At 31.1% G+C, this 288,358-nt stretch overlaps 21 protein-coding genes, 3 long non-coding RNA genes, 1 other non-coding gene and 7 pseudogenes across 44 annotated transcripts in view; 14 read left to right on the top strand and 18 right to left on the bottom strand.

Annotated features, from left to right (window-relative positions):
- The window catches only part of LOC145181208 (aminopeptidase N-like), a 22,991-nt gene extending 4,765 nt beyond the window's left edge, over positions 1 to 18,226 (bottom strand). The window contains exons 1-19 of one of the 3 annotated variants that reach the window (XM_090100628.1): positions 18,170 to 18,226; positions 17,706 to 17,768; positions 17,086 to 17,274; positions 16,283 to 16,573; positions 14,254 to 14,440; positions 13,835 to 14,114; positions 11,245 to 11,365; positions 10,884 to 11,038; positions 10,623 to 10,736; positions 9,039 to 9,173; positions 8,895 to 8,966; positions 8,662 to 8,727; positions 7,941 to 8,101; positions 7,663 to 7,745; positions 7,373 to 7,494; positions 6,088 to 6,143; positions 5,854 to 6,001; positions 5,460 to 5,497; positions 4,953 to 5,054 (exon numbers count right to left, since the gene is read on the bottom strand). In XM_090100628.1, coding sequence (XP_089956754.1) covers positions 4,953 to 5,054; positions 5,460 to 5,497; positions 5,854 to 6,001; positions 6,088 to 6,143; positions 7,373 to 7,494; positions 7,663 to 7,745; positions 7,941 to 8,101; positions 8,662 to 8,727; positions 8,895 to 8,966; positions 9,039 to 9,173; positions 10,623 to 10,736; positions 10,884 to 11,038; positions 11,245 to 11,365; positions 13,835 to 14,114; positions 14,254 to 14,440; positions 16,283 to 16,573; positions 17,086 to 17,257 — 2,303 coding nt within the window. In that variant the 5' untranslated portion in view covers positions 17,258 to 17,274; positions 17,706 to 17,768; positions 18,170 to 18,226. Of the gene's footprint in view, positions 1 to 4,952; positions 5,055 to 5,459; positions 5,498 to 5,853; positions 6,002 to 6,087; positions 6,144 to 7,372; positions 7,495 to 7,662; positions 7,746 to 7,940; positions 8,102 to 8,661; positions 8,728 to 8,894; positions 8,967 to 9,038; positions 9,174 to 10,622; positions 10,737 to 10,883; positions 11,039 to 11,244; positions 11,366 to 13,834; positions 14,115 to 14,253; positions 14,441 to 16,282; positions 16,574 to 17,085; positions 17,275 to 17,401; positions 17,593 to 17,705; positions 17,769 to 18,169 lie in introns of those variants that run through there. The other 2 variants (XM_090100627.1, XM_090100629.1) reach the window with 2 other exon arrangements.
- Positions 12,319 to 13,568, top strand: LOC149883025 (uncharacterized; annotated as a pseudogene).
- A 1,142-nt stretch (positions 18,227 to 19,368) lies between the features above and the next one.
- LOC145181882 (KICSTOR subunit 2-like) lies at positions 19,369 to 21,149 on the bottom strand. The gene has a single exon (XM_080057073.2). The coding sequence runs from the start codon at positions 20,933 to 20,935 to the stop codon at positions 19,577 to 19,579; it is 1,359 nt and encodes a 452-aa protein (XP_079913199.2). The 5' UTR covers positions 20,936 to 21,149; the 3' UTR covers positions 19,369 to 19,576.
- Positions 21,150 to 21,281: 132 nt separating this feature from the next.
- LOC145182005 (activating molecule in BECN1-regulated autophagy protein 1A-like) lies at positions 21,282 to 28,136 on the bottom strand. Of its 8 annotated transcripts, none has more exons than XM_090100615.1 (13): positions 27,966 to 28,136; positions 25,535 to 25,593; positions 25,149 to 25,332; positions 24,861 to 25,034; positions 24,486 to 24,532; positions 24,310 to 24,347; positions 23,583 to 24,172; positions 23,148 to 23,382; positions 22,764 to 22,967; positions 22,545 to 22,648; positions 22,388 to 22,444; positions 21,868 to 22,004; positions 21,282 to 21,489 (listed from the first exon to the last, which is right to left on the bottom strand). In XM_090100615.1, the coding sequence occupies exons 1-13, from the start codon at positions 28,074 to 28,076 to the stop codon at positions 21,435 to 21,437; spliced, it is 1,995 nt and encodes a 664-aa protein (XP_089956741.1). In that variant the 5' UTR covers positions 28,077 to 28,136; the 3' UTR covers positions 21,282 to 21,434. The 8 variants fall into 8 exon arrangements, with proteins under 8 accessions (XP_089956741.1, XP_089956740.1, XP_089956742.1 ...); XM_090100614.1 differs by having other exon boundaries at positions 23,583 to 24,159; positions 24,486 to 24,555; positions 24,856 to 25,034; positions 27,966 to 28,128; XM_090100616.1 differs by having other exon boundaries at positions 22,764 to 22,949; positions 23,583 to 24,159; positions 24,486 to 24,555; positions 24,856 to 25,034; positions 27,966 to 28,125.
- A 4,910-nt stretch (positions 28,137 to 33,046) lies between these two features.
- LOC145181082 (choline dehydrogenase, mitochondrial-like) lies at positions 33,047 to 36,139 on the top strand. Its single transcript, XM_090100504.1, has 7 exons — positions 33,047 to 33,278; positions 33,531 to 33,765; positions 34,064 to 34,236; positions 34,420 to 34,925; positions 35,097 to 35,327; positions 35,448 to 35,649; positions 35,773 to 36,139. Exons 1-7 carry the CDS (start codon positions 33,212 to 33,214, stop codon positions 36,087 to 36,089), a joined length of 1,731 nt encoding a protein of 576 aa, XP_089956630.1. The 5' UTR covers positions 33,047 to 33,211; the 3' UTR covers positions 36,090 to 36,139.
- Positions 36,140 to 46,308: 10,169 nt separating this feature from the next.
- On the top strand, positions 46,309 to 49,752 carry LOC149883024 (choline dehydrogenase, mitochondrial-like). Its single transcript, XM_090100647.1, has 8 exons — positions 46,309 to 46,439; positions 46,766 to 46,930; positions 47,183 to 47,417; positions 47,667 to 47,839; positions 48,023 to 48,528; positions 48,699 to 48,929; positions 49,025 to 49,226; positions 49,362 to 49,752. The coding sequence occupies exons 2-8, from the start codon at positions 46,864 to 46,866 to the stop codon at positions 49,676 to 49,678; spliced, it is 1,731 nt and encodes a 576-aa protein (XP_089956773.1). The 5' UTR covers positions 46,309 to 46,439; positions 46,766 to 46,863; the 3' UTR covers positions 49,679 to 49,752.
- Positions 49,753 to 60,137: 10,385 nt separating this feature from the next.
- Positions 60,138 to 62,655, bottom strand: LOC145182121 (uncharacterized). The gene is made up of 2 exons (XM_080057394.2): positions 62,003 to 62,655; positions 60,138 to 60,822 (listed from the first exon to the last, which is right to left on the bottom strand). The coding sequence occupies exons 1-2, from the start codon at positions 62,379 to 62,381 to the stop codon at positions 60,248 to 60,250; spliced, it is 954 nt and encodes a 317-aa protein (XP_079913520.2). The 5' UTR covers positions 62,382 to 62,655; the 3' UTR covers positions 60,138 to 60,247.
- Positions 62,656 to 64,923: 2,268 nt separating this feature from the next.
- LOC149883023 (uncharacterized) lies at positions 64,924 to 66,579 on the bottom strand (annotated as a pseudogene). The gene is made up of 3 exons (XR_016456677.1): positions 66,232 to 66,579; positions 66,017 to 66,043; positions 64,924 to 65,788 (listed from the first exon to the last, which is right to left on the bottom strand). The product of XR_016456677.1 is annotated as an uncharacterized LOC149883023 (transcript).
- LOC149883022 (uncharacterized) lies at positions 66,541 to 67,449 on the bottom strand (annotated as a pseudogene).
- A 14,524-nt stretch (positions 67,450 to 81,973) lies between these two features.
- Positions 81,974 to 82,846, bottom strand: LOC149883021 (uncharacterized). Its single transcript, XM_090100993.1, has one exon. The coding sequence runs from the start codon at positions 82,844 to 82,846 to the stop codon at positions 81,974 to 81,976; it is 873 nt and encodes a 290-aa protein (XP_089957119.1).
- An 8,242-nt stretch (positions 82,847 to 91,088) lies between these two features.
- Positions 91,089 to 92,999, bottom strand: LOC149883020 (uncharacterized). Of its 2 annotated transcripts, XM_090100825.1 has the most exons (4): positions 92,923 to 92,999; positions 92,235 to 92,417; positions 91,818 to 92,007; positions 91,089 to 91,346 (listed from the first exon to the last, which is right to left on the bottom strand). In XM_090100825.1, the coding sequence occupies exons 2-4, from the start codon at positions 92,334 to 92,336 to the stop codon at positions 91,201 to 91,203; spliced, it is 438 nt and encodes a 145-aa protein (XP_089956951.1). In that variant the 5' UTR covers positions 92,337 to 92,417; positions 92,923 to 92,999; the 3' UTR covers positions 91,089 to 91,200. The 2 variants fall into 2 exon arrangements, with proteins under 2 accessions (XP_089956951.1, XP_089956952.1); XM_090100826.1 differs by lacking the exon at positions 92,923 to 92,999 and having other exon boundaries at positions 92,235 to 92,802.
- A 2,026-nt stretch (positions 93,000 to 95,025) lies between these two features.
- Positions 95,026 to 96,776, bottom strand: LOC149883019 (uncharacterized). The gene is made up of 3 exons (XM_090100992.1): positions 96,630 to 96,776; positions 95,584 to 96,183; positions 95,026 to 95,472 (listed from the first exon to the last, which is right to left on the bottom strand). The coding sequence occupies exons 1-3, from the start codon at positions 96,774 to 96,776 to the stop codon at positions 95,026 to 95,028; spliced, it is 1,194 nt and encodes a 397-aa protein (XP_089957118.1).
- A 2,158-nt stretch (positions 96,777 to 98,934) lies between these two features.
- On the top strand, positions 98,935 to 99,770 carry LOC149883018 (uncharacterized; annotated as a pseudogene).
- Positions 99,771 to 100,404: 634 nt separating this feature from the next.
- On the top strand, positions 100,405 to 101,809 carry LOC149883017 (histone-lysine N-methyltransferase SETMAR-like). The gene is made up of 2 exons (XM_090100990.1): positions 100,405 to 101,369; positions 101,788 to 101,809. Exons 1-2 carry the CDS (start codon positions 100,405 to 100,407, stop codon positions 101,807 to 101,809), a joined length of 987 nt encoding a protein of 328 aa, XP_089957116.1.
- Positions 101,810 to 102,918: 1,109 nt separating this feature from the next.
- Positions 102,919 to 164,545, bottom strand: LOC145181351 (uncharacterized). Its single transcript, XM_090100679.1, has 14 exons — positions 164,348 to 164,545; positions 157,561 to 157,618; positions 156,530 to 157,165; positions 154,016 to 154,348; positions 152,635 to 152,709; positions 111,155 to 143,278; positions 110,669 to 110,939; positions 110,528 to 110,592; positions 110,139 to 110,283; positions 109,873 to 110,040; positions 109,727 to 109,786; positions 107,835 to 107,878; positions 107,449 to 107,679; positions 102,919 to 103,100 (listed from the first exon to the last, which is right to left on the bottom strand). Exons 1-14 carry the CDS (start codon positions 164,396 to 164,398, stop codon positions 103,078 to 103,080), a joined length of 34,284 nt encoding a protein of 11,427 aa, XP_089956805.1. The 5' UTR covers positions 164,399 to 164,545; the 3' UTR covers positions 102,919 to 103,077.
- Positions 107,942 to 109,076, top strand: LOC149883016 (uncharacterized; annotated as a pseudogene).
- Positions 144,318 to 145,844, top strand: LOC149883015 (uncharacterized; annotated as a pseudogene).
- Positions 164,546 to 165,404: 859 nt separating the features above from the next.
- LOC149883014 (uncharacterized) lies at positions 165,405 to 168,067 on the top strand. Of its 2 annotated transcripts, none has more exons than XR_016456457.1 (3): positions 165,405 to 165,571; positions 165,697 to 166,139; positions 166,216 to 168,067. It is a non-coding gene; the product is annotated as an uncharacterized LOC149883014 (long non-coding RNA). The 2 variants fall into 2 exon arrangements; XR_016456458.1 differs by having other exon boundaries at positions 165,697 to 165,731; positions 166,216 to 166,345.
- A 3,924-nt stretch (positions 168,068 to 171,991) lies between these two features.
- LOC149883013 (THAP domain-containing protein 2-like) lies at positions 171,992 to 172,567 on the top strand. The gene has a single exon (XM_090065535.1). It carries the CDS (start codon positions 171,992 to 171,994, stop codon positions 172,565 to 172,567), a length of 576 nt encoding a protein of 191 aa, XP_089921661.1.
- Positions 172,568 to 172,908: 341 nt separating this feature from the next.
- LOC149883012 (uncharacterized) lies at positions 172,909 to 174,612 on the top strand. The gene has a single exon (XM_090065534.1). It carries the CDS (start codon positions 172,910 to 172,912, stop codon positions 174,569 to 174,571), a length of 1,662 nt encoding a protein of 553 aa, XP_089921660.1. The 5' UTR covers position 172,909; the 3' UTR covers positions 174,572 to 174,612.
- A 2,883-nt stretch (positions 174,613 to 177,495) lies between these two features.
- LOC149883011 (ATP-dependent DNA helicase PIF1-like) lies at positions 177,496 to 186,925 on the top strand. Its single transcript, XM_090065471.1, has 2 exons — positions 177,496 to 178,019; positions 183,003 to 186,925. Exon 2 carries the CDS (start codon positions 183,961 to 183,963, stop codon positions 184,540 to 184,542), a length of 582 nt encoding a protein of 193 aa, XP_089921597.1. The 5' UTR covers positions 177,496 to 178,019; positions 183,003 to 183,960; the 3' UTR covers positions 184,543 to 186,925.
- Positions 186,926 to 187,803: 878 nt separating this feature from the next.
- Positions 187,804 to 190,553, bottom strand: LOC149883010 (uncharacterized). Its single transcript, XR_016456276.1, has 3 exons — positions 190,439 to 190,553; positions 187,988 to 188,049; positions 187,804 to 187,887 (listed from the first exon to the last, which is right to left on the bottom strand). It is a non-coding gene; the product is annotated as an uncharacterized LOC149883010 (long non-coding RNA).
- Positions 190,554 to 191,443: 890 nt separating this feature from the next.
- LOC145181209 (E3 ubiquitin-protein ligase COP1-like) lies at positions 191,444 to 205,441 on the top strand. Of its 5 annotated transcripts, XR_016456275.1 has the most exons (23): positions 191,444 to 191,783; positions 194,052 to 194,111; positions 194,566 to 194,663; positions 196,001 to 196,068; positions 196,234 to 196,338; positions 196,586 to 196,654; positions 197,973 to 198,032; positions 198,159 to 198,203; positions 198,421 to 198,479; positions 198,595 to 198,673; positions 198,780 to 198,894; positions 199,617 to 199,752; positions 199,937 to 199,997; positions 200,161 to 200,352; positions 200,529 to 200,610; positions 201,255 to 201,371; positions 201,488 to 201,605; positions 201,685 to 201,809; positions 202,261 to 202,301; positions 202,419 to 202,507; positions 203,077 to 203,136; positions 203,280 to 203,324; positions 204,988 to 205,441. XR_016456275.1 is itself a non-coding variant. In XM_090099947.1 (22 exons), the coding sequence occupies exons 1-22, from the start codon at positions 191,515 to 191,517 to the stop codon at positions 205,003 to 205,005; spliced, it is 2,070 nt and encodes a 689-aa protein (XP_089956073.1). In that variant the 5' UTR covers positions 191,444 to 191,514; the 3' UTR covers positions 205,006 to 205,441. The 5 variants fall into 5 exon arrangements, 4 of the variants coding, with proteins under 4 accessions (XP_089956073.1, XP_089956074.1, XP_089956075.1 ...); XM_090099947.1 differs by lacking the exon at positions 202,261 to 202,301; XM_090099949.1 differs by lacking the exon at positions 202,261 to 202,301 and having other exon boundaries at positions 191,471 to 191,783; positions 198,421 to 198,456.
- A 935-nt stretch (positions 205,442 to 206,376) lies between these two features.
- On the bottom strand, positions 206,377 to 207,733 carry LOC149883009 (uncharacterized). The gene is made up of 2 exons (XR_016456274.1): positions 207,595 to 207,733; positions 206,377 to 206,941 (listed from the first exon to the last, which is right to left on the bottom strand). It is a non-coding gene; the product is annotated as an uncharacterized LOC149883009 (long non-coding RNA).
- Positions 207,734 to 210,073: 2,340 nt separating this feature from the next.
- Positions 210,074 to 215,258, top strand: LOC149883008 (WD repeat domain-containing protein 83-like). 3 transcript variants are annotated; one of them, XM_090099735.1, is made up of 5 exons: positions 210,074 to 210,236; positions 211,893 to 212,189; positions 212,411 to 212,730; positions 214,093 to 214,271; positions 214,479 to 215,258. In XM_090099735.1, the coding sequence occupies exons 3-5, from the start codon at positions 212,422 to 212,424 to the stop codon at positions 214,906 to 214,908; spliced, it is 918 nt and encodes a 305-aa protein (XP_089955861.1). In that variant the 5' UTR covers positions 210,074 to 210,236; positions 211,893 to 212,189; positions 212,411 to 212,421; the 3' UTR covers positions 214,909 to 215,258. The 3 variants fall into 3 exon arrangements, with proteins under 3 accessions (XP_089955861.1, XP_089955862.1, XP_089955860.1); XM_090099736.1 differs by lacking the exon at positions 211,893 to 212,189 and having other exon boundaries at positions 210,105 to 210,236; positions 214,479 to 215,190; XM_090099734.1 differs by lacking the exons at positions 210,074 to 210,236; positions 211,893 to 212,189 and having other exon boundaries at positions 212,267 to 212,730; positions 214,479 to 215,190.
- Positions 215,259 to 216,841: 1,583 nt separating this feature from the next.
- Positions 216,842 to 231,814, top strand: LOC149883007 (general transcription factor IIH subunit 1-like). 2 transcript variants are annotated; one of them, XM_090099732.1, is made up of 17 exons: positions 216,842 to 217,168; positions 217,315 to 217,791; positions 218,688 to 218,889; positions 223,410 to 223,518; positions 223,626 to 223,682; positions 224,030 to 224,123; positions 224,222 to 224,256; positions 224,348 to 224,471; positions 224,595 to 224,671; positions 224,906 to 225,006; positions 225,118 to 225,157; positions 229,423 to 229,551; positions 229,676 to 229,744; positions 229,837 to 229,927; positions 230,710 to 230,828; positions 230,911 to 230,997; positions 231,390 to 231,814. In XM_090099732.1, the coding sequence occupies exons 2-17, from the start codon at positions 217,644 to 217,646 to the stop codon at positions 231,486 to 231,488; spliced, it is 1,581 nt and encodes a 526-aa protein (XP_089955858.1). In that variant the 5' UTR covers positions 216,842 to 217,168; positions 217,315 to 217,643; the 3' UTR covers positions 231,489 to 231,814. The 2 variants fall into 2 exon arrangements, with proteins under 2 accessions (XP_089955858.1, XP_089955859.1); XM_090099733.1 differs by lacking the exons at positions 216,842 to 217,168; positions 223,410 to 223,518 and having other exon boundaries at positions 217,573 to 217,791; positions 223,537 to 223,682.
- Positions 231,815 to 234,904: 3,090 nt separating this feature from the next.
- On the bottom strand, positions 234,905 to 234,976 carry Trnac-gca (transfer RNA cysteine (anticodon GCA)). The gene has a single exon. It is a non-coding gene; the product is annotated as a tRNA-Cys (tRNA).
- A 3,493-nt stretch (positions 234,977 to 238,469) lies between these two features.
- Positions 238,470 to 240,973, bottom strand: LOC149883005 (uncharacterized). The gene is made up of 4 exons (XM_090101109.1): positions 240,616 to 240,973; positions 240,183 to 240,427; positions 239,855 to 239,976; positions 238,470 to 239,681 (listed from the first exon to the last, which is right to left on the bottom strand). The coding sequence occupies exons 2-4, from the start codon at positions 240,391 to 240,393 to the stop codon at positions 239,262 to 239,264; spliced, it is 753 nt and encodes a 250-aa protein (XP_089957235.1). The 5' UTR covers positions 240,394 to 240,427; positions 240,616 to 240,973; the 3' UTR covers positions 238,470 to 239,261.
- Positions 240,974 to 242,028: 1,055 nt separating this feature from the next.
- LOC145181223 (GATOR1 complex protein DEPDC5-like) lies at positions 242,029 to 266,929 on the bottom strand. The gene is made up of 28 exons (XM_090099595.1): positions 266,748 to 266,929; positions 266,533 to 266,591; positions 266,023 to 266,246; positions 265,548 to 265,680; positions 260,895 to 261,469; positions 258,892 to 259,187; positions 258,100 to 258,316; positions 257,712 to 257,987; positions 257,498 to 257,632; positions 257,148 to 257,360; positions 256,210 to 256,536; positions 254,180 to 254,412; positions 253,537 to 253,717; positions 252,452 to 252,647; positions 249,966 to 250,059; positions 249,648 to 249,853; positions 249,395 to 249,572; positions 249,101 to 249,277; positions 248,772 to 248,926; positions 248,269 to 248,367; positions 248,051 to 248,183; positions 246,055 to 246,157; positions 244,344 to 244,529; positions 243,849 to 244,018; positions 243,444 to 243,618; positions 242,952 to 243,012; positions 242,580 to 242,881; positions 242,029 to 242,335 (listed from the first exon to the last, which is right to left on the bottom strand). Exons 5-28 carry the CDS (start codon positions 261,085 to 261,087, stop codon positions 242,151 to 242,153), a joined length of 4,491 nt encoding a protein of 1,496 aa, XP_089955721.1. The 5' UTR covers positions 261,088 to 261,469; positions 265,548 to 265,680; positions 266,023 to 266,246; positions 266,533 to 266,591; positions 266,748 to 266,929; the 3' UTR covers positions 242,029 to 242,150.
- Positions 265,544 to 266,939, bottom strand: LOC149883004 (RNA ligase 1-like; annotated as a pseudogene).
- Positions 266,940 to 267,328: 389 nt separating this feature from the next.
- LOC145181832 (uncharacterized) lies at positions 267,329 to 278,390 on the bottom strand. Its single transcript, XM_090099597.1, has 17 exons — positions 278,145 to 278,390; positions 277,813 to 277,896; positions 277,599 to 277,726; positions 273,412 to 273,472; positions 273,209 to 273,257; positions 272,928 to 273,023; positions 272,537 to 272,691; positions 272,272 to 272,367; positions 271,660 to 271,695; positions 271,437 to 271,504; positions 271,140 to 271,242; positions 269,965 to 270,081; positions 269,582 to 269,639; positions 269,385 to 269,501; positions 268,864 to 268,928; positions 268,506 to 268,544; positions 267,329 to 268,426 (listed from the first exon to the last, which is right to left on the bottom strand). The coding sequence occupies exons 1-17, from the start codon at positions 278,295 to 278,297 to the stop codon at positions 267,728 to 267,730; spliced, it is 2,124 nt and encodes a 707-aa protein (XP_089955723.1). The 5' UTR covers positions 278,298 to 278,390; the 3' UTR covers positions 267,329 to 267,727.
- Positions 278,391 to 278,902: 512 nt separating this feature from the next.
- Positions 278,903 to 280,561, bottom strand: LOC145181922 (splicing factor C9orf78-like). The gene is made up of 3 exons (XM_080057119.2): positions 280,134 to 280,561; positions 279,813 to 279,937; positions 278,903 to 279,663 (listed from the first exon to the last, which is right to left on the bottom strand). Exons 1-3 carry the CDS (start codon positions 280,508 to 280,510, stop codon positions 279,281 to 279,283), a joined length of 885 nt encoding a protein of 294 aa, XP_079913245.2. The 5' UTR covers positions 280,511 to 280,561; the 3' UTR covers positions 278,903 to 279,280.
- Between the last annotated feature and the right edge of the window lie 7,797 nt (positions 280,562 to 288,358).

The raw sequence follows: 288,358 nt of genomic DNA, 5'->3' as shown, positions 1-288,358 counted from the left end.
CTTTTTTTTCTTTACGCTTTTTTGGCGTCTTAAAATTAAAAGTGTAACAAAAAGTCGATAACTTAGAGTGATTTTTTTTTTATGACGGCCATTTTTTGTTTGTTTACACTGTTTTTTTTGAAAGATTTTTGCGCTAATTCAATTGCGCTAATTCAGTTTTTTTTGAAAGATTTTTGCGCTAATTCAATCTAATGGAAACATTAAGTTGCATAACAATTTACCGCACAACAAATCAAACGAACGTTGCACGATTTTTGTACGACATTTCTACAACTATTGGAAACCAAGCTTAAGTCAAACAGGGTTACAACTTCAAAACATACTAAGTCCGCAGCGAATCCAATGACGTTATGATTTTTTAGCAACCAATAAAAGGAGTGTTTATATTAAAATTAGCGCACTTTTTGTTGGCGCTTCAAGTTTTATTTAATATTCACATAAAAAAATGACTGAAATTACACAAGGAACTTACACAAGGAAATTACACAACGCAAGGAAAAGAAAGCAAGTTGAAAGGCAAGTAGTGTATTTTTATATTATGAATATTAAAAGTTTTATACAAACAGAATCATACAAATTTATCTTATATATATAGATAAATTTGTATGATTCGGTTTATATATATATATATATATATATATATATATATATATATATATATATATATATATATATATATATATATACACACACACACACACACACACACACACACACACACACACACACACACACACACACACACACACACACACACACACACACACACACACACACACACACACACACACACACACACACACACACACACACACACACACACACACACACACACACACACACACACACACTACGACCATTTTCTATAGACGCATGTGGATTATGTATTAAAAACGTACTTAACTTTATTTTTATAATGTATTTCAATAAATTATAAATAAAGTATCAAAAAATAATGAAAATCATCAAAAAATTATATCAAATTTGAAAAGAGGTCAATCATAAATGAATTAAATTCAAAAGATAGCTGACTATTTTCTATAGACGCAGTTCACATTTTTTAACAAAACTATCAAAAAAAATATTTTTTTCACATTTTTAGTACTCGATTGGACCTCCTTTGCGCTCAATTACTTGATAAATTCGTTTTGGCATACTTCCCACCAAGTTTTCCAGCACTTTCGGCTCCATATCCTCCCAGCATTCTGATACCGCTACTTTTAGCTCTGCCACAGAGTTATATTGCTTCTGGTCAGCATAGATACGTCTTACAATGATTCCCCAGATGTTTTCAACAGGATTCAAATCTGGACTGCGAACAGGCCACCACATTTGCACAATTTCTTTAGCTTCAAACCAAGCTTTAGTCTCGCTACTAGTGTGAATGCTGGCGTTGTCTTGTTGAAAAACAAACTTTTTGCGTCGATATTTGTTTTTAAATGGAATCAAACATAATTTTAGCACATCAATGTATTCAGAACTTTTCATTTTGCAAGATGTAAATGCTAAATTTAACTTTCCTGTTGCACAAAACCCAAGCCAAACCAACAAAGATCCACCACCGAAATTCCTTGTCGAAAAATATTTGGGTTCTCTCCTCAAATCACGCCAGTAGTCACTAGAATAAACTTTTTCTCGTCCGAAAAAATCACCTGGTATTGAAAACAAAAGTATTCAGTTATTTAGACATCTTACGCATTCATGAGAATTTAATCTAAAATTTCTTAGTTGTTCTCAATCACGAGCCATGTTTTCGCGGGCGAATTCCATCCGTTTCTGTTTGTGAACGGGCTTCAAAATTTGGTGCTTTATTCATTTTTGATCGTACAATATGTGGGCTGTCTTTAGAACTTTCCTAATCGTCTCCTTGCAAACCTTTAAACCCAAATCTGACTTAATTGTTTTCAAACTTTTCGATGAATTTGATGCGAGTCGAACAATTCTGCGTTTTTCAAGGCCTGAAAGATTTCTTTGGTTTCCTCTTGATTATGCATAATCTGTTGGATTTTTCAAGAAATTACGGATGTGATCTCTTCAATCTTCTAGTAATTTCTCGTTTTGGAACTTTTTCTCGATGATAAGCCATTATTTGACCTTTTTCAATATCGGTAAGGACCTTTCCTTTCGGCATTTGGTTAAGTTCAACTTAATTTCGACTCACAAAATAAAAAATACTACAGAATATAAGAAGTTTGCGACAAAACTCGTAAAAACTTTAGTGCGTCTATAGAAAATTGCCACGTGAATAATAAAAATTTTATTATTTTAATACAATCAAGACAATTAATAATCAGATGCATAATGGATCATTGTTTTCTTACATATACTTATTCAAAAGTACCGTTAGAACAATTTTATTACCACTGTAACAATGTAAATCCGCTAAATTCTACATGCGTCTATAGAAAATGGTCGCAGTGTATATGACCAAAACCATATATATATATATGGACCAAAACCACCTTCAAAACACTATTGCCGACATGACCACAAAACGACATACAAATGCTCTGAAATAAAAAATACTGACCTCTACCTTTTTAATGCTCATTTTTATAATGCTATCAAAAAATGTGACCAAGACAAATATATATTAAAGTTTTTGTTTGTTCAGAAAAAACAACGATCTAGAAAAAAAAGAGCAATTTTATCCTCAAAAAATGAGAAATAGGTCTAATTGTGAAATTAGTTATTTTATGGAAAAAGAAAACAGACAAATATTGCATGTTTGTAAAGACACTTTTCTAAAATGCTTACATGTTGGTAAAACTCGTGTTCAAAATATTGCAAAACATTTCTTCAAAACATGGTAATCCTAGAAAAGAAAACAGAGGTGGTGATAAAAAGAGCCACAAATTTAAGGATAAGCGAAAGGCTGTGATAGAATTTATAAAGACTCTTCCTGGAAGAGAGAGTCATTATAGCAGAAAGAAATCTATAAAACTTTATCTACCATCAGAGCTTAAAAGTATTAGAACAGTATGGAAATTGTATGCAGAAGAGGAACTCAATCTACCAGTTATTATCAACTTTAATTTAGGGTTTGGTTCTCCTAAATCAGATGCATATTCATTTTGTGAAAGAATTCGAAAGCAAATAAAGATTGAAAATAATTTAGAAAGGAAGAACAGTTTAATTGCTGATTTAGTTGTTCATAAGCGTAGAGCAAATGCATTCTATGATCTTTTAAAGGAGCAGAGAGATGGTTTAAAAAATACTTGCTTTGACCATCAACAAAACAAAGTCATTCCTAAAGTTCCAGATCAGCAAGCTTATTACTGTAGACAACTATACATATACAACTTTTGTGTTGTAGAAAATAAAAATAACGGATCATTAAATCCAGATAATGTCGCTATCTATACTTGGAATGAGAATGATTTCAAAAAGAATACATGGATAGCATAGACACTGTTCGTTTAGTTTCTGATGCATATCCTGTTCGAGGACATACATTTTTGCCTTGTGACCGTGTATTTGGAACTTTATAAAAAAAAGCTTAAAAAGATTGAACGGAATTTTTTCCCCAGAAGAGTACTATGTTTACAGTACACAGGGAAAAGTGAAAATTGCAGAAAGAGACTGGAGTGTGTTAGATTTTAAATCAGTATCTCTAAGAGTTTTTAAAAAATCATTGCCAATCAAAATTCAGTAAAATAAACGCTTTTTTTTATCACAAGAGGATCACTTAAAAATATTAAAGTCCAAGGAGAACCAAATTTTAAATTTTTCGAACAGTTCTCAGATTATGACAAAGAGAGGGCATGACTGTTTTTCTTGTCCATCTCAGATTCAGAAAGGAGTCCCAGTTGCAGATGCTAAAAAGAAAGATATCAAAAGTTTAATTCTTGTGCATGTAGGAGTGAACTGGGAGCAGGATAATCGTTTTAATTTTTTAAAAAGTATTGTTATTGATTCTTTAATAAAAGAACGCCTAGAAGATGAGGAGGATACTATATGCAGTTGTCTTGATGAAGATGCTGTAAGCAGACGTGTTTAACTTTTTGTTGTATTTCAAATTTTGTTTTGTTGTTGATCAGTTGCTAAATAAAAACAATATTTTGTTTGTTTCCTTTGTTTTATACTTCCTTTTCCGTTACTTTATTTATTGTATAATAATAAAAAACTTATAATTCGCGCAAGTTAAATAAATTAAAATATTTCAATGCTTTTTAATGAACTAACAAGCCATGTGAATTTAACCTAACATCTTCAAAATAATCTAAGTCCATATTTCAAAAAGGTTTATTTCGAGATCCTGTAAAGTTGCAATTTTTTCTATGCACATGATTTTATAGTGTCTATTTAATGATACAAATTTAATGAACATAATTTTTTTTAAAGCGCTAATTAAGCGTGGGCCAGTTTTCCTTCGATTTCTCAAAATCAATTTACTCGGACTTAGGGCGTTTTGCAGATGGAGTCCTCTTTTTTTTTTTTTTTGAGGGGGGGGGGGGGGGTATATATGTTAGATAAGCTGAGCACCAACATCCTTTTTATCATTTTTGTAAGATAATAAAATTAGATCAGCTGTATACTGAGTTATAGAAATAAACCCATTTCATTTCAAATTTTGTAAAATAAAATTTGACCAGTTGTATACGGAGTTGTCAGAAATAAACAAATTTTATTTCAGGGAGTACCATGACTTTAGTATTGATGAAAATCAGATCGTTTTTTTAGTAACATACTGATCTGGGAACTCTTAAGCTAAAAGTGAATTTTCTTGACTACCTGTAAATAATCGCGCGGTACATATAACTTAAAAAAAAAAAAAGAGCAATCATTGTAATACTTTAATTGCATATGATCTATGGACTCTTATCAATCCATAAAAGCTCTTCGTTAATTCTGCATTAAAATTGCGTTTTAAAAACTTTACCTTTAATGAAAAATTATACCAACTACCGCTTCATTTTATAGACCGCGTTAAACTTATACAAAGTACTAACGTTGTATCGTTTATCATCCAGGCTTTAAAAATGGTCTTTACTTTATCAATGGTGTCAGTTTCGCCAGCTTGGCATGCAGCACTCACATATGAACTAAACTTTCTAAAAACAATAAATACACATTAAAAATATAACAGGCACAATTGTTGATAATACCGATTTTTAAAAACGCATCAAGTGTTTCTGAAAATTTTCAAAAAAAACCTTTTGAAAAAAATACTTGATGCATTTTACAAGCACGAAAGCTGCTGGTTATTGTATTTTACAAGCAATATGATGCTGGTTGATAGCTAAAGACCATCTGATTTTTATGAAAAGAAACGGACAATCCTACATTTTAATGAAAAGAAACAGACATTCCTACATTTTATTGAAAAGAAAATTTCCTACATTTTAACATAAAAAAAGGGACTACTTTACCTTCCAATTTTTAGGAACGGAAGGACTTACAATTAATAACTGCAAATTTTAATCGAAAAAGTAAATAAATAACTTTCAACAACTTACTTTTGAACCATAGGTTTAATTTTTTTAGCAACAAAACCCTGAAAAATTAAAGTTTAAAAAAGATTAAAAGCGTAACTATAAATTTTCGTAAAAAATAAGTGGTGGAGCAGATTTTCGTAAAAAATGAGTGGAGGAGAAGATTTTCGTAAAAAATGAGTGGAGGAGCAGATTTTCGTAAAAAATGAGTGGTGGAGCAGATTTTCGTAAAAAAATGTAGGTAAAAAAAAACGAAGCACTTTGTTTACGCGAGAAAAACACAAATCTTTATAAATATAGCTAAAAAAGTGATCAGTATATTCTATCATTATGACGTAAGTACGAAAATCAAACAGGTACGAAGTATCGAAATCAATCAAAACAATTTATAACAATTACTTTAAAGTAAACTGCTTACCCTATACTGACTATACACATTTGTAGAACTCAAAACTTTACCAAGATAATTTAAATTGCTTAATACCATTCGCCAAACAATATCATTATCATCTTTCTCGATGAATGAAAGCAAACTGAAAACAGTTGAATAACTGAGACGTCCTGATCTAAAAGAAAAAAAAAAAAATTGCATTCATTTTTGTTAGAAGTCTTGCAATCGGATTTCCTTAAAACATGAAAATATCTTCCTTACCGTGCAAGATTAAACGCATCGTCGATGATGCCAGCGCGATCGGTTACAGAAAAGACCTGCGCAGAAAATATTCCCAAAAGAATTTTATTGTTACAACACACACACAGGCACGCACATAGGCACACAAATATACAATGGGGTGCAAAAAAGATACCACGCTTTTTCCTAGTTTTTAAATTAAAATGTGTATTTAAATTAAACAAATTATCACATTGTGACAGTGAAGAATACAGGACAGAAGAGAGATATATAAAAGATATTGCCGACATAAATGTTATTTTATATATAAAGTTTATATATAAACTAACATTCATATAATCAATGTGAAAAAAACCAGTGAAATCGGCCACACTCAATGTTTTAGAAACCAGCTGACAGAAATCGGAAAAATTATTGAAGCTACTGATCAAGGAAAGTCTCACAGAAAAATTGGGTTTTAAACACCGAAATTCAACAATTAGTAGAACTGAAATATCAGCACACTGGTCAAACTGAAAGGTCTGTTGGGACAGGGAGAAAGCCTAAAACTTCTAAAGGAGAAGAGTCTTATATTCTTAAAGCTGTGAAAAAAAATACATAAAATCATTTTTCATAAGATACAATTATATATGAACCATACGAATATCTAAAAGTGGACAATATCCTATCGAACAAAAGCAGTTGAATTTTTTGCTGGCAAGTAAAAAAAGAAGGTTCCAATGGTGCAAAGTGCACTAAGATTGGACATTAGTAGATTGAGCAAAAGTTATCTGGAGCAATGCGTCTCCCTATGTTTTGTTTTACATGTTGATCTCACTGTTGGAAAAGACTTAGGAAAGGTTTCAACCTCAGACTTGCAAGACAACTGTTAAACATGAAAAGAAGATTAATGATTTGACCCAGTAGAAAACTTTTGGTTTGGACAGAAAACTGCAGATAATAGGTTAACAAATGAGGAACAACTGTTTAAAATTCTTCTCAACAGTTGGAATACATTTCCAGTTGACTTCTTAACAAGACTTATAAATAGTATGCTTTTAAAATTTCAAGAGAATTCATAAAAAGCAATCGATGGTCTATTATCTACTAAAACTGCTAAAAACTGAAACTTTAAAAAGAACAATTTATTACCTTCTACTTTTTAATATTCAATATATTACCATAATTGTTTTACATCATTCACTTTATTAATAGAATAAGTAAGATCAAAACGTTTTTTTTTTGCTATTTAAAGATATTTACTGTGGCTTTTTTTTTTTTGCACCCATTGATCTTAATAAGTAAAATATTATAGAGTTATGCCAACCGTGAAATCTTTTGATAATTGCTCAATAATCTTTTTCCATCCCTCAAGATCATAGCTAACGCGATAAAAACCTCGATGCTGAAAATTACCAATCATCCAAGGTGCATTTGATTCAATAAATTCTAGTAGAAAAAAATACTTTTTTAAAAGCTTTTCTTTTAAATTAGCAATTAAAACAAAATTATCAATTGGCAATCATTTGAATGCACAGTCAGATTGAATGCACAAATATAAACATGTTAAACTTTTTTTTTGACAAGAAATAACTAAAAAATTGTACTGAAAATCACCTGACTTCTCTCTAATTAATTTAGTTTTTGCAGAAGCCAAATTGTCACTAGTAGCGTATGTAAAGGGAACAATCCACTGATAACTGAAAAAAAAAATTCTTGAAATTAAATCAACAATTTTAAATAGATGTTATACTGATTTAAAAGTATTACCTACCAAATATTATTAAATATTAACAACACAAATTTAGATGCTTAAGTCTACAAATACAAAACATCTATTGAAATTAGCATTAATGTCTCAAAATATACCTGTGTATTAAAATAACTATACAAACTTGAATTTGGACTTCTGTGTAACAACAGCCTTTGGATCTATCAGAAAGTGACTCTGTGTAATTGTAAACTTGCCAGAATCTGTCTTCTTGATATCAATGACAGGAAAACCCATCTGTTGTGTCCAAGTGTCCATCATTTCTGTGACATTCCACCCTGCAACCTAAACTTTAACAATTAAACCTTAAAACAAGATTTTAAAATGAGGTCAAAGCTGTTTAAAACAAGGCTATGAGGAAATCACATGAGCTTTAAACAAGATCCTAATCCAAAAAAAGATTCTAAAATTATAAGGAACAAAATTATAAAACTAACATTTTCACAACTTAAGAAAAATTGTGTTTGATTTATTTGTGTCTAATAAACTTTTCATAAACTTTTCAATCAAACTAAGACGTTTCATTCATGCAAATGTAGTTCCTTTTTATGAACAAGGAACAACAGCTAAACCATGAATTTTAATTACTTTACAAAAATTATAACAAAAATGAAAAGAAATAAAGTGTTGTTCCTTATTATAAGTTTTTATTTGAATTAAATCATAAAGAATACCATAGCATAAAAAAGATACTGGTAGGTTGGAAAGAGATATACAATAAAAATTTGATAGGAAAAATAGTAGGAATATATTGATAGGAAAAATATTAAGTTAATCAAAAGTAATAAAAAATACAAATATTGTTTTTTATATTGATCATAAATTTCAATATTTAACAACATTACCTCTGTAAACATGTTCCATAAGTCGTTTGTGGTAGCACCTCTATATTGGTATTCAACCAAGTATTTCTATATGAAGTTTAAGTTAAGAGAACAAAAGGAATCTAAAAACTTGTATATTTAGTGGTATTAAATAAAAACAAATAGAATGACACCACTACATTTATAAGGCAATATATAATAATTAGAATGCAATTTTTAAAAGAAAAATCTGTTTATGAAAAATTATAACTTACATTAAGACCTTTTCGAAATAAATCATGAGTAGAGTCCAAATAAAAGTCAAGCATATGAAATAATGAAGAACCCTAAATATTTTTTAATAAGTTTATACATTTAAAAAAAATAGAACTTTTTCATCATTACCATCATCATATTACCTTATTATAAGTAATGGAGTCAAATATTTCTTTGATTTGACTAGGGTGATCTACTCTTTGTGATATGGGATGAGATGAGGCAAGGCAATCAAGGGTGATCCCTGTGAGCCAATCAGAAGATAAAAATTCATCAAACTAAAATGCAAAGAGAAAATATTTTTTACAGTAAATAAGATTCTATTCATAATAAGTTATACTTAAAAGTTAAAATAATTAATAATAATAATAATAATAATAATAATAATAATAATAATAATAATAATAATAATAATAATAATAATAATAATAATAATAATAACAACAATAATAATAATAATAATGATAATAATAATAATAATAATAATAATAATAATAATAATAATAATAATAATAATAATAATAATAATAATAACAATAACAATAACAATATTAATAATAACAATAACAATAACAATAACAACAATAATAATAATAATAATAATAATAATAATAATAATAATAATAATAATAATAATAATAATAATAATAATAATAATAATAATAATAATAATAATAATAAGAATAACAATAATAATAATAATAATAATAATAATAATAATAATAATAATAATAATAATAATAATAATAATAATAATAATAATAATAACAAAATTATAACATCAGATAACACATATACAAATATGTAAATAAATGATATTAGTACAGATTAATAACTTTTGTAAAATTTTTTTTTTTAAATGCATAAAATTGATTTTTAAAGATAAAAAGACAAACAATAGTAACATTTTATACAACCAATCAGTAAGTAACAATCAGTAAAATTACATTTTATATAACTATTAAGAAAAAAAGCTGTATTCTTCAATCTTTCAAATAATCTGTAATTTTTAACCTTAGAAATAAAACTACAAAAGATAGGTAGCATACTTATGCTTCTATAAGAATATGAAAGATGGGTTGTAACACAAAACATTTTCTCAAACTTTTTTGTAAACTGAGGTCACAAATGATAAACTCTTTTTCGTTCTGATTACTAAAACCACATTTGTTAAAATTTTTCTAACAAAATCATTCCACTCCAATCTATTTCAGTTTTTAATACATACACACAATAGTTAAAATGTGTATTTACATCATATACATAAAATATCTTTAATGGGTTATTGTATCATAACTAATATATAAATAGACCTCAGTCAATCTATCTTGACTGCCATTTTAAAAACTACTTTTTAATTAAACTAACTAAATATTTTGTTCTACTTTTAAGATTTGTAGTTTATTATCATTATCACTGTGGCTTGTTTTAAGTCAATTACAGCAATGAATACTGGACAACTAAATGGTTTCGCTGTGAAATTACAAAACACAAAGATGAGCCAAGGTTTTAATAAATCACAATACATTAACCATATTACCATCTCTAGAAAATGCTAGATAAAATCGGCAACCAATGTACTCTAGTTTATCAAAACTTCTGCTTATCTTTCTATTTTGTAGTTTCACAATAACGCCTGCAAAAATTTTGTTTGTTTTAGAAAACATAAATATACCACCCTAATGCATAATATACAATTGAATTGAAATTTATATTTAAAAAAATACCATATTCCATTCTGGGTGCGAGTTATTCATTGCATAATATTCCAGGTAGCTAGCTAATCCTTCTTGAATCCAAAGATCATTCCACCATGCACAAGTCACCAAATTACCAAACCACTAATAAAAGTCAAGCATATTATTCGGGCAACAATGGTTGAAAGTTAAAACTAAATGGTAACCTATTTATAATGGGAGCCCAGTGTTAAATGGTTAAAAATGACCTCACAGTTTTTATATTAAAAATTTTAAATGACAAAAACAAACCAAATGTGCACATTCGTGAGCAATTATGCCTGCTGTTGATTTCATATTGCCTAATGACGATACTCCTGGTGTATATAGCAGTCGTGACTCTCTGTATGTAATAATGCCCCAGTGCTCAGTTGCTCCAGAAGCATAATCAGGAATCCCATACATATCTATTATACATAAACATTTTTCTTAAAAGATAAACTATTATTTCTTTAAAGAAATATTTATGACAATATTATATTATATTTAAATAATAAAGTCATTACAATTGCAGTAATTGTAAAGGTATTTATAAAATGGTTTTTCAAACATACTTTAAAATATAGGATAAAGATTGAAATGAAATTTTTATTTTCAGGTTAAAAATACCCACCAAGTTTAGGCATTGGATACTTTACATCTAAAAACTGCTCCAAGAAATTCATCATATTAACACTTGTGTTAAATGAATACTCTGTTGAGTTAACATACTCTGGTCGACTCCAAACACTTATCTAGAGAAGATCCAGTTACAATATCTAATAGCTGTTCAAGATAATAGTAGAACAGATTTATTTTTAAATGATGTTATCTGATTTTCTACATAAAATTTTTTTCAGTAATATGCAGCAAGGAAACAAAAAAAAAAATATCTATTATAGATATATATACATGAACTTTTCAATGAAACTAAGAAGTTTCATTGAAAGTAATATTAACATCATTAAAATCTTGTGAAGTGGCAGAAACGCAATTTTAACCAAAAGACTGCAGTATGCTTGTAGCTACAGTGGAAGTAAATTGTAGGTGCCATTCCATCTACTTTCAAGATCATTCACCAAACAATCATGGCAGCAAGAAGCAAAACTAACATCTGGCTAATGGGTTAGACAATAGATAAACTGAATTATAAAAAGTTCCCCTCTAATAATGAGGTGCTTGAATTGTTTTTGAGTTACAGAAATAATTAAAAACAAAAAATCTCAGAAGCTTGTTCAAAAAACAGTGGACAATAATGAAATTTCACAAAAAATTGTAAACAGTAAAACAAAAAGAGAAATAAGAATAAAATTTCAAAGAATAAAATAGTCCGTTCGAAAAAAAAAAAGCATTGATTTCTAAGAAATTTGAAAAGACAACAAAATGTTTAGTTGAACAGTATCTCCGGCCTTTTAGAAAAATTAAGAAATCTAATGCTACTCCTCTTTTTATTCAAAAAAAAAAAAAAAAAATATTGGAAATGATTTATCTATTACTGAATCACAATTTGGAATAAATTTTACTGCACTGAGGGCAACACTGGCTTCTCTTAAAACTAACTGGAAACTCTGGAGCTCTGGAAAGACTGATAATTATTCTATTTCTAAGCCAAATATTTTAAAGCAGAAAAAATCAAGCACAAGTAAATTGAATGCAATATCAAAGATAAAAAGCTCTGATCTGGATGACATGATGTCATCATGTCATCATGAGTTGCATTCAAAGGTGAATGTTGAAACAGTTAAATATAAACAAAACTTTATAATTTATTTTTATATTTATTTATAATTTTGATTATTATTTTTTAAATTAAAAATACATTTTCATGAACTAAATGATTCACCTTATTATCAAAAATGATAAAATGAACTAAAGAGAAAATTGTTTGAAAGACAGCTGGAAATCAATTCTTGAAAAGGAGATAAATTGTGATCACCTGAAGAGATTTGACTCAGAAAAATGAAACTATTCTGGAAAAGTTGAAAAATTTTGCAGGTTGAAAATTTTGTTGGTTTGATTTTTATAATTAAATTGTTTTTTTTATAAAGCTTTTGATAAAAATTTAGACGTTTTTTTTATAAAGCTTTTGATAAAAATTTAGAAAATTACCTACCAGTAATTCATACAAATAGCAGTTCTTTGGTTGGGTGGCATAGTAAAAGACTTTTACTTTAAATTCTTAATGGTTTCACATCATGCCAGATTTATGACATAGGAAATTTAATATTTAATCTTCTTCAGCCACAGTTCAGTAGTTTGTGTCTGAAGATAATATAATTGTGAGAGGGAAAGATGATTCATATAATACCATCATTTACAGTAATACTTTATGTTTCATGGTTTACTAAAGCTCCTATCCCTGCAACAGCACCTTCATTAGATCTTAAAACTATTCATGAATGATAAAATATTTTAAATTTAGTTATAAACCAATAAAGGCAGAGCTGAAGTCACTTAAAAAACGAAATTGGCTTTTAAATGAAAGATTTGTTGTTATGTTTCTAGACGATAAATGCTTACCTGTAGATCAATCATATAAACTAGTTCTTAAATCAACTCAATTAGTAAAGCCTGTCAGTTATAAGATGGGAAAACTGAATTCTGAAATTTTTGTTGATAATAATAAAAAAAAAATTTGACAAAAAAAACTTTTTTTTTTTACCTGAAAGCTGATTTTTCTTTGATTTGTAAAAATGATATCACAAGAGACAGAATGACTGAAAATCAGTTCATCAGACTCATTTCCAGGTTATTTAAGATTTAAAAATTATGTCTCTGGCTTTCTTGTTGTAAATGACAGTTCAGAACTTCGTTGAAACTTTCAGAAATGAAGAAGATAACCCATTAAATTTACTGGTTGTTGCTGATTATCATTTGAAATTTAAAACAACAGTTAAAAAATCAACAGAAAATAATTTTTTTAATATTTTTATCATGGTACATTTAAAATATATTTAGGCTGCTGGAACCAACCGTAAGAGAGAGAGAGTGTGAGAGAGAGAGTGTGTGTGAGAGAGAGAGAGAGTGAGAGAGAGATTTATCAATTTTTAAACTAAATTCACCTATAAAATATGTTGCCTAAATATTTCAGGCTTACACCTGAAACATTTACAATTGTTGTTGTTAAAAAAATTAATTTGTAAAGATAAATTTGAAAAAAAAAAATTTGTTAAAAAACCTCATTAATCAACTAAAACTTAATAATTATTTGAAGAATATAAAACCTCAATATCATTGTCTTTTCCAGCAACACCTGAATACTTCATTTCAAACTGTGACACTACATAACATACTAAGTATGTAGACATCTTAACTGTTTGTATGAACTTTGTACTGGTTCGATTATTTGAAATGTTAACAGCTGCACCAGGCATATTTGAGCGTGCATGGTAGTTTTGAGGATGTATGATTTCTATATTAAAAGTTGCTTTAAGATTTGGTTCATCAAGACATGGGAATGCTTTTCGTGCATCTGTAGGTTGAAACTTGGTAGTAAATAGTACTCTAGATTAAAAAAAAACTTCAAATATCTTAATTTCATCAGTAATAAATAAACAACTAGAAAATCTTTCAGGCAAAAAAATCTTTTTTTCACTAAAGTTCATTATTAAAAAGATTAAAAAAAAAACAACAAGAAAACAACCTTTTACTGCCATCTCTTTCTATATAAGAACTTCGGTAGAAGCCTGTCAGAATATCAGATACATTTGATTTAAAATGTATTTCAAGTTGATATGTTCCAACAGGTATCTTGCTCTCAAATTTTATAACATAATATTCATTTTCAGGGAACGTAAAACTTTTCTCAATCATAAGCGGCCTAACTGACCCTGTTCAAAAAAAAAATTAAAAACTGGCTCTTTTTTTTTTTTTTTTCCACAACAAAAAATTAAAAAGATTTTTTGATAAAAAATAAATTTAAAGCAAACCAATAAAATGTACAAAAGAAACAAACAGCTTGTTTATTTTATCATCTTATTTTTATTTTAGATGGACAACTGGATTTAAAAAAGTAGTAAGAGTCGACTTTTATTAATAGTTGTATAATTTAATAAGCTTTATTAGTAATAGTGATACATTTGCATGGCATATAAATTATAGATATCCTTTGAGGTAAAAAGGAAAACAAATGTTATACAATTTTATTTTAAATTGTTTAGTAAAATGACTGTGGCAAGTGTTGTTCACAGTATAATTCTAACAAAAAAGTTGAACAAAAATCTTATGGCGACTTTTTGCTTATAGCATTGATAAAATCTCTTCTGACTGTAATAAAGTCAGAAGACATTTTATCAAAGCTATAAGCAAAAAGTCCCCATAAAGCATCATAATTTACAGAATAGATTTTGCTAGATCAAATAAAATTTTACTAACATAAATTATTAAAACTGATTTCTTTAATTAACATATTTAATATATTGTTAAAAATAATTATCAAAAGTATTAAGAAGTGGTTTGTACAACATGTTAAAGAAGTTTGTGCAACAAATACTGAAAAAAGTTATCAACAGTGTTGTGTGATACTTACTTGTTGTGTGATACTTGCTTGTTGAGCTTCTGCTCAAATAAGTATCAAAAGAATATAGATAAGATAAGAATATAGATAAGATAAGAATATAGATAAGATAAGAATATAGATAAGAATATAGATAAGATAAGAATATAGATAAGATAAGAATATGGATAAGATAAGAATATAGATAAGAATATAGATAAGATAAGAATATAGATAAGATAAGAATATAGATAAGAATATAGATAAGATAAGAATATAGATAAGATAAGAATATAGATAAGAATATATATAAGATAAGAATATAGATAAGAATATAGATAAGATAAGAATATAGATAAGATAAGAATATAAATAAGAATATAGATAAGATAAGAATATAGATAAGATAAGAATATAGATAAGATAAAAATTTCTTACTGGATTGTTGAACTTTAGTGAGTTATACTCATGATTCTTTTTTAAGATTACATGATCTATTTTCAAGATTACATGATTTTCACATACTGTATGCAAAAGACTTTATTTACTATTAGCATTCAATAACTGACAAAATGATATAATTGAACTAAATAACTTTTACAACAACTTTATTTTACTAAACTAATTTAATTGTTAACAAATTAAGCTATCTTTATGATTAGAATGATAGAAATCCACTTGTTTGTAGTAGATAATTTTTATGTAAATGTAAGTACATAAATATTAATATAATAATATATGTAAATACAAGTACATATATATTTGGCATGTTCAAAGAATCTTAGGAATTTACCAATATTTTTTATTACATAATAACAACATAAGAAAGAATGTTATTTCCATGAAAGGTAGTTTCCACCACACCTTATGATCATCTTTACAATAGTCATACAAACATTTGCCAAAACTTCGTACAATTATCATTTTTACAAATTACTTTGTAATCATTACAAAAAAATGTAAACTTGATCATGCAAATGAAACTATCAACTTTTTAAAATTACTTTAAATAATTTCTAATAAATATAAATTATTAAACTATTTATTTTATCAAACATTTATTTAAGCAGTACCACTTTTTTTTATGTAACATGCTTTATCTTCTTAAAATAAAAAAATTTAACAAAGCATAAAGGACTAAATGAAAAAATAAATACAAATAATTATTAGAAAATACCTATTTCAGAAATGGACACATTGGTGACTTCGAGCAGTTTAATATGAAAAAGCACTACATCTATAGGTTGTGTAACATTAAGGAATACCACTTGAATTCCATGGTAACCCATATTAGGGGGATCAGTTTCAATGTATAAATTGTAATGATATGGAATAATGGAAGTTGGTAAGCGTACCTTACACCAAGGGTCAGTGCAAGGTGGTTTGGATGCTGTTGGAGATAATGTAGGTGTAGATACAGATGTTGATCCAGCAGAAGCAACAGATGCTGTTGTTGTTGCAGATTGTTCTAAGCCAAATTATTAACAGCATTTAAGATACATAAAATATGTATTTACACTTACATACATGTATATACAAGTATGTCATAAAAGTAGCTTTTTTATTTATAAAATACAATATTTATAAACAATTGTTTTATTTCTTATTGATTTAGCATTTTTCAAGTGCTACTACTATAAAACCATTTGAAAAATTCATAGTAAAGATTTAGTTGTAAAAGTTTCAAAGTACTTGAATGGTTTGCAGCTGCTTTTATATAATTAGAAACTTATCATTAGACTGAAACAAAAAAAGTGATTTTTTAAAGAACAAGAACTATTTCATAAGAACATTCATAAGAACCAACAATAAGAAAACAACCAACAATAAGAAAAAAAATTGCTTAAAACATTTTGTAATCACAAACCCACACAAAGCAAACTTATTAAAAAGTAGTAATTAAGATATTTTTATAACTAATTAATATAATAACAACTAAATTGACTTTCACAACATCTAGAAAAGTATACAAATAAATACCTTGCTTCAGTTTTTCATACTTTGCTTCTGTTGTTTTTCTTGCTTGTTCAGAAGCTACAAAGCCAACAATTAGGCATGCACTAATGAGTACAACTAAAAATGCAATTCCAATAAACCACATACGAGATTTTGGAAGTAAGAAATGATTTTTTGTAGGAGCATCAATTTCCATTTCTCCAATGTTGAGTTCTAAAAAACAAAGTTGTTTTAAGTCTTTAAAAACACTTCTATTTGGAAAAAAATAAATTTTGTTAAAAATTCACAAATATATACAAATCTAAAAGTTTGAACTGAATAAATTTTCATAACTTTTTACCATTTGAACTGTATCCTTTATTTAACATTCTTCAAGAGTGAAATTAAAGGTTTTCCTTGCTTAAAATTTTTGAAAATAATTAATATTACCAATATATTTAAAAAAAAAAAAAAACCTTTTATGCAAAAACCTTTATTTGTTGAGATGTAATATGATAGATTCGAGTGGTAACTTGATAAAGCTTAAGCAATACAAAGATTTGTGTAAGCAAAATGACTTGTGTAAAATGTACATTATTTATGAATGGATAAACTAGGCAAATATTGCTTTAAAAAAATAATAATAGAAATAAACAAACACAAACCTTGATTCTTAAAATAAACAAACTTGCAAAATTATTGCTATAAAACTTCTCAATGGACAAAACCTGAAAAAAAACTTTTCTTTGTCCTCATAAAAGTAAAAAATAATAAAAAAAGGTGAAAATATACATATTGATATATTTTATATTTAAATACTAAAATCAAATTTTTATGTAAACAATTATTATTACATATTATTTACAATATTTTCATGTAATATTTTCATGTACTCTTTTTATGCAGTATTGTTATACAATATAATTGTAAAAAAATATTACAAAATAAAATATTATTATACAATACAATAATAAAATAATAGTATAGAATATAATTATAAAATATTATTTATGATATTTTCATGTAATATTTTCATGCAATCTTTTTATGCAAAATTATTACACAATATAACTTTATAATGAACCAAAAACTTTAAAACATTTTAGATTTATTTTTCAAAAATGTTTACCTTTTTTGATCACTCATTTTAAAACATCCTTCTGTTAAAAAAAAAAACAGTGAAGCAAATAAAAATAGATAAGTAATTCTAATAATGTTTTTATAAAGTATTTATAAAAACAAAAGTTTTATTGGAAATACTATTCTCCAAAAAAATATTATCTTAATGGATATTTGTACTTATAAGAGCAAGACTATTAAAAAATATCTTGTATTGCAAAACTTATGTAAAAGACACCCTGTGCTTTTTTGGATTTTTTTTCTAACCATTTTCTGACACCTTAAGCCAAGTTTTTTTCTAACCATTTTCTGACACCTTAAGCTAAGTTGTTATGTATATATTAAAAGAATTACTAACTACAAATATCTTTTTCAATCACAAGCCTTTTTGTTCAAAAATGGTCACAGCCATTTGACCACTTGATGTTGCTACCACTAATAACAACAAAAATTGTGTTTTTGATTTCATTTTCTATTTTTATGATTTTTTTTTTTTTTTTTTTTTTTACTTATAAAACAATTATCGAGCTTTAATTATGTCTCAGAAAAAAAATTCAGAAAGCAGAAAACTTAGAAAATACCATCAGTTCAGCAAAAAATAAGGAGTTTTTTTGTAAAACAACTCTATGAAAAGTTTAAAAATTCAAAAACATTAGATGTAAGTAACTGCCATCCCAAAAAGAGCTGGGAGAACAACTTTATTTGCAGATGAGGTAGAAGTAGCATTGAAAAAACTGGCACTATGGATATTTAGGGGAATCTAAAACAGAAATCTAAATTCTTGATGCTGCCAATGTAATTATTAAATTATTGAAGGATCCTGTCCAATTAACAAGATCTTCTCAATGGTTCAACCTATTTAGATATAGCTATCAATATGTTAATGAGAACTCCTCAAGCTGTTTCTAAAACTAGGATTAGGAATTTTTTTCTGCATAATAATGCTATTTATGGACAGTACCCAAATATAATTTGATATTAATTCTCATAAATTATTTGAAACATCTTTATTGGCTTATTCACCATTAAACTTAAATATAAAAAAAATTTTTTTTTTTAGAACATAACTTTCTCAGTATTTGTCAGTGAAATTCTATGGATCCCCACAAAAGTTTAATTTTTTTAAAATTAAATTCTAAAGTACTTTAGCAAAAAAATCAAATCTTAGGATCAGTAGTTTTTTCATAGTTTGTATTCAAAATTTGAAAATTGGTTTGACAGCATTATATTCTATTTTATACTTTATTTCAGAATACAAAAAAGAAGCAATTTCTGATAAAAATAAAATTGACAAAAAGACTTTTTTTTACATTTTTAAAGATTTCATAATAAATTTTACATTACAAAAAAATTAAAGAACTATAAGTTTCTTAATACTTATCATATTTTACAATTATAAACTATATCATAACTATTATCATAGTTTTTGGTTAAATGTTTTCTGTTGGTTCTTTAACATGAGATAAAGCTTATCAAGGTCTAGTTGTGATCGTATTTCTGTAAGTGTACTGGTTATGTAACTGTCTCGTTCTTTCTTCTTTGTGCTGTATATTACAACTATTGTCATAAATAAATCGACTTTGATTAAAAAATATGAGCTTTCTAGTTTAGAGTCATAAAAGTAAACAATTTTATCAACAACATTGAGCTCATTGATGTGATCATTAATAATTGAAATTATATTTGGCCAGTGTTCTATAAGGCATACATCTGGTATATTTACCACACTAGGGTATGAGTTCATTCCGGTTGGTTGTGATCGTATTGTGGAAGACAAACGGTAACCATGACCAGAAAAATTACTTGCCTTTTTACTAGCCTCAAGTACGAGTGAAACACTGGCAGCATCTGATTTTTTTTGGAAAGCTGATAACTTTGATATAAAATCAATGCTTATTCGAGTTAATAAAGTCTTCATTTCAAGAAGTGGAATGTGTGAACTTAAAGTTGTACAGAAATAAAAGGCAAACTTTGAAATAAGATGATCATAAAAACGATAAAGCCATTCATAAAGAAAAGGAACTTCAATGTTTTTTTTTCGAAAAAAACCTTTAGTAGAAAATAATTGCTCACGAGGATCCAATGTTGGAGAAATTGCAATCCAGGAATTTAACTTTGACTGACATTCACGCAGTAAAAGGAAAGATTCAAAAAAATCCCATTCAGCTAATTGTATTTCCAACTGCATAAGGCTATGGACAATATCAGCTTCAAATGTAAAGCTTATCTTTAAGGGATCTAAAATGGGATGGTGAAATTCTTTGTTAAATTCTGTAACTATATCTGAAATAGATTTTGATATAAATTTTTTGTCTTTACCATGGCTGCAACTACTTTTCACCAAAAGTTCATAAAAATCAATCATGCAAATGCGTGCTCTAATAAACTGAATAAGTTGCTTAGATAAATCAAAAGAGATTGCCTCTATTCCATGAAGATTATCTGCAAGTGAACCTTCAACAGCTGTTTGTTTTTTCAAATCTGATGAGAGAGCTATATACAAAGGCTTTATAGTTTCCCGTCGCAAAAGCCTGCGTTCTACAAACAGCATCATAAAATAGCTTTTTTCAATACAAGGAAGTTGTATTAAACAAGAAAGTAAATTAGCCCATAAAGTGCCAGGTTCTGGCTTAAACATCTCTTTTTCTTTTTCAGCATTTTCTTTAGCGCGATCAAAATGAAAATTTGCTAAAGTACAAAAAAAAGTCTCTAGAAATGCACGCTCTCTTGGGATAGGTTTTAATTGAGATAATTCCACATTGCCTGCATGGCTCATTATGCTTTTACTTTAGCAAGCTGTAATGCAAAAAAATGTAATTTTTCAAATGTTAAGTCAAAATTTAAAATACAATAACAACAAAATTAAATAACTGCTGTGGTAAAGGCAAAAATAAGGGAAAAATGTTAGTACCCATAACATCACAGCAAATGATAATAAACACTAAAAATAGTTGAATTTAAAAGAGGCAAGGTTATCAGATCACATTTCTTGTGACAATTATAAAATCTAGAATCAGTATTAAGCATTATTAAAACTTATCATTTTGATGAACATGTGTCATAAACATAAATAGCATAATTGTGTCTTAGAGCTTTATAAGTGAAACCAAAACAACAAAATATAAGCAAAAACATATAAATAAAAATATTTACATTGTACAATACTATCTACTTTATATTACAAAAATTATCAATAAGACAGTAATTTTCATTACAGAGAATAAAATCTAATAAAATAATTTAGCATCTTCAAAGTTTAATCAACCATGTCAACTTTATTTCAATGATGCACCTTTCACTTTTTTTGACTTCATTAAATTTAGATCTGGTCTAAAGAAAATTGGCAACAAACTTTATTAATAAAGAGAACTTTTACTATTATTTTTCTTAACTACAGATTTTTTTTTTAGAAATTTATTAAGATTGATTTATTGAGAAGTACATTAAGTATCTTTATGACTTTTATTTGTCAGAAGATTAAAAAACTATTTAAAAAATTTATAATTCAATTTAATTAAACATCAAAATAACATAGCATATAAAATGTATTCTATTAATATTCATATTGATTGATTAAGAAATAGCAAAATATATAGTAAAGAAAATATTTGTAAATATTTATAAATTTGAAAATTCATTAAAATGAATTAATCATTTAAATCTGATACTTATACATACATTCCCAATAATATACTATGTTATACATACCCAATTTGAAAGTGTTGAATGTGACCACGGTTTGAACCATAAACTATACCCATACCAGGTGTAGGATGAAACCGAACAGTATTTACACTAAAGTAATATTCATTGGTGTAACTATTCTCACGAATTATATTGAAAACCTGTCAAAAAAAAAGAGTTCTAATAAAATTTTTGATTTATGCTAAAAATTTTTATATAAATTATTTAAAATGTTAAGTGAGAACAAAATAAAAACTATTATTGACTTCTTTAAACTCAATTTAAATTTTTGTTGTTTTTTTGTAAAGTTATTATTTATATTCTATTATACATTTATTACACATATTTTATTATACAGCCCATACTTTTAGAATAACTCATAATTACCAAAATTTTGGAATACTTAACAATTAAAACTTTTAGAAAGGTAAGTTATGCTCTCTTTGAAACAGAAAAAAATCTGTCTGGATTTAGCTTTGAATTAATACAAGGTAATAAAGCCATGATTGCATTTTAAAAAATATAAAAATGGATCATTTTTTACCTTTGAGTCATTGTGCTTTTGCAAGTCTGTTCGCAATTCTAAAACTTGTCCAATAACCTAAATTTTAAGTTGATAAATTGTAGTAAAAAATAATGGCATATAATGAAAAACGAATTATTAACAAATAAAAATTTTAAAAAATCAGAATTTTTTTTACCTGCTTTGGTGGAACACCCAAATCCCTTTCAAATTTTCGAGATGCCAACCCAACCACAATATAATTATGCAATGGTGACAAAGAAACTGACACTGCATTTGGCCCTAAAGTTTTTAAGTCAATAAAAAAAAAAAAAAAGGACCAGGAAGAAAAATAAAAATATTAAGTTAAAGTAGTGTTTGCAAGTGAAAAAAAATATTTGAGTAAAAGTATGCATACCAAACTTTCTGGAATATATACAGTTTAAAAAACTTTCTGTTCTTAAGGATATTACTTGTAGCTCAACATCCATTGGAGAGTTGAATGTGGTAGGCAAGAAAGCTGCAAGTAGTGATCCATCTGATGAGATGTCAATGCTATTATCATTGTGAACTTTACACCGTGGAATAATAACATTTGCCATGTCTTTTTTTAAAAAATTAACTATTAAAAATATTATTATTAAGAAATATTATTATAACCATAATATGAAATCAGAAAGTCATTACTACTTACTAGAGACATTAAAAGCCATTATTCAAATTGCTGATGAACTAATGTTCTACTCAAGAAACTAACCTTAAAAAAATGTAAATAAAATATAAGGAGAGAAAAAAATCCTACAATTGCCTATATCTGGTTCTCTTTCAATTGAAGAACTCCATAACTGTATCCGATTAGTTGTCTCAACAATATTGCTAGCAACAGCAATTGAACCACGTGCAGCAAATGTTCTAGCAATCAACAATCGCACAGCAGGGATATGTAATTCAGTTTCCATTATTTCATGCATTACTTGATTGGCTGATGCTTCAGCTGCTCTTCTTGTAACCTGTCTATTATATATTGCTGTCCCAATCTAACAAATATTAGAGGCATATGATAAGATAAACATTGTCTGTTACTTTTACAGTTTTAAAGCTATAGATTTTGTGAATATTATTTCCAGAAACTAAGAACATGGTTAAAACTGTACTAACCATAATTTTAATTTTTATATGTTCAACAAAACACTTAAATATCAAAACAATTCAAGAAATAAAATTATGCAAAACCTACCTCGCTATTGTGTCCATTTATACTTAATAAAGATGAAGAGGAAGAAGGGCTACCATTTTGGTTTATAGCGTTTTCTCTACATCTACTGCAATTTTGCAATTCTTTATTCGAACTTTTATTTGCAGTAAAAGCTTTCTCATAACTACCATTGCCTGTATTATATGAGTTAAGGGTTGAATGTTTCTTTGGATTGCAACTAGCCACATTAGATGCACAACATGAGTTATCAGGAGTTGAATGATCTATTTTATCAGCAATTAGTGTTTTTTCTGAATATTTCTTTGTATTGCAATTTCTTTCATTATTAACATTAGATGCAGTATAATAGATATTTGGTTTTAAAGATTCAACATTTTTTGAGCTAGGAAGAACTTTATTTACATTCAACTTAGATTCTTCCTTTTCTTGTAAATTGATATCAAAATGCTTTTTATCACTTTTTGATGCATCTAAAGTTTTGCTATCTAAATCATGAATTTTACTACAATTAAGAGAACTCATTTGACTGGTGTTTTGAAAAACTTGAGAATTTGATTGACAATTTGCTGGATAACCAACTTTGGGAAAAGAACTGGCACTAAAGCAAGATTCTGAAATAAGTTGAACATAATTATGGATATAATTTATAATTACTAAGTAAAAAGCATATACAAAAGAAAAAAAAAAAAAAAAAGTGAATGAGCAAATGAGAAGTATACTTAGTAATCTTTTTTTTAAAATATGCTACCTGTCTTCTGATTTAAATGTGGATACCCTGGAATGATTCTAAATGTAAATATAAATCTTTAATAAAAGTATTTAATAAAGAAGTAACAAAATAACAAAAACCTTACAAAATTACAAAAAAATAACAAAAAAATAACAAAGAGATATTTCAAAAATAAAAACAACCATAACAGTAACCTGAATCTGTGAAGGTAAATTTCTGATACCAGTGATAAGTTTGTCTCCTAAAGGTAGAAATTTCAAATACCTAAACAAAATAAAAGTTCGCTTTCAAAGAAAATTCAAAGATACACAGAAGGTTTAATTGAATTTATGTTAAAAAAAAAAAAAAACTTTTCCAGATTTCATGCAGTAAAGGATAAATAATTAGCATTTGTTAAAACTAAAACTTGGTATTTAAAATCTAGTACCACCTTTACCTCCCCCCCCCCCCCCTTCTTAAACTAATACATTTCACCTTTAAAATAATTTAGTACACATGTTGTATCCTTGAATAAATTATATGTATTGCTTCTTTCAAATACAAACAGAAAATAACTATTAATACCTTACAGTCTCAATCTCTGTGTTTGTTGTGAGTTCTCTAAGAACTTTGAACTGATTCCAATCATAAAAGATCACATGATTTCCTGTTGCTATGGCTAAAACACTATCAATAGGGTGAAATGCAATAGATGAAATTGCAGTTTGTGAATGATAAACTAGTGAACCAATTGGATCTTTGCTCTAAGTTAAAACAGAAACTTTATTCTCACACACTAACCAAAGTTTAAGAGTTTAAGACATTTTAAGTGTTAGAATAACAAAACAGATACAAAAAATGCTGCAATAAAATCTTACATCTAAGTTCCAGATAAATACTTGCCCACTAAGGCAACCCGATGCAAGAAATGAATTGATTTTAGGATGAAACTCTACACACCATGGTGTTCTTAAATGACCTTTTAAAACATGTTCAATCTTCATCTTAAAACAATCTGAAATTCGTACAGTATGATCACCATGACTAGTTGCAATTTTTCTTCTGAAAAAAGATATTTTTGTTTTAAATAAAACTTTTTAACCAAATTGTTATTTTAAAATCTTGTGAATTGTTTTTATTTATGTTAATCCCAAATTAAATATTCCACGATCTAACAAGAAGACTGCCCAAAAGAGTGAATAACAAAACTCTGCTTGCCAATTATTAAAGCACTATATTGTAACTGTTTCAAGTTAAAATTTACCTATCTGGACTAAATGCAATGCAAAATGTTGATCTTGCAGAGAGTGGTACTCGGTATGACTAAAATTTATGAAATAGAAACAAAAATACACAAAGCACTAATAGTGATGCAGCACTATTACATAGCAATATATTGGATTATATGTTAATTACAAAGCAATATTAAATAATACTACTAGGTAGCAATGTTAGTGGTATAGCACACTTTTTTAAAAAAAACTTGATATGGAATTATGATACCAAAATAAGCAGACTTTAGATTGGTATCATAATTCGATGTCAATCAGTATCACTACATATCAGATGAATAACATCTGAAGTTAGAATTTATCTGTCACTTAATAGTAAGAAAAATATCGGTTGAAAACAATTAAATTTAGCAATTAAATTAAGACTTTAACGTTTATTGGTTATTTATGTTAACGTTTATTATTTATTTATTGGTTACTTTAACGTTTATTGGTCCTTTATTCATTAATTACTGAATAACTACTTAAAAGATTTTTTTAATTTTTTGCAGAAGGAAGCAAATTTGTTGTTTGATTGTATTGGTGTTAAGTATTGGTTATTATTGCCATTGGTTTAAAAAAATAATAAATCAAAAAATCCTTCATTTTTACAAGTTTACATTTCAAAATTGACCAATCTTCAGTTGGATTTACTTTGTGGTGACATAAGGAGATTCTATCTATTGAAACAATCAGGAAGTAAGTAGAAAAAAGAAAGAATTTGCTCCATAAATGCATATCTATGTAAAAATTAAATGCAGCCAAACTTTAACAGAAAATGCACTAAGATCTGAAGAGCATAAAGCATATCATAAAAAGAAAACTCCAAACCAATCCATTGTTGAGAAAATTAAAGCAACTTGCCATTCAAAAAATCTTTACAAACTTTTAAGCCAAGAAAATTTGTGCACAATTGAAAACAATGAAACCTATTGCAAAAAGAACTTTTCACTATATTTAAACTAAAAAATTTGCTCAAAAATTTCTTTTATGGCAAACGTTCTATTACTGTGGTTCAAAAAGTGCACCATAGCTCACTCGGATTTTTATATAGAACAATGCATAAGAAATCCCCTTTGCTAAAACATAATATACAAACAATATTTTGGCCTGATTTGGCATCAATCCACTACTCTAGAATAGTATGAACAAAATGGCATCAAATTGGTACCTAAGGAAGCAAATCCTCCAAACTGACCTGAGCAGCAAGTTAGTGAAAAGTATTAGTCAATTAAAAAAGGAATCCTATTGAAAAGCAAAATATTAGCTTCAGATAAAGAAGATTTTTTAAAAAAGTGGTTAACAGCTTCAAAAAAAAGCAACTCAAAGCAAGATCCATGAGACAATGTCAAGTACTCGCAAAAATATTCGGTTTCTATCTAAGCATTCAATTAAAAATACAAAAAATGATTGAAATAAATAATTTAGTTAGCTTCATTGTGTAAAAAAATTACAAAAATCTGTTAAGCAGTTTTCGAATAATTAACAATTAAAGGATGATGAATTTCACTATGTTAAACTAAGATTCAAAAATTTCATAGCAATTTAAGTTGATTAGTAACCTACAAATTTTTCAATCAACATTTCTAATTCATAATATACCAGAAAAAGTTGTTCTTAAGAATAATTCTTATCTTGTTCTAACTCCTGAGTAACACTTACCATTATTCTTACTTTTGATGTAAAAATAAAACTAAGGTAAAAAGATCTGGTGATAAATACCACAAGTGAATTACAAATTTCTGGTTGCTTTAAATGTCTTGATATATTGCTTTTTAATCAGTAACTTAGGCAAATGAAGGTCTTTTTAGAAACAACTAAAGAAAACTTGGTATTTAGCTTTAGATTCTGAGAACCAGGTTTTTATATTGACACAAACAAAAAACACACATTCTTCAAATATTTTTCTTCTCTATTGTCAGCTTGAACTTATTGCTTAATATTTTTATACACTTTGTAAATCTAATTTATAAAAAATAATTAACGAACTTCAAACTGGAAAAATGCCTAATGAGATTTTTAAAGTTTTGAAGCCACATCTTAGCTAATCTGGTGTTGGTAAAATCTTAAAATGTCTTAGAGAAACTAGATCTGCTATTTCTAAGGTAAGAACCAGCTGTAATTGAAAAATTAAAATACCCAGCCTTATCAAGAACACTCAAGGAAAAAATCAGAAGAAACATAAGAAAATTGACTTCAGCAGCAAATGTCTATGGCACAATGCAAACCATGTTACAAATTGATCTAAAACTTACAGTATTCAAAAAGAGCAAAGCTCAACTGCTGTCGCTATATGAATATATAGTGACAGAGTTGAGCATTATATATATACATGCTTGTCAAAAAAAACATATGTATATATAAGTTTTTTTGACAAACCCTATAATATTTGTGTGTGTGTGTTTGATTATAGAAATATCAAACCAATTCGAGGGTGCTGTTAGTTGCAACTTTTTCTTCAAGAATATGATCAATCCCTTGCTGCACAAATAATCCATATTCTCTTCTCATAAGATAACCTGTTAAATTATTCATTTATACTATTCCTATAAAAAATGTTTGTCAATAAAAAAAAACCAGAAAACTATTTAAAACTATTTAAAAATTGTTTCAATATTTTATTTCATGAAACTTCAAATATTTACTTCTTACCTATTCTATCTTTCTAATTTTTTATTTTTAACGGTAAAAGACACTGATTACTGATTAATCAAACTGTATTATAATAAAATAATATAAGTAATGATAATCCATTCATCCATCCATACATACATATACATAAATACATACATACATAAATACATACATACATATATACATACATACATACATACACACATACATACATACATACATACATACATACATACATACATACATACATACATACATACATACATAGCTTTAAATTTAAAATCATTTTAACCATAAAAACTATAAGTGTAATCACATACCACCTCCAATTTTCTAAAATCAAACAGCTGAAATACGAATTAAAAACAAAAGGTTTTACACAAATCTTAAAAGCAATTTAATAACCTCAAGCAAAAATATTGCAAACATACACTTAGCATCAATTTTTAGGAGATTTGCAACCAAATAATAAAATCCACACAAAAAAAAATCATTTATGGAAATAAAATTACATAGAATTGCTCACTTAATGAAGAGAAAAATAATTCTTAGGAAAACAGATATTTATAGCAATATCTGCAATACAACAATATTTATTAATGATAATACTATAGATAAGTAAAAAGCTTTAAGCTAAATACAAATTTAAAAAAATGCATAGTAATACAATTAACATTAAAATTTTTTTCAAAAATCTTTAGTTTTTTGTTGTTACTGTTAATATTCATATGAATATAACCAGTAACAACAACAACTTTAGAAGTTGAATTACTGATACTTTATTAGCAGTACCAGTTGTATCATCAGTAGCACTATTATTAGTTATTGTTTTTTAGTGTCAATATTATGGGAACTACTTCATAGATAAGGGCTAGATATTTTTTGCATAGATTTGTAGAAAACTGAAAAATATTTCATTTTTCTAACTACTTTAGGTAGACTTGACAACCTTGCAATTATTTAAAAGTGCTGTAGATTAGTTACAAGCATTATTTTGCATTTATTTACATTTACATATTAATTTACTCTACCATAATTTTCACTGTCTAGTGTAGTGCAAGAGAACTAGTGTATCTAAATGCAGATAAATATAGACTAGTGTACAATTTAAGGTGTGCAATAGCCCTTAGGAATAAATGCATATCAGAATGTGACTAACAGTTAACACTTGAAGGTTGATTTGCAGAAAATCATAGGTGGAATAAACACCAAATGTACATCAAAAGTTTTTCCATAGAAAACAACACTGTAGGAATAAGTTTTTCCATAGAAAACAACACTGTATCCATGTCACTGGGTTTTCAGTTGAATCAATAGGAATTCAGAAATATTTCTTATCAGAGGATTCTTATTGGACTGTACAAACTCTTCAAGGTATTATTTTGCAGCAAATTCTTTCTCAAAGCCATATTATTTCCCATGGATCACAAGCTTGTGCTTGAATTGAGAATATGTTTCATGGAATATATGGTTGCAAAATAACAAGTTGTATTTATATTTGTACAAATTTTAATAATATTGATAAACAGTTTATCTGTAAACTAAACTGTAGTACCATTTCTTACAGTTGCTAAAGATGATGTATTGAAAACATTTCTTAGAGTTTTCCTTTATATCAAAATAAAATTTGAAATGAAACATTAAGATAAAGAAAATACTTACATAGAATATCCACTTAAAAACAAATATATTTTCAATAAAGTTATAAAATTTATTTATAAAAAAAAAATTATTGTTCATGTTTTATAATACTATTATCTATTTGTTTAACTGCTTTTGTAATAGATATATTAATGATTAACTGGGAATAAAGTGAATTTTGCAGAGGTGTGTAAAATTTGGTTCTTCGTCTGCCTGTAAAACTTCGTAAGCCACAGATAATAAATAATGGTTCAAATCGAAAATTCTTTATTAATGTAGGCTAAGAGGTATCGCCGATCCAACATCAAAATTCAATTATTATTATTTTTTTAAAAAGTAGAGGGGGGGGGGGGGGGAGATTCGGACGTATTTGGAAATTTTCATGGAAATTATCTAAAAAAGTCAATGATATATTATATATACTAGATGTCTAACTTCGATCCGAAGTGTGAAGCCGTGGGAGCCATTTCTAATTCGGGCATAAACGTTCATTTTTAACTTTCATTTCGCACGTCGGATATAGTTTTTGCCCTTATTACAAATGGCGGATTCAATTTGTAAACAAAAAAAGCGGCTTCACTTTTTGTCCAATAAAATCCCGCAAGTTAGACATCTAGTATATATAATATATCATTGAAAAAAGTATACCGTTATTTAACTCTACTGTCGTTTTATAGCACTATTAATGTACACGTGCGCAAACCACGCGGAAAAAATCATTGTTTTTAAAAAGGGTACACCCCCTAGCAACCAAATATTTGCATATTCTTCTCCAAGAAAGTCGGAAATTTTTTCTTTAAATTAAATTAAAGATTTAAAGATAACCCTGTTAGATTGTTAAAAATTTAAAAAAAGAGTAATAGCATCCAAAAGTGTAACATTTGTTGTTAGAAAAGCAAGTTACAATGATTAGTTTACATTTTTATGAAACTTTTTATGTTTTAAACCGTAAAAAGATTCTGCAAAAAGACAGAGACCTTCCTCTGTTTTTTCCTCTTCTTAGAATATTAGGTGTTTTTAGAATATTCAACTTAAAGAAGACCCGAAGTTCTTTTAAAATTTTCCTTTCCAATACTGAGCTTAATTTCTTCTTTTATTAGGAGATTCGATGAGTTTGCACGAGTTGATGTACTAGGTTGAATACTTTCTTGACACAATATTATTGTAATTCCGTTGTAGAAAGTTTTTAACAGTGTTGAATGGAGAGTCAAATGGAAAAGGAGAGAGATAAAATTCCCAGACCGGTTGTGTAACAAGGTTTCATCTCCAAGAGACAAAACCACCATACGATTGAGAGAATAGCAGAACGATCAAAAATGTTAATACCAGAAGCGGTATCTTGGTATAATGCTTCAGTCGACAAGTGTGAGCCCGAAGGACAAAAATGCAGCTATCCAGTTGGTGTTAAAAGATTGAGAAAAGAGAACCCTCCGGCAAAAATGACATGGTTGAAAGATTTCGAATTGGCGATAGTCAGGCTGAAACCACCAAACACGAAGTGCCATTAGCAAGTGGCAGCCAGCTACAATAACTTGCAATGCATCGACCAAAACCATAGAAGTGAACGGCATTTCGCGTCATATGAAACACATTAGACCTCGAAATGATACTCAGTCCTGCATTATCCCTGACGTTGAAATAGAAATACTAAGAATTGTCCAAGAGAACGCGGAAAACCATGGAGAGTAAATTAAAGATGTGTTAGAAACACACGAGGAAAATAGAGCCCAAGAAATCGAAGTGCTTTTTGGACGGAGGGATCGGGAACAGCGCATACCTTCAAATTATCTTGATTGCTATTTGTATGATTCAAGAGGATCAAGGAGGAGTGTAATTCCGTTGCGAAAAGTGCTTGAACATTTAATGTTACTGAATTAACAGTTTTAATAGTTTTCACTAGTGAAAAACAAAGAATTATAAATATGTGTTTGCGGTTTTTTTATGATGCTTATTGGGGGATATTTTTGGAATAGTATACGGTATAAATGAACGAGAAAATTTGTAAAGAGGTTTTTGTTCGGAGAGAAGATTGTGATTTATCGATTTGTTTGTTGCGAAAAAAAAAAAACTAAAATTCCCCTGTTAAAAACAAATAAAATAATACTAAGTCATTATTTCTTTTTCTGTTGTACTTAGTCAAGTGTTCAGAAAACTGCCTCAAAAAGTCGATATGAAAATTCTTACCTGAGGATTATACCAGGAGATGTATGATAACACATTTCACGGTTCTCTTATCATTTTACTACTCCTCTCCTTTTGCAACAAAAAAAGACCACCTGAAGTACCATCAACGCTAAAGTTGATGAAGTTAGGTGTTTCAGAATGATTAAATATTTAGCCAGTGTCTGTTTCAAGTTCTAAACTCTGTCTTCTCATCCTCTGCTTCAGTCATTATGGTGGAGACATGTTATTTCCCTTTGTCATTTAAGAGCTTTATTTATTGATATCTTTCCTTGTCGCTGGAAATTTAAGCTTAGATTCTTTTTTTAAAGCGCAACCAGAACAATACAGTCTTTCAAGACAATTAAATACTTTCCCATCAAATCTGTGACTAGTTCATGATGTTTGATGAGTAAAAATTTTTCTGTTACATTGTTTTCTTGACACGATTGAACAGCAGTTTAAAATTGTTTGTTTTTAATATTATAGCCATCCTGTTTTAAAGTGCTTCAGCACTGGAACTTGGTTTTACCACTTTGAACTTTTTTCTGTTTGGATTCAGGTTTATTCATTCTAAAATTCTATAAACGTAATCTTTGTTGATCTATCCATATTTTTGGATATAGCAGTAATACAGCAATTTTTAACCAGAGCTCTACGAAACAAAGATATTCCACGAACTTTAGGTATATCATTTGCAAAATTTTGAACCGCATTTGAAAAAAATTTTGCAAGTTTTTTCCAATATCTAGAACTAAAATGCAATTAGAAGCAGGTTAAAGGGCGTGACGATTTTATTTCTTTTTCCTATTCTCTTTGCAATAAAAGAACTAGAAAGATGATTACAATAAAAGAACTAGGGAGATTCATCTTTGCAATAACAGAACAAGGGAGAATAGGAAAAAGAAAAAAAATCATTACAAATTGAAATATAGGCCTTTGTCTAAAACTCTTGGTTTATGATATTAAAAATATAAACATCTTTGGACATGAACCAAAACCTCATTAAATCCAAAATATAAACATAATTCCCCACCCGACTTTCTAGTTCCTACACTCTCTGCTGTTTTATGACAAAAATCCTCAACGGCAGTAAAAATATGACATATTCAACTATTTTTCAAAACACTTTTGTTCAGGATTATTTAAGAAACATTAATATATGATATTTAGTGTATTTTTATCCTAGGTATGCATATGTGAGACTTTCGTTTCAACCTTGATACAAATAAACTATGTTTAATGCATGCGGATTTTACTCACGATGTTCACTGGTTTTAAAAAAAAAGAACACTCGGCACTGTAAGTAAAATGAAATATCTATTTAATGTAAATATAAACTGTGTAATTTATGTTCAAATTGAAATCAATAAACAAAAGCTATCTTTTTGTTAACTTCAGTTGCTTTCTAATGTGATGAAGCTTTTGCATTTTGAAATAAAAGTTTAAAGAACTGTTTCATATTGTAGACAATTTTCATAGAAGTATTTTAACGAGACGTAATTGTAGTTTGATAACATGCCAGATATATATTTAACAAACATTTCAACTTAGTTATTTGGAGCACTTCTCATGATTATGTAATTGTTGGTGCTGGTTCCGCAGGATGTGTTTTGGCTAATCGTTTATCTGAAGATCCAAATAACAGTGTTTTATCATTAGAAGCTGGTCCAAGAGATGCATGGTGGAATTGGAATATACACATGCCAGCTGCTATTGGATATAATTTGTCTAATAACAAGTACAACTGGTATTATCACACAGAGCCACAATCTAACATGAATAACAGGTAATGCTTATACAGCTTCTTTTTTTAAACAAAATTTTTTTATGACAGACCTGTTGATATAAGAAAAAAAATAATTAAAAGTAATTAAAAGGTTTTTTAAGCTGTTGGTTTTAAAAAACTTGTATTAAATAATTAGACTTATTCTGTTAATGAATTTGGTAAGCTTCTTTTTTTTCTACTTATTTGATAACTTTACCATTAATTGAATTAATGTTAATAAAAATACATGTATTACATTTTGAAGATTTTTTAAATTATTTGATTTTTCAAATTATATTTTGATTAATATAAAATTTAGAGTTATGTATTGGCCACGTGGTAAAGTATGGGGTGGATCATCTGCACTTAATGCAATGGTTTATATACGTGGACACCCACAAGATTATGATCGATGGGAAAAAGAAGGAGCAAAAGGGTGGTCATATAAAGACTGTTTGCCATACTTTAAAAAATCTCAAACTCATTCGTTGGGTAATCAATGTTACATTTATATAATAAACCATTTTTAAATTACATCTTGTATAGTTTACATTTTGATGTGAATTTGTAATCTTTTAATGTATTGTAAGTAATGTAGTTTGATTGTGTTATTTAAGTATTTATGCTGTTTTATTTCAAATTAATCACTTTGATTGAATTTAAATGATTATCTAGGTGAGGATCAGTATAGGGGTGGAAATGGACCCCTTCATGTAACCAGAGGCTCAATGGAAAATCCTCTTTTTCAGGCATTTCTTGATGCTGGGCAACAAGCTGGTTACCCATATACCGATGATGTAAATGGCTTTCAACAAGAAGGTGTTGGTCCTTTTGATAGAACTATTTACAAAGGGAAGAGATGGAGCACTTCACAGGCGTATCTGCATCCTGCTTTAAAACGACCTAATTTGAAAGCTCGAAGCAATGCTTTTACCTATAAAATAATATTCGAAGGAACTAAAGCATTAGGTGTTGAATATGTTCATGGTTCAGAGATCCGAAGAGCTAAAGCAAACAAAGAGGTTATTTTGTCTGGAGGAACAGTTAACACACCTCATTTGCTTATGTTATCTGGTATTGGGGATGCAAGAGAACTTGCTAACCATGGTATAAGTGCTGTTGCTCATTTACCAGGGGTTGGTAAGAACTTGCAGGATCATCTTAAAGTGTATATTCAAAATGTATGTGTTAAGTTGAAAAAACCTTAGTAGAGAAATTCTAAGTAATTTTGATTACAAAAGAATGAATTGCCAATATTTTAGGCTACATTTAATGAAAAAAGGCATTTTTTTTATCAACACGTCTTCATGCAATAATTCCTTTTTCAATTGCACTGTTGTTTTTTTTTCCAGCGCTGCATTCAGCCTGTGACTTTATACAAGCTAATAGATTTTTGGAATATGCTATTTGTTGGTGCAAAATGGCTTTTCACAAAAACAGGAGAAGGTAGCAGCATTTTTCTTGAAGCAGGTGGTTTTATGTGTACACGGAAAGGGCTATCCCATCCTGACATGCAGTTACATTTCCTGCCATTTGCTATTTTAGACCCTGAAAAGCAGCTTTCAGTTGGTCATGCTTATCAGGTCTATTCTTATGTTGAGTTATAATTTAAATAATTCAAACAGTATATATTTTGTAGTTCACTTGAATTTTAATTTGCATAAAAGCAAATAAATATTCAAGCAAATCAATAATTTCTTTAGGTTATTGCAGGAACATTACGGGCAACAAGTCATGGATATTTAACTCTTAAGTCTGCAGATCCTTATGACCATCCTCTTATAAATCCAAATTATCTTTCTACAACCGATGATATTGTTGATATGAGGGAATGTGTTAAAATATCTCGTGAGATTATGGCTCAAGATGCATTTAAACCGTTTAGAGGAGATGAGCTGCTACCAGGTTATTATTATTTTTTTTTTCTGCTTGTGAAGTATTGAACTTCTTAAACGTGAAGTTCCAACTTTTAACTAGCCTTTATGTAAAGCTGCTCATGATATTTTAAACAGAAGATTTGTTTGTTAGGTGTTAGTGTGAAGACAGACGAGGAGATTGATAAATTTGTTAGAGAAACAGGTGATACTATTTATCATCCGGCCTGCACTTGTAAAATGGGACATGATAAAGACCCAATGGCTGTAGTAGACAACCAAATGCGTGTTAGAGGAATCGAAAATCTTCGGATTGTTGATGCTTCAATAATGCCATCAATTGTCAGCGGTAACTTAAACGCGCCAGTTATAATGATGGCAGAAAAAGCGGCGGATATAATTCTCGGTAAAACTCCTCTCCCACAGTGTGATGTCCCGTTACATGAAGTCTCTTTGGCTGGTCAAAGATAATATTTGATATAAATGCAATTTTTTGAAAATACACACTGTCAACCCAATAAGTCATTGACTATAATTTCTTGCTAATTCAACCTTTTTTACTCTACGTTTCTATTGAATGAGCTCGCAAAATATATTCTAGAGTTTCACATTAGGAAGTCGTTTTAACAGAAATGATAAATTCATTTTATTTATATGATTTATTAACTTAAGGATTGTTTTTTATAACGCCGAAAACTTCCTGTTTTTATTTTTAGTTGCTATGAGTTTTTCTAAGCACTAGAAAAGTAAACTTTTATCAAACTTTTATCTTGCTGTAAATCAAGATGTAATAATAGTCCCTATAGCACGAATGATATAACTAAGTAGGCTTAGATAAATTATTCGTTAAAATTTAATTAACGAGCCATAGGATATTTACAATTTTGATTTGGCTTTCAATGTCCTTTTTTCCATGGTTTAGAGATCATGGGAAGTAGAAGAAAATTGCGGAGTTTTCTTTTGTACAAGAAGTAAAAGATATTCTATACGTTTCAGCTAATACAACGTAAATATGCTCATGCTTTCAATCAAGTTTTACATGCTCTTTTTCATTTTTAAAGTGTATCGCTTTATACAATGCTTCCAACGGTTTCCAGTTTGCTTTCGTACGTAAGTAGTTTCCGGTTTGCTTTCGTACGTAGGTAGTTTCCGGTTTGCTTTTGTACGTAAACGATCATTTTAATGATTCAAATAACTTTGTTTGAAGAGATAGTAGTTTTGCTTAAGTTTAAAACTTGTCGTGGCATTGTACGTCTATACTTTTTGACATTTTACTTCTTGTGTAGGCCATTCATAAAATTGATCACATGATCACGACTGATTTCCGTATTTTCAATAATCAGTTTTGGGAGAATAGTATGAATTCGCCGTCTTTAACCTATATTACTTGCATTTATTGGGTCGATGAAATAATAAAATAAAGTTTTTATTACTAAAGCTAATAGAGAGTTACTTTTTCTTGAACCAGCTTTGAATGTGTTTGCTGTTGTCACAGCAAACATATTTGAGGGGTTTTAACGACATTCAGAAATTGACATTTAGTAAAACAGTAGGGGTCTAGGTCTTGAGCTTTGAGACACTCCGCAAGCGATTAAAAAAAGAGTTGTGATGTTACTTTTTAAATAATATAGAAGTTGCATACGTCCATTTCAGTAATGCTTCAGCAACCTGCTTTCTACATTTCTAATTCCATACATGTCAACTTTTAACAATAATTTGTGGTCAGCTGTATCTAATGCTTTAAAAAGATCGCCAAAATACACTCTAGTTTACTTCTTCTTTTTTCAAAAGATCTTTTGATTTCATTAATAAATTTAGAAGATGGAAAGTATTGACATGCGCCAAATTTTTCTGCTACATCACCAGATTTAAATAGCGACTTTATGTTTTGTCTTCCTATACAAATCTTCTATATAAAATTTTTCATACACAAATCCTTAAGAGAAGCATTTATAACAGTAGAGAAATTCTGCAAAAAGACAGAGACCTTCCTCTGTTTTTTCCTCTTTTGGGTGTTTTTAGAATATTCAACTTGAAGAAGACCCGAAGTTCTTTTCAAATTATCCTTTCCAATACTGACCTTAATTTCTTCTTTTATTAGGAGATTCGATGAGTTTGCACGAGTTGATGTACTAGGTTGAATACTTTCAGAAGTATAAAAACAAGGAGCACCTTGTATAAACTTGTGCTATTGCATGATACTGAGGTTTAATAATGAGGAAGTTACTCCCATTCCTCTTTCAGCTTTGACTATAGTTTATTTTTGAGTCCAGTTGTTACAAATACATTCTAAGATTATCATTAAAGTTTATTTAAATGACCTAAAATCAGTAAACACATTGTCTTTCATACCATGATACTCATGATGGAGGTTTCTATTGAATTGGTTCAAAAGCTGTGTCATACGAGTGGTGTCGGGCGGAGTTAGAAACATGCGTATGTTTTTTGATAGTAAAAGCTGTAACATCGTAATTGAAGCGTGAACTATCTTTCTATCATCAAAAAGCAGAACTACTGGGCGTGTTATATTTTTTTCAGTGAGATATTTGTCGAGTTCTTTATGCATATCTAACAGTCTTGTGATATATAGTCTTGTCTATATCTATTGGAAAACTCTTGATTTATGATATTAAAAATATGAACATTTTCGGACATAAACCAGAACCTCATTAAAGCCTATACATAAACATAATTTCCCCAGCCAACTTTCTAATTCCTACACTCTATGCTGTTTTATAGCAAAAATAGAGGAACAGGAGAATGGAGTAATATTTCAGCGGCGTTGGCTAGACCTTATGCACGGTCGCTGGCATTTTGTACCAAGGAAAGAGGTCTTAGTACAGTTAGTAAGTGTCTTTACAGTATTCATTGAGCTTTGCCGGGTCAATAACTTGCTGACAGTTTTTAATCTATATATCTTTAAATCTAACGATAAACTCTTCATGAATTTTTAACACCTCACACAATTTTTTTTGGGTCGGAAAATGCAGTTCGGCAAATATTACCGGTTGTACTAGTACTTGCTCCACCTGCTCTCGGTACGTTCACTATCACTCCGAACTTCTGTCTCATTCTATCCTGAATTGCTTTCTTCTATTGATTGTACTGCTGTCGTAGATATTTTTGAACCTTCCATATTTTAAACTGCAGCCGATATGAATTGTGCAAAAGACGTTCAAAAAAATCTCGTCCATGCATTCAAAGGTGAAATTCCGAAACGCAGGCAATCTTTTTTTGACTTGTAACCTTTTGCAAACTGTGTCTTGTCACTCATTTCGTTGGGAGAGGTACCACAGATTGGGCAGGTGATTGCATTGAAGACCTATCATATAAACCAAAACTTTGCTATCAATCATTGACAAAATGAATTCAAATTCAACTAAAACAAATTTAACGTTAGGCAGATCAACTTTCACTGGTACTACTTCTACCATTTATTTTTCTACGTCTGCTTTTGTTCTAAAAACGACTTCCTCGCATTCTTTAATTAGCTCCAAAATGATTCTTTAGAGCCATTAAGTTTTTCCAGAAAATATTGCTGCAGTCAATGTATTCTGCTTATTGTAACGGTACTGTTGTTGTAGCCAATAAGTCGGAATCCTATTTTTCACTTTGTGAAAACTTTTGATTGGATTGTGATTTTCTGGAACTTCCATCTAATCCCCAACTCCTAATCAACATTAAATTTTCAAGCTTCTTTTTTAAGCATCCATGTGTTCCATAATTTCTGCACTTTTTATCCCAACTGTACGTTTTGCAGTGTGCTCTATCAAAACTTGCAATTTTAACTTTTGTTTTACTAACTTCGATATCTCCATTGAGTGGTGTGCAAACATCCATCACTTTTGTAGCGGTGACCAACTAACTTGGAAAATGATGAGGAGTCGTTTGAAGATGTACTGTAACCTTTTCTTATCGCTTATTTCTATACCACAAATCCACCAAGTCACAATAAGATAAATTTATCTCTTAAGCTCTCCATCTCGGAGTACATCCTCACATCTTCCACTTCTTCTGTAGATGAAATGCTTTATTGTTTGTGTTCTAGTATGTTTTAATATTTACTCTATAATTCTATAGGACGTCTTTCTCTGTTTGGGTATGTCTTCGGATTCAGTTCTTAATAATGGCTTCTTAGTTTTGTCGGCATAGTAGGTATTATTTCCTTTTCTGGAGAAATCGATTCGTTATGGGAGTATTCCTCATCTCCCTCTTCTTTAATTGGCATAATTGGTACGTCTTTTGAGAGCTATCAATGGGGGATTTGGCAGTAATCATTGTACCGTTTTTTGCCGTAATTGTGCAGGATTCAAACTCAACCGGTGCCGTAGTTTTGTTACATCTTTTTTGTTTTATCAGTACTATATCCCCAATATTTTAATTTGGATTTTTGCGTGGTATTTTAAATCGTGGCATTTGTTTCTTTATAACTTAATTTTTTCTTGTCTCTTCTTAGCTTGATCATTAATATTTGTATCGACCTTTTTTGAAATAAAGGTTGTAATGCAATTGAATATAAGTATAGGTGGTGGTATTCGGATTGTGCAATGGGGTGTGGTACGGTAGGAGAACATGAAGTTGTACAATTGCTTTTTCTAGTCTCTTTGTTCAATGTACGATGCTCGTATTATTTCATTAAAGATTTGCTTGTGGCCAAAGCGGCGTGATTCGTTTGTGTTGAATATTTTTGTTTGTTTGAAAATGTTGAATGAAGTAAAAGGTGGTCCGTTGTCGCTAACAATTGTTTTTGGTATTCCATATATAACGATCATTTTCTGTAGAAAATCAATAAGGAGGTCAGCAGATGCATTGAGTTTAATATCGAAAACCGGAAATTTTGATGTTTAATCTACAAGGACTACCAAATTTAATCCGTTTGGTAAAGGACCAAGGTAATTTACATTAAGCATATCCCCAACTTCTCATGGTGTTGGTGCGATTAATGGTTCGGCAGGCGAATTATGTTTATCACTTGCTTTAAAAATTGTACATTGCTTGATATATTGCTCTACTTTAGTGCCTAGGCCCGGAAAGTAAACTTTCTGTCTATAATAATTTAATTTTCTCTTGTCCAATGTGAATATTATGAGTGAGTTGTACAACCGTAATTTTTAGTAAACATGGAATCACAATTCTATTTGCTTTTAGGACAATCTCTGAAGTTTGATTTCCTGTATGTTCTTGGCGAATATTAAGCAAGCCAAAAATTCTTTTTGAAACTTTTTTTTTTTTCCGGAGGACATTTTGGATGTAACAGTATGCCAGGTTTTAATTGCTACAAACTCAGTATGTATTTGTAGAATAGAATAGGCTTTGGTTTCTCTTTAAATATCTTGTAGTGAGAGGGCTTAGGAACATGCGTATTTAGCAGTAGACATACTTCTCTAACCCTTTTTTGTCACAAGGGTTTATAGGGTGTCGACTAGGATAATCAGATATATTATTTTTTCTTTGAATGTAGTGTAGATCAGAAGAATATCCATGTAATCGTCAAATTTTACGCTCAATGAGAAGTGGTACTGTAGCATTTGGGTTGTTTAAAGTCTTTTCAATAGCTGCGTAATCGCTTAACATTTTAAATCGGTGTCCAAACAAATTTTGTGGTGCACGCATGCGTATACTATAGCTAAACACTGTCAATTATAGAGTAGCGCTGTTATACAGGCGATAGCAATTTCGAATTAGGATATGAGTTTAAAGCCTTGTTTATTGGGTGTGTTTTATACAACGCTGCTGATATGTCAAGACCAAGAGTTTCGGATTGAAAAGTAGCTTTTGATTTCGGCGTAAGTTCGAGCTGGTGAAGCGCCTTTATTAGATCTAGTTTTGAGAAGACGGCTGATCATCTAGGGTTAGAATTGGAAAACGCGTTCTTCCAATAGCTTTGCTAGCGGCTCGCATGTCTAAGCGAATCCTTATGTTGCGATAATTTTTTAGAAATATTACCATTGGACATATCCAGGTATCGCTTCGTTTGTTACATTTTCAGTTATTCCTTCGGCTTCAAGCTTTGTAAATTCATCTTTAACTTTTTCTCTAAGTGCAAAAGGGTTTCCTCTTTCTTTTTGTGCGACTGGTGCTGCACTTTCAAAAATTTTCAACTTTACTCGGTATTTCGAAAGTTTTCATGTTTTTCCACAAACAAAACAGAATTTTGGTATGAATTTATGTGGTTGCAATCGTTTTGGTGCGTTTAGAAGGAGAGTACTGTTTAATTTGTTAATGTTCTGCAAACTTGTTGTTTTCTGTCGCCAATTTTATTTGGTCCTGTCTTTCGTTCTTGTCAGCTTTTGTTTAAATTTTTGTCATTGACGTCAGTATGCACAAGAGCTTTGTTTAATTGCATAAAACCCAATGGTTTTGCGTCGTTTCCAGATAAATAGATTTTTGTGGCGGGTTTTCATTACGTTAATGTGGTCTTAAAGACTTTCGTTTGAATTTCTATAACCACGTTGATCTGTCCTTCTATTTTTAGCTTTAGATAGTTATCTCCGTAAGTAATAATCTACGTTTTAGATTTATTTAGGTGAAGCGATCTATTAAGGAAATTGTTTATTTTTTCAAATGTTTTAAAGTTTAGGATATTGATAGAAGCTTTGGTATCTATTAGAACGGCTATTGATATATTTTCTGGTAATCGTAACCTCGAAGCTTTCGACTGCATCATTATTTATTTTTTTAGTATTCGCAGAGCACAAGTTTCATTGGTTTAACTCTGAATGAGTGTTTTCGGATTCGTTGATAGCTTTGTAAGTTATATTTAGGGGACGTCCATAAAGTAAGTACGCAGTAAAACCAATGCTTTTGGACCCCCCCCCCCCTCCCCCTTGTACGCACTTGTACGCTTTTAATACCCCCTCCCCCTCTGCGTACGTACGCGTTATTTATTAAAAAAGTATGACCTCCCCCCCCCCACCCCAAAAAAAAAGTTTTCAAATCATTAAATGCAAAAAAGATCAATTTAGCTATTTATATTTCCACAAATGGTGACTTAAATAAATTGAAAATGTTATGGAAAACAGGCATGAACTCTGCTTCTAATCTTTCATTAGTAATCTCCTTACTGACTTCTTCACTTTCACTTAAATCACTCTCCATATCATTCTTTATTTTTTGTTTTTTATGTGCTTTCTTGTACCGTTTAATTGCTGCCTCGCTCGGCCAGTATTTATTGCATTTGACGCAAATTCCGTTTAAAAGCTTTTTTTCCGATGAAGGACAATATAGATCAAATGATATAATTTTGTACTTTAAGCCTTCTGCAGGTATATCTTGCAGCAAAAGCCTATGCGTCAGAGGTGCAAAGTTTGAATAGTTTGATATGTTTTTAAAATATCGAGACGGTTCCATCGCTTTGTAACCATTCTCGCAGTACTCGTAGATGGTCGGAAATGGAATGAAACGTTGGGGGATGGTTTTCAGCCAATTTGTTTCAAACGATGAACAACATAACTTGTCCTGGCAATTTACAACTTGTAAACAGTATCGCGATTGCTGGCAATGTTTCTCTACCCAAGCAGGATCAGGATTCGGCGATTTATATGCTTTTCCAACTGGTACTGCCCGGCAATTAACAAGGTAACCGTCGATGACGGTTTTCTCCCAAACTTGGGATAAAACATCAGCCGCTTTTTGGAAATTTTCTACCTCCAGTTCTTGGTTGATTGTCTTCCCAAAAGAACCAAGGTGATTGCTAAAATAATCATGGGGAAGAACTATTCCAGCCAAATCACGAGAAAGAGGTGCCACTCTTCTTTCAATGAGGTTGAAGGCTGAAAGCCCAGCTGCATTCACACCGTGAAGCAAGACATCTAAATCCAGCTAGCGGAAGAGATCAACAGCAGTTGCTAACGTTTTAGGGAAGCGTGGTGCCTCATCTTGAGCTCCATCAGTCTCCATTAACATAATTGGTTTACGTCTAACCATCTTGATTAGCTCCCTAACATCAAAAGCATGTGTAAAAGCATTCGATGTATAGTGTTTCCCACTTCTTATGCGTATGAAAAAATTTTTGTTGAAAAAATTATTGTTAACTTCGCATATGCCATTCACCGATGGGATTAACTTGTGCTGTGGGCCAACGACAAAGTCATGATCCATAAGTTTGACCTTGTATTCCATATGCATCAGCAACGGTGCTTGAAGGCTTACAGCAGTAAGACCCAACGGTACCCTGGCTTTATCATCATTGGACATGAAAAGCACAGCTTTTGGTCCAAAAAATTTGCAAACTTCAAACATGTCATCAATAAAAGATTTGGCAAACATTCTTTTATCGTTTCTTTTTCGCAGTGAATTTTCTGGACGTAGTAGCTTCACAGGAACTGTTTTTACATGCTTTTTTCCTTCATGAGTGTTTTCACGTCGTGGTAAAAGACGAAGATACAAACCACTTCTAATCAAGTTAAAGCCTATTTTCGTCAGCTCTTTCTGAAGATCATCCAAAGTGGAGACACTGCGAAGACATTCTGTTCTTCGACGCTCATCTGCTGCTGATGAACTTTGCACAATTTTTATGACTGTTGATAAAAGTTCTGGCTTATAAATTTCGAGCCGTGGTCGTCCAGGATGGTTTCGCATAAACTGTTTTAAAGCACTTGATACTTCAGGGTTGTTTTGACAAAATGTTTCGATGCTCTCTTTAAGTTTTTGTCTCCGTTTTCTTTGACGTGCCGATTCACGAATCAATCTGAAAGCAAAATATTACACAAATCTTTGATTCCGTAATAAAACCTTCTATATTTAAGGTTTCCTTGATTCTGCGAACTTTGTAAATCCTCAATTAGAAGTTCTTATTGACAATTTGAAAAACAAAATTTTGAAAGTTACTGCCTGCTTAAAAGTTTGGTTTTTATGGCCAAGAGGTCTGTCTATACTTCTTAGCTCTATTCGATATATCTCTTAACATTTACCTGTCCAAGTTTGTTTTTTCTCTTCTTATGCTTTCTTTCACATTGTCTAATTGTTTCCTCGTTACAATAGACAAACCAGAATCGCGTAATTGTCGCGTAATTATTAAGGATGAAAGCTGTGATTCAAGATCTGAGATTTTCTTCCGACTTTTAACTTGCGCCGGATTTGCTCTTTCCTTCTCGCTTGATGTTAAATCTAAATTAGGAAATACCCAAAAATAAACTATTATAAATTCTTGACAGCTATAGAGATTGGATGGAGAGAAAATGGTCAAGTTGTCCAATTATGATGAATAAAACTATGCAATTGCAATATAGTCGTACAATGTAGTTTAATTAGCAATTCGGTTGAATTCAATATATAGAAAATCACGAGAGAAAAAGTTTGTAAATTATTGCAAAAAATGGCTTACTAAGTTCAATCCTTTCAGGTTCTGTTGTAGTTGCGTTCGGAAAACTTTGTATTTTATTTGACGAAGACGGCACTGGATGGATATCTTTTTTCTTTTTGCTAGGCGGTGATAAAGCATTTCCCCAGAATGACATGATTGATCCTTTTGACTTTTTTGCTTTCACTTTTAATTCGTTTACTTTTTTTTCATACAAAGACTGATCATATTTTACTATTTTCCACAACTCCTGTGCGTGCTGATACTTATTTTGTTTTTCAAGTGTTGAATTTGCTTTCTTATATAACTCAAGGAGTTGAAGATACTTTTTCTTGTTCCCAACAAATTCGTTCGACATCTTGGGAGTAAGCAGTTTTTTTTTTTTGTTGCAACGTATTCAGTTATTCGAATAGAAAGATAAAAGTTTTTGTTTATTTGGAAATAAACGATTTAATCATAAGATTCAGTGTCGTTAAAGCGAAGAACGTAAAAAAATAACCCGACTCAAATTAATTGCAGTTACATCTCGCAATGAAAGGTGTTGGTCTCTATTAGCATTAAAATTGTTGTTTTTAAAAATAGTTGTTTTGTATAATCAGAAAAAATACATTTAAATTTTAATAATAATTTGAAGTAGTACATTGTTAATAAAAAGTTAATAATAAGATATTAATTTAAAATAATAAAAAATTAACTTGTTGTAATGTTTTAATTGAAAAGATAAAAACCAGAATGCGTAATTTAAAAAAAAGTTTTTTTACATTCGAAAAGTTCATTGCTTTTTATACAGATCAAGTTTTAAAAATAATTCCTCAGAAAGATAGTCAAACCGCGTACGTACTCGCTGTCTTGAACACTCCCCCTCCCCTTGTACGCATTTGTACGTTTTTTGGTAACCCCCCCTCCCCCCATACCTGCGTACGTACTTTATGGATGCTCCCTTAGTGTTTTCGAATAACTTTGTTCATTTTTTTGGTTTTTCCCTCGCTGTCTTGTTGAACTTTGTTCGTTTTGTATTTTACTTTTACAAACAAAATGCCCAATTTTTCCGCAGAAATTGCAGGTTTTCCGCGAGCTAAACATATATTTGTGTGTGGAAATTCGTTCCCGCATCGGAACTCTGTTTTGTGTTTTTTGACAATTTATAGGATAATTCTTTTGAACCTTCTTTATTTTTGATAACTTGTGATAAAACTTTCACCAAACCAGGATCACCTTTTATAAAAACTTTTCTGCGGGCGTGCAACAAAACTTTTTCCACTGCTTCATATTGAAGATCACTTGCTTCTTCGTCTTTTCTGACATTCCGTCGGTTGCTGTTACGTAAATATTTAAAATCTTTCTTGTGACGGCCACGCTTCTTTGACGTAAATGTCTCCGTTGATGTTTATTCTTCGATGAAATCCTTCACTTTGAATTCTCCATCAACCCGAGTTGAGTGATGGCTTTATCTTTTTTGTAGTTACAATCCCTCATATACGCAGAGTAACGTCCATATAACATCGCAATTTCGTTTGATAGTGAGTCTTTTTTACTTTCACTAATTTTTGCTTTCAAAGAAATTAATTTCACAACTGATTCAGTTTTTTCTACAATAGTACTTTTCAAGTTAAAGAGACCAAGAATGTTCTTTCTTTGAAAAATCATTGTAAAGTTTTCAAACTCACCAACAACTATGATTGAAATTTATAAATATCTCCCGTGTTATTTGAAAGACAGGTTAAAAATTCATTATGTTGATGTTAAAACTACCTGCGCAGGCAGTTTTAACATCAATATAAGTACTGGCCACATTATAAGACATTGGAAAATCTAAATCAAGTCTATACCCAATAAAATTATTTAGGATTTCTCGTGATTAATAGTTAAAAAAACATTTGCGGACATTATGAAGTTACCTTCTCTTACATGATGCTTTCGTTTCAACCTTGATACAAATAAACTATGTTTAATGCATGCGGATTTTACTCACGATGTTCACTGGTTTTAAAAAAAAAGAACACTCGGCACTGTAAGTAAAATGAAATATCTATTTAATGTAAATATAAACTGTGTAATTTATGTTCAAATTGAAATCAATAAACAAAAGCTATCTTTTTGTTAACTTCAGTTGCTTTCTAATGTGATGAAGCTTTTGCATTTTGAAATAAAAGTTTAAAGAACTGTTTCATATTGTAGACAATTTTCATAGAAGTATTTTAACGAGACGTAATTGTAGTTTGATAATATGCCAGATATATATTTAACAAACATTTCAACTTAGTTATTTGGAGCACTTCTCATGATTATGTAATTGTTGGTGCTGGTTCCGCAGGATGTGTTTTGGCTAATCGTTTATCTGAAGATCCGAATAACAGTGTTTTATCATTAGAAGCTGGTCCAAGAGATGCATGGTGGAATTGGAAAATACACATGCCAGCTGCTATGGTATACAATTTATCTAATAACAAGTACAACTGGTATTATCACACAGTGCCACAATCTAACATGAATAACAGGTAATGCTAACAGGTAACTGCTTATACAGCTTGTTTTTTTTTTTAAAACAAGCTCTTTTTATCACAGACTTGCTGATGTAAATTAAAAGTAAATAAAAGGTCCTTTAAGCTTTGTTTTAAAAAACTTGTATTAAATAATTAGACTTATTCTGTTAATAAAATTGGTAAGCTTTTTTTTTTCCTTATTTGAGGAATTTACTGTAAAGATTTTTCAAAGTTTAGCATATGCATTTTGATTAAATATGATAGAGTTATGTATTGGCCACGTGGTAAAGTATGGGGTGGATCATCTGCACTTAATGCAATGGTTTATATACGTGGACACCCACAAGATTATGATCGATGGGAAAAAGAAGGAGCAAAAGGGTGGTCATATAAAGACTGTTTGCCATACTTTAAAAAATCTCAAACTCATTCGTTGGGTAATCAATGTTACATTTATATAATAAACCATTTTTAAATTACATCTTGTATAGTTTACATTTTGATGTGAATTTGTAATCTTTTAATGTATTGTAAGTAATGTAGTTTGATTGTGTTATTTAAGTATTTATGCTGTTTTATTTCAAATTAATCACTTTGATTGAATTTAAATGATTATCTAGGTGAGGATCAGTATAGGGGTGGAAATGGACCCCTTCATGTAACCAGAGGCTCAATGGAAAATCCTCTTTTTCAGGCATTTCTTGATGCTGGGCAACAAGCTGGTTACCCATATACCGATGATGTAAATGGCTTTCAACAAGAAGGTGTTGGTCCTTTTGATAGAACTATTTACAAAGGGAAGAGATGGAGCACTTCACAGGCGTATCTGCATCCTGCTTTAAAACGACCTAATTTGAAAGCTCGAAGCAATGCTTTTACCTATAAAATAATATTCGAAGGAACTAAAGCATTAGGTGTTGAATATGTTCATGGTTCAGAGATCCGAAGAGCTAAAGCAAACAAAGAGGTTATTTTGTCTGGAGGAACAGTTAACACACCTCATTTGCTTATGTTATCTGGTATTGGGGATGCAAGAGAACTTGCTAACCATGGTATAAGTGCTGTTGCTCATTTACCAGGGGTTGGTAAGAACTTGCAGGACCATCTTGAAGTATATATTCAAAATGTATGTGTTAAGTTGAAAAAACCTTAGTAGAGAAATTCTAAGTAATTTTGATTACAAAAGAATGAATTGCCAATATTTTAGGCTACATTTAATGAAAAAAGGCATTTTTTTTATCAACACGTCTTCATGCAATAATTCCTTTTTTCAATTACACTATTTTTTTTTTCCAGCGCTGCATTCAGCCTGTGACTTTGTACAAGCAAACACGTTTTTGGAATATGCCATTAGTTGGTGCAAAATGGCTTTTCACAAAAACAGGAGAAGGTAGCACCAGCAGTCTTGAAGCAGGTGGTTTTATGTGTACACGGAAAGGGCTATCCCATCCTGACATGCAGTTACATTTCCTGCCATTTGCTGTGTTAGACCATGGAAGGCAATATCCAGATTGTCATGCTTATCAAGTACTGTTCATAATTGAGTTATAATTTGAATAGTTCATGCAGTTTATGTTTTGTAGTTCACTTGAATTTTAATTTGCATAAAATAATTTGTTTAGCTTCATGCAGGAACATTACGAGCAACAAGTCATGGATATCTAACTCTTAAGTCTGCAGATCCTTATGACCATCCTCTTATAAATCCAAATTATCTTTCTACAACTGATGATATTGTTGATATTAGGGAATGTGTTAAAATATCTCGTGAGATTATGGCTCAAGATGCATTTACACCTTTTAGAGGAGACGAGCTGCTACCAGGTTATTTTTTCTTTTTCTTTTCTGTTTGTTTTTGTGTGTTTTAAGTGTTGCATTATTCAAACGTGAAGTTCCAACTTTTAACTAGCCTTCTCGTTAAGCTGCTCATGATACTTAAAACAGAAGATTTGTTTGTAGGTGTTAGTGTGAAGACAGATGAGGAGATTGATAAGTTTGTTAGAGAAGCAGGTGAATCTGCTTATCACCCGTCCTGCACTTGTAAAATGGGACATGATAAAGACCCAATGGCTGTAGTAGACAACAAAATGCGTGTTAGAGGAATCGAAAATCTTCGGATTGTTGATGCTTCAATAATGCCATCAATTGTCAGCGGTAACTTAAACGCGCCAGTTATAATGATGGCAGAAAAAGCGGCGGATATAATTCTCGGTAAAACTCCTCTCCCACAGTGTGATGTCCCGTTACATGAAGTCTCTTTGGCTGGTCAAAGATAACATTTGCCATAAATAGAATAAGAAAATAAATGTATTAACAGTAAAATTAACTAATAAAAAAAAATTAAAATAAATGAAGTCGTTGACTATAATTTCTTGCCAATTCAACCTTTTTTACTCTACGTTTCTATTGAACGAGCTCGCAAAATATATTCTAGAGTGTCACAAGAAGTTATTTTAACAGAAATGATAAATTCATTTTTTATATATGATTTATTAACTTAAGGATTGTTTTTTATAACGCCGAAAACTTCCTGTTTTTTTTTTTAGTTGCTATGAGTTTTTCTAAGCACTAGAACTTTTTTCAAACTTTTATCTTGCATATAATAGTCCACTATGACACGAATGATATAACTAATTTGGCTTAGATAAGTTATTCGTGTTAGAGCAGGGAATTGCTTGCTGAATTGTTTAAATGTAAAAAATCTCTTCTCTTGGGTTTTAGCATAAAAAATATTATACATCTGATTTTCTTGCTTAAAAGGCGCTTCATTTGTTTCTAAGTTTTGATGCCGCTAAATCATATTTTTGTTTACTTCGTAACAGTTGGTTGTTGGCCTTCAGGCTGATGTGGACTTCTTATCTAGTCTTGTCCCAAATGGTTGTGCTAAAAATAATGTAGGACTTATTGAAAGTACGAACTCATCAAACTCTGAAAATTGTTATAATATTCCGTAAATAGATCGAGTCAAGCTAAAATATTGTTATCCTAAATGTTAATAAAAAACATGAGAAAAGCTTTTTGCCAAACTTTTGTTGATAAAAAAAAAACTTTTTGTATATCAGAAAAAAGGTTGGAAATATATTAAATGAATAATACTAAATAATAAATCGTCGTTAAATTCAAGTAAATTTAAAGAAATTAGTTATTGGATTTTTTTTTTTTTTAAATATTCACTTGTAGATATTAGGAAATATATAAACATAAAAAAATAAAACTGAAAAGTGCAACAACAAAAAAAAAGTTTACCATAGTGAAAACAATATTCATAGTCTGAAGAAAAGTGCTTCAACTAAAATTCTTCCTAAACTCCCCGTTGGTCTCTTTAACGTACTGCTCATTACTGTCTCTTCAACGTACTGCTCTTTAACGCACTGTTCTTAAAGTCATTCATTGAATTTGGCAACTGGTGATATGACCGGGGAAGAACTTTGGTCGGAAGTACAGGCTTTAGAGTTTTGTGCACGATATGATGAACCACTTAAACAGCATTTTAAAAAGGTTTTTTGATGACTGACCTGCTATTAGGTTTTTATGTGAACTATCATAACAGTCATTGATTTTAAAGCCAAATGCCCTTGTTTCAGATTTTTATGTTTTTTTTTAGCTTTTTATATTTGCTTTTGATATTTCATCAAAATCCCTTCAAAACCCTCGTTTAACTGCATGTGATGCATTAGAACTTGCAGTTGTGTCAATCAATCTGATGAAAATTGATTTTTTGTGCGCATAAATGTAATTAAGTAATTACGCATAAAGTAATTAACTGTTAGAGTTTATTTGGAATGAAGGTTCAATTCAAAAGCTATTCGTGCTCATAGTTTATTTAAAACTTTGATTTATCTTACTAAATTCTTCTATTTTCCATGGTTTAGAGACCAAGAAGAAAAATACTTAATTTTCTTTTGTACAAGAAACAAAATATATTCTATACGTTTCAGCTAATACAACGTAATTATACTCATACTTTCAGTCAGGTTTTATTTTACTTCTTGTGTAGGCCATTCATAAAATTGATCACATGATCACGACTGATTTCCGTATTTTCAATAATCAGTTTTGGGAGAATAGTATGAATTCGCCGTCTTTTACCTATATTACTTGCATTTATTGGGTCGATGAAATAATAAAATAACGCTTTTATTACTAGAGCTAACAGAGAGTTATTTTTTCTTGAATTATATCGAAACCTTTTTCTAACTCAGATTTCGTTTAAAAAACGGTTTATTTGTTTGCCAGCTTTGAATAGGCTGCTGCTGTTAGCAATATTCCATTAACAAATTTAGAAGATGGAAAGTATTGACATGAGCCGAAATTTTCTATTTCTGTTGCATCACCAGATTTAAATATCGGTGTAACTTTAGCAACTTTATATTTTTCTGGGAAATTTCTTCCTTTAGAAAGCGTATACAAATCTTTAAGAGAGGCAATTATAACTCATTGTAGCAGTCTATTACAATGTTGTAAATTATGTTGTCAATACCAGAAGTTTTGTTTCAAATGATTACCTTTTTATTTATTGATTAGATATTCGCAAAAAGATATATTTACATTCTTAATGGCAGCCGGAAGTTTTGGCCCTACTTTTTGAGAAACTGACTAAATTACTTTTCTATTTTATTTTTTCATTTATTTATATGTATCTTTTTTTGGCATCATTGGCTCACCAATAAAATCACTTAAAACTTTCAATTAAAATATCATTACCTCTTAATTTTCTTTTTTTTTTCCTTTTTTTGGAATTTAAATGTCTCTACAAACTGTTGCTCTCATAACATCTACTGTTACCCTATTTTACCTTCATCAAATTTCCATATGACTATCTTTCAATATAAAGTTTAAGCGAATTGGAGCTTTGGGCAAATTTACGTTGCGAAATTATTTTTCGCATTTATCAGTTTTGCCAAATAATCTTTTTAACAAATAGAAATTTGCACCATTTTTGTGCATTTCCTCATTAAGCGTCATCTATTATCAAATTATTTTATTTTAAGCTTAAACTAGTTAAACGAAACGGCTTTCCAATACAACAATTAAACGAAAGATAGAAGTTCAATATATTTGAAAATATTGATTTCGGAAAGAATATCGTTTTTTCTTACGAATGACCTAATTATATTTTTTCACAGCCACACTTAAGTCGCATAATCGCTATATACTTTGGCAGCTGATATAGTAAGGGTTTTTTGTCAAAAAATTGTTTGATTCTTTGCATAAGTGATAAGACCAACATGTGCATATTAGTAATTCATTACTTCTGGTAAAAATTCGTCCCTTTGTCATAAATAATGCTTTTGTAATCAACAAACATAAATTTTCGCATGTGGTGTTGTAGTTTTAATGCCCTCATATATTTAGGATTACGATTTTATTATACATCATACAGAAGTGAAATTTTCATGCATTTCATCTGCAGGCTTTGTACATTTATTAGAATACTTATTTTAATGCTATGTGTAGAATAAGGTAGACACAGCTTGTTTAAATAAATATGGTGACTCTTTCCTATGATGGCATACCGAGGAGTTGCCATCATAGGAAAGCCTGCAAAATGAATTGAAAAAAATGCCTGAAACAAATTTTAATGCTCATAAAAAGGTGATCAGGCTAAGAACAAAGATAAAATACAAGAGTTTAAGAAAACAATACATTTGGAAATAAGATCTCCCCCATCAGAAGCTTCCATATAGATTGGATCTTCTGTTTCAACAAAAGGATAAGATCTGTTATACAAAAGTAGTGTCCGGTGCCTATAGCAATCCCTAAAATCGAATTTAAAAGGGCACGAAAACGTGGAAAAACTTGACCTCTGAATACCACACCGGATATCCAACATAACAAAGAAAAGGAAAAGTTTGTTAGAAAAACAAAAAGAAAGACAACTGTTGAAGAAAAATACTACAGTGAGGAGATTAAAGGAAGAAATAATAAAATGAATTTCGAATCTGATATAGCATTTTTGTATTGTTATGAACTTTATACGATGTCTTACTCTAAAGAACCATGGATTTGTTGTCAAAAACGCAGATCTTGGTGTCATTTTTTATGTGCAGGCATAAATAGAAGTAGAAAAAAATTTATATGTGAACTATGCTTATAGACCAAATATTTATTATTAACTTTGTTTTTTTGATAATTTGTGTTTCGATTAATAAAAAACAAAAACCATTCTTGTTTGTCTATTTTATTTAAAGTGTGCCATCATAGGAGCAGTTAGTTGCCTATGATGGCATACTTGTATTTTTTTTTTAATGGTATAAACTTATAAAAAAGCAAAATAGTAAAAATTCTGAGGTTCATTATTATTCTGTATGCTAAAGGGAGTATACCCATGTCAAAAATTTATTTTTTCAGGTAATGACTCAGAGAAACGGTGAAGTTAAGTATGCCATCATAGGCACCTTTTCCCTAACCACTTTCCGAAGGCCTTTATTTTGTATTCATCGGCTTCAATAGGGTGCGTATTCACCAAACTTTCGTAACTCTTGCGCAACTCCACTAAGGTTACAATAACCGTACGTTCATGTAACTATTTTGTATTCAGCAATATTTCGCAGCCTTTCCGTAAAGTTAGGGTTGCGCATGAGTTGCGCTGAACTTAAGCAAAAATTTACGAAAGTCATTTTTGAAACGCAACTACGCAAGTCTTTTTTTTTAACTGCGCAAGTTTCGTGAATTCAACTTTCAAAGTTTTGAACTTACGCTAAACTTAAAAAAGTTACAAAACTGCTGTGTCGGTTAGAACACCTGTCCTTTCTCAACCTGGACAGTTCATGTACTTGAGATCATTATCTTTTTAGAAAACGAACCTTCAAAACATTAAGCATTTTCCTGACAACAATACAATCATCTCAAAAGTATCTCTTGAGAATTCTTTAAATTTTAATCAAATCATCAAAACCTGTCCGAAACAACCTTAAATCATGACTGACCCAGCTGTATGAATGTTAGAAAACTAATAGAACGTGGTTTTTGAATCTGATAAACATTTTATCCAACTCCTTTCTGCATGGAGTTTTGTTTATGAAACAATTTGAATTTAAGGATAGTATAGTTACACGCGCTGTAATTTTAACAATATATTTTAATGAATTATACTGTTGATGTTTTATTTTCATGTTTAAACATATATAAAATATATTGTTAAAATCATAGCGCGTGTAATTTTTTAGAGGTATTCTATTTTGGGTGACCTGAAAAACAAATTTAATTTTTATCGTGCAATTTTATAAAACAAATTTTCTCTTCTTTTTTGTAAATTTTTTCGTTCTTCTTTTTTTAGGAACAAAGTTTAAGATTCTTTCGGAGTTAGAAACTGAAAAATGCGCAAAATTTCGCAATATTTTGAATTAAGTATGACGTATTTTGCAGCCGTTGCAATTAATACTGAATGGAAAACAGTCCTCACTCACTTCAATATAAGTACAATAAAGTATGCCCACTAAATGCTAAATAAAAACCAAAAAAGGATTGTAACTTGCACGTGGCTCCTTTATGGCGAAAATGCTTCCGTACCTTTTTTTCATAGCAAAAATGTTTCCATACCTTTCTGTTTCCTGATCCAGAATACGAGCAAACTCAGTTAAATAAAACGGAACTTTTATGTACGAAACAAACTTTTAGTGGCAAAAAAACTGTAAGCAGTCATCTTTAACATGTCAAATTAATATGTCATCCTTAACATGTCAACTTAGGAAAAAACCCAGATCTTTAAAGATCAAAATAAATGTAATACAAAAATACATATTTTAGTGTATAAAAGTTATCAACTTCATTTTAGTTTATAAAAGTTATCAGCTTCATTTGAAAAAATAAACATTTTGGTGCTCAATGTATAAAATCAAAATCTTCTTCTAAATATTTCTTTTTTAAAGTTAAGAATTTGTAGAATATTTTCGCTCCATATTATTTCAAGCTTTAACATTGAAACAAATAAATAATACTTTTTTTTTTTTTTTTTTTTTTTTTTTTTTTTTTTTTTACTAAAACGAATATAAGAGTAAATGCTCCAGTGATTATGTTATTTTTGAGATTCTAAAACTTCTGTATTTCAGCCTCATTTCATAGTTATGCTTTGTTCACATCTGGAAAAAATGCATCCGCAAGGAAATTAAGCAAAGCTCAATTTGAAACGATATTAAACACATACAAGCGTTTTATATCGTTTGCATAAATCTTATGCTTCAACTTTTATCAATATTTTAATATTACTTTCTGATTATAATTATTTTATTTAGCTTTATGCAAAACCTAAAGAAGTTGCAACAATCAAAGAGTGAAATGATTTTTATTACGGATTATTTTAAAATAACCTTTAATTTTACTTTAACAAAACACTTCATTAAAATTTATCAATCGGTCGTATCACTTAAAATAAAACAGTGATTCGACAATCACAGGTATCACAACAACTACAACATACGCCAGAGAACAAAAGGCAAAAGAATTATACTCATGGAGATTTTTCCAATTTAAAAGAACTTGATATTTTTTCAAAAACCTACTTATTCCGAACTAATAAAGACAATTTTTCTCCTTTTCGTTTATTCTTCTAATAATGTGGAAGGCGAGCAACACCGTAAGGATGGGGGGGAGGGGTGGGAGGGCAATGTTTTTCGCATAGTATTTATTTTTAAAAATTCTTTTTTTCAGAAAAGATTAACTTTTTTTTTTACAAAAAGTAAACACTCGTACCAAAATTGTTGATAAATCAATGTACGAAAAATATCATTTTATCATATAGAAAAACTCATAGCTTTAAAACTATCTTAGAGATCTTCGTGACAATTTACGTAAATAATATGGGTGATTTAGGTTTAAGCAACTGATACTTAGAAACAAATTTATCTATTCAATTTTACTGTAGAATACAATTTATTAAATAATAGAAGCGGTATTCAAAAAAGTAAATACTCTCTCAAAGCTTCATTTGTATGTGCGTGTGTGAGGCCACAAATTCTTTAGAAAAAAGCTTTAAGTTAAAAAGTTAAATTTTTCATTTTTCATTTTTTGTTAAAAAAAAAATCAAAATGGAAAAAGAGAAAAACGAACAACCAGACGAAATAGAAGATGCAACACCCAAACTTGTTCCAGGTTCCTTTGTTCATTTAATAGGAATAACCGAGTTATACGCAAAATCTGGAGCCTATAAGCATCGCACTCTGAAAATACAGAGAAAATTGAAGTCAGATCTTGAATTTAGCCTTCGCCAAGGTGACGGTTGGGGTAAAAATGGTATTTTTGTATCAAGAATTACTCTTGGTAGCGTCTATGACGTATGTCAATTGCTTTATGTCGGGGACGAAGTTATTCAAATTAACAACGAAAGCACTGAGAACTTAGATATTTTATCTGCAATGGGAATTATTTTCGATTCAACGTCTTTAGTTTTAAAACTTAAAATTTTGACGCCTTTTACAAAACATTCATCAAGAAAACGTTGGAAGAAAATTCCTGAGACAAGAGTAAATCGGGTAGAAGATTCAAAGCTCATGAATATGAAAATTGGCATCCCAGCTCGTCAAAGAAATGTGTTTAATGAATCTAATCAACTTGCTTCAAAAGAAGATGAATAAAAACCCAATAAAGATTTTCTAATCACGTTATCTGTATATACCATCCAGATAACGTGATTAGATCGTGATAATACCATTATCTGTATATACATTCCTAATGATTTAAACAACAACCCGAAGGCATTTTGCCAAAAATTATCAAATAAAAGACTTGAATTTTTGCTTCTCGATTGACAGATTAACACTCGCTACAATACAATTTTTTTTTTTTTCGTGAACGAACTTGGTTTTCCAAATATTTAAAAACTTTTTCGACACAAAAAAATGCGCTGAAAATATTTTTCTAATATTTTTTTTTAAGTTTTTTTTTTTTTTCTATTGAAACTTCATTTTTCTGGTTATTTAAATATAAATTATTATTGGATTGTTGAAAATTGTTCAAACGGTTTTTGATAAACTTGTGATAGATAATTATAAGGACCGCAACGATAAACAGCAACAAAAATTGAGCAAAACCCTTAAAACAAAACAAACTGTTAGAGGAATCCTGGTGAATTAATTTTGTTCTTAATTCTTTTACTCTTTTAAATACCAAATGAAAGCTCCTCTAAAGAACTAAATCTACAGAATATGTGAGTAACCATTCTTACCTTGACCTGAGTGAAATACATTGAATATGTACTTTTTGATTATGCTCTTAATAAACTATTAACTTTAGCAAATCTTTTAGGAATTTATTTTGGACAATTATAAAGATTGTAAGTTTTAGAGAATTTATTTTAATAAAAGTGTATTAGGGGAAAGGTGCCTATGATGGCATAGCGCCTATGATGGCATACTGGTCATATTTCCAAAAATATTAGTTTTGGTGCGTAAGTGATTAGACCAACATGTGTATATTAGCAATTCATTACTTTTGATAAAAATTCGTCCCTCTGTCATAAATAATGAATTTTCGCGTCCCTAGGTCATAATTAATGAATTTTCGCATGTGGTATTGTAGTTTTAATGCCCTCATATATTTAGGATTACGATTTTATTATACATCATACAGAAGTGAAATTTTTATGCATTTCATCTGCAGGCTTTGTACATTTATTAGAATACTTATTTTAATGCTATGTGTAGAATAAGGTAGACACAGCTTGTTTAAATAAATATGGTGACTCTTTCCTATGATGGCATACCGAGGAGTTGCCATCATAGGAAAGCCTGCAAAATGAATTGAAAAAAATGCCTGAAACAAATTTTAATGCTCATAAAAAGGTGATCAGGCTAAGAACAAAGATAAAATACAAGAGTTTAAGAAAACAATACATTTGGAAATAAGATCTCCCCCATCAGAAGCTTCCATATAGATTGGATCTTCTGTTTCAACAAAAGGATAAGATCTGTTATACAAAAGTAGTGTCCGGTGCCTATAGCAATCCCTAAAATCGAATTGAAAAGGGCACGAAAACGTGGAAAAACTGGACCTCTGAATATCACACCGAACATTCAAGAATTAAAAGATAAGGCAAATGAAAAAGATAACAAAGAAAAGGAAAAATTAGTTACAAAAACAAAAAGAAAGACGACTGTTGAAGAAAAATACTGCAGTGAGGAGATTAAAAGAAGTAATAATAAAAAGAATTTCGAATCTGATGCAGCATTTTTGTATTGTTATGAACTTTATTCGCTGTCTTGCTCTAAAGAACCATGGATTTGTTGTCAAAAATGCAGATCTTGGTGTCATTGTTTATGTGCAGACATTAAGAGAAGTAGAAAAATTTTTATATGTGAACTATGTAAATTTTTATAGGTGAACTATGCTTATAGACCAAATACTTATTATTAATTTTGTTTTTTTGATAAATTGTGTTTCCATTAATAAAAAACAAAAAAAAAATTCTTGTTTGTCTAATTTCTTTAAAGTGTGCCATCATAAGAACAGTTAGTTGCCTATGATGGCATATTTGTGTTGTTTTTTTATAATGGTATAAACTTATAAAAAAACAAAATATTATTCTTATTATTATTCTGCATGCTAGAGGGAATACACCCATGTCAAAAATTATTTTTTAAGTTTTCAGGTAATGACTCAGAGAAACGTTAAAGTTAAGTATGCCATCATAGGCACCTTTCCCCTATTTACCAGATTTTAACTTTTTGAAATTTCCTGGTTTTGCAGGAGAAGCTGGCTGGTTAATTTTTCAAAAAAAAAAAAAAAATTTTCTTTTTAAAAGTTTTTTTTAAATAAATCTGATTTTTTTTAATGCTTTTTTACTTTAATTTTTTATAACTTATTTAACAACTTATATTGTGTGTCTGTGTACATATAAATTTTAATAATGAATTTTAATAGTAAGTTGTACATCCGTCATTAAAAGCGTCATCTAACAGTAAAGAAAATTCTTGTAAGTGAAACGAGAAAAGGATAATTAGTTTTTTCACAAGCGCAACTTTTATTTGCTTAAGCGCATACTATCGTTTACTGCAGTGCGTGAAAATACGACACGGTTCAGTTGCTTATTATGCTGAGGACTTTTGCTGAACAATTAACTTAGGAATTTATATGTAAACAACGTTTTAATCTAAAAATTTAAACTAAAAATTTAAACTAAAAGTTTAAACTAAAAATTTAAACTAAAGTTTGCCTCTCCATCGCCCAACTTGGAATCTTTGAACGAGAAGAGAGGGAGAAGATCTGGTGATTATTTGAGTATCTAGGATGTAGTCTTCAGCACACTTTAAAATATTGCACATTTTCTCTTCTTAATCCAATACTTTATTACCGTTAAGTGACATACAAATTGTAAATGTTTAAGATGTTTACGTCTGTCACATATTTACGTCTAAATGTCACGTGTTTAGGGTTCACATTTCGCATTTAAGATATCGTTTGATTTAACGAGTACTTCACGATTTCAAGAGATTTAACGACTACTTAAACAAGTATCTTCCTTTGGTATTTTAATAGAACGACTAAAGCCAAGAAATATAACCCTTCTATTGCTTTGTCTTTAACTGATCTGAATTCTACTTGAATTCTACTTGAATTCTACTTGAATTCTACTTGAATTCTACTTGAATTCTACTTGAATTCTACTTGAATTCTACTTGAATTCTACTTGAACCGGTCTGAATTCTAATTAGTAAAACAAAAAAATTCTGGACTTTTTTTATTCCTTTAAAAAAAAAAAGAAATTCTTCACCACATGCGCAAATAAAAAAATTCAGGAACTTGTTTTTTAAAAAAATATTTATTGATTAAACATATACAATATCGTTTTTATCTACAATTTATTATTTTATATACATAAGACGATATAAAGATTAGAAAAAGCACGTCACTCAGAAGCGAAACCGCGACATTTCGTCTTGACGAGTTAACGTCTTTAGTTTCTTTGTCAACATAGAATTTATTGATTTTAGAAGGTTTTTTTGAATTGTCAGTTTCTTATCTTCGTTTTCAAGCCGTTTTATATGATCAATGCCCTTGGTTAGAATAACCACTTTAGGAGCCTTTTCATGAAATTCCAATTCCGGCAAAGATTTGCGTAAATCATCAAACTTGCGTTTCAGCTCGTCTCTTCTTTTCCTTTCTAAATGATTGTGCGAAATGCGGCTTAAAGGTCGCGGGCTTAAGGATTCATTTGAATTATCGTCTGAAGAATAAACTTGGATGTTCCGTTTGGGTTTCGGTTTTGAACTTTTCATATTTCTTGAAACTAAATTTTCATTTTTTTTATCGAAAGCATCATTCTCAACAACGGGAGACGCATGGTTGTTTTCTTCTATACTAGCAAGTGTTTGAGGGTTGCTGCTATCGAAGGATGAAAAAATCAAAGGTTTTCTTTCTTGTATGTCTTCTTTAGTATCGCATAGCACTGATGCATCGCTTATTCCAACAACATCAACTTCATCATCTGCGAAGAAAACATAAAAAAATGAGTCAGTTGTAAAAGATTTAAGAATATAGTTAAATAATTGGTAATTGTCATCATCAGATTAACTATAAATGCTGAGCTCTGTAGAGTAACCACGATAAAAACTTTATCGGAAAAAAAAAAAAAAGGCAGAATAACAGAAGCAAACCAATGGTTTATTTACAAACAATTTTCTAATTAAATGTGATCAAAAAAAAAAGAAAAATAAAAAAAAAAAGTTAGATTTTTTAATAATTTGCTAATAATTCAATGATTTAAATTTTGAAAAAAAAATTAAACAAGTTTTAGCTCTTTTCTGCAAACTTCTCACCGCCACAATCAATAAATAAAAAACAAACAAACAAAAAAACAAACAAAAAACAACCTAAAACTAAATTAAATCTTAACATCAAAAATACCTCTTTCCATCCCATCCTCCCATCCTCCCATCCTCCCATCCTCCCATCCTCCCATCCTCCCATCCTCCCATCCTCCCATCCTCCCATCCTCCCATCCTCCCATCCTCCCCTTAACGTTTTTTTTTTTTTTTTTTTTTTTTAATAATATCCTATTTCAAAAGATATTTACATTAAAAAAAAAACCAACCTCATTAATTTGATTTTAAAAATTTAAAGGTTTATTCTCAACGGGACTGAATTTTTAAATTCATAAGAATAGGCTCTTCTGCTATTAATAAGATTATTGTATTAGTTGTTTTCTATCTAATGATTACACTGATCGTGTCACTAATCAGTTCGTGAAAAATAATCAAGTAACCGTTAGTTTCTTTACTTTTTTTTTGGTGCAGAATATGAGAAGGTTTTTATTCTCTGAAATACGCGCGCCAGACTTGCCATATTCAGGCGTTAAAAGTATTTTAAAAATTAACAGCTCAATTGCGCGTTTTAAAGTGCTCTAAATAAAGTATACTTGATTAATTGCACATTTCAAGTTCTTATTTTCTTTTCTTTTTCTTTTCTTCTTTCTCTTTTTTACTATATCCCTTGCGCACCCATATTTTTTTTTTTTTTTAAAAAGAAACGTTAATACGAACGATGAATGTATGATGTTAATATTTATTGTTAAGAAAATTTGTTATTAAGATATGTACTGTTAACAAATTTTCACAGTTAATCCATTTTAAAATTAAAAGTTAGCTAGTTAATTGAATATTAATTACCGCTTTCCGTATCAGCAGGAGTCAAAAGTGAGTATTCATCTGTTGTATCGCAACATAAATCGTCATTTACTATTGTTGGTGAAGGGTTTAATGTAAAATTTATCGGAGTCACTAGTAGTGATCTGCAGTTCTTTAAACCATCGCTTGGAGAGTTGGAACATTTTAATTCACTTTCACCCCACATACAATCGTCTCGCAGCACTTCGGCGCGAAAAGTCTTCGTTATTATAAAATCATCTGCTAGATCTTGAAGAGTGAAGTTAAAAGATAGTAACTCTGCGTCAAAACCTAAGTCGCTAAAAATTCCTTCGCCACATGATGGCGTTTGAGGAGGAGTATGCAACTCTACCTCTGCATTAAATATCTTTTCAAAATACATTTTAAAAATATTCTGAGACTCCTCACGTCAAACGTCAAACAAAGTCAGCAATTTTAATTCGCAGTCAAAACATGAAATTGTTTACACGGAAGATTTTTCGGAACTTTGAGTAAAAATTATGAACCTGTTCAAAAATGCATGTGTTCTGTTGTGTAGAAAAGATCAAAGAATGCAGAAATGACTCCTGGTTTCTATTTCACTTGCAAGAGAAGGCGCTTCAGCTTAAGTTACCTTACTTTAGACTTACCAAATGTACTCATTGTCCTCACAGATATTACTTTCAGCATAGTGAACTAGATCGTGTTAATAGTTTCTACAAATAAAGATCTATATTATTTCTTAGTATCTCTCAGACAAACACACTCGGACTCACACTGACACTAAGGCACTCACTTACATTTAAAGAAAATCAGACACAGTAACAGACACACACCTTCGCAATCAAATTTACATTAAAAGTATAGGGAGTTCCAGAAAGTGTAGGAAGTGATAATTTTTATTTCTTAGGGAGCCAGCAAAAAAAAAACTTATTTTAAAAGACTTATTCATCAAGTACAGAGATTGCCCTTAATCAACCAGACATTATTCAGTCTGTCTTAAAAAGTACATGCATACATACATACATACATACATACATACAATTGTCACCGTTATTACTACTGTTGCTAGAAAAAACGTTGAAGAGAGTGAATTCTCTTTAAAAATGTATACATTTTATCCCTTATAAAATATACTCCTCAATCATGCTACCTAAAACCTTTAAACTAACACGCTTCTAGTTCAGCATTATTGCATTTTTTTCTTTTCAAAAAAGCTTAAAATCAATTTCACCCTTAAGTCCAGATCTTTTTGTGAAGAATAAGTTATTAGAATTGATGAAGTCATAGAATTACCTTGTAAAACTGGGATGAACTTGAAAAATAAAAATAATTAGAAGAGACACTTTAAGCAGCTTAAAAAAAATGCCTTTGCTTTACTTTTTTTTTTCTTCTCACGTTTAATCAATTTCAAACTTATGAACTTTCTCTACACTTGACTATCTACGATAACTTGATTCTATACACTAACTTGGTTCTCTACTATAACTTAATTCTCTACCATAACTTGATTCTATACGATTACTCTCTGCGGCGCAAAACATCTCCGTCGTACTGGAATTTTAACTATTGAAGATATAAAAACGAATAAAGCAATAGGAATAAGTGAGAATATGTATGCTATCTAAAAATAATTCAAAAAAATTATCTTGAGAAATCTTAAGAAGTAACCAAACGCAGCAATTTTCATACGTTTAAATTTTTCTTCTACTTTCATTTCTTCGAAATTGAGAATAACATTTTATGTAATGATCTTTATATAAAACTACACTACTTACTAAAACTAAAGAAATACATATTGAAAGTTATAAAAACGTTATAGCATGCTATCAACTTTTTGATTTCAATTCAAAAAGATCTTGATTTAGATAAAATATAGCACAAGCAACTGTTCTATGCAAGGTAAATGTACATTGACAAAGCATTATTAAAAAAAAATTTCAGAAAGGAGAAATATCATCATTTTCAACTCCGAAACTGAAGGAACTCTTAATGGTCATCAAAAGCACATTAGATCAATAATTGATAGCATATCAATAGTTCTTTTGTACATCTGAGGAATTGATTTGATAAGTTTATCAACTTGAACTTGTTTTATTTGTGACCATGCCATGGTATTGTAGTGATTTCCTTTGTATTAAATCATGATTTAATGAGTATTTTTTTAAATGTGTATGTGGGATCGTTTTCCTCCTGAAAGGTCTTCAGCAGAGGCTTGTTCTGAAAAAGGCAATATTTGATTCGTTCTATCTAAAAAAGGTAATACTTGATTCTCTAGAATTCAATTATGTATTTGTCGATTATAACTCCGATGCGATAAAGTTGTCCTAATGTAGAAAATCCTGAAAAGAAAACCACAAAAAACCCCAAAACCACTAACCCTTTGCCACCCCATGTTTCACGCTTCCATTATTGTATAGCTATTTTAATAGCTTGCCAACTGTAATATTCCAACCATAATATTCATCTTCACTATTCCACTGTATAATTACTGTGATTCTTTGTGTACCTAATAATTTTATTATCAGTATGAGGAGTACTTTTCATCGGTCCTCCACCTAAATGCATAGTTTCAACAGTTCCTTTGGTTTTACATTTTTAACTAATCGACATTTTACCACTTTTGACATTCACTTGTATTATTCCAGCATTACAATCATCGATGATGTTTTGTTTGATTGTACTAGATTTATTACGTGGTATTCTGTTGTCTTTAAGCTAGTTTTACTGCAAGTTTCTACTAAACCTAATTTGTAGTGTTTTATTTAACATAAAAATCTAGCTATAAAACTATTCCATCTTTCTTAACTAAAACCCAGATTTGAAATGAGTAATTTATAATTAAATTGCGGTGCAATTCTAAAATTTAACGGTATTAAGATAAAAGTTCCCTTTTTTGAAATATTATTCACGGGGCTTAAATATTTCATTGGAATAAACCGTTACTATGCAATTTTTTTACAATAAGTTATAATAATTTATTGTCTCGGATTAAATTTTTTGGAGTAATTGTTAATTCCCTAGTTCTGGATAATTTCTGCCTCCTTTGTGGTCGCAGGACTGTGTAAGCCAAACCTTAATAAGTTGTTCAACACTTGAAGCAGTGATGTCACTCAATAACTTGTTCTTCTTAGCAACACCTGAAAAGAAAAGGAAAATTAAATCCTCATTTTACTACTTAGATTTTTATTACTGTGCAAAATGATATTCTGATTTATCTCTAAATTTGAACCACTTCTTTTTGAACTCATCTCGTATAGTATTCAAATTCCAACCTGAAAAAGTTGTCTAATTTGGTTATTCAGATGACAATTTGTTGAGTTAAAATTGTCTGATGTTGTCTAAAATGGACTTGTCTATAAAATTCTAACTTTATAAAAAGTTTACTTTTTCTTTTCTGTAAAGGATGGAGACATTAGTAATTGAGTAAGTTATTAAAAAGTTGGGCATTTGTAGGTAGTAATTAATAGTAATTACAATTTAAAAAAATATTTAACTCATTTTTATTGAAAATTTATTTTATTGCTTGGTATCAGGACAGTAAAAAAAATTATTAGTTAGTTATATTTATCAAAAATAATACTTTCACTATAACAACCTAAAATATTTAGTTTTATTATTTTAGTTTCCAATTGTATAGGCGTGGAAACTAAAGTTTTAGTGTACACATGTACAGATTTTTTACGACCAAAATATTATCAGTTTCTGGTGATTTAGCTGTGCAAGAATGTATCGTGAAATCTTCATTTTGTTCATCAGACATATTTAACTCCTGTTTACTTTTTTCTGGAAAAGCAATCTCACAACTTGCTAAAAAAAAATCAATTAAAAGGTTTAGTATGTTATTTTTTAAGGAATGATTATGCAAAACAACTTATTGAAAACTTGTCAAAGATATTTCATAAGCAACTAATAAGCATTTAAATATTGTAATAATGATAATACAAACATAACATATTATTCACTGAAAAACAAGCTATGCATCTTGAAAGCAAAATTGACTCATTGCAAAAAAATTTAATTATAAAATTTAATTACCTGATAAATCCATTATTACATTCTCCGCTAAAGAAAAAATTACTATGAATACATTACTGAGCATTTCATAATACAGCAGATATTAAAATTAATAAAACACCTAGAATTTTAAAAATTATAAAAAATTAATAAAAAATTGGAAAGTTAATGTTAAAGCAACTTTTAATCTTAATAAAAAACTTTTAATCTTGTTAAATAATTGAAATTTTATTTACCTGAAATGGTATTTGATACTACTGCATGCAAATGGTTTAAGTGTATTTTTGATATTTCTTAGCCTAGGATGAAATGTGGCCTTATTAGGCTGAATAAGTGATTTTACTAAAGGCTTAGCTAGCCCTGATGGAACATTTGGACATTTAAGCTTTTTATGATTGTCCTCAATATTTTCTTCATCAGACAATGAAAAATTTTTTTGCTGCTTTTTTGACATAGAAATTTGTTCATCCTGATGTGTCAAGCACATCAAAATTTAAAACAAGCAGAGTTAGCTCTGCTTGTTTTAAGACTTGCTAAAAAAGTTTTTAAAAAAAAGAATTATAACCAGAATGACCTTTTATACCTTTGACAAATGCTCTTGCAGGTGCATCACAGAAAAATGAATGAATTTTAACAGAATACCTTTTGTTACCAAACAAAAAACCATCTTCTACTAAATGTTTAGTTTATTCAACAAACTTTTCAAGAAATTCTGCTGCAATTGGTGGTTTTTTTTCTTCTGCTATATATTCCTACAATAAATGGTTCTTTCATACTAAAGTTCTTTACAATACAAAGTATTAGCCATACCGAGACGCAAGAGCTTTTGAAAAGAGGCAACCCATCTACATTAAATTGCAAGAAGATGTTTGTATTCTCGGGTATAAGCTAATTATTAATCCAGTTTTTCAAACCATTCTCAAGTAAAATGTGACAATAATCTTCTCAGATAATAATGTCCTTGGATCTTCTAAGATAATAATGTCCTAGGAGGTTGTAGTAAAGTTGACAAATATGGTTTAAGAATGCATCGAAGTGATGCAAGTGCCACACGGGTTATTTCATATTGCAGAGACCAATCAAAAAGTATGTTGTTTATTTCACCATCAAAATTTTCATTTTGGTCATTAGAGCTAGATGAAACATAGTAATTTTCCTCGGAATCAACATCATTGATATTATTATTAGCAAAATTTAAATCTCTGATTGAATCAGTACTAAAATTACTCTTTAAATTAAAATCTGTTGTCTGGGCAACAGTTATTGTAATGTCACTAAACAAAACTTTTTCATCTTTTAATAAAGTTGTATCTTCCTATTGAACTAGCTGCTTGACATCACAAAAATTTTTATGGTCCGAAGATTGTTATATACTCTATTTAAATCAAGTTCAGCTTGTTTTTTAGCTTTTCGACGAATGGTGAATATGAATAATCTTTTGTATAGCTATTCATTTTCTAGATATTAACTACAAAAAAATTAGCATATAGTTTTTTTATTTACTTTACTTTTATTTATTTATTTTCTTTTTATAACAAAAATATCTTTAATTTTTCAGCGCATGAAAAATTTTTTTTTTTTTTTATACTGCACTTTGTAAAAAAATATTTACATAATTTTTTAATAAATGTTACTTAAATAAAATACAATAAGATTAATGAATATTTATATTTAAAGATTAGAATTTCGTTAAAAACTTTGACACTGCTATTTTACAATGAAAATTTTAATAAAAAATTGTTTTTGTCAAGTAATCGCATTACAAAAATTGTTTGTGCTATTCGTACAGTTGCGTCGGGTAAATTAAAGTAAAAACTTATACAATATTGGACAAAACATTAGGCAACCAAATAATGCTAATTTAGTTTCTTTATATAAAAGTGCTGCATTTTTTCAATTTAGAGAAATAACTATGTAACTGTTTAGAGACAAAGTTCTTCAAGTTTTATTCATCACAAAGTTCATTATTTGTACACGAAAATTAATAAATTAATCAAAAGTATTAAAAAAAGTTGATTTCCTTCTGGACAAAACAAGTGCAACTCGACAAAATGTTGACCAAGCTGTATTTCGCTATCAATATTTCGTGGCGAATCCTTTGTTGTCGATCACAGCCTTGCATCTTCGAGGCATAGATTTGATCAGGTGATCAATGAAACTTTGTGGAATTGCTGCCCAGGCCTTTTGGATTTGTTCAAACAGTTGATCCTTATTACGAACACCTTCACGATTAATTCTGCGGTTGACGATCTCCCACAGGTTCTCGATAGGGTTGAGATCCGGAGATTGAGACGGCCAATCCATCACCGATAGGTGGTTGTCTTGAAACCACTGCTTGACTACTTTTGCAGTGTGTTTTGGATCGTTGTCTTGCTGAAAAACCCATTTTATTGGCATATTCCATTCAGCATGAGGTAACATAACATCTTTCAGGATATTTTTATACATGAAACGGTCCATTATTCCATCGTTTCGATGTATTGGGCTTAGACCGCTAGCAGAAAAACACCCCCAGACCATTACATTGCCTCCACCATGCTTCACGGTCTTATGGCAGTAACGTAAATCGAGGCGTTTTCCGGCCGGTCGACGTACACGGCAAATGCCATCGCTCCCAATGATGTTGAACTTCGATTCATCACTGAACAGGACAGTTCGCCATTTCTGCACATTTCAGTCAATATGAGATGTAGCAAACAGGAGTCTTTTCTTCTGGTTTTTTAGTAAAATCAGCGGTTTCTTTGCAGGGCGTCGAGAAAACAATCCGGCTTCAACAGCATGCCGTCTGATTGTTCGGTCCGATACAGGTAGCCTATGTTTTTGTCGCCTATTGATAAATGGGTATTAACAACATTTGTGTACTTTTTTGCTTTTTTTAAATTTGCACCATCAGCCATCGATTGGTTGTACAATCTGCACAAAGATTCTAGAGTAAAATAATCAGCTTTTTGAAAGTCAGGAGATGACGTCATGCAATACGGATAAGGATGCTTTAATGTTACAGTTTCTTTTCCAAACATTTGAAGCAAAACCTTTAGATCCTCAGATACTATGTAATCTAAGGATGAAATATTCAACTTATCCAAAATTAACCGCAAATTATGGTATTTTTCGTTCAATGAAAGAAAAATGGCCAATATACTAGTTTTGTGGACACTTGAATCTTTAAACTCTATGTACTAAACTCATATCCGTCACACGTGCTCAGTTTCTCTGGAGTTTTATCATTTTTTAACTCCGTTTTTAGGGTGATTGACAGTGTAAATTTAAGGAATCCTGCCCTCCATCTACACCTAATTTGATATCAACATCATTTGTTCCTTGACTTCTGTGATGAAGTACCATTGCTACGAGCTCTTCAATGTTGCTGCATTACACAATAGAGTATCTTTTTACCAACTATACACCCATAAAAAATTAAAATGAATGATACAGATTGCAATCAAGTTATCAAAAAATATTTTTTTGGTAACAGTTTACTTACCTCTTTGCTTTCATTTAATTCTAATAGCAATGGGAGTTTATCACCATTAAATAATTTTCCAATCATCTTGTGGTTCTCAATTAGTTTAATATTGAAACCAGATTTTCCGTCCTGCCTCACTTCTCAGAAATTGTGCAACGATTTCAAAGTAATCGTTGCAAAATTTCTGAGAATATATATATATATATATATATATATATATATATATATATATATATATATATATATATATATATATATATATATATATATATATATATATATATATATATATTGTTATTTAAGAAAATTGCTTTAAACTCATAACAAAATTATTTTTAAAAGTATTTTTAAACAACAAAAACTTACCTGGCATGTAGTATCAATTGAATTTTGCTTAACTTATCTAAAGAAAAGAAAGTTTTCTTACCCCAGTCTTTCCGAAAGAGACAGCGAGTTGCTTTGGACTAAACTTTCTCAAAGCTAAGGTGTTCCCTGAGTCATTTGTGCTTAAGTCTTTGATAGAACTGGACAGTTGATTTTACAATGGCAGTCAAGCTCTTTTTTCTTTCTAATTTTGTACAGGGATGTGGAATTCCCTGTCCCACTTGGGCACAGCAATCTTGACAAACTAGTCTTTCTGCAGGTTTATTTGAAACATCCCAGCGCCTTGATAAACAAGTTTTCCCGACACATATTCAACCATAGGGGCCAATATTTTTTACATTTGTAATTTGCACCCATTTTCACAAATAAAGCATTCACGTTTTCTCCCTTTGATAAATTTTATATGTTTAGCAACTATTATAACTAAAGTAACGTAACTAAATTTTAACTTAAGTGAATTAAACATCAATATAGCTATAATTACATTCATAACACGGCCACATAGTAAAGTAAGGATCAATCCCTGCAAGCTTTTTTCTATATTTTGAGCAAAGCATGGTAGGAAGGTTAGGGTATCCGCTGAATAATCTTTCCAGAATATAGTTTTGATAAGATTTGAATTGTCATTTTTCTTTTTATTTAGATTTAAATAAGTTGTTTCAGCATTTTTTATTGGTCTTAAATCCTTGTCTTTCCTGAAGCAGCAAATCCGAAACTTTTTAACAAAATCACCGTGTCCTTTTTCGTATTTAGGCATTTTAAACAAATGCTTCAAATAAAAACTTCTGATGTATATTGTAATATTAGTCATATGAATAAAATTTCAATGTAATGGCCACAATCATGATTTCAGTTTGTATGTCAACGTGATCCTAAGGTGATCACGAATAATACTGATTGCTTATTATAAATTATATTTAGAAGATCAACACCGTTCGCGTTTGTTACTTTTAAATCAACATATAATAATGATATTTTTACCCTATTTATACAATTGAAAGTTGCTAAAAATAGATAAATTAGTTTTTAATAGCCTCCAATAAATGTGCTATATATGGCATACTTATGGTAATTTGGCGCATAAAAGCACCCAGACACCACAACTACGGATAATTATAGGATCGGCAAGTCCAAGTTACAATAATGATTTTAATGTAAATTTCTTCTGATCATTCTCCCCCTCTTTGATAGACTCCAGTCTATCAAACCTTTTCAATTACCGAACTCAAGAGGATACAATCTTGTAATTGGTCGTATAAATTCTTTTTCGCCAATTTTAACTCTTACAACACTTACACGTCCACCTTTTCCTTTCAAATACTTCTATAATTCGACCAAGCGGCCAATGTCCTCTAGCTATATTCGGAGAAATGACTAATACGATGTCATCTATTTTCATTTTACGGTTTTCTTGATTCCATTTATACCGTTTTGATAAAGAGGGAAGCCATTCTCGCAACCATCTTTTCCAAAAGTGACGTAATAATTCTTGTACTCGACGCCAGCGTGTTTTAGGATGATAATTTTTTGATTGGTTTGAGTCAGGAGCGAAGTGTCCTCCCACTTGTCCAGTTAAAAAATGATTAGGAGTCAATGGAACATCATCTATCTGCACTCTGATACGTTAATGGGCGAGAGTTCAGTAAACTCTCAGCACCTGTAAAGACCGTATGGAGTTCTTCATCAGTAATATCAGCATTTTCAAGTATTCCAGATGCTGCATGTTTTGCAGCCTTGATCATTATTTCGAACACACCACCAAGATGAGGTCCTAGTGGAGCGTTAAAGTGCCACTTGGTTCCGTTATCAGCTGTAGAGTTGGTAATTTTATTCTTATCAAAGCCAGTGAAAAGTTCTTTCAGTTCACGATATCCACCAAAAAAATTTGTTTCATTGTTCTTAAAAACTTCCGTTGGTAATCCTCTTCTATTCACTATTCGAAAAAAGGCATTGAGGAATGAATTTGTATCTAAATTATAATCTCGATATGTACTGCTCGTGATAGTAAACAGGTAAACAAAAGTATCATAAGTATCTTTTTTGTAGTATCTTTCCTCTACCTTGTTTAGTCAGAAATGGCCCAGCGAAATCAATGCCAATTCTAGCAAACGCACGTAGTGGTTCCTTTAAGTAAATTGCTGGCAGAGGGGTCATCAGTTGTTGAGCAGGTTGACATTTTCTTCTTTTACATTTGTTGCATTTTGATTCTGCATCGTGGATTTCTTCTCGCCCTCGTATAATATCGTTCTGATAATTTTGTTAGTTACAGATTTGTTCCCAATACATGATTTCCTTCTTTATTGTAATGTTTAACAATCAATTTTGTAACCGCATGATCTCTCAGCAAAGTGATTGGATACTTAACATCGTAAGGCAAGTAGTAAGCATTTTGTAATCGACTACAAGAGCGTAATAAACCATCTTCATCAATTTGTGGATTTAAAGATATAAATTTGCTTGATACTGATATTGGTTTTACCTTTTTTAAGGTTGTTATATTCTTCATTGAAGCTTTCCTGTTGAACTTTAACAATAATTTCCTTTTCGCTTTCATGATATTCATCAGCTGTTAAATCACCTATTGTACGCAAATCAATTTTACATCGATACATCCATCACTACTACAATTTGCGGGTTCTGGCTCATGGGCATTTTTGCGCATGCTCATGGATATTTTTTGCGCATGCTCATGGGTATTTTTGCGTATTTCCATTTTTGTGGATTTTCATAATGAGATGACATAATGAAAAAAAGGTTGTGAATGACTTAATTTATTCTTTGTAGTTCAAGTATGGAAAAAGATGTTTATATTTTTCTCTTCGCGTTTCTCTAATTCTTTATGCATGTTGTTTTTGTGTTGATCATCGTGGAATTGTATGACCATTCTGTGTAATTCTGGATCAAAAGTGGGATTAATTATTTCCGGTAGTTCACTGTAAAGGAATTCCTCAAATTCTTCTTGTTCTGTAATACTCATCTTTTTATAGCAAGAAGAATTTATTTAAGTCATTTTCATTTTTTTATTTCATCTGTATAATAGATCCATAGAATTTCGCAAGTGATTTTTAGTTTCTTTGAAACCGTGGAAAATCTGCGATTTTTTAAGCGTAGTAATAGACTTGTCCTAGAAGAAGGTAAAAGCTTCCGGATTGACCGACTTGAGCATCACCAGAGTTGAGCGTGACAACGAGTCTTCTACCAGCTGCGACAGTAGGCATAGAATCTGCTTCTCCGAAATTTCTGTAAAAAGAGATGGTAGATGTAGAGCCGATGGATGAAGTGGATTGATACAGCAGTCCAGTCGATTTGTTGTTGAATGAAGTCAAATTTGCTCCATTCCATGAGGACAAATAAAAATCTTCCAATCCTGAGGAGGAAAAGATGCATGTGCTGTCACCGTCATAACCAGAAAAGTAGGTGTAATTGTTGGTGTTGTACGGTGTCCAAGGAGTGAGAACAGTGCCGTTACCTGGAGGTAGATTTCCGTCGTACATTCTGACTCTGGACTCCCACCAGTTTCCAGAGGCGCCAATGATGTGCATCCTGATGTATTTCAACGAGACACCATTTCCTTTCCCGATGGTGCTCAACAAAACGTATTCGCTGCCGTAAGTGGTATTCAAATATCGAAACGTTCTGCAGTACAGCTTGTAAAGAGGGATGGTTGCAGGAATGGAAGCAAGTGTGGAAATGAACGGTTGAATCCAATACGTGATGGCTGTTGCATTTTTGTTAACCAGTTGAATGGAGACGTCGTTTCTGAAAGGCATGTCCAATGTGAAATATCCTCCCAAGGAAGTGGTGTTAAACATGTTGCATCCCTGCAAAGAGTTGGCGTAAAAAGCTCCTCCCAATGGTGAAAAAAGCAAATCGGTAGCAAGTCCTGTTTGATCCACTCCAACTCCTTCCGTGGTTTCTGCATAATTCCCCACATTGATTTCTCCATCAGTAAAGATTCGAATAAAAACTTGCCCAGGAATATTCGTGTCAGAGGTGCTGTATAAAGCCAGCCACAATCTTCTCAGCACTCCGGATTTTCCAGAAAACGCAAACACTGGCGAAGTGGTTAATGCTGCAACTGTCTGAGACTTTAATCCCAAACTGGTAAAACTAGATCCTGGAACGACACTGGTTAAACTCGATTTTTGTAACAGCAAGTCCACATAATTTTTTGTCGCTCCATCTTGCGCGTTGACTGGATCAGTCACATTAATTAATTTATGCGAATTCAAATCCAAATCTGCATTTCCAACAGTCGTTCCACCTGAAGCATGCGTGTCCACATAATTTTTCGTAGCTGAATCCGAAGCTGATGTGGGTTCAGCTAAATTAGTTAGTTTATGAGCTGTCATGTTAATTTCGGTGTATGAAATAGTGTTGTAAGAGATCTTGGTGTCTACATACCCTTTTGTCGCTGCGTCTTTTAAAGCGGTAGGGTCGGAAACGTTGATCAACTTGTGAGAGTTCATGTCGATGATCCCTGTGATGGTGCTAGATCCATCCGTTTTAACACACTGGCTCGAACTCACATCAACGTAATTTTTTGTGGCGGCGTCATGAAGATTAGTCGGTTCGTTCAAATTGATCACCTTGTGAAAATTTAAATCCAAATCTGCAGTTCCCACTACAGTTCCAGTACCACCTGTCACGTGATTGTCTACGTAATTTTTCGTAGCAGCATCGTGTGCGTTGGTGGGTTCACCCAGGTTTATGATTTTATGAGAGTTGTAATCCAAATCTGCAGTGATGGTGCTCGATCCGTCCGTTTTAATATAAACGTTGCTGGCTGAGTCTGATGCAAGATTATCAAAATAAGCACTGAATTCGTTTCTGTTGAATTTGTCAATCATTTTTTAATGGTGAAAAATTTTTTTAAATCCTTTGGATACATGGAAATTCTTCGAATTTTTAAATCCGTTTGCAGATCTAAAAAAATTCACCAAAGGGTGTTGACAACGTCTTGAAAGCTGTCTCCCTCTTCGCATTTTTTCAAGACGTAAAGACACAAGTGACCACAATAAGACGTGTTTCCAAATTGTACCCTTTCACTGTTGTAAAAGACAGGACTTTTCAAATAGTCAACGAGCTCGACGAGAGGTGGTTGAGCGTAAGAGTCAAAGCTGAACTTTTTGTCTCCGTCTTTGAACCAACACACCCAATGAAACCCATCTGTGCTCGAATCACCCGTGTTGACAATTCCACATTCTTTTTTTCTTGGCTTTTTTGGCAACGCGTCTCTGACAAAAACTCCTCGAAAGTTTTTTATTTTTAGTTTTTTTGCTGCTTCCATCAACTGAATAGTGGATAAAGCCTCGTTTGGTAAAACAATTCCCTCCACATTTATTTTTTTGTTTCTCATTTTTTATTTTGTTATTTTTTTTAAATCTTTCAGATCCGTGAAAAATTCTTCATTTTTGTCACTTACCTTTTTGTCTCTGCGATTATACCTCTGCACTCTTCGATCAACATTTTTGACTTACCTGAAATTTCTTTGTTTTCCTCGATTATCTTTCTGCACTCTGCGATCAACCTTTTTGCCTCTGTCATTGGTTCTGCTTCTACCTCTACACCGTGTTCTTCCTCTGGCTCATGTTCTACCTCTGTCATTGGTTCTGGTTCTACCTCTACACCGTGTTCTTCCTCTGGCTCATGTTCTACCTCTGTCTCTGCCGATTTTTTCAACTTGTAGTGTCCATAAGCCAACGTGTGTATTCCATCTTCCAAAATGAACCTTTTGTCATCGTTAGAGCTGAGTGCGACTTTGTTGATTTCTTCGGTGTAGACATCGTGATGATGAGATCGTAAGACGTTCATTTTTCTGAGCTGATTTTCTTTTGTCATTAAGCAATCTTTATAATCTTGATGAGTGATGTGCTTTTCAACCACACATTTCTGAATTCCTTTGCATTTTTTGTGTTCTTTTTTTTCATTAAAGACCTCATAAGAGTAGAGCTTAGGACGAAGCCCAACAAACTCTTTAATTTGCTTACCACCTGTTTCATCCTTAAACTTACCGATAACCTTTTTATTTTTAAACCCAACGTCAAATGCAAAGTTTTGAACGGCAGGATGATCTTTAGGAAAGTCGCTCGTGTCAAACTTGCTTTCAACGCCATCAGCAATGTCTTTGTAAAAGTCTTCCGTTTCTATTTCATAAAAGAGCGAGTCAGTATCAGTCATGAGTAATTTCAGCTTATCCCCGTATTTAGGTTTCATGTAGTCGTAGTGATGTTCATACATGAGTGTTTTGCTGATGTCAAGAATGCTCATTCCCAAGAAAACAGGTTTGTCGTAAAAAACAACTGCCTTTTCCATGTGAACCGCGATTAAGTTTTCATCAAAAATGGTGTTTCGTTTATATTTAATTTTTTTAGATAATTTTATAGCTTCTTTTCTCGTGGTAACGAGTCTAACATCAACGCGTTTTAGAATATTCTCCATGGTTTTCCCAAAGACAGAGTTGTTCATGAGTTTGAAAAATTCTTTATCAGATTCGTTTGTAGCTTCTTTTCTCTTATCGGTGTTGAGATCAATGTACTTTTTCATGAAAGGTTCTTCTTCAAAGGTGATACCTCGATGAATTTTAGTAGTGATCAACCCCATTCGTTCATAGAGTTTTAGGTTTTCATGGTGAATGACATATTTTTCCTTGTTGTTTAAATTGGGAACTAACTTTTCCACTTTTCCAACGAGCATTCTTTCAGGAGCTAAAGGGTAATCATTGTGTAAATCGTGAAGACTTTCAGGATAATCTAAATCGACTTCGAGAATGCAAGGCATGGATTTCCAATTTAAAAGTTCATCCTCAGTCATCCAACTAAATCCTCTAACTGGAAGAGGTTTGCTCATAGCATATCCATAAAGATTATTGGCGTCTAAATATTGAAGAAACTTCGAAGGTTCTGAAGGTTTATAATCATCACTCATGTATTTGTTGTTAGCAGTTCCATGTCGATTGGAGATCATGCAGATTCCACCGCGTATTCCTTTTCGAATCATGTTGAGCATATCAATATCGGTTATAAGATCTATTACAACTTCAGTTTTCTTTAACATAGCATCCCAAGCCAAACCAGGAGAGGTGTAATACCAAGCAGGATCAAGACTGTAATGTTTCATACAAGTGTCTCTAAAAGTTTCAAAGACATCTGCCAGTATTAGCACATCCGACACGTTGTACAAATCGTGATAATCTCTGAACGTTTTGCATTGAAACGTGTTCCAAACCTTTTGCGCATGCGCGTATTCTTCATCGCTTATTCCCTCGTGTCTAAGTTTTGAGAAAAACGATTCTTTTGGAGGTAATTGCGTTTCTTGAAATTTATCGAATCCGTCCACCCAATCGTAAGGGTACACACCTTTTTTACAAAGCAAATTAAATTTTTCACCTTCAAAATGTAATGAAAGGCTTTTAAACTGCTCTGGCTTTAAATTTTTAGACAAAGTATCCAAACTGGAGGAAAGGAATTTAAAGCTGTCGATGAACCTCAATTCAATTTTTTTGTTTTTTGGTTTTCCATCTTTCCCAATGTACTCTCCCACTTTGATTTTTTTCGAGAAGCTGATATATTTTTCTTCATTGTTGGGTATACAGGTGATCTTTCCACCTAATTTCTTGATGAACAAATGAGTGTCGTAACCAGACAAATTATGAAAGACAACAGGAATGAATTTTGGAAGTTGAAATTTTTTATTGCATTCGTCGTGAGCCGCTCCACGATATTTTCCAGTAAAATGACAGTGATCGCGTACTTTGTCGTCTTTGAGTTTTTTATTGCAAATGTGACAAACTGTTGCGGATTTGAAATTATTTTTGTCCTCTTTTGTAAAAACCATCTTTTTTTTCTCGATTTTTCCAAAAAGTTCTTTTATTGCGCTTTCCAAATTTTCAACAAAAAATTGAGCCACGTCTTGGTTCTCGTTTGACGATACGGAAATGACTGGATCGTGCTCTAAAACGGTTTCATCAAAACATTTGATGTAATAGGAAAAGGAATTTGGAATGTGTCTTTGAAACTTTTTTGTGTAAGACTGGTTTGAGTTGGGAACGCACGAGTCTATCGGCTTGATAAAGCTTTCAAAGTCAGCATATACGATAAATGGAACCCTCATTGACTTTCCGATGCCTTTAAACTGTAGAGTTGAACCCTTTCTAGGAAGTTCAATTCTCATTGGCGCGTTTTTATAACAATCTTCTCGATGATTTTGAAGCTTTTCTTCTTGATCATAACATTGAAGACACCTTCTACAAAAATGTTGTTTTCTTTTACCTTTTGTTGCTGAGGAGCCTGCAAATCGACTGAAACTATTAATGAGACAGTAATGTTCTGTGTCTTTGTTTTTAATATACAGCAAATCAACATTATGCTTTCGATCGAGAAAGTCAGATATTTTCAAAGGGTTGGGTTTTTCATTTTCATACTCAAAAACGTTGATACTAATGTCTGGATTATTTTTTTCAAACTTGCTAATATTATGGTAATTCACAGGAAACTCCATCCCATCCCAATTCAGCTTTTTCGACTTTTCAATCAAGTCTTCATCAATTCTTTCGTTGTTTTTATTTTTCAGATTCAGCGCTCTGGTAACTGACCATTTAAAGCATTGATTGTCGTTGTTTTTCATGTTGATGATTGCCTTTTTGTCTTTTAGATCGTCAGTCAGCTCAATGTGGGATCCACCGCTGAGAGGTGTGTATTCGATAAAGTTTATATCCATTCTTAAAATCTTAGATAGGATGCTATTAGAACCTAAAGCATTGTATTTGACACTATTTTCCAAGACTTTTTCTTCCATTTCGCTCATTAACTCTCTTACATCTGTAGCTGCTAGAATAATTTCCGAGCTGGATGAAAAGCTTGCTTCACGAGTCACTTCTTCACCAGTCATCATGCTTACAGATTTCATTTTGCATGTTAAAATAATTCTTACTTTTGTATTCCTTTCTCCTTCCATGGTTTGAATGGCAGACTCTCTTACCAAATTAAAAAAGGATGCAATGTCTTGATATTGAGAAGAAGGCTCGTAAGAATATAACCTAGCAGTACTACCCAACGCGTTTTCAGTCAACTTGAATTTTATTTTATAAGGCTTTGGCAAGGGCTTTTTATACACTGTTTTTAATACAAGTGATTTGATAGACTGTATCTTTTTATCGATTTGTTCCACTGATTCTCTTACCTTCTCCTTGACTATTTCAGGAACGTAGGGTTCAATCCATTCTTTAATATCATTAAACTTAGTTTTAACATACGACGCTACACTTTTTGCAGCTGCCTTCAGACTTGGAATAAATGAAGGTCTCGGTGGAATGACTGGTTTTGGTGTTATGACAGGTGTTAAATCTGAAACCGGTTCATCAAGGATGTGTTTTTGCAAATGAATTGGTTTAGGAGCAATAGGAGGCTTTACCACAGGTCTCGGTGGAATGATTGCTGGTTTCGGAGCAATAGGAGGTTTTACCACAGGTCTTGAAGGTTGCAAAGTCATTATAAGCTCACCTTTTCTCATTTTAGAATACCCTCTTATTTTTTGATCTTTAGCGATTTCTCGCAATTCTTTCAACGTTTTGTTTTCCATTTTTAATATATCAAGAAATTTATTTAACTCAAAATCATTTTTCTAATATTTTTTTATTTCTTTTCAATTCTCTGAAAAAGAATTGAAAAAATTTTTTAAATCCGCACGCGGATTCATGGAAATTCTCACTGACTTTTTCTTTCTAGCTTTTCCGAATTTAAAATTTCAATCTTTATTCCATCTTCCACTTTTCCATTTCGACGTTCTAAATATCTCCATCCATGTCCTGTCTTTTTCATTGCTTTGTAAAGGGATTTGTATTCAGTCACTTCCCCGGTTTCCATATTGGTTGTTTTCACAGACACAGGTTTATTTCGAATTGAAGCAAGCCTCTCGTATTTTGGATCGATCGGTTTTTTTTCCGTTTTCTCATTTTTCATTTTTATTTCTTTTTTTGGTCGACCCACTGCCCTGTGTTCTTTTACACCTTTCAAAAGCGAATCTTTACTTATTAGATTATTATCAATCGCAATCATCATCAAAGGTAACAATTTGTTTGAGGTTAATGTGATTCCATTTTCCATAAGCAAATTTTTCAGATAATTTTTTGTATATCTCATGTTTTAGTTTTAAAAAGAAAAAAAATTTATTTAAATCATTTTTGTTAAGAATCTCATGACGGTCTTTTAAACCTAATAAACAACGTTCATGCTGGTTCCGTTGGATTCGAAAGTGATCAATCTGTCTGAAATGATCACTGCAAAAATAACGGTGTTTTCTGGTACTGCTGTTCGAAATTTGAGGTTGACCACCAATTCTGCCGTTTCAGAAACAACTCTTTCTTTTTGCTTGCTAATGTCTACAAAAAACAACGGATACAAATTTTTATATTCAAGCAGAGTCAAACCAGATTGACAAACAAGTTCGTTTGTACCGTAATATTTATCGTCAAAAGAGAACGCGTCAGAATGAGCCATGGTAATTCTCTTTTCTCCAAAATTCAAATCGTAATCGTAATATGGATATTTTATTCCATTGACGGTTACGAAAAAATTGCTGACATCACAATGGTTGAAAATGGCTGGATTTAAAATTTGACTGGAATTCTTGTTTGTTTGAAGCCCAAACACGATATATCTCGGAACGCTTTTGTCTACGATTCTTCCAAGAGTCCAAGTAAATTCTGTAAGACCAGCAGGAACGACCTGTCTTTCGACTCTGTTTGACTTATAAGCTACTGGGATTTTAATTTTACTTGCCATTAATTTCAAGAATTCTGATTTATTCGAAACATCCAACTCTATTCTGGGCATAAAAAGTCTGAATTTTTTAAGGTCGATCATTCCTGCGGCAACAGTCTCAGCTCTGTAAATGGCGTCGTCGTAATCTTTTTTTGCAAATTTAATGACGTGTCTGAATCCATAAACAACTTTGTCGTAAGTTTCGCAAAAACCAAAAATGTGTTTTAATGGTATCTTGAACGAAAATGCGCCAATGGATGTCGTGTCTGCAAACAAGTGGTCTCGCCTCATAACAAATCCTGAATTTCCGGTGACGGCTGAAGTGTCTTTATACCACATTTGCTTCAATCCATCTGCAAGCTGAAAACTAAAAGGGTATTTCAACAATCCGAGCATGGTTGTTCCTTGACCTGGATACATGACCTTTTCCACTTGTTGTCCTTCTAAATCATAGGTGACATAGCTAAACAAATACATGATGGCGTTGTTTACCAGAGCAATGTTGTCTGCTGCTGTGTATGCAGTTCCATCCGCTTTTTTGAGAACCCCTTCAACAAGTATGTAAGCCTCAGACGGAACTGTATGCACAGATTGACAATCAATTTCAAAATCGATCGATCCTGAAGAATTTAAATCGAGGACTGTTGGGTGGTACTCGAAAAAGTTGATTTTTTCAATTCCAGTGTCATACTCTGGCATTTCATCAACTCTTAATCTATCGGTGTTTATCATTTTTAAAATGAGAAAAAAAAATTTATGTCATTTTTGATTTGTTAAAAAAATCAAAGATTTTTCCATGGACATGAAGGGTTTAAAAATAATCAAGCAATCAAAAGCCCGCTCTCCATTTTAACGAGATCTTGGATTCTAGCCGCGTTCTTTTTCGTCATTTTCTTTTTCACTTGAATGGAAGAACCAAGCATTTTTTTATACAGCTCTTCCATTGGATTAATCCAATGATCAGTCTTTACCTCTTCGTTTACATTCGTGGTTAGTATTTGGTTTGGATTCACTGTTCCTGTCTTGGCGTAAACTTTTTCAAGCGCTTTTTTTCCTTTGTCGATTGCAACGTCTTTAGCAGTGGATATAGCTGAAGAGGCTAATTCTTTTCCAGCTGATTTGGCGGCTGTGATTGCTTCTCTTCCAATTTCGCTTGCGGCTGCTTTTCTCAATAAATGAAGAGACGATCGTGAAGCGTTTGAAGCTGCCATTCTCCTCAAAAAATTTTTAATCGCGTCCATGATTCCTCCACCTCCAACAACGTTCTTTTTAAAATATCTTCTGTTGTTCACAATGAGCATTTTTTAAAATGAGAAAATATTTTTTTAAATCCTTTGGATTCATGGAAATTCACAAGTGAATCCGTTCTCACGACTCGATGTATTTTTGAATCGCTCTGTATTCTTCTTTGTTTATTTCCCCCTGTCTCAAAAGCTCATCACAAATGGCAACGGCTTCGTTTCTCGATGCTATATTTCCAGCATGTACTGCGGCGATGCTCAAGTTAAGTCTTTGCGCAAGCACATTCAGATCACTCGGAAGAAAGATCACTCCTCGACCTTTTTTTCCACTCTTTTTTGTGTAATTTTTTTTCCAAATTTCTGAAACAATCGTTCCCCACTTTTCACCTCTCGAAGATTTTGGCACGGTTGACCTCCCTTCTTTCTCCATTGCATGAGTGTTAATAAGTATATCTTCATAATTTTTCATGTCCTCGTCTGACACCTTTGTTTTATCAGGCTTGGATCTTGTGATCAACTCCCAAAGACCTGGCGTCCCCTCGTACTTTTCTCCATCAATAGTAACGTCGTTATTGTCGATAAAAATTTCTTTGTCTCCAATAAACATTTTTCCGTGTTCTTTTGTGTGAATTCCAAACACTCTGTCTGATGAATTTTTTTTGTCAGCGTAAGTGTATAAATATTTCTTTGCAATATCTCCAACATTCATTTTTCCAAAAGTTTTATCACTTTTTAGACTTTCAAAAGACGGCTTGCTTTCTGGATAAGTCAAAGCAAGTGGAGTGTTTTCAACCTCTCTGTATGTGATGCTTTTTAGTTCGTTTTTTATATTTTCATTGCTCTCAATCAGAGGTTTAAAAAACTTGCTCAAATCAGTCTGATAATTTGCATCTGAAATGCTGGTGTTGAGACTCTCATTGTAAAGCTTTTCTCTATTAGCTTTATATTCTCTCAAAATCTCATCTCGCTTTTCAGGATCTTGTATTCTAAAAAAAGACATTTTTAGAATACGTAGAAAAAAACTTAAAACAAAAACTCGATTGCGTTTACGATTACGTTTACGATTTCTTTTTGATTCTTTAATTTTTCTTAGATTCTTTGAATCTCATGGAAAATTATGATGATTTTTTAAACAGGTTGTTGAATGCTTTTATCGCGTCTTCTCTTCCTTTTTGGATCAACGACTCTTTAGTCAATTCGTCAATGACGCTTTTTGTCTTGGTTCGGATTTCTTCACTCATGACTTTGAATTTTTGAAGCTCGCTGAGAATGAGTTCGTACTCGGAATCACTCACAAATCCATCCATAAGAGATTTTGAAATGTGGTCACTAATCGTATTCAATTTTGACTCGGAAAGAACTTTCAATTTTTCATGCTTTTCAGCCTTTATCATCATTTTTTTGTTCTGATGATTTCCGAAAATGGATAAAGCTCCCAATACAACAGCAACCCCTTCACACGCAATCGAAACTGGAGTAGCAACAACGGTTGATAAAAGTGCAATCCCTGTAACCCCTAAACCAATGCATACCGTTTGCAATCCGTCGTCGGTGAAACGAATTATTTTTGCCGCTCGATGGTATTTTTTACTCAAAGCCATTCGTTTCACTTTTTCATCCTCTATTTCTTTTTGGATCTCACTGATTTTTTGAAGTCGATATAAATGCCCTCCATCTGATGGTGCCGTTGGAAGAACTGGATAAATTTTTTCAGTGTTTTTGATTATCTCCATCTTTTTAACAAAGACACATTTTTTTAAATTCGAATCGATGTAGTTTATTTTACAAAGCTTTTCACCTTTTTTAACGGTGACTTCCTGGTTGTTATAATTGTGTATGGTCATAACTATGTCATCCACAGACTCGGAAAAAATAGCATCGTTTTTGAAATAATTCAATTGGTTGCTTATTTTATCCATCAAAGTGACGACAGCAATTCCTTTGTCTAATTGTAAACCTACAGACAACGATATCTGCTTGTGAGATACAGGAAGAAATTTAATGTCTTGTTGAGCAAAAATCTCGTGCTGTCTGTTGGTGTTGAAATAGGTGGGATAATCCAACTTTTTCTTTGTTACAATAATGTTTTTCGTATTTTTTCGTTCCAACTCTTTGATTCTATCCTCTAAATGGCTCAGTTGAAAATTAAAATTGTGAATCTCTACTGAGGCGCTGTTTTTAAGCAACTTGTGTGGGGCATGCATTTTTTAATATGAAAATAAAATGTTTTAAGTCGTTTTATTTTCAGTTTTTTGTGCTTTTACATTTCCTCGTCTAATTCTTTTACCTCTAAATCCAAGTCTTCACACATCATGATGCTATGAGACAAAGATGCATTTTTCACGATGACTGCCTCGACCAGTTTAACTTGAATAGACACAATCGAAGGACCAATATACACCCCCTCAATTCTAAGTCCTCCAATAGCGTAACATCGTTGGTTGATAAAATCATATCCAGAAGAGTTGACCAAATTTTTATTACTACGTTCTCCTTTGACTCCATTTTTTATATCAAGAGCTGTTTTCCTTCTATGAAATGTAGAAGTAATGAATATTTCGTCTTCATTTTTAAATTCGCTTGCGGATTCATGGAAATTTTTAGATCTTTTAGTAATATACATTTTAGCATAAAACACTGGCGCTGCTTCAGGATGATCAGGCTTATATTTTAAAATACTCAATTCGTCTGAATTAATTTGCTTTTTTCTTCCTCCTTTTTTAAGTTTGGCTGACAATTTATCTACTTCACCTCTAATAAACAAAGTAATATTTTCCATTGTACTAATAAAATTTGCTTCTTCTTCAGTTTTACCCTTTTTGGCATCAAAGCAAACAAAGGACATGGAATACCCAGTCAATTTTTGTGTTGTCGGATCTTTATTCTCACACACACCATACGAAAATAATATAGGTGTTCGTAATACAAGAGGACCATCTCCACTTGGATAAGAATATTTTACTGGTACTTTTTGATAGACTACTGGTTTTGTCGCTGCGTAAATTTCTCCAACTGATAATTTGCTCTCATCAAAATTTCCAATTGTAATAAAATTCATTTCTTTTCTATATACAAGATTTTTATTTAACTCAAAATAAAAATTTTTTTCACTTCTTTATTATCCTAACCTTTTGACTAAGGAATTAACTTTATCATCATTTGAATTATTTCACTCATTTTACGGTAGCAAAACTTCAAGTTATTCTTGGTTGTTCTCAATTTCATATTTTCTCTATTCCAACGATATTCATCTTTTACTTCTAAATAATCATCAACCAATTCACTTTCAAAATAATTCATCTTTTTAAGGATATCATTCATATCATCTAAATTCTCTACTTCATACATACTACAACGTAATTCATTCAACAACAATTGATACCTAGACATGAACATATGCAAATCATTATCTCTCATGCGCTTATACATAGCAATTTCAGACACATTTATTAATTCAATCATCGCATTCATTTCTTTTCTATATACAAGATTTTATTTAACTCAAAATCAAAAATTTTTTTCTTGCCATACAAAACGACTATTTTTGCAAACGTATCAATTCTTCATTATCCACCCACGAGTTGAATGAATCTGGATATCCTTTCCATTTGACTAAAGATCTGTTCTTTTGCTTTCGAATGATTTTTTCAATTCTAAATATGTCTTGATTGGTCTTTTGCATTTCTTGTTCATAAAACATACCTTTAATTTCTTCACCGTTAGCATCAGCGATTTTATACGTGGTTGGATTCGTATGCTGAACTTTTGACACGGTAAAAACCTCTTCAGTCCATCTCGGTGTATACCCCTTTTCAAAATGAGACTTCTTTTTTACGATCCTCACTTTGTCTCCCATTGAAAATTTTGGTTCTGCTCTTTCTGTTTGCGTCTTTCCATTCAGGTTCATCCAAACCCTATATTTATTCTTTTTATCCCTGGCTTCCACTGGTGTCATTTTAATGGAAGAGTGTTTTGTGTGGTTGTAGTTATCAACCATTTCATCTAATACGTCAATGTATTTATTGGTATTGTTGGATGAAAAATATTTAAACATTCTCTCTTTCATCGTTCTATTCCATCGCTCGACAACAGAACTTTTTTCCTCGTTTTCAGTGGAGTATAATTGCACGCCTAGAGCTTGTACATGCTTGTTATAAAACTCTTTACCTTTATCCACCCACATCTTTGTACACCTTCTCTCCTCAAATATTTTGCTTAGAGCGTTAGCTACATCAACTCCAGTTTTACTCTTTAACGGAACAATCCATCCATACTTTGAAAACACGTCGATCACCATGAGCAAATATTTTACCCCGTTGTTGAATTTTGAAAACGATTGCATGTCAACCAAATCTGCAGCCCATATTTCATCCATGTCGTTCACAAACACTTTTCTTCTTTTAAAATGATGAATGACTGGTTTATGAAGCTCGTTTGCAAGCTGATCCGTCCATTTCAGGTTCTCCGGTGCTTTTTTTTTAGATTCGCTTGCGAATCCATGGAAAATCTTTGATTTTTTAGACCTAATCCGAATTTAGCTTTTGCTTTGATGATGGGAGTGATCAGTTTTCTTTCGTTTATCTCTTTTTGAGTTGGGTTTGGAATGGAGTTCATTTCTTCAAGCATCATTTGATCTGCCAAATTTCTGCTTTGAACGTCGTTTAAATATTTATAAGCTAAATCGTGATGGTATGCTGCATTGTCCACTCGATCTACCGGTTTGCTCCACTCTTGATACATGTCTGTGGATGTGAGTCTTTTGTCCAAGTTTGTGCCAGGTCCTGCAAAATTCATTCCTGGAATGTGCATTTCTCCTGGAAATTTTGCCCATGGAAGCTTTATTTTTTTTGAAAAATTGTTAATCGTTTCCACCAAGTCTCCTCCTTTTGTCGTATGCGAAGATGATCCTTTGAGTGCATGTGAAGAAACAAACTTACATTTGGTCGTTCCGCAAACGTTACAAGCCCCTTTAACCATATGCCTGTTGTTTTTTGTGATTTCGTTTCTCAAATGATTCGTTTCTGTTTTCCTTTTGCATTTAACACAATACATTTTATTTAAAAAAAATATTTTTAAACTAAAAATGGAAGTGTCTGATTTGTCATGGAATATTGGAAAAATCAAAAGAAACAACAACAAGCTTTTACCGAGAAGCATTCGAGGAATCATCGTTGGGAAATCCGGATGTGGAAAAACAACGTTGCTTCTCAATTTATTGCTCAGGCCTGGATGGTTGGATTATAACCATTTGCAAGTTTTTGGAAAATCTCTTTTCCAACCCGAGTACAAAATACTAAAAAGTTCGTTCGAAAAAAAATTACCAAAAAAAATAATTCTCGACTTGTTCAAGGTACAAACCGAAATTGAAAAATTGAAACTAGATCCTGAATGTGTTATCAAAGATCTTTCAAAAAATTTTTCCGAAACCGAGGATATGGAGTGTGAATTTTTTGAAACGGCTGACGATGTGCCTAATCCTGAAGATCTTGATTCATCCAAAAACAATTTAATGATCTTTGACGATTTGCAATTGACCAAACAAAACAAATGTGAAAAATATTACCTCCAAGGAAGACACTCTAACGTCGACTGCTTTTACCTCGCTCAAAATTATTTCATGCTCCCAAGACAAACGATCAGAGAAAATGCTAACTTTATTTGCTTGTTTCCTCAAGACTTACAAAACGTTGGTCGCATTTATCGAGATCATGTATCTACCGATATGAAAATAGAAGATTTTAAAGCCTTTTGCAATCATTGCTGGTCTGAACCTCACGGATTTGCGGTGATTGATTTGTCGTCAAAAAAAGACAATGGAAAATATCGAAGCGGATTTGACACTTTTTATTTTCCAAAAGAAGCCATTTAAAAAATGTTACATAATAAAAAATGTCAAGCATAATCATCGACGTGGATGGAAATTCCAACGTAATCATAACAGAATTTTTAGACAAAATCGTTTTTGACAAAGGAAAAACTTATGAAATGGCTTTTTTTGGGCTTGAGACGTACAACAGCTTTCCAAACATCATCAGCAAAAACAATTCTTTCCGGTATAGCATGAACAATGGAGTTCATTGGGAAAACGTCGTCATTCCAGACGGTAGCTACGACATCAAAGACATCAACAATTATTTACAAAAGACTGTCTCAAACACAATAAAAAATTATGCGTCTCAAAGCTCCAGCTACGTCACAGCAAATAAAATCAGCTACTCTCCCGATAACATAAAAATAGAAGCCAATTTAAACACTTTAAAATCAAGCATCACACTTGGAATGAATTATTTGATGGATTTGAACGTGGATAACAGCATCGCCCCACTTTTAGGATTTACAAAAAGACAATTGGACTCCAATTCAACATACGAGTCTGACGATATTGTTAGAATTTCAAGCATCAACACGATCAGAATCCTCAACAACGTCATCGGGTCTGCTTACGTCAACGGAACCCCACTCAATTGCATCTACTCTTTTTATCCAGCTGTTGGTCCTGGTTTTAAAATCATCGAAAGACCCACTCATTTGACTTTCCTCCCTGTTAAGGTTCCAGAAATTTCTACAATGATCACTCGCGTTGTTGATCAAAATGGAAATTTGGTTGATTTTCGTGGAGAGGACATTACAATCCGTTATCTCATTCGAGAAGTGAAATAAATATTTTTTCTCACATTTAAAAATGAGCAAATATGTTAGTGTTAAATTAAATGTGTCTCATGGACAGATTGAAAAAATAAAAAAATCAATGATAGCAGGTAAACCTGTGAGCATCCGTATTTCAAAAGATGATTTTAATGGAAACGACGTTTTACTTGTAACACAAAATCAACATCGAAAACTTTTGGATGCTCTCCATCGAGGAGTTGGAGTCACCATTAAAATGAGCAAAACCCAATTGGAGCATAACGCAAATGTGAAAGGAGGATTTATTGGAGCTCTTCTACCTTTATTAGGTATGTTGGGTAGTACACTTGCAACAAGAGTAGTTCCAGCTCTTGCCACCGGATTGTTAGCAGGCGTAGGATCTTCTGCAGGTTCTGCTATGGTTGATAAAATTGCAGGAAGAGGTATCGTTTATTTGAAAAAGAATGGAAATGGAATGAAAATGGGAACGCACAGAGGAAACGGATTATTTTTAACACCCTGGCCTAAAGGAGGATCATTCAAAGACGGAGTTTACGTTAAAAGCGGAAGAGGATATGAATCTATCGGAGCTGGTTTGCTTCTCGGACCAAACTCACCCTTTAATAGCATTCCCTTTTTAGGTGCTATTCTATGAATAAACTCTTGTAAATTGTACAAAGAAAAAAAAACTTTTTAAAATGATATAAATAAATTTTTTCTTGCTATAAAAAATGACATACTCCTTTAAATATTTTGATAAAAGATCAAACAGCTACCATACATACAGCTCCGAAAATTATAATCAATATATCAGAAAACGTATTCATCTTGATAAAGATTCCAAAGCAGTTTGTATAGAGTTTAAAGCATATCTACGGTATAAAAAATTGTTAAAAGAAATAGAAAAATTAAATGAACTAAAAAAAGGTAAAATAGAGTCGTGGAAATATGATCAGATGCGCATAATGAGAATTGAAGAAAAAGAACAAAATTTAAATTATCAAAAACAAATGCTAGCAAGACATTATAAATATATAATTAAAAAACCTGCCCCGTCTGAACTCTTAGATTCACATTAAAAACTATTTTATATATTTTCAGATATATAAAATTTACATCTTCACAATATATGCGTCACTATCGTTTACTGTAGAATAGAAAAATACGATGATCAACACAAAAACAACATGCACAAAGAATTAGAGAAACGCGAAGAGAAAAATATAAACATCTTTTTCCATACTTGAACTACAAAGAATAAATTAAGTCATTCACAACCTTTTTTTTCATTATGTCATCTCATTATGAAAATCCACAAAAATGGAAATACGCAAAAATACCCATGAGCATGCGCAAAAATACCCATGAGCATGCGCAAAAATGCCCATGAGCATGCGCAAAAATGCCCATGAGCATGCGCAAAAATGCCCATGAGCCAGAACCCGCAAATTGTAGTAGTTCCATCCATTTACTCTGACAAGTCTTTTCCAACATGAGAATCGATTTATATCAAGAAATTGATTTACTACTTCAGAAGATAATGCGAAATTCATTAAAAAAAAGCGTTTTTCTTTACTTTAATTGAAGCTTCTTGTGTAATTTCAACGTGATTCTGAGGCTATTTTTCCTCGAAAGAATTTAGGAAACTTGGTCCATGCCATACATTATTATTTTTCAACTCATTCACTGATGTTCCTCGAGATAATAAATCGGCTATATTAGTTTTTGTAGCTATATACCTCCATTGTTTTAGTTCAGTCTTTGATTGAATGAGCCCGACACGATTAGCAACAAATGTTTTCAACTTTCGACTGTGATTCCTTATCCACCATAAAACGTTAAGACTCCATATAGTTATGTCTTTAATTTCAAGCTTCAAGGACTTAACGAGTCAAGGACTCTGCAAGTCGTAAACCGAGAACAGCTCCAAGTAACTCCAGTCTTGGTATACTGATAGATTGCAATGGACTTACTCGGGCCTTTCCCAGTAAACATCGAACAGTTGGTAAGTAGTTGGCCCGATCCTAATAACCAACTATTAGCTACAGTTGGGCCAACAGTTGGCAATTTAGTTGGTACCGTGAAAAAAACGTAACGCTTTTACCAACACTTAGCCAACTGTTTTTAAGCAATTGTTTGCCATTAACGGCCCAACAGTAATAAAACAGTAGGCTAACAGTTGGTGCCATTACCGGCCCAACTATTTGATTTTTTTTTCGCGATTTTTTAAATTCACTTTTGCGCTTAAATTGAAAGTGCAAAAGTTATAAATCATGTTTTGAATATTGCTTAATAACAAAGTACAACTTTGCTTTTTAATATTTAATTTTCTATCTAATAGTGATTGTTTGTATATCAGATTTTACCAAACAGTACTACTGTCCACACAAAATATTGTATTATTTATAGATAACTTAGTTGAATACAAAAAAAAGAACAAATTTTTTATCATTACACTTTTATTTCCAGGCCATTAAAGAAAAATATTTACAAATAAAGAACTAAAAATATTCTATTATTGTAGTTAATTTTATTAATGGTTTGAAACTAATATTGGCAGCTTTAATTAAAAACAATATTTTAAAACACAAGTATTTAAAAACGTGGCGATTTATTAGATAATTATTAATTATAATTAAGAAAAATTAGAATTATAAATAAAATCAAGATAAACAAGCTTTTATAAATTTGCAAAAGAAAATAATAACTAAATATTCTTTTCATTGATTAACTGCAACTGATTTTTATAAACTTGCTTTTCATCTGTCTATTTATTCGCCCATCTCCTTGATCAATTGCGCCCTGAAACCATCTTGAAACGATCGGGTAAATATCTTTATCCTTGGAATTAAGATACTGAATTCTTACTGTTGCTAAAAGAATAAAATGAAAATAAATTTAAAAACTCAATTTATTTTTTGTTTAAATATAAATTATTTTTAAGTTATTTTTAAGCTCTTTTACGTATACTTTGCAAATTAAGAATTACATTAACTGGTTAGCAGTTTTAAAAATATGTGCATATGATAACCGAGAGCAATTAGCTTATCGGTTCAAGACAAACTTCTATATGCTCTTTAAGAATCATATAGTTGAATACTAATAAATCATGGTTTACATTGGCAATTAATGTCTCTAGTTAACAATAAAATATGGCATTAATAAGTTCAAGTCACCAAGGGAGAACATAATATCTTACAAATTCACAACTAATGACAACACTGGTAATTGTCATAAGTACTAACATATTGTATTCTTTCTTAGTGTTGTAAACATATTTTTGTAAATATAAAAATATGGTTGACTTTAATAGACTAAAAATTTACATAACTAATAATACTTACATAGTAAGCACTTTAACACAAAATGATAACATCGCAACTTAATCTTGCCCACTCCAGTAGCTATCATCTTACTTGAAGATCCGTTTAGATTACATAAAACGCTAACATTTTTGGAAAACATGGCTCCCAACACACATTGCATGTATTTTGGACGCTCAACTTTACTGCCAATAGAACACAGATATTCGACCTAAAAACAATTAATGCTCCATATTACAACTTTTTTTATTTAAATTATTTTTTCAAAGGTAAATGAAAATGTAATGCGGTATAATATAAATAAGGTATTATTAAATTACCTTTGATTAATTACAATTATAAGACTTATCTTTGATCTTATAAAATAATAGTTACTAGTTTAAACGCAACCTGTAGACTGCTAGAAACATTATAATATAAAAAATAATTTCAAATTACATAGAGAGCCATCTCAGATTTCATCTGTAGCATAAGGTTAAGCCTCTCCAAATCTTCCTTACTTTCCATTGAAAGGGCCAGGGGGAACAACAATGTCTTCATTATCCAAAAAACTTTGAACTTCTAAAAAATTATTTTTTTGCTCCAGTTCTGTTAATCTTAACTCCAAAGCTCCCAACTTCTCTATAAACATACATAAATAATTAAATAATATTTCATTGCATTTGAATCTTATTGGAAAACTGCTTTCAAAAACACAATCTAGTTATTAAATTGAAGACATACACGAAAGAAGGTGTTATGGAACTCAAATATTTGGAGTTAAAGTTTTAAACATTCATGTTATTTATCCCTGTAGGTGAATTGATTGCTGTAAAAATGGTATTCTAGCACATTTTTGTGCTGTGTTATTAAGGTCACAGAAAAGAGCGTTATTTAAAACCTTTATCTGCATAAAAAAATAGAAATGTGTAATTTTGTAACATGAAATATGTATTTTTTTAAAGCCTTCATCCATATATGACTTTAATTAAAACACAAATTTTGTTTTTTACAAAAAAGAAAAATAGTTTTCTTTTGTCAATATGTCAGCATCATAACCAATGTATGTATGCGTAACACATATACAATGTATAACAAGTAGTAAAACAAAAAAAACAACAAACAAATAGTTTATCCAAAACCTTACTTTCCTGATCCCCAAAATTTTGAATAGTTTTCTCATAGTTTTTAGAAGTTGATGTTCCTTTTAATAAAATGCTATAATTATATGCATTATGTGTATATATATATATATATATATATATATATATATACACATATATATATATACATATATATATATATATATATATATATATATATATATATATATATATATATATATATATATATATATATATATATATAGAGAGAGAGAGAGAGAGAGAGAGAGAGAGAAAGAGAGAGAGACAGATATATATATATATATATATATATATATATATATATATATATATATATATATATATATATATATATATATATATATATATATAATATACATAAATACATACATACATACTTACATACATACACACATATACATACAGAAATACACACATAAACATACCACTATGCACGCACATATACATTTTAGCTGTATTTTAACTTTTAATAATAGTTAAAATAGAGCTAAAATGTCTAATACAAATGCAAAAATGGTGTCATCATAAATATAAATTAAAAACTCAACCAATGTCAAAAATTATATCTGAATGTGTAACTAATGGATAAATTTAAAATATTTTTATTTACCAGCGTAACGGTTTTATTAAGAGGTGTAGGAGAGTTTGAATTTAAAACTTTAGTTGAAGGGTAAAAAAAGGGTTCGAAAGAAAAATAATAATATAAAGCTTTAAACTAAACTAACTCTATGGAATAGTTTTAACTATTGAATGAATCTGTTTGAGTAATTTTAATAATTAGTCGCATGGTCTAAGTGAATATGTTCACTTATCTAAGTGAATATGGTCTAAGTGAATATGGTCTAAGTGAATATGTTTACTTAGACCATGCGACTAATTATTAAAATACGTTTATAAAACTTACGGGAAACTTTAACGATTCAAAAACACGCGGTACAAAGTCGGTTAATGGTTGGCAAGAAATGCCAACAGTTAGCCAACTATAGCCAATACTGGCCCGTCAGTTGGACCAACTAAAGCGTGTTTACTGGGTTGACATTATGATTACACAGGTCACTTCTCCTGTGTCATATAAAAATTGTTGATAAGAAATGGCACCGTATGCTTTACAAGACGCTTCCGTAAAAACGTGTATGGATCGATTTACAACTGTTGAAGTCGTTTGTAAACGTCTAGGAATGTTTATTATAGAAAGATCTTTTAGTTCTTGAAACCATTGATCAACATTTTTCAAAATCCTATCCGGAATTCGATCATCCCACTCAATTCCGTCAATCCACAACTCTTGCATAATTATTTTTACTCGAATGATGTATGGTGATAAAAAACACCATGGATCAAACAAAGTTGCAATTTTTTTAGCAAAAATCTTTTTGTATAAACCATATTCTTCGGTAGCGATAGAATGAAATGTAAGTAAATCAGGTTTTGCCTTCCAGACAACTCCAAGCGTTTTCAAGGCAGGTAATTCACTAGAATCTAAATTAATATATTCTGCCCGATCATTTTCAGGTGTTACTTTAAGAACTTCGACCAAGTTTGAAAGCCATTTTTGTGCAAACATTCCTACTGAACTCCATAGTAGCGTAAGTTCTTTGTATAATAGAATTCCGGTTTTTTCATCAACTACAGAAATTATTCTATCGTCCATGTAAGTTGCTTGAAGAACAGCTTCAGAAACTAAAGGAAATGTTTGTGCATACTTTCTTGCGTGTTCTTGTGTTACAAATTGAGCCATGAAAGGCAATGAGTTGATCCCAAATACAAGTCGATTAAACTGGAACACATTAGGTTTAGCAGTTGGATCCAAATTTCTCCGTAGAATTCGTTGGTACCTTCAATCATCTTTATGTATTCCAATTTTAAATACATTTCTGCTATATCACAAACTAAAGCGACTAAATATTTTCAAAATCGAAGTAAAACTGTACAAGATCTTGTTGAAGTTTTGGTCCTTCATAGATAAAGTCGTTAATGGGTTTACCTTTGTATTTTGCAGATCCATCGAACACTATTCTGAATTTTGTGGTTGATATCTCGGGACGTAGAATTAAAAAATTTGGTAAGTACCAACCATCTCCTAAATTCCTTTTATCGATTTTCTCCTAGTATCCCTTTTCTAGATACTGCTTAATAATTTTGTTATACTCATCTCCGAGACTTTGGTTTTTCATTAAACGTTTTTCCGTGTTTTGCAGTCTGTTTAACGCCATTGTGTAATTATCATCCAGCTGTTTATTTTCTTTCCAAGGCAATTTTAGCTCATATCTTCCGTTTTCTGTTTTCAGCGAACTTGTTACTATATTAAGGGCGGTAGCGTCTTCTGGGTTTTTTATGATTTTTTTAAAATGCATCTCTTCCTCACCTTCAATTGCCCATAACTTTTTAATGATGTTATTTGCATTTTCTATTTCCTTTGCACTAGACATCATTTTTGTAAAGTGTGTTTGAAGGGATCCTCCAGTACCGCCAATGCATGTCCATCCAAGCGGTGTTAGCCGAGCCACTGGTTCATTAAATTCTCTTTTGACTTCCTTAATTGCACAATCCAACTGAGCATAGTCCACACCAATTAGTATGTCAATTTTTGGTTTAGGTCCAATATTTGGGAATTCGATGTTTCTCAGATGTCTCCAATTGTTTGAAATTTTTCTCTAATTAACTGCTTTTAAGTTTCCAGTTACATTATTTACTGTAAAGGTTTGCATTGTTATAATTGTTTTTCCATTCAATGATTCCAACTGAAATTCCACCGGCATCGTTTCCAATGAATCAACTTTTCCATTTATCATGTTTACAGTTACTTTTTCTGTTTTACCTAGCAGTGACAACTCAGCCGCTACATCAGAATTTAGATAAGTCTTAGTACTTCCATCGTCAAGCAATGCGTTAACTACAACTTTTTTATTTGCATTACGAAAATTAACCGGCACCGTTCGAAACGATATACAGTTCATCACGTGCTTTGAATGTAGTTGGATGTTTGATGTATGAGAGTTTTCAATTACTATGTCTTTTTTCTTAAGTTCTTCAGAAATTCTCTCATTTTGACGTTTCTTCTTATGAAGCAAACGATCGTGAGTATCTGTACAGCCGCCAATCTCACAAACTTTTGTATTCCTGCATTCCTTTGACAAATGATTTGATTTTAAGCATCTGAAGAGTTTAATTTTCAAAGCTGTTTCCCATCTTTCTTCAACAACTTGATTTTTAAATGTCGGACACTCCCATATTTTATGATCGTTTTTGCAAACAGCACATTTCTTTATTCAATTTGTTTTCTTTTTTCGGTCATTGTCAGTAAAGTATGAATTTCCTTCAGACGGTTGCTACCAGTGCCTTTTTTTAAGCCAGGAAGAGTCTCTGTTGCTGCAATTTGAAAATCTGCTTCTTCAACAATAAACTTTTTTAGAGTTTCAAAATTTTCGTTTAATCTGTATTCATGAACCCAACGTTTATATCTTATTAACATCATCTCAGGAACCTTTTTTTGCAGTTGGTGGTATAAAGTTCCGTCACCAAGTTCTTCATAGGCAAACGATTAATGCCCAAGTCCTTCAATTGCTTTTAATGCATCGCCACATAAATATTGACGTAACTGAAGTAATTTATATTCAGCTGTCGCTGGAGCTTGGTCGTTACATGCTTTGAATGAAGCTTTCCAATTTTCTCAGCTCTTTTTATCGCCATTAAATATTGCTATAGAGACGCGTTTTAGTTGTTTCCATAAATCCTGTCCAATTTTTGCAGTCTTTTCATCTAAATTATTTGTTGTACGCAGGCTATGTGTCGATTTGATTGATTCATATTCGCTATTATCTTTTTCTTCGTCCTTTAACTTTCGAATACTTACCATTGATCACGCTGCTGCTTTTCCGTTGTCAGCGTAGGTTTACGATCCATCCTTCGGTCAAAATTAGATCTTTCACTTTCATTGTACAATATCCATCTACTTACATGTTCCATCGCTTCCGTGAACTCGCCATTTACTCTTTCAATTTCTTGTTTCAGTTTTTCTAAATTTTCTTTTGATTCATGAAAAACACGTATTTGTTTGATAAATCAACCATCACCTCGAGAACATCGTTTTGTGTCTTTGTTAATTGATGAGTCAAATAGCGTAACTCGTTTTTACTTATGGGATCGTCGTCTCCAAGAAGCTGAATAATTTGATGTTTAGTTTGCGTAAACGTAGATTTTTAAAATCGTTATCTTCCTGTTTAATGCTGATACTTCACTTTGGACTGTTAGTTGATTTTCCATTTGATTCGCTAATTTCTGATTTCTTCTTTTTACCATTTTTCCGTTGTGAAGAAAACTACCCTCTGCTACCAACTATGATCCGAAGGTGATCACGAATAAAACCGATTGCGTATTGTAAATTATATTTAGAAGATCAACACCGTTCGCATTTGTTACTTTTAAATCAACATATAACAATGATATTTTTACCCTATTTATACAATTGAAAGGATAATTGGATAATTAAGACTTTGCACTGTTTAGAGCAAATTTAAAAAATAAACTTTTTAATGGATTTTTTATAATGAGACATTTTAAATCAAAACTAAATGAGAATTGTATATATGGCACACTTATGGTAATTTGGCACATAAAAGCACCCAGACACCACAACTACGGATAATTATAGGATCGGCAAGTCCAAGTTACAAAAATAATTTTATCGTAAATTTCTTCTGATCAAACGCGTATGAGTTGTTATGCAACTATTGACAATTAGCAGTTGCTAGCTTTTACTAATTGTTAATAATTTTACTAATTGTCAAAGTTTCATAGTGTGTAGGTAATGAAAAATAATAACTATTTATTTATCATTTATATATATATATATATATATATCTTTTACATATACATCTTATATCTTACATATATGTGTTTGTATTATAATATGAAAATTTCATAAAAAACATAAATAACTAACATGTAATTAATATAAAATATATTAAAAACAGTAAAATTTAAAAAGTGTAAGTATGTGCTAAAGTATTTAGCTGTAAGTTTTACTACAATTCTACATTAAAAATGTAGAATTCTATAATCAAAGTAAAATGTAACATTACACTTTGAATATATTTTTAGATCTACCTAAAAATGGTACGAAACTATGTTTGCAAGTCAGAACGAGGAAAAGTATTGCAAGATATGTTACTCGCAGTATTACAAGTTACAGAATATAAAAGATCAATTAGAAAAGTTAGTACTGAGTTCAAAATACCATGGAAGACTTTAGGAAGGTATTGGATTATCTTTTGCTAGTAATGCTTCAGTTTAAACTGAGGTGAGTCATGAGTTCTATGTGATTCCTTCATTTTCTGATAAAAATGAATGCCAGATTGTTGCTACTGTTGAAACGCCTGAGCCTAATAAACTTAATGAAGTAACTACTACACCAAGAGATCTACAACCTCCTAAATCAAACAGAAAACCTTGGAACAAGTTTGGCTACAACAAAAGATTTCAGGTATTAATTTTTGTGTTTAAATACTGATTTGAATTTGATAGTTTGTTTCTATAGCATAAGTAAAGGCCCATGCACACATTGTTCAATATTAAACACAACTGGAATAGTTAAAAAGAATGTTTATGCAATGTGTAGACTAATTCTATTTTCTTTTCAGGTATTTGAACCTGAGCAGTTAGACTTGCTTGAGCAATACCTTATGAAAGCAAGTGACATATACTATGGTCTTTCTACTAATGAGGTCAGACGCTTTGCGCATACATATGCTCTTGCCTGCAGCAGAAAAATTCCCCAATCATGGACAGAGTTACAAACTGCAGGATGTGATTGGTTTGCAGGATTCTTGAAGAGGCATCCAAAACTTTCCATTCGTTCTTCTCCAGCAACAAGTTTAGCCCGCTGCACTTGCTTTAATCAGCATAATGTTAAATTATTTTTTGACAACTTAAGTAATGTTTTGACAAGGTTGAAAGTGACCCCTGCAGACATATAAAATATTGATGAGACCTGAATCACAACTGTGGAACAACCAGACCATATTGTCGCTCGCAGAAGTATACCCGAAATAGTTCGCGTAACATCTGCTGAAAGAGAAGCATTAGTGAGACCAATGGCTTTGGCGGTTAATGCGATTGGCAATAGTGTGCCCCCATATTTTATCTTTCCGAGAAATAACTTAAAGTCTCATTTTACTCGTAATGGACCAATAGGGTGTGATGGATCAGCCCATTCTTCAGGCTAGATGACAGAGAGAAATTTTCTTTAATATATCAAACATATTGCCACTCACACACGTTGCTCAAACAAGCGTCCTTGTCTAGTTCTATTGACAACCACAGCTCTCATCTTGATGCACCAGTTATTGATTTTTGCAAAGAAAATGGGATCACACTTTTATCCTTTCCAACACACTGTACCCATAAGCTACAGCAATTGGATAGAAGTGTTTATAGTCCTTTTAAAAAGTTTGTTAACTCTGTGTGTGATGCGTGGATAACTGTAAACAAACAACCTATAACTATCTATGATGAACCTTTTATAGTAAGAGCAGCACTTCCTAATCCTATAACTCTAAGGAACATAATGTGTGGCTTCCAAGTAATGGGGGTATATCCATTTAATAAAGATATTTTTTCAGAAAGTGACTTTTTGCCGTCGTATACACCAGATCCTGATGTTGATTTCTCCACTACAGGTTACAACACTTCCAAACAAACAAATCTCAATAAATCAATTGCCTCTCTGTCTACTTCAAAGGAAGAAAATTTTCTTTCTTTACCTTTACCATCTCCTGAAGAAGTAAGGCCTTTTGAAAAAGCTAACCCTAGAAAACAGAGAATAAATAGGCCTAAAAAAAGAGTTTCTTGATATTTACAGATACCTCTGTCAAGAAAACCTTGGAACAGAAGACATCAAAAGAAAAAAAGAAAGGGCTTTGAAACAAACAAACAAAAAAACACTAAAAAACTATTCTATACCAAAGTAGGTGATCTAAATAATTCTAAAACCAGCAAGATTCAATCTGATCGAACTAAGAGTAAGAAACCGAACAAGAAAAATGGGGAAGATGACATTGAAGATAAGAACGAAGATACTTTGTGTCTTAGATGCCTCAAACCTTTCTCGAACAGTCTTCCAGATGCAGAGTGGATTCAGTGTTCAATCTGCCATCTGTGGGCACATATGACTTACGTAGAAAAAGACCTCAAGGGTCTATTTTATGAATCTTTATACTGTAAAGATCTTTTAGTCCCATTAGATGAAAACAGTGACTAATCTGTGACCAAATAGTATAATGTATGTAAAAATACTAGGTCGTTAGGAAAATTCGTAGAACTTCATCTATAAAGATACAATGAGACAGGAAATAATTAAATATTTATATATCATTTTAAACTGCGTTTAGTTATGAACATTTTAAGTACTTGTTGAAGTATTTTGAATGTTTATTAAAAAAGTTATTTAAATTTTACTATATACGTTTTCAAGAAAAAATTTAAAAATGGATAAATTTGAATATCGAGCATATATTAAAACCCGTGCTCTACTTGGAGTTTCAGCACAAGCCATAACCGATGAGTTGGTTTTAGTTCATGGTGACCAAGCTCCAAAATATAGTACAGTTGCCAAGTGGGCTACTTTATTTAAAGATGGTAGAGAGAGTCTCGAAGATGATCCTCGCTCAGGGCACCCTCAAACCACGTATACAGCTGAGAATATTGAACGTGTGCGAGCCATTATTGAAGAAAATCCTCATGCAACACATGATATAATTGAAGCCCTGACATCGATTAATCGCTTTACAATCAACGAAATCATTCACAACGCACTTAAAAAAAGAAAATTAACATCACGTTGGATACCCCACGAGTTAACCGATCAAAATCGCAAGAATAGAGTTGAGGCATGTAAGGAAAATTTAGCTCTTTTCAGAAACGGTCCATGGAGACTATGTGATATTATTACAGGGGATGAGTCGTGGTTTTATTTGAGACAAGTTGGACACAAGTCGGCAAACGCTAGTTGGGTCGGCGAAGGTGAAAGTCCAAGAACTATAGTAAGATGCAACAGGTTTCAGCCGAAAAACATGTTCTACATCTTCTTCAAAACAACAGGTGTTGTTCATTTGGGTTATGTTGAAAAGGGAGACACCATTACTAGCGAATATTATATAAAAAATTGTTTGAAACCTCTTATATGCGAAATAAATAAGCAAAGACCTAAAACAGGCACTCAAAATTTCAAATTTCTCCATGATAACGCTCGACCCCATGTGACTGAAACCGTCACAAATTGTCTAAACCAAGCTGGAATTACAATAATTCGCCACCCACCATACTCACCAGACTTAGCTCCATCCGATTATTGGCTATTCGACTTGATAAAAAAAAATCTTGATGACGATACTGACGTCGAAAGTCAAAAAACTCACATAACGAAGCTACTTCAAAGTATACCCAAAGAAGAGTATAAAAAAACGTTTGACAAATGGCTTGAAAGGATGCAACTTTGTATAGATAACGATGGACATTATTTTGAACATTTGATAAAACAAAATTAAAAAACTCTTCTTTTTTTTTTTTTAGAGGGGAGTTCTACGAACTTTTCTAACGACCTAAGTATTAAATGCTATAATAAAATAATGATTGTTCATTTATATATATAATTATTTTCACTGCACCTGCACAAATTTTTTCATAAGCACCTTTCTTGCCTCAAATTTAACTAGAAACTATTTTGAGGGCCAATCTGAAAAACCCATGGGCCAACTTACCCCAAGTAAGGGATTCATTGGCCCAAGAAACATCATCTTAAATAAAGCATTTAAAAAATATTCACAAACTTATATAAGCTTTTAATAATACATTTTTTTTATTGCATATAGTTTTAGCAACCTTCTCCCATAAAGAAACAAAATAAAACACGAAATACGAAAAAGTTAGGAATCAAAGAAAAAAAACCAGGCCAACATTCCCCAGTCTTCCCTACAATATAGAGAATCGTTTAGGCATATACTAAAACCTTTATTTGATAAAATTTTTATGGAAAACCATTTTAATAAATCAAGTCTTCATCTGTAATTCTAATTGAGAAGAATTTCCCTTAAAGATGTGGAGCTTCGATTGCCATACCTTTGACATTTTAATTAGGAAGAACGAGGGTTCAGATTTTGACTGCCATATTAAGGCGTTTAAGTTTTGTAATTAGAATTATAATTACATAAAATATTTGGTATTATTTTGTTCATTGTTTGTTGATTACTTTACTTCATTTACATATTGGTTACTAGTTTGTTAATGGATTATTGATTAATCGTTTATTTGTTGATATTATGTAGTTAGACTGAAGTTTAAATAACAAAAATCAGATGAACAAATGATTGTCGGTGATCGAATATGAAATTAACTAAAATCAAATGAAAGATTGGTCGTCAGTGATCGAATATAAAACCGTAACAATCTCTCCTCTAAATCAGAAATTTAAACAGATCAACTTAAAACCGTGTTTTTATATATATGTATATATATATATATATATATATATATATATATATATATATATATATATATATATATATATATATATATATATATATATATATATATATGTATGTATGTATGTATGTATGTATGTATGTATGTATGTATGTATGTATGTATGTATGTATGTATGTATGTATGTATGTATGTATGTATGTATGTATGTATGTATGTATGTATGTATGTATGTATGTATATAACATACATACATACATACATACATTGCACTGTAACTCACCAATACATTAGATATATAATTTATTAATTGCCAAAAAAACGTTTTTTCTAAATTTTCTTTTATCAGATGTACATACATGCAAGAATATAGATATACATACATGAAAGAATATAGATATACATACATGCAAGAATATTTTTCGTGTAAGTATATCTGGTAACAGAAAGAATTTACTTTTCTTTCGTAAATGCAGTATAAGTGAGTTTAATCTATTTAAGTCAAAAGAAATATAACACTAAAGTTCCTTTTATAAATTCCTTTTATATATATATATAGATAATACAACCATATTTAGATAAAAACATAAAATGGTCCTTTGTATATCGTTGGTTTTTTTGCCGAGAATTAACCTTCGTTTTTCATGTCTTTTAAAAATATTTTCTAATATATGAGATCGTCATTGCGACGTTTGAAACGAATCTAGAGAAAGATATTAGAATATTAACAGCAGCTTGTTCATTTTTTAAAAAACTTTGATTTCGTTTAATTAACTGTCAAAATATGTGTTAACCAATAATATTAAAGAATGAGCTCTATATATCGATATTTATCATACATCGATATATATTATATATCAATATACAGTACTGTGAATAAGTTTTAGCCCACTTATTAAAACTCGTGTTTTTTTAACATATTTTGAATAATAGCTTCCGATTATTTTTTTATATAAAATAATGTCTAACTTCAAACAATACTAAACACTATTTTAACAAACAAAAGCAAAATTTATCAAAATTTTACATAGATTTTTGCATTTAGATATCTAACGTGTTTACTTATATTGTTTGCTGATCTAAACCCAATTCGTATCAGCTCGTTTATTTTTATTTTGCTCTTGCATTTTTGTTTATTTATTGCTGTGAAGGCTTCATATTTGATGATAGTACAGTTTACAAAGATATTTCATAGAGACTGCGTGTTTAATATTATTTTTTGCTTTTCTAAGAGCGAAACTTCTAACTTACGTTGTTTTTTTTCTTTTGTATTATTATTTTTATTGTTATTTAAGTAATAAAATGGGTAAAATTCCACTACTGGAACATAAAAAAATTATCGTGCTTCATCCCCGTAAGTAAGCCCACCTAGAGCCGATTGTAGGCAACCTCACTTCGGTCCTAAGTGTGTCTGATGTTTGGTGTTTTTGCGGGACCAATATGGGCAAACACAATTAACAAATAGTGAGCACAACTTTACGGGACCGGTGTGGTTTTAATATGGGCTTCCCATATATAAATTTAGAAGTGGGCAATTCCATATAGGCCCTATTATAGGCTGACTTATATCGGTCATAAGTGTGTTTGATAGTTGGTTTATTTATGGGACCAATGTGGGCAAACGCAACAAAAAAAAAATGTTAAAAAGCAAGATAATTCAACTTTACTGGACCTGTGTGGTTTAAACGTGGGCTTATCTTAGGGAGTGAAAACCTAACACGAATACCTTCGGGTACCCGTAGACGGCTAATTTTAATAACTTTAGTTACCCGATATCCAAGCCTTCGGGTCGGGTATTACCCGATTTAAACTACCCAAATATTACCCGTAGAAGTATCCGATTAACGGGTAATTTTATTACCCGATTTCTTTACCTGAAAATCGAGTAATAAAATTACCTGTAGAAGTACCCGAAAATCGGGTAATAAAATTACCCGATAATCCTGTATATCGGGTAATAAAACTACCCGATAATTCGGATAATAAAATTACCCAAAATCAGGTAATAAACCCGGTCCTCGAACCGAAATTTTGGCGCTATCGGGTATTTTCGTTCTTTTTTTTTTTTACTGTGCTTTTTTAAATTTAACTTCATTTAAATTCTTTTAATATCACATTGATTTCTATTTATTAGTTCCACCCAGCCCGTGTAAGTATTAATTTTTAACTAATTTAAAGTTAATACTTACATGGAGTGGGTAGAACTAATACTCCATGTAAGTATTAATTCCACCTACTCCATGTAAGTAATAATTTTTAATTGAATAATTTCAAATGTTTTTAAACTATTTTAGAAAACATTTGGTGATAATTACATTTATTGTTTAGGATTGCAACTAGAAAAATTTTCATCAGATTTTGAATCTGAAATTTGAAAATGACATTGATTATTTCCCTCTTGAGAAAAAAAAAGTTAGCTGGGAAAACTCAACTTAGTGCCACAACTCAAATTCTTCCCCCTTTATTTTCTGTGGCATTTTCAAGACTAAATGGCAAAGAAAATAAAGGGGGAAGAATTTGAGCGTCAAGTTCACCAAGATTGATAACAACTTTACCGATTATGCCTATATCTTATGAAACACCATTTTCATCTCTTGACATAGCAGCATTGATGACACCAACCCAGTGTACTTGTTTATTAAACACGACAACAGGTTGTATGTCAAAGACGGTAACAACGACATCACCAGTTTCAAATATTGGTGAGTTACATAATTTAAAAAACTCATAAGGATGCCTACCTTGCATATTTTTTAATGTATTTGATTTCAAGCTGAATCAGTTGTTAGTAATTTGATTTTTATTATTTATGATTTATGGCATTATAGTACAGTTAACACTATTTTAGATGTTGTAACAGTACAAAACCATAAAAAATTATGTTTGGGTCAAAGTAAATAAAAGAAAATAGGAGTTTGTTGGGTCCAATATGGGCAAACCATGAAAAACTCTGTTAAGAAAAATAAAATAAAAACATAGGAGTTTGTTGGGTCCAATGTGGGCTAACTATATGGACTAGCCCATATAGGACCCGTTGATAAACCGCAGATAAATTTTTATGGGTCTAATATAGGATTACTACATAGGGCTCATAAAGCAGCCCACATGGGTCCGATATATGACCCATGTACTATTGTTAACTGGGATGAAGAAGGTTATTCTCAACGACAAATTGTCCAAAAAACAAAACATTCAAGGACAGCCATTAGACAAATTATAAAAAAATTTAAAAACACGGGATCTCTTGAGGATAAAATTCGAAGTGGAAGACCTCCAAAGCTTACAAAACATGACATAAAGTATTTAAAAAATGTGTCTCTGCGAAATCGGAAAAAAACCTTTAGTGAACTAGCCCAAGACATTCAGGCTGCGACTGGGACAAATGTTTCCTCGTCTTGCATTCGACGACATTTGCTAAAAGCAAATGTCGTCGAATGCAAGAGGGTTAAGAGGGTGTGTTGCAGTTCGAAAGCCTTTACTACGTCGTGGCAATAAAGAAAAAAGACTTAAATATGCAAAACAGCATAGTAATTGGACGCAAGAAATGTTAAACCGTGTACTATACACAGATGAATCAAAATTTGAATTGTTCGGTAGCAGAAGACGACAGTATAAAAGAAGAAGGGTAGGAGAGGCTTATCGCCCTAATTGTCTACATCCAACAATCAAGCATGGGGAAGGTTCTGTTTTAGTTTGGGGTTGTATTTCATCATCTGGAGTAGGTGATTTAATCAGAATTGATGGCAAACTGACAGGAGAACAGTATAAAGAAATTCTAAGACATCATGCAATACCATCTGGAATGAGACTAATTGGTAATAATTTCATTCTACAGCAAGACAATGATCCCAAACATTGTTCCCGAGTGGCCAAAAAATATTTACAAGACATGTGTGAGGAGGGAGTTCTTGAAGTAACAAACTAGCCTCCTCAAAGTCCAGATTTGAACATTATTGAACATGTTTGGGATTATTTAGATAAAAAAAAAAGCTGAATATAACCCCAAAAATGTCGAAGAATGTTTTCGAATATTAAAAAGAGACTGGGACAATATTCCACAAAATTTCATTACAAATTTATATGCATCAATTCCCAGGAGATTCGCTTCTATGATCAACGCAAAAGGCGGACATACGAAGTATTTATTGTTCTTTCTTTTTGTATCATATTTTATCAAATTATTTCTAGATATTTTTGTTTAAAATATGTGTCTATAAACCTGATTTTTTTTTAAAATCAGGTTTATAGACACATATATTTTAAATAAACTTATGGTGGGCTAAAACTTATTCACAGTACTGTATATCATTTATCGATAACAGCATTTAATCTGCTCTGTAAATCGACGATACTTTAAAAGACATACTCATGACTCAAAACATGCGAAGGTGCTTATAAAAAGCTACTTTCATTCCAATTAATACTTAAAGAGGCAAAATCAAACACTTCAGTAAAATGTTGAAAGAATATAACCTTTCTGAATTGTAAAAATAAACAACTAAAGAAAACCAAAAGAAAAAAAGAAAATCTAAAAATACGAAATATCTAAAGTTTCTTTCACTAAAATCTGGTAAAGAGGCTAACAGTAATGAAAATAACGTGTTTGAAAAAAGTGACAAAATATTGAAAACTGCTTAAATATTTGAGGAGATATAAAAAAAAAACATGCAAAACACTTGCAAACAGTAACTAATAATTTAATAATGATAATAAAAATAATAATAATAATAATAATAATAATAATAATAATAATAATAATAATAATAATAATAATAATAATGATGATGATGATGATAATGATGATAATGATGATGATGATGATGATGATGATGATGATGATGATGATGATGATGATGATGATTGATGATGATGATGATGATGATGATGATGATGATGATGATGATGATGATGATGATGATGATGATGATTGATGATGATGATGATGATGATGATGATGATGATGATGATGATGATGATGATGATGATGATGATGATGATGATGATGATGATGATGATGATGATGATGATATAAAATAATACTCTAAACATACCTTCTGAGTCTTCTGAGAAATTTGATTCTGATAAATCTTCACCATAACCAATAAAATCATCAGAATCCGGAAAAAAAGAATTATAGCTGTTCTCATCTGAACAATCCATAGTGCTCTGCCTGCTGCTAAAACCATTATCTTCAATACTTGATTGAGATGTAAGTTCATATCTGCTTGATTCAATTGAGGCATCAGAATAATAATGTATTGTTTCTGAATCTGTGCTTAATTCTTAACAAACAAACAAAAAATCTAACAATTTGCAGATACAAAATACTTTAATATACAAAAAAATTTTAACTAAGTTTATTTTGCTAATAAAATCTTCCAATGTAAAAATTCAGACTATAAACACTATCTTCTAGGACTGTTGTGTCAATTAATACCTGAGTTTGTATCTCTTGTCTGAATACTTTGTTGAACAATTGAACTAAATAATGAAATAAAATAAACTGTAACAGAAGTGTTTTGTTATTTACACCAAAGTTGTTAGATGGTAAGTATTCAATTATTATTTTTTTTTAACTCATATTGTTTCAGAAAAAACTCTTTCTGAAATAAAAATGGATTGCTATCATATTTATTTTAGATGGAAATGATTTCTAAAGCTGCAATAAAAATTTTTATTTTCCACTGGTTTTTGACTTCTAATCATTTCACTGGAAACTGTAATTAGTTTTTTCTTACAGGAGGTAAAATAGTTTCTTTTCAAATATATTTTCATTTAGAAATATTTAAAAAAATACAAATAAATGCTATTTTTTGTTTATATAAACATTTCTAAAAATTAACCTTTGGTAATTAAATAAAATTATAATAAAAAAAGGAGATTCTCTTTGTGGTGAATAGGGAACTAAAGTATCCAAGCTGTATTAAATTATTTTTACATTCTATATTTACATATGTAAATTTAAATATAAGAATTAGAAAAGATGATGTTTATTGACATTAAAAATGTTATCATGTCAAAAATGACTAATCGTTGCTGAAAGAATCTGATTTTTAGCTTTAAAACAGCAAAGCAATGAAAACATTGTATTATATGCACAAAGATTACCCAAAGCATCACATTTTTGTAACTTTGAAAAATTAGAAAAAGACGGCCAAAGTGCAGAAGATGATCTAATTCAAATGAGATTAATTGATGGGTTGCACTCTTCTGATCAGAGAATTAAAGCTCTTGAAATGTTACAAAATGGTGAATCTCCTTAACTAGAATCATGTGTTGATTTCATCAGACAGCTGGAACAATATTCTTTTTTTAGTGCACAAAACAACATTGATTAAAAATAAAGATAAACCAAATCAACACAAATACTGCGGTCTTCAACACATGCCACAAAAATGCCCAGCTTTTGGAAAAAACTATACCACTTGGGAAACTAAACTATTTTAAATATGTATGCAAATCAAATATTAAATATGAAAGAAAAGTAGATGAAATAGAGAATGATGATGCAAGTGTTTATTCTATTTTCACAAATGACTCAAACTCAGAAACAAATGACTGTAATACAAAAATGATACTGGAATCCTCAACAAAAATGCAAGTATTTTGGCGCTACACATTGAATGTAAAAAGAGTAAAACCCTATTGCAAAGCTCAAAACATGCAAAGGTGCTTATAAAAAGCTACTTTCATTCCAATTGATACTTAAAGAGGCAAAATCAAACACTTCAGTAAAATGTTAAAGGAACATAATCTTTCTGAATTGTAAAAATAAACAACTAAAGAAAACCAAAAAAAAAAAAAAAAAACTATCACTCTTAGAATGAAAAAAGATTAGCTATTGAATAGATTTAAACCAAAATAACATTTTAAACTTAAAAATAACAAAAAACAAGTCTTGGCCTTAAGGAATAATAAAAATCCAAAGCCAAGTTCAAAACTTGCCCAGTGCAAGCAAGGCCAAGCTAAATATAATGCTTTTTCATGATTTACTTTAGACTATTTTTCACAAAGATAACAATATTATCACTGAAAATATAGGAACATCCAAATTAATCTTGTTGCTGTATATAATTCAACTTTTATTCATTATGTAAAACAAATTTATTGTTGTATTCAGTATTATTTATTGCTGTATTCAGTACAAGGTTGGACCATTGCAGGTCATATCTTTTATATTTTTTAACTGCTTCTTTTTCTCAATGTTACAGCTTTTTAGGATAGTAACTAAAGATATCAATTTTGCCATTTTAAATAATATCTGCCTAGTTATTCATAACACTTACTGGATTTATATATATTTTTCCTAACGCACTAAACAGAAATTACCTATTTGATAGACTTAAAGATGCATCAATTGATATTCTATCAACATAAACCACATCTTGCCTTAAAAAAAAAAAAAAGTCATTAATTTGATCAAACACAAATTACATTAACGTAAAAAAGTAACAAAATATGTTGAAACAACATACACAGTACTTATAGAATTACTATCTGAAATAGGACAACTGTTTCTTGGGATATCTGAGAAAAACTGCATAGATGATAGAGAGGAATACTCATCATCTTCTATTAACACTTTATCAGTCTCTGATTTAATAGGGACTGCATATCTTTGCCCAGTTTTTTTGTATAGAAACCTATTGGAAACAAACAGCTATTACTTATACAGGATAATTGCATTGTAATAATTACTATGAACTCTTTCTCCTCCTCAAAATCTTCTTTATAAACTTACATTAAGCACCATAGTAAATATCCGATTGCAATAACAGCAACAAACAATAAAGCCCCTATTGTTGATAATCCAACTACGTAACTATTTCTGATACTATTGGTTGAAAAGGAGCTTTCTGTTGCTTGACTCGCAGTTGTATTCTGTGCTAAATTTGTATGAAAACAGTTAGTATTCTTTAGATAAAGAAAATTTGGATAACATTAGGGAAAAAAGAAGAGAAGCTATTGGATGTTATTTAAGTGATTATACCATTGCTTATAATTTCAATGCAATTTGCTTTGAATAAGATTTTAAGGGGGAAAATGGTCCACAAGAAAGCATTGAAAGAAAAACAATGAAAAAAAAAAATTTAATAAAAGATTCTATCTAAATGTATTCAAAAGTTTCACCTGGATCAGTTGTATTTTGAAATTCTGAAAAATTATTTTTGGATTTAATGCCTGTCACATAATATCTATAAAAAATAAATTACAATAAAAATGTTCAATAAAGTTTGATTGAGTGCTAATATTTGTTTAAAAATTGCATACAATATGTTTCTGTCTGTAGGTAGAGGTGCATTGCAAGGCAATGTGCTGTTCTTGGGATCAGCACATTCTGCTTGTGTACCTAACATAATAGGTTTTAAATTTGAAGAAGCTTGAGTTTCAGCATCCCTGCGTTTCCTAGTGGTCCCTGAATTAGCAACAGTTGGTGCTGTGATAGTGTAAGCAAGGTATTTTCGCATTTTATTTTTATTGACATTAGGTCTATACATCACATCAAACCATGAAGTGCGAGGAAGATACTTATAGTAACCAACTAAATTAAAAGTTTCTATGTAAGTTTGTAAAAATTTGGGTATTATTCAGATAGAGAAATTATAGTAGAAATAAATATAAAATTTTTAACAAGGATAAAAAGACAAAAGCTAAAAACAAATTCCTAAATGCTAACTATAAAATAAGTAAATAAAATTGATTTAATACAGTAAAAATAGAAATTTGGATATTTTGTTAAACTAATAAAGATCATACAGTCAGGATCAAATGAAAAATCTGCTTGAACATCTATGTCATATGAGTCATATCCTGGTGTTATTGTAACATTAACAGGTTTTGTTGAGTTAGATGAACTAGAGCTGCACGAAGATTTCAGAACTGTAACACGAAGTTTTAATATATCTGAAGATAGGGCACCAGAATCCTCAGCTATTACAGAAAGGTCATAAAAACTGTAGTCATTCTTTAATGTACTGTTAACACGAACTTCACCTAAGTTATTTATTTTAAATGCATAATCAGAATTTCCATCAATAATTTTGTATGTAAGTTGTGTACTATCTTCATCATATGCTGACAAAACAGAAACAAGTCGATCAACAGCAACATTTTCTTCCAGGAAAACATCTTTTGATTGAAAAAGAAAAACTGGATTTTCATCATTTACATTAAGAATATTTAAGATGACAATAGTAGAAGTGTTACTATAGGGTAAGTCCTTAAAAGCCACAAAAACGCATATATACAAAGTCTTAACAATTTCAAAATCAAAGGGCATGACTGTGAAAATAGTTCCATTAGAAGAATTCATATCTAAATATCTACTAAAATTTGAATTGACCACAAAAGAATAAAACAGAGTAACATTTAAATTTCCCTCTGAAGGAGTAATACTAAAACTGAAATTTTTGTTTTCCTCGAAGCTTAACTCATAAACAGGTTTCTTGAAAGAAAGCAAAGATGACATAACAGGAGCAATATCAATGTGGACAGAAGCAAAGCCACTAGCAAAACGTTTGGGAATTCCATTATCATGGACATATACCACCAATAAATAAGACGAACAAGAAAAATAACTCAAATGCTTTATCAAAGACACCAATCCAGTGCTATTATCAACACTAAAAGTGTCCAATGAATCACCTGAAGCCAAATACGTAAGTCTACTATTTTCACCAGCATCTGGATCAGACGCCAATATCTCAGCAACTACTGAACCTATCTCAATAAACTCGGAAATCAACACACTGAAATTGTACTGGTGGAACACTGGACTGTTGTCGTTTACATCCTTAACCTGAATGACGACCAACGCTTCAGCTTTATCCTCTAGTGCTACTGATCTTGCGACGTAAACGCTGAATTTTAGAACTTCAATCTCTTCGTAATCAAAAGCTACTTTGCTGACGATCTGTCCATTGGATTTGTTCATTTGCAAGTAATGGTTTTCTAGTTCACCTTGCGACATAGAAAATACCAGCGTGTCGTTTACGTTTGCTTTCTGCGCTGTCGCAGTCATTTCAAAAGGACTGTTTTCGATCGCAAACTCCTCAAACATTACCTTTAAGAAACTAGGCATGTATGTGGAGCCGGGGCAAACTTCAATGTACACGTAAGCGTTGTCGTCAGCACAAAGGCTGGGACTGCCGCTGTCGCAGACCACGACAGTCAAATAGTAAGAGGAGAAAGAGAGGTAACGCAAATGTCTCTTCAAAGAAACCAATCCTGTGCTGTTTTCCACTCTAAAAGTGTCCGATGCATCACCTGTAAGCGAGTATGTGAGTCTGCTGTTTTCACCAGCATCTGGATCTGAGGCCAAAATCCTTGCGACTTCCGAACCAATCTTAGTTCCTTCGGACAGCACCACACTGTAGTTGTACTGATCCAACTGAGGCTTTTCGTTGATGTCGTTCACCTTCACCGTAACAAGTGCCGACGAAAGATGGATGCCGTCAAAGGCTTGGGCTGTTAGCACGTACTCTTTCCTACGCTTGAAATCTAGCCCTGCCACCAGCGTGATCACACCGGTCTGCTCGTTTATGTCAAAAGTGCCGTTTAAACCCAAGAATGAATACTGCAGAGCCTCTAAATTGTCCCTGTCGTATGCACTTACGTTTCCAACCACAGCACCAACAGAGCTGTTTTCGTCCACACTGAAGACATACGGACTAGAGTTCAAAAACTGCGGGCTGTTGTCATTTATGTTAATTATCGACACGGTCACCACTAAATCGGCTTCGCTTCTCAACAGACCCTTGTCAACAGCGCTAATGTGGAGCTCAAACTCGCTGCGCTCTTCATAATCTAACGCTTTTGCCACAACCAGCTGGTCTGTTCCGTTCACTTTGAATACCGCACCCGGATCTCCACCAGTCACATTGTAAGAGATGGGGCCGTAAAGGGATGAATCCCTATCGCTAGCCGAGTTGAACAAGCTACAAACTACATAACCGATCCACGCATCTTCCGGCACTGACAAATAAGCCGTTGGCTCGTTGAACACTGGACTGTTGTCGTTTACATCCATAACCTGAATGACGACCAACGCTTCAGCTTTATCCTCTAGTGCTACTGATCTTGCGACGTAAACGCTGAATTTTAGAACTTCAATCTCTTCGTAATCAAAAGCTACTTTGCTGACGATCTGTCCATTGGATTTGTTCATTTGCAAGTAATGGTTTTCTAGTTCACCTTGCGACATAGAAAATACCAGCGTGTCGTTTACGTTTGCTTTCTGCGCTGTCGCAGTCATTTCAAAAGGACTGTTTTCGATCGCAAACTCCTCAAACATTACCTTTAAGAAACTAGGCATGTATGTGGAGCCGGGGCAAACTTCAATGTACACGTAAGCGTTGTCGTCAGCACAAAGGCTGGGACTGCCGCTGTCGCAGACCACGACAGTCAAATAGTAAGAGGAGAAAGAGAGGTAACGCAAATGTCTCTTCAAAGAAACCAATCCTGTGCTGTTTTCAACTCTAAAAGTGTCCGATGCATCACCTGTAAGCGAGTATGTGAGTCTGCTGTTTTCACCAGCATCTGGATCTGAGGCCAAAATCCTTGCGACTTCCGAACCAATCTTAGTTCCTTCGGACAGCACCACACTGTAGTTGTACTGATCCAACTGAGGCTTTTCGTTGATGTCGTTCACCTTCACCGTAACAAGTGCCGACGAAAGATGGATGCCGTCAAAGGCTTGGGCTGTTAGCACGTACTCTTTCCTACGCTTGAAATCTAGCCCTGCCACCAGCGTGATCACACCGGTCTGCTCGTTTATGTCAAAAGTGCCGTTTAAACCCAAGAATGAATACTGCAGAGCCTCTAAATTGTCCCTGTCGTATGCACTTACGTTTCCAACCACAGCACCAACAGAGCTGTTTTCGTCCACACTGAAGACATACGGACTAGAGTTCAAAAACTGCGGGCTGTTGTCATTTATGTTAATTATCGACACGGTCACCACTAAATCGGCTTCGCTTCTCAACAGACCCTTGTCAACAGCGCTAATGTGGAGCTCAAACTCGCTGCGCTCTTCATAATCTAACGCTTTTGCCACAACCAGCTGGTCTGTTCCGTTCACTTTGAATACCGCACCCGGATCTCCACCAGTCACATTGTAAGAGATGGGGCCGTAAAGGGATGAATCCCTATCGCTAGCCGAGTTGAACAAGCTACAAACTACATAACCGATCCACGCATCTTCCGGCACTGACAAATAAGCCGTTGGCTCGTTGAACACTGGACTGTTGTCGTTTACATCCATAACCTGAATGACGACCAACGCTTCAGCTTTATCCTCTAGTGCTACTGATCTTGCGACGTAAACGCTGAATTTTAGAACTTCAATCTCTTCGTAATCAAAAGCTACTTTGCTGACGATCTGTCCATTGGATTTGTTCATTTGCAAGTAATGGTTTTCTAGTTCACCTTGCGACATAGAAAATACCAGCGTGTCGTTTACGTTTGCTTTCTGCGCTGTCGCAGTCATTTCAAAAGGACTGTTTTCGATCGCAAACTCCTCAAACATTACCTTTAAGAAACTAGGCATGTATGTGGAGCCGGGGCAAACTTCAATGTACACGTAAGCGTTGTCGTCAGCACAAAGGCTGGGACTGCCGCTGTCGCAGACCACGACAGTCAAATAGTAAGAGGAGAAAGAGAGGTAACGCAAATGTCTCTTCAAAGAAACCAATCCTGTGCTGTTTTCAACTCTAAAAGTGTCCGATGCATCACCTGTAAGCGAGTATGTGAGTCTGCTGTTTTCACCAGCATCTGGATCTGAGGCCAAAATCCTTGCGACTTCCGAACCAATCTTAGTTCCTTCGGACAGCACCACACTGTAGTTGTACTGATCCAACTGAGGCTTTTCGTTGATGTCGTTCACCTTCACCGTAACAAGTGCCGACGAAAGATGGATGCCGTCAAAGGCTTGGGCTGTTAGCACGTACTCTTTCCTACGCTTGAAATCTAGCCCTGCCACCAGCGTGATCACACCGGTCTGCTCGTTTATGTCAAAAGTGCCGTTTAAACCCAAGAATGAATACTGCAGAGCCTCTAAATTGTCCCTGTCGTATGCACTTACGTTTCCAACCACAGCACCAACAGAGCTGTTTTCGTCCACACTGAAGACATACGGACTAGAGTTCAAAAACTGCGGGCTGTTGTCATTTATGTTAATTATCGACACGGTCACCACTAAATCGGCTTCGCTTCTCAACAGACCCTTGTCAACAGCGCTAATGTGGAGCTCAAACTCGCTGCGCTCTTCATAATCTAACGCTTTTGCCACAACCAGCTGGTCTGTTCCGTTCACTTTGAATACCGCACCCGGATCTCCACCAGTCACATTGTAAGAGATGGGGCCGTAAAGGGATGAATCCCTATCGCTAGCCGAGTTGAACAAGCTACAAACTACATAACCGATCCACGCATCTTCCGGCACTGACAAATAAGCCGTTGGCTCGTTGAACACTGGACTGTTGTCGTTTACATCCATAACCTGAATGACGACCAACGCTTCAGCTTTATCCTCTAGTGCTACTGATCTTGCGACGTAAACGCTGAATTTTAGAACTTCAATCTCTTCGTAATCAAAAGCTACTTTGCTGACGATCTGTCCATTGGATTTGTTCATTTGCAAGTAATGGTTTTCTAGTTCACCTTGCGACATAGAAAATACCAGCGTGTCGTTTACGTTTGCTTTCTGCGCTGTCGCAGTCATTTCAAAAGGACTGTTTTCGATCGCAAACTCCTCAAACATTACCTTTAAGAAACTAGGCATGTATGTGGAGCCGGGGCAAACTTCAATGTACACGTAAGCGTTGTCGTCAGCACAAAGGCTGGGACTGCCGCTGTCGCAGACCACGACAGTCAAATAGTAAGAGGAGAAAGAGAGGTAACGCAAATGTCTCTTCAAAGAAACCAATCCTGTGCTGTTTTCCACTCTAAAAGTGTCCGATGCATCACCTGTAAGCGAGTATGTGAGTCTGCTGTTTTCACCAGCATCTGGATCTGAGGCCAAAATCCTTGCGACTTCCGAACCAATCTTAGTTCCTTCGGACAGCACCACACTGTAGTTGTACTGATCCAACTGAGGCTTTTCGTTGATGTCGTTCACCTTCACCGTAACAAGTGCCGACGAAAGATGGATGCCGTCAAAGGCTTGGGCTGTTAGCACGTACTCTTTCCTACGCTTGAAATCTAGCCCTGCCACCAGCGTGATCACACCGGTCTGCTCGTTTATGTCAAAAGTGCCGTTTAAACCCAAGAATGAATACTGCAGAGCCTCTAAATTGTCCCTGTCGTATGCACTTACGTTTCCAACCACAGCACCAACAGAGCTGTTTTCGTCCACACTGAAGACATACGGACTAGAGTTCAAAAACTGCGGGCTGTTGTCATTTATGTTAATTATCGACACGGTCACCACTAAATCGGCTTCGCTTCTCAACAGACCCTTGTCAACAGCGCTAATGTGGAGCTCAAACTCGCTGCGCTCTTCATAATCTAACGCTTTTGCCACAACCAGCTGGTCTGTTCCGTTCACTTTGAATACCGCACCCGGATCTCCACCAGTCACATTGTAAGAGATGGGGCCGTAAAGGGATGAATCCCTATCGCTAGCCGAGTTGAACAAGCTACAAACTACATAACCGATCCACGCATCTTCCGGCACTGACAAATAAGCCGTTGGCTCGTTGAACACTGGACTGTTGTCGTTTACATCCATAACCTGAATGACGACCAACGCTTCAGCTTTATCCTCTAGTGCTACTGATCTTGCGACGTAAACGCTGAATTTTAGAACTTCAATCTCTTCGTAATCAAAAGCTACTTTGCTGACGATCTGTCCATTGGATTTGTTCATTTGCAAGTAATGGTTTTCTAGTTCACCTTGCGACATAGAAAATACCAGCGTGTCGTTTACGTTTGCTTTCTGCGCTGTCGCAGTCATTTCAAAAGGACTGTTTTCGATCGCAAACTCCTCAAACATTACCTTTAAGAAACTAGGCATGTATGTGGAGCCGGGGCAAACTTCAATGTACACGTAAGCGTTGTCGTCAGCACAAAGGCTGGGACTGCCGCTGTCGCAGACCACGACAGTCAAATAGTAAGAGGAGAAAGAGAGGTAACGCAAATGTCTCTTCAAAGAAACCAATCCTGTGCTGTTTTCCACTCTAAAAGTGTCCGATGCATCACCTGTAAGCGAGTATGTGAGTCTGCTGTTTTCACCAGCATCTGGATCTGAGGCCAAAATCCTTGCGACTTCCGAACCAATCTTAGTTCCTTCGGACAGCACCACACTGTAGTTGTACTGATCCAACTGAGGCTTTTCGTTGATGTCGTTCACCTTCACCGTAACAAGTGCCGACGAAAGATGGATGCCGTCAAAGGCTTGGGCTGTTAGCACGTACTCTTTCCTACGCTTGAAATCTAGCCCTGCCACCAGCGTGATCACACCGGTCTGCTCGTTTATGTCAAAAGTGCCGTTTAAACCCAAGAATGAATACTGCAGAGCCTCTAAATTGTCCCTGTCGTATGCACTTACGTTTCCAACCACAGCACCAACAGAGCTGTTTTCGTCCACACTGAAGACATACGGACTAGAGTTCAAAAACTGCGGGCTGTTGTCATTTATGTTAATTATCGACACGGTCACCACTAAATCGGCTTCGCTTCTCAACAGACCCTTGTCAACAGCGCTAATGTGGAGCTCAAACTCGCTGCGCTCTTCATAATCTAACGCTTTTGCCACAACCAGCTGGTCTGTTCCGTTCACTTTGAATACCGCACCCGGATCTCCACCAGTCACATTGTAAGAGATGGGGCCGTAAAGGGATGAATCCCTATCGCTAGCCGAGTTGAACAAGCTACAAACTACATAACCGATCCACGCATCTTCCGGCACTGACAAATAAGCCGTTGGCTCGTTGAACACTGGACTGTTGTCGTTTACATCCATAACCTGAATGACGACCAACGCTTCAGCTTTATCCTCTAGTGCTACTGATCTTGCGACGTAAACGCTGAATTTTAGAACTTCAATCTCTTCGTAATCAAAAGCTACTTTGCTGACGATCTGTCCATTGGATTTGTTCATTTGCAAGTAATGGTTTTCTAGTTCACCTTGCGACATAGAAAATACCAGCGTGTCGTTTACGTTTGCTTTCTGCGCTGTCGCAGTCATTTCAAAAGGACTGTTTTCGATCGCAAACTCCTCAAACATTACCTTTAAGAAACTAGGCATGTATGTGGAGCCGGGGCAAACTTCAATGTACACGTAAGCGTTGTCGTCAGCACAAAGGCTGGGACTGCCGCTGTCGCAGACCACGACAGTCAAATAGTAAGAGGAGAAAGAGAGGTAACGCAAATGTCTCTTCAAAGAAACCAATCCTGTGCTGTTTTCCACTCTAAAAGTGTCCGATGCATCACCTGTAAGCGAGTATGTGAGTCTGCTGTTTTCACCAGCATCTGGATCTGAGGCCAAAATCCTTGCGACTTCCGAACCAATCTTAGTTCCTTCGGACAGCACCACACTGTAGTTGTACTGATCCAACTGAGGCTTTTCGTTGATGTCGTTCACCTTCACCGTAACAAGTGCCGACGAAAGATGGATGCCGTCAAAGGCTTGGGCTGTTAGCACGTACTCTTTCCTACGCTTGAAATCTAGCCCTGCCACCAGCGTGATCACACCGGTCTGCTCGTTTATGTCAAAAGTGCCGTTTAAACCCAAGAATGAATACTGCAGAGCCTCTAAATTGTCCCTGTCGTATGCACTTACGTTTCCAACCACAGCACCAACAGAGCTGTTTTCGTCCACACTGAAGACATACGGACTAGAGTTCAAAAACTGCGGGCTGTTGTCATTTATGTTAATTATCGACACGGTCACCACTAAATCGGCTTCGCTTCTCAACAGACCCTTGTCAACAGCGCTAATGTGGAGCTCAAACTCGCTGCGCTCTTCATAATCTAACGCTTTTGCCACAACCAGCTGGTCTGTTCCGTTCACTTTGAATACCGCACCCGGATCTCCACCAGTCACATTGTAAGAGATGGGGCCGTAAAGGGATGAATCCCTATCGCTAGCCGAGTTGAACAAGCTACAAACTACATAACCGATCCACGCATCTTCCGGCACTGACAAATAAGCCGTTGGCTCGTTGAACACTGGACTGTTGTCGTTTACATCCATAACCTGAATGACGACCAACGCTTCAGCTTTATCCTCTAGTGCTACTGATCTTGCGACGTAAACGCTGAATTTTAGAACTTCAATCTCTTCGTAATCAAAAGCTACTTTGCTGACGATCTGTCCATTGGATTTGTTCATTTGCAAGTAATGGTTTTCTAGTTCACCTTGCGACATAGAAAATACCAGCGTGTCGTTTACGTTTGCTTTCTGCGCTGTCGCAGTCATTTCAAAAGGACTGTTTTCGATCGCAAACTCCTCAAACATTACCTTTAAGAAACTAGGCATGTATGTGGAGCCGGGGCAAACTTCAATGTACACGTAAGCGTTGTCGTCAGCACAAAGGCTGGGACTGCCGCTGTCGCAGACCACGACAGTCAAATAGTAAGAGGAGAAAGAGAGGTAACGCAAATGTCTCTTCAAAGAAACCAATCCTGTGCTGTTTTCAACTCTAAAAGTGTCCGATGCATCACCTGTAAGCGAGTATGTGAGTCTGCTGTTTTCACCAGCATCTGGATCTGAGGCCAAAATCCTTGCGACTTCCGAACCAATCTTAGTTCCTTCGGACAGCACCACACTGTAGTTGTACTGATCCAACTGAGGCTTTTCGTTGATGTCGTTCACCTTCACCGTAACAAGTGCCGACGAAAGATGGATGCCGTCAAAGGCTTGGGCTGTTAGCACGTACTCTTTCCTACGCTTGAAATCTAGCCCTGCCACCAGCGTGATCACACCGGTCTGCTCGTTTATGTCAAAAGTGCCGTTTAAACCCAAGAATGAATACTGCAGAGCCTCTAAATTGTCCCTGTCGTATGCACTTACGTTTCCAACCACAGCACCAACAGAGCTGTTTTCGTCCACACTGAAGACATACGGACTAGAGTTCAAAAACTGCGGGCTGTTGTCATTTATGTTAATTATCGACACGGTCACCACTAAATCGGCTTCGCTTCTCAACAGACCCTTGTCAACAGCGCTAATGTGGAGCTCAAACTCGCTGCGCTCTTCATAATCTAACGCTTTTGCCACAACCAGCTGGTCTGTTCCGTTCACTTTGAATACCGCACCCGGATCTCCACCAGTCACATTGTAAGAGATGGGGCCGTAAAGGGATGAATCCCTATCGCTAGCCGAGTTGAACAAGCTACAAACTACATAACCGATCCACGCATCTTCCGGCACTGACAAATAAGCCGTTGGCTCGTTGAACACTGGACTGTTGTCGTTTACATCCATAACCTGAATGACGACCAACGCTTCAGCTTTATCCTCTAGTGCTACTGATCTTGCGACGTAAACGCTGAATTTTAGAACTTCAATCTCTTCGTAATCAAAAGCTACTTTGCTGACGATCTGTCCATTGGATTTGTTCATTTGCAAGTAATGGTTTTCTAGTTCACCTTGCGACATAGAAAATACCAGCGTGTCGTTTACGTTTGCTTTCTGCGCTGTCGCAGTCATTTCAAAAGGACTGTTTTCGATCGCAAACTCCTCAAACATTACCTTTAAGAAACTAGGCATGTATGTGGAGCCGGGGCAAACTTCAATGTACACGTAAGCGTTGTCGTCAGCACAAAGGCTGGGACTGCCGCTGTCGCAGACCACGACAGTCAAATAGTAAGAGGAGAAAGAGAGGTAACGCAAATGTCTCTTCAAAGAAACCAATCCTGTGCTGTTTTCCACTCTAAAAGTGTCCGATGCATCACCTGTAAGCGAGTATGTGAGTCTGCTGTTTTCACCAGCATCTGGATCTGAGGCCAAAATCCTTGCGACTTCCGAACCAATCTTAGTTCCTTCGGACAGCACCACACTGTAGTTGTACTGATCCAACTGAGGCTTTTCGTTGATGTCGTTCACCTTCACCGTAACAAGTGCCGACGAAAGATGGATGCCGTCAAAGGCTTGGGCTGTTAGCACGTACTCTTTCCTACGCTTGAAATCTAGCCCTGCCACCAGCGTGATCACACCGGTCTGCTCGTTTATGTCAAAAGTGCCGTTTAAACCCAAGAATGAATACTGCAGAGCCTCTAAATTGTCCCTGTCGTATGCACTTACGTTTCCAACCACAGCACCAACAGAGCTGTTTTCGTCCACACTGAAGACATACGGACTAGAGTTCAAAAACTGCGGGCTGTTGTCATTTATGTTTATTATCGACACGGTCACCACTAAATCGGCTTCGCTTCTCAACAGACCCTTGTCAACAGCGCTAATGTGGAGCTCAAACTCGCTGCGCTCTTCATAATCTAACGCTTTTGCCACAACCAGCTGGTCTGTTCCGTTCACTTTGAATACCGCACCCGGATCTCCACCAGTCACATTGTAAGAGATGGGGCCGTAAAGGGATGAATCCCTATCGCTAGCCGAGTTGAACAAGCTACAAACTACATAACCGATCCACGCATCTTCCGGCACTGACAAATAAGCCGTTGGCTCGTTGAACACTGGACTGTTGTCGTTTACATCCATAACCTGAATGACGACCAACGCTTCAGCTTTATCCTCTAGTGCTACTGATCTTGCGACGTAAACGCTGAATTTTAGAACTTCAATCTCTTCGTAATCAAAAGCTACTTTGCTGACGATCTGTCCATTGGATTTGTTCATTTGCAAGTAATGGTTTTCTAGTTCACCTTGCGACATAGAAAATACCAGCGTGTCGTTTACGTTTGCTTTCTGCGCTGTCGCAGTCATTTCAAAAGGACTGTTTTCGATCGCAAACTCCTCAAACATTACCTTTAAGAAACTAGGCATGTATGTGGAGCCGGGGCAAACTTCAATGTACACGTAAGCGTTGTCGTCAGCACAAAGGCTGGGACTGCCGCTGTCGCAGACCACGACAGTCAAATAGTAAGAGGAGAAAGAGAGGTAACGCAAATGTCTCTTCAAAGAAACCAATCCTGTGCTGTTTTCCACTCTAAAAGTGTCCGATGCATCACCTGTAAGCGAGTATGTGAGTCTGCTGTTTTCACCAGCATCTGGATCTGAGGCCAAAATCCTTGCGACTTCCGAACCAATCTTAGTTCCTTCGGACAGCACCACACTGTAGTTGTACTGATCCAACTGAGGCTTTTCGTTGATGTCGTTCACCTTCACCGTAACAAGTGCCGACGAAAGATGGATGCCGTCAAAGGCTTGGGCTGTTAGCACGTACTCTTTCCTACGCTTGAAATCTAGCCCTGCCACCAGCGTGATCACACCGGTCTGCTCGTTTATGTCAAAAGTGCCGTTTAAACCCAAGAATGAATACTGCAGAGCCTCTAAATTGTCCCTGTCGTATGCACTTACGTTTCCAACCACAGCACCAACAGAGCTGTTTTCGTCCACACTGAAGACATACGGACTAGAGTTCAAAAACTGCGGGCTGTTGTCATTTATGTTAATTATCGACACGGTCACCACTAAATCGGCTTCGCTTCTCAACAGACCCTTGTCAACAGCGCTAATGTGGAGCTCAAACTCGCTGCGCTCTTCATAATCTAACGCTTTTGCCACAACCAGCTGGTCTGTTCCGTTCACTTTGAATACCGCACCCGGATCTCCACCAGTCACATTGTAAGAGATGGGGCCGTAAAGGGATGAATCCCTATCGCTAGCCGAGTTGAACAAGCTACAAACTACATAACCGATCCACGCATCTTCCGGCACTGACAAATAAGCCGTTGGCTCGTTGAACACTGGACTGTTGTCGTTTACATCCATAACCTGAATGACGACCAACGCTTCAGCTTTATCCTCTAGTGCTACTGATCTTGCGACGTAAACGCTGAATTTTAGAACTTCAATCTCTTCGTAATCAAAAGCTACTTTGCTGACGATCTGTCCATTGGATTTGTTCATTTGCAAGTAATGGTTTTCTAGTTCACCTTGCGACATAGAAAATACCAGCGTGTCGTTTACGTTTGCTTTCTGCGCTGTCGCAGTCATTTCAAAAGGACTGTTTTCGATCGCAAACTCCTCAAACATTACCTTTAAGAAACTAGGCATGTATGTGGAGCCGGGGCAAACTTCAATGTACACGTAAGCGTTGTCGTCAGCACAAAGGCTGGGACTGCCGCTGTCGCAGACCACGACAGTCAAATAGTAAGAGGAGAAAGAGAGGTAACGCAAATGTCTCTTCAAAGAAACCAATCCTGTGCTGTTTTCCACTCTAAAAGTGTCCGATGCATCACCTGTAAGCGAGTATGTGAGTCTGCTGTTTTCACCAGCATCTGGATCTGAGGCCAAAATCCTTGCGACTTCCGAACCAATCTTAGTTCCTTCGGACAGCACCACACTGTAGTTGTACTGATCCAACTGAGGCTTTTCGTTGATGTCGTTCACCTTCACCGTAACAAGTGCCGACGAAAGATGGATGCCGTCAAAGGCTTGGGCTGTTAGCACGTACTCTTTCCTACGCTTGAAATCTAGCCCTGCCACCAGCGTGATCACACCGGTCTGCTCGTTTATGTCAAAAGTGCCGTTTAAACCCAAGAATGAATACTGCAGAGCCTCTAAATTGTCCCTGTCGTATGCACTTACGTTTCCAACCACAGCACCAACAGAGCTGTTTTCGTCCACACTGAAGACATACGGACTAGAGTTCAAAAACTGCGGGCTGTTGTCATTTATGTTAATTATCGACACGGTCACCACTAAATCGGCTTCGCTTCTCAACAGACCCTTGTCAACAGCGCTAATGTGGAGCTCAAACTCGCTGCGCTCTTCATAATCTAACGCTTTTGCCACAACCAGCTGGTCTGTTCCGTTCACTTTGAATACCGCACCCGGATCTCCACCAGTCACATTGTAAGAGATGGGGCCGTAAAGGGATGAATCCCTATCGCTAGCCGAGTTGAACAAGCTACAAACTACATAACCGATCCACGCATCTTCCGGCACTGACAAATAAGCCGTTGGCTCGTTGAACACTGGACTGTTGTCGTTTACATCCATAACCTGAATGACGACCAACGCTTCAGCTTTATCCTCTAGTGCTACTGATCTTGCGACGTAAACGCTGAATTTTAGAACTTCAATCTCTTCGTAATCAAAAGCTACTTTGCTGACGATCTGTCCATTGGATTTGTTCATTTGCAAGTAATGGTTTTCTAGTTCACCTTGCGACATAGAAAATACCAGCGTGTCGTTTACGTTTGCTTTCTGCGCTGTCGCAGTCATTTCAAAAGGACTGTTTTCGATCGCAAACTCCTCAAACATTACCTTTAAGAAACTAGGCATGTATGTGGAGCCGGGGCAAACTTCAATGTACACGTAAGCGTTGTCGTCAGCACAAAGGCTGGGACTGCCGCTGTCGCAGACCACGACAGTCAAATAGTAAGAGGAGAAAGAGAGGTAACGCAAATGTCTCTTCAAAGAAACCAATCCTGTGCTGTTTTCCACTCTAAAAGTGTCCGATGCATCACCTGTAAGCGAGTATGTGAGTCTGCTGTTTTCACCAGCATCTGGATCTGAGGCCAAAATCCTTGCGACTTCCGAACCAATCTTAGTTCCTTCGGACAGCACCACACTGTAGTTGTACTGATCCAACTGAGGCTTTTCGTTGATGTCGTTCACCTTCACCGTAACAAGTGCCGACGAAAGATGGATGCCGTCAAAGGCTTGGGCTGTTAGCACGTACTCTTTCCTACGCTTGAAATCTAGCCCTGCCACCAGCGTGATCACACCGGTCTGCTCGTTTATGTCAAAAGTGCCGTTTAAACCCAAGAATGAATACTGCAGAGCCTCTAAATTGTCCCTGTCGTATGCACTTACGTTTCCAACCACAGCACCAACAGAGCTGTTTTCGTCCACACTGAAGACATACGGACTAGAGTTCAAAAACTGCGGGCTGTTGTCATTTATGTTAATTATCGACACGGTCACCACTAAATCGGCTTCGCTTCTCAACAGACCCTTGTCAACAGCGCTAATGTGGAGCTCAAACTCGCTGCGCTCTTCATAATCTAACGCTTTTGCCACAACCAGCTGGTCTGTTCCGTTCACTTTGAATACCGCACCCGGATCTCCACCAGTCACATTGTAAGAGATGGGGCCGTAAAGGGATGAATCCCTATCGCTAGCCGAGTTGAACAAGCTACAAACTACATAACCGATCCACGCATCTTCCGGCACTGACAAATAAGCCGTTGGCTCGTTGAACACTGGACTGTTGTCGTTTACATCCATAACCTGAATGACGACCAACGCTTCAGCTTTATCCTCTAGTGCTACTGATCTTGCGACGTAAACGCTGAATTTTAGAACTTCAATCTCTTCGTAATCAAAAGCTACTTTGCTGACGATCTGTCCATTGGATTTGTTCATTTGCAAGTAATGGTTTTCTAGTTCACCTTGCGACATAGAAAATACCAGCGTGTCGTTTACGTTTGCTTTCTGCGCTGTCGCAGTCATTTCAAAAGGACTGTTTTCGATCGCAAACTCCTCAAACATTACCTTTAAGAAACTAGGCATGTATGTGGAGCCGGGGCAAACTTCAATGTACACGTAAGCGTTGTCGTCAGCACAAAGGCTGGGACTGCCGCTGTCGCAGACCACGACAGTCAAATAGTAAGAGGAGAAAGAGAGGTAACGCAAATGTCTCTTCAAAGAAACCAATCCTGTGCTGTTTTCCACTCTAAAAGTGTCCGATGCATCACCTGTAAGCGAGTATGTGAGTCTGCTGTTTTCACCAGCATCTGGATCTGAGGCCAAAATCCTTGCGACTTCCGAACCAATCTTAGTTCCTTCGGACAGCACCACACTGTAGTTGTACTGATCCAACTGAGGCTTTTCGTTGATGTCGTTCACCTTCACCGTAACAAGTGCCGACGAAAGATGGATGCCGTCAAAGGCTTGGGCTGTTAGCACGTACTCTTTCCTACGCTTGAAATCTAGCCCTGCCACCAGCGTGATCACACCGGTCTGCTCGTTTATGTCAAAAGTGCCGTTTAAACCCAAGAATGAATACTGCAGAGCCTCTAAATTGTCCCTGTCGTATGCACTTACGTTTCCAACCACAGCACCAACAGAGCTGTTTTCGTCCACACTGAAGACATACGGACTAGAGTTCAAAAACTGCGGGCTGTTGTCATTTATGTTAATTATCGACACGGTCACCACTAAATCGGCTTCGCTTCTCAACAGACCCTTGTCAACAGCGCTAATGTGGAGCTCAAACTCGCTGCGCTCTTCATAATCTAACGCTTTTGCCACAACCAGCTGGTCTGTTCCGTTCACTTTGAATACCGCACCCGGATCTCCACCAGTCACATTGTAAGAGATGGGGCCGTAAAGGGATGAATCCCTATCGCTAGCCGAGTTGAACAAGCTACAAACTACATAACCGATCCACGCATCTTCCGGCACTGACAAATAAGCCGTTGGCTCGTTGAACACTGGACTGTTGTCGTTTACATCCATAACCTGAATGACGACCAACGCTTCAGCTTTATCCTCTAGTGCTACTGATCTTGCGACGTAAACGCTGAATTTTAGAACTTCAATCTCTTCGTAATCAAAAGCTACTTTGCTGACGATCTGTCCATTGGATTTGTTCATTTGCAAGTAATGGTTTTCTAGTTCACCTTGCGACATAGAAAATACCAGCGTGTCGTTTACGTTTGCTTTCTGCGCTGTCGCAGTCATTTCAAAAGGACTGTTTTCGATCGCAAACTCCTCAAACATTACCTTTAAGAAACTAGGCATGTATGTGGAGCCGGGGCAAACTTCAATGTACACGTAAGCGTTGTCGTCAGCACAAAGGCTGGGACTGCCGCTGTCGCAGACCACGACAGTCAAATAGTAAGAGGAGAAAGAGAGGTAACGCAAATGTCTCTTCAAAGAAACCAATCCTGTGCTGTTTTCCACTCTAAAAGTGTCCGATGCATCACCTGTAAGCGAGTATGTGAGTCTGCTGTTTTCACCAGCATCTGGATCTGAGGCCAAAATCCTTGCGACTTCCGAACCAATCTTAGTTCCTTCGGACAGCACCACACTGTAGTTGTACTGATCCAACTGAGGCTTTTCGTTGATGTCGTTCACCTTCACCGTAACAAGTGCCGACGAAAGATGGATGCCGTCAAAGGCTTGGGCTGTTAGCACGTACTCTTTCCTACGCTTGAAATCTAGCCCTGCCACCAGCGTGATCACACCGGTCTGCTCGTTTATGTCAAAAGTGCCGTTTAAACCCAAGAATGAATACTGCAGAGCCTCTAAATTGTCCCTGTCGTATGCACTTACGTTTCCAACCACAGCACCAACAGAGCTGTTTTCGTCCACACTGAAGACATACGGACTAGAGTTCAAAAACTGCGGGCTGTTGTCATTTATGTTAATTATCGACACGGTCACCACTAAATCGGCTTCGCTTCTCAACAGACCCTTGTCAACAGCGCTAATGTGGAGCTCAAACTCGCTGCGCTCTTCATAATCTAACGCTTTTGCCACAACCAGCTGGTCTGTTCCGTTCACTTTGAATACCGCACCCGGATCTCCACCAGTCACATTGTAAGAGATGGGGCCGTAAAGGGATGAATCCCTATCGCTAGCCGAGTTGAACAAGCTACAAACTACATAACCGATCCACGCATCTTCCGGCACTGACAAATAAGCCGTTGGCTCGTTGAACACTGGACTGTTGTCGTTTACATCCATAACCTGAATGACGACCAACGCTTCAGCTTTATCCTCTAGTGCTACTGATCTTGCGACGTAAACGCTGAATTTTAGAACTTCAATCTCTTCGTAATCAAAAGCTACTTTGCTGACGATCTGTCCATTGGATTTGTTCATTTGCAAGTAATGGTTTTCTAGTTCACCTTGCGACATAGAAAATACCAGCGTGTCGTTTACGTTTGCTTTCTGCGCTGTCGCAGTCATTTCAAAAGGACTGTTTTCGATCGCAAACTCCTCAAACATTACCTTTAAGAAACTAGGCATGTATGTGGAGCCGGGGCAAACTTCAATGTACACGTAAGCGTTGTCGTCAGCACAAAGGCTGGGACTGCCGCTGTCGCAGACCACGACAGTCAAATAGTAAGAGGAGAAAGAGAGGTAACGCAAATGTCTCTTCAAAGAAACCAATCCTGTGCTGTTTTCCACTCTAAAAGTGTCCGATGCATCACCTGTAAGCGAGTATGTGAGTCTGCTGTTTTCACCAGCATCTGGATCTGAGGCCAAAATCCTTGCGACTTCCGAACCAATCTTAGTTCCTTCGGACAGCACCACACTGTAGTTGTACTGATCCAACTGAGGCTTTTCGTTGATGTCGTTCACCTTCACCGTAACAAGTGCCGACGAAAGATGGATGCCGTCAAAGGCTTGGGCTGTTAGCACGTACTCTTTCCTACGCTTGAAATCTAGCCCTGCCACCAGCGTGATCACACCGGTCTGCTCGTTTATGTCAAAAGTGCCGTTTAAACCCAAGAATGAATACTGCAGAGCCTCTAAATTGTCCCTGTCGTATGCACTTACGTTTCCAACCACAGCACCAACAGAGCTGTTTTCGTCCACACTGAAGACATACGGACTAGAGTTCAAAAACTGCGGGCTGTTGTCATTTATGTTAATTATCGACACGGTCACCACTAAATCGGCTTCGCTTCTCAACAGACCCTTGTCAACAGCGCTAATGTGGAGCTCAAACTCGCTGCGCTCTTCATAATCTAACGCTTTTGCCACAACCAGCTGGTCTGTTCCGTTCACTTTGAATACCGCACCCGGATCTCCACCAGTCACATTGTAAGAGATGGGGCCGTAAAGGGATGAATCCCTATCGCTAGCCGAGTTGAACAAGCTACAAACTACATAACCGATCCACGCATCTTCCGGCACTGACAAATAAGCCGTTGGCTCGTTGAACACTGGACTGTTGTCGTTTACATCCATAACCTGAATGACGACCAACGCTTCAGCTTTATCCTCTAGTGCTACTGATCTTGCGACGTAAACGCTGAATTTTAGAACTTCAATCTCTTCGTAATCAAAAGCTACTTTGCTGACGATCTGTCCATTGGATTTGTTCATTTGCAAGTAATGGTTTTCTAGTTCACCTTGCGACATAGAAAATACCAGCGTGTCGTTTACGTTTGCTTTCTGCGCTGTCGCAGTCATTTCAAAAGGACTGTTTTCGATCGCAAACTCCTCAAACATTACCTTTAAGAAACTAGGCATGTATGTGGAGCCGGGGCAAACTTCAATGTACACGTAAGCGTTGTCGTCAGCACAAAGGCTGGGACTGCCGCTGTCGCAGACCACGACAGTCAAATAGTAAGAGGAGGTAGTGTTGTAGCTCAACTTTTCTTCGAGATAAAGATCGCCATTGCTTTTGTCTATTCTAAAGGTTTCTAGTCTGTTCGCCAATGTGTATATCAGCATACCGTTTTTTCCAGAATCCCCATCGGTCGCCAAGACTTTTGCTACTAAAAACCCTGTTTTGGTTCGTTCCGATAACTGCACGGTGTAGGAGCCCGCCTCCAACTTAGGCTTTTCATTTACATCGATCACAACAACAGTAACAATCGTTGTAGGCGTATGGTCTCCATCAGAAACCTGGACTGCTAAGACGTGCTCTTTTCTCCAGCTGAAACTCAAGTTTGAATTTATGATAATATATCCAGACTGATGGCTAATGACAAACGAGCTGTTTACGTTGAGAAGCGAGTACACTAGAGAGTCCCCGTCCAGATCTGTCGCTACGACAGTTCCAATAACAGAGCCAGCAGCAACATCTTCCCTGACGGAAAACATATATCCGTCACTGCGTGAAAATTGAGGCGCATTATCATTGACATTTATAATTGTTACGTTCACGACCAGGTCTCTAGCTGACCTCAACATTTCCCTGTCGAATGCTGAGATGCTAAGTCTGTACTCCCTGCAAACTTCATAGTCCAATGCACCTGCCACCGTAAGTTGATCTGTGTTCTGGATTTTAAATTGCACAGGTGATTCTGGGAGCTGACTGAAGATACTGTAAGTGACAGGACCGTAAATCGAAGAATCAATATCTACGGCTATACCATGCAAGTTATAAACGACAGAGTCTAGGGCCGTGTTTTCAAATATTGATAACGTTATGCTATCGGTAACAAAAGCTGGAGAATTATCATTCTCGTCTTCGATTTTAACAACAACCCACGCACGAGCTTTTTCATTGGGTACTTCTTGCCTTGCAGCGTAAATACTGAAAGACAAAGTCTTGACCGTTTCAAAATCAAACGGAACCTTGCTGTAAACGGTTCCGCTCGAGCTGTTTATTTGTAAAGAACTGTTTGCAGCGCCTTCATTCCCTAGCGAATAAACAAGCTTGTCGTTAACATTTGCCTTTTCAGCAGTTACAGTGAAGCTGAAATTTTTGTTTTCCACGAAGCTTTCCTCATAAACGGGTTCATCAAAACTTGGCATGTATGTGGAACCCGGTGAGACGTCTACGTAAACATGCGCATCAGCGACAGCAGAAAGTCTCGGCGTGCCATTATCGCGAACTGTTATGATCAACTTGTAAGAAGAACAATTTTTGTAGTCCAGCGTTGTGCTCAGATAAACCACACCGCTGCTTTCGCCTATTTTGAAAACGTCTGAAGGACTCACCAGTGCGAACTGAAGTTTGCCATTGTCACCGATGTCCCAATCAGAAGCCAGAATCTGTGTCACAACAGATCTGAGCGCCGCTCTTTCAGATAACCAAACGAAGTACTCCAACTGATCAAAGTGAGGACTTTCGTTAACGTCATTCACCATCACGACTACAAGCTTTGTAGTCAAATGTAAATCGTCAGATACTTGAACCGTTAACATGTACTGCTGTTTCAAGCTAAAATTCAAGCTAGAGGCCACGCTTATAGCGCCAGACTGCTCATCTATGCTAAACGCAGCATCTACAGAGAGTAGAGAGTACTTTAGAGCACTCAGCTTGTCCTTGTCCATTGCGCTTACTGCTCCTACAACAGTCCCAACAGTGGCATTCTCTTCAGCATGAAACACATAAGGATCCTGGTTTGTAAACTGTGGCGCATTGTCGTTTGTGTTGTTGATCGCAATATAAACAGCTAGATCAGTGACAGACTTCAACCCGGCTTTGTCAAGGGCTGCAATCTCAAGCGTGTAGGCAGTTAGATCTTCATAGTCTAGAGCTGTTTTTACTACCAGTTGATCTTCTTCATTCACTATGAACTGCCCTTTTGCATCTCCTCCTATGACCTCGTATTTGATTGGTGCATAAAGCACAGAGTCTATATCTGTCGCTGCATCGCGTAAGCTGTAAATTGCAGTACCAACAGGTAGATCCTCAGAAACCGAAAAGGAAACATTTGGCATTTGAAACACCGGATAATTGTCGTCTTCGTCTTCAACATGAACGGTCACCCAAGCTTGAGCTTTATCTTCCAAATCTACAGACCTTGCAGCAAACACGATGAAGGAGAGCAGTTGTATTCTTTCAAAATCGATCTGCACCTTGTTGCTGATAATTCCGCTTGAGCTGTTCACCTGTATATAAGTGCTTTCCAGGTCGCCGTTCGACAAGGTGTAAACCAGCTGGTCATCAACGTTAGCCTTAAACACTGTCACTCCGAAACTAAAAAAACTGTTCTCCTTAAAAGACTTCTCATAAAATGACTGAGAGAAAACTGGCAAGTACCCCAAGCCAGGACAAATCTCCACGAAAACAACACCGTTCTCTTCAGCATACAAGAAGGGACGCCCGTTATCATGGATCGAAATAAGCAACCTATAGGAGGACACAGACTGGTAGCTTAACGCTCTGTTCAAAAATAAAACACCGCTGCTGTTGTCCACTCTAAAAGTGTCCGATGCATCACCTGTAAGCGAGTATGTGAGTCTGCTGTTTTCACCAGCATCTGGATCTGAGGCCAAAATCCTTGCGACTTCCGAACCAATCTTAGTTCCTTCGGACAGCACCACACTGTAGTTGTACTGATCCAACTGAGGCTTTTCGTTGATGTCGTTCACCTTCACCGTAACAAGTGCCGACGAAAGATGGATGCCGTCAAAGGCTTGGGCTGTTAGCACGTACTCTTTCCTACGCTTGAAATCTAGCCCTGCCACCAGCGTGATCACACCGGTCTGCTCGTTTATGTCAAAAGTGCCGTTTAAACCCAAGAATGAATACTGCAGAGCCTCTAAATTGTCCCTATCGTATGCACTTACGTTTCCAACCACAGCACCAACAGAGCTATTTTCGTCCACACTGAAGACATACGGACTAGAGTTCAAAAACTGCGGGCTGTTGTCATTTATGTTAATTATCGACACGGTCACCACTAAATCGGCTTCGCTTCTCAACAGACCCTTGTCAACAGCGCTAATGTGGAGCTCAAACTCGCTGCGCTCTTCATAATCTAACGCTTTTGCCACAACCAGCTGGTCTGTTCCGTTCACTTTGAATACCGCACCCGGATCTCCACCAGTCACATTGTAAGAGATGGGGCCGTAAAGGGATGAATCCCTATCGCTAGCCGAGTTGAACAAGCTACAAACTACATAACCGATCCACGCATCTTCCGGCACTGACAAATAAGCCGTTGGCTCGTTGAACACTGGACTGTTGTCGTTTACATCCATAACCTGAATGACGACCAACGCTTCAGCTTTATCCTCTAGTGCTACTGATCTTGCGACGTAAACGCTGAATTTTAGAACTTCAATCTCTTCGTAATCAAAAGCTACTTTGCTGACGATCTGTCCATTGGATTTGTTCATTTGCAAGTAATGGTTTTCTAGTTCACCTTGCGACATAGAAAATACCAGCGTGTCGTTTACGTTTGCTTTCTGCGCTGTCGCAGTCATTTCAAAAGGACTGTTTTCGATCGCAAACTCCTCAAACATTACCTTTAAGAAACTAGGCATGTATGTGGAGCCGGGGCAAACTTCAATGTACACGTAAGCGTTGTCGTCAGCACAAAGGCTGGGACTGCCGCTGTCGCAGACAACGACAGTCAAATAGTAAGAGGAGGTAGTGTTGTAGCTCAACTTTTCTTCGAGATAAAGATCGCCATTGCTTTTGTCTATTCTAAATGCTTCATTTACGCCAGTTAAATAAAACTTTAGTTTACCATTTAAACCGCTATCTGCGTCTGAAGCAAATACATTTACAACTATAGTTCCGACCATTAGTCTTTCGGATATATGAATATTAAGAAAATGTTGTTTAAAAAAAGGCTTTTCATTTACATCTTGAACAAATACCAAACCCTCAAAATGAGTCTCCAATTTACCATCTGACGTTACAATGAAAAAGTGAACCATATCGTCAAGTTCAAAGTCCAAAGCCCCGCTGACTTTTATTACAAACACGTTGTCAGAAGTCTCGGTTGGTTCCACTGTAATGCTCACCTCCTTGTCAAAACCATAAACATTCACTGAAACAGTGTCATTATCATAATCTGTAACTGTAAAATTCCCTATAGTTAAGCCACTGTACACACCTTCAGACACATTAACGCTTAGCAGTGGTGAGATCACAGGAATGTGATCATTCAAACCAAACATAAGACACTGATTGATGCAAGGAGACACAGTCACTTCTACGAATGTTAAAACAGTGTGAATTCCGTCCGAAACCGTAACAGACAAGTTGTAAAAGCTTCTGTAACGGTAACTCAGGGTTTTGCTCAACTTAATCACTCCAGAAGTTTCGTTGATCACGAAAGACTCGTTCATATTGGAAGATGGCTCAATCGTATACTGCAAGATCGGATTGTCTGAGGCGTCCGGATCGAAACCCTCTACAGTAACAACGTATGATCCTACAAAAGCATCTTCTACAATTTCCACCTCATAAAACTCGTCTAACGTTACTGGTGGTTCGTTCACATCTTTAATGAATATCAGTCCTTCTGCTAAAGACTCCAGTTTAGAATCGTTAGCTGCAACTAAAAAGCGAACCACATCGTTATTTTCAAAGTCCAAAGCCCCACTGACTTTTATTACAAACACGTTGTCAGAAGTCTCGGTTGGTTCCACTGTAATGCTCACCTCCTTGTCAAAACCATAAACATTCACTGAAACAGTGTCATTATCATAATCTGTAACTGTAAAATTCCCTATAGTTAAGCCACTGTACACACCTTCAGACACATTAACGCTTAGCAGTGGTGAGATCACAGGAATGTGATCATTCAAACCAAACATAAGACACTGATTGATGCAAGGAGACACAGTCACTTCTACGAATGTTAAAACAGTGTGAATTCCGTCCGAAACCGTAACAGACAAGTTGTAAAAGCTTCTGTAACGGTAACTCAGGGTTTTGCTCAACTTAATCACTCCAGAAGTTTCGTTGATCACGAAAGACTCGTTCATATTGGAAGATGGCTCAATCGTATACTGCAAGATCGGATTGTCTGAGGCGTCCGGATCGAAACCCTCTACAGTAACAACGTATGATCCTACAAAAGCATCATCGCGAATCAAGACATCATAAGACCCATCCAAAAAAAATGGTGGTTCATCAATATTTTCTACGAATATTATCCCCTCGGCAAAAGACTCCAGTTTAGAATCGTTAGCTGCAACTAAAAAGCGAACCACATCGTTATTTTCAAAGTCCAAAGCCCCACTGACTTTTATTACAAACACGTTGTCAGAAGTCTCGGTTGGTTCCACTGTAATGCTCACCTCCTTGTCAAAACCATAAACATTCACTGAAACAGTGTCATTATCATAATCTGTAACTGTAAAATTCCCTATAGTTAAGCCACTGTACACACCTTCAGACACATTAACGCTTAGCAGTGGTGAGATCACAGGAATGTGATCATTCAAACCAAACATAAGACACTGATTGATGCAAGGAGACACAGTCACTTCTACGAATGTTAAAACAGTGTGAATTCCGTCCGAAACCGTAACAGACAAGTTGTAAAAGCTTCTGTAACGGTAACTCAGGGTTTTGCTCAACTTAATCACTCCAGAAGTTTCGTTGATCACGAAAGACTCGTTCATATTGGAAGATGGCTCAATCGTATACTGCAAGATCGGATTGTCTGAGGCGTCCGGATCGAAACCCTCTACAGTAACAACGTATGATCCTACAAAAGCATCTTCTACAATTTCCACCTCATAAAACTCGTCTAACGTTACTGGTGGTTCGTTCACATCTTTAATGAATATCAGTCCTTCTGCTAAAGACTCCAGTTTAGAATCGTTAGCTGCAACTAAAAAGCGAACCACATCGTTATTTTCAAAGTCCAAAGCCCCACTGACTTTTATTACAAACACGTTGTCAGAAGTCTCGGTTGGTTCCACTGTAATGCTCACCTCCTTGTCAAAACCATAAACATTCACTGAAACAGTGTCATTATCATAATCTGTAACTGTAAAATTCCCTATAGTTAAGCCACTGTACACACCTTCAGACACATTAACGCTTAGCAGTGGTGAGATCACAGGAATGTGATCATTCAAACCAAACATAAGACACTGATTGATGCAAGGAGACACAGTCACTTCTACGAATGTTAAAACAGTGTGAATTCCGTCCGAAACCGTAACAGACAAGTTGTAAAAGCTTCTGTAACGGTAACTCAGGGTTTTGCTCAACTTAATCACTCCAGAAGTTTCGTTGATCACGAAAGACTCGTTCATATTGGAAGATGGCTCAATCGTATACTGCAAGATCGGATTGTCTGAGGCGTCCGGATCGAAACCCTCTACAGTAACAACGTATGATCCTACAAAAGCATCTTCTACAATTTCCACCTCATAAAACTCGTCTAACGTTACTGGTGGTTCGTTCACATCTTTAATGAATATCAGTCCTTCTGCTAAAGACTCCAGTTTAGAATCGTTAGCTGCAACTAAAAAGCGAACCACATCGTTATTTTCAAAGTCCAAAGCCCCACTGACTTTTATTACAAACACGTTGTCAGAAGTCTCGGTTGGTTCCACTGTAATGCTCACCTCCTTGTCAAAACCATAAACATTCACTGAAACAGTGTCATTATCATAATCTGTAACTGTAAAATTCCCTATAGTTAAGCCACTGTACACACCTTCAGACACATTAACGCTTAGCAGTGGTGAGATCACAGGAATGTGATCATTCAAACCAAACATAAGACACTGATTGATGCAAGGAGACACAGTCACTTCTACGAATGTTAAAACAGTGTGAATTCCGTCCGAAACCGTAACAGACAAGTTGTAAAAGCTTCTGTAACGGTAACTCAGGGTTTTGCTCAACTTAATCACTCCAGAAGTTTCGTTGATCACGAAAGACTCGTTCATATTGGAAGATGGCTCAATCGTATACTGCAAGATCGGATTGTCTGAGGCGTCCGGATCGAAACCCTCTACAGTAACAACGTATGATCCTACAAAAGCATCATCGCGAATCAAGACATCATAAGACCCATCCAAAAAAAATGGTGGTTCATCAATATTTTCTACGAATATTATCCCCTCGGCAAAAGACTCCAGTTTAGAATCGTTAGCTGCAACTAAAAAGCGAACCACATCGTTATTTTCAAAGTCCAAAGCCCCACTGACTTTTATTACAAACACGTTGTCAGAAGTCTCGGTTGGTTCCACTGTAATGCTCACCTCCTTGTCAAAACCATAAACATTCACTGAAACAGTGTCATTATCATAATCTGTAACTGTAAAATTCCCTATAGTTAAGCCACTGTACACACCTTCAGACACATTAACGCTTAGCAGTGGTGAGATCACAGGAATGTGATCATTCAAACCAAACATAAGACACTGATTGATGCAAGGAGACACAGTCACTTCTACGAATGTTAAAACAGTGTGAATTCCGTCCGAAACCGTAACAGACAAGTTGTAAAAGCTTCTGTAACGGTAACTCAGGGTTTTGCTCAACTTAATCACTCCAGAAGTTTCGTTGATCACGAAAGACTCGTTCATATTGGAAGATGGCTCAATCGTATACTGCAAGATCGGATTGTCTGAGGCGTCCGGATCGAAACCCTCTACAGTAACAACGTATGATCCTACAAAAGCATCTTCTACAATTTCCACCTCATAAAACTCGTCTAACGTTACTGGTGGTTCGTTCACATCTTTAATGAATATCAGTCCTTCTGCTAAAGACTCCAGTTTAGAATCGTTAGCTGCAACTAAAAAGCGAACCACATCGTTATTTTCAAAGTCCAAAGCCCCACTGACTTTTATTACAAACACGTTGTCAGAAGTCTCGGTTGGTTCCACTGTAATGCTCACCTCCTTGTCAAAACCATAAACATTCACTGAAACAGTGTCATTATCATAATCTGTAACTGTAAAATTCCCTATAGTTAAGCCACTGTACACACCTTCAGACACATTAACGCTTAGCAGTGGTGAGATCACAGGAATGTGATCATTCAAACCAAACATAAGACACTGATTGATGCAAGGAGACACAGTCACTTCTACGAATGTTAAAACAGTGTGAATTCCGTCCGAAACCGTAACAGACAAGTTGTAAAAGCTTCTGTAACGGTAACTCAGGGTTTTGCTCAACTTAATCACTCCAGAAGTTTCGTTGATCACGAAAGACTCGTTCATATTGGAAGATGGCTCAATCGTATACTGCAAGATCGGATTGTCTGAGGCGTCCGGATCGAAACCCTCTACAGTAACAACGTATGATCCTACAAAAGCATCTTCTACAATTTCCACCTCATAAAACTCGTCTAACGTTACTGGTGGTTCGTTCACATCTTTAATGAATATCAGTCCTTCTGCTAAAGACTCCAGTTTAGAATCGTTAGCTGCAACTAAAAAGCGAACCACATCGTTATTTTCAAAGTCCAAAGCCCCACTGACTTTTATTACAAACACGTTGTCAGAAGTCTCGGTTGGTTCCACTGTAATGCTCACCTCCTTGTCAAAACCATAAACATTCACTGAAACAGTGTCATTATCATAATCTGTAACTGTAAAATTCCCTATAGTTAAGCCACTGTACACACCTTCAGACACATTAACGCTTAGCAGTGGTGAGATCACAGGAATGTGATCATTCAAACCAAACATAAGACACTGATTGATGCAAGGAGACACAGTCACTTCTACGAATGTTAAAACAGTGTGAATTCCGTCCGAAACCGTAACAGACAAGTTGTAAAAGCTTCTGTAACGGTAACTCAGGGTTTTGCTCAACTTAATCACTCCAGAAGTTTCGTTGATCACGAAAGACTCGTTCATATTGGAAGATGGCTCAATCGTATACTGCAAGATCGGATTGTCTGAGGCGTCCGGATCGAAACCCTCTACAGTAACAACGTATGATCCTACAAAAGCATCATCGCGAATCAAGACATCATAAGACCCATCCAAAAAAAATGGTGGTTCATCAATATTTTCTACGAATATTATCCCCTCGGCAAAAGACTCCAGTTTAGAATCGTTAGCTGCAACTAAAAAGCGAACCACATCGTTATTTTCAAAGTCCAAAGCCCCACTGACTTTTATTACAAACACGTTGTCAGAAGTCTCGGTTGGTTCCACTGTAATGCTCACCTCCTTGTCAAAACCATAAACATTCACTGAAACAGTGTCATTATCATAATCTGTAACTGTAAAATTCCCTATAGTTAAGCCACTGTACACACCTTCAGACACATTAACGCTTAGCAGTGGTGAGATCACAGGAATGTGATCATTCAAACCAAACATAAGACACTGATTGATGCAAGGAGACACAGTCACTTCTACGAATGTTAAAACAGTGTGAATTCCGTCCGAAACCGTAACAGACAAGTTGTAAAAGCTTCTGTAACGGTAACTCAGGGTTTTGCTCAACTTAATCACTCCAGAAGTTTCGTTGATCACGAAAGACTCGTTCATATTGGAAGATGGCTCAATCGTATACTGCAAGATCGGATTGTCTGAGGCGTCCGGATCGAAACCCTCTACAGTAACAACGTATGATCCTACAAAAGCATCTTCTACAATTTCCACCTCATAAAACTCGTCTAACGTTACTGGTGGTTCGTTCACATCTTTAATGAATATCAGTCCTTCTGCTAAAGACTCCAGTTTAGAATCGTTAGCTGCAACTAAAAAGCGAACCACATCGTTATTTTCAAAGTCCAAAGCCCCACTGACTTTTATTACAAACACGTTGTCAGAAGTCTCGGTTGGTTCCACTGTAATGCTCACCTCCTTGTCAAAACCATAAACATTCACTGAAACAGTGTCATTATCATAATCTGTAACTGTAAAATTCCCTATAGTTAAGCCACTGTACACACCTTCAGACACATTAACGCTTAGCAGTGGTGAGATCACAGGAATGTGATCATTCAAACCAAACATAAGACACTGATTGATGCAAGGAGACACAGTCACTTCTACGAATGTTAAAACAGTGTGAATTCCGTCCGAAACCGTAACAGACAAGTTGTAAAAGCTTCTGTAACGGTAACTCAGGGTTTTGCTCAACTTAATCACTCCAGAAGTTTCGTTGATCACGAAAGACTCGTTCATATTGGAAGATGGCTCAATCGTATACTGCAAGATCGGATTGTCTGAGGCGTCCGGATCGAAACCCTCTACAGTAACAACGTATGATCCTACAAAAGCATCATCGCGAATCAAGACATCATAAGACCCATCCAAAAAAAATGGTGGTTCATCAATATTTTCTACGAATATTATCCCCTCGGCAAAAGACTCCAGTTTAGAATCGTTAGCTGCAACTAAAAAGCGAACCACATCGTTATTTTCAAAGTCCAAAGCCCCACTGACTTTTATTACAAACACGTTGTCAGAAGTCTCGGTTGGTTCCACTGTAATGCTCACCTCCTTGTCAAAACCATAAACATTCACTGAAACAGTGTCATTATCATAATCTGTAACTGTAAAATTCCCTATAGTTAAGCCACTGTACACACCTTCAGACACATTAACGCTTAGCAGTGGTGAGATCACAGGAATGTGATCATTCAAACCAAACATAAGACACTGATTGATGCAAGGAGACACAGTCACTTCTACGAATGTTAAAACAGTGTGAATTCCGTCCGAAACCGTAACAGACAAGTTGTAAAAGCTTCTGTAACGGTAACTCAGGGTTTTGCTCAACTTAATCACTCCAGAAGTTTCGTTGATCACGAAAGACTCGTTCATATTGGAAGATGGCTCAATCGTATACTGCAAGATCGGATTGTCTGAGGCGTCCGGATCGAAACCCTCTACAGTAACAACGTATGATCCTACAAAAGCATCTTCTACAATTTCCACCTCATAAAACTCGTCTAACGTTACTGGTGGTTCGTTCACATCTTTAATGAATATCAGTCCTTCTGCTAAAGACTCCAGTTTAGAATCGTTAGCTGCAACTAAAAAGCGAACCACATCGTTATTTTCAAAGTCCAAAGCCCCACTGACTTTTATTACAAACACGTTGTCAGAAGTCTCGGTTGGTTCCACTGTAATGCTCACCTCCTTGTCAAAACCATAAACATTCACTGAAACAGTGTCATTATCATAATCTGTAACTGTAAAATTCCCTATAGTTAAGCCACTGTACACACCTTCAGACACATTAACGCTTAGCAGTGGTGAGATCACAGGAATGTGATCATTCAAACCAAACATAAGACACTGATTGATGCAAGGAGACACAGTCACTTCTACGAATGTTAAAACAGTGTGAATTCCGTCCGAAACCGTAACAGACAAGTTGTAAAAGCTTCTGTAACGGTAACTCAGGGTTTTGCTCAACTTAATCACTCCAGAAGTTTCGTTGATCACGAAAGACTCGTTCATATTGGAAGATGGCTCAATCGTATACTGCAAGATCGGATTGTCTGAGGCGTCCGGATCGAAACCCTCTACAGTAACAACGTATGATCCTACAAAAGCATCTTCTACAATTTCCACCTCATAAAACTCGTCTAACGTTACTGGTGGTTCGTTCACATCTTTAATGAATATCAGTCCTTCTGCTAAAGACTCCAGTTTAGAATCGTTAGCTGCAACTAAAAAGCGAACCACATCGTTATTTTCAAAGTCCAAAGCCCCACTGACTTTTATTACAAACACGTTGTCAGAAGTCTCGGTTGGTTCCACTGTAATGCTCACCTCCTTGTCAAAACCATAAACATTCACTGAAACAGTGTCATTATCATAATCTGTAACTGTAAAATTCCCTATAGTTAAGCCACTGTACACACCTTCAGACACATTAACGCTTAGCAGTGGTGAGATCACAGGAATGTGATCATTCAAACCAAACATAAGACACTGATTGATGCAAGGAGACACAGTCACTTCTACGAATGTTAAAACAGTGTGAATTCCGTCCGAAACCGTAACAGACAAGTTGTAAAAGCTTCTGTAACGGTAACTCAGGGTTTTGCTCAACTTAATCACTCCAGAAGTTTCGTTGATCATGAAAGACTCGTTCATATTGGAAGATGGCTCAATCGTATACTGCAAGATCGGATTGTCTGAGGCGTCCGGATCGAAACCCTCTACAGTAACAACGTATGATCCAACAAAAGCATCTTCTACAATATCCACCTCATAAATCTCTTCCCATGTCACTGGCGGTTCGTTCACATCTTCAATTATTATCTCGCCCACTTTTGACGACTCCATTACCCCATCATTGGCAATTATTAGAAAATAAATTTTATTCTTTTTTTCATAATCTAATTTTCCGTTAAGTTGAAGAATAAAACTTTTTGTGTCATTTTCTACATTTGCGGTTAAGATAATTTCTTCATCTAAACTGTATATGCTGACTGATATTACCTCACTATCATTGTCAACAACAGAAAATTTCGAAATAGTTGTGTTATTGTAAATACCTTCCAATAAATTAATTACTGTAAGATCTGAAATCTCTGGCAAGTAAAAATTTATTTTATTTACATAAATTGTAACTGTTGCTTTTGTATAGTATTTTGGAACACCGAAATCGGACACTTCAATTGCTAGGATGTATTGATTGAATGCGACATACTTCAAAGATTTCGTCAAAAGCAACTTATTGGTTTCTATAAAAGCAAATGTACCATTGTAAGGGTCATTAATAATCTTAAATTCTACCATTCTACCCTCTCCTTGATCGAGATCTTCATAATTTATTACAGCAATCACGGTACCAACCGCAGTAGATTCAGAAATCATTATGATAGTGTCATTTATTTTTGGGGGATGGTTATTGATATCTATAATATTTATGAAAATACTAGTTATATCAAGTAGATAACCATCAGATACAACACAGGAGAAACCATAAGATTCTTCTTGAATTAAAGGCACTTTGTTAGTTATAGTTCCAGTTTGATTATCAATATTGAATTTATCAGCGCCGTTTCCAATGCAATAAAAATAAAGACTACCCATATTATCTTCATCTTGAGCAGATAATTGTAATACACTAAGATCTATGAGATTGCTCTCATTTATTGCAGCAAAATACTCTGCTTGACTAAACTTTGGCTTGTTATCATTCACATTTATAATATTAACAGTAATTTCAAGAGTTTGGTTTTTCTGTTGAGAGTTTCCTTGATCAGAAATAAATACTTTTAGCTCATACTTTTGGCATTCTTCGAAGTTTAAAGTCTGAATTATTCTTATAACGCCATTTTCTTTAATATCAAAATAGTCATTTGGTTCAACTTGATATAGAATTTTTTGGCAAACACTATCAAGAATGCTAATTTGCCCTACATAGCCACCAATTGGTGTGTCTTCTTGCACATTGAATTCAGTTTTTTGATCTAAAAAAAGTAGAAAAGTATCATTGAAAACTTTTATATTGAATTGATACATAACTAACAAATATTTTCATGTATTTTTAAACTATTATAACCACGGTTTGTAGATTTGGGGTCCTAATATCAATTAAATACCCTATGAAAATCCTTTTAAGGGGTGAAAGTGCATGCCTATGGGAGCCCAAAATAAAGGGTTTTGAAATCCCTCATTAACATCCAAAGCATAATTTTGGTCAAGAAGTTTATAAGCTTTTGCATACGATAATGCGAAAATTCTTCAACTGATTCAAACAGACATAGATTTTAGTGATGAAAGAGTGCCTTTGGCTACTTGTTGTTTAATGCAAATCTCAAATTGGAAAAAGTTTTTGACTTCAAGTCAATTTCTATCAAACCTACAACCAGAGTTTTGTCAGTTTGTGAGTGCCTTTTATGCCAAATTGCCAAGATCAAAGGAAAGGAGAAGCATCCGTTTGACAAAGTCAAAAAATCAGAGGAAAAAATTCCAAAGCAAACTTCTTAGAGTTCTGAAAAGCGCTGCACAAAGTGCTTGTCAATTGTTGGCCGAGGACTTCCTCACAACTGCACCATTAGAACTCGCCATGAAAACCTGAGAAGAATGGCCACAGATGATCCCGTAGGTTCAGAGCAAGTGGCTGCAGCAGTCTTAGCATCCAAAAGCGCATCTCCAAATGGCACTATTAGACTCAGTCAGCCTTGTGGAAAACTTTTTGCCATTGAGGAGAGGTAGTTACTTCTATTGTCTAGTTAATTATCATAGTATTATTATGCTAAATTAAAGGCACTCAAAATGTTGATTCACAAACATTTAATCTATGACCTGTAATAATTAATTATGAGAAAAAGAAACCAGAATGCTTTTATATTAGTTAAAATGCTAATTGCAACTGCCATTGTTGAAAATTCATCTCTTAATTAATTACCCTGCTTCAATTTTATTTCATCAACCTAATTTTACTTTAAATCATTCTCATTGCAAGAATTAATTTTTTTTTTCCTAATGGATATTATTTTATTGTTTTTAAAGGTCTGTCATCGGCTCAGCAGCTATTCAAAGAACCACTCACAACAGAAAATATGGTTCAAATTCAGCAAAGTACAGGACTTTCAAACAATGGCATGCGAAAACTAGGTTCAGCACTAAATCAAATCAGCCCAATTAGATTGGTGGAGCCAAGTTTTCCTTTGAAGTTTGCTCAAGCCGGCCAGAAACTTAATGATCAGTTCATGGTCAGCAACATTAGATTGGCAGAGAATGGTCAAGCTTGTCAAGTTGTGCTTTGCCAGAGCCTCAGCAATCTCAGTGATGTTTTCAGAGCATCACAAAAACTATCAGAATCTTCCATTTTAAAACTCAGGATTGATGGTGGTGGATCATTTCTGAAAGTGAGCTTCACTCACATTGTGTTGGAGGAAGATGAGACTCCTCCACACAGTCCAGTACAGAAGACAATCAAGCTGATGGCACCAGCATCAACCAAAAAAACAAGTGTTAAGCAGCAGATGCTGATAGCACTGTCACAAAACACTCCTGAGAGTTACCAGAATGTGAAGGCCGTTTTTGACCTCAAAGAAAAATGCCAAACAGGTTCTTTGGTTGTCTCTTGTGACCTAAAGCTGGCCAACATTCTTTGTGGCATTCAGTCTCACAGTAGCAAACACCACTGTTGTTGGTGTGATGCTACATCTCCAGATCTTGAAAATTGTGGACAACTTCGGACTTTTGGCCAGATCAGAAGATAGCATTCTGAATACATCCAGACAGGAGGAGATTCAAGAAAGTCGAAGGAATTCAAAAATGTCATTCATGTGCCTTTGATTGAATTTCAAGATGACAAGTTTGTCCTTGAGGCTATTCCACCAATGGAGCTCCACTTATTACTTGGAGTTGTGAACCACATCTTTAAAAATCTTTGCGACCTGTGGCCAAGGGCCAAGGAATGGCCTCCATCACTTCATATCCCTATCCAGCCTTACCATGGGGGGCATTTCAATGGGAACGATTGCATGAAGCTTCTAAGAGGTCTGGATACGCTTCAACAGCTTTCAGAAAATGAAGGTTTCAGTCCAGCTCTTGGCTTCATTCAAACACTCACACTATTCAAGACAGTGGTCACTTCGTGCTTTGGAAAAAGCCTGGACCCTGACTATGAATCCAAGATTGAACAGTTCAAACTTAGCTACACCAACCTTCCTATTTCTGTGACTCCCAAAGTGCATGCAGTGTTTTTCCACGTGCCACAGTTCATCAAGATGAAACAAATTGGACTCGGCCTCTTCAGTGAGCAGGCAACAGAAGCTCTACATTCCAACTTCAAATCTCACTGGGAGAGATTTAAGAGAGATCCATTGCACCCAAATTATGCAAGTCACCTTTTAAAATGTGTCATTGACTACAACAGCAAGAGAATTTAATTTTTTTTAGAAAAGAAAATTTTCTTCAGAACATGCCTTTTCTCTGTAATCCATTAATGTAAATCCAAGGTTGTAACAGAACTTGAAAACAAACTCACTTAGAAAATAAATTAGTTAAAGAATATTGGTTTGAATTTTACAGGCTAATATGTTGTGTTTTGTAAAAAAAAATGCAAAAAAATTTTTTTTCAACAAACTTTTTGGGCTACTCATAGCCATAATGTATGGGTTTTTCGTAGTAAAACATTCAAAGCTAAATAAGTCTGTTGGATTTTAATCCAGGATTTTCAAATCACTCATTTTGTGTTCCATATGACATGCACTATCACCCTTTAAAAGGGTTTCCATAGGGTATTTCATTGATATTAGGACACCAAATCTACAAACCGTGTAACCTATTACCTATTCTTAATTGATTCCCACATTTTTTATATAAATGAGGTTATGTAATTACCATTTTAATATGGATTGCAGTTTTAAATCTAAAGTTATTTTTACTACAATAATTACAGTTTCTTACAAATAACGATGTCGCATAAATTTGAAAAAGAAATTAAGGCAACATATTCTACTAAAAAAAAATGTGATGCTAGTATCAACATGCATACAGAAGTTGAAAAATTTCTATTTAGATGACTTTCTTAGTATAGATATAGCAGGAAAGGCATTGACAGACCTTTATATCTACATTTTAAAACAACTCATGATGAAAATCTATTACAATCAGATAACTTAGGGACATGCTTGATGAAAATTATGCTGCAATCATTAGCCAGGTCTGGTATCAAAACTGTATATCTTTTTCAAAAAGATAAAAACTGAGTGATTAGATTTTAATTTGGCAAGAGAAAATTTATTTGAAACAGATGGTTACAGAAAAAAAAGAGTGACATAAAAGTATGTAACATAGATAAGATTAAAATAAAGTCCAAATGAAGAACCACTATCAACAGAACCAGGGCTATTTGTAGCTTTCTTATTAACTATGGACTTTTAAAACCCAATAAAATTACTGCTGACAGTATAATTGTCCATATGGAAAAACCATAACAAAACTTATCATATCACAAGAAAGCATATCCCATCAAGTCTATGCAGCAAAAATGTAAAGAAACTTTCACTAGGAAGCATTTAACTATTGTTTAACATGTTGATAACTTTAGTTATCAACATATTAAATAATGATAAAGTCTTGAGTTTGTGCAAAAACTAATATGATTGTGATTTTGGTAATTATTCAGAAAAACTGATGTTAATTTTGATCAGCTACCTGAAAAAAAAAAAAGTTCGACCTGTTTTGTTGTTCAATATTCAAAAATTGGCTTACTTGTTTATCTGATAACCAAACAAAAACTGGTGTTTTGATTTGATTTTAATATAATTTTCTTTTCTCAACTGTTTCAATTGAATTCCTGCTTTTTTTTATAGAAAAAAAAAACTGAAGCTGAAAAAAGCAGATCTTAAATATCCACAAAAGCTTATTAAAGCTAAAAAAAACAAAACACTAATAATCAACTGAGAGGTGATAACCTGAATGGTGATAAAAAATAAAATAAATTTACCATGTTTTAATTTTAAGTAATGGACACACACCACTTAAAAGTACTAAAACTATTGACAGTATGAAAACATTTTAAAGATTTTTATAAATTAGAAAAACACACCTTTAAATGAAATTGTGTTAATAGAAAATTCAGTTACTTTATTGAAGATCAATATTTAGTATACTGATATTTATTTCATCACACACTATATTTATAAAAATTCAGTGTAAATACATCCAAATCTTAAATTAATTTATCAATCAAACTATAAAAAAAAAGTTTTGAATATTCCAATTAGAATAAAAGAAAAATCACATGAAAAAATAATAAAAAATGATAGTACATCAATTTTGAAAACATTTCATTTTACACGAACCATTTTGTTGTTGATAAATGATTTTACCAGTATTTTCAGGTTATAGTGAAAAAAATATATATAGATATTACAAGGCCAATGTTAACAGCCTGCAGTGTATTTAGTTAAGCAAATTTTATTCTGGGATTGGATCATTTCATTTTTTTTCTTTTAGAAACTTACAGAGACAAACTTATCCTGAATGTTTTATTTTGATTTACAGCATATACAACATTTTAAAGATACTTTAATGTATTTTATCTATAAAACTATCTTTTAAAATACAATTCCCACAGTAAGCCACAATTAGTTATAGAAGGTAGATTAAAAAAGACAATCAAAACATTATTTTGCTACTTTGCAGTGGTATAGTCAATAAAAGTGACTCATTAACCAACACTTCTGTATCACCAATAATCAATTGGGCTAGATTGATCTATACTATAAAAATAAAAACTTCAGGATAAAATGCAATTAAGTAACATCAACAAATAAGTCTTGATGTATTTATTCTTTATTTTTTACATATTAGATTTATTAATACAATTTCAGTTGATACATAAGTTAATAAAACAAAAATCCAAACATGATGAATTAACATTATTAGTATTTGAAGATCACACTAGAAGAACGATCAGAGTCACAAGCTTGATTTTTTTGAGTTCTTGCTCTTTTTTATTGTAGCCCTGGGTTCATACTTTGTCTAACTGAAGTGACTAACCGAAAAATGATAGGAGTCTTGAGTTTTGGGAATTTTAAAAAACACCACACATTGGCAGAACGATCAGAGTCCCATGTTTGCAGCAACAAAACAATCAAGCTAGTTGTCAGCTGGCTTTTTTTTATCACACAACATGGCCCTGATCAAACAGTCAATAGATCTGGATCTTTCCAGCCAGTGGGTTCAAGTGTTCAGGAATGCTTGTGTCAAGCCATCTCCCTTTACAGTGATCCATTGTGACCAGAATATGTTCAAGGTATTTGAAGATTTCCTAAAGCCAGGCTACAATACATCTTGTCCCTTTAAAACAAGACCTTTACAAGAAGTCTATATCGAAGCCTCTCATCCCCAATACATTAGATTTAGAGATTACTGGAATGGCACAATTGAAGCTGCGGTTGTGACATTGAGACCTGAAGGTAAACAAACAACCAACCCTCTGAAAACAAGGCCACTTGAGAGTTTATACACTGCCCCGATACGAATCAGTCAGGAGAAATTTAAGGACTTGCAGTGTCTGAAAAAACTATGCAATCCTGTGAACCAGGAATTCTACAACAATCTTCCAGTTGTTGGACCCTCTGATTTTGAAGATGGATCTTCAACAGACACGCCATATTATGCTGATGATTGAACCAATCAGTCTATAATTATGGAGTTATTGAAACATAAACATTATTACAACATAAAGAGTTCTTACAACATAAACATTTTTTATTATTTTCCTCCTCCCTTCTTTTATTCTTTGGTTTGGTACCTACAATAAAGATGACACTCATGTAATACTACTATTGTAAAGCATTATTTTAGTGCATTTCGATTCTGTTGTGTTTGGTATGAGTAGTAATCAATTAAGAAAACCTGTTATGAGAATGAGTCTCTAGGAACTAACCTGTGGAATATTTTGGCTTGTGTTGGAGTGATGCATTGGAAAAACAATCAAAGTCCAAACAGCAGTTCCCCTCTTATAACATCATTATCAAACATATAAATCAATATTTTTACATTAAACTTTGAATTGCTATATTGAGAAATAAATGTTTTCTAAAATAAAATGATTTTTGGGGTGATTTTAATTCATTGAACTACATAATGACGTTTTAAATCTTAAAAATTGATTTTCTCAAAACAGCAAAAGTGTGATTCTGATCGTTTTTCCAGTGTGGTTTTCATTTGTAAACATGTATTAGAAGGCTTATTCAGCAGTTTTAAAACATAGACTTTAATTCATTGCTTTATTTTTGCTATTTTTTTTAAGATCTAATTTAAAATTTTTACTTAAATACTTTAATGGTTATATGTTCCTTAATGCTTTAATGCTTAAATGTTATTCATAAAGTCTTAGTTTTAAAGCAGTTAACGCAAGTACTAATCCTTGAAGTATGTTTGTCTTAAAGTATTAAACAAAAGTATTAGTTATAAGATAATCATCTAAAAGTGTTACACAAAATAAATTATTTTTAAATGTTCTCAACAAAGTTAATGTTAAATCAAAATAACGATATTTTAAAATGTTTTTAAAATGGTCTTTGTAATACCCTGTCAATTTGAGATGTAGATGTACACTCTTACTTTAACAGTTAAGTGTTGTTATTTATTTTGATCACGTTGTCAGAGAGTTTTGGTGGAAATGTACTTTATAATTAATACAAAGCATAAAATCAACCAATACTCCAAAAGTATCATTAAAAAAAATATAGCAACTTGACATTCAGTGTTCTTGTTCTATTTAGTATATTGTTACATAGGGTCATAATAGCCATTATTAGCCAATATCTGTTTATCTTTTTTGTTAGTGTGAGGGTGGCAATTATTTTGTGTTTGTTTATGATTGAGTTGTTGGGTTACCCTCAGTGTTGTGTGGGTGTGTTTGGTTTGTGTATGGTTTGCTAAAGTGTCTACATATATTATCAACATTCTCATCTTAAAACTCTCTTCTCTTTTTCTTCTTCATCTCCAATTTTCCTTTCCCTTTTTTTCCCCAAAAATTCTTTTTTAAAAAATCTAAAAAATGTTAATGTATTACAGTTTCCAACATACCTGTGTTCTACAACAATTCTTATTATATGAAATGTAAATAATATAGACAAAGGTTATTAAACAAAAAAGATGTTTCAGTGCATTGGCAGTATTGAGACAAAAGCTTCATTATGAAATTATAAACCATCAGTGTAGCATTTTGATGAGAATAAGAACTTTTAAGTTAATCCATGAGTAATCCAAATGCAATAGTATTAACAGTTGATTTGATTGGTGACCACACTAATTTTATGTAATTATTAACTGTCCTAAGTGCAATATACTACCATGTAAAAGGTTATTTGATAAAAATGTCTATGTGTAAACAGAGTATTAAAAAGTCACCCTTTAATTAAAAACTTAGCTTTTTATTGTCTAGCTCTGTCATTAAGGAAGGCTACTTCTGAAACATAAATTTTATTTATTTATTAGTTTCCTTTACTAATTATCTCAAACATATCCATTTAGTAATTTTATTTCTTGTCATGCCTAATTAATCAATGGGGTGGCATTATTTTTCCAAATTTAATGCAAAGGCTGAATGTAATACATGTAAGAAGGAATTGATCTTCAACGTCTCTTTTCTCATCTTCGATCCATGACACATAAAGTACAAAAATGATTAACTTGAACTGCTGGCAAAAGAATGTAATAAGTTAGGTTTAAATTTAGAGTTAGAAAGGGAGTATAAACTTGCCAATGAAAAGCTCACAACTGTAAAACAAAAAAGCGGTTTATTTAAAACCTAAGGCAGCTTCATTTTTGTATAAATACTATGCTCTTCTTAGCTGAGGATTGCCTCTCATTATAAAGTATTGAAACCACTGTTTTCAAGAGATTAATGATTCACATACAAACAACAAGCACCTTACAACTTTTTCCAGGAAAATTGAATCATTTCCTTATAGAATATGCAAATTAGACAGCTAGAAGCCAATAAAAGAATAAACAAAGAGGAAATTGATAAAAAAAATAATAATAATAATGCATAGCTAGATCAATCTTAACATGATAACTATAGTTAACAGGTTGGTGTTGACATATAACTTATTGATTTAACTTTCAGGGATCAATTTTTTTTTATTTAACAATTTAGTTTTTTTTATGGCAAAAGAATCATTTCAACACTTTTCTGATTTTTGGGTACGGTGGTAAGTACAGAACCAATTCTAACCTCTATTGTGGCTTACCTTGATGAAACAAGAATTTTTTCTTCACAAAATGAGGCCTCTTGTTTTTTTCAGCCTTTAATTACTCTAAAGACCCAATTGCATTTGCATTTGCAATTGATTTTTTTTTTAATGTTCAAGGTAGTTAATTAAAACTAACCTTGTACATCCCAAAATACAAAAAACCTTAACCTTGCTAGTTTTAAATCTAATTTTCTGAAAATAACAGTGTCATTTAACCCACAAACTTCTGAATTAATGGTTTGTTATGATATTTCAACCTTTTAAATGATGGCACATATTTGAATATAAAAAAATCTTTCTTTCTTTACTGCTATCTTAGATCTGGGATTTAATATTAAAATAATTCATTTATTTCTAACTTTAGTTTGGAAAAATTTTTTTTTTTTTTTCTTTTTTCACAAAGAAGATGATACAAAGAAATATTTGCCACCCTTTTTTATTTGCAATATTTCTTGAGCTTTTTTTTAATACTTAGTCAGTTTTTATAAGGTATTTAACTTTCAGCTTTTATCATCTAAAATTGTTCTTCTGGTTTTATCAATTGCTGATAAATCCTGAAAATCTTTGGATATGGATCACCTGCTAATAGCTGTTTAGGGTTTTTTGGTTAAAATTGCAAAAACTGTTAAAAATAAAGTCAATAGTCAATTTCTTAGTGCTTACTGAAAAACACTGTTATCTTGTATTACAAATGATATTTAAGTTTGTTTTTTTTTTTTAATTACTTATTAGTTCAATATTAAGTTGTTAGTTCAATATGAATACTTTAATATACATTTTATGAGATTCAACAATGCTTTTGATATGATAGATTCAAGAATTTTTTACATGATGTTCTAGTAAATATATCTACTAAAAGATTCCTAAATATTTTCAGAATTCAATTCAATCAACTTAGTAGATTTCTCAAACAAAATTTAACTTCACAGAAAATTGACTCAAACTTTACACATTTAGACGATAAAAAATTTGGAATAAGTTTCACATTTTTATACTATGCAAACCCTCTTTTAGTTAACAATACTTAACTAATTAACAAAAATTAACAATATTGAAACAATAGTTATACTCAATAATCAGAGCATATTTACTTGGTACATAGGTTGGAACAGTCGTTGTAGAGTTGTAAGAGGTTGGCATAGAGGTTGACTCCATTGATTTCATCCCTGCAATCAATAAAAAAACAGTTTGCTAATGTAACACTACAGATTATGTATACTTGTAAGCAAAAATATACATCTGCAGACCTAACTTTAAGTACAACAAAGCTAACATTAGGCATTTGCCAACAATCCTGTTTTCAGGGTATGGTAATAAGCAAATTGTTTCTGATTTACTTTGTTGATATGAAAACTTTCTAACTACATGGTTCTAAAAGCCAATTCTATTTAAATTTCAGCTTAATATTGTATAATAAACTGATCAGATGGCCTTTTAGCTGGTTATCATAGCTTTTAAACATCTATTTTAGTTATATTTTGCAATTGCTTGACCAGGATATGTTGTATAAAGTTTTTAACAAGTAAACTTATTGAAGATGTTGGCAAATTTAACTAAGCTTTTTTGTATGCCTCATTTCATGAAATGGGTTGACTTAACAGGTTTTTCACTGTGAAATTTAGTTTCCTAATTTCCTTGATTGTAAAAAAAAATCCTAAAAATCAATTAATTGAAGGTTGTTTGTAAAGCCCTAATTTTTGGTAAAGTATTATTTTTAAACAAAAACATGTTTGTGAAGTCATCTAACAAAAAGTTTTTAACAAAATAAATGGAAAAAACTTGTCAGAAATTTATGCAACTATTTTTTTTGGCACCAGCTTTATAAAATTAATTATACTCAGCCTACAACTTTTATTACACAGCCTAATGCAATAGTATAGTAATAATGTAGGCTGTGTAACTAAAGTTGAAATTTAATTTCAGAGTTCCTGGCAATCCTAAAGTATGTCTTTTATTTAAAATATATTATAAGTATATTATGTTAAAGAGGAACTCAAAATATATTATAAGTATATTGTCTCTTAGAAAAACTCAAAGCTACATTAAATTTTGTAATCAGATAGTGTTAAGCTATCCTGGTCACAAGTTAAAAAATTGAAGAAAGTTTTCAGAACATCACAGCTTTTTTTTTTAATGTTTCTTCTAAAGATCAAATTAAATAATTATTTTTATTGGAGTTGTTAAATAATAAAGTTAATAATGACTGATGGTCGGAACTCAGGACAAGATTTGTCAAAGCAGATGGTGAAAAAAAAGCAAAATAATTAGCAACCAACAATCACCAACCAACATTTCTAGTGTTTAGAAAAAAATATTTGACACACATTTATACATATTTATTAAACCAATATAATTTAATATGTATTAATAAATTATAGTTTTTTTACAGAATGAAAGTAAACACAAATTCAAAAAGAAATGTTATGTTAAATAGAACTTTTTTTTAAACTCATAAAAAAGTTTAACTCTCACCATCAATTGCCCAAGAGAACTTGAAAACATCAGAAATACTAATTGGATTTTGACTTTTATATTGAATTAGAAGGACTTTACTTAGAATGTTGTAAGATTTTATTAAAGTATCAAAACTACATATTGAGCTGTATAGATCATTTATCACCAAAATGTCTGTTAATTCTGAGCACCTGATAGATTTATAGACACTTTCTATTGTCAATTTACTACCAACAGATGCATCTAAATAGAAGTTGTATGTCACAGATGTATAGCTGTTGACATTCATGATAACATTTGGGATTGGATAGGTGATAAACCCCCCAGTAGAGTTGTTGTAGCTATTGTATACTAAAAGCAAAATTAAAAAATTAAATGCAGCATAAGTCAAAGTAATAACTTTAATTAACTCAATTGAAGGCCTCTATTACCAATTAGTTGTTAATAACATTAACACTGGAGAAAAAAATACAGAAGATAAATAAAACTTAAAGAAGTAAAAAAAATTTAAACTATATGTTTATATATACATGTGTGTATATATATGTGTGTGTGTATATATATATATATAACATATATATATAACATATATATATATATAACATATATATATAACATATATATATATAACATATATATATAACATATATACATATATATATATATGTGTATATATATATATATATATATATATATATATATATATATATATATATATATATATATATATATATATATATATATATATATGTTATTCCAACTTTAACTTGAATTTCACTGTCAGCTCAAAATGATGCTGTTTAACAACTGTCGTATTATTACATGATGAAAAATATTTGTTTGGACCACATGATTAACCAAAAGTTACTAACCAAGTAAAATAAAAAGACAAATGAGGTATCAGAGAGTATAAGGCTCTAATGCATGATACCAAATGTCATAGAAGTATGAAAGAGGATTACTATGTTACAGTTTTTTTTCCAGAACACAAATATGTTGCTAATAAAATTCCAAAAAGCAAACAGAGTCTTTAGATTCTTTTCAAGCAATTGTATATGATGGAACAAACAACAATAACAATAAGAACAATACCATATTAAGAAAAATTGAAGAGCAGTTGGGAAGATCACTACAACCACTGATTTTTATATTTAGAAATTATTTTTCAAGTGTTGATGGTGGACAAATGACAGGACCTGCAACATCACTTGGTGTCATTGCAAAAGCAATTATGTTCAATCCAAAAGATATCTTAATTGTTGACTTTTTTCCTGTTTCCTTAAAGATCTCATTACAGATCAGGGATACTTTCTAAAAGCATGTTTAACTATGCAGGCAGGACATGATTCAAATCAATACATCCCATTTCTAGAGTGTAGCCAATCAGGTAATATAAATTATGCTAAATGGCTCACTAAAGTTAGCAGAGTCTTGCATTTGTATATGTTAGAGGCAGTTGCACCAAAATCATAGTAGAGACTAGTTAGTTTTATAGCTAATGTCTATGGCTCTACATGGTTTCACATAAAATGTCATAATGGATTAAAAACAAATCAAAAAAATATTTTTTTTTTATGAAGCAGTGCCAGCAACTCAATAGGCCTGATCAAGATATTTCCAGTAACGCCAAACAACATTTATTTTGCTCATACTGAACATGTTTTGATAGCTGATGTTTGTGATGACAATTTGGATGTTTGCAGGCAAGCAGTTGAAATTATAATCTTGTCAAGACAGAGTACAACCTAATGCTGTTCAGATTTTTGATGAAAATAAAATCAAACTGAACTTCTCTTATGAAATACATTTTGACATGATTAATTAGGACAACTGCCAAGTAACACTACCTCCTCTGCTGTCTAACAGGTCCAGCAATGATCTTAAGACATTTCAGCAATTTATTCTATCAAAATTTCTATAGCATTCACAAGCTGTTGAATGGACAAGTAAAGATGATTTAGCTAGTAAAGAGTTTTAGCTTCAGATAAGTTTTTGTAATCTTTATCTTCTTAGGCTCATGTAACAATAGCACTTTTCTATGAATAAAAGTTGACTATTGTTACATAAGTGTTACACAGTGCTTCATGACTGTAACCAAGCACTTATTACAATTCTATAACATAGTGTGTATATATATAATATAATGTATATATAATATAATGTATGTATATAATATTTATTATATGTAATATATATTATATATATAATATATGGTATATGTATAATATATATTATATATATAATATATATTATATGTATAATATATATTATATGTATAATATATATTATATATATAATATATATTATATGTATAATATATATTATATGTATAATATATATTATATGTATAATATATATTGTATATATAATATATATAATATATATTATATATATTATATATATAGTATACATTATATATATTATATATATAATATATATCATATATAATATATAATATATATACATATAATATATATTATACATATAATATATATAATATATATTATACATATATAAAAATCTCAAACTCACTAAATGGTATGTTATCTGCTAAATTAGCAACTTCTGAATGTGAAAGTGCACGTAAATATAACTTTAATTCATCCATATATCCATTCAAGCCATTTTCTATGCCATCACCTCCAAATACAATTGTCTCCCAAGGGTCATCAGGAAAAACATAGGATGTGGGAACATAAAAACTAATTATTAAACTTCCATTTACATAAAAATGTAAACCAGCAGTTAAAGAATTGTATACAAACCCAATATGAGTCCAAACATTATAAGAAACTTTACTGATGCTTGAAAAAGTTAAATTTTCTTTATACCCATCAGAGCCTGTGTTTAGCTTCAGTTGCAAAATTTCATCAATTACATTTAATTGAATTATTGGGATATTTGAGCCATTTGAAAAAACATAGAAAAGCCTTGAAGTAGATTCTCTGATGTTAAACCAACCAGCAACTGACAACTTATTTGATGGCACAACTGAACTAACGTATAATCCACCAGTAATTGAAATACTTATACAGCTGCCAAGATTTGCAGGGCATTTATCTTTTATTGAACTTGCAGTTTGAATAAATGCATCTTTCTTGTTAATTGAACTATCAACAGTGATGTTTTCCCCATTATAGTTATTAAAGGAATAGTAAATATATGGATCTATAAAAATAAAAATCTATGATTATTCATCCATAACAATATTTCTGAAGCTCAATTTTAGATACATTAAAACAAAAATCCATTAAACATAAAAATACTTTTTAAAAAATTTAGTTTTCAGAGAATAGAAACTCTGAAGAAACTTTTATTTCACGTCCCTTATCTCAAGTTTAAAATAAAATGAAATAAAAAAAAAACAGGGAATTTTAAAGATAAGAAATTTTTTATACAAAAAATTAGTAAATCAAAAACTCCAATTCAATTTTTGTTAAAGCAAGACCCTTCTTAGCAATTTTTTAATATTTCAATTTGCACATAAGTCCAAAGTGCTAATTAGAGTTATAAGTACACTACGGACACCGAAAACATAAATCACATATACTTTTAAAAAATACCTTCATATTGCTCAGTACCAAAAAGAAAGCATGAAATCCAAGTTAATCCAAGAAATATCTAAATACCAACAGAATAAATTAATTTTACTGTCAACTTATTGTCCAGTATTGATAAATGTAACAAAATTCACTCTATCACCATGTGATTGAGATGATATCTTCAGTAATTTCCTATATTGCAGCAAGGTTACAAGAAAAACTTGAAGAATACAAAATAAAAAATTGTTAACACAAAAATTGTTAATGCAATTAACGCAGGTGCGTTAATTGCTTTTATTATTTTTCTGTGTTCCCTGAACTTCACACTTAAGTTTACTGAGAAAGTGAAAGTGTTTTAAATAGAGTAAAGATGTTGTTTGTGGTTTTTTATTTCTAAGAACTAACTCTAAAACTTTGAGCACTTATGATTTTTGAATCATATGCTCTTTCTTTAGTCGTACCCTAACAATTTTTTTTTTTTTTTGCGGTATGAAATCTATTTTTTGCGGTAAAGAAAATGTGTTTTTTGCGGTATATCACCACCACGGACGTATAAGAGATGGATGTGCAACGATTTTTCATTTACAAATTCATTTTTTTTTTTTTGCGAATCATGCTCTTTGCGCATTGTTACAAATCTTTTGTTTTAAACAATAGAAATTAAATTATATTAAAGTCTGTCGGATTTGTCGAAAATTTTTGGTCTCGTCTAACCAGTCACATCAACTTCTTTTTAGTTATTCAAGATAAAAGCATTAGAACCAAGTTTTTAGCTTAATTTTATATAAGGTAAGTATGGGTATTAAGGCCCGGCGGGTAATAAGGCCCACTAATCCAAAGTTAGGGAAAAAATAAATTGTGAAACTTTTTTTCGACATTAAAATATTAGAGTTATCTGGTTTTATCACTGGCAGCAAAAAAAAATCAGCATTTCTTTACCGCGCGTTCGACAAAGCAAGATTACTTTGTTAGTTTCGTCAAAAATTGCTTAAGTCTAATTTTTAAGATACGTGTTTTTACATTTTTAAATATTTTATAAAGCTTCTATTTTTTTCAATTGAACTCGTCATTTCGAAAAGGACACAAGTCCGTTTATTAAAACTTTTCAGGATCAACAAAAAATATGTTTCTTATCAAAAAAAGTCTACGGTGCTTATAAAACTAAATATAGGAGTAGATAAATAAAAAACATATAGAGTTTTTGTGAACTTTATTTATTAAAAAAAATAAAAAAATAAATAAAATGGCTCAAAAAAGTGAAATTCGAAAAAAGTGTGACTTGTGCCCTTTTCGAAATGACGGGTTCAATTGCATTTATTTGCATTAAGTACTTATTCGTTATCATTACTCATCATGTAATATTTATGCAAGTGTTAAAACAAAAGGATACATTATCGATAAACGTAACAGGTTCAAAGCGGGTAATAAGGCCCACTAAAAATCACCAGCTTCAGTCACCCAACCCAGTCCCTCAACAGTTTCAGTCAATCAACCTGAAATTAATCTTAATGCAAGTTTCAATGATTTAATGCCGAGTCCTGCTAAAAAGAAAAATATGGCTATGGTCGGTCGCAAAAAAAGTTTTAACTGTTGCTAAAGCCCTAACGAAAGAAGATTTTCAATCTTCTACTTCTAAAGCTGTTAATAATAAGAATAAGGGCAAAGGAAAAGCAAATGTTTTTAAAGACCTGAAAAAAGATTATTCTCAATCTTCCACTTCTAAAGCTGTTAATAAAAAGAATAAAGGCAAAGGAAAACCAAGTGCAAAGAAAAGTAAGTCTGTAAGTGTGGATGTGAATGATTGGTTTTGTTTGTTATGCCAGCAAAAGTCTGTAGAAAGTATGTGACAATGTTGTAAATGTAAAGTATGGTACCACGAGGGGTGCATGGGGTATGATTCTGAAGATGAGGAAGAATTAGTATGTCCATTCTGCGAAGAATAATGTTTTTCTTTGTAACATTTCTTTATTGAATTTTTTAATTTTCTGTTGTTATTTACTGTTGTATAAAAAATTGATTCTTTTAAAGTATATAAATATGCAAGATTACTTATTATTTTATAAATGTGAGATAAGTTATGCATTAAAAGAATGTTTCCAAACTTTTTTCTGGTTTTTCTTCATTTATTTTTTGTATTTTTTACATGGGCCTTATTACCCCCATAAAGGGGTAATAAGGCCCAATTAAGGTATGCTACAAAAACATGAATAACTTTTGTTATAATTATTTCCTCAATATGCAGATAAGATTTTTACATCAAGGAATGATTAATCTTAAGCAGCAATCGAAAATATTTTTTTAAACTTAATTTTTAAAGCCTAAATGACCAAAAGTCTGTTAGGTGGGCCTTAATACCCATACTTACCTTAGATGTCTATCTATATAAAATTAAGCTTAATGATGATATAGAAATTGATGATGATATAGAAATTGAGATCATTTACTTAACTAGTACATGTATAACTAGAGATATAATAAATAATACAAAATATCAACTAGTTTTGTAGCTACCTAGAGCATATTGGTTTCATGTCCAGAGAACTACTCCATCTATTATATTGCTGTAGACTTTCATTTTATGAATATTATAGAATTTTTCATTTTTATATTTAACAACAGAATACATACAGTTAAGGATAAATAACTTATACATAAAATGAACGTAAATACAATAAAGAAAAAAAATAATTTGCCACAGTTTTAAAGATTTTAGTAAAATCAATTTATAGCAAACCGCAAGAATAACTAAGTATTTAATATTAGCATAATGTGATTTACTATCTGTATATAAACTAATTTTCATTTGGCAAAAACATATGTGTTATTATGTGCTTTTTATGACAAATGAAATAACATATGAGATATGAAAAACGAAAACATGAAATATCTGGCCGCATTTTGCAAGATAATTTAAATTTGAATAACTTTTTAAAAGGTTTTGCTTTATTAAACCAATTGTAAAAAAGCCCATTAGAAAATACACCTATAAAAAAATAATGCATACTGGAATATATTTTATGAAGCTTATTGAGTAGTCGAGGCAATGGCGACATCGGGAAAAATACTAAAAAAATACACAAAATTAAGGCTGGTGAATGAAAGACCACAGGAATTGAAGGAAACCAGATCTTGAAAAAAATTTTATTTAAGCTTTTTTATCTTTTGCTATACTTTTTTTAGTCATTTTAAAATCATCCTTAGAGCTCTATTTTATCATTGACGGGCTTTGTTTATACGAAAAAAGTTTTAAAAATCTACAAATGTTCGTCTTGAAAAAATGATTAAATCTTTTCGTACCGACAACTAATTTCCATTACCATAGTGTAATCTGTTTAGTAACTTGTCATCGCGTGAAGTAGTTACTTTATCCTGAACAGTTTTATTAAACGAATGCTATTAAAGTTTAAACTAATACCACGTGATCAGAATTTTTGTTTTACAACTGTGGGCAGCCATTTTAATAGACTTTTTTGTTGACGGGTGAAAATCTAGAGTTTGTCGGAAACTCGGATGGCTCGCTGATTTCTGCGGCCTCTTTGATGTGAAACAATGAGTTGCACGTCTATCTCTTATAGGTCCATGATCACCACTGACAGCTCCAGAGACATAATCAAGACCTCCCTTCCGTGTAAACTTTTCTTTCAAAATGATTTGGGTTTTTAACATACAACAATTAGTAGGGACAGACGAAAATCACGGTAAAAAAGTGCGAAAAACACGGATTACTTTAACAAAATTTGCAAAAAACACCTAAAAAACACGCCTTCATAATGCCACATTCTTACTCGTAATGCAATAAACAAAAGAAATATTGTGAAAATATTTTTTATTCTGTTGGCTGGAGCCATTGCTGCTGCTCAGATAGTAGATTTAGTGGTATGAAGAACTATTCCATAAATTCATTTAAGGAATGATTTTACTCAACAAACAGTTCGAAGTCCATTTACGCAAATGGCGGAGTATCAAAGGGTTTGCGAAGTTTTCATCTGAAGCACACCAAGCTATCCAACCAATTGTTCTTCTTCAAATTCAGTTAGCACATTTTCAGGACCTGCTTTCTTTCGATCTTCTCCATTTTGCTACTTCTTTAAATGCCACCTAATCGTTTGCTTTGTTATGGTATAATTTTTGGATGCAACATAAAATAAGTTTCTTTTGGAAACTTATTGTAAGGCTACCTTTAAAAAGAACTTCTTAAATTTTCGAGAAACTGCCATAATTTTCGTTGATTGCTGTAATCACTTAAATCACTTAAATTTCACTTTCATTAATCAAAAAAAAAATCAAGAAAAACTTTTTACGCAAAATTTAACTTTTGCCGTTAAAATGCCACAAAAAACAGGTTTTTCTTTACCTCAAAAAATAGATTTGATGTTTACATAACTTTAAAGTCGTTTATTACTTGATTTACCAAAATACTCTCTCTGAAAAATCAAAAATATAAAAGAAAAGTTTGTTTTCTCTAATATTACTTGTCATCTTATAAACTAATATCCATAAAGTGTAGAAAAAATGATGGTCTTGAATTATCGCAAATTTCGCCTTATCTAAGGAAAATTTCAACCATTAAAATTTAATTATAGTTAAAGAACAAACGTTAAATTTTTTGTTCGGAATGGTTTTTTATACATATTAACACGTTTTGCGTGATTGTCAAAACTTGTAAAGTATTCACGGTGCATAGAAACATACCTTAAGACCTTGCAACACATCACTAGAAATTTGTTTCTTTGATTATCATCAGAAAACATTTCCACTCTTTTTTAGTGGGGACTTGGGGAGAAATCACATATTTTAGGGGAATGCTCAGGAACTTTGTTGTTCAAGAAGGTAACTAAGAGGCATGGAGCATACTCAAATTTCTCTTATGTTGATACTGGTGTCGAATTGGGATGACTTGCAAAAAATTAGGACAGTTGGAGCTAAATCAACCCCCCCCCCCCGACCCCTTACTGCCCCCTTCCTAGAACAACGTCTCCTTTGATCATAAATTTTTTTTTTGTTCTATCATAAATTAGAGGTACTTGATATCTGTTGATGAATTTTGATCTAGTTTAATATAAAACAAGGGAGGATCGTTTCGAACACCACAAAATCATGCCTATGCCCCTATGGTTAGATTTTCAGACAGTTGTGATAGATTTATCAACTTTTTTTCAAAGTATTTAAATATGTTTATTTAACATTGAAATTTACTGGCGGATATGTAATTTCCATTACTTTCTCTTTACATTTTTATTGAAATAAAAACAAAGCAAAGCAACCTTTTCTGAGTTACTATGCAACTATTAACAATTAGCAACTGCTAGCTTTTACTAATTATTAACAATTAGTAAAAGTTAGCAGTTGCTAATTGTTAATAGTTGCATAATAACTCCTCAAACGCGTTGACTAATTAGATTGATATCCAGCCATCAATTGGTTGTAGAATCTTTGTGTAGATTGTACAACCAATGGATGGAAATTTAAAAAAAGCAAAAAAGTACACAATATGTTGTTAATACCCATTTATTACCAGACGACAAAAACAAAAAAATACTACAACTTGTAAATATTCCTGATCTACATATACTGCTAGGTGTTGTAGACAAAATTTTAAAAGAGATTAAAAAAATTTATTTGAAAAGAAGGAGTGTGAGTTCCAGTTTGTTAACCAATATCTGTCTAAGATAAACATCTGCAGAGTGTCCTACCAAGGGCAGCTTCGTTTGGAAGACAATTCTTGCAATAAGTCGCTTAAAAGCATAGACAGCTTCGAATTGCTTTTTCAGAAGTCTAGTCTTGGAGTTTCCACTGCTAAATACATTAAGGTACTTAGAGATTTTGAAAAAATAGCCCATGGTTGTTTTGGAAAATCATTAAGCTCCGCATATGTCAAAGATTTAGAGGAGTTCTCTACGAGCTATAGAAATCTTTCAGGGGGTATATGGAGGTAATAAATTTTAAGCTTTGCATGGTTATAAATCTTAAACGAGAAGAGATTTTTTGATGAAATTTGAAACCTGTAGATAAATTTTGATCTAATTTATGATAGAACAAAAAAAAAATTATGATTAAAGGAGACGTAGTTTAAGAAGGGGACAGTTAGGTGTCAGGAGGGTGGTTGGTTTAGTTCCAATTATCCTAATTTTTTGCAAGTCATCCTGATTCGACACCAGTATTAACATACTAGAAATTTGAGTATGCCCCATGCCTCTTAGTTACCTATCTTGAACAACAAAGTTTCTGGGAATTACCCTAAAACATGTGGTTTCTCCCCAAGTCCCCACTGAAAAAACTTTTCGTTTACATTTTTTGAATGAGGAAATGTTTTCTGATGAAAATCTGATGATAAGGTCTTAAAGTGATTCTATGTATCGTGTTTCTATGCATCTTAAAGTGATTCTATGCATCATTTCTTAAAGTGATTCTTTCCATCATGTTCCTATGGCTCGTGTATTCTAAAGTATTTTTCTCATAAAAAAAAAGTGAATACCGCAAAAAAAATATTACCACAAAAAAAAAAAATTCTTTACCCTATGTCAAAAAGTATTAGTGATTGCGTGCGTGCATATTCATTGGTCTAATTTGTAAGTTAAATATAGACACCTAAACATGTTTATCGTTTATACAGACTTTCATAAACTTGCCAATTTAAAAGTGAAATTTTTAAGAGAAAGTAAAGTGAGTGTTAAAAAAAAAACGAGTTGTATTAATGGTTGTACTAAACGAGTTGTACTAATGGTTATCAGAGTGATTATCAAAATGTATTCAAAGTAATTAAAAATAAAAACTTCAAGCTTGTGTCATAAAACTTATTGTAAGTTACCTTTTTAACACTTTCTTTGTTCCGTTTCATTTTATCCAACTCTGACAACATAGAAAACGCATTTTTTGGAGGTTAATCTAGTCGAAAAGTGTTTGAAATTTTATTTTACTTTTTTAATATTATCACGATAGTACGTAAATTTATCAAATACCACGATGGCATACAAAAAATACTAAAAGAATACTTTTAAAGAAACATTCAATTGATTATTGTTATCATTAATCCACAAAGTAAATGCGGGAATAATTTGTTTAGAACGGGAATAATTCCCTTAGAACGGGAATAATTCGCTTAAATGCGGGAATAATTCGCTTAGAACTTCTACGCTTTGAAAATGAAAGGATTACATTTGGCAGACTCCAAGAATAAGTGATGAGTAACACATTAATGACAAATCTAAGCGATTAGTAAAGAAAAAAGTCTATAGAAAACCACCCACAAAAACCGTATTTTACTTATACTTATATACATTTATACTCATAAATGTTAATTCAAACTTACAATATTCTTGTTGTATATTTATTCTAGGATTAAAGAAACTAATTTGAAATGAGAAACTTTGATATCTAAAGTTTTGGGGGAAAAATTAATACTAAAAGCTTCTATACCACAAAATAGAATTAATAGCATAGCTTTAATTTAGTATTAAGTATCATAAAAAGTGAGTATTATGAAAAGTAAACACAGCTGCAAGATATATTTTTCAAAAACTATCGATGGGCTTGAAATAGCAGTTTGCAACGTCGAGATATACATCGTTTGTATCGCGGTTTTTAGTTTAGCGATGTGTGATGCTTTCTAATCAATATAGAGGGAAAAAGACAATTGATTTTTTCTTTGTGCTCACTGTTTTGAGTTTAAGCGATTTTTAGTTTCAATTATTGTTAACGAGTTATTTAATCATAAACATACTCAGTGGGGTGTTCACAACAAATTAATATCTTAATTACGTATTATGAGCTTTAAACAATAGGGTTTAAATATCCTTCATGAGTAGTAAAAGTAGTTTTACATCAGCATAAGATAATAAAAATTTAACAAACAAACGGTTTAACGTATTAAAACTCGTTATATAGCACGTATATTACCAAAAGATCAATGAGAAAAAGGGGTTTTGGTACAGACCTATCAGCAAGTGAATGAAAGTTTGGAGAAAAAAGTTTACTGCATGATACTTTATTGGTTATAAAGTAGGCAAACGTGATGGGTGTATACACAAGATGGGTATTATAAAAAAATTGTCCTTTTAAAAAAATCTTCTATACAACTTTATAAAAAACAAATAGCAATTCAACCAAAGTCGTGAGATAAAACTCCTAATAAAATGTTTGTTTTTTTTCATTATTCAGTTTGGTAGACCCCCACCTAGCGAGAGACCCGAAACGTATGTATGTATTTATGTATGTATGTATGTATGTATGTATGTATGTATGTATGTATGTATGTATGTATGTATGTATGTATGTATGTATGTATGTATGTATGTATGTATGTATGTATGTATGTATGTATGTATGTATGTATGTATGTATGTATGTATGTATGTATGTATGTATGTATGTATGTATGTATGTATGTATGTATGTATGTATGTATGTATGTATGTATGTATGTATGTATGTATGTATGTATGTATGTATGTATGTATGTATGTATGTATGTATGTATGTATGTATGTATGTATGTATGTATGTATGTATGTATGTATGTATGTATGTATGTATGTATGTATGTATGTATGTATGTATGGATGGATGGATGGATGGATGGATGGATGGATCGATAGATGGATGTAAGTATCTATGTATGTATGTATGAAGCTATCATAAGAGGTATGGAAAATAAAGTATGGAATCTTATATCTATAGCTAAATGAAAGATTATGAAGTGGTGTAAATCCCTACAACTCGGCTATAAGAAGTTGAATGTTTTGTCTTAACGAACAGCCCAAGATCATTACTTAAAAGTACAGTAATCTACTAAACAAAAAAAAAGAAACGGTTTCCAACTGCAGATATACATAAATGTATATATAAATTTCTTTTTCGCAATTTGACAAAGGAGACTTTATTGATAATTTGTATTTAATGGCTGATGTTGCTATAACTATGGTATTGGAAGTCTATGGAATTTGTGATGATTTGAAGGGATTATATTTTGACACTACTGCTCGAAATGCTAGTCTAGAACTAATATCAGGTTTAGCTAGCGATAAGATTTTATTTTACTGTAGCTTGCCTGTAGAAGGCATATTTATGAACATCATATCTAACATTTCTGAGAGCAAATTAACACAGGCGAAACAGCAGTACCTGAAAATTTGATCAATATTGATTATTCCGAATTGATAAGATTTGATTCCAAATAAATCTGTATAATCTTGGCAACTCTAGTTGAAGAAACTATCCAGTTCCGCAAAATTTCACAGAATACTGACATACTTCCCAGATACTTCATACTTCTCACTTACAGAGAGTTATTGGAATTTACCCTTTCTACACATTTGTCCTGAAATCGTTTTTCAAAATCGAGCTCCAGGCTGTGTTTCTTATGCTCGATTAATGACAAAGGTTATTTACAATCACAAGATTTAGATATTTAACACAGCTTTCCTATCATTGGACAAATCCTTTGCAGTGTGTTTTGGATCGTTGTCTTGCTGAAAAACCCATTTTATTGGCATATTCCATTCAGCATGAGGTAACATAACATCTTTCAGGATATTTTTATACATGAAACGGTCCATTATTCCATCGTTTCGATGTATTGGACCTAGACCGCTAGCAGAAAAACACCCCCAGACCATTACATTGCCTCCACCATGCTTCACGGTCTTACGGCAGTAACGTAAATCGAGGCGTTTTCCGGCCGGTCGACGTACACGGCAAATGCCATCGCTCCCAATGATGTTGAACTTCGATTCATCACTGAACAGGACAGTTCGCCATTTCTACACATTCCAGTCAATATGAGATGTAGCAAACAGGAGCCTTTTCTTCTGGTTTTTTAGTGAAATCAGCGGTTTCTTTGCAGGGCGTCGAGAAAACAATCCGACTTCAACAGCACGTCGTCGGATTGTTCGGTCCGATACAGGCAGCTCTAATTGCTTTTGTATCTCGACTGATGATATCCAGGGATCCTTCTTGACGGATCTGACGATTATAGAATCCTCTATAAAAGTGGTGGAACGCGGTCTTCCATCTTTGTTATCTGCTGCCAACTTCCCCGCAGAACGATATTTGGAACATAGTCTTGATACGGTCCATTTTTTCACGCAATATTTATCACAAATACTTTTTTGTGACATTCCACTTACGTAATCGCCAATAATTTTCTTTCTTAGATCCAATCCAAGACTTTAGGGAGCCATTTTTGCACTTGAAGTCATAAAAATAATAAATATTTCTGGATGCTACTGGATGCTTCCAGATGCTTCTTCTGGAAACTTCTGGAAGCTTCTGCATGCTTCTGGAAACTTCTGGATACTTCCTTTAATTATTAAAAAACTTCCGTAACGTTGACACGGACCAGACTTAAAAAAATGAAACAAACCAAAAAAGTTGCACTTGTTTTGTCCGCTGCAAAATGGCACTTGTCAACGAAATGGCATGCTATGACTCCAGACTCCTGAACTGTTTGCTGTGGTAGTATAGTTCGTTTCGTTTTTAAGACATGTAAAAATAGGAACACTTTTTAGCATTGTTCGATGTTGGTTGCAAATGTTTTGTCCAATACTGTATATATATATATATTATATATATATATATATATATATATATATATATATATATATATATATATATATATATATATATATATATATGGCGCTACTCGACTTTCTCCCCCCCCCCCCCCCTTCCTAATTTTATAATTGATTCTGATAGAGAATTTTATGCTGATTCATAAAAGTATAAAAACATAGACCTGAAAATTAACGGAAAGTGCTCTAATTCGAAGTCAAAGTTGTAAAAAATCCCATTAAAAACCCTAATATTCGCCATTTTTTTTCAAAACGATTTCATTTTTAACGAAAATTTATTACCGTTACATTGCGCAATAAACAGACCTGGTTTCCATAAGCTTTAGCATTATTGTTTTAAAGTATGGTAACGAAAGTATTATAAGAAAATGAAACTAATAGAAGATTTCAAATAAAGTTTAAACGTAGAATTTGAGAATGTAGAAAAATTGATGAATAATTATTATTGTATCATACGCTGGTTTTTTTTGTTAATAAAAACGGTTTGAAGGTTACATTTTCTAAGTTTTACATGTGATAGAACAACTATGAACTGAGTTTCAAAAGTTCTTCTTTTAGGAAAAAAAACTGTTGAATTCTTTTTTAAAATTTATTACAATAGTACATTACTTGCAAAATAGTTTATTCAATAATAATTAAAAAACGGCTATTTTTATTGCCACAAAAAATTGCGCAAGATAAACATTCTTTAACGACTTTTTTTAACGTAAAAACCATGCTATTAATGTATTGCTTTTGTCAGCTAAAAGTTCATTAACTTATTATTTACAAAATGGCGAGTATTAGGGTTTTTAGTAGGATTTTTTACAACTTTGACTTCGAATTAGACCACTTTCCGTTGATTTTCAGGTCTATGTTTTTATATTTTTATGAATCAGCATAAAATTCTCTATCAGAATCAATCATAAAATTAGGGGGGGGGGGGGGGAGAGAAAGTCGAGTAGCGCCTATATATATATATATATATATATATATATATATATATATATATATATATATATATATATATATATATATATATATATATATATATATATATATATATATATATACACACACACACATACATATATATAATTGAAATACTTTTCCTTTAAGAGCACAACATAACGCTTGAGTGGTGTTAAATTTGCTTTTAAAATCTCTCTACTTTAGTGGAAGAAAAATGTTTCCGCTGATATGATCAGTATCATTTTTAACAAAAAATTACTTTGAAAATACAATAGGGAATGTTTTTAGTTTTCTAGTCAACAACTGTAAAGTGCTGGAGAATTTTAAAAATCAGTTAGCTAGAAAAAGACATGTTGCCAAATTGTCTAGACTAGATCTTGTCCAAATTACTGCAAAAGGGACAATCACACAAGCTTGCATAGTGCCAAAACTTTTTTTTGTGGCTATTCACAAATAGGATAGTGAAATTTGCAAAAACTTGACTTGCGAAAAGTTCAGATAACAATTTTTTACAAAAAAGAATTTTCAACCTAAAACAAACTCTTCTTTGATTTGTGATGAAAAAAAATGCAGCCAAAATGTGCCATATGAGGGGCAAAACAACTGTGTTCCATAAATATTACTTTGAACTTCATCGTCAAATTGGTCATAAAACCCCATTTGAAAAGTTATTTCTTTAATTATTTTTTTTTACAACTTTATTTTTTTTACTTTCTTTTTAGATAATTTTTTGGAATAATAAATATTAACACCATTAAACAAAAAAGTTGTAATTTTAAAATCACGTAATTTTAACCAAATGTAACATTACCAACAAATGTTTATTCTTGTTAAATTTATATACTGTTAAATGAAAGTTATATCTGTCTTTTGAATTCTACTATATATACTTTTGTTTTTTCAATTATATGTATGTATGTATATATATATATATATATATATATATATATATATATATATATATATATATATATATATATATATATATATGTATATATTTGAATTTATTTCGTCGCATTTCTGAACTTTTTGTTTTATGGAGTTTATCGATTTGTGCACTGAACCAATCAAATTGACAGCTTAATCACTGTCTTTTAAAATCGTTAGTTGTTAAAGAAACGCATGCAAACTTTATTTCTGAAAGTGCCATTTTTATTTGACTGTCAAAAATAATTAGCTTTTAAAGACGAAAAGTATATCACACCTCTAGTCAAAAAAGTGGTATGTCATTAAGTGATTATGTCATCCCGTTTCAAAGCATGAATGTTATCAAGATATTTTGTCTGGATGTGATTAAAAAGTGGCGGGTTATATGTATATTTAGGTTGTTAACTTGACAAACTCATCAAGCAGAATATGCCTAAACGGCACACCATATGAAATAAACACCATTTGAAAATTGTTTTAAATAAAACTTCTTGCAATCAATAGTTTTGTTGAGAAGTGGTAGTTTGGATTTATATAATTATTTTCACTACATGAAATGGTAATCACTTTTCTCACCCAGCCGGCAAAAGATATCTTTAGACCATCTAAGACCACTTTAATTTGCATATATCATAGATGCGTATATTTTAGATGTACAGTACTGTGAATAAGTTTTAGCCCACTTATTAAAACGCATGTTTTTTTAACAGATTTTGAATAATAGCTTCCGATTATTTTTTTTTACCTAAAATAATGTCTAACTTCAAACAATATTAAGCACTATTTTAACAAACAAAAGCAATATTTATCAAAATTTTACATAGATTTTTGTAATTCGATATCTAATGTGTTTATTTTTATTGTATGCTGATCTAAACCCAATTCGTATCAGCTCGTTTGTTGTTAGTTTACTCTTGCATTTTTGTTTATTTATTGCTGTGAAGGCTTCATATTAGATGATAGTACAGTTTACAAAGATATTTCATAGATACTGTGTGTTTAATATTATTTTTTGTTTTTTTAAGAGCGAAACTTCTAATTTACATTTTTTTTTTTTTTTTTTTTTTCTTTTTTTTTTTCTTTTGTATTATTATTTTTATTGTTATTTAAGTAATAAAATGGGTAAAATTCCACTACTGGAACATAAAAAAAATTATTGTGCTTCATGAAGAAGGTTATTCTCAACGACAAATTGTCCAAAAAACAAAATATTCAGAAAATCAGAAATCAGAAAAAAACCTCCAGTGAACTAGCCCCAGACATTCAGGCTGCAACTGGGACAAATGTTTCCTCATCTTGCATTCGGCAACATTTTCTAAAAGCTGGGTTAAGAGGGTGTGTTGCAGTTCAAAAGCCTTTACTACATCGTGGCAATAAAGAAAAAAGACTTAAATATGCAAAACAGCATAATAATTGGAAGCAAGGAATGTTAAACCATGTACTATACACAGATGAATCAAAATTTGAATTGTTTGGTAGCAGAAGATGACAGTATGTAAGAAGAAGGGTAGGAGTTCTCGAAGTAATGAACTGGCCTCCTCAAAGTCCAGATTTGAACATTATTGAACATGTTTCGGATTATTTGGATAGAAAAAAGGCTGAATATTACCCCAAAAATGTTGAAAAATGTTTTCGAATATTAAAAAGAGAGTGGGACAATATTCCACAAAATTTCATTATAAATTGGTATGAATCAATTCCCAGGAGATTCGCTGCTGTGATCAATGCAAAAGGCGGACATACGAAGTATTAATTGTTTTTTCTTTTTGTATCATATTTTATTAAATTATTTCTAGATATTTTTGTTTGTAATATATGTGTCTATAAACCTGATTTTTTTTTACTTCATAAGTCCTTTATATTTTCATCATAAAATCAAAAATAATTATAAACTTATGGTGGGCTAAAATGTGGGGCTACTTCATTTATACAGCCAGATATTTTGCATTTTGAAAAAAAAAAAGAGAAGGCCAGTTTATAAAGGAGCAACTGGAGTTTCAAAGAATATGGTTAACAAATGTTGTATTGTGAATTGTCATTCAAATTATGATGGTGAAGTATCTACAGTAGTATTTTCGTTTCCAAAAAATGAAGAGTTGAAAAAAAATTGGATTAAATTTGTAAATAGAAAAGATTGGACACCTACTAATTCTTCCGTAATATACATCAAACATTTTGAAAAAAAATATTATAAGAAAGGTAATACGAATCAATGTTTTCGATTAATAAAAAAACTAAAGCCTATTCCAACTATTTTGGATTGCACAAATTTGCCTGGAGAAGGTCCATCACAACTTATAAAATCTTCTAATTCATTAAGAAAATCACCAACTAAAAGAATATTTCAGCCAGATCAATATGGACAGTTTTTATTGAGTGATTTGATTAATAACTTTGATGATATTACTGAAAGTTTTGCTCCAGATGGTTTTTCATTCTTGAAGTATGATGATCATCTAATTTTTTATAAATTGAGTCACAGTACTTTATCTATTCCTGAAGTTACAGAGTGCATTCGCATTAACAATGAGATGCATGTTAAACTATTTTACAAAGGTTCACCCCTGCCATTGCCTCAGTAATTTCGTCATGGAAGAGATTGTTGTTTATCTTGTAAAAGTATGCTTTATAATTTTCCTACCTACATTAAATCACAAGCTGAACAATTTTCATCTATATTGACTGAATTACAGCAAACTAAGTATATAAAGAAACCTATTTTTTCAGCCAATATTATAAAGTATTCACTGATGTTATGATATACTTCTACACAGTCATACCAACTTTTGTGTGAAGAATTGCCTTTACCATCAATATCTTTACTTAAAAAAATAACTAGTGGAAATATTGATGCTCTAAGTTGTGCAAAACATTTAAAATTAGAAGGGAAGATATCTCAAGACATTTGCTTGATTTTTGATGAAATGTACTTGCAAAAATGTGAAGAGTATTTTGGTGGAGAGATGATTGGTAGTGATGAGTCTGGAGAGTTGTATAATGGAATAGCTTGTTTTATGATAGTTGGTCTGAAACAAAACATTCCATATGTGATTAAATCATCACCTAAAAAAACAATCAATGCTGAATGGTTGAAAGAAGAAGTTTTTGAATGTCTTCGTATTCTTACTGAATGTGAATTTAATGTTAGAGTTATTGTGTGTGACAACCATTCCTATAATGTTTCTTGTTTTAAAAAAATCCTTTGTGCATCAAATCAACAAGCTGAAGATTTTTTTTTAATTTACAATCTAAAAAAGATTTACCTTTGTTTCAATGTTGTACATCTTATTAAAAATATCAGAAATAATCTGTTAAATTGTAAAAGATTTTTATTTCCAGATTTTAAGTTTGATGGATTTAAAGATCCTATAATTGTATGTGGTGGAGAAATAAAACGGAGCACCTTCCACAATATTTATGAAAAAGATCTCGCTCTTGATGCTGGTTTGCGTAAAGCACTAAAAATAACAATGAAAATATTGCATCCAGGCAATTTTAAACAAAACGTTTCTTTAGCACTTGCAATTTTTAATGAAACTACATCTGCAGCAATTCACTCATATTTCCCTGATCTTAAAAGTAGTGCAGATTTTTTGACATTATTTTACAAGTGGTGGGTTTTATCAAACTCAAAAAGTCAGTATTCAACGTGTAATATTTTAGTTAATGCAGTTGTTTCTGGAGATAAAAAACCTGAATTTCTTAGGGAAATGGCACACTGGATTGAAGCTTGGGAATTGCAAAAGGTACCAAACTGTAAGAAGTTTACTTTAAGTGCTCAAACAGCTGCAGCATTGATAAGAACACTTAATTGTCATGCCTCATTGATTAAGGACTTACTTAATGATGGATATAACTTTGTTTTAACTGGGAGGTTTCAAAGTGACCCATTAGAAAGGAGATTTGGACAATATAGACAAATGAGTGGTGGAAGATTTTTGGTTGGTTTAAAAGATGTCACTATTTCTGAAAAAATATTAAAAATCAAAAGTATAGTTAGAGAAAGTATTAACTTTGATGATAGTTTGAAAGTGCCACTCGAGTCAGAAAATAATTTAACAGATTTGAAAAACTTTCTTCTTGATATCAATACAACTCAGTGTACTCCAGAAATCATGAATCTAGCACCAGAAAGTAAAGAAGTAGGTGCTCATATTGCTGGATATATAGCAAAGAAAATAAAAAAACGCTTTGGTACATGTTGCCAAGAATTTTTATGTTATGCTAATATTGATGAAAGCAATCCTGATCATACTTATTTAATAATTATTTCTAGGGGTGGTCTCACTATTCCTTCATCACTTTTGGATTATATTTGCACATCGTTTGCTATGATTGACTACTCTTATAACAAAATAAAGAAATTTAATTTACATGCACGACAAGCTTTGGAATATTTGTTAAATCACTTTTGTGACTCTTTTCAGGCTTTTTCTTGTCCCATGCATGAGAAAACTGGGATAAAACTTACTGGAAGAATTGTTATCAACATTTTTCTTAATAATAAAAGAATTATCTATACCAGCGAAGTTTCTGTTGATCATGTAAAATCTTTTAAAAAGAGAAATTTTGTAAAAACTCAATAAATTATATATAATACAATTATTTTTTATTTTGATGAAAAAAGAAAAAGATTTAAAGATTTTATATAAATATTCTTGTTTTTTAAATTGTGTCTGTTTACTTAAATTCTAAGTTTTAAAATAAAGGCTTGTTTGATATCTTTTTATTTATTTATTTCTTATATAATATTCGTTTAGTATCTAAATTTATGAATATAAACTACTTTTGTCGACTTTTTAAATTTAGAAAGTAAAATACATTTGCAAATATTCAAAAGGTCTTAAGTTTACGAAACATAACGATTTTGAAAACTGGCCTATTTTTTTTTCAAAATGCATAATATCCGGTCGTATAAATAAAGTAGGCCATGGCTAAAACTAATTCACAGTACTGTATATTAGACAACGAAAAAACGTCTAATTACAGGGATCCTATTTATGTCCCTTTGTAGACGCATGTAAAAACTAAATACATATATATCTTTTTTTTGGTTAACTATAGATGTATTTAAAATGTCTTTTATAGATCAGTTAAAACTGAAATTTTAACTCGTAAAAAAATCGATTTTACAAAACCACCATTGCAAATGACCGCTATTAAAGAAACGTGCATCTTGAATGGCGGAAACTCGTTTCTAAAAAGGAATAGAAATTTACACGTGGCTAAACTTATAGAAACTTATGAAAGACTTAAAGTCGTAATCATAATAATTTTTAATGAGCTTTAAGTGATAAAATTGTATGCCATCATAAATTACATGCTATTACAACGATGAAATATTTTCCTGGTTTCAGTGCATAACATTTTACTAAAATAATCATGATCTGAAAGATAAAAACGTTATTCTTAAATTGATATTTTTGTTTATAGATTAAAATGAAGTTATAATACAAATGTGTATTTTTATATTCATATATGTTGTGTTTTTTAATAACGGTATTATTATTATTATTATTATTATTATTATTATTATTATTATTATTATTATTATTATTATTATTATTATTATTATTATTATTATTATTATTATTAGTATTATTATTAGTATTATTATTATTATTATTATTATTATTATTATTATTATTATTATTATTATTATTATTATTATTATTATTATTAGTATTATTATTAGTATTATTATTATTATTATTATTATCTTAATCTATAATCTTCTATAATATAATTCCTACAGAAATGTTTAACGTCGTTTCGTCATTAGTTACTAGGCTTTGAAAGAGCGCGTTTTTCTGTTGCACGCGGCCATTGGAGAAGGATCTGTAGTAGTTTATCACCTCCGCCTGATTTATCACCTCCCTCCATAGAAAACCTAAAACGAGGTTGCGCTTTCAGATAATAGCTGTTAGAATTGTGCCTAATGCGTCTATTTCAGCGCAATAAACTTTAATAACAACAACTAAAAGGAAAGACAAGGTCAACAATTCTAGAAATTAAATTTACTCGGTCATGTTGTGATGTTCCAACTTTATATTTTTAAAAGGTATTTAAAGAAAAACAATAGTGATATAAGTTATATTATAACTTATAATTTTAAATTAACTAGTTATGCATTTTTTTTAGAAATACTTTAGAATTTGTTTTATATGTGGCTGATTTATCACCTCCTCCTAGTAAATTACTTATCTTACTTCTGATTTATCACCTCCTCCCCCCCGCCCCCCTAGTAAATTACTTATCTTACTTCTGATTTATCACCTCCTCCCCCCCCCCCCTAGTAAATTACTTATCTTACTTCTGATTTATCACCTCCCCCTAGTAGAATAGTGTTAGAAAAGTATTGAGCGATAGTGATAAAAATTATACAACCTACTGATGTATTTTTGTTGTAATTTTTTTATAATTTGTTTCTTATGATTTATTATCTCCCTCTAGAAAATTATTTATCTTACTTCTGATTTATCACCTCCCTCCTAGTTGGATAGTGTTACAAGAGAATAGAGCGATAGTGATAAAAATTATACAAGTACAAATTACCTAGTTATGTTTTTTTGTCGTAAATTCTTTAGAATTTGTTTTATATATGGCTGATTTATCACCTCCACCTAGTAGGGTAGCGTTACATGAGTATTGAGCGATAGTAATAAAAATTATACAACCTAGTTGTGTATTTTTGTTGTAAATTTTTATAATTTGTTTTATATGTGGCTGATTTATCACCTCATCTTAGTAAATTATTTATCTTACTTCTGATTTATCACCTCTCCTCTAGTAAATCACTAACCTTGCGAAAGTGATTTTATCATTTCCAAATAAAATTTTATCTTTCAATATTCACTCTAACTCCATAAATAATGCAATAAGATTTTAAAAAGAAAAGGTGTTTTTACGCAACATCCCTAGTCAAAGTGCCATCATAATATATTGGGATATTGTCTAAAAACATCTTTTTAACCTTTTATTTGGAGAGCTGACATTTTTGTTATCGACTACTAATACATTTTGATAGTAGTTTTAATTTTCCACACATTGGTTTTTCAATTTTTTTTTTTGAGACAACTTATTGTTCATGAATGTTTTTTTTCTTTGGTAATTTATATAAAATTTTATTGCAGATCTTCATGAATATACTTCATAAAAGAGATGTAGTTCACTGAGGAGGAAAAAAAGACTTCCAAGGCTGTACAATCTTCACACTTCCAAGGCTGTAGCGATCAATTCATCAATCTATATTAATGAATGTTTAGAAAAACGACTTCTTCCATTTATTCACAAGTATCATGGAGACTTTAACTATTTATTTTGGCCAGATTTAGCAGGTCTCATTATTCTAAAGATTCTCTAAATTGGATGGACCAATATGTCTATTACGTTGATAAAGAATTAGGCACAATTCTAACAGCTATTATCTGAAAGCGCAACCTCGTTTTAGGTTTTCTATGGAGGGAGGTGATAAATCAGGCGAAGGTGATTTATCACCTCCCTCCATAGAAACTTTTTTCCTTTTGGAATTAAATTATTAGTTTAGATTTGGAATTTAATTATTAGTTTAGATATATTACATAAAGAATCATATTAAGATAAGTAATCATCGCTAAGATCATTTTATAATTGAAGTAAGTATATAAAATAGTTATATATACATTTTTATTAGGTAAAGTAGAAAGGATTTGAATTTTTATTAGAAAAAGTAGAAAGGATTTTAATTTTTTAAATCGTTTATATTTTGTTTGTTTTAGTTTTTCTTTTAGCATTTTTATTTTTGTTATTTTACTTTTAAGAAGGAAAATAGGGGTATGGATGTTATTTAAAGTTATACTAATGCTACTTCCATAAAATGGTTATTACTACTTTGAAATTTCTGTGATGGTATTAACTATTTTTGTTCTTTTTTAGAAAATTTAGAAAAATAGATTAAAATTTTGTGCCAACACTGACATGGCATGTCACATGTTATTCTATGTAAAGGTTAAATTTTGTTATGAGGATTACAGTTCTTTTGAAGAAGAAAAGAAGGTAAAGAGTATTGTTTGTAAATATATATTTTGTTTACTTTGAATCTTTTTAAATTTTATGGTGTCATTTTTAAAATTTTTGTTTGCACACGTTTATTGTTTGCATATATCGACTGTATAGAGCACAAACGTAGTATGTCCAAAAACCAAAATATGGAGAAAAACGGATTTCAATTTTCAAAACCATTTGTAAAATATAGCAAAGTATTATGTGGGGGCATTTTATCAATGATTACATACTACCATGTATCTAATGTAGGATAGTGAACATCTTAAGTGGTGTTGTTGATTCCAAATGACTTTAAATGTTGAAATTTGTTAAGAGGATGAACAAAAATGGACATGCAACATTTGTGCTCTATAAAAAAGTAAAGAAAAGTCTTATTACATTTGTGCAATATAAATAATTCGAACACAATTGTTGATCAATGTAATTTAATCCTTAATAAAAATACATTTGATAATCCTTAAATTATCATAGTAATAAATTTAATAATCATGGAACAGGGAAAATTATGAATACTGATTATAAATAATAAAAAAAAATATAATTGAATTAAATGAAATAAATTTGATAATCTTGAATTTATCATGAAATAATCATAGAACAGATAACATTAAAATGTACGAATACTTTAGCACAATACTTCATGATTACTGTAACCCTAACCCTAATTAAACAAAATAATTTAGTTTTAACTTTTAAACGTCATCATCAGTCTCTTCAGTGGCATCTGGTTGTGGAAGGCAGTCTCTGCATTTTGCATTGCTTGGCAGATCATGGTAGAAGGGTGTATGTTCCTGAGGGATGATGCCTGATTCTATAAGTGACATCAGGTCTTTGGCACCGAGATTGACAGGTGGCGATTGTAGGCAGGCGCCAATGACAGATTTGCAAGCAAAGTTGGTCGACTGCGTGCTATTAGAGTATTAAGTTCCATAAATGAGTCACTTTTTACGGAGTATTTGTATTGAATAATGTATGGGCGACTCTTTTCAAATCGCATCCATTTTATTTTCATCCACTGCACTGCTTCATTAAGAGTATTTTTTGATCGATTTATGACGAATCTTGATAAGGCTTTCAGATCATGTACAACGTTATGGTACCTTCTTTTGACAATAAAGAGTGGATTCTGCTTTCTACCAAAACCAATTATGAGCTCCCACTCTCGGGTTGTGTAGACTTTTTTGTGCCAGAATGCTTTCTCAATAGTCGCATGCATGGAGTCTGTCTCCAGATAACTATGACCTGATTCCATAAACTTCAAGTCAATAATTTCAATATTTTTTAAGTTCTGGACAGCATACAGCATTGCTGATGCAACATAGAGATTCCTGTTTTGACCGCTACAGGTATCTGAAAATGTAGTAACGTGTTTCACAGTAGAAGGAAGATTCCCTAAATAATCTAGAAGAGCAGATCCTATTTCATTGGCGCCTCTTCCACCTTCGGTTTCATCCCACAAGTAGCAGTACCCTTGGTGTGATGCTTTCTCAAACAATGTAAAATTGTACACAGCCAGCTTTCTTTTGTAGTATGTCTGAGCATCCCCCGCATGCGGTGTCACCAAAACAGCTTCCAGGTCAAAGGTAACTACAAGAAAAGATTTGTCATCATGAGCACGTTGTTTATCAATGTATTTTTCTTCCATTGATTCCTTTTCTCTTTGTTTTTGTTGATCCCATGCAACTTTCAATGTCAACTTCCTTGCTTCATCTGCATCACTGTAAGCATTGCAAACAGAGCACTGATCTTTTTTTGGCTTGAAACATCTGAGATTGAAATCATTGGTAAAGATCTGTCTATATTTGTGCTCTTTTACCAGTGGTAAGTTCAGGCGCACGCAGTAGTCATCTCTGTAAAGTCTGTACATTTGTTTTATGTTCAGGTCAGGTGACAAGTACTGTTTGTTAGAATTTTTTCTACAATAATGTGGGAGAACTTTTGGAAAAGTGTTTATATGATTGTGGGCGTGTTTAACAATGTCCTCCGAAATTTTGTTGTGTGCTGCTCCTCCTTTTCTTTTATCAGTTCCCACAAATGCCCCAGAATCACCTTTTCCCGCTAATGCCGAATCAACACATCTAAAAGAAAATGAAAAGGTTTTGCAGAAAAAATCCTGACAAACTTTTTTCTTTAAACCATCATTTGAGAATAAATAATATGCACGACTTTTTGTTTTCTTTTTCTCAGGATCTGGCGCTGCACACTTGGAACGCTGTCGATTGATAGGCTCTTCATTAACAAGGCTGCACAAAAACTGTTTTTTAACATTATAATCTTGAAGACTATAATATTCCTGGCAATTGTTGACTCGATCTTCCTCAGATATTACAGAGTTGCATGTAAATCTGCATTTGTTACAATCAACTGGTTTGGGATTTTTAGCAGGAACTATTTTGCCTTTTCTGGTAACATACAACAAACCATTATTGCCTGCCTTTTGCCTAATACTCCGTATCCATTTTTCAGGTTCTCTTTTTCTTTTTCTCCCTTGTTTGTCTTTTTCAAGATCAGGATAATGCACATGTTGGTCAAAGATTGGTGAAGAGAAATTAAAATTATTCCCAATTTGATGATCATTATTGTCAAACTCATAGCCATCCGTATCACTATCAGAATTAGGCAAGTTGAGTTCATTGGAACTAGCGATTATATGTTGATTTGTACTAGTCGAAGGCACTTCACTTTGTTTTTCTACTTGATTATCCAAGCTAGCCACATGGAGGATTTGATTAGAGCTACTGGCAACAACATAAGATAAGCCTGTTGTTAAATCATTTAAACTATTAGTCGCATTAACCTTTAAAAACACTTGGACAAGTTGATCCGAACTAACTGTTTCAACTAGTTGATCAGAGTCTGAGCTAACTGTTTGGACAAGTTGATCAGAGCTAACTGTAGGCCTATCAATGAGTTGATCCAAAGTAAATGTTTCATTGAATTGATCTAGACTAACTGTTTGGATGAGTTGATCAGAGCTACCTAAAACACAAGCAATAATGTGACAGTTAATAATTTTGGCTTAAATATTTAAATAATAAAATCATAATATAAAATTGTCAAAAAGGAATAATAATATAATTATCTATAAAAATGGTTAGTTGGTTTTACTTTCTAAAGATGTAATTTATATTTCACAGTTTAACATCTAGATTATTATTATTATTATTATTATTATTATTATTATTATTATTATTATTATTATTATTATTATTATTATTATTATTATTATTATTATTATTATTATTATTATTATTATTATTATTATTATTATTAATATTATTATTATTATTATTATTATTATTATTATTATTATTATTATTATTATTATTATTATTATTATTATTATTATTATTATTATTATTATTATTGTTATTATTATTTTATAGACATTCTAGATTTAGTTAAATAATGCCTCCAAGTCCAAAGTGGCTAAAGTACATGCTATGTAAACTTTAGACTAAGGGCCTAATTCAGCATCTGTCTTTTATTACTTTTAATTTCAATCATGGCCTGATAATAATCAATCATATAGAGGCTATGAGTATGACGCCTATGAGTCAAGTATGAGTATGATTATTGCAGTTTGGTACTACTAGTCTAGTAATGATGTGCCAGTACACTATTAATAAGTAGTAGTCTACTTACTACTAAGTCTACTAGATCTAGTACGTGTACTACTACTGTTAGTGAACAGTTATAATTGTAATAATAGAACTAGACTCTACTCCTCTAGTCTACTCTGACTCTACTAAAGTACTATCTAGCCTCCTCACTAGACTAGGTCTAGGGAACTAGAACGGCTAGATTATGTTGTAGGGCATATAATTTAATATTGTGATAATTATTAATCAAGTTAATATAATAATATTCTTCAACATACCTTCTTCAAAATCATCCTCTTCATCAAGGAGCTTTAATACTTCTTGAACATTGCGAAAAAATTTAATGTTTTTTTTGGTGGCCATCTTGTTTTGTAATATGTCCGGCAAAAACGAAACAAACCAAGTAGTTGTCAGGGAACAAATGTTGTATGTCCAATACTACATTTGTGCTCTGTTGATTTTGCTAAAATCAAGATATTACACTTGTGTTTTGTTTTATATCTAATGATGGATATCACTTGTGGACATATTACAAATGTCCTCTACAAGCTTATGTTACTGCTAATAAGAATATAGTAAAACATTGATTTCATAAAAATGTGGACATACTACGTTTGTGCTCTATACAGTCGACATGCCTTTTTGATATGTGTGTATATGTTGAAATAAGTGCCTTATAGTTGTTTTATCAATGTGTTTTTACAGCAATGTAAAGTGTTTTTTTATTGTTTGTGTATGTGTTAATATGTGTTATATAATTGTTTTAAAATTGTGTTGAAATATGTATATAAGGTATATATTTAACCTTATATACTTATTTAAACACATTTATTGTGTTAATAGTTGGTACATGTGTTTATATTATGTTGTTTCCGTGTTTTCAAAGTGCTGTGACTTGGTAAACATGTAGAGCAAGGTTTGTCAACTTTGCCAGCCAAGTGATGTACTTTTAACAGAGGGTTACACAATAGTTTTTAGTGTCAAAGTGTTACTGCTTTAGGTCTTGCTGTTTTCAAGCCATTATTATTAAAGATTATTCTAAAAATGCATAATAATGTATTTTAATAACATTTTGCGTAATGTTAATACTTATGTTTTGTTATATATGAATGTTATCTTCCTTAAATTATATTATATACATATATTAACTTATGGTGTGTGCTATTGTTGTGTGTTGTTGCTCTGATGTTTTTTTGTTATCTTTTGAGTTAATAGACATTTGGCTTAACTACATGTTTATGTCTGTTATTAAAAATGTTAAATAGGTAATTTTGTTAAAAATCACTGCTTTTAATCATTTACTAAAAGCCAATACAAATTATTTTCCCATATATGCAATTTGGTTTATCTAAATTTGATTTTTTATCTTTAGCGCTGTTTACTACATGATTTTGCTATAAATATTTTGGAATCATGATATTCCAGCATAAATTGCTATAATCGCTATAAGTCACTATAATCTCCATTCGCATAATGAAGTTGCAGTTTTATTTGTTGGTGAAGATGGTGCACCACCTGCTTCCAGGGAAGTTGTTATTTACCCAAGAGGTCATCCTCTTAAAACTATATCAAGTATGTCTGCCAACTTAGATCTTTGGTTTATCTTCTATTTTTTCCGAGGGGTGATGCTGGTTGGCATAATCAGTTGGTTCACAACCCTGAACGTGCTACATTGGTTAGAAATCATGTTACATTATCTCAGTATTACAATTATAAACTTTCAGTTCAATTTTTTTCTTTACTCTTTTATGGCAAAAAACTGTTTTAGCAATATGCTATTGATGTGTATGTTAAAATTAAAGGCCAGCGCCTTGCTTTCATCAGAAATAACCAAAACAAACTGAGAAGCGAGCAGTATAATGTCTTACATGAACATGTAAAGAATTAAATGCAATTGATAGGTTGTTAAAAGATATTTGCAACAACAAATTTCCGTTCTGAAGAAAAATCATTCTTTTTGGTGGTGACTTTAGGCAAATTCTGCCTGTTGTGAAAAGAGGGCAACCAGCTGAGATAGTAGAATTGTGTATAAAATGATCTTTGCATTGTCAGTTGGTGCAGAAGTTTGCATTAACTGAAAATATGAGAGTACAAGATGGGGAAGGTGAATTTTCCCAATGGCTACTAAAACTTGGGAATGGAACAATACCTGTCAAAGAGGAGGATCCTTTTAAAGGATGCATTAAAATACCTATTCAGTGCATTATAAAAGAAAATGAATCTATTGTTGAAAAGATTTTTGGAGATGCTGATCAAAATGATTATTCTAATTGCGTGATTTTAACACCAACTAATGTTGATTCATTATCAATCGATGAAGAAGTGCTTGAATGTCTGGTGAGGTCAAAATTTATGTAAGTGCTGATCAAATTGATACTGATGACCTTAATGAAAGAAATGACTTTCCTGTTGAGGGTTTGAATAGTTTAACTCCTTCAGGTATGCCACCTCATTGTTTGAAATTGAAAATTGGTTGTGTAATAATGCTACTTAGATATTTAGATCTCAAAGCTGGGTTATGCAATGGTACTCGAATAAAAGTTTGTACTCTTCAAAATAATTATATTGATGTAGAGGTTTTGACATGTGTTTCTGGTGGTAAACGGGTTTTTGTTCCTCAAATTCAGTTGGCTCCATCAGGTTCTAATTTACCTTTTCTGAAACGTCGCGAGTTTCCTGTCAGATTGGCTTATTCAATGACAATTAATAAAACTCAAGGTCAAACATTTAATAGAGTTGGGGTATATCTCAAAAAACTATGTTTCTCTCATGGTCAACAATATGTTGCATGTTCAGGAACGAGAGCATTTAATAGTTTGTTTTTCAAAATTAATAAGCATCTCATTCAAGGTGTGGTAGGTGAAAAGTGTTACACAAATAATGTTATATTTTCTAATGTTCTTAATTTATAGTCTTTAGATTTTCATTTTGAAAATTTACTGTTTGTATGTTGTGAGCACATTTTGTATGTATAAATTTATTTATTATTTTAATTTTTTTTTTTTTATAGTTTTTGATAAATATATCTGTCATTTAATATTGTTATAAAATGTGTTTATATGTGTTATACAAAACCATATTTGTTTATAGTTGTATATATATTTAAATTATGTTGTTTCCATGTTTTCAAAGTGGTGTGACTTGGCATTATGTTGAGCAAAATTGATAACCTTGCCAGCCAAGTGATGTATTTATAGCAGAGGTGTGACTTAGCAGCATTTAGTGCCAGGCGGTGTTACTGCTTTAGAGCTAGGTTGTGTTGTGTGGCCTTTTTATTTATTCTGGAAACACATAATGTCTGTTAATGTTTATAGCAGAGGTGTGATAATTGGTAAATTATTTTACCTCTGCATATTTTTTAATTTGAAGGCGTTTTTCTTAAAGGGTATTAGTTACGGTTTCGCAACTTTAAATTGTGGAAAATAGCCACTATAAATTAACAGACCGACCATAACCCGTATTACGGGTTGCTTTTTTGCTAATTGTTATTATTATTACTATTATTATTATTGTTATTATTTTTGCTAGTAATTAATATTAATATTTTTGTTAGAGTTGCTTTTTCTACTTGTTTGACATTACAAATAGTCGCATCCAACTTTTGTTCAAGTGTCAAAATACTTTTGCCTAATAAATTTGGAGCAACAGTTTGAGGTATTGACGGTTCAGAAACCATGCTTTCATTATCACGACTCACTTCAACTATTTTATTATTTAATGAACTAGTGCTAGCATCCTGTATGTACAACCTGGTATAATTTTTTTTTGCTGTTGCTTTTAATGTATGTTTGGAGTTGATATTTGATTCCTGATTATAACTAATTGGGTTGTTTAAAAATTTTAGTAGCCCAATTAAATTGGCATTTCTGCGTTCTTCAATTCTCTGCTGCACAGATTGAAGCAGTTTATTAGCTATGAAATTTTTTTTCTCCGCCAAATCGTCTAAGATAAATATCATTACACCTTCTGCGTGAACTAGAGTAGCATTACTTCTACGAAGTCTTTTTATTCCAACTTTTATCAGTTGTAGAGAAGTTGTTATGGCGTTCATAATCGCATATTCATCTTCAGAGATACTCAGAACTTCTTTTAAATCGATCATTGCCTTTAGTATGCATGTTTTTACTTTAAGGAATCTTTCTAGCATTGCAACAAGACTATTCCACCTTGTTTTGACATCTACTATCAGCTTCAGTTCTTTATGAAACATAGATTTTACGTAAATGTGTAAAACGTCATTTTTAAGAGGTGATTTGCGGAACATTCGAACCGCTTTTCGAACCTTCTGAATTGTTAAGGCTATATTTACGCTATTTTGTAAACCATCATTAAACGTAACGGCTGTTGAGCTGTATGACTCATCATTATAGTCAAATACATCATCAAACTCATCGTAATCACTCAAACTTTCATCGGAATCTTGCAACTGCGATTTAAATTCAATACATTTTGCTGAAGAGTCTGACTTTTTGTAAAGAACATCATATACTGCCAAATGAGGTCCGTGGGAATAACACAGCTGATGTTCAATACTGTTTAGCCGTCCTAATTTTTTTCATTACGGATGCTCCGTCAGTGACACTAGCTATGATGTGCTTTTTAATTGATAAATTGAAATCTGACAGTTTATTTTCAACCAGATCAACAATTTTTTCTGCAGGTAGTAATCCAGCTATCGGAGTCAAACCCAGGCTCCAAAACTTTGATAATAAGTGTAAATTTACATTTAGATAAGGTCGATTTTTTAAAGACTTACATTCGTCTAACGATAAAGAAATTCGCGACCCGCTAGATATTTCACTTGTTATCTCTAAAACGACAGTTTGTTTAGCTAAATCATATTGTTTTTTTATCATGCTCATAGCATGAGATGGATTTTTTGGTAATAACATGCCTTTTTCAGACAATGATTTTCTAATGAATTCACTTTTTGTTATGGCATTTATTGAGAAGCCATCCACCGTTACTAGCTTTGACACAATTTCCTCGATAGTCTGCTGTTTAACAAACAATGTGATTTTCTTTTGCACAATTTTAATTTCCAAACCAGTATCTTCATGTAGATGCTTCATATTTAAATCCAAATCTTTATGTGCGTTTTTTAAATGACGAAGGAGCCCACTAGTCGAAAATCCTTTGCACATTATCTTTATATTGCACTTTTTGGTAAAGTTACAAATATTTCTTACATATGTATGTTATCTTTCATATAACTTTAAATGTCTTTGTCGTTTAAAGTTAGACTAAATTTAAAGAATTTAGTCTAACTAAAATTAGTCGACTAACTTTTTAGTCAAACTGATGCTAGTTGACTAAAACAAGATTTAGTGCTAAAAAAAAACTGAATAACCTATACCATGAAATTATATGAAAATAATATGAATTATGACAAATCAATTTAAAGACATTCATCAAAAATTATTGTTTTTAAGAAATTTATAAGTAATATAATTTGTGACAATTAGGTAATAAAAATGTTTTATTTGTACCTAGTATTACCCCAAATTTTCTTTTATTGAATTAAATAAAAATTGGTTTGTTAGCAGAACAACTTCGTCAAAAACAGCTGATATTTTATATCGAAAACATAATTAGCTATTAGCATTTTAGTAATTTTTAAAAGAAAAGCAAAGTTTGAACAAGATATATATTCATTTATACGATATAAAAATAATAAAAAATACTCATTTATGCGATATAAAAATAATAAAAAATATTCATTTATGCGATATAAAAATAATAAAAAATATTCATTTGAGATATAAAAATAATAAAAAATATTAATTGCCTAACGGTTTCAATTTTATTATTGTCACTGTAAATATCTGCGTTTTTATAAATATCTGCGTTTTTATAAGTGTAGAGCGAAATAAATTATGTATTATTACCTCCAAAAATGATTGCAGGTATCATATAAAGGAAATCCGAAAATGCTTCTGCACATAACACACCTTTCAAAAACATGGTACCATTCTTTTTTATAAATTGATTTTACATGTGTTTTATAATTTATAATTCACTTATAATTTACATACATTTATAATTTAGAAATTGAAAATCCAGATCTAAACCGCTTTTCGTTGAAATTTAAAACAAGTACTTTATAATAATGGGGGACTAATTAGATAAGTTTTATTACAAAATTCCAAGACCTATAATCTAGTAGTGGCTGTCTTAGAATGTTTAACATTCATGGCTGCAGTTCCGATAAACTTTTGGGCCAATGAACTTTTATGTAATTATCATTATCAGCTTTCCTGTCCCATAAGCAAAAAAAAAAAACACAAACAATTTGTGTATTTCTTTTGCAAAGCAAACAAAAAGGAAAGCATCGTGAAATCACCACAAACATCTTACTTAAATTCAGCATAATTTATTTTGTCAAGAAGTTCCTTGATGACATCGATTTCATCTTCCATCTGAAGAGAAAGAAATATCGCAACATGCAAAAAACCGTGAATAACATTAGCATTAAGAGCATTTTTAGAAAAATGAATGCATATTGAATACTTTATGCTCAGTTTTATAAAATATGAGACTTTAGGGGAGAAAGATGAGAACTTAAATCTTATGGTCGTTGTGGTACTGGTAAGTATTAATCATGAGACAAAGTTGTTCCAGATGATACTATGTCTGGATTCTGATAGTGTTGTGACCAAAACTAAAAATTGTAACTAGCTTAACTAAAAAAATCGTAACTAAATTTAATCGACTAACTTTTTAGTCTAACTAAATTTAGTCGACTAACATTTCAGTCAAACTAAATTTAGTCTAACTAAAATTAGTCGACTAACTTTTTAGTCTAACTAAAATTAGTCGACTAAGAATTTAGCCTAACTAAAATTAATCGACTTATTTTTAGTTTAACTAAAACTAGTCGACCACATTTTTAGTATGACTAAAGTTAGTCGATTGACATTTTAGCGTAACTAATATTAGTCAACTAACTTTGTAGTCTAACTGAATTTAGTCGACTAACTTTTTAGTCTAACTAAATTTATTCGACTAAATTTTTAATTTGCGAAAAATATATTGTTATTGTTGCCCAAAAAATACTTTTTAAAAACCTTGTTATGCGTTAGTTGTGAAGTGGTTTGAGCGCCATGTTTTTAATTACAAATTGCTGTAAGTTACAATTTTTATCTGCATGGCATGTAAAACCGGCTTATTAAAATATGTTGTTGGCCGTCGGCTGTACATTCGGCAGTTAACTTGTTAAAAAAGACGCTTGGTGTGCATTTCTTGTCTGGTTACGGTTTGCGAACTTGTCCTATATCCTTAAAGGTCATTTTTGGTATGTAACTTGGATGATGCCAGAGAGAAGCATGGTAAATGATTTCATCGGCACATCGAAAAAATAGAAAGAATATATCAAGGACGATAGAATACTGTTATGATGGGAGATTGCGTATGGTCTCTAGTCAGAAAAGACGAAAGTATGAGCTCTTGAAAATCTTGTTTGTCAAGCCACTTCTAATCTAAAGAAAAGTGTTACTAAAGCATTTACAGTGTAAAATTGTGTTTCTCTCTTATTAACTATAACTCTTATTGTTTTTCAAAGTGCTATCATGGAAGGTGACTTTTTTTAACTAACTATTTAATGAGTTTTTTTTTGTTGCTTCCCACTAATTTCTTTGAAATTTCTTAAAAAATTTTGTTTAAAAAAAAATGAGTAACGGTTTGAGAAACGGATTGATAATGGGCGCCGAACGTAAATTTTGCCTCTTATACTACTAAAGTTCTTTCGCTTTTAACAGAAAACGGTAGCACTGAAAGCAACTTTGGGCTTCTTTCTTTATATTTTTTAGAGATTCCACAACTTCTTCCACAATAAGAGGACTTTAATTATACAGTGTTAAATTCTCTTCAATCACCTCGGGAAATGTTTTGCATAGCAGGCAAATAGAAAAATGTTACAAACTGTTACTGTATCTAACACGTTATTTATTATGTAATACGTTTACTTTGAGTGCAAGTGTACATATTTAAGGCTAATATAAGTAGTCATTTAAAATTTTCTTTTCGTTTTTACAAAGAAAACTTTTTAATATTTTTACTTCTTTACACCACAACCTTCCCATGATAAATTTATCAAAGAAATTTTATAAACTATGACGTTTTTGAAGTTTCACTACATAAACGTGTTTTTCGTTGTTTTCACCTCTCCTAAGCTTTTTAAAATTAAACTTTGAAAATAAATTTTTGATAGAAAGGTTCGGTGGTCATGCCGGACGTTAGGTTTCCGTGTTCGGCAAAATACCTCCTACTAGAAAGCACATCTCCAAAAAAAAAGGAAAGTTTCTTTTATATCATTTTAAATTAACCTAGTCTTTATTAAAATTTATTTAGTTTATTGATCCAATTAAAAGAAAATTTAAAAATTGTGGGTCGTAGCACATTTTTTGTTATCGTAACGAATCGTTTATTACAAACAAAATAGAACCCGTAAACTTCGACCAATAATTCCCTGATTTTTAGAAAGAAATAGAAAATGTCTTACTTAGTTAAATGTTTCTGAACTCGCTATACTTTTTTACCTTTTTCTATTAAAGGCGTAACTTGCGATCGGTGATGTTAAACTTAAGTCAATAAACGAAGTCATAAACAAATAATTTATGACTTCGTTTTTACTTCCAGAGTTGGATATTTGTCGCCGTATTTATAACTTTAACAACTAGTATCTTTTAACTGAACCATTTTAAATTGCATTGATTAGGACTATTTTATAAGATAAATCCATACGCATATTTCAGGAAGCTCGAGGCGCCAACTAAAAAAATTATTTCAATTTTGACAGAATTAACTTACGCCAGTAACAGGTAAACCAAATGCTTTCCGTCTAGGTGTCTTTTCCAAAACTAATTAATTTTTATAGGCAATTTAAAAAAGGTTTTTTAAATATGTAAACAATTTTTCCAAAAATAAAAATAAATCTGGCAATTACTGTGCCTTATAACACGTGCCAAAATCTAATCCGCTATTTTATTAAGAGTTAAAACAAGCTGCGCAAAAAAAATTCAAAATCTTTGTGAGTTTTCATTCGCATCATAATACAAAAACTGTTGAGTACAATTGCGTGCTACCTGTTGTGACTAATATCCTTTTCAAGTCTTGTAAAGAAGATAATAATTGTATTATTAAATTTAATTAATTATTTAAAGTTGGAAAGCGGCGCTCTTTAAAATTTCCTTCAAGGTCGCGTTTGAATTTGTGTCTATGAAACTGAAGGTTATTAGTTAATGCAAAAACTTTTAATTCTGTATAAACTTATATTCGGTATGATGCAATGCATAGTATTATTAGAAAAAGGTAACTTAAGATAAGTTGTACAAAAAGTAAGCATTCATATCGCATAATGGCAGCTGATAATTTGAAAACATTGCCTAAAGGAAGTTAAATAACCTAAGTGTATGTTTATGAAATACAGCTAGGTAAGAGAGGGAAATATAGTAAGTGAGAAAAAATGTAATTTGTGGGATGTTTTTATTAACAACAATGGTGGTTGTTTTTCTCACTATAATAAGAGTATCAGCTAAAATAGATCATCAGCATAATAAATTTTATTTTGCACTTTACATAAACAAATATTTTTATTTTATGGCTATTATTGATTGTTTCTTGAGTTGCTATAATCATGAGAAGCTATCGTTTTTCTGGTATCTTACTGCAATCACCGTAGCTCCATCTTCTCAGTAAGGTATAATCTCAAAAAGGTATAGCTTCAGAAAGCAATAAGGTCTATATATAAATAAAAAATGATGTGGATATCTGAAATTATTTTGTTTCATACTGTATTTAGGCTGTTTTTATAAATGTTTATAATATAGTGCAATTTTCTTTAGATATAAATATAAATTTTTAAAAAAAAAATTCTTTTTTTTACAATGTCATTAAATAATCCAAGATTTTCATCTGCCTTATCTCCAATTACCTCTGCAGCTCATGTAGTCTTGTCCTCATCAAATTTAACCTCAGCTACTGCTGCTACTATTTTAAATTCTGTCACTAATATCAGTTCTGGTAATCTAGCAAGTGCAAGTTATGGACAGAATTTAAATGTAAAACATTTAAGAAAAAGACCATTACAAACTCATCCAATATCATTTGGTTCTATTCAAAGTACTTGTACTGATAAATCTAATGATATCACATGGTAAGTTAATAATTTTAGAAATTTATTAGATTATTTAGATTTTTATAACACTCATTATTGTTAACATTTTACTTAACCGTATTACAAAATTTAATATTTTGTATATGAAAAACATTTTATCATAGTAATGTAAATAAAAAACTTCTTTATGTTCTCATATATCTGGAGACTCTTAGAGTTCTATTTTTTATTTCAGTTAAAAAATAGATTTTGACTAATAATCTTTTGATTAAGGTTGTTAAGTTGTCATGAAAATTTTTCTTTTTTTAAACTATTTTTGTTATCATAATATTCTTTTTAATTTTTAAGAGTTTTATGCCTAAACTCACAATTATGTGTGTGTGTGTGTGTGTGTGTGTTTTCAAAATTTTTAAAACTCACCGGTCAATTAATTTTTATTGTTTTTTTGAAAAGGCTTCAGTGCAAAAGTTTAGAAACAGCTGAATTTGGATTATTATTTATTTCTATAAAGCTGAAATATTTACTAAAACATTCAAAATTTACAATTTTTTAATAAAATAGTTTCAATAAAAAAGTTAGTATTTGGTGGCATATCCATTTGCCTTTAAAACAGCATCATAGCAACAAGGCATCAAATCAGCTAAATTAATGAGAACATCCTGAGGAATATTATACCAACATTCTTTAATCAAGTCAAATAAATTGTCTTTGTTGGTTGGTTTTCTATCAACTAATTGCCTGTCAATGTACTCCCAAAGATGCTCAATGGGATTGAGATCTGGGCTCTGTGAAGGGCATTCAAGAATGTTGACTTTTTTTGATTGAAAATATTCCTTAACAGATCTGGCACAATGCTTTGGGTCATTATCTTGTTGAAAGATCCAATCGCGATTAATTTTTTCCTTTGCATGTAGCAGCATAATGTTATTCGTTATGTCTAATTAAACTCTCTGGTCCATAATACCTTCTATGCGATGAATGGGACCCAGGTTGTCACAACTAAAACACCCCCAAACCATAACATTTTCTCCTCCATGTTTAACAGTAGGTAACTGATATTTTGGATTGAATCTGTCTCCTATTGGATGTCTGACATATCTAATTCTGTCACTACTGAATAGCATAAACTTTGATTCATTGGAGAAAAGGACTTTTGACCAATCATTAACTGTTCAACTGAGATGATCTCTTGCAAGTTTTATTCTGGTTCTTAAATTTCTCGCAGATATAAGAGGTTTCTTAACTGGATGGTGACCATACAGATTATTTTGTCGTAATCTGTATTAGTTGTATCAACGCTACAGTTTGTGCCATGAAACTGATACATAATTGAATTAAGTCCGACAGCAGTCATGCGAGGATTATTCTTGCAAAACCTTACTAATAATCTATCAGCCTTTTCAGTTGTAACTTTAGGTCTTCCAGAGCGAGGCTTGCCCTCAATAGTTTTGCGCTGATGAAACCTTTTCATAATGTGACATATTCCTGGTTTAGAAACATTGTAAAGTTCAGAAATCCTTTTGTAAGTCATTTTTTTCCCCACAGCTTTTATAATTAATTTCTTTATTTCATCTGAAACTTCCTTAGCCTTTCCCATGCTTTTAAAATATCACTACGTAATTGAATTATAAAACTTCTCAAAGGATTTCTCAATTAGTTATACTTCATTGCTTTTGAAATATCTCAAGTTAATTCAAATACTAAATATCAGAAAAAATTTGACCGTTTATAATGCTTTTATTTATAAAAACCTGATATAATTGCGGGTTATTATACTGTTTCTAAACTTTCGCAAAAAGCAAAAACCTTTTAAAAAAAACAATAAAAATTAATTGACCGGTGAGTTTTAAAAATTTTGTGAGATGGAATTTGAATTGTTATAATATAGAGCACATTCGGTAGAAATTTCAGGTTATTTGAGAAAGTTTGTGAAAAGTTATGCGTTAAAAACTGAAAAAAAGTAGGTGCTTCTAAACTTTTGCACGCTACTGTGTGTATGTATATATGTATATATATAGATAGATAGATAGATAGATAGATAGATAGATAGATAGATAGATAGATAGATAGATAGATAGATAGATAGATAGATAGATAGATAGATAGATAGATAGATATAGTCACTCAGACACACATAATGTTTCAGTGAATGACATTTCAGAAATTTATAATATATATACTATATACTGTATAATATAAATTTAATTATTAGCATGTTTATGTATGTATGTATGTATGTATGTATGTATGTATGTATGTATGTATGTATGTATGTATGTATGTATGTATGCATTGAAAATATTTTAGTCCAGTGTGTTTTGAAGTATTAAAAGAACCTTACATCACAAAATGTGGACATAGCTTCTGGTGAGTATTAAAATTTATGTATTCTTTATATGTATTTTATAGGAAATTACCTGTAAAATGTAAATGTAAAGGAATAATCATAATTCATCCATGTGCATGCAAGTAATATTTTAAGATATGGTAATCTAAATAAAAGTAATAATATAAATAGGGACAGGCGAAAAACATGGTAAAAATGCGAAAAAAACTGTAATTTCCGTGTTTTCGTGTTTTTCGCCTGTACCTAAATATAAGATATGATTTAAAATTTTTTTGAGTCACAATTTATGCAAATTTACTCTTTAAAACTTTTTTTGGCTTAGTTTCCTTTCGAGAAGTTTCAAGAATTATATTCCTTTTAAAATATGTTTCAATTTGAGTTTTATGATCAACCTGCAAGCACTGCACTGAAAGGAAAATGTTTATTACAAAGTTAACTTCAGTTAAACCAATGAGTTATCTTCATTTTTTACAGTTTTCATTGCATCAAAAGTAGTTTGGAAGTGTCAAATCGTTGTCCACAATGTAAATTTTTAATTGAACGTAAAGACCAAATTTTTCCTAACACAACATGTGAGTCTCATTTTTGATGTTTTTTGTTTTTGTTTTTGTTTTTTCATTTGGCTTTATGACTTTGAGACAAATTTAAAATTAAAAGAAATTTTTTTATACTGCATATTGTTAATTAGTTTAACTTAAACATTTTATTGTGTTTTTAAACAATTATATTCATTTTAATATACTTTATCATAAGAAGCGTTTAGATTTTTTGATTGTAAAAAAAAAATATACAAGAAAAAATACTAACCAATTCCATAAGTTAAAATGATTCTCACCAAACTTTCTAATCTTGGTTCACATGATAAAGTTTTTTCTAAGGTAAAGTAGTAGCCTACATGGTGGTATGTTGGTATTATAGATAGGTAGCATGTTGGTAGGTAGTATGTTGGTAGTATAGATAGGTAGTATGTTTGCTTCAAAGAAAAAACTAAGATTCTGTAAAAATCCAGAAGTAATTGGTTTTCCTTAATGGGTTTCTTAACTTTCTTAATCTTTAAGAAAAAATTAACATTAAATCATGTTTTTTGTTCAATAAAATATTTAGCTTTTCTTTCATATAAAGTTGATTACTTCTCTGATTTCTTTCTAGTGTATTTTACATAAAGTCATGATATGTCCTTGCTATAAATTATGTAGAAGTTATCTACAAGTATGTTATTTAAAATCAAATTTGCACTAATTAAATACCAGCATTAATAGTTAAGTTCTCTTTTCTAGTAATAGTCTTTTGATACAGGTAATTTAGACTCATACAAGAACTTCTTGGATGTTTTCTGATAACTATTAGTTAACACTTTATGTAGTGTGCTTAGAGTAATTGTTATGGTGGAAAACAAAATTAGGTTCAATGTTCAGTTGAGTTCAGTTGAACACTTGAGATGAGATTTTATTCCAAGATGTCTTATTAGACATTTAACAATTTTTTAATTGATGAAAGCTAGTTGTCCTACACTGAAAGCAGCCAAAGAGCTTTATGTTTAACTGTTGCTGTCAATTTTTTTTGGCAAATATAGATGTCATAGTGACTAAAATAGTAACTATATATTATACTTGCCAACAGTTAGATTTATTTTAAAGAAATTATTCAGAAATTAATAGATAAAAAATGAATTAATAATTAAAATAATAATTTTGCAAAAACTTTTTTTTAACTGTAGATTAAAACACTTTTGTTTGGTAGATTTATATTATCTCATTGAACAGTTCTTTTTAAACATCAGTTCAGTGAATGTTCAGATTTAATAATTTAAAATTTAATGAAACTTAACCTTCTATTGTTTGAAATCTGTAATTTTAGAAATAAAGTATTAGTGAAAGTTCTTTTTTTTTAAATATCAAATTAATTTTAGTAAATAACCTCATTGATACATGTGGTGGCAGAAGCTATTTTAAAAGAAAAAAGGCTGATATTTCTGTAGTAGGTGTTTTAATTCTTTTTTCTTAGTATTTCAATTTTTATTTACTAGTTTTCTCAATTTTTGTAGAATCATTTCAAAGTATCCAACTCAGTCAAGTTTAATGAGGTCACATGCTCACTACACATTTTTTTAGCTATATCTATAAACTTAATTATCTTTCTTAGCATTGCAATGAGATTTATGATATTGTGAAAAAAGAAAACTTGGATCTAAGTGAAGTCAATAATCTTCTGGATGCGCTCATACAAAAGAAAGAGTCATTAGAAGCTGTAAATTTTTTCTTTTATTTGTCTGCTATGTCAAATTGAGTAATACATTCTTTACAATGTCAAATTTTAAAAGTGAAATTAAATTCAATATAAAATACATTATAAGTCAAGTTTTTTTAATTTTAGCTCCTATAATTTATTTTATTACAACATTATTGATGCAAGATTATTTCTTAAGGTTACTTAGATTATGATATTCTTCTGTTATGTTATGTAAAGAACTTACAGCAAGTCTAATTTCTTTCAGGATACTGAAGCTGTGCAGTTAGAAATTTTAAAAGAATTTCTTCTTCAACTCAAAAATCGCAAGCAGCAGGTATATTTAAATGCATTTACTACCCTTGTTGCATTATAATAAAATAAAAAGCATATTTTAGTATTTCATACTTTATATTGCACCCTTGATAATAAAGGGACACATTTATTTTTGAGAGCATTCAATAAAAACTTTGTCAAAATTGAGTTTTTTATTGCCCTCAGTTTTTTACAAGTCTTTTTGATCAAATGTACATTTCATTAAAAAACTTGTGCATGGTTTAACAATCCAATAGTCAACCTGAATTTTAAAATGCTGTTATTTTTATAGTAAAACACTTTTCATGTAAAACCCCTCCCTCTACTATAAGATTATGTTTTTTGTAAAAATTGCAAATATTACAGTATGAGAAAATGTTGTGTGTGCCATTTTGTTACTGAGGGTTTGTTATGTTCTTAAATACTGTTCTTGAAGGAACACGGAACGGAACTTAAAGGCGTTCGCTTAGTTTTATGCAAGAATAAACTCATGAAGGTTTCTGGAAACTGCGGTCATTTAAGATCGAATTTTAGAAACTTTCGAACTCTGTTGCGCTTTTAAAATGCATGCTCAATTCGTAACAATTTTTTTCTTTTTTTCTTAAAACTGATAACATTGTTTAACACAATTCTTCTGTTGAAAAAGAAGAACTACTACTAATTGAAAGAAATTTAATTTTATCTACAAAATGTCATTTTTAAGTAGAGGTTTTTCTAAATCTAATGATTGTTATTATTATTATTTTTTTTGTAATTTCAAAGTAAAAATTAATAATCAACAAAGTCACTCTAAACTATTTTCTTATAGGTTAGATATATATATATATATAAGAAAAAAAAAACAATACTTTTTTTTTTTTAAAATAACTAACTTTTGAAGCATTTTGTTTATTAAAAGCCTCAAAAAAATAAAAAGCTTCAAAAATTATTTAAAAAAAAAAAAGTTCTTAGAAATCAATAGTTAACTTCAACTGAAATGCTCAACATGAAAACTGTATGCCTCTTACGTACCTTAATTTCTTTTACGTACTTAATGCCTCTTACGTACCTTAATTTCTTTTACGTACTTAATGCCTCTTACATACCTTAATTTCTTTTACGTACTTAATGCCTCTTACATACCTTAATTTCTTTTACGTACTTAATGCCTCTTACGTACCTTAATTTCTTTTACGTACTTAATGCCTCTTACGTACCTTGTTGTAAAACACTCAGTTTCATTTTAAGCTGTAAACTATTGGTAAGTGAGTTCAATTACTGAGATTTGAAATATGAAATACTACAGATAGTTGTCAATTATTTGTATACAACTACTTTCAATGAGGCTAATGTTTTTGCAGGAATTTGATAAACTAAAAGAAGATATTAGATTTTTGGAAGAAGATTTATCACTAATAGAAGTAAGAAATATTTTTTAATAAAGCAATAAAAAATTTTTTTTTAAATTTTAAATAAAATCTATAAACCCAATTATTGTAACACAGCAATATTAAATTGATGCTGTTTACTGAATGGTTTCTATTTAGAGTAAGATAAATACACATTCATCTGGAAAACACAGCCTTGGACAGGTAAAATCTATTCTTGATTTTTAGTTTCATTCAAATATATTAGCTATACTTTTGTAGAATGTTCAGTATGATTGTTTTACATACAAAAGAAGGGATTTTTAGGAGCTGTTCTTCATTAAATTCATTTGAATTCTTTTTTCTTTATTCTTAATATCAAATTACTGAAGTTTCTCTCAACTTAACAATAATCTTTTATATGGTGAATTTTATTGTTTAGATGCATGTAGTCCCAACAACACCTACAATATTTCCTGTCAGTTGCTCCTCTGGAACGTAGTTAGCATTCTTTATCTTCTTTTACTAAATATTTATTGTGACTTTCCAGATTTATTATCAATAATAGTATTTTTTAATATTGCAAATATAACACAGTATTTTTTTTTTAACATAGTTTTCCTCTCGATGATAACACTGAGCAAATTGACTCAAGTCAAAATGATGGCTTCAATGTTACTAGACACCGTCAAACTGTAAGTTTTTATAATTGATTTCTTGAATTCAAGTTTTAATATGATGATAAATGTTCTTTATTCTTTGTCCAAATTTTTAAAAATTTTTGAATGTTATGGCTTATAGACATTACAGTATGGATGGTCTGCATCTGCTTTAGCATCACGTAGACAACGAATGTTCCAACACTTTGAAGATTTGCAAACATGCTATTATAATGCTAAAAAGATGAGCATATTTAGTAAGTTATTTACATAAAAATTTTAGTTGTGACTTTAAGAAATGATATATCGTAACATGCATTTATGTCATATTTGGAGCAATAGCCAATCCAAACATAATTATTCTTAGCATTGCATCAATAGCAAAACATTAAATTATATATTTTTTTAAGTTTAGAAACACTTTTCATATTTAATATAAATTGATTTGATGGTCATAACTTAATTGGTTAACAATTAATGCCCTAACAAGACCTAATCCAACAAAGCATGTTTCTTACACAGTTTTAAGGGTCATGTATAAAATCCACTAAGTTATAACTTTGATAACTTATAAATAAAAATAAATAGTGTAATAAGAGACCAGAAATTTTATAGTTATTATTGTATGTAAAATGAAACACACAAATAACTGCTTTTCAAAATACAACATTACTGCAAATGATCAGTACAATCATCAGTAAAAGGCATGAGTCACCTTATTTCAAAATAATTTTAAAAACTTTTTTAAAATTGTTTTTTTTACTTATTAATGTTTTGTATTAGTTAACTAAATTAACATTAATTTTTATGCTATACAAAATAAAAGCATTAAAATTTGCTTCGCTTTTTTTTTAATTACAAAAATAAATTCATAGGTCATTAACTTATTTTGAATAGATCATTTATAGATCATTAACTTATTAATGAATTCTTGTTCAAATTATATAACTGATTAAATAACTAATTTATTACTTTCCAGATGATATGAAACCAGGTTCTGCATTAGACTTTGTTGCTGAAAGCCTTACGAAGTTCACTCAATTTAGTTCTTGCAAAAAATTGGCAACACTTAATTATGCTAGTGATATTTATAATGGCTCCAGTATTGTTTCCAGGTATGCAATCAAAATTCTTTTTCATTAAAAATTACCAAGATTCTATAATTGTGCGAAAACAAATTTTTTTAAAACATAGTTTTCTGTTTTCCATAGTTTTCTTTAGCAGAGTAAACTTTTTTAGAATTACAGACTGATGTTATTAGATGATGTTTGATCAAATAGTTTGTATTATTTTTTGCAGTATTGAGTTTGATCGTGATTGTGATTACTTTGCTATTGCTGGTGTAACAAAGAAAATTAAGGTAAGTTTTTGATTGTTCAAATCAATAGATGATTACATTTAAATGTTTAATTATTTTAGTTATTTACTAATATATTTTTTACTCTGAATTAAATGAGTTTAAATCAAATGAAATTTTCATGTAAAAAGTAGATCAATTTTTTTTATTCAATGTGATGTTTTAGGTGTTTGAATATGGTCAAATAGTTAGAGATATTGTTGATATTCATTATCCTGTACATGAGATGACATGCAACTCCAAAATTAGTTGTATAAGCTGGAGTCAGTACCATAAAGGTATGCTAGCAAGTAGTGATTATGAAGGAATAGTTACAATATGGGATGCCTTTACTGGTACTCAAACGCAAGTTTTTCAGGTAAAATTTGTAATTGCATTGATAGCATAAATCATGTTGAACATTAGAGAATTTTAGTTAAAATTCTTTATACTGGAATATAAAGTGTGTTTTTAATGCATAAATTCAAAATAACCTTTCATTTTTTCATTATGCATATTTTTTTAAATTCTTTTATAATTCTTTTATACTTGCAGGAGCATGAAAAAAGATGTTGGAGTGTTGATTTTAACATAGTAGATCCAAATCTTATTGCATCAGGATCAGATGATGCAAAGGGTATGTCGGAATTAACAAATTCTTAATAAGAAAATACATGTAAAAAAAACCTGTTTTTTTTTTCAACATTTTTTACTATTTACAGTCCAAAGTGAAAAAGAAGCTGCTCATAAAAGTTTTTTTTTTATACAACTAACCTAAACTCTAGAGATGTTCTCTAAAAATGCTTCATCAGTCGCTTTTAAGAACTTAGTTTTAGGCAATATTCAATTTGATTGAAGATTGTTTTGATGTCTGGTAAAGATAACTTTCTGTTGGTTAACCTTATTTTTATAAGGATATTCATAAAAGACTTCTAAGTTTAACTTTGAAAAAAAAAAAACCTTTAAGACAATTGAATAGAATTAACCTTCTTCATATCACATTTTATAGATGTCGTCAAAACATTTGCATATCCATGACACTTAATGGTCTCATATCCGAATTCTCTGTATATCTCTATTTCCTTGTATTTTTTCATATCATTTAAATAATCTTCTTGTTTTTTTTTCTTGTCAGGAAATTATTTATAAAAATACAGCATAAGAAAAGAGAGAAATAACAATATTCGCCTTTTTTCCAAAATTATTTAGAATATCTATCATAGTCTGTTTTTAAATTTAAACCTCTAAGCTTCAACTATTGCCAATCATTTTTTCTTGCAGTTAAACTGTGGGCAACTAATATGGAGCATTCAGTTGCCACTCTGGAAGCAAAAGCTAATGTTTGTTGTGTTAAGTTTAATCCTACAAGTCGTTACAATGTGGCTTTCGGATCAGCAGGTTATACTTTTTAGAATTCATTTTTTTAAAAAAGATTGTTTTTTGAAATTTACTCTTATAAAAAAATTTTAAAGGTTCAAAAGTTAAAAGCTTTATGTCTTATTTTTATTTGACAGATCATTGCATCCACTACTATGATTTACGGAATCCAAAGCGTTCTTTATCTGTCTTAAAAGGACATCGGAAAGCTGTATCATATGCTAAGTTTCTTGATGGAAACCAAATTGTATCAGCGTAAGCTTTTGAAGTTAATATTATACTAAATGCCAGGTGTTTTTAGTAAAAGTACCTGATAATGTTGCTTTGATTTCAGATCTACAGATAGTCAATTAAAACTTTGGGATGTAAACAATGCTCAATGCTTGCGTACATATACTGGACACTCTAATGAAAAGAATTTCGTTGGACTAGCAACAAATGGAGATTATATTGCATGTGGTTAGTTCTTTAATGGTTTTGTGTGTAAGAAATGCCAAATAATTTATTTAGGGGAGTTTTTTTAATTTATCTTGCACTTCAGTACAAATCAGTACAAACCAATATAAACTTTTTCACAAAAAATGTTTCCAATGGCCCTGAAAATGTTAGTTGTATTTTGAAAACCATAAATATAATTTATGTATGAAAAGCATTTAGAAAGTAATGAAATGCTTTTTTTTAAAACCGTTAATTGAATATTGGTCATTTAAATAACCAGATAAAATTTATGCGTTGTTGCCCACCCAATGATTTGATTAAAAAATAATATTTTATTTTGTTTTTATGTTCAATATAGAGATCTTAATAGTTTTCATAATAATTTTAGATGTATAGTACGTACGTTCCTTTATAGTATCAGTAGGCGTTTTGGTTACAAATACGTCAAATACTATGTTTAATATTGGTTTAGATAAGTGGTACTGGCAAGTACTGTTGATCAATAAAAGACAAGTAATTTTTAAATACCTCGGTCAACTAAAGGTTAAAGTATAGATGTAAATATAAAGTTATAAAATGATTTCAGATTTTTATTGCAGTTTTTTTTTTTTTTTTTTTTTTTTTTTTTAGGTAGTGAAAACAATTCATTGTTTTGTTACTACAAAGGTGTTTCTAAGCAACTAGTAACTTATAAATTCGATACTATTAATGGACCACTGGTAATATTTTTTATGATTTCTAATTCTAATTTAAATTACTTTGATCTTTCATTTACACCTTGAATAGTATTGACTACATTCTACTACCAGGTAGTAGAGTATTTTTAAAATTAAGTAGAAAACTTTTACTATTGAATTCTATATTTATAGTTAATTTAACAATGATTTTTTTTTATAAAAAAAAATGATGCTGGCTCAGTATTTTCAGATATTTAAACTTGGTGTTTATTTTTTCTGTTAATTACAAATAAAGTACAATTTTCTATCAGTTTTTTAATACAAATTGTAATTATTGAAGTCTATTAAAATTGAATTTTCTATGTCTTTAAAGCAGCAAAGGTTGGTGTGACAAGTTTATATTCAATATCAGTTCTGCACAATATTTTAAAGAGTGGAATCTTATAACTTAGTTTGTCTAAATATATAAATTATTTTGAATTTAATCTTTTTCAAATGATTGAAAAAAAATGTTTTAACTTCATTTAACATTACTATTGTTTTTAACTCAAAAATAAAATGCCACTGTCTAGTTTAAACAAGATTTGTTTCTGATATTTTTAAAAATTTAGGATAAGGAAAAGCGTGTTGAAGAATCTAATGAATTTGTTTCTGCTGTGTGTTGGAAACCTGTAAGTCAAATGCTTCTTTTCTAAAGATCAAGTTGCATCATTTGTTAATTTAATTTTTTTATATTTGTTTGTATTTCTTTGTTGCTGTTATTGTCATTCTTTTAAAGAAGTTCTGTTTATTACACTGCTTGATTTTATTTTAGGGTTCTAATGTTATAGTAGCAGCGAACAGCCAAGGTCAGATAAATGTAAGAATATTTGTATAATCGATTTTTTAATTAAAAACAAAGGGGGATGGGGGTGGGAGACTATATTTAAGGGTTTATATTGATATTCATATTTTTTGATGATAAATTTAAATATGGTAGCATGTAAAGTTTTTTACAGGATCAAAATTTTACTGCGCTCGTTATTATTTTACTGTCCTCATTTTATAGCATAAATTGTTAAAGTTGGTGGATGGGATGGTTAAGAATGTTGCGTTAGGAGGCAATTATTGTAGAATCCATACTAAATAAGTGTTGTTCTAATGTTCACCAATAACTAATAGCCACAAATTGTTGGTGTTTATTTGGGGAAGCGGTTCATTGAGTTCTGTGTACTTTACATCAATGGAAGACAGGGTTGTTGGTTATACATAAGGTAGAATGGTGAATAACCCATTTAATCATGTCTTTTACATTTTGATCAAAAATGGGTCCATGTAAAACTGATTTTTTACTTTAAACATTTTCATTTAAGACCTTGGTGATTGCTTTTTTAGTGTTTGATTTTATCTCCCTACAAGGCTTGTAGAGGTAAGCTGTGGTAATACCTTGCTCAGTGCCTGTCATGTAATGTAATACAATAGATTTAGAATTCATAAACTGACGATTTTGGTTATTGATTAATATTTTGATTCTAGTTTGTCTGCAAAGAGCCACATAGAGAAAAACTGCTGCTGTTACTGCAATTTTGTTGCTAAAAGATCTAGCTTCAGTCCGTTTAAAGAAATAATGAAATCAATTACATATTTGAATTCATTTGATTTTGGCAATAGAATAAATTATACACCAACTTGCTTTATTGCTCGTTCGTCCATTTTAAGAGGTTTTAAGGCAGCTGACCCTTTAAAATTCTGTCAGGTTTTGTGAAATTGTTCAGATTGATTTACATGATAGCAGAAAACAAACTGGGCTAAAGAAATGTTTAAAATACTGCAGAGGTTTCTTTTCTGGCAGGTTACTCCATATGACATTGAATTTCCAAATACTTATTTTAAAAGATTTTTCTATTGTTTTCATTTTTTCTATCGTTCATATAGATTTCCTTGTCTTCATAAAATTTTAATGTTAAAATTTTACTGCGCAGTAATTTTAACGACAGTTACCGCTTCAATTGATAAGTCCACAACGAAAAAATAACCCCTCCTTAAAATAACCCCTCCTTAAAATAACCCCTCATGATTTATTCACCTCCATGTTTGACCGTTGAAACAGTGCTCTTCTCCATTGTTCCTCGTTGCGTCAGTGAACAAAATCGCTTCGTCCAAGTTTTTGTCATTGGTTAATCGTCTAATTTTTGTGTTTTGTAGATTAAAACTAATCACTATATTATCTTCTCATTTTCTGGTCACAAAATATATTCAAGTGTTTTTTCTGCTTTTATAGCTGTTAATTTCTTTATGTATTTTCAGAGTACTCTGTACAGTTCCATTGATGACCAACCTGTGCAATTTTTTTCTATGATTCATCTGATTTATGCAAAAAAAAACAGTAACAGAAATGCACAGAGCTCAAAAACTAAAACTGTAGCCAACTGGCCCAGGTCTCCCCTAAACTAAATGAATAAATTTGAACCTAGTTATATAAATTTAGAAAATTATAAGAAATAATAGGGTGAAATAATAATATATGCACTATTTTTCCGTAGGTTCTTGAGTTAATTTGATGTTCATCTCGCCTCTTCGATCAAGTTAATGTTATTTTCTGTTATTAAAGAAAAAGCTTTTTAAAGAAAGTTAGAGAATATTATCTTGTTCGATTGTTCTGCAGTTTTTATAATTCGGCTGTGTAACTTAATTACTGCGAACAAGAGGGGTACTCCTGTTTCGTTAACTTATCTTATTCCGTTCTTCGCGTTTTAAAGATTTCAATGAATTTCTATTACCCTGAAATGTTGGACAAATTTCGACAATACGTAGTTTGCGCCAGAAGTTTTTTTTATTGAGAAAAGATGTAACTTTTAATTTTTTATTTTTATTTAGGTTATGTTTACAAACCTTTGTGAAATTAATTATATTTTTTTAATGGATTACGTTCCAACATTATATAGGTGTCGAAATGTGCATCTTTTTTTATTTAATTTAAAATTCTTAAAAATGAAAGGTTTTTTTTAATTTGTATTTACAGAGTATAGCTTAAAAGAATAATTATAATGCTACATCAAAAGAATAATTATAATGCTACATCAAAAATCTATAAATATCAATTACAGCAATTTACCAATGAAAAGTCAACGATTGTTGATTAAATTTAGCTCTGCTAAATTATTCATGAATTTAAGTTTTCGCACTTTTAAATCATGAAAAATGTGGAATAATTTATTTCTAAGAAGATTATTAACTAGCTTGCTAAATGAACAATAGCAATAGGAGATTTTAAATATTTAGAATTGAGAATTTAAATAAATACGCAATTTTAAAATTTTAAACTCAGACTAGTGTCATGTAACGTTAAATTTAAATGTGAAAAATATTCAAGGAGTTTTCTGTTATTAAATAAAAACTTTTTGTTCAAATATCTTATTTAAAATTTTTTTGTTCACGTTTCTTTTAAAAAAGAAAAAAAATCTTATAGTTTGCGTCTGACAACTCTCTGCTCCGAATTAAATCACAGCATCTCCAGTTCAGAAAGTTTGTCAATTTTGTCATTTAACTTTTTATTATATAAGGTGAGCACGGTACAGCTTTCTTACGAATTCTAAATGATCTTTCTACAGTTACTTTGACACTTTAATTGAGGTCAAATGTATAGATGTATTTCATTATCCACGTTGACATTTTTCTTCACAACAAGAATAGTAAGTAAAAATATAGATATATACAGTACCAAAAAAAATTAGTAATCATTTATCAACTTCCACATGCTTCCACAGGCATCAGCTTTTGAGACAATTCATCGCTTGGGACGCAAGTCATGTTGCTTAATAAGATTAAGTCTTTGACTTCGTAATTCAGTTTTTTGAATTACGAAGTGGTGACGATGTTAACAATGTTAGCTTAAGATTCTCAATAAACAAATAAAATAAAAGCTACTAAATGCAGTAGTGTAAACATATTTTCGTGTTGAATAGCGAACATAAACTAAGCTACAAAATTTTTTAATTGCTCGTGTAAATATGTAATTAAGTCAATGTATATAATACAAATTACATGTAAAAAATATCAGTAAGTATGGCTTGTAACTTACTTTACATATGTTACTTACCAAATATGAAATTTATAGTAAATTGACAGCTTTAGGATAAATTACGATTATAAGAATTAGCAACTTTCTAAGCATACTTGAGAAAAGCCAGAAGAAAGCATGAAGGGCTATTTTGATATAGTGTCAAATAAACTCCGAACTATGTCATGCATTTAAAAATTGACTTAAAGTAACAAAAAAATCAAATGTAAGTTATGAGGTTTGATTCCATAGGAATAAAAATACGTGGGAGTAATCATAAATTACTTGACAATGCACCTTAATTTGACATCTTACGTCCTCTTTAAATAAATTCTCAGCAACATATAATGCATACCATGAAAAACATAATACAAACAAAATTCTCCAAAGTCTATCTTTTGGGATATAAAATAAGAAGCCTCACTTGTTTAGAAAATCTAAAAAAAAAAAATCAGGTTAGGACTTTTTTCTAAGAATTGATTTTTTTTTTTTTGTTCGAATAGTTTCGAAGCTACCCTATCTTTTAAGCAGTTTTAAGTTTTTTTCTGTATTCATACCAAAAATGTCTTAAAAAAGCATGTGAAATGACGTAAATTTTTTAGAAGATGAATATTTACTTCAAAAAAAAAAAAAAGAAAACAAATGAAAGGAATAATATTGTTTTAAATATCAGCTTCAATGGTCCAGCATGTCACAAGTTTCTCAAAAACATTGACGTAGCTTTTTACTCATTTACACAATAACTTTGCTCATTTACACAATAACTTTGAATTACATTTTGCAACTTTAAAGAAGTTGTTCATTCTTGTTTTGTAGCTAATTTCAGTAACGACATTGCTGAATCTATTGTACAATTTCGGAGCAGCAGTGAAAAGTTGCAAACCTCGATTACACAAAATAACAAAAGAAGATGCAACAGCATCATTAATACTAAAAGCGATCTCTACTTGTCAAATATATAGTCATATGGCCGAGAAAAAGTCAAAAAGATTGCTCTATTAAAGAACTTGTAAAAATTCTCACCAACGAGTACAAGCGGAAAAAGAAAACAAACAAATAGAAAACAACAAATGTTAAAGGAACCACTTACATCTAACTAGTCTTGCGAACGATTTGCTGCAATCAAAAGGCCAAGTAATCAATGGTGACAAAAAAATTTGTCAAAAATGCTTCAGAAATAAGAACATTCACAAAGTTTTAGAAACACATGATTTGTCGATTTATTTTTCTTCAATAAATTTTTTTTAACTTATCCACTGATAAGTAAGCTTATTACTACAAGTTTACTACACTTTCTACAAGTATGACGAAAGTCTGTTGAAGTAGAGTTATGTCAATATTTTGCCATGGGTTTTCTTTGATACTTGTGCCAGACAGGTGTCAAAGATACTTATCAGTATTTATCTTAATCGAAGTCGGATGTTCATTTAAACATTAAATGCTTATTTTTTCTGTAACCTGAGTCATTTTCACAATTACAAATATCAAATTCTGTTCTTATATTTTAACAAAAAATACATGTGTCATGGAAAAGTATGGCTTATTTAGATATTTAAATATATATATTTTTATGTTGAGAGTTTGGCAATTATATTTATGAAATTAATGATATAAAAAAAATTTAACATGTATAACTATTTAGCAGTTGGAAGTTTATTATGTACTATTGATATTTTATAACGGTCCAATTTCTGCTATGATTTTATTTCGATGCATGCAGATTTGTTAATTTCACTTTTGACTAGTTATAAGATCTAAATATTCATTTGTCAATTTTATCCCGTATATGCTTTAAAATTGCATTGTATTTGGTAAAATCGCATTGCATGGAGTAAAATTGACATTTGAGGAAAATGAGTGAAAGAATAAAAATCCCAGTTTTATATCCTTCAACTTTATTATTTGTAAATAATGATGGTGAAGACCTATGATGTGAAGTGATCAGCAGAGCGATTCATTTGAAAATATTTTACTCTAATCAGAGTTATTAAAACGTGTCAAAGTGTCGCCCTTGCGTTACCTATTATTTCAACTGTGCGAACAACGTTTAATAATATTTAAGGTGATGGTTCTCTTACTAAAACTACTTAAATTTGTAAGATTGTTGTGAATTCAGATTAGTTTTTTACTTTTCGGTTTTGTAAAAGATATTCTCGTACTTTTTCTTGTTTTGAGAAAAAGCTAATTGATTACTTAAACAGTTTTTTTATGCCACATGAAATATTTATTGACATTTTTTTTTTTTTAATTTATTTTCATTTAAAAATAAAAAAAGAAAAACTCTTCGACAACTTCTAATGTATCAACCCTTAGATATAAAACTTTAAACACTGCTATTGTATCTTATCTTAGAAATACTATATGAGTATAATTTTGATTTTTTCAAAACGTCGACATTTTTTGTAGCTTTAAATCATGTTCTAGCCAACATTACCCCTTAAAGAACTGGTACCGAATTATAATATAGAATAAAACTGGATCTTGATTTAATTATAAATAGGTTGCACATTTTGAACAGTTAAACAAAATGTTGAACAGTTAAACTTTTGAACAAGATGTAAAATTCTATTTAATGATATTTTAAAGTAAATTTTTTTGAAATTCTCCAATTCTTCACATGTTTTGATTTTAATTAAATAAATGACGTTGCTGAGAAAGTAATTTTACTTTGAAATTAAATATCTTCTGAAGAAAGTAAAGTATTTTTCTTAAACCATTTTTTTTTTTTTTACCAACTTTTATGCTGCAAAATCTTATAGTAATTTCTAGATAAACTCAAAATGTAAATTTGAACGCTGGTTATGCTTATTGGACATCTTTATATTTTTCCATTTGGATTGCTGATTTCATTTTATCCTGATATATGTAGATTACAATAGTTTTCCAAATGAATGATTTAGAGGTATATGAAGTACACTCTGCGTGTCAATAAAAATGAAATAAACGCCTTTTTAGCATAAGATATCGCCTGGATTTTATCTGCGATCTTCAAATTTTGTTAAAAGCAACTTAATAGAAGTATTTGAAAGACGAATACAAACTAAAATGCTGTTTTGTCGAACTCAAAATATTTAGTCAGGAAATAATGAATTTAGAAAGATTCCAACTAAAAATCCAAGGAAAAATTACGTTTTCACTTGTTCTAAGTAAAAATTACTGTCCGAATTTCTTACAGATTTGAGGAAGGGAACCAGAAGGAAAGATAATCTCAAACCTCGCTTCCTTCGTTTTGATTGTATTTTTCCTTCTGGTTATAGGCATGGTATAATGAAAAACCTGAGTCTAAATCATAGGTTTTTTTTTAAGAAAATATAAGAAAAAAAGAAGTTAAAAAGTCTTGAAATTTTAATGAGTTTTTTGATGCCTTAGTTGAGGAAGATTCTCTCCAACAAATCTATTCCTCCATCTATTGTCATCTTGATACGCGATTGGAAAATTTTTAGATGATAAAATAATTAAATAACACGATCGTCCAAAGTTTTTTTAACGGCCGTTGATATCTGGTCTGTTGATATCTGGTCTGTTTTTTATATTTTTCAGTTTTTTGCACATAACCATTATTAAGTTGTATTTTAAAAATTGTTTGTAAATAAACAAGCATGTGGTATCGTTAACATTGATATCTATTTTACATACTCATTTACTGTACTTTGGTAGGCTGGGCCATGTTTTCTTGCTCTTAGATAAACATACTTTGGCTTGATGATAAACATATTTTGACAATAATTTAAGGTAAACCTGTCGTAGTGTTAAAATGTAAAATAATATTAGTAAATTATAAATACATTATAATGTTATTCCTAAATGATGTTTACTATAAACCTATAAAATATCCTACCAGTAACAATAACCTGTATATATATATATATATATATATATATATATATATATATATATATATATATATATATATATATATATATATATATATATATATATATATATATATATATATATATATATATGATATATAGAAAATAGTTAACAAGATAAGAAGGAAATTGTTTAAAGGGCAATTTTTTTACATTGCAACTTTTTCCTTCAGACAAAACTTGGTTTTGTATCAGATAGCTTGAAGTTTTATAGAAAAAAAGTAGTTGTCATTTTATTCAAACTTTGACATTAGCAAAAATTTTTGTTTGAAATCATTAAAAGTAACAATCAATAATTTTTGCTTGTGTATTTGTCATTTAAAGTACATGATTCCTAGAAATCAACCTATTAGCACAGCTGCACAGATGAAAATTGCAAAAGTGCAAATCTAAAAAGGAAAACCAATAACTATGTTGATATGTTGTTGTTTTGCTAAGTTATAAAATTTTATCTCCAAGATGAAACTATCTTTTCAGTGAAATGTACAACAACAACAACAGAAAAATTTTTCTTGTAATTCCTAAGATATGGTTAAAAATTCCATCAAAATCAATTTTTTAATTAAATCACGTTAGTCTGGATACTGAATAAATTTGATTCATGTCTAGGCATTAATGGCCTGATACAATCAAATAAGTTTCATTTTTATTCCAGTGCAAATGGCAGGTTGGCTCTAATGCCAATATGGCTTCAATTTTTTTTACTTACAGAATAAACCTGCCTAATTGACTTAATAGTTTTTCAATATCTTCAGCAGAAGATCAAATAATATTAAGTTAAATGAGCTAAAATAAAGTTAGACTTATTTTTCTTATCTTATAAGATGAACTTTTTTTTTTATTATAAAAATAACTTTTTAAAACATCTAGTTACAAGCATAATAAATTACATTTGGTCAAGAAGTTTCTCAATCCAAAGTACAAACCAAGTAAGATGGAAAGTACTAACCAAGTTAGATCCAAAATAGTTGAAAATAACTTTTTTGCTTAAAAGTAAAACTCAGGAATTTATAATTTATAATTTTAAAAACAAGTTTTTTTTTTACTTAAAATGAATTTCCAGTTTTTTAAAATTTATTTTTTAAAAATTAAAAAAAACTTTAGAAAAAAGGGACCATTGATTTGTATTTCCATATTACTTAATATCCATAAAATTAGTTGTAATCTATAATAAAGTAGTATAAACATGTTGGTTACAATATCTAGACCTCATATAAATAAACCATTGTAAAAGTCTAAAAAATGGATGTGTTGATATATTGTCTTCTTAATGGCTATTGCTGAAAGCATGTTTTATAACTAGGCAATAGTCACATGTTATTGATTATTATCTTGGCTTTCCAAATTAGTTTAGTGTGTTTCAGTTTATTTTCAAAAAATCTTATGTTTATATTTTATTTATTTTAAATGGAAAACAGCAATGAAAATCAGCTCATTCCATGGGGTGACTTTCACAGTTGTTTTAAAATGGTTTTAAAAAAGTTATTTAAAATTACTGTTTTTTTTTTTTATTTAGTTGACTATTAGCTATGACACCTTAAGGTATATGTATGCTAAATTGGAATACATTTCGATTACTTACTGCTTAAATATTCAATAGAAAAGGAAAAACTGTGTAAAGTCACCCCATACCACAGTACAAAGAAAACATGTTACTCAGATCAGTATAATCTTTTATGTAGTTTTATACTATGCAAAACAAAAAAATGACAAATTTCTGCAGCTGTGTTACAATACTACAATCAAGGTCATTACAGATATGTGATAAGGTCAGATTATGACTCTCCACAAGGCCTTTCACCACTCTGCTGTAGTAATAACTCTTAATTGTATTCATAGCCTTGGAAATTTATCTAAGAAAAAACTTTTATGTTGTGCTAGAATGTCACTTATTTTCATTTAATATAATTTGTTTTTTAAGCAAAAAACTAAGAATAAAAATATTTTTGAATACTACTCTGCGTGTGTGTTTATATACACAAACACATATACAGTAATATTAGTTTTTCTAATTATTTTATATACTGCTATTAGTTTTTCTAATTATGTCTGATGACTTACCTGTGCACTTACAAAGTGAACTAAAGCATCCTGGGGCAGTATCGGCTCGTGCAATAATTTTTAATAAAGATGGAGACTATTGTTTGACATGTGGTAGTGATAAGTCATTGCGTCTTTGGAATCCATTTAAAGGTACCCTTCTCAAAAGCTATAATGGTCATGGCTATGAAGTGTTAGGATGTGATGCATCAGGAGATAATAGCAAAGTTACATCTTGTAGTGCTGATAGAACTGTTGTATTATGGGATGTAGGAACAGGACAAGTTTTGCGCAAGTACAGAGGTCATATTAGTGTAAGTGAAAAAATAAATGATAAAAAAAAGCTATCATTTTTTCAAGTATATAAATTTTTTTGTTTATTGTTATATCTCTTAAAAACAATACTATGTGAACTACATATATATTTTGCATACATATCAAATTTTATTTTAAATATCAACCTGGATTCCTATGTAAAATGAAGCATCTTTTTACTTTTTTTTTGATTCAGTGATGTTTTCCAATAAGACTTTTTTCATAAATGTTATAAATGAACATGATAATTTGGTGTTTTTATTGGAGTGTAAAAAAAACAACATTTTTCTTACTTTTTTTTTTGAAGGCAAAAATTATCAATCTGTTCCATATTTTAGCTCTAAAACACACATCTTTCTTTTATTTACTGAATACAGTAGCTAGTGTTGCAGTAATAAACTCTACACAATGTTCTATAGATTGAGCGGTAATATAATTTAGAAACCTGGAATAGTTTCAATCAATTCATTTTTCTTATTCATTTTTTAAGCTAATGGAACTCTACCACAAGGGAAAATTATGATCTCATTTTATTTAGGCAGGGAAGTTCTTTTGTTTAGGTAGTAGTATGAAATCAAAATTCTCTATCATATTATTAACATTTTTAGTGTCTTGCACTTAGTTCCATTGAACTTAGTCATACTGTTTCTTTTAGAAAAGATAAAGTTTTGTCTTTGTTGTATTTTTTATACAAAATGCTCTGTAGTATTTATTTACTAACATATTCACTTGATTAGTATGATTTTCAACCTGTGGTTAAATTCCAGACTCTAGTATAAAATCTGGAAGATAAAAACATGTTATCTCTGATTACTATTTGGTAAAGTTTCTCATCAGAATCTAAAACGAAAACATTAGTCCATTACTTTCTTCCATCGTGCTTACCTAACTATATCTTCATTAACATACTTATCCTTTTCCTTCACTTTATTCTTTTTCATGGGTTGTAAATTCTATTTAGGATTACAAATAAATAAGCATTTGAAAACAAGCATAAAAAACAGATGAAAAAAAAAATGTTTACTGATTTCTAATGCAAATAACAGGTTTTTACTGCAATTTTATGTGTGATGCCCTTTTAAATTTTCACGAAAGATATTATTACAAAAATTCTTAATTTGACTGAAACAAATCAAAAAATAAAGAAAAATATCATTAAATCAAAAAATAAAGAAAAATGATTTTAGACTTTCACATAAATAAAGTATTTTTACTTACTAAAAAAGTTGCACAGTTAATTTTGAACTTAGAAATATGTTTCATAAGTGTGTTGATTAGAATGTATTTAACTCAAAATATCAGAAACAGTTAACTTTTATCATTGCACACAATATAAAAATTCAAATAGTTTTTTTTTATAGAGAGTAAACAGTGTTCGTTTCAATAGTCAAGATGGTTCAATTGTTGTAAGTGGCTCTTATGATGCTACAGTTCGATGTTGGGATACAAGGTCAAGATCATTAGAAGCTGTTCAAATTTTGGATGATGCAAAGGACAGTATACCAACTCTCCAAGTATCTGAGAATGAAATTCTTACAGGGTATTAGTTTTTGTTGTGTATTTTTTAAAACTTTATTTTAAAAGTTTTATGTAAAATAAAACCTCTGCTATAATTCATTTTGAATATTTCTAATATGAATTAAAAAAAAAATCACATAATTGTTTTTTTTTTATTTAAATATCCCATCAAACTTTCTACAGAACATAAATTTTGCTTCTTGATTTTCAATTGTTATTTTCTTTTTAGATCTGTAGATGGATATGTGCGTTTATATGATTTACGGCAAGGTAAACTTACAGAAGATTGTATGGGTGAACCAGTTACTAGTGTTTCATTCACAAATGATGGGCAGTGCATTCTTGCCTCTACTTTAGATAGCAAAATACGCCTAATTGATAAGCAAACTGGAGCTGTTTTAAACACATATATTGGACATTTAAACAAAGATTATAAAATAGATAGTACATTGTTATTAAATGACATGCATGTAATAAGTGGCTCAGAGAATAATTCTATTGTTATTTGGGATTTGATTCATGCAAAAATAGCATTTGAGCTTAAAAACGCACATAATTCTGCTGTTTATTCAATAAGTAGACATCCAAGTAAAAATTATATTCTTGCTGCATCTACTGATTCTGCAAGACTATGGGTTACAAAAGGTTTTTCAGGTTAAGTTTGACATTTTATAACTTATGAAAAGAGAAATTTTCTACTATTGTTGAATTCTATCTTGTTGAATGTCTTTCTAAACTTTTCTTGTTAAATGTTTGACAAGAAATTGGTTTTGGATTTTTTTTCTTTTCATTTTTTTATTTATTTTAGCATTATATTTACTTATGTCAATTATTGTTATTTTTTGATAAAAATTTCTAGTAATCTTTTAAAATATTCTTACCAAAGATTTTATTTGATTCCTGTATTTTTGTTTAATTTTGAATGAGCAGTTACTTTAGATTCATTAAATGACTATTTTGGTAATGATAGTAAAGAGATGTAATGAAAATTATCAATTGATTATTTAAGGTATATTAAGTTTATTAAACATATTATATAGATTTAATTATTTTTTCTACTACAACTACATAATTATATAGCAAAAAATGGTTGGCAGAAACAACTGCATTGCAATTGATCACAGTGAAACAAGTGAACGAGCATTTAATTGGTATGTTCAAAATTATCATCGATCTGAAGATACATTGATAATATTCCATTTGCAACAGCTCCCAAAAATCCCAGCAATGGGTTTGCTTTCTGGTTCTATTGAGATAAATGATGAGTTTAGGGCCATCATTCATGACAGCATTGAAAAAACAAGAGATTTACTGCAAAAATACAAAGCACTCTGTCAGTCAAATAACATAAAATTCAGCGTTGTACTAAATGATTCATATTCATCACCAGGTCAAATGATTGTTGAACTGGCTAAAACCCATAATGTAGATGTTATAATTACTGGGCAACGTGGCTTAAGTAAAATTGGTCGAATTTTTTTGGGCAGCACTAGTGACTATGTTTTACATAATTCCCATGTACCTGTTATTGTTGTTCCTCCTCAAAACATTCTTACAAGTTAATGAAACTGATGATGAAATAATGATGATGGATGTTGGTGGTCTCTCATTTTGTTACATTTTAATGAAACTGATGATGGATGTTGGTGGTCTCTCATTTTGTTACATTTTTATTGATAAGCTGTAATTGTTTTGTTTTTCTTTTTTTTTTTAATGTAAAAAATGGTATTTTTGGTTTTTTTGATTAAAAATAATTAGGCTATTTCCCACAATTAGTTTCACCACATTCACAAATACTCATTTTTTAAAATTACACCACAAAATAACTTTTCTTGGAATAAAATACAGTTTTATAAGCATTTGATTTTCAGTGGATTTTTGACATCAATAGAATTGCTCGGAGTGAAAATGTAAATGTAGAAAGGGGTTTCATTCTATGCAAATGAAAGCTGCAAAATGCAACAACAATAAAAAGGCTTTATTATAAGAAAGTTTTCATTAACATTATTTATTTACATTGTAAAAAAACACACCTGTTAAATTATGCATTTTATTATAATACAAATGAAATGTAAAGAATATTACCAATAAATTTACCAGAACTCTATCAAGGAGTTTGTAAGTATAGTCATTATGAAACCAACATGAAACATAATAAGTCTAAGTAACATAAAATGTGTTGAGAGAGATTGCACTTTTCATTTGTTTAGCAAAAAATACCTAACAGTATTTAAAAAAATATAGCTCGGTTGCTATTGTAAATTGTTTTGGACTGTTTTTTCAAGAAACTTTTTAATGAAGGCTAATTTTTTTTTCACATATTGTTTTATGTCTTCTTTTTAAGAAGTTTTTTTTGTAATGGCCAATTTTTTTCTCTGTTACATTTAAAAAAAAAATTAAATTCTTTAGTTAGTTTAACAAATAATAAGGTCATCTGCTAATAGATTCTAGTTTCACTTTCTGTTTGTTTGTTTTTTTTGTGGTGATTTTTTTTTTTGCTCTACTTACCTCTACATACTTTTTATATAAACTTGTTAACATTTCGTTTCCTTATTTTTACTTACATATATATTCTTTGAGAATGTTTTAAATAGTATCAGTTGTGCAATGGAGTCATCTGAAATCTTACCTGATAAAGTTGAACGTGCTCTGAAGCATAATATCAATTTATTGCTAGCTAAAAATAAAGATCATTTGGTCAATCAAGAACATATATTATCTGGTGCAGTAGAGAAATTCCACACTGCTCTTCAAGAGCTGAGGTCTTTTTTCATTCAATCAAAACAACTTCACAAAAAACTAAATCCATCGTTTTATGAACAGATTGAAATTAAAAATATGAAAGAAGAATTACAACGTAAAGAAAATCTTATTAAAGAACAGTCAAAAAAACTGTCTAGATATAGATCTGAGTTAGAGGTAATACAAGAAGCTCAGCTTCAAGCTTTATCAATGAGATAAATAGTTGTATAATGTTTTGTAAATTATATTAAACAAGTATTAAGCAGGCAATCCGAAATGATAATAAACATTTTAAATTGGTTATTTTTTATTCACTTTATTAGTTTAGTTTTAAAGGATTTGGTTGAGAAGGGAGTGGACTTATTTTTTTTCTCTCACAAGTAACATATTTCAAATGATGTTAAACTCTTTATTAAGTTTAAAGTAATGTAAGGTTAATATAGTTAGAAATACTTGTTTTTGGTATTCATATATTTATCTTCTGTGTTTTTTTCTCTTTATTTTAATTTGATTTGTGTAAAAAATATATTATATATGAGAAATTAAACTTCTTTTTAACTGTTCTAAATTAATGTTGGTTATATTAATAGCAATAAAAAAATATCAACAACAATACATCTACTAGGTAGAAGAACTTATATAAAATGTAAGAATGTCTGAGAAGACAATTGCATGTGTTGTAAACACAGTAAAATACAAAAAAATTGATGGCACACTAAGTCTTTTGGCAAACAAAATCACATGGAGTCCTACAAATGGTGTTGGGAAGAATTTTCAGTGCTTGTATTCAGATATTAAAAGTAACTTTTTTGTTTTATTGAATACTAATTTAGGAGGCATGACTTGAATAAGGTAATCAAGACTATATTCAAAAAATTTATTTAAACTTTTCTTGATAATTGGTCTAGAGGCATGGGTTATCAGAATTAAGAAATCCCATTAAACAGAGGTCTTAATATATTTATCAGAATTATAAGTTAGCCAAAAAATCAGAATGTAAAAAATTAAATAAATTTTTGCTGTTCATATTTTCTTTACTAAATATTTGCTGTTCACATTTTGTTTACTAAATAAGGAAATAAAATTACAAGAAGACCTAAACAATATTACATGAATGGACTGCAAAAACAAGTTGAATGCTGAAAAACAAATATACAGCTTAACATATGCATAGAAATGTTATCTAAAATAATATTTCCATATATAAATTAGTAATATTTGGCTAAAAAACTCTATTTAAAATAAAGTAGTTTATTTTAAATAGAGTTTTTTAGCCAATTCATAACTGTGACCAATATATAAATTTGTTTTTAGTAATGCTAATATTTGTGGCTAATTTGTAATTCTGACAAAAAACACTTTGAACAATTAATACATGTTTTATTTTCAATTGAAAGTAGGTTGAATTCTAAAGAATGTATCATAAACTATCAGAAGTATATCTACTTATTTCTCTTATGAAAAATTAAGAAATTTTTAAAAACCAGCAGAAAGTTTTGAAGAAGTATTTGGCTTAAATAATCTATACAAGCTATTATCCTCAAATTTAGTGTATAAAATCTGAAAGCCCTTTACAGAATAGTTTTTTTCTAATCATAAACAAAGCTTGGTCATGCAAACATTTTTTTCTGTACCAAATTTGGCATTTAGAGTAAGCAATGTAACTAATGGATGTGGCTAATACTTTTTCCCATAGTGCAAAGGATCAGTCCTGAATCAAGCTCAAAGGTTCAGTTGCAGATTGTACTTCATTCAGAATCTTCATACAACTTTCAGTTTGTAAATCCTAAAGGTAGAGCATTCCAATTAAAGAATCGAAATGAAATAAAAGACCTTCTGGCAGAATTGATTCCTGCTCATAGAGAAAAAGCAAATAAAGAACTCGAGGAAAAGAATAAGTAAGATGTAAAGAAGAATACAGTTTAATGAAGTTATTAAAAATAATTTAAGATTCAATGTAATTTAAATCTTTTATAAATAAAGATAAGTTCTGATGAGATAAGATACTCACAAATGAATGTCAATATTTTTTTTAGTGTTTCTTCATTTCATGTGGTTTGAATGGGTGAAAAAACAATGTCAGTCAAGTATTAACCCATAAAAGTTATTTTTGACAGCACTCCAAAGTTTAGAAAAATGAGTTTTCTGATTCAAAAACCACTTTTTGAAAATCTGAGAATTTTTCAATTTTAAAGTTATTCATATTGAATAATAATAGATTTTTATTTCAATTATTTTTTGTGTCTGAAGATTTTATTTTTAAAAAGTATTGAGTCATTAATGAAAAAAAAAAACATTGATTGATTTGTATTACAGTAAAATATATAAGCTATCCTAACACCACCAATTAAGCTATTATATCAAGTTTTTACTATTACATCCAAAGCTTCTTATCCATTTCTCTGATATGTCTACTGGTCTCACAATGCTTCTCAACTACAACTTTCTTTTCTTAGTTGGTACACCCTTTTCTCCACTATTTTTTCTATACTGTTTAATATACCTTGAATATACCTTGCCTTAGAAATTCATCATGGTACATCGAAGTCTTTTAACCAGTGGATGATCTTTTCAGAAGCATTATTCACAACAGGGAGATGGAAAACAAACTGCTTGAACTTCTTATGGGAGCTCATGAGATTCCACATATTAGAGGATAAGTTGAAGCCACTTGATATTCTACTTGTCATGTTAAAGTATATTAAAGATCAATTTGGATGCTAAATCCACAAAAGATATTAAACTAGGTTTCTGTCCTTCATCTAAATTTAATATTTTAGATATTTTTGGTTTATCATACTCACTGGTAACTGTAACACATTGACTCAAATCTAGTAGATCATCAGCTATTTCTTTCATTTCCTCTGATGAGAATTTGTCATCTAGAAGGCTGAACAGAATATTAGATAAACGTCTATACCAAATGATGGGTCATACTTCTTTAGATACTTCTCAGGAACTGTAACCAGTCTCCTGTGGAACTAATACAAAGGAGTATTCCTGCAGTATCTTGGAGTATTCTTGCATGCATAATTAACATCTACTGCTATTCTGTCCCTTGTTAATTTTCTTCTTTTATTGAATTCTGGAACAATTTTATCATCAAATTGGGATATAATTTGGGATTCTTTTAGATTTTTAATTGAAACTCTAGCCTCACACATTCACTCCTTTAGGCACTTGATGTAGTCAATTCTTTAACAGTGAGACCAGTGATTTCTATCACTTAAGGAAGAATACCACTTTGTGCTTTGACACTAATATGCTTTATTCATATACAAGATGCTATATTATATGTAGTTAATAAATGGAATGTCTTTATTGGCATCTTCATTTTTTATTACTTTAAGTATCCTTTTACAGGATTTTCATTCCACTTTACTATAACTATTTATACTTTAACCTTTTTTTTGTATCTTAATTAGAACTATAGTATAATCAATCTTGTTTTTTATTTAAAGAATTATTTGTTTAAAGTATAGTAAATAGGTAGATCATCAAAAGGTGGCATCTTTGGGTCCAAAAACTCTCATTTTTAAGCTTTGAAGTGCTGTCAAAAGTATTTTTATGGGCTAAAATTTAACAACCATTGTTTTATCATTGATTTATACATACATACATACATACATACATACATACATACATACATACATACATACATACATACATACATACATACATACATACATACATACATACATACATACATACATACATACATACATACATACATACATACATACATATGATTATATAATTTTAACCCTTTCTATAACCATCTTTAATGACTGCAGTGCTTGGTCCCATTTTTTTGAAATTAAGTTATGTATTTGGACAGTTAAAGGAAAAGATTTTTTGAATTTAAAATATATTTTTAAATTTGTTTTTATTATATTAGAAATTGATATTATTTTAATTTAAAATTGTTTTTAATATTTATTCAGTTAAGGAAGCTTCTTTTCTACTTGGATATTTTCTGCACAATTTACTAAAAAAAGGATATCTACAAGAGACTTTACCATACATCTTCTACCTGTTTAAAAAGGTCTAGCAAAAAGCAGAGGTTCTGTTCATTAACATTGACCAGCACTAATATAAAAATATAGAAAAATGTTGATAATCTCCTTAGAAACTTTTTTTTAGTTTTTCAGTAAACAGTGAAAAATAAAACAAAAAGGGAAATTAGAATGAAATAGTTGAGGATGAAGGAGTCATCTCCTTCATCCTCAACTATTTCATAGAAAGAGAAAAGTCTGGTTACTAAGAAATTATTTAAAAAAATAGAAAGTTTAACAATTGTTGAGAATTATGGAGATTAAAAATATCTCCAACATATTAGAATAAGGAATAAATATGAAGTAGTTCCTCTTTTTGTTCCCAAAAAAATTGGCTTCTATTACATCACAATTCAAAATTCAAAAAAAAATTTATTGGACCTGAAAGCTAGTTTTGCTCATGATCTTGTTAAAAAAAAGTTGAAACTGCAGGAAGTCAGTTTATCAAACTAGAAATTATTTCCAGGTTATATTAGATTTTATAACTTGACAGTGCAGAGCATGCTATTACACTTGGCGAAGCAAACATGCTTGTTGTAACAGACCATCTCTAAAAATTGAAGAATATTTTTAATGTAAAATAAGTTTACTGTTTAAGCATAACTTACTTAATTCTACTATGAAGTTATGAAATTTTTTTTTTATTTGGCTTGTTCAAAAAGTCTCAGGAATTTACCAATATTTTTTTTTAATACATAATGATAACATAAGAAAGTGTGTTATTTCCATGTAATATAGTCTCCATTACACCTAATTGCATCTTTACAACAGTCATGAAATGTTTTAGTTTTATTTCAAATCAATCAGCTGGTATTGGCTTGAACTACTGCAGCACAGCCTCCTTAATTTCTGCACACTAAAATCATGTTGTCTGAGAGACTTCTTCAAATCTTTAAACAACCTCTGTTGCATTGGTTTAGATCAGGGCTATAGGTTGATTGACTGATCAATGTGACATGTTCTTGATTGATTTTACAATTATTTATGGTTTTACTTGTACAGAAGAAATTAAGGTTTTGCTGGATTGGTTCAGGTCACTGCTATTTGATTGATTTGAAATAGAACTAAAATGTTTGTATGACTGTTGTAAAGATGTCATAAAGTGTGGTGGAGACTACATTACATGGCAATAATGCTTGTTTTTATGTTATTATCTAATAAAACATCGGTAAATTCCAAAATTTTTAAAATTTACTAATTTCTTACCATCCAAAAACTGCTTAAAGCTTAATAACCTAATTTTAAAGAGATTGCACCATTACAGTTATCTTATAGATTTTTTGATATTCTGAGAATACAGATAATGGACAAAATCTGTTTTTTTTTTTTTTTTTTTAAAATATTTGTAGGCAACCCCACAGCATGTAGGAATCTGATGTATAAGATTTATTTAGATTATAGTTTTTAGACTGCTTGGATCAACCATAATAGTACTCAATAGAGGAATAGTTTTACTATTGATTGGACTCAAAACTTTTCGGTTGGATATTACTCGAGAAATACTTAATGAATTAATTCCAAATTTTTTTTATAATGATGTTTATATACATATATTTAATTGTATTGGTGTTTTACTAATACTATCAGTTTGTCAGTCCAAAATGAATAAACAATTAAGTAATCAGAGAAAAGTTTTGAAATTTCTCTTTAAAATCCAACCAATTCACCTTCAAAAATTATAAAATTGTCAAAAGTTGCTAAATTTTCAATTGGAGACATTGAGAAGATACAAGGAGACTCAAGTTATCAAAAGAAAAAGAGGTAGTGGAAGGAAGACAGGTTTTGCTGACTAAAACAAAGTGAGTTTGATCATCTGATCAATTACAAGGAATCCATGCCAATACTAGAGAGATCTCACTAAAAGGTTTGAATGCAGTCATTTGCTTGTCAAAAAAACACTCAAGATTTAAGTATATTCAGACAGAAAAGTTTGTAAAGATCTTTGTATGGCAAGCAATTTGCTCTTGTGACCTTAAAAGTGCTCCATTTGTCACTAAAAAAGGCCTTAAACAGCATGTAATCAAGTGTTACTGGGGGCTTGTAAAAGGAATCTTGTTAAAAAGCAGCAAATCAGCAAAAGATAATGAATTTAAGCAAAAATGGATAGTAGCATTGAAAAAAGGTCACTGGAAGCAAGATCCAGGCCATGATGGCACCTACACTTAAGAAAATTTGATTATTTTATAAGTGCACTTTGAAATTTGAACAATTGGAATTAACTCGTTAAATATTTCTCGAGTTTTTGCTAATTATATCTGACCAGAAAGTTTTGAGCCCAATCGATATTTTTTTAAATGTATGCCAAAGGTCACCAAAAAGTTCATCATGGTCCCTTATATTATAACTATATATATAAATTTCAGGTTACTCAAAGAGAATAGTGATTTGTATCAGTTATATAAAGATTTGGTTGTTACAGGAATTATAACTGCTGAAGAGTTTTGGGAAAATCAGAAATCAGTTAATTCATTGGTGATTATTCTTTTTTAGCTGCTCTTATCAGTTATTGTGGTTTGTGGAATAAGAATCTACTTTAAGTGGTTTTACAGCTAAAGTATTGAGTTTATTTTTGGTTTCAGGCTTGTACTTCTGTCTCTAATGAAAAACAAAAGGTTGGGATTGCTTCAGGATTACTGGTAGGTTAAATTTCCTAAAATATCAAAATTGATATTTTTATCATCCAAAATTTTAAAATTGATGTAGTTTTTAGGTAGTTAAAATTGATTTTTTAAATAATTAAAAATATATTTAGAAATTTAGGTATTTAGATGAGATTTTTTGTTGTTATCAAAAATGATAAGGTCATTAGTTCTTTAATATTTTTTCCAATAAATACTATTTTTATTACCTTTTAAATTGATATCTTGATTTTTAAAAAAGAATTACATTCTTTTGTACCTCAGTAATCTTAGCTTAAGTCAGAGTTTATTTTTATGATTTATCTGTTGTTAGTATTCTTAATTTTTATACTTCTATAATACAGGCAGAGTTAAAACCAGACATGCATGGCTGCAATGAGTTAAGGTTTAACTTGACTGCAGATAGCATTGATGCCATATTTAAAGTGTATCCAGCAGGTCTATTTTCTTTATTACTTATTTCTTCAATTCTTGAAGAATTTTTTTAAAAGAAATGTGATAATGTTTTTGGAAAACAAACTATTTGTTCACTTTAGTTAAGAAGAAGTATGTTGCAGCTGTACCTGATGAAGTGAGGAAAATTACCTTTTAATAGCTTAATTTCTTTTGCTTTTTTAGACAAGATGAATGTTTAATTTTAGTTCCTTTTTTTTTGTCAACAGATGAGTGAGAAAGAATTTTGGACAGAGTTTTTTCAATCGCAACATTTTCATCGAGATCGAATACCTAAAAACAGCCAATCAAATAAAGATGCCTTTGGTGAGTTAGCAAAGAAAGATGAACAAGGTATGATTCATTTTTAATTTGAAGGCTTAAGAAATTTTCTTAACTCTTTCCAATCTATATTTTGTAATCTTTTTAAATTAGATATTTTGTCTCTGCTACCAATCTTTTCTTCTCTGTTTATAGAACACTTTAAGAAGTTAGTTACAGATTTTTTTGATCCTCTGATTGATTTCTCTCCCACATGTCCGATTTCAGAAGAGGTTTTGTAAAAAAAATTTAGTTTTATTTTAAAAATTAAATTTTTTATTTCTTTAAACATTTTTTATGATAATTTTTTTAAATAATTTAATACTTTTAATTTAAACTTTTTGTTTTTTAAATCTATTATTTTATTTGAATCCATTGTTCTTAAATTTGATGTTTGAAAATTAAGTAGATCTAATTTTTGTTGTAACAAATTTGTTGATACAACTTGTTGTACATTAATTGGATAGGGTTATGGAACTACAGAAGTTAAAAGACATTCATCCCACGAAACTCTGATAAAACATTTTAATCATCAAAGTTTCATGATTCTTCAAGAAGTTAATGATAGGTAAATTTCTTTCTTTCATGGTAAATTTTTACCATGAAAGTTGCAATATTTACTTAATTCAAATTAAGGGCAAATACAAATTGTATAAATCTTTTTAAAAATATTTCAAAGGCCATCATCAACTAAAAGTACAGACATAGAAAGAAAAAGAGTAAGTTAAATTTGTGCTTGTGCATATTTTTGTATAGTAATATAATACCCTTTACATTACAATGTATAAATTATAGTTTAAAATTTACTTTTTTTTGTTTTTTACTTTTGTTTCTTTTAAAAACTAAAGAATAATGGCTAGAGCAGCTGTTAGGTTTTGGCACATTACCAAACTATTGTGTAGAACATTTATCCAAAAAGATTCGCTTACATTTTTCTGTGAACTATTAGTTTTAATTTCTGTCTAAACATCCAAATTTTCTCAAAGTATAGAAATTTAGCTATCCACTTAGCTCTGTGTATTGTTCCAGGGACCATTACTTGATCACTCCATATTAGAGCATTATCCAGAAACAATTTGTTTTATTTTCAATTGTCTAACAACTAAGTGCATCCTCTTGCAATGTTCTGACAACTGCTTTATTTTATTGTTCATACTCTTTAAACGAATCAAAAATTTACCGCTAATTTACCAAAAAATTTACCAATTAAAAAAGTTATTTGTATATTTGGATTTTGAACTAATTTTTTTTTTTTTTTTTTCTGTAAACTTTTTTATGTCACTTCTATGACAGTTTTTATTGACAACTACTAATCATACTACTATTGACAATTAATCAAGCTTTTTAAGCTTGAGTAATTTAGTTTATGATCACTACAGGGTTATCCTCTTTCTTCACAAAATTGATATTTTTGTTATCCATATAGTTAACAACTGTTTTGGCATAATATGATGTTGCGAGATCTGGCCAAAATGTATATTTGCCATTTGAATAATGTTTTTTGATGCAATTAATAAATTTCTTAATGCACTCATTCAAGTAGGTTTCATTATTCACTGCATACCCATTTTCTCTGAATACCAGTGTGCTTATCAAATTGTCAAACATGCAGTTAATTGGAGGACTTTGAAAAACAGTCTTACTGATTGTGTTGTGAAGCTGAGTGAAATAAGATTTGTTATCTAAGATAACAATTTTCCATTTGATTTTCTGATGAGCACATTTTGTTTAGACTTTTACTTTTTGTTTGTCACTTTGCTTTAGAATCTTTTGCTTCTTTTTTTGATGGATGTTAGTTTTTCAATGTTTTGGATATACTACTATAAATAGATGCACTTAAATTTACAAGCTGCTTGGTATTGCCAGACTCTAGCTTTCTGGTCAAGCATTATTATCAAAATGTTCTTTGTGGTAATTATTTTTACCATCTGACCCACATTTATCCAAAATTGAAAATAATTACTCTTGAGTACCAAAAAAACCCTTTGAAGGGAACATTTTACACACCTTCCTGATGAGAAAAATCAAAAAATTGAAATCTTTCATGAGCATCTGAGAAAAAAAAATTGATTTGAAGTTTTTGATGTTAAGATATATAGTTGTAAAAGCAATCAAATCATTTTTTCGTCCATCAGACGAACAAAAATGATATAGTTAATCATTGTTGAATTCTTTTAGACCACAAATTAAAGCAACTTATTCGATAAGATTTTCATTAAATTTTGTAACAAAAAAAGTTGATATAGATATTTTTATAAAACAATTGAAATTCTTAACACATTTCAGATAAAATCTCTAACATACAATAATGTGTTCAAACAATTACTGATTATATTTAGTCAAACAAAAAATAAAGAATTTCCTATATTGGTAATCAGCAAGACATGGCTGCAGATTTTGTAAATATTCTGGGTAATCCACAAGTTTCTTGTATTTTTCCCAGTGTGCCCTGAAGCTGTAAAAAAGTGCCTCTGTGGCCTGCTCACTGTATTTGCCAACAGATTTCTTTCTATGACCAATAAAGTCTTTGATGTGAAAGAAAACAGCATAGACTTTTGGAGTGATGCTTGCATTTGATAGAGCAAGGAATGAATTTTGAAATTGTGCGATTTTTTACACAGTCAGAGTGCAATTGGTTTCCAAAACAAGAAGACTCAACTGCATTAAATTTTTTTTTGTCAATAAAGGAAAGACTTGATAAGCAAAGTCTACCTATGCAAGTCTTTGAAGAATATTAACATTTCTCAGAAGTTTTTGACATGTATTGGTACATTCAAGAGTGGGTCATGAACCATATTTTAAAAGTGCTTCATCTTTTTTGAGATCTAACGGGTGACAACTAAAAAACGAGACTGGATTTAAAGACACATATCTCTTTAAAGAAGTAGGATAAAACAAAAAGGAAAAATGTTCTAGAAAGTATTTTTATTCTAGTTTTTATATATATAATCAGTTGTTCTCAATTAAACCATTTCTTCTGACTTTATCAACTAGGCCTGGTATAGACTGAGGTAGGCTCCGTATGAGCTCAATATCAATTTTATTAAGGCAATAATTGATTCTAGAACGTAATTTTTTAAGATTTTTTGCATGCCAATTATTCTTGTAGACAAGGCCTTTCAAAATACTCCAAAAATTTTCGATAGGACGACATTCTGGCAAGTTTGCAGGGTTATCCGCTTTCTCAACATAATGCACGTTTTCCTTGTTTAGGTACATGATTACTGTTTTTGCATAGTGAGATGATGCTAAATCTGGCCAGAATACATATGCACCATCTGAATGATACTTATTGATGAATGGAATAAGTCTCTTCTTAATACATTTGTTTAAATAGATTTTTTGATTTACAGCCAGTCCACTTGGTACAAAATAAGGCCGAGAAATTCCATTTTCAGAAAAAGCAATCCATAGAAGTAATTTCTTTTGAAACTTTTGTTTTGTTTGGTATTTAACTGTAGATGGAGTAGATTTTACATCACTAGTATAAAATATATCATTTCCATTGATACTGGAGTGATTTAACGTGAAATAAGACTCATCGTCAATGATTGGTTTACGATTTTTGAATTTCTGACATAATTGACTGCACTTAGTTCTAGCTGCTGCTTTTTGCTGGTCAGAGCGTTTTGGAATCGTCATTTTTTTTCTTGACTAAATATTTGTTCTTTTTTTTAATGTTTTACTAATGTGTTGCTGAGTACAGTTGAACTTTTTAGCTGCCTGTCGTTGAGAAACTCCGTCTTTATGGTCAAACATGAGTTTGAGCCTTTCAATGTTTGTCCTGGTCATTTTTTTAGCTTTTACTCCACTTCCTTGAACTCTTTGGTACCCAGATTCACTTTCAGCACGTTTAATTATCTTGTAGATAGTACTTTTAGGTATATTCTCAACTTTAAAGTGGTCATAAGTGAACTTTTTACCAGCATTTTTGTAATTTGAATAAAATTCATACACACGTTTTCTAATCTCTTCTTGTTTTGAATTTATTTTTTTATTCATTTTTCTATAAAAACTAAAAATACATAAAATATTTAAAAACTAGAATAAAAATACCTTCTAAAACAGTTTTCCTATTTTTAAAATCTTATTCCTTTGAGAAGATATGTGTCTTTAAATCCAGTCTCGTTTTTTAGTTGTCACCCGTTAGGCCTGGATCTTGAAATGAAGCAAAGCACTTTCTAATTGAACCAAATTTTTCATGTTGTCATAACTCTCTGGCACATCCTCAGCCACAGCAGCACTTAATTCCAATGTGTCTAGATGTCTGAGTGACAATGTCTGTTTGCCAAAAACTTTTTGAGAATGTTAAAAAGCCACAAGAAACTTGTCATTTAATTTATCCTCAAAATTTATCTATTTTATTAAATACTGCTAGAGTTGTGAAAAGTTATTGAAAAAAATATTGAAGATAATTGATTAATTGGCTATTAAAACTCCAAAAATATCATATTTTATATTTTAAATAATTTTTTTCAAGATCATATTTAAAATTTTTTTCTGTCTCAGTTGATTTAAAATATTAAAATTTTTAAATCAAATTTTTTTTCTTGGACAGTTATGAAAAATTTCAATTTTTTGATTTTTCCTATCAGGATGGTGTGTATATTGTTCCCTCCAAAGGGTTTTTCTGGTACTCTTAAGAGTAATTATTTTCAATTCTGGATAATTGTGGATCGTTACCAGGAACTCTTTCTTGAACAAATTCATTATCAGCATTCCAATTATCCTATAGAAAGTACTTTGTGGATTTTTAGTGGATTTTCTTGTATTTAAAAGGAACTATTGTGAAAGTTTTGCCTTCTGATTTGTTCTCCAAATAATGCTTCTATATCCACTCTCTTAGACATGCTTGTTTTTTAAATTAAGACTTTACTGGTGTTTTGTTTATTGACAGAGACATGTTTTTTGTTCTTTGTACAAGTTACTTTAAATTATGAATTTTAGATTAATTCTACTATCATTTTTTTGGTAATTGTTATAGAAACGCATACGTGAAGCAGTTGAGTTAGAAGAGTTAGAAAATCATTATCAAGAGATTGTTTCTAATTTTAAAATTGTTGATACAGATAAGTTTTCTCACAGCCAGGAAACATTTATTAATAATCATGAGGTTACTTTAGCTGTATTATCAATAATTATTTTAGTTATATTGTGTATATTTGCGTATTAATTTAAAACTCTAGTTGTATTATGGTGATGTTCTTCTTTCTTAATAATAAAGTTCTTGTATTTAGAATGGGTATGAGCCTTGTTACAAGTTGTTTAAACAAAGTATAGCAATGTGGAAACCTGATCTTGCTAATGTATTACATCATTCTTCATATTCCTTAGTTTTTTGGTTGATTTCTTTTCTAAATTCAATAATTTTATCATTAAATATCTTTTATAATTTTAGGTACTTTCAGCAAAATCAGCTGTATCTGCTATGAATGATGTTTCTCCAGGTGGGAAATATATGGCAACCACTAATCGAACTATTTCTTTAGGTAATTTTCTGTAAATAACTTTGCAATTGCAAACTTCATTATAATTTTATCATATTTAAATATGCTTTTATTGGATTTAAATATTTATTGCATCACTATTACTTGATACAGAAGTAAAAATGATTGTTAGCACAAGAAATAAACTGCCTGATATTTATCAGTGACTGGCTGATTTCCATCTTCCATATGATTTCTATCTTCCATATGATTTCCATTTTCCATATGTATATATATTTAGTATAGTAATAAACAATGTAACTGGCAGAGCCAGTAATTGCTGCTCATCCAGCAACTGATAACTGCTTTAAAACTTTTAACTGAAGGTGATTCCATAATTTTGTTGTTCTATTTAAAAAGAAATTTAGTCTGTACTTTTGCCTTGTTAATACTTTGTAGTATTGAAAACAGTTACCTTCTTTTTGATTGTTGACATGATTGGACACTGCTTTTTTTTATAAGTTTTTAGTTAAAGTTTTTTTACTTCAAATATTTTTTAACCACTCTTACCAGAAGGTTAACATGAGATAGAAACCATGAATTAAAAACTGCATCTTCTTTTATTTTTTGAGGTTTTTTCTAAAACTGTGAACGGTTAAAAAAAAATGAGTGGGTTATGCTTTGAGTCTTCTTTTCCACAAGTGTGGTTAGGTCTAATGCTTTGAGTCTTCTTTCATATGAAAGATTTCTGATTGACGCTACCAGTTTAGTAGGCTTGTGCTTGATTCTTTCAATAATGTCACAATATTGTCACAGATGCTTATATACTGTTTATATTCTTTTAGTTGACAATGTCCCTTTGCATTTATATCAAGAGATGAGAAAAAGCTACCTTGCTTTAGCTGAGATATTAAGGCATTTTTGGTCTTGTTTTCCTATAAAAACACCACAACTAGAAGAAAAGGTAAATCTATTAATTTGCATATGATTTAATGTGAGTTTCATCTTGCTTCAATATATAATTAAATAAATTAAACTTTTGTAAGGTTCAACGAATGGCTTCTAGTTTGGAGAAATTTAGACAGACAAAGCTATCGAGTTTTTCTTCTTCGCTTTCATCACAAAACATTCAAGTTAGTTTTTACTTACTTCTAATGATAATTTATGTTGTAAATATTATCACATTTGTACATCACACCACAAATAACAATACAAAAAGAAGTAACAAGCAAATTACTAGATATGTTAGCAAAAGTTCGCGCGTTGTATAAAATTGTTCTCAATCTGCTTTTGTAACTATTTTCGAAAATTCTTTGATTTTTTAACTTGCAACTTGAGTCTACGATGCGCTGGTTAAAAAGTTCCCAAATCTTGTTCGTTGAAATCTTTGTTCGTTGAAAACGCTCTTAAACATTGTATCGAAAAGCACGGGAAAAAAAATTCGTTTTTTTCAAAACATTTAAAGTTGTATAATAAAAAATTTTAAACTTGTTTTTTTTGAAGAGAACTTTGCTTTTTCTTCTAGCTAATCGATCACATGAATGACATGATATCCACCGCTTTGAAAAAATTTAGCTCGTGGGAAGAAAGACGCACTTCAACCAAAATTAGCAAAACTCAATAGTCAACCGATGTCTAAAATAATCGCTTCATGAAAGGACATACAGTCTACGATTGTTTGTGAGCGACGTTTTTGAACAAAAAGTCGTAAACATTAAGAAAATATTTGAGAATTGAATTTTTTCGGGATGCATCGATACTAGAAAACATTCTGACTGAACAAAGATGATTTTCACCAAAGACCATCTGATGTTAAAAGTTTTAATGTCATCAGTTGTTTATTTCATCTTATTTTCGCGGTTATGTTATGTTTATTGATATTACTTGTCATAATATGAACACAACAGAGTTGTTAAAAGAATCTAAAAACTCAGATTCTAAATCATCTAATCATCCCGTTTTATGAATTTCGAGTTCTGCAACGGTTGCATTAAAAAATTCAAGGGCTCTTAATAGAATAATAATTCTTTGTTTTAAAAAGTTCGAAATAATTGTACAATACATATGATGATAATGCGAAAGAGGAAATTATAAGTAAAAAAGGTTGGTGGTATCACAGCAAAACTCAAGAAGAAATTAATACGGACGGGAATATCAGTGAAAAGTATTTACGCCGGAGGGTACTCATGATAAACCAAAAAAATTGTATTGATTATTTTTTACAAGTTTTTTATTAAAGGATAAAAAATCTTCTACCAACGAAAATCTGTTCTGCACCAAGTAACAAATTCAACAAACGATTTTTTTAAGTACCAAACGGATAACATTTTACAATTATTGCGAAATGATCAAAAGTATTTGGCACGGACTCGAGCAGACAAGGCTATTTATTGTTAGCCCTATCTGTTTGAGTAAAAGCGTGTCGAAATACATACTCCGATAAATACAAAGTGTCCAAAAAGGGTGAGTGCTATTTCTTTTTGAAGTGTGGGGAGAACGAAGCGGTGTGTGGAAAACCAAGTGATTCGTGGAAGTAGCGACGGAGCCGTTCAAAGGTCAACAGCGTGCGTTTTAAGGCTCAGCATTTTACTGCACAACGCTTATTTTATGCTTATAGTGGGATCTGAACTCCGCTTCACCGGAACATAATTCAGAAATGTATTAAAATGAATCGACTGGGTCTACTGTTTCAATTCAAAATACTGGTCGTCCGCATGCCGTTAAAGAAACATTCGAACATATTTCTGCAGTTTGATAACTTTTACGTCATTTATTTAGTGATGAAGCGAATTTCCACTTGAAACGGCTATATAAATAGACAAATTGTCGGTCAGTGGAAAACTCAAACAGAAACATGAACGTCCGCTTCATAGCCCTAAAGTTATTGTTTAGAGCGCGATGTCTGCCAAAGGTATAATCAGAACTAACTGTGAATACAGAACAAATTTTTAGTTCCATCTTTGAAACAGTTTCATAGTTTCAATACAAAAACATGGTTTCAACAAGATGGCGCCACTTGTCACACCAAATTGAAGCCAAAGTAGTTATTCCCCAATAACTTGATTATACAAAGAGGTGATATTAACTGGCCACCACGCAGCCCGGACCTGGTCCTCTGGACTATTTCTAACAGGAGGTTTTTAAAAAGAGGGTGTACGAAAATAAGTCAATGACTTTAACTCATTAAAAGCAGAAAAGCCTTCAGTATCTCAGGTTTTGATCAAATGTGTACTGAGAAATCTTCGATCAAGATTATAAGAGCGCTAGGAATGTATCAAACGCCAATTAGATAACATAATTTCCCAATAACCGCAGATTTAAAAAGAAAAAAAGAAAAAAAGAAAAACATTCTTTTAAAATTTTTTTATTTTATATTGCTTTTAAACTGCTTCCAACTTTTCTTGAAACCTTTTAGATTAGACAATTTAATGTAATATGGTGTTTTAAAAGATTCATAGTTAAATAAAATCTGTAATTAGATTTTCATACTCTTAAAAAATATTCTTTCTAAATAACAATTTGATACAGGTATAAAATATTATTAGAATTAAGAAGCCATTTGTGAGCATAAATTAAATTACAAGTAGCCATTATTACAATTAAGATATAGTTTTAGAGACCATGGAAAATAAAAGAACATACATGATTTTTGTACTCGAGACAAAGGATGTTGTATACGTCAAGCTAATATAACAAATATATACTTACACTTTGAAGAAATAGGTTTTACATGGTCTTTTTCATTTTTAAAGTTTGTCAGCTTTATGTTTCTGCGATCGTGACTTTCCATAAAACAATAGATTTGCTTAAATTTATTTAACACATGTCGCAGTATTGCACGCCTACAATTTTTGGTATGCTTTTATCGATGTAGGCGATTCATGAAATTTGATCACATGATCACGACTGATTTCTGTATTTTCAATAATTAGTTTCTAGTTCAATTGTTGTATTTATTGGATGGTGAATAGTAAAAATAAATTTTTTGCTTGCGTTACTTGAGAGTTTCCTTGAACTATATCAAGATTTTTTAAAACTCTGAATTCATTTCTAAGAACAGTTTTGATCTTGATTGAAAAGTTTGCTGCGTCAGGAAATTTAAGAGAGTTATTGACGCAATCCCGAGATCATTGACATTTATTAGAAAAAGTTGTAGGCCAAGTGTTGAATCCGAAAATGATTGAAAAGGATTTGTGAGGTCACCATTTCAAAAAAAAAACAAAAAACAAACAAAACAAAAGAAATTGCATAGATCTAGATAAGTAATATTCCGACTTGGTAGTGTTATACACATAATGCCATACATACCTTCAATAATAGTCGTTTTCGGTTAACTATTTGAAATATTTTGGAAGATCGAGACAAAAACTCCTAAGGTAAATTCTCTTTTTGCAAAAGAAGTTTAGATTTAATCCATCAAATTAAGAATTAGATGCTTTTTTTTTTTTTTTGAAAGTTGAAAATAAAAGAAATGGCTTTTCAGTCTTCAAAAATGTATATAACCTATTGTTCATTAGCCATTTTAGAATTTTGAGCAAATAGGAAGTATTGATGTTAACCTACAATAGGTGCTATTTTTGCTGTATCTCAGTTTTAAATTTAGGTGTAACTTTAGCTATTTTTAATTTTTTGTGAAAATGTTTCTCTCTAAGGGAACAACTCAAAAATTAAGTTTTCATTGGAAAAACTGGATGTTTATTTGTATTTAACATCATTTCTCAATGTAATTCAAAAATAAAAAATAAACTAAAATAAAAAAAAAAAAGTATTACTACTATTTTTTTGTATAAAAAAATCCTACATAAATGAGAAGAAATCACATAAAACATTAATTTAAGCTTAAGAAAGTCTTCTAAGGCGTTTAAACTCTAAGCAAATTCTCGAATTCAGAAAAATGTGAAATCGTCGATTTTCCACAGTGAACTTCATATACAACAATACATATGCATGTATGCCTAGTTTATGAAAACTAGAAGCTATAAAACCTGAACGAAAAAAAAAAAAAAATACTTTAACCGTATAAACGTTAGTAAAAGGACAAGGGGACACCCGGGTTTGAACCGGGGACCTCTCGATCTGCAGTCGAATGCTCTACCACTGAGCTATATCCCCATATATACATCTACGGGATTTAAAAACATATATATTAAAATTAAAGTTTAGTTTACACTAGTAAATTTGGATTTAATTTAAGCAGTTTATGGAAAAGTAAAAAAAATATAGTTAACAACCTCCTTTTTCAAACTCTTCCTCATAACCTAATCATAACCCTGCTGCAGGATACATACGTGCATTCGAGTTTTCGTTCCAATAATTTTGTTAAGTCTATTCAATATTACATTATTTGAAATTATACTGAATATTATAATATATGTTTATTAGGGTAACTTTAAAAGGCTATGTTAAGAAATCATATTAATTCAATCAAAAAGTTATCTGTCCCCCACTGCCTCCTTCCAAAATAAACAGGAGGGAAAAGTCGCTTTCTCCAAACTTTTTAATTAAAATTTATAACGTGTTTAATGTTATTAATATCCTCTTTATCACATCTTTATCAACCTGTAAAAATGGAGTTTCATTATAACGAAAAAAAAATTTTCTTTATTGTTTATATCTCGAACCCTTTCCTTTTCTTTCCTAGAATAATATTAAAGGATGCACCACTGTAGTAGCCTGTTATGAATCCCTGTAAATAAGTACTCCGCGAATAGTTATTTACAAGTTAAAAAGTAACTCTCCCAATCTATTTTGGATTGGAAATAGGACTATTAAGTAATGAAATTTATGAAAAAATGTGCACCCAAATTGAAATTTTCATAAAAGATTTCATTCAGTCAGGAAAATAATTTTTTTATCACGATGGAGGAAAAAAAAAACCATCTTAACTAAAAAATGCTTTCAGAACTCCCAAATAAACCGGGTTACTCATTTGATTGAAACCAATTTTTAGTACAAACTGGACTACTATTTAACTGGACTGGACTGCTAATTAACTGGATTTGTTCAATTGAAATAAGATTCGTTCAGTCAATCAAAATTTCTAACAAGTCGATTAAGTTTTGTATATTGATAATAATTTTAATCAGTGGACTTATTTTAAGTGCTGTTCAATGTTTAATACTTCAGCGAATGCCAAAAGAAACTGATATTTCAAACACGATTTTAAGTGCCCCGGGATCGTCGTTTTGTCCAAGTTTGCCTCTGTTGGATCGCCTAGAGTAGGCCTGTAAATCGAGCCGAACGAGCCAAGCTTGCCAGGGCTCGGCTTGGCTCGTTTACATATTAAGAGTGTTCAGGCTCGGCTCGAGCTCGTTTCGAACATGAGATTCTTTATTCGAGCTCGGCTCGTTAAGGATTAGTATTGTTTGGGCTCGGCTCGTTTTACTTGTTGCTCGAGCTCGACTGGTTTAAAACTCGAAATAATTATTGTAACTTGTTAGTTTAAAGCTCGTTTAATAAAAAAAAATTGTTCGTTAAAGGCTCGTCTGTAAATAATGCAAGTCCAAATCAACAAACAACATAAACAATCCTACAGTCTATTAAACATGCAAATAAACAACATAATGAAATAAGATCCCACAAATCTAATAGTTCAAAATAAAAGTTAAATCTAATAGTTCAATGTTCAAACTTAATGTTTAAAGTTCAAACATAATGTAAACTCTCACAAACATAATAATTCCTATTAAACACTGCACTCTAATAGTTCAAATTACATTTTCACAAATATAAGTCTTGCTCTCATTGCATTGGATGAAACAAGATAAAAAGCCTTCCTCTAATTCTCTTGAAGTTGAACCTCAAAAGTGCGCTGGAATTTTACAACAAACTTGCATGAGAATGAATCTAGATAATTAAATATAAAAAATAATTGGAATTTGAAAGGAGATATCATGCTACATAAAAATACAATTAGAACCTTAATTGTTTACCTTTTCATGTAGTAGAATTAAGAACCGTTGGAATAACAACATTCAAATTTCCTTCTTCAAGATCAACCTAAAAAATTAGTTGATATTACTGTTGGCAAATGACAATAGTCAATAGCAGCCTCACGTAATTAAATTGTTTATATTGATCAATTATTTAGTGTAATAAGAGTTATATGGGTCATATCTCATATGGTTACACTAACACTATATTTTTTATTATATACTAATATATATAATATCACAATTTTATTTATTACATACTAATATATATAATATCACAATTTTATTTATTACATATTATAATATATATATATATATATATATATATATATATATATATATATATATATATATATATATATATATATATATATATATATATATATATATACATATATATTCGAGCTTTAATCGAGCCTATATGAACGAGCCTATGATGTTCAAGCTCGGCTCGTTTAATAAACGAGCCTAATTTTTTGTTCAAGCCCGGCTCGTTTACCATTCGAGCCGAACATGAACGAGCTCTTGACGAGCCGATCACCGAGCCGTTCACCAACACGAGCCAGGATTTACAGCCCTAGCCTAGAGATCTTAAATTTACCATCTCGGAAGTACCTGCGCGTATAGCACGCAACTGTAACCGTCAGATTGTTTTTTCTTCAATATGAAAGTTTGTTTTTCAGAATACTATACTCAAGGTTTACGCAAACTCGTTTTTCTCAATAAAAAGAAAGACCAATAAAAAGAAACTTAAACTGACTCCAAACAAATTTTGTTCTTTCTAAAATTGTTTTACCGAAGACTACTCTCAGGAACGGGCCTTCGCTCAGGTCCAGAGCCACTACCTGATAGTGGCTACCACCAGGCCTCAAAATGTTTTTAAAACTTACCTAAAGAATTTATTATTATAGATAATAGTGAACGCTATTATCTCTGAAGTTCAACACTTGGATTTTTTCACATCAACTATGAAATATTGGTTTTATCTATTTAAAATTTTTTTATTATTTCAACTGCAAAAATTGGAATATATTTTTAGCTCACTTGAAAAAATGTTTTAGAGGATACTCATTTATAAAATGAACAATATATCCAGTTTCAAAAAGCATACACATGCACGCACACACGCGACACTGTTGTCGAAAATAGGGATATTGACCTTCGAGCTGACCCGAGAATGAGACCCATATGGGATGATAGTGGACCACTCCCAGAGTCCAGAAATTCAAACTTTGAAATCAGGTTACAATATCCGCCAGAGAAAATTGAATTTTCATATTTTGGGTAAAAATTGACTAGCGCCCAAAGCTAAAACCCACATAAGTCTAAAACCAATAAAGCTGGAGAGCTGAAATTTGGTACAAAGTTAACAATGGTATATACTCACACAAAAAATCAATAAATTTCCTTGAGTGGTTCAAATTTTATCAAGTTTTAAATTTTAAGATTTTACTTTTTGAGTGAAAACTCTCTTGAAATGACTTGGTACTTATTGCTTGGTTATAATAGAACTTATTTCTTAATGTAAAGGTTAAAAAACTGTAGCTTCTTCAGTTAAAGTTTATATCAAAAGAGCATTTTCGCTTTTTCTTTTCAGTTTAATTTGAGAAACCGAAAAAGTCAACTCTGATCAAATGGCCGATTTCTTTATTTGACTTCTTCTGACTTCAACAAGGGTGGGTCTTTTTTCGTTTGAATCTTTGCCAATGAGAATTGAAATCCTGATGTGCAGCTTCAACAGCTTGCTCACTGAAAATGCCAAGTGGCATCTTTTGACGGCTGACAAAGTCCTTTACATGAAAAAACATTGTATGGACTTTTGGTGTAATGCTGCCATGCTGCAAGGCCAAATATGAACTTTGGAATTGGTCAATTTTTTGGCCATAGTCTTCTTCAAGGTGAGTGCCAAAGCAGGCCTTGATGACGGAGTTGAACTTTCTAAAAGTTTCAATAAAGCCAAAAACGTGGAATGCAGCATCATTTTCGGCCAAGCTCTGAAGTGAATCAACATTGTTCAAGAGCTTCCGGCACTCATTTCCTTCAAACTGGCCACCATGGTACTCACTCATTTGGATGTGGAGAAAAGCTGGCCAACGATCGGCATTTTGCCAAACCTCCTTCATAGCTTTGAAAAGATGGTTGACAATTCCAAGTAAGAGGTGCAGCTCCATTGGAGGCAGGACATCAATGATGAGAGTTTCTTCAGAGCCTTGGACAATGGGATCATGGATGACATTTCCAAAGAATTTTGCTTTGGAGAGGTCAGATCTGGAATTTTCAAATGCTTTCAGACAAGCCCTAAGAGAACCAAAGCTTCTGAGAGTGCCAGAGTTGCTGAGATTTTTTGAGTCAACATCACACGACACACAAGGATGTGATGAGGAGTGTGCTTGCAGCCCAAACAAGATGTTGGCCAACTTCATGTCAGTGGAGATAAAATATTTGATCGAATTGACATTGACAAGTTACCAAAGTTGTTTGACATTTGAATAGTTTTCCGGAAGATCTTCAGCAACAGCTGCGATGATTTGTCGTTTCACACGGGTGTCCTTGGCGATCCTTTGTGTCAAAAAACGTTTTTGTGGAGGACTTTGGCTGCACTCATCCACAGGGGTGACTTCTGATACTCCAAGGCAAATTTTGAGAAATCCTTTCCCGCCATCCACACCAATCTTCACGATGTGATTTGCAGGGACATTCCTAGATTGCAAAACTTGCATCAGGAGATCTGACATGCTTTTGCAATGCACCACAGTACAATTTTCTTGTTGACCTCTTGGAGATGTAGAAGAGATTTTTGAGCATATGAAGAAATCCTCTACTTTCCGACCAAGGGCTTGAAAGTTTGCACAGAAGTTAGGTTCAACCATCTTTGAATTTGTGACCTGTGAAACAATATTTAAAGCGTAAAAGTAAATGCATGCAGGCAAAACATTTCAATTGCACCAAAATACTAACATCCCGGTAAGACCGCCTTTGAATAACTAGCTATATTAGGTTTGTTTGTTAACTATATTAAGTAGGAAATTTTTGCCTATTTAATTAATCATTATTTCACCTGGTTCACAGTTTGGACAAGCTTCTTCATTCCCAAGTTTGAGAGTCCTGTATTTAGTTGTAGGTTGACAAGATCGTTTGTCTTCAGAGCTGGCACAAAAGATTGTGACTTGTCACTTGGACCTGTAGAAAAATAAAAAATAATTGATGTTGCATCAACATCATTGCCTCATTATAGAATAGTAGGCTGATTGACCAAAAAATTGCTACTTTTTTATCTATATATTGGCTTTAGGGCTTTTAATTATTTATCACCTAAATCTTGTTTGACTAACTTTCAATAGAGACTCATAAACCACTTGGATGGAGTTAACAAGTAGATCTTTTACCTGGGGTAACTGGAACTGGATGTCCACCAGTTTCTCTTGATAGCCGAATGGTCCCATGAGGTGAAGACTCTTTGTTGGAGACAACATTGGAGCTATATGCTCTGCAACCTAAGGATCTTGTGCTGCAAGGCTCCTCATGTTCTCTCTGAACGTGGACTGAGTGCATTTGTGGGGCAAACCCCGTCCAAGTGGGCTTAAGCAGGTTGAACATCGAACAGCCTGAGAACTTCCTTCTTTTTTTTCTTCTATAAACATTTAAGTGCAAAGAATTTTTTATTTAAACATAGTCATGTAATGTTATGTAATAAAGTAAAATGCACAACATTACATTGTCCATACATTCTACTTTTAAGGGATAACAATAAATAAGATTACTAGAAATTGTAATAGCACTTGTTATAGTTGCAATCAGTAATTTAAATGAAAATCTTACCTGCTTCTGCAAGAGGGCTCTTCTCATTATTCTTCAACCGAGCTATTCTGCAAATAAGACGTGTGCACTCTTGCCCACGAGTTTCTGGTTTGATTTCAATACTTTTGAAGTCAAACAGTTGTGGCAGAGCAACATCTTTCCCCTCATCTTTCCTCTTGAATGTAGTGCGACAGGCTTCACAAAGGCCTTGAGGGACTCGTCCATCAGAAAAATCAAAGATGGTTTGATATATTTTTGAAATTCTATCAGCTTGGTAGGCACTGATTTGACGAGTTGCCTTTTTCATGCATGTCAAATAGACCACTTTCCGGTTTTCTTCATGGTTTCTAGCTTTATATGGCATTGTGATAGATAACCTGTCAAAAAAGTTTTATGTGAAGTATGGGTTCAAATTATTGATTGTTAAGCTTTAACTTAATTTTATTTTTACTAACAAAGAATTTTAGCTTAACTTCAAAGTTTTAATGCTTTTTCACTTGTAGCTTGAGCTAAAATAATGAGTTTTCCCGAAAAAATGAGATAGTTTTCTTGCACTGATGAAAACATGTGATATCAAAAATATTTGCCTTGCATTGTTTACACACATATGCAAATATATAAATTTTATGGATAATTGATAAACCTTTAAAATATCTATGTACATCAAAGTTTACAATAAAATGGATTTTAAAATCTAGTATATATAAACTGATAGGTTTTTAATTGAATATCACTTCATATGACACCTTTTGTGTAAGCTTTTTTGTGAGAAATTTTGTTATAAAGATTTTCTTAAAATTCAAAACTTAATAAAATTTGAACCACTCAAGGAAATTTATTGATTTTTTTGTGTGAGTACAGAAATATACCACTGCTAACTTTGTACCAAATTTCAGCTCTCCAGCTTTATTGGTTTTAGACTTATGTGGGTTTTAGCTTTGGGCGCTAGTCAATTTTTACCCAAAATATGAAAATTCAATTTTCTCTGGCGGATATTGTAACCTGATTTCAAAGTTTGAATTTCTGGACTCTGGGAGTGGTCCACTATCATCCCATATGGGTCTCATTCTCGGGTCAGCTCGAAGGTCAATATCCCTATTTTCGACAACAGTGACGAGCTAAAGTTATTTAGAAACGTAACATAAAATCATACAAATATATTGATCTGTAATGCGTATACATTTAATCACTCGCATTTGAATATAAAACATTTAAATATATATATATATATATATATATATATATATATATATATATATATATATATATATATATATATATATATATATATATATATATACAGACACACAGCATACACACAGATTACATTATAATTAATCTATCTGTGTAGCTTATATAGCTGCCTAGTAGGTCTACAAGAAAATCCGGCTCTAAACTAGTGTTCTCATAGCTTTTAAGTAAAAGTCATGATGCGAAATTCTAAACCATAAATTTTAAAAAATATTTAGTCGCGAAAAAATCAAAATGAATTGGACTTTAAATGTTATAATATTGTTGTATACACATTTGGATAAAACGCAAATAAAGTTTTGTAATTAACTCGATAGATCAGCCAAATGCGTATGAGCGCCACATTTACAGTTGGAATGCTCTTGCTTGCTTGTGCCTTCATTGAAAACTTTTGTCTTAATGTTATTCCAAAATTCAACTAATTGATCATCTTTATTAAAGCAAAAATCAGAAACATCTCCAGCAAATTTTAAAGCTGAAGCAACGTCGCCTGTTAAAAAACATACATGTATTTGAATAAGACAGTAAGCAGCAAAAAACAAGAACAAAAATGTATTGTTAAAAATATAATTTTTTTTGGTACTTAAATTATGCATACTTTAACACCCAATAGAAAAATTAGAAGGTTAGAAGTATCTTATTACTGCACCGAACATACAAAAATAACTTTGAGCTCAGTCAGTTGTAAAAATATTTAAGCAAATCATTTGATATAGAACACAAATTAAATTTACCTGTAAAAGTAGAACGCCATTTCTTTGAAAGAGCATAATTATAAACCCAAAAGAATCCATGTTCTTTAGATTCCGGTTCAATTGACTCAAATTCGAGTTTATCTTTAGCAAAAATGTCATCTTTGCTTTTTCTTTTTTTTGGGTAAGGTGATTTTAAATTGGGAGCTGAAGTGGCTTTGGTGTCAGGAGTCATCATGAAATTGTTAATTTTGATGAGTATACTTCCAGAAGAGTGAATATATTGGTATCCATGTTTTGTATTTGTTGCTTCAGGCTTAGGTAGATCTCGTAAAAAGTCAAATCTAAATTCATGGGTAAAATTGTAAAATGTTAAAACAGTAATTTTTCAAAAATAAAAATAAAGACAATCACCTTCTTAGAATCGCTTGCTGAAACATCAACATCCTTTTGGATCTGGATTCAACAGGATATTCTGTAATGCGACCAAATGTAAGGATAATAAATGCAACCAAATATAAGGGTAAAAAAAAATCAATCCCAATAATAAAAGAACAAATATAAAGCAAATAATTTTTTTCTCCATATTACATAATTTATATTATGAAATCTATATTATGCTTTTATGGATGACAAAATGGTGACAATGTGTGTGCCTAAATCGACAGTTTATTTGTCATTAGTTAACCAAGAGATCTTAACATTTTAATGAACAAGTCTTTATGATTAAAAAATTATAATGAGCACATGTAAACTGCAACTGACTTGTTTATCAAATATCAGTTGAATTTTACTTTTGCCTAAACTTCTCGAGTTCATCAAACATTTTTATCACTCAAATTTAAATGTTTGAATTTAAAATTATTTAGATTCTCAAAACTACTTTTATTCATTTATATTTTTTACCTTCGAATAATTCTTTCTGACCATCTTTAAGTAAACAGTCCACATTTAGTCTTATAAAAGCTGATCGTCGGAATGGATTACGTTTGTCTTTCTTTGCTTTAGAGGGAAAAGCACACATTGGAGCAGGAACAATATGCACACCACAACTGGTGGCTTTATGTGATAATTTCTGAACCTAAAAGTATTTTAAAGAATTTTTATAAACAAAATGAGTCATACTTTTAAAGTCAGAACAAAAAATTGTTTGTTGAATAACAAATGAAATTTATTTTAGTTAAAACTAAATAAAAAGCAGTAAGTTTTTATCTCTAAAATTAAAAGATTTAACTTTAATCTTGTTAAAGTTAAAACTTTATATTTTCAGATGCAAATCAAAAGTAAAAAAGAAAGAAGAGAAAAAGTAACCAAGTCAGCAATAATGCAACCAGTGGCAACCATCCAATTGAGTTCAATTGCATAGGCAACATTATACGGGTGATAGTTACCATGATAATCAATTGTACACCATTCAGATCGGTAACTCTTTTCATTTGCATCTAAGTTATACTCCATTGTTTTGTATAAACGATCTGATTCTGAAAAAAGTAAACTTTATTAAAAGTTGAAAAAGTGAAATATATCAAGAAAAAAAGCATTGATATATAAAGAAAAGGAACAAGACTATCACTTGAAATATATAAACTGGGAAATTTGTACACAAACCAGATCTCTTTTATAATAAAATTTAAAAACAAATTATTTTTAAGGAAACATTAAAAAAAACAAAAATTCTTTAAAAAATATTGAAAAACCAAATAAAAATAGATGCTACAATTTTTTTCATTTAAAACATAAAAGAGAAACTTTACATCAAGATACATACTTGTACCCTGATACATACTTGTACATCAAGATACATACTTGTACCCTGATACATACTTGTAACTTGTTCATCTATGTTCGAATCCTCCCGTAAGTAAGGAGCATAGTATATATTGTACTGATCTGTCGTTATAGAAACTTCTAACCATTTAAAACTGTAGGATGTCAGAAGTTCATCTTCTGTTTTACGAGCACCACCAAACCAAAAACGTTTTTCCATTTCACCTATATAGAAAAGATGAAGTCTAAAACAGTCAAATAAGCAAGCAAAGAAACTAAAGTGCAAAAAGAATATTGTAAGAATCTGCAGTTCACTAGTGATGAGTAAGATTGAACATTTGCACCACTTTTCAATACCATGCCTCACTGAGACCAAAATAGAAAGCATAGTAAAGTTAATAAAAGTTTTGCAATTTATTGCTGAATATTCTATTTTTGGCAATACAGGAAGGAAGAGGTGGGTAGAACATAGATTGAGAACAATTTATTGCACTCTTATATATACAATATGCAAGTATTTTTAATTGTAAACAATAATAACTCTTTATTTTTAATAGTTCAAATGAAGTGGATTTCTGACTGCACATTTGGTATTGAATATTAGCCAGTCAACATAGAATCTCTTCAAAACTCCTGATAGCAATTTCCACCAAACTGATGTCTTAGTAAAATCTTTCACCATATTTATTGTTAATTCTACTCAGATTTTTGTGAAAAAGCTTAAAAGGGAATACAAGAATTGGATTTTGAATGATAACCAAATTTGTGATGTGCAAGTAAGCTCTAACCACCATTAACTTATGCAGGAGCCTGGTGGTTACCTAAACAGTTCTCACAGATCCACTTAAACTCCTTCATTTCCAATCCATTGAGAGTTTTCTTGAATAAATCATTTTACATTATTTGTTTTACTTGGGGTCAAAAGTACCATCTTACTGGCATTTTTGCTTGACCCCAGGTACTGAATGCCTTTTGAACTGATTTTAGTCATTCTTTTTACAAAGTTTTTAATCAAGCTGAATTTGATGTGTATAGATGAAGTAAAATATAAGCTGCACTCAATAATCAATCCATTTAATATGGGTTCATAGACTGTTCTTAAAGGCCACTTACAAGCCAAACAATGATTTTCACCAACATGACTGTCTAAAAGACAGCGTAAGCAGTGATGGTTTGTAAATCCACCTAGCATACTCATTAACAACCCAATGACTTTAAGATCTCATTAAATAATACACTGATTAACTTGATGAAACTGTAGATGAACCACAAATGTAGCAGAAATCACCAGAATCATTTTTACATGACCACTGCATGATGCAGTATATAATAATGTCAACTGTACTTAAAAAAAGATAATAAAAAAATTCTGCCTAAAACAAAAAGATTAGTGTTATTACACATGAATTAGTGAATTACATGTAAAAGAACCAAAATTGCACATAAATATAATCAGCCTAAAACTAGACAAGCTGGAGAAAAACTCAATATATTTTTGAAATTAGGAAAAATACTATCGAGTTCACCTGAAGTTAATGAAAAAACCTTGTTATTAGTAGTAGCTAATTATTGGTAGTAAATAATCAAACAGTATTGAATTATAATAAATTTTAATAACTTATGAACTACAATACACCAACTGGTAACAATGACTTCAAAAGGATTGTAAAAATCCAAAAATACTAGATTTACAAAAAATATTAGATTTACAAAAACTATTAGATTTACGAAAAATTTGATAAAAAGTTACTTTCTTTCTTGTCATCTGTAATGAAGAAAAGAAAAAATCCATCAACAAAACTCTGTCGCAAACTTTCAGAAGCATGTAGGATATGCTTTGCTTCTAACAAACGCTAAAACAAAGCAAATAACACCTGATGACTAAAAAATGAGACAAAACTTAAATCAATTTATGTATGCTATTTATAATCATGCAATTGAAATAAGTTAGTGTATTTATAGGGAATTAAATACTATATTAAAATCATATTATAGTTTTAAAGTATTAATTAAAATGGCTCCGTATAAAACAAGTTTGCAAGAAGACCTAAGAAAACGCATTTGCCAATTTAGAAATTCGCATTTGGAAAGGCCAAAAATCTTCACAGTAAAACACTTTCTAGAGGAAGGAGCATCAAAAGCGACCATATATCATGCTCTAGAACGTGTAGACAATAATTTAAGCTATTAACGAAAATAAGGAAGCGGTCCAAAGGCGAATAAAATGGACAAAAAGGACATAGACCAATTGAAAAAGGCATTTGATCATCATCACAATGTTTCACAACGTCAAGTAGCTTGAAGATTCGATTATGACCAATCGTATATATCTAAAATTCTTAAAAACAAGACGAATATTAGATATTACAAGAAGAAAAAGATTCCACATCGAAGCGAAAGCCAACTAGCTCGAATCAAACCTTTGTGTTGGTATATATATCACAATTTTAGGAATTTTGATTTTATCTTGGATGACTAATAATATATTACATATGCGAATACAACATTGGCTGGCAACAATAGGCTCTATTCTAGCGACGTGTCATCTACAACTAGCAACGTCAAATTCAAATGAAAGAAAAAGTACGAGAAAAAGGTGCTAGTCTCTTTGATTATAACGCCCAAAAAGACTTCAAAACCAATGTTTTTTGAAAGTGGCCAGGCAATCAACAAACAAGCATACATCAGATGTCTCCGCAAGCGGTTAATACCCTTCATTGATGAACATTATAAAAATGAAGAGTACTTGTTCTGGCCAGATTTAGCAAGCTCGCACTATGCAAATGAAGTGGTTTCTTTTCTCAATGCCAATAACATCAAATACCTACTAAAGGTAAAAAATCCACCCAATGTACCAAAAGCTTGACAGATTGAGGACTTTTGGGGTCAGTTGAAACGCTTAGTCTACGAGGATAATTGGCAAGCAACAAGCATTCCTCAACTCAAACGGCGTATTGTGAATTGTCTTAACAAAATGGATCCGGAAGTGGCAAAACGTTATGCCTCAATGACTTCAGTTCGTCTTGTTCGAATTGCTTTTAATGATGTTATTGAAAACCAATAAATATATTTTTTTAAATATCATATAAATGTTTATAAATTTATTTAAAATTAAATTTGATAGCAATTTAACTGTGGCTATAATAAAAATTTTAAAGTTGTCTCATTTTTTAGTCATCAGGTGTTATATGTATATTTGTTCTTTAAACAATTCAATTTAAACAAAGAATACATTTGAACGACTACATTTAAAATGAAGAGTTTATGCTAAATGGTGTGTGACTTTATGCTAAGAGTTTATACTAAAATTAACACTTTACTTGAATTTTTTGTTTGATTAACATCAAACGTTTATGTTAAAACTTTCATAAACCTATTAATTTTGAACTTTTAGGAACTTTAGAGAACTTTATTTAGCTATAAAAAAGGCACATACAACAGTGATTGCTTCATTAACAGTTTGCACATTTCAATGTGATAAATACTGGCATTAATTTTTACAATTTTAATATCACAATCACTTTGAATTCATCTCTGAAAAAAACTACAACACGCTGTAATCTAAGTATTTTTAAACTCAAAAAGAGGTTAAAGGAGGTTTAACTTAATATTATGGGTTTTTAAATCTAAAATTAGTTAATGTTTATTCATTACTCTTGCATTATACCCTGCAAAGAAATCATTCAGTATTTGGTGTTTATAGCAGAAATTCAAAAAACTAATACTCATTTAAAATTCAAGGTCACCTGTCCAAGAGCAACAGCTTGTTTTTGTGTATTACAGCCTGCCACAGACTTTATCATCCATGCTACAGCTTCCGCTGATATGAAGGTGTTATTACGGAGATTATCTTTTGTTGAAAGAAAGTATAGGCCAGAACTAAATAATTATTATAAGAACAAAGTTAAATAAATCTGAAAAAGATGGAGTAACTAAAAACTGCTTAGCTAAAAATGAATAAAACCTTGGATTTAACATAGCTTTTTTAATATCAGCCAAAGAAGAATTAATTGAAAGTGTATTTTCTGCATCTCCATGAGATAATGCAGGGGAGCAAGAAGTGCTAAAAAAGATACAAAGAAATGCATTTATTTACAAATCTCACATTAAAAAAACAGGCTAACAAAAAAAAATTTTAAACCAATTCACCTAAATCCTATGTATTATAGAGACTGAAAAAATCATTCATGCAATTTTTTTTTTTGACCTAATAACAATTGACTTCATTTCCAACCTTATAATATTAGAATTTATTGTCAAACTAAAAACATTTGAATTAATATCTTTATCACATTTTGAACAACAAATTATTGCAGGGTAATTCAATTTTTTCTTTTTTTTTTACTTCGTTCACAATCAGCGCATCAAACCACACACGAATTAGGTAAAATTATTGAAGAATTTTTTTCATTATTGGTCTATGATGTTAATTGTAAAAATATTTTTTTTAAGTTAAAAATCTCTAACTTGATCTCATCCTTGGAATTACAATCCTCTATAAAACTAGGAGAATCTTTTTGTTTATCCTTTCGATCGATTGACACTGGGGTGAAAAATTGTTTTAAATCTTTAGTATGATCATGTGACATTCTCCTTACTGGAATTTGAACTTGCTTTTGGCGCTAAAAAAGGAAGCCATTCTGTCTTGAGTTTTGGTACAAAGCGTCAACAATTACAATTGTTGACATAAAAATTTACTAAATTTAAAAATTATTAGAAATAGAAATACAATTTAGTCATTATAAATTACTAAAAAAAGAAGTAAATACTTAGTAGTTAAAAATCCATGCACTTACTCGACAATAAAATAACTCTTTATTGTAGGAACCTCTTTTTATTTTATTCAATGCTTCAAGAAATCGTATGAAGCCTTCAACCTGCTGCATAACTATGTTATTAGTTTGAATCGAAGTTGATAAAGGGGCTTGTCGAACAGGAAGAAGCAGAAAGCGTGTACGAAAGTACAACATGCCCTAATATAGGTTATTAAAAAGGAATTAGCTTGTTAGCCAAATTAAAACTGTTTAGAAGTAAAAAAAATTCATCCCTAATGAATTAATAAAAGCCATCAAAAACAGGTGTTTTTTTACTTCACTAAGTTGGATATCTTTCTCTCCATCCACAATGTATTGGGTACACTCTTTTTCTGTTTCACATATGTATTCATCTAAGCCATTCCAATTGTAACGATCAGAAGACTTAAATTGAAACTCTGATTTTTCACAAGCATACTGATCAAAGTTATAGCTTGGGGGCCATAAGTTGTACCTAAAGAAATTAGATAAATATTAAGTTAACATTCTAATAAAAGTTATTTACTAGAACTTTTTTGATTAACATTACCTGTAAGGTATAGCTTTAAACTCCTCTGAATCACGCAACAGATATCGAGTAACTTGCACCTGAGAATTGGTAAGTTTTAAGAGGTGAAAAGATCTACCCAGACTCAACACATATTCTTTTTTTGCATCAAAGACAATAGGATGACATGCATTTTCTGGAAGCTTTAGGATTCTTGTAATATTAGGGTTAGTAACAAACTGGAAGCCCTGCATTAACAAATTTAAATAAAATAATAGACAGCAAAATACAGATGATTTAATGCCAACATTAAAATAAAACATGATCATGAACAAAACTCAGCATAAAAGTAATTATAACCTGAGTTAATCTCTGTGAAATCATTTCCATGAACTTTTTCTCTGGGGGCATTGCATTGCGATCAAAGCGGCCAACTGACTTTGCAACTTTTTCACTGAAATTAAAGGCATAAACTATTTCTAACTGATAATGATTTATAATCAAGATGATTAAGTTTTACAATTTTACAAAGTATATATGCTTATAAATATATATTAGAAACTCAACTATCTTTAACAATGTATTATAATAATAACTACTATTTAAGGTAAACATCATTTTACAGCATGCAAATGTAAAAATCTGTACAGTTTTTGAATGGACATCATTAATCTTAACATTATCTTAGATATATATAGTGCACATGCAAACAAAAGGTAAATTATTTGTGTTTTTCACCATGACTACCAAGAATAAAGTTGTATTTGAATTTCACCTTTAACATATTATATCTGAGGTCATTATAGAAAAATTGTATGCGGCTAACAAGACCATCTACAACATTGTAATTGTATTCAAGAAATTTAGTTGTACAGGGTTCAGCAGCAATTTGCAAACTTTTTAGAACATTTTTCAAAATGAATTTTTAAAGCACTAAAAATTTATATCCATGGGATATTAATAGAAGAAAAGTTGAAGAAAAATACTTTTCCCACCTTAACATTCAATTAGGTTTCCTTTTTTTTTAATCACTGTCTCAAGCCTAGGATGGAAGGACTGGCAGGTGCTTGACATTGAGTTACAAAAACAGGTAATTGATGACTTTAGTGACTTGACACTTGAGTGGACCCTTTTGCAACCCTTACTCTCATCTACACTCCACACACTTTAGTCAAGGGGATTCAGGTCAGGGCTGGATGGTGGCTAAAAATGTTTGGGGCAAAAATTAGCCATATTGTCCTGAAGATATTGTTGAGTCTTTCTGGACCCATGTCTTGTTGATTGTCATGTTGAAAGATGTAATTGTTTTCTGAGAATGTCTTCTTCAGCCATGGCACCACATAACATTTTAGTAAGCTAATATACACATCAGAGGTAACTTCTTCTTTCTCTTTGATGTAGATTGGTGGGCATTTCTCTCCATTAGAAGCAATGATTCCTAGCATCATAATGGACTGAGGGTGCTTGGTGTGACACACAGGTGGTGCTTTTTCACCCTTCTACACAATGAATCTGTCATTTTGCCTATTTATCACATAGTCAACACTAAAAAGTTTTTCATCTGAGAAAACTTTAACTGTTGACGAAGCATGGCTTTTTAGCTGATTCAGAAGCTTCTTTGATCACTCCAATTGTAAATTTTTTAGCTTTTCTGTCAAAAATTGACATGAAGGTCAGGCTACACTGACTTTTCTAAATGTTTTTAGTGTTCTTCTAACTGTTCTCTCATCAACATTGAACAGTTTTGCTGTCTTTCTGATGGATACAGTAGGATTCTTTTCAAGATGCTTTTTAAGCTTTTCAAAGAACTCTTTATCAACTTTTGTTCACTAGAGGGGACATTTTTGTTCTCTCAACAATGTCATGTTTTTTCATTTTGTAAAATGTAGTTTTAGACACTCCAGAAACACGAATCACTTCACGTGCAGGCAAACCTTCATGAACCAAATTTAAAACTTCAATTCTTTTAGCTTCCATTGTAAAACTTTTAACTGAAATGTTTTTTATTCACAATTTTATTAAAATCTAAGACAGCCATTGAACATTAACTAACAAAAAAAAATTGCGGAAGTATTCTATTTACATCACAAAACCTAACTAAAAATTAGTTTGCAAATCGCTGCTGCACCCTGTATTGAAAGAAAGGCTGGAAGGGTAAAAATAAATAAGGTGAAGACACAATACAACTGTTCTATAAGGTAGATGGTCAAGAGATGTCCATGAGTGAGCACACAACTTGAAATGTGATTGAAAAGAGCTAAATTCCAAGTCTAGGGCATTAGATATAAAAGACACCTCATCATTGACATTGTTAAAAGACTTTTTATCTACCATAAAGTAAAGCCAATTATGCTGTTCTGTAAAGAGGTTAGAGCCAGGATCAAGGCCGAAAATCTATTATAGGTCCTATAGTTCTTATGATGATTAGAATATTTTAAATTTATGTAAGAGATCTAAGGAAATAAATTATTTTCTTTAGCAGTTTAAAATTTTAAAAACAGTTCAAAACAAAGCAGTTGTTTTTACACTTAACTTTGCTGTTTTTGTTACTTTTTCCTTATCACTGGGATTTAAACACATGTAAAAGAAAAAAAATTTCAATATTTTAATAAAAATTTTAACTTAAAAATTTTAACAGAAAAAGACAACCAATAAATATCCTTAGTTAAGAGAAAATGTTCTTTATAACAATTATATACAAATAATGTAATAACCATCAAGTATTTATAGCAAATTGTAATAACCTTCAAATATTTATAGCATAAATACTAACTTAAGAGCAAATACCCCATATGCTTTTTTTAGGCCATAATTAATACTTAAAAAAAAAAGCCATAAATTCATACCTATCATGAGTTACCTCATCATTATCCTCTTCTATCACCAGGGTATAATGATACTCAAAATACTGTTTCTCTAAGTCATTTTCATCTGGAAAGAAGTCAATGGTTAATGGAAGAACTGCAGGCATACATAATGATTTCCAATCAACTCCAGTTGATATCGTAAATGCCCAATCATCAGATATTTTGAAATTTATATCTAGTGATATAATTTATGTTTAGCGATATAATTTATGTCTAGTGATATAATTTATGTCTAGTGATAGAGTTTAATTTTAATAAATTTATGTCTAGTGATAGAGTGTAATTTTAATAAAAAAATAAAAGCAGAAATTGACTTTAAAAACTAAATTTTTTTAATTTAATTTCTACCTTTTAAGAAAAAAACATGTATAAAATACTTCACACTTTACTTAACTATAAAATTTACTGCTTTACACTTTCCCTGCCAGATTAAAAAGAGCACATAATTAAACTATATTTTTAACTATTATGAAGATTTACTTTTAAAACTAATTTATCTTCACTTTGATAAACATCTTAGATGTCTCTGGATTGCTAACATAAAGTATCTCACCATTAATGAGAAATTACTTGCCATCAATAAGAAACTACTCGCCAGCAATTAAAAACTACCAACCAACAGTGAGAAAAAGTAATCAACCACTGACTAACAGTGAGAAGTGTGCTTAATTAGCAGTAAGAAGTGTGCAAGTTTAAAATGATATGCACAGTAAATGTGAAGATATTACTGAGTATTTTGTTGCTTATATGTAATGAAACAAACAATGTTAAGCTGGTGATTAACTCAACTAAGAAAGTCATATAAGAGACAACTTCCTGATAACTCATAGACAAAGAAACGCTAATGAAAAAAGAAAAAATCTCAATAAAGCTTAGAATTGTTACAAGCTTACCATACTTCAGTACCATACTTCAGTGTTAAAAAAAATACTCAACTTTTTAAAAGTCTGAGATCATATTTTATCTTAAACCAGAGGCCTTAACTATTTGCCATTTTCTTCATAATGGATTGTATGACATGCACTCATATAATATAAGTTATAGAAAATTTGCAAATTTGTCACCTTTTTTAGAAGAATTAGAACATTTTTCAATGATGTTAATTTTCTCATTATGAGTTACATCCTCACTTGAAGCACTACTAGCAAAACTACTGCGAGAATAGTCACAATTGTCCAGTGGATTTTGGGAATCAAAATTATCTTGCTTTAATGGAGGAACTTCGTCAAGTGCAGGATTAGAGACCTAAAATAAAAAAATTGTTAAAAAAAAATTACAAATCTTCCAGCTTTAAAATTGTAACAATTCTTTAAAAATCTCAAAATCAATTAACATAAAATTATAGTTTTAAGGCTTGTATTATTATTAGGTTAGTATTTAAGACTTGTAATTGTATTGTTTAAAATTTCTTATGTTTTATATTTTAAAAGTCTACTTATGTAAATAGCAGAGGACTCAATATTTAACTTAATTCTACAAACCTTTTCCATGTGGATAACCAGTTAGAAATTTACTCCAAATAGCTCCACATTACAGAGCTAACATAATATATATGAACAATGCCTATCTTAGCTTCAGTATTTTATAAAAGTTAACTTTTTTGCCTTAAAACTACAGGTTCTTATAAATATATCAGATAGCAAACATCAAGTGCAAAAGTCAAATAGCTATAAAAAAAAAAGCATAAAAGTTTGAAATCAATCACACCTTTCTCTCTAAATCCATGTTGCCTGTTGATACTTTAAGGTGATGTTCACGGCCTTTAAGGTTTAAAGGGAAAGCATGTAACCACCGATATTTGAACAAAGTTACAACATTAGCCACATGATGTGGCTTAAATGGATTGATGCTTCCTTGTTTTGAAACAGGAGAACCTTCATGAGGTGTGTGAGAATAATCAAATGGAGTCTCTTTCTTATTACCCATTGTGAACTTTAGATCTAAATAGATTCTGCTTTGTAATTTCTTTTTTCTACAATACACATTTTTTTCAGTTTTTAAAGTATAACTTTTCACAAGCTTTCTCAAGTCAGCTGAAACTTTTACCAAATGTTTATTACATTAATTCAATTTATTAATTCAATTTATAATACAAACCACATAAATTACATATTATTACAGTAGTAAAATTTAACTTTTTTTTTAAGTTTGAAAAAAAGAACTTCTATAAAAATTTATGTAAAAAATCTTTAAAACATCAATTTTTCAATAAAATTTTATATTTTTTAAAATAAGACAGTAAGTATTTGATAGCATATCTATTTGGCTTCAAAACAACATCACAGTGACAATCCATTAAATTAACTAAATTAATGGGGCATCCTGAGGAATGTTATAACTGCATTCTTCAATCAAAGCAAATAAATGGTCTTTTTTGTTTGGTTTCCTTTCAACTAATTGCTGGTCGGTACACTCCTAAAGATGCTCAATAGGATTGAGATATGGGTCATTCAAGAACTTTGATTTTTTGTGATTTAAAATAATCCTTAACAAATCCAACACAATGATTCAGATCATTATCTTGTAAGATTCATTTGCAAAATGTTTTATCCTTTGCATGTGACAGCATAATATTCTTCATGTCTAAATAGACTTTCTGGTCCATAACACTTTCTATGCAATTAATGGTACCCACATTGTCACAACTAAAACATCCCCAAACCATAAAATTTCCATGTTTAATGGTATGTAACCAATATTTTGAATTGAGACTATTGGGTATCTAATTGCATAAAATTTGATTTGTCAGAGAAAAGGACTTTTGAGCAGTCATTAACTGTGAAAGCCAGAATAAAGTTTTCAATAGGTTATTAGTATGACCTATTGAAAACTTTATTCTGGCTTTCAAATTGCTTGCAGATACTAGACAGTGGTCATACAGATTATTTTGACATAATCAACATTTTCTTGTATTGACATTATCAACATTTAGTTAATAATGTCAAGAAACTGATGCAATTTGATCAAAGTTTTGCAAGGAGTATTTTTGGAATACCTTACCAATACTCTATCTTCCTTTTCAGTTGTATCTTTATTTGTGTCTTCCGTATGATGGTTGTTTTCAATAGTTTTGCACTAAATCTCTTGATGTGACTTGTTCCTGGTTTTGATATATTGTAAAGTTCAGAAATCTTTCTGTAAGATGTATTTTTTCCACAACTTTTATAATTTTTTCATTTCATTTGAAACTTCCATAGCTTTTTCCATGCTTTTGAAACATCACAAAATAATTGAATTGTTAAATTTCACAAATATTTTGGTTTTTAATTATGCATTTGTTTACAAACTTGATTTAATAAACAGGTATGAAACTGTTCCTAAACTTTTGCATGGAAACCTTTTCAAAAATAAATTAAATTTTAACTAGTTGGTGTATTTGGTAATTATTTTTTCAATTTGATAAAGTTTTTGTTTGTTTTTTGAATTGAATTAATAATTTAAAAATTTAAAAATTTAAAATAAAAAAATTTAAAAATTTCCTCTGATTTAAAAAAGTAAGCAAAAAAAAAAAAAAAGTTATGTTTTAAAAACTGAAAAAAATTTGGTTCCTAAACTTTTACACACTACTGTCATTTACATATTTAACATGAGATGATGGATTCAGATGTCTACAACATCAAAAAATGCAGATGATATTAAAACATGACCTTGACATACAAAGCAGTATACAAGATGAATTATAAAATTAGTTGCTGGAAACAATAAGTAATATGTAAAATAGTAAAGAACTGTATTACCATTAAATGACCTGTTTTTTTCTTCTTTTCTGCTGATATCCTCACTAACACTTCTCAATAAAAAATGAATTGGTCCAGATTCTTGTAAAGAAAGCTTTTTTATATAAGTTTGACTCTGGGTTTTGACAGGGATGATCTCAGGTGATGATTGAATGCTATTAAAAGCTGTAAAATTGCTTTGACGGCGAGTAGAGTTTATTGGTGGAGAGATTTTCTGTGAATGATAGTTTAGATTTTTTGCAGAATGATTCTTTGAGTAGTTAAAAACCAGTCTGTCAAATTCAAGATCTACTACATCACAATTGGGAGAAGCTGGTCTCTGTAAAGCTTAAGGAAACAAGTTTTAAAAAAAATATTTAAAGGACCACTAATAAATATTATTAGTGCTTCCAATCCTAGGAGTTTTTTCTTGTTTTTCTCGCTGGAACCAGCATTGAGTTTTTACTATTAAAGGGGTTAACTAAACACTGTTTGAACATGCTTCTGATTTTATGGTTCCCTTATACAACAATAACAAAAGTACATTTCCCATGGCTGATTTCTACTTTTAACAACCTTGAACAACTGTTATAACTGTTATTATAACTGTTGGAAAATTGAAGTAACATTTACCTATGCAATTTTAACAAAATTATTTTTATCTTTTATGGATTTTTTGCATTGGCTTTAAGATTGCTTTGAAAATTTTCTTACAGACACAATCATGATAAAAATTTCTTCATAAATTCTATGGAACTTATATACACTTTTGAGATACTGTATTATTGGTGCTAAGGTCATTACATACAATAGTAAAAAATGATTGGGATGCTGGTATTGGAAGCACTAAATTTTACCATTTATTTTGACACAAAGGCAAATATAGATAGTTTATAAAGATAGAAAATAAAATTTTTATAAAAGTAAGAAAATAAAAAATAACTTTTTTGTCTTAGTACCTATTTCTTCTGATGGCTTCTTCTGTTCTTGTGGAACTTGTATTCGTGGTACAAAAACAGAAGACTTACAATGCCTAGAGTAGTAACTTAAATTTATCCATTGTGGAATAGTATATTTGTTTCCACCCTCAGACTTATGCGATGATGTAAACTTTAACAATGGTACAGAATGTAGAGGTTGTTCAGCAAGACACACCATATCAACACCGACAGCTTAAAGATATGCAACAAATAAATCATTCATAAATTTTAAAATAAACTCTTGCGATAAATGATCAGTTTAAGTTAAAAAGAATTTAAAGAAATTTAATGAAAACCAAATAAAAAGAGAAAGAAAAACATCCAGTGACCATTTTCAATGAGTCTCTTTTTTGTGATAGTCGCAAGATTTTCTGCAACTTCAAACACCCCAGTACTTGGTGTAATTATTAAAGTTGTACAATTAGTCTCTTCTAAGTTCCGATCAATATACTGCTTTTCAAAGACTAAAAAATGGTCAAAAAAAATGTTTATGAATAAAATTAATTTTAGAAATTCATAAAGAAAATCACATGCAAAACTAACCATTAAGTGATAAATTTATTGCTTCAAGCAAATTTCCTTCTGCAGCGTATGAGTTATATCCTAATCCTTTAGGTAACTTCTCTCCTTTGCAATTTATTAATTGTTGTTGACAATCAACATAATGCAAATATCCATGAAATGATTTTTTCAAATCTAGTATTACATTCTGTAAATTATCTTGCTTTTCTGACTGAAGGATTATTTTGTAGAAATCTTTGTAAAGTCTCCCATCTGCACTGTACATAAATTCATTGTGTTTTTCTTTTGGAAAGTCATCTAAAAGAAAACTTAATAACTTATAGATCAAATAGAAATGCTTAATAAAAGCTCATGAAATATGAAGTTTTCAAAATATACAAAATTAGAAACTTCATAAACCAATACATACCGATAACATTTGTTTCAAAGTATGTTCTAGAAAACAAAACTAGTACAACTTGGTGGTAGCAGTTCATATCCTTATCTTTCCATTTGTTAAAAAGATCTTGAAGAAATCCCATAATAGCTTTTTCAAAATAAAGGTCACCATGGTAATCAAATGTCCACATCTCTGCACTCATTTGTATCATGATATGAAACATAGCACTTTGAGAGCGATACACAATCTTTTAGTAAAAAAGGCCAAATTAAAATTTAATGAGTTGGTATTGAAAATGATACTCAACTTTCACTCATGCACTCACTAATAATATCCTGGCACCTTTGCAATCTGCTCTAAACTATGAATTTAAAACTACATAGAAGAAACTAACAAGAATACTGTTAACTAACAACTATGATCCAATGTAAATAATTTGCTCAGTGTTAAAGTAATAAAATTTAAACTCAAATTTTATAACTCTGTCTGTTTTTGAATCCACTTTCAAACTACTTTTGTGTTACTTCTCAGAGTTACTAAGTTTCCTCCAAGATCAAAGTAGCAAAGACATTTTTTCAGACATTTCTAAAATACTGAGACTATACCTATTGGTAGTGCCTATTCACTCCATTAACTAAAACTATATTTTAAAATTGTAATGGTTATTAGGTAATTAAAATTATTTAGAATTATTGAATCTTTAACCATAATAAAAATACACTTTTTTTATATAATCTTTGTTTTCACATAGCTATGAAAACAAAATTTATGTAAAAAATACACAAAACCTTTTTTTAAAAAAAAAGATTAATAGTAACACACCTTGGTTGACTCACCAATAACACCACATGCAACAAGATTTCCTTGCATAAAAAATTCATTTGCATGTACTCTCATATTGATAAAAGAAACTTTATTGCAAAAATATACGCATGACCCTATCAAAGATTGATGTAAACGCCAGCAGTCACTTCTTGTAACAAAGTGGTCTTTGAAAATCAACTCAACCATATCTAGAGTAACTTCACTCTTTTTCACTTTGTTTACACAAACATCCTGGTACTGACGTAGTTCAAATGCAGTTGCAAGTGATTTTATTACTGATATACCAATTGATCCTAAATTAATTTTTAAAATGATTCAAGTTTTTAGAGACAAAATTTACAGACAATACAGTTTTGGGTATTCCATTTAGTGTTTTTATTTAAAGAGATGGGGGTCATTAATCATATTAGCACACAATACTTTCTTGCATACTCTTATGATCCATTTTTATAAGGTCTAAAAAAGTGTAGACTTTTATACAATGACAAAATATTTTCTCTCGCATATGTTAGGTTTTCTTAAATGTTCCTTTTATGTCAAAAATAATTTAATTACCAAATATACAGATATATAAGTCAATCCAGTGTATAAATAATATAGCTTATCTTGGTATAGAAATTAGGACCAATTTGTTTACTCCTTCAAAATGGCTTAATACCTTGGTATATAAGGTATTTAAGATTAAACTAACATGGAACCTTTTTGTTTGCTCATCAACTTCACATAAAATCTTTATTAAGTAATTATTTTTTCCCAGGCCTTTTTTCCCTCAACAAATTTTAGAAAATGTGATTACAAATATTTAAAAATACTTTTTTAAAGTTTTGTTAATTTAAAAACAAGTTTATAGGTAAAACCTATATAATTCCCTATTTCATTTACTATGATATATAATTCTCAATTTAATCTAGTTTGACATATACTTCCCAATTTAATTTACAGTTTTTTGAATAAAAAGCTATAAGTTGATATCAAAACCCTTTTTCATTAAAAACTTTAATATGTAATAAGTAACATAATATATAATTTATAATATAAATCATAACATTATATATCCTTTATTACTAATTACAATAACCTCATTGCTATTACCTTTTTAATTTATTTTGTTCCTTCTATTACCTTATTTTTAGACATAAAAAAAATAACATATTATTTCAAACTAAAGGTAAGAGATGTTTGCCTTTTTTTGTTTGTGTATTTAAAATAAACTTAACTTTGAGATTTCAATTCAATGGTTGTAGTGGTTATAATGGCTATAGTATTTACAGTGGTAAAGACAAGGGTATTGACTATGTTGTTTTAGAACAGGGCTGTAAGGGATTGTGGTTGTTCCTTGGTGTATTCCTATTTAAGTGGTTCTTGCATAGCTGTTCTTTTCTGTGTAACACTTAAAATGCATTAGGGCACTTGATTCATTATTCTAATTATCAATAAATACAAATAGTAATCAAAATTCTTTTTATTTTCAAACTCTGTAAATAGGTTATTTAATATCAAAAATAACTTATCTTTTAAAATATATAAAAAAAAAAAAAACTTATGTTGACAAATGGATCATCTTAAACTAAGTCAAAAAACTTACACTTGAGAAAGCAATGGTTTTGCATATGGTTTTACTATGTATATACAACAATCACTTCACAAATTTATTTTAAAATTACAGGATACTAAACAATAATTCCTCTCTAATAATTGTAAACAGCAGACATGATTAACCTATTATCCCTGAAAAATCTGAAACAAATGCTCCATAACTAACTTAACCACACTGGTGTTATTTAGCCACAGGAGTGGGTAGTTTTACTAAATGAAACAGATACAAGCTGTAGCAGAGTACTTCTGTAAAGACATGATATTTAGGGTCCCTCCTAACATTAACTTCAATATAACAACTTTAGCTGCTTTAACTCTAAAAATACACTTTGTCATTAATAGAAAATATTTAAACTGAGAAAATAGATCAGTAAACAAAAAAGAAAAATACATAAGTAAAATACCTTTTTGCTGTGGTGAAAGAGGCAATTGATTTACATCAACCAATAATCGACTGAACTCTCCATCAGCATGGTAAATCTCCAGAACATCACCAATCTCTAACCCAGGGTAATCTTTGTACAAAATTACATTTTGAGAATTAAATGACTGCTCATGAACTCCTAGCATCCAATTTTTGATTTGGTTTTCCACCATTATATAGATTAGTAAAAAAATATTTTTATTTCTTCTTTGAAATAACTTAAGCCAATATCAGTATAAACTCATAACTAATTATTACTATTACTCAAGAAACAATATTGCAGACATAAAACAACAATTTAGACAACAAAGCAACAAATTATTGCAAGAAATTCAAAGATGAATATCAAAAGAACATTTCTTTAATAAATGCATTTTAAAGCTTCACAAATATTTGTCCTGAGTACTGAACAATTTTGTTTGTTAATAAAATTATCTCCACTTGTAAACCCATTGTTAATATATTATCTCCACTTGTAAACCCTTTGTAATTAGCATGTACACTTTTACTTGAAAATATAACTAGCCAAGACAAACCTAAATGATGACAATGTATCTAGAAAGAGAAAGAAAGAAATGTAAAAATACTTTAAAATAAGATATTTACAATTTAAATCTAGCCAAGACCTTAAGAAGATCTTATGCACTACACTGTTTTATTATCAAATCATATTTAAAAACTGCTGTTATAGTATTATTGTTTTTGTATGACAAAGAGTATAACATTGTATATTTATCTACATCATTAGCTATAAATTAGAGCTCACTATTTTTTTTTTTTTTTTTTTAAATCCTGTTAGATTGAAATTATTTTAAAAACTATTATACTTTTTCAATATTTTATTAGTATCAGTCAAAAGTTAAGGCTCACTGCTTTATTTTTAAAATTCAAGTATGATATTCATGATTTTTTTCAATAATTTTGATTTTATTATCATCTACATTTATTATTTCTGATATTTTTTTGTTTTAAATAGTACTAATAAAAACACGAATAAATTAAATAATAAAAAAGTTACAAAATGAGCAAAGAAATACAGCATGAAACTCCAAAATCACAGTCAAGAATCTCTGAAAAAACACATTACGAATTAATTTTTCTTTGAAACCAAGGACTATCTCATCGCCAAATAGCAAATAAGTTAAATATTGCATATTCAATTGTTGCACGTATCTTAAAACGTTTTACTGAAACAGGTGAAATTAAGGATCAACAACGATCTGGTCGGCCAGCTGTAAAAACACAAAGAGATGAACGTTTATTAATTCATTTAATGAAACATGACAGAAAATTATCGTCAAGCGCTCTCTGCCATAAATTAAAAAATACATCTGGAATAAAAGTGAGCTCAAGAACTGTTAGAAGAATTCTTCATAGAAATAATTGTATGTGGCAATCTGCATGCAAGAAGCCAAGACTTTCAAAAGAAAAGCAAAAAGCAAGGATTGCATTGTGCAATCAACATAAAAATTGGCCTGATTGCAAGTGGCAAATGTTATATTCTCTGACGAAATAAATGTTGAGGTAGATATACGAAAATGCTGTGTTATGCTAAGGCGATCACCTAAAGAGAGATTTTATTCAAATTGTACATTAAAACAAACTAAGCAAGGTAGTGGGAGTATAGGCATTTGGGGCTGCATGAATTATGCAGGACTTGGATGCTATCAATTATTTGAAGGTAGACTTAATGCTGATAGATATATTGAAATTTTAGATAATTGCCTTTCCCTCAATTGATATATTTAAAGAAGAAAACAGTAATATCATATATCAACAAGATGGTGCACCATGCCATACAGCAAAAATATGCAAAAAATGGTTTGTTGACAACCAAATATCAATAATATCTTGGCCTGCTAACAGCCCTGACTAAAATTGTATAGAAAATTTATGATCCTGGTTCTACAAAATATTAAATAAAAGAGGTTCTACAAAATATTAGAATGCTTTTTTTTATGGTTTTCCATTTGTAAATTGTTGTTCTTATATATTATTTGAAATATAACCTTAACTTTTGTCCAAACTTTTTTTCAAAATGATATAACATGTTTCATTATTTTTCATTTTTTGGTATCAAGACCATTATGTTTAAATTTATTTTTTTGATTTCCATAACGTATATAGATTTTACTTATAATATTAAAAAATAAAATATAAAAAATAAGTTTTGTTTTCAATTCACTTTATTTTGAATTAATGTTTTATAAAAAAAAAAAGTGAGCTTTAATTTATGGCCAATGATGTATATGTATATATATCTACCCATATTTACATACTTTTTCATATTCTTCAGTAATTAATTATTTTTTCATAACACATCTATAATATCCAAAATAACGAAATACAGAAACAAGCCAGATACCTTTTTGTATCTATGGCATTTTCACTTACTGGTTCAAAGCCACAGCATTAATAACTTATTTGGAGATAATGTGTATGGCCTACTTTAAAGTAGCACTAGGAGATAAAAATAAAAACCAAACTGCTCGCAAATTCTGTAAAACCTGAGTACCTTTCCAAATAACTTGGGTGGTTTTAGCAAATAGTAAGGTTTTCATCAAAATAATAATGTAATATAAACATTACAATAAACAAATGTGATTTAAAAATGATGGTAGATTACTGCTGAACCTTAAAGAGAGAAGTCTCAAAAACCATACATCAAAGATAATTGAAAATATAAAGATTTATTCAGATGTAATATGACCAAAGAGAATGATTTTTTTGCACATAGCTTGTTATCTTCAAACTTAATTCTTGCTTTCCAATATGCATTCACAGCCTGGTATAACAAATAAAATGTTGTATGTAAGGATAATGGGGCTGTATATGAGCAATAGGTTAAAAAAGGCAAATTTTTCAAAGGTTTTATCATACAAATAACTGAAAAAGCTCTGTTTATCTCATTCAGCTAGTTTTAACATAGTGTTTCATATTTCTTAACTGCTGTGAACCTTTTTATCTTTAGACTGACTGCTGTTAATCTTTTATCTTTATATTGCACTATTATCAAGATTTTCACTTCAAAAAAGGATATTGTGTGTAAAACTGTTAATAGTTCATCATGCATGGGAGTTTGTTTGCAAAGAGTTTGTCATAAGAAGTTGAAATTAGATATCTCTGCAAAAAGAGCAACTTTGAATGGTTGGTTAATCGTAAATCCATTATGCAACATTCTTATATTATTTTTTGATATTTCTATGATGGATAAATAAGTCTTATTGGGAATGCAAAATTATTTCAATTTCATAAAGTAAAAATTGGAAAAAATAGATGCACTGTTTTTATTTACATTGATAATATAAATCTTCTTCAGAAAAATTTGCTGCTTTTGAAAAAATGCAATATTTTGTTTCTCAAAAACCTGATGTGAAAGGCATGATGGATAGTAGATTTAAAATCAGGATTCAAAAATTAACTCTAAAATCCATTGAAACACTTTATACCAAAAATGTTTATGTCAACCAGTGTAATTGTAATGATTAGAAAAAAAAACTGAATTATTAAAAAATCATATTTGTTTGAAATTATAATAAAAACATTTGATAATTATCAAATTTTCCAGAACTATAGCTTAAAAAATATCTAAAAAAAATTTTTTTTTATGTTTTCCCTAAAATAACAATTAATAAGGATACATGATAGTATTACATATTTTTATTAAATTGTGGAAAAAAGGTTTAGGAAAAGTGTTTAAAATGATGCTGTTATATCAGTACTTTGTAGGGTAACCCTTAGAATTAATCACTGCTTGGCATTGGCAATGCATTGAGCCTACTAATTTGATGAGTAATATGAATGGAAATTTTTGCTGTTCTTGAATCATTTTGAATAACTCATTTGTTTTTGTTGGTTTTCAATTAGTTAATTTCCTGTAAATCTCTTACCATAGATTCTCAAAAACTTGGATTTGTTATACAGTTATTGACTGAAACCAATAGTTTCTGTCAATAACTGTTCTAGTTTTTGCTGGTCATCAGCTAAACAATTTTGCTTGCCAAAGTTGTTCTTTTGTTACTGTAAACAGAACACTTCACATTATAATTCCTTGCCATTTTTATATTCAGTTTAACAGCATTTTTCCTTAAATTATCACAACATAATTTCACCAACAATCTATTTTTTCTTTCACTTGTTATTCTTGGCCTTCTTAATTGTAGTTTGTTCTTAATACTTTCCGCTTCATAATATTTATTTAAAATTGAGATATTTAATTCATTTAAAATTTGACAAATTGAAATATTACTCTCTGGAGCACCTAATATCAATTTTTTCACTGGACAAGTAATTTCTTTTAATTTTCCATTTGTATTTAAGTAATAAAAATCTCAAGTTTTAGTTTAATCCAAAAAAAAAAAAAAAAAAAAAACTAAGTTGATTGCAAAATCAACAATTATATACTGCTTTTCAATAAAAACTATATTTTTTTTATTTTTTAGATATGTCACATTAACCTATAATTGCTGAAATTTCAATCATAGTTTTATGATAATTTGATGATAAAATATAAAAAAAAAGGTCTGCCCTTAAACTTTCTGTCCTGTAGAGCAAAGAAAAATTTAGAGAAAAATATTTGTTTCTTCTGAATCCAACTGTAAAAATAAAAAATCCCAGCAGATATTATCCTTACTTTAGACATAATACTCCATTAGGTCCATGCCATACTATGCCTTCAACACATCCATCTTTTTATTGATCAAATCAGATTTGAAGTACTTCTCTGCTCAACAGCATCCGAGGACAGTTTTTCAAAGACAGCTCACCTTTATTGAACAAAAAAAAAATCTATAGAAAAATAAGAAATCCCATTTTTCTGTTAGGAAGCCAATAAAATGATGATAATGATACTTCTAGTAAAAATTAGAATATGATACAGAAAATAACATTAAATAGTAACAATAAAAATTCGGTAGGACTTTAAAATATCTCTTCAATTTTATATTTTTTGATGTTGTTTTTTTCACAACTAAATAAGATTAATCTTTCATTAAAATGAAAAAAGAAGAACAAATCTTTTTTAAAAAAATAAAACTGAAGAGATATTTTCTCTTTTGATTAAGCATTACAGGCCAACATGTAAATTAATTTGTAAGGTTTCCATTTACCTTTGTGCCTATTAGTTCAAATGTTTTTCCTAAATAATCTTTTAAACATTAAATTTGAGCAACTTATTATTCATCTCCAACTTTTTTATTCAAGCATTAAAGACAGCCACAAGTTAAGTCAACTGCAACAAAATGTCATATATGAGTCTTCACAGATAGGCTAACAGACACTCAACCAACTAAGTGCTTATTGTCTGTCCACCAGATGCTACTTACTGGCATTTCTAAACAAAAAAAAACCTACTTAAAGGAAAAATATTAAAATATCATAAGTATATAAAAATATATCATATAATGCACTGAATATTACATAGTAACTATATTCACATGAATTCATAAATTTTATTCTATTTTTGCAAATTCATATTACATTTTCTGAACAAATGCTTTAGTATTTAATTTGTTATATTTTAACAAAGAATCATTATTCTTAGGTTGATATTCTTTATACTTTCCTGAAACTGACTTATTTGGCCTAAAATCATGTTGAACAAATAATCATGGTTTAACGTTAAATTTTGCTATAAAACACAATGTGCCATCTAACTTTATTGTGGGTTGCAGGTTATCTGAAAACAAAGTTTTGTAAAGCATGAAAAAAAAAAGTTTTAAATCAAACAAAATAAAAGTATATATACAAACTAATTTACATTGTTTATGTTAAAATTATTCACTTTTATGTTTTTAGTATCAACAAAAACAAGAACTTATAAAAAATATTTTACTTTCATTAAAAACTCCTGGAGACATTTAGCAAATGCTTCAGCCATTTGTTATCCTGCAACCACTGAGTGTTGTTGCTGCTTATACTTTCCAGACAAAGTTTCATATGGTTTCTTATGGATTTTTAGGTAATTAACATAATTTCCATAAAATGATACTACTGTAAAGAATACTTTCCACAGTGGAGGAAAAATTTAAACAAGAGAGTAGCATAGCAAGAGATAAAAGCTTTAATAAAAATTTAATAAGAAGAGAAATACTTTAAATAAAAACAACTTTCTTAAAGATATGAGATGAAGGAGAAATATTTAGAAAAGATCAATAAAATAAACTTCTAATATTCTTCTATTGTGCAATAATATCTGCTTTTATAAGATTTCACAACCATACTTTCTTTTATCAGATTGTTTAAATAGATACAATGACACAAAACAATCTTTTTGTGTAAGAAAAAAATATTTCTATGGTTAAAGAGCTTAAGTTACAACTTAAGCTCTAACAACTTTAACAACTGTATTTTTACAGCTTACAACTGCATTTTTACAGCTTACAACTGCATTTTTACAACTTAAGCTTTAACAACTGCATTTTTACAGAGATCTATTAAGATCAATATCAGTTATTTAATAATAAAAGACGACAAAAATATAACAATATCAAAATAAATAGAACTTTCTATACAATTTATGAACATGAAACCATTTGAAAAAGTAAAAATAAAGCAAAAAAAAGAAAAAAAAATTGCGTACAAGTTATACGTGTGTATAATTTTCTGGCAAAAAAAAAAAGAAAAGAATTACACATTATGTATGTAATATTCTATTTTCTGATTATATATGCAACATATATAAGAGTTCAAATCAAAGAACAAAGTGCATTAACTTTAGTGTTTTAATTTCAATACATTCAAATATTTAGTTGCTTTTATTTGTGATAGTTTCAATTAGTTTATTTAACAGAAGTCATATAAAACAATAGAAAACTAATCTTCATATTCTCCACACTCTTCAGCTCTTTCAAAATCACAATTATCATCGTAACTTCGAGAAATATCTTTTTCATCTACTTTTACTTCATAAATTTCTGGAATAACACCATTCTCTCTGCTGAAAATGTTTTGTTTATTTAACTCTGGAGTTTTAATGCTATCTGATTTCTTTCTAAACAAACTGCTGATCCAACTACTGTTAGATTTCACAGAGCCATAGGCTGATATGGAGTCCTTGATTGCAGCATTATTTGATAGATTTGTTATACTATTGACACTTGCTCTTCTCTCTTCAACTACTGTACTATCATTACATATAGTGCTTTGCTTGTTATCAGAATGAAGTGTGTTTCCACTAGCACAAGTCTGATTTTGGGAATGCACCTCATTATAAGATGGTACATCTTTATTTAAAATTCTGTCCCAGTCTTCCCTGGAAAGAACTTCATTATGAATAAACATACTACCTTTTGAACTAGACATACTAGAAGCTGTACTTTCATCATCCCAGCTTGAACAGTTTATAGCATCTAAATCATCTTCATAGACCTCAGTTAAAGTAGGAAGTTGAGAATTCCAATTGGATTGTTCATAACCAGAGTCACTTTCATCAGACAGAGTGCTTATACTACTAATACTATCATCAATGTCCTCAAGATTTTCCAAAGCCAAGAACTTGGCATCCAGCTTTGCCTTACATGTAAAATAAAACAAAGTAAAGAAAATTGAAGAAAAAATTGGCCAAATTTTAATCTGTAAAACTAATATATACCTGTTCTTTTTGTGTGGCAAATTTCTTATCAAGAAGCAGCTATAAAGAATGGTATTAAACATGAAACTTTTTTGAAAAAAATTTTAAAACTTTAAAAAATACAGTCAGCATATGCAACACAGTATCAAATAGTAATCTTTTAAAAAAGCAAACTAAAAAATACATCATTAAACCAGCCAATTTAGAAAATGAAAAACAATTTTGATAAACAACAGATCTCATTGAACCTATATTGACTTTTTGTAATGCACAAAATTGTATTTGTAAAACAGATTCAATAACATCTTTATACTCTTTTTACTTTAACTGGTCAACTACGAAAGTAGGGAAATTTATTCAATAACATCTTTATACTTACTGGTCGACTACGAAAGTAGGCAAACATGACAAGACGATGACGGCGCTTTTTTGTAAACTGATTACCTGGCAATAAAACATAGAAAATTTGTCATTTGCCAGAAATTTAGGGGTACTTTAAAAATATTGCTATTTGTGCAAAAAAATTAAAAAATTAAAAGACAACAACTAGATAAACTTTTATTACAAGTGAACAGTATTTTAAAACTAAAATGTTTACCATGTTAAGGATTCTTTTCCTTGATGTAGTTTAAATTGCAGTAATATTTGTCAGATGTTGTGAGCTAGTTTTCAACTCATAACATTTGACAATGTAATATGCTGACAGCAAATAATATTTAATCATGATTTTGTTTACTTATGAGACTTAGGCAATGATTAAGTGCTACTGAATTGCTTAACTAAACAAATTACTTTTACTGATTGCAATATTTCCATAAGGCCTCATAATTTTGATGTGGAAATACTTTTCCATCATGAAATAATTATTTGATTAAATGATAAAACTGTTAAAAGTAAAACCTGCAACTTCCAAACATGAGAGATGAGGTAATGAAGCAAGTTTCTTTGCTTCAGATATCTCTGTAATTCCATTAAATGAAATATTTAAATTCTCTAAGCCTTGACAACTCAATAGTCCTAGAAAAATACAAAAAACAAAAAGCTTGAAAAAGCTATATTAAAGTTAATCTCTAAGAAAGAAAAAAAAAAAAAATTACCTCCAATTGCATGAACTTTGTTGTAGCTGAGATTTAGATTTTTTATTGTATCTATGGGCTGCAATAAAATTTTTTAAAAAAAAAACAACTTATTATTGCTTACATTAAATTATCACTAGTATCTATTAACAAAAAAAAAAGAACTTGTAAATTAAAGATGTAAGGATAAATTAGTCTTAAAATATTAATACCTTGAACAAAAAGTCCTTAAATTAATTTATAGTTCTCAAAACCAAAATCTCATATTTGGGTTGCATTAATAGACATATTTTAGTATAAATTACATAAATAATTTAAACATAATTTAGCATACTTTTTTTTTTTTTTTGATTATACAAAAGTTATTTAAATACCTTTTTCCAAAAACATTCAATTAACTGTACCTGTGTTGATGCTGATATAAGGTATATTCTATTATTGGCAAGAGAAAGCGTATGTAAACAGGGTGAGGTCACGAGCTGTAAGTCGAGGTGGGTGATTTGATTGTAACTAAGATCTAACTAAATTGCAAACAAAAAAAACAAATTTTTATTTAAGTTTAATATTTTTAAAAGCTTTTAATCAATTTTACATGCATAATTATGAACAATATTTATTTTTAAAAATTACTGTTGAGTTCTGCAACGCAACATCTCTTAATGAAATAGACGAAATAGTGAAATTTAAAAAAATTAAATTTTCTCTGTACATGAACTTATAAAAGAATTTTTTTGATTTTTAACTGAATTATAAAGAAAAATCATCTTTAGATATGATTGAAAAAAAAAATGTGATTGCTTAATTCTTCATCTTTTTTTCACCATTTCAAATTTAATAAATTTTCAACATGCCTTATAGTTTCAGCTTTGCTGAACTTTACAAGATGAGTCTGAAAAGTATTTCATTTCAACAAAGGAACAAAAAAATAACATTTAGAAGTCAAATTGTTTCAATGTTTCTCAATTTGGTATATGTAGAGCAATTAGTATTATCAATTCAGCAAGTAATGACATAGCATGTAATACAACAACTACCAGATTAATTAGTAATGTAAATATAACGAATTAAAACCAGCAGTTATTCATATGGTCCTGAAGAATTTGAATTAGTTGTTAAATTTCTGACTTATTCTTTTATATTTGATTAATTGAAAGTAAGCAAATATACAACTGAATGAGACAAAACATTAAATTTCTCAGCTGTTGAACACCATTCCCAAATTTAATACTGTTAAGAAAATTCTTTGCTACTAAGAACACAACTAAGCACAAAACTGACATCTAGCGCAATACTTTGTAGTTTAATTCAGTGGATACTCCAGTGCACATTGTTTCATAGCTTCAAAAAGTTTACTTTTTTTAAAACAATCTGTAAGAAGGAATTTATTAGTTTAAGCCCAACAACAAATTAAATTTTATATCACATTTTAGCTTTTCATTTTTGTGGCATAGAAATAATATTAGAAGTTTTTTAATTCAATAAAAGCTAGAATAATAGACTTTTTGTTGAACAATATACTTATTTAATTCAATTTCAAATTGAATGAATTTAAATACTTTTTAATTTTACTACATAATACCTTTTCTAAACTGGTCAAATAAGACATCGAGCTATCAAATGATGTAATTTGATTGTGGCTGAAATTTATATGACTCAAAGCATGCCATGGTTGGACAACAAGTCTAAGAAAATAGCTTCAATTACTTTAAGAAAGATTGAAAAAAATTCAGCTAGTCATTTTTATGGCTAACCAAATTTTATAAAATTATGAAAAAAACTGATTAACAGATACTTAAAGTACTTGTATAGTGCAACTTTAATATTCAAACGTAAAATGTTGTGTTAAGTATAAATTAAAATTATTTTAGAAATTTACCTGTTTTCTGAAAGTTTATAAGCTGCTTGTACTCTCCATACCTCTCCTAAAAGATTCACCTGAGGGGCCTACAAATGAAAAAAAGGGAGAAAACAAGTTAGAAGAAAAGAAAAAATAATTGAATCAAAAATTTTCAATAACATAAAAATTTTATTTTGCTCCTTTAGTAGACAATACATAAAAAAATGCAAACAAAATCAATATGAAAAAAAAAAATACTTACAGCACGTTTTTCTAATGCAGCATCAATCAGCAAAGACTATTTTGTAAAAAATTTTATACATTAAAAGTATTCAAATAATTACTTCAAGAATGGTTTAGAGTTACAGACCTAAACAAGATTCTGTGCATCTTGTTTTAATTTTTGGTATACAAAGTGGAAAAAAAGTCTGAGAGATCATAGTGTGAGCCATGGATTAATTTTGCTGAGAATAACCAAAGCATGATTAACAAATATTTTATTTTTGGTTATAATTATATAAAAAAGTTAGTTAAAATGGGTAGTTGAAAAATCTTTATAACTATATTTAAAAAATTGTTAAAATGGGTAGTTAAAAATGGTTACAATTATATGAAAGTTTGTTTAAATGGGTAGTTCAAAGATTATATGAAAAAAATGGTAAAAAGTGTAGTTAAAAATGTTACAACTATATGAAAAAAACTTATTAAACAGAGAGTAAAGAATTAGAATTATAGATATAAATGCAGTTATTAACAAAAACAAAAAAAAAAAATTTTAAATATTTATTTCAGCATATTTTATTTTTAGTTTAATTTTTAATTATTAGCAAAATGATAAATTATAATGCAAGTTTAAAAAAAAGAACATTCTTACTTTCATAGATTGCAAACAGTATCGTGCTGTAAGTTTTTTGAGTTTTGGACATAAACTTTCAAAACCTCGCAATGAGTTAATGTTGCATCCATCTATCTATAATGATTAAATTAATGTAATACCTTATCATAAAATCCATAACAAGTTGTTCAGGCTTCATATCAAGTCATTATCTTAAAAGCTATACACCACTAGAGACTGAAAATTTAAAAAAAAAAGTTCTAACAACTGAATAATAATAAATTATATAAAATATATACAGTACCTGCAGTTGTTTTAAAGAGGAGAAAATTGATAGATCAAAGGTGAAAGAACTATCATACTGCTCTCCATTACTAAGTTGTGATATGGGATCTATGATGCTCAATCTATTTAAAGCAGCTACAAACTGATAAAGATAACCAAGATCAATTGTATTCTCTACACACAAAAAAATTAAATAAAGTAACCATAATCAGTAGCAGCAAACTATACTTTTGCACATCTAATTATTTTGCTTGATAATTTGATAACTAAAAGTTGAAAGGCTGTTTTCATTCTTACTCTTTTCATAATTTTAATAACCATTAAATAAATCATTTTGCAATTAAAACATTAGAGCATTCCTTTTTTTTTCTCTTTTCTCTATTTTAGCATCTGAAATCAAAATTACTTACTTCCAGTAGGATGAGCGACTTGCAGTTGTTTTGTTATGCAATATAGCTGACTTGGAGACAATTTAAAATAGTCTTTTGACATCAAAATGCTTTCACCTAAAACATGGCAGAACACAAAAAAGGTCAATGGATTTGTTGTCATTGTAATAAAAATAATGCCTTCAAAATGTTTTTTAAAATACACATTTAAAGAAAGAGATTTCTATGATACACAAAAGTTTAATTTGCACTTCTAATTGAGGTATAACTATTACTTAAAAAAATTCAGCTATGTTACAAACCATTTTTTTTCAGGTACTGAGCTAAATCATATGTAACATGTGAAATGTCCTACAAAATAATTTGTATTTCATAAAACAAAAGTTTAATAAACAGTTTAAGTTTGATATTTATGAAACTTTTTAAGATTTCAAATAAGAATGCATAATAAATATTAAAAAGCTGTCTCTATTTTTACTTATTTTTCAGAATACAAAGTTAATACATGTGATTTGACATCTAGAAACTCTGATATTTCTTCTGATCTTCGAACAGCACCATTGCAGCTAAAAAAAAACTACAACCATCATTGTAGCACTATAAATTTAATCATAAAATTCATTTAAAAAAAGTGAAAAATAGAAAGTCATAAAATTTCAATCAACTTAATTGAAAATATTTTCAGTAGTCATGAAAGTAATTACTAAGCTATTTATAACTTTCTTAAAAAGAGTTGTATTTTGCAAAATAATTACTGAACATCCAATTATCAAGAAGTACTATATTTAATCAAAAGCTCCAATAGAAAATGCTCAAAGTGCAAAAAATTGATATTTGTAAATTAACAAGGTATCAAACAGCTTTGTTTACTTTATTTGGATTGTTTGATAAATTCAAGGTTACAATTTATTTTTTTTATGCAAACAAAACAACAGTTTTAAATAAGAAAATTTTACTTTTCACGAAACAAATTAAATAATATAAAAAAATAAAATGATTTAAAAGAATATAAACTTTGTTAGGTTTATAAATTAAAAGTGATTTTCAAAATGACCATACTTTCACAACCCACATTATTAAAAAGCTTTTAAAGTTTTATTCATTAAAACAAAAAAACATCCCATAAAATATATTTACATTATAAAATTATTCAATTCTTAAATGATCTTTTATTATTATGTCCATAGGAATTATTCTGTCAACAGAATAATCAGTATGCACTTGATTGAAAATAGCAAATATGAAAATGCATTTGATAAAAAAAACTTAGCAACTAACAACTTTTAAATAATGCATTTATTGTTGATGTCCTTAACATATAGAAACCGCGACAATTTAAATCACCAGTAAAAAATAGCTTTTTTCCCGGTTTCACTTTCTACAAATTCCAGTAAAAAAATATTATTTTCAGTAGAAAATAATTAATCTCCGGTAAGTAAATAAACCGCCAGTAATTAATTTTATTTCCAGTAGATAATACTTTTTTTCCAGTAATTTAATATTAGTTCTAGTAAAATAAATTTCTATATATATATATATATATATATATATATATATATATATATATATATATATATATATATATATATATATATATATATATAAATCTATGTAGTAGTAGTAGTAGTAGTAGTAGTAGTAGTAGTAGTAGTAGTAGTAGTAGTAGTAGTAGTAGTAGTAGTAGTAGTAGTAGTAGTAGTAGTAGTAGTAGTAGTAGTAGTAGTAGTAGTAGTAGTAGTAGTAGTAGTAGTAGTAGTAGTAGTAGTAGTAGTAGTAGTAGTAGTAGTAGTAGTAGTAGTAGTAGTAGTAACAGTAGCAGTAGCAGCTAGCTACATCATTTTACTTTCATGTAAGATTTTTTTCAATTATTAGAGCAATATTCAGATTTCTTTTAATCATAATACATTATGAATTCCATTCCTCAATACTCATCAGAAAGTGAAGCTGATTCACTACCTAGTTCTCCAAAAAAAAAAAAAACCTACAAGCAATGGGAACTTGACTGCAAATTAGAAAATTTAAATGAAGTCAAAGAATTTTTGAACAAAGAAAAAAATTGGAGTTTTGATTTTCGAAACAAAACTGAAGAAGGTCAAAAAGACTACTACCGATGTAATCTTGTGAAAGTTAAAGGAACTCAATGTGCTGCAAGCATTTATCTTTTGTATGACAGTTTCTCATCTAATGTATTATTATACAGAACAACTTCACAACACACACATGATTCTATTGAGACTAAAAGGGGAGGTAAACTTTCTGAAAAAGTTCAGTTAGAAATCAACAGACTTTTTGATTTGCAAATGAAACCCAAACAAATTCGTGACTACTTGGCCAAAAATGACTTTTGTGTACCATCTCAAACACAACTGAATAATATCCTTGCAAAATTGAGAAAGAAAAAGTTTGGAGTCACTAACATCAGTCTAGGTGAATTGGAAAAGTGGTTTATTGAAAACTCTTCAGTGCCAAAAGATGAACATACAGCATTTATTGTGTCCTATACAGTGACATATGATGAAGAGTTCCTTTTCAGATTCTTTGCTTCAACCAAACATTTGCTTAGTCTTGCCAAAGATGCAAAGATCATCCATGCTGATGCTACTTACAAACTCATTTGGCAAGGCTATCCAGTTTTTGTTGTTGGTACATCTGATTCTGACCGCCATTTTCATCATTTTGGCATAGGAGTTTGTATGTCTGAAAAAACTGCAGATTTTACATTTTTATTTGAAGCATTGAGAAGAGGTGTCCAAAATATTTTTGAAGTTGTTATGACTCCTGAGGTTTTGGTTTCTGATGCTGCTCAATCCATTCAAAATGCTTTTAAGTTAGTTTTTGGTGAAGAACAAAAAATTGTGATGTGTTGGGCACACATGTACCAAAATGTTTCACAGAAAATTAAATCCATGGTGAAAATAGAGAACAGAACATCAATTTTGACAGATATTGAAACATTACAAAAGTTATCAAGCCCAGAATCTTTCTTAATTGCCATCAATCTGTTTTTTAAAAAGTGGGATGACCAAGAACATTTGTTTTTACTTTACTTCAAAACAGAGTGGGTTAACACTAACTCCAATTGGTATGAGGGCTATAGGCATTTCACCCCAACCACTAACAACTGTCTTGAGTCATGTAATAGAGTAATTAAAGATGAGCACACCTTTCATGAACGATTTCCTATCAGCAAGTTCAAAGTTGTTGCTTTGCAGATGATTGAAAACTGGTCTTTTGGTTACAAAAATAATCTGAAGTTGTTTTCAAAAACAACAACAATCAGTTTGGCTACCAAGACATCAGCATACCAATGGGTAAAATCCAAGAAAGAAATTCTTACAGAAAATAAAGAAGCAGAAAATTTTTATTACATACCAAGTGGGGAGCAAAATGTAATTAAAAAGAAGACATTTTGATCTACAAAAATCAAAATGATGCCACTTTCGATGAATTTGTTAAGAACCAATTTGGAATTTGGGTGGTTCAGATGAAAGATGACAGTTGGCAAGATGCAAAATGTACTTGTCCTCATTTCTTCAAAAATTACTCCTGTAAGCATTCAGTAGGAGTAGCAATACGTTTGAAATTGTACAATCCACCTCCTGAAGCCAAAAATATTCAAATGCACCAAAAAAGAAAGCCAGGTCGTCCAAAAAAAGCTCGAAAAGCTTTGCTGATTCAGTGAATAATTCCTGATAGTTATCTGTAACCCTGATTTAAATCTATTGGACAAAGTATAAAGTTTATGTAAAGTTTAGCTTAGAAGAAGTTTATGTGTTTAAGTGAATTTTAAATATCAATCTTCAAGATAAATAAAACTAAGTTTAATGTAAACATTCGTTTAATTCAAAATAGATTATTGTTTCTTTTGGAATTATATTCCAAAATCTATTTACACTTAAAGTATTTTTCACTTGAGCACTTGAAGTATTTTTCAAAAAAAATTTTTCTACTGAAAAACAAAAATTTTCTACTTGGAAGTTTGAATACCGGAAAATAACTTTTAAAAAATTAACTTTTTACTGGTAAAAAACTGATTTCTTACCGCAAACATTTTACTGGAAAAAAGTTGTTATTCTACCGGAAAAAATATTATTTTTTACTGGAAATAAGTTACTGGAAAAAAAATTAAGTTTACCGGAAAAATGTGAGTTTAATACATAAGACTTTATTGACAGCCTATAGAAACCACTACTGAGTATGTTAAAGTATTAAAAATTTTAAAGTAATAAACTGTTTTTTGAAAGAAAATTTATCCAAAGTAGCTAATTTAGATCAATTACTTCTTTAATTAAATTTATTGCTTCTCTTTTTGATTACATTCTTGTTGTTTATTATTAATAAATTTAATTGTGTTTTGCCAAGAGAATGCGTTTCCAATTCAGTTGTTAACAAGACTTTCAAATAGTACGCCTTTGAGATTTTTTTACTTGTTATTTTTTGTAAAAAACTGATTTTTTTTTAATGCACCCCACTGTATATGCATTATGTGCATTACATACATAACATACACATAACACTAATCATTTTTTATTACTCTTTTTTTAACAAGATAAATTTAAACGAAGAGAGATCAAGAAAGTATAAGTGTAGATACTTTACAAAGTTGTCTGTCTTAAGATCTTAGAACTCAAATCCTCATTGTAAACAAGTGAAAAATCTATTAGCTTTTATAAATAAAAAAAGAGAGCTAACCTGTTTAAAAGTTTTTGCAAATAATGTTCTAGTAACTCTCTTCGTTGCTCTAACGTCTCACGTGCCATATTATTTGTTAGCTTTCGAGGTGGCAAAAGATCTCTAGGCACTTTGTAGAGTTTCACAAGCTAAAAATGATGGCATTGACTTTACTTGTCACTATAATTCAATTTAAAAAAGAAGCCAAAAAGAAAAAAAATATATTTTGTTTTACCTTTTGGTGCAAGTTAAAAAACTCTTTGTATCTTTTAAAAACAAACCAATGTGATGTCTGACTCAACACATCAACTTTATAAACCTAATATAGAAAGAACTTAAATAGAATAAATTAAAATAGAAAAAGTCAAAATAGGAGAACTAAATTTGTTAAAGGTGGAATAAAAAAGCACTTTCTTCCAAAAGATTATTCTAAAATAAAGTTATTTAAAGGAATACCTACAAACTTACATACATTTTTTACTTGCATAAAATTATGTTTAAGTTTAATAAAAATTTTTTCTCTATAAAAAAAAAAAAAAAAATTGTTCCAGAGAACATAGCACTTACGGCATGAGGCCATGGTTGTTTTTCAAGCCACACTTCTCTTATAACAACATGTCTTACAACAGTAGAATCTTCTTCACTATCAGTTGTAAGAGACCTTGTCTTTCTCCAACTACTGGAACCAGGGAGTGGAAGAAAATCATTAAGAGAAGTCATTCAAATAACATATTTTAGTCAACTAAATGGAGGCATAAAGTTGGTTACAAGAATATATTTTACAAACACTTTATTGCTATTTATTGCTTAAAAAACAGAGAATTTTTGTATATTAGAAAAGATATTGTAGTTATGAACTACAATATCTTTTCTAATATACAAAATAGAAAACAATTTAATTACATAATACATTGGAAATATTTTAAACACTGAGTGCCAACTTTTAAGATACTAAAAATATGAGACAAGCAAGTACACTAAAAAAACATTTCAATCTTAAGTAAGTTCAATATATAATTTTAAGCTTAGGTGAATTTTAGCTGTTTTAGTAAAAGGTAAAATAATTGAATTTTCAGAGAATGGTACAAATATAAGCATTATTTACACACATCAACCACCTGTTAATAACATCAAAGTTTCTTATAAATATGCAAAGTACACTTGGACAATATGTCTTGATAAGAAAGCTACAGATTTTTAAAACGCAATAATAGAATAACTATATTATTATACCACTATCATTGAAGAACACAGTATCTTGCAAACAGCAAAAAATTGTAAATAAAAAGAGGAAAAAAAAAGGGGGGAAAAACTTGATTTTGACATTCATTTATAACATTTTGCCAAAATCTATGAATTACAGGAATCTGTAAATATGCCTTCAATAAATGTTATAAAATTATCATATAAGTAACTTTCATAAAATTTTCTTCATCTCTTTTTAAAATAATGCAGAAATCTATAAAACATCAAACTGTTAGTCATTGACAGTCTATATCAGCTATTTTAATGTTGCTTAATAGAATGAGTAGTTCATTTACTCTCTGACAAACATGTAAAACTGAAAAGTGCTTAAATTTGTAAAGTGTAGATTTTTAAACAATGTTCCATTCACATCTCTAAATCAGTTTAGCTTACAGTATTTATAGTTTGAATACATCAACTCTAAATATTTTTTTGATTTAAACAAACTTTCTTTATCATCACCTCCATTTACCTTCTCTGGCTCTCTTTTTAAAGGATTCAAACATGAAGTCATCTGAAGTTCCCTTTTTGTTTCGCTTAACCCCAGTTGAAGACATAGTATTCCGAATAAAATTGGAATCTTCTGCATTTTCAATAATATCACCACCAACAGTTGGTCCTTTGTCCACTACAGTGGCATTTTCTAATCTTTCTTTTTCTTCCTTCTTTTCTTTTTCAATAGCTTTTTTTTCATCATAAAATCTGCTATGATGCATAAAGTTTGAAGCCATATTAGTTGGTACAAATTCAGATGCTTGCTGTTTGCGATTTTTGTTTTCTTCTATCATCTTCATTTTTGCTTCTTCTGTTGCCTCTATGTTTTTAATTTTAGCCTCAATTCCTTTAAAAAAAAAAAACACTAAAATTTGGTCATAACTTGCTTTGATTAAAGGTTTTTCAAAACAGAACTCTAATTTTAAAATCCTGATGAAATGAGACAAGTTTTAGAACATATTCCAACATAAGTATTTTCAAAACTGTTTAAGCTACCTAAATCAACTTCTGGAATTCCACACAATACTTGGCTAGACAACATCTCCTCTGATTTCATGATCTTCGACTGTACTTTTAAATTATCAGGCAATTGATACAAAAGATCTTCTTTTGACAGCGCTCTTTTAAAAAATTGCTTAGGAATTATTTTTTTATAAAATCATCCTTAAAATCATATTGAAACTTTTTGCAATAAAAATGATACCAAGTTTAAATTCTCTATTTGCAAAAACTTGCAAAAATTTAAAGAACTCTTTTTTGTGCATTTTTTATTTCTTATTGTTATAAAAATTATAATTTTTCATTAAATTAACTTACTTTGCATCAGCATTATTTTCTGCTTGATTGATTCCCCTTTTTTTCATAAGACCTTCTTCAATATACTTCAATAACTGCTTATCTTCATCACGCTGGTTTGTTTCAGTGGAGAAATTGGTTCCAAATTTGGACAAGTCTCTAGATTTTCCACTATCTACTAACCCCCCACCCGAGTTTAATTTCAATGGGTCATTAATAGATTTTTCCTTATCTTGTGATGCTGCATCAAACAAACTTGCCAAGGTTTCAACACTTACACCTTTAGGTCTTGAACGAAACTTTTGCAATTCTTTGCGTTCTTCTATAGAGACACCAACATCTGTTTCTTCTTCATCATCATTATCGCATTTTCTTCTATAACATCTTTTTTTATTCATTTCTTAAATCATGCATTTTATGTATTTACATGTATGTTAGAGAACATCAAAAAATAAAGGTTTTAAAATTTTTTTTTTTTTTTTCAATTTTTAGCTATATTAATTATTTTACAGTAGCAACTTTATTGAATTTAGAAATCTCTTGTCTTAATCAAAAATTTGCCATTTTGGTAATATTTGATGAGAAATCACAAATGTCACTTTTATATTAGAACATTAGTATGTCTTGTCGAAATGTTCTCAATTGCTGAAACATATTTACTTTTTAAGATAAGTTATATTCATTACAATTATAACAAATAATTATCTAATTTAAAATATGTTTTAATCAATTAAATAGAACTTTTAATAGGAACTGAAATTTTATTTCACTAAGGATGAGAAAATAGATATATTACACGCACATACACAGTCATTACATCACTGTTAAGTAAGTATAATACATATTACGGTATTAATGTTAAGTAAGTAATATTTAGAATGTATTATTCATTGAACTTTTATCTACGTTATGGTAATAAAAAAAAGGTAACTATTTTCGACTATTTACATTAATTTCGGACGAATAGGAATTATGCATAAAAAGACTATTTTGGCTTGTTGGTTCGATTTGTATCTGTATTTCGCATAAAATATTTAATAAGCAAACTTTTTGGGTTGTTTTTTTTCACGTCATACGTTTACGTCATGTACAATTTGGTATTGGCCAGTAAATAACAATAGTCAAAGTTATCGTCGTTGATGAAAAAATTGAACCAACTTGAATTTCAGTTTATCGTACCTTAATGAGACAGGTGTGGTTAAGATTTAGAGTATCCTTAAAAATTATATTTGAAGTAAAAAACTGTGTAGTTGTTAACCTAAACATTTAGAAAAAAAATCACGGTTGTTTCCCCAATTCAGAACATATTGTTTGAACTTTTTTTTGAGGTTTTTGAAAAAGTAAATTTCTTATACTTCAAATATTGTAGAACATGATGGGAAAAATTTAACTGGTCAAATTTGGGTATAAAATGATTTAATTAAACTTACAAACAGAAAAGGTTGAGTTTATCTAGCAACGCCCATAGCAACCATTTATTTAGGAACATGACAAAAATTGGTACCTCCAGACTCAATGCTTATTAGCTTGTTATAAAGTAATTAAAAGCGTCAACAGCCTCTCATAAGTCATTCACAAAAATCTTATAGTAAGTATTCTAACATCTATCTCATCAAGACTTACTAAAAAAAAGTCAACAAAGAACATTAATAAAAGCTTAAATGGTATTATTAGGAAAAGAGGGCCCTTGGATATATATGGGTGAAAAGTCTTTAAAACTATCTGTAAACTGCACTGCTATTTCACTCTATGATTTCAAGGAGTCATGAATATTTAAATTTAAGGTATAAAAAAATAAACAATTCATGGTAAAAGCTAGACAAGTTACACGATGTATCACGCATATTAAAATTATAAATCCATCAACGAACGTGAAGTGCAATTACACTACGCGGAAGTAATTACGTAAAGTGGAACTTGACCAAGTATCTTGAAATCTTGTAAATATTGTTTGAGTATATTTTATGAATGTATTTAAGGTATTTTTACTAAATATAAAGTAAATGTGAAACTTTTGACGAGCAGAATTTTTATGAAAGAAGAAGATTTACAATTGTAACATTGCGTTCACTGCGAAAAAGCTACACAAAGCAAGGAGGCAGAAGCTCAGAGGATATAAAAATGATTCTTTGATAAAGAAGCAGGAGAGGAACTTGCTCCTTTTTATGAATCTGGAGAATTTTAAATATTCTGATTATCTTCATTTTATGTTTCGGAAATTGAACAAAAATAAATTGAGATATATCTGGATTGTTTATTCTTTTTTTTTCTTTTTTTTTTTTTTTTAAGATTTTCTCAGTTTATTTTAAAAAGATTTGAAAAAGTTTAGTAGCAAAATAATTCATTTTACTTTTTACAAATTTATATTTTGGACAACACTCAGCAAAACCTACCCAGCAAAATTAAAAGTTTATATGGCTATTCGTCAAGCTTTTGAACCATACCAGCTAATCTAACAAATCTGCTAGGGTAGGGTGCTAGGGTTCTGACTTAACATATAGTTAACTGAAATTCCAAAGGGAATTAAAAATGGTTCCTTATTCACTAAAATAACATCTTATCACGAGACAATTGTTGAAAATTTGAGGAAAAGTTCCTTTTTTAAGTGTTAATTTTAAATTTTAATTATTCTATTTATGTTGCAATAGCAACATAAATAGAATAATTTTAATAATATTAACTCTTTATTAAAGAAATTTATACAAAATGGGGTTAAAATTAAATAATACTGAAAGAACAGACTTTAAAAATATAAGATTTATACAAAATAATAAAAACGTGAGATGATTTTTCTATCGTGGTATCCATTTTATTTCTGTAAAAGATTAATAAGCATTTTTTACTTTAATTTATCTGTTTTCTAACCAGATACACAAATTGATAGTCCATAAAACATTTAAAAAATTAGTATATTATTTATATCGTGCCAATTCCCAGCCGGCACACAACGTTGTATTAACGTTATATTTACGTTAGGTTTTAAGTTAGTACAACGTTGCCGGTTCGGCAAAATGGAAAGGTTTTGTAACGTAAAATTCTTACGTTAGATTTACGCTAGATAATAACGTTATACTGACGTAAAATTCTATTGTTAGATTAACGTTATACTAACATAAATTTAACTTGGAAAATAACGTAAAATATTGATTGTAATTGTGTTTAGTATTTAATATTAATATACTGTTATATTCATATAACCCTGCCGAAGCCTATGGCTTCGTTTCATGGTTATTATATGAATATAACCGTATATAAACGGTTTATATATACCTTTAATGTTAATATACTAATGTTAAATGTTTAACACAATTACAATCAATATTCAACGTTAATGTAAGGGTTTCTAATCCCTTACAAGGCGTTAGAAAAATAGTTTCGGGGATACTCAAACTAAAAATACAATAAATGTTTTTAAAGACTTTATTTAAAGATGTATTATGTATTCTTTTGTACATTATATAGCATATTTAATAAATTTACAAAAAAACTCAAAATTAATAACTGTTCAACAATCACTTGGTTCCTCAATTAATTTTTTTTGCTTCCATTTACAAATGGTGAGAACTTTAAGATGCTTCCTATTTGATCTTTTATTTGTGCTTTAATCGAAGACTTGTGCATTAGCAGGATGACTTCTAAAATACAACATGGGATACTGTTAATGGGATGTTAAAATTTAGATCTTTTAGATCTTCCTTATCATCACTCATAAAACCTCAGAGTCTAGATCAGAACTCTCAGTTCCAGAAGTATCTTTATGATCAAACACACACAAAAAATCGTTATAGTTCTCAATTTCAATGTTTTGGAAATCAGTGCTACTCACCACTTCAATAATATTGGATTTGACATGCAATGAGCTGTCGATTTCTTTATTTACAAGAAGATTGTTTAAGGCTCTATTACTTTGCCGCCATTCCCTCAAGTATTGATTTTTCTCTTGTTTATTCATTTTTATTATTCTGAAGTAAACCTAAATTTTAGTAGTTTTGACAATAAAAAGTTGATAATAAAAACTGAACATAATAAAAAAATAAAAAATAAGAAGACCTAAATTTTTAATAATAATAAAAAGGTAACTACATTTATTCAAAGTAAGTTTTTTACTTGCTAGCTCATTAATCTCATACAGTTAAATTTTCTATCATAATTAAAATCATACAGCTAAAATTTTAATAATAATTAAAATCATACAGTTAAATTTTTGTATCATAATAAAATTATATAGCTAAATATTTGTATAATAATTAAAATCATACAGTTGAATGTTTCTATCATAATTAAAATCATACAGTTAAAAGTATAATCAAATATTTTTTTTTATTTTAAGCTAGTTTTTTATTTTATCCTAAATAACCATAGCTAATTTATATTACTATATAGTAACAATTATTTGTAATAATTGCGCTGAAAACAATTTCTGGAATGATAGTAAAAACACTTGCTTGCGTTAATTAGCTATGGTTATTTAGGATAAAATAAAAACTAGCTTAAAATAAAATCTCAATATAAAAATGAGGTATTACAGGTTTTCCAAGAATGAAATTTTAAAGTTAAACTTTAGTTTGGAAAACAATTTTAATTGTTTTTTTTTTCAATTTCATTACTAAGTTATCTTAACTAAAACACAATTAAATGAATAAACAAATAAATAATAAAAATGTGAAAATACAAGATGATTACAGGCATAGTATATACTATAGATATACAAGAAGAAACTAAACAATAATGAAACTGTGTAACAATTGCTTCCATTCTCTTTTTGCTTGCATTTATTTATACCAATAGCGAGACCTTTCCAATATTTGCGATCAGATTGTTTATTTGAGCTTTTTTTGAAGATTCTCTATGCTTTTTACAAATGAAAATTTTGAAGTAAATTTTATTCTACTTACTTTATAATTTGATTTCTTTTTAACACTTAATGCTTAGCAGATGCTTGGTGAAGATATATGAAAAATAATCTTCATGTTTCTTATTAATAATATACTTACGTTGTTTTTCAAAATATAAGCAATGCAAACAGTTAATTGAAATTGATTTTCCACAGCTAACTTGATTTTAAAATATTTTACTATATTTCTCAGAGTAAGTAACTATCAGATTCAAAATAACATCAAAGCAAATTTAATTGGATGAGCATTAGGCTCCTGCCAATTTGATATTTGTTTGTAATTTCCTTGCATCTAAAGTAAAATACTAGACATATTACTCACATTTATTATAAAAAATCTTAACCTAGCTGTAAATTTGGATTCAACTAAAGGAATATAAAATAGTAGCACAACTCTTTAAAATTTAAAATGAGATTAAAAGAAGAAAAATTGTAATAATGAATACCCAAATACAAATGATATCGAGCTAAGTATTTATAATTTATCTGAAAACAAGTAGATTCAGAAACATACTAATTTAAGAATAAAAAATTGTTTAATATCATAATAAAACATTCTATAACATAAAAAAAACCTGTTCTATAATTTACAGAACAGGTTTTCACAGCAATAAAAAATCAAATCAAACTTTTGTAATCAACATTTTACTACCTTTTATTAAATCTTTTATCAGCAATTCAAAGTTTTTACTACTTGTACGCTGTTTATTTAAAAATACTTTTTCAAAATTCCTCGATTTTCTTTTAAAAGACAATTCAAGCCTTTAAACTTGGGTAATTACCTTCGAACTAAACATATAAGTTTAGTTCGAAGGTAATTACCCAAGTTTAAAGAAAAACAGTTGGCTTTTTAATATCCTGTAGAAATAAAGTTTGCTTTTTAAATATCCTGTAGAATTATAGTTGGTCTTAAAAAATTTATTCTGTAGAAAAATAATTGGTTATTAAATCGCTTCCAAAAAAATATAGTTGGTTTATTAATATCGCATCCTGTACAAATAATGTTGGTATTTAAATATCCTGTAGAAAAATGGTTGGTTTTTAAATATCCTGTATAAATGAGGTGGTGAGAGTCAAAGTGCTATAACTCACTTCACTACAAGTTTTCAGGGCAGAGCGTTTTATCCCAATAAGTGCAAAAAAATCAGGTTTAATGTTAGAGATTTAGAAAATATTGGATGATGTTAATAAAAAACTGTTTTATTTATTGGATGATGTTAATAAAAGACTGTTTTATTTATTGGATGATGTTAACAAAAGACTGTTTTATTTATTGGAACTGTTTGAACTGTTAATGTTTTTACAGGTAATAATAAAATTAAGGTTTAAATGGAGTTATACCACTTTGACTCTCACCACCTCAAATATAGTTGGCCATTAAAAATCGCTTTTTGTAGAAATATATTTGGCTTTTAATTGTAACATCCTGTAGAAATGCAGTTGGTTTTTAAAACTCCTGTAGATAGTTTTTAAATATTGCATCTTGTATAATTAAAGTTGGTGTTAAAGCCTCGCATGCAATAGAAAATAGTTGGTTTTTAAATAGCGCATCCTGAAGAAATATATTTAGTTTTTAAATATCGTATCCTGTAGTAATATAGTTGATTTTAAAATATCGTTTTCAGTAGAGATATAGTTGGTGTTTAATTAACTTGTAGAAATATAGTTTGTTTTTAAATGTCCTTTAGAGATATAGTTGAGTTTTAATGATCCTATATGAAAATTGCTGGGTTTCAAGTAACCTGTAAAAATTGAGTTGGTTTTTAAATATCGCATCCTTTGGAAGTTGTTTTTATATATTTTGTAGAAATATATTTTAATTTTAAAAATCCTGTAGAAATGTAGTTTGTTTTTAAAAATTTCATCCTGTAAAATTTAATATGTATTTGCATATATTGGTCAAGATCGAGCAGTGAATGCCTCAGGGAAGAAATAAGCCCTATGATTAGGATTAGGAAAATATTTTCTGACAGATCCGGACAGATATCCAAAAGTTTCTACGCCCAAATGATGCATATGTACCAAATTGTTATACTGCCCATTCTCATCTAACATTATCAATGCATGTGAGTCATAAATGTTATCTCTAAAAACCTTTACTATCTTTTATCCCAAAATTAACAGTTTTTAACAACTTTTCTTATATATCATATCTCATATATCATAGTTTTAACAACTTTTCTTATATATCATTCAACTTAATTACGGTTTAAAAGAATTACATAGGAAAGAAATTGTAAATACGTCTAATTATACGAGTGGTCTAAAACATATTCATAGTACTGTATGTAAAATAGTTTTTTTTGCTTTAATTCGGTAATCATAAAAAGTTCAGGGATTTTTAACACTCTTTTCAAGTTTCGGCCTGTTTCGGTTTCGTTACGGGTTTACTGAACAGAAATTTCGGTACACTCTGTTTTGGCTCAAATTTCAGATTCGGTCGGTTACATAATTCCTCGGTTTAATACTAGCCTAGTTTAGTACTAGCCTCGGATTAAATAATACCTCGGTTTAATACTAGCCTAGTTTTTTTAAAAAAATTTTTTTAGCGCAGTGTCTCTATTCATTTTAAAGTTGTCATTAATAATTGGATTAGGTTTCTGCTCGCGATATTTCTAGCTTAACCCTCTTAGTTTTAACGTCAATATTCGTTTTTTAAGAATTGGCATTTCTAATTAAAAGTAGTTTCTGCTTGGTTTGATTCAGATTCATTTCTTTCAGATTCATTTAGGTTTCTTTTTCGGTGTATTTCTAGTCTAATTCTCATAGTTCTAGCCTGGTGTCAATATTTTTTTTTTCTTTTTTAAAAAAAAAAAAGACATTTCTACTTGGATTAAGTTGTTTTTTAAATATCATTTAGGATGATATATTTGATATTTAAATATCGCATTCTGTAGAAACACAGTTGGTTTTTAAATATCCAGTAGAAATGTGGTTTGTTTTTAAATACCCAGTAAAAAAATTGCTATTTTTTAAATTATTGCATCCTGTAAAAATATAGTTGGGTTTTAAATATAGCATCCAGTAAATTATGGTCTGTTTTTAAATAAACTATAGAAATATATTTAGTTTTTAGATATACTGTAGGAAGATAGTTGGTTTTAAAAAATCCTGTACAAATACATGGGCGCCGGCAGGCAGGGGCAGGTGGGGGCAGTTGCCCCCCCCTGGAAAAGCAAAATAACAAGTTTTAATATTCAAAAAATTTCTTTTAACTGTTAAAAGATTTTATTTCGATATCTCATCAATTTAACTCATTTATAGTTTACTCACCGTAATGTAAATGACTACAGTTTAAATGAAATATTGCTATCAAATGCAATAACTTCCACGATGGCGGAAGCTTTTTTAT

The sequence above is a fragment of the Hydra viridissima genome, unplaced genomic scaffold (genome assembly GCF_058129835.1).
Source record: "Hydra viridissima isolate aposymbiotic clone 2 unplaced genomic scaffold, HvirCarnegie_v1 scaffold_10, whole genome shotgun sequence".
Classification (NCBI taxonomy): Eukaryota; Metazoa; Cnidaria; class Hydrozoa; order Anthoathecata; family Hydridae; genus Hydra; species Hydra viridissima.
The sequence above is the reverse complement of the archived record's forward strand: the minus strand, read 5'-3'. Positions and strand labels throughout refer to the sequence as shown.

Coding starts and splice junctions, on each gene's coding strand:
- LOC145181882 (XM_080057073.2), bottom strand. CDS start 20,935: ATGAGCCATGCAGGCAATGTGGAATTATCTCAATTAAAACCTATCCCA.
- LOC145182005 (XM_090100614.1), bottom strand. CDS start 28,076: ATGAATAATTTAACAGGTTATCTTATGAGAAGAGAATATGGATTATTT. Junction 22,005..22,387: donor AAAAGCACAATGACTCAAAG/GTAAAAAATGAT, acceptor TTTTTTTGACAG/GTTTTCAATATAATTCGTGA. Junction 21,490..21,867: donor ATTCAACACTTTCAAATTGG/GTATGTATAACA, acceptor AATTTTCTTTAG/ACCAGATCTAAATTTAATGA.
- LOC145181082 (XM_090100504.1), top strand. CDS start 33,212: ATGTTTAATGCATGCGGATTTTACTCACGATGTTCACTGGTTTTAAAA. Junction 33,279..33,530: donor AAAAAAGAACACTCGGCACT/GTAAGTAAAATG, acceptor ATTTCAACTTAG/TTATTTGGAGCACTTCTCAT. Junction 34,926..35,096: donor TTAAAGTGTATATTCAAAAT/GTATGTGTTAAG, acceptor TTTTTTTTCCAG/CGCTGCATTCAGCCTGTGAC.
- LOC149883024 (XM_090100647.1), top strand. CDS start 46,864: ATGTTTAATGCATGCGGATTTTACTCACGATGTTCACTGGTTTTAAAA. Junction 47,840..48,022: donor ATCTCAAACTCATTCGTTGG/GTAATCAATGTT, acceptor ATGATTATCTAG/GTGAGGATCAGTATAGGGGT. Junction 48,529..48,698: donor TTGAAGTATATATTCAAAAT/GTATGTGTTAAG, acceptor TTTTTTTTCCAG/CGCTGCATTCAGCCTGTGAC.
- LOC145182121 (XM_080057394.2), bottom strand. CDS start 62,381: ATGTATTTTGAAAAGATATTTAATGCAGAGGTAGAGTTGCATACTCCT. Junction 60,823..62,002: donor TCCTGCTGATACGGAAAGCG/GTAATTAATATT, acceptor TTTTCTTCGCAG/ATGATGAAGTTGATGTTGTT.
- LOC149883021 (XM_090100993.1), bottom strand. CDS start 82,846: ATGTCTTTTTTTAGAATACAAGATCCTGAAAAGCGAGATGAGATTTTG.
- LOC149883020 (XM_090100825.1), bottom strand. CDS start 92,336: ATGAAGACATTGTTGTTCCCCCTGGCCCTTTCAATGGAAAGTAAGGAA. Junction 92,008..92,234: donor AATCTGAGATGGCTCTCTAT/GTAATTTGAAAT, acceptor AATTGTTTTTAG/GTCGAATATCTGTGTTCTAT. Junction 91,347..91,817: donor TGTGTTAAAGTGCTTACTAT/GTAAGTATTATT, acceptor TTATTCTTTTAG/CAACAGTAAGAATTCAGTAT.
- LOC149883019 (XM_090100992.1), bottom strand. CDS start 96,776: ATGGTAAGTATTCGAAAGTTAAAGGACGAAGAAAAAGATAATAGCGAA. Junction 96,184..96,629: donor TATGGAAACAACTAAAACGC/GTCTCTATAGCA, acceptor AATTGAATAAAG/AAATGTGCTGTTTGCAAAAA. Junction 95,473..95,583: donor TAACTGGAAACTTAAAAGCA/GTTAATTAGAGA, acceptor GACTATGCTCAG/TTGGATTGTGCAATTAAGGA.
- LOC149883017 (XM_090100990.1), top strand. CDS start 100,405: ATGGATAAATTTGAATATCGAGCATATATTAAAACCCGTGCTCTACTT. Junction 101,370..101,787: donor CAAAGTATACCCAAAGAAGA/GTATAAAAAAAC, acceptor TATTGCATATAG/TTTTAGCAACCTTCTCCCAT.
- LOC145181351 (XM_090100679.1), bottom strand. CDS start 164,398: ATGTTGTCAGAGTTGGATAAAATGAAACGGAACAAAGAAAGTGTTAAA. Junction 154,349..156,529: donor AGCAGATAACATACCATTTA/GTGAGTTTGAGA, acceptor TTTTGCTTTTAG/TATACAATAGCTACAACAAC. Junction 107,680..107,834: donor GACAAGAGATACAAACTCAG/GTATTAATTGAC, acceptor TTGTTTGTTAAG/AATTAAGCACAGATTCAGAA.
- LOC149883013 (XM_090065535.1), top strand. CDS start 171,992: ATGGTTAACAAATGTTGTATTGTGAATTGTCATTCAAATTATGATGGT.
- LOC149883012 (XM_090065534.1), top strand. CDS start 172,910: ATGTACTTGCAAAAATGTGAAGAGTATTTTGGTGGAGAGATGATTGGT.
- LOC149883011 (XM_090065471.1), top strand. CDS start 183,961: ATGTCTGGTGAGGTCAAAATTTATGTAAGTGCTGATCAAATTGATACT.
- LOC145181209 (XM_090099947.1), top strand. CDS start 191,515: ATGTCATTAAATAATCCAAGATTTTCATCTGCCTTATCTCCAATTACC. Junction 200,611..201,254: donor AGGATCAGATGATGCAAAGG/GTATGTCGGAAT, acceptor TTTTTCTTGCAG/TTAAACTGTGGGCAACTAAT. Junction 201,606..201,684: donor GGAAACCAAATTGTATCAGC/GTAAGCTTTTGA, acceptor CTTTGATTTCAG/ATCTACAGATAGTCAATTAA.
- LOC149883008 (XM_090099735.1), top strand. CDS start 212,422: ATGTCTGATGACTTACCTGTGCACTTACAAAGTGAACTAAAGCATCCT. Junction 212,731..214,092: donor AGTACAGAGGTCATATTAGT/GTAAGTGAAAAA, acceptor TTTTTTTTATAG/AGAGTAAACAGTGTTCGTTT. Junction 214,272..214,478: donor GAGAATGAAATTCTTACAGG/GTATTAGTTTTT, acceptor TTTTCTTTTTAG/ATCTGTAGATGGATATGTGC.
- LOC149883007 (XM_090099732.1), top strand. CDS start 217,644: ATGTCTGAGAAGACAATTGCATGTGTTGTAAACACAGTAAAATACAAA. Junction 224,257..224,347: donor TTGCAGCTGTACCTGATGAA/GTGAGGAAAATT, acceptor TTTTGTCAACAG/ATGAGTGAGAAAGAATTTTG. Junction 225,158..229,422: donor CAGACATAGAAAGAAAAAGA/GTAAGTTAAATT, acceptor TAATTGTTATAG/AAACGCATACGTGAAGCAGT.
- LOC149883005 (XM_090101109.1), bottom strand. CDS start 240,393: ATGTTCAACCTGCTTAAGCCCACTTGGACGGGGTTTGCCCCACAAATG. Junction 239,977..240,182: donor TCCAGTTCCAGTTACCCCAG/GTAAAAGATCTA, acceptor ATTTTTCTACAG/GTCCAAGTGACAAGTCACAA. Junction 239,682..239,854: donor TTGTCCAAACTGTGAACCAG/GTGAAATAATGA, acceptor ATTGTTTCACAG/GTCACAAATTCAAAGATGGT.
- LOC145181223 (XM_090099595.1), bottom strand. CDS start 261,087: ATGGTGGAAAACCAAATCAAAAATTGGATGCTAGGAGTTCATGAGCAG. Junction 259,188..260,894: donor TCTTTCACCACAGCAAAAAG/GTATTTTACTTA, acceptor AAATTAATTTAG/GATCAATTGGTATATCAGTA. Junction 243,013..243,443: donor TCAGAAAGAATTATTCGAAG/GTAAAAAATATA, acceptor GTCGCATTACAG/AATATCCTGTTGAATCCAGA.
- LOC145181832 (XM_090099597.1), bottom strand. CDS start 278,297: ATGACTTCTCTTAATGATTTTCTTCCACTCCCTGGTTCCAGTAGTTGG. Junction 277,897..278,144: donor AACAACCATGGCCTCATGCC/GTAAGTGCTATG, acceptor TTTCTATATTAG/GTTTATAAAGTTGATGTGTT. Junction 273,024..273,208: donor TCAGTACCTGAAAAAAAATG/GTTTGTAACATA, acceptor GCCATGTTTTAG/GTGAAAGCATTTTGATGTCA.
- LOC145181922 (XM_080057119.2), bottom strand. CDS start 280,510: ATGAATAAAAAAAGATGTTATAGAAGAAAATGCGATAATGATGATGAA. Junction 279,938..280,133: donor GAAAATAATGCTGATGCAAA/GTAAGTTAATTT, acceptor ATTTTTTAAAAG/AGCGCTGTCAAAAGAAGATC. Junction 279,664..279,812: donor AATTCCAGAAGTTGATTTAG/GTAGCTTAAACA, acceptor TTTTTTTTAAAG/GAATTGAGGCTAAAATTAAA.